The sequence below is a fragment of the Cheilinus undulatus genome, linkage group 24 (genome assembly GCF_018320785.1).
Source record: "Cheilinus undulatus linkage group 24, ASM1832078v1, whole genome shotgun sequence".
NCBI classification, from domain to species: Eukaryota; Metazoa; Chordata; class Actinopteri; order Labriformes; family Labridae; genus Cheilinus; species Cheilinus undulatus.
This window is the reverse complement of record NC_054888.1, coordinates 19,873,596-20,159,180: the sequence shown is the minus strand read 5'-3', so window position 1 is coordinate 20,159,180 and position 285,585 is coordinate 19,873,596. Positions and strand designations below refer to the sequence as shown.

The following is a 285,585-nucleotide window of genomic DNA, read 5'->3' as shown; positions in this document are numbered from 1 at the left end:
TTCAGGGCTACCCAAATATTAATCACTGACTTTAACCCTTCGCAATAGCAAACTGAGCAGTGTCTTCCTTTAATAGGTAATAGCAAGTTTGAGCTTTCTAGATATAAAATTCAGGAGAAAATCACCTTTGGTCGTGGTTGATCTCAGCACAAAAACATGGCATCCTTTTAAACACCCAGAGGGGGCAGTTGGCTTTCAGGACTCTGTGTTAAAAATGCTAACCTCCTACCCAACAAAAAGAGCCTTCTCAGGACGAATAGAATGTGGCGTCCCTCAGGGCTCACATTAAGGTCCTCTTTAACTGTCAGTTTCTTTCTTCTGTCTTTCTTGGCTGCATCTGAGAATTAAAATCTCTGATATTCCTTTATGCTGATGACACACTAGTTTACCTGTAAGTTTCAGCCATCTGTACCTGCCTAGTAGACGTCTTTTTTAGCTATCTTACCAAAATACAAAAGTGGATGGGAAGAAATTTACTAATACATGTCAACAAAATTTAAATCATTTTTATGACAGCAACAAAAATAGAATCAGAATCTTGATAAGTGTGTTGCTTTAGTTAATTTTGTCATAGTTACACACAGCTCTTTATAATGCTAGAAAGGTGTAAAACCTGCACATATTTTGGTAAACTATGAATTTATGGCGTTATGTTATGAAAAATTGTGTGTGGGAGGTTGCTCTAAAGCCAGTTACACACTGCCGCGCAGTAACTACCATGAAAACCGCCTCCCTGCCGGAGGACTCCCCCGAAATGCTGAGCATTTTTTAAAGCGGCTGCTGCCACCGCGGTACGAGGCAGCAATGATGTAGAGGTGCTTCAGTGAATGTCACAGCAGAGCCCGCCCACAAGTCCATCACAATCCCCCTCCCCAAAAACACCTAGAGAACCTCACAGTCTCTGTATATTAACATGTATAATGTACTATAAAACAAAGGGAAAAATACGGTTCTGTCATCAAAATAATTCCCCCTAGAAAATGGTTGGTTCCACAGTTTTTCTTCTGGTTGTCTTTGTACGATGGTAGAGCCGTGTTGTAGAGCTCAGGATATTCCGACACCAACATTATGAGCAACTCCATTGTTTGCTTTGACCTGCGAAGCTTGCTATTTCCAGGTTCTCTCCCTCCTTCAATGTGATTGGCTGCTGCCAGGCGGCTGCCGCCAGAAAGTTCAACATGCTGAACTCCGAGCGGCAGGGCAAAGTCTGTGTGCGTTCACGTGGGCAGCAACCGCTTCTGGGTCCTTCTGCCACAGTTAAAACCCCTTCCCGTCTGCCGCCCTTCCCTCATTAAAATGACTGGAGGCGGCGAGTTGCCGTGTGAAAAGGGCTTAAGGCAGTGGTTCTCAACTGGTGAGTCGGAACCCAAAAGTGGGTCATGGAACAGTTGTCATTGGGTCGCTACTAGGTGCCTGCAAAAAAAAAAAAAAGGTTGGAAAGTCCTTTATTTTATCCTGTTTTGCTGTTAAATTGGGTAAATTTAAATTTCGGATCAATATGTCAACTAATTTATCTCCTTTTCTTGCAATAGAGAGTGGCTACTTTTCCCATGATAATGAAGTAATTTCTCAAATTCTCTGGAACATGTTGACACATAATGATGGGGAAAGAGGCTATAAAATTAGTCAGTTTTGTCCTTTTTATTTTTTATATCAGGTGTTTTGATCCAATCATGCTCCAAACTGCAACATGTTCCATTAACTAAACGTATTCTTGAAAATGTTCTGGAAACTTGGGTCGCAATCTGTCATAAGACAGACTGGTGGGTCCTGAGGCTGGACCAGTTGGGAACCACTGCTCGAAGGGGTGTAGTCCAGAATGCTTTCAGATTTCAGGGCAGATACTGAGTGGTAGGGGTATGGAGGGATTTGTAGAATCTCGTACTTCTTGTTGAACTTAACTGGGAGCCAGGTGGATGAGGGTTTTGGTGGTGGTGAGCTAGGGTTTTGGCCACAGTGTCTTTAAGAGATGGTCTGAGTCTGGAGATATTTTCAGGGTTAGAAAAGGTGGATTTGGTCCAAGATGATGCCCAGATGTTTGAGTTTACTGGCTGACATCCAGGCTCTGATTTTCTGCAGACAGTTGACTAGAGAGTTTACGTTTCGCAGGTACAAGGTCAGAATCATGAACCACCTAAGCTCAACGTCTTAACCCACCACGTTCATTCACTGTCCAGTGATTATGTACCTTGAGGAAACAGACTGAGCAGTAGTTCTACTCTATATTTATATAAACTTCACTAGTGTTAGGGTAGAAAAAATCCACCAGTGAAAGTTTAATTTGCATCCATAATAGATGAGTTTAGTCTTGAAATTTTAAAATTTTGCAGGCTCTTTCTTGTTTCATCTCTGGACATGAAAACGAGCCTGTAGAAAAAAGTGGATTCACTGCACACAAAAGAGCTGCATAGCTTCTTCGCAAAGAAATGATTCAATCCTCTTCTGTTGTTGATATTTTCTGTCATATTCTGATAGTTTCCTGCCATCAGCAGCTATAGCGACTGACAGTGCTGTTTTGGGGCTGTTTTAGATGATTTTACTTTCTTTACTTTTCTTTAAGCTCATCTAAAAACATCCATCTTCTCATCTGATTGAGTGAAACAAAACACACGATTCTAAAAATGTTTCTGCAGAGACGCAGCTCAGCTTGGACGAATCATTTCCACCTCCATGAGTTTGCAGATCACGTCTGGACTGTGATTCTTTCTGCATAAGAGCGTTCGTTAAAGCCGATTCCTTTGTGTAAACACGCAGACACAGAAAACATCCAAAGATCACACATGAATGCACAAACGATCATATGTGCTAATGCATGCACAAACAGCACACATGACTGCACCGACTAAACCCTTCTTCTTCGTTTGCTCTCTCTCCCAGAAAGACACACACTCGCTGACACACACTTTAATGTGCTTTAATTAAAGCAGATAATTATTCAGCCTCAGAGGACAGGCCACCTTGACTGAGTTGTCCTCTCCTCCTCGATGAGTAACCCTCCACATTCCTGCTTGTCTCTGGGAAACAACACAAAACTCAAACTGCATTTTTACAGTGAACTCTTTAGTAATGAAATGCTTTTAAAGAGGAGAGTTTAAATCACCTCACGCTGAGAGAAGGAGTCACAGAGAGATTAAAAAAAGGGTAACAAAGTGGTCAACCCTGGAGTTTCTGCAGGGATGCTGAGTGAGATTGGAGTGTTTTATCGCCTTTAGACGACTCATGATGAGAAAACACCTCGTTCCAAACTTGAAGAGCACAGCCTTTAACATCTTAGTTAAAGGGAATCAACACTGTTATCAAAGCTTACAATATCACAACATTTTCAGTATATTTCTTGGTATTTTACTATAAGAATAACAAATGGCTGCTACAGCACCAGAATGATAGACTTTGATAAAATTCCAGTGAAAATCGATCCATATTGATACTACAATAGCAAGCCTTAGACGCCCAATGTTGGGCAATTTTTCATTTTAAATAATCAAAAACTGCTGCAAAATTGCATAGATCTGTTGGCAACACTTGGAAATGTGTGTGGAACTTGCAAAGAGTGACAGATTGTTCACTTTTGGCCAGTTCCACCCCTTTTCCCAAATGTTGCCAACAGATCTATGCAATTTAGACAGCAATTTCTCATTCTTTTGGGTTGAAAATCAGACTAAAGATGTTAAAGTTTCTGTACTTTTTGATTTAAAATAATGGATATTTGATTATTGTGAAAAAGGTGAAGTTTTACAGTGTTGAACAACTTCAGACAATTTCAAAATACAAAAATGTTGCCAATGTATTTATGTAATTTAGACAGCACTTTTTGCTTTTTTGCATAAAATATGCATTAAGATCATGAAGGGCCTCTACTTTTTGATGCCACTGATCATTAAAACAACAATACTTGATTACTTTTAAACACAGTATTTTAGATAGAAAATTCAGACAAGCTCAATATGCAGGAATGTTTCCAATGTTTTAGTAGAATTTGGGAGTTTGTTTGCAACTTTTGATCATTGTAAATGAAAAAAACGCCAGAGTAATCTGTGGAGTTCCACTAGGTTGAGTGTTGGGACCTAAGTTATTTTTACTTTATATTAACGTATTGTCATTAAGCTGTATTGTTTGGATGTTTTATCAAAAACTGACAGAAAACTTAAACACACTGTCTAAATTGCACAACTCTGTTGATAACACTTGTGTGGCCATGACTATTTTTCATTCGCCATGTAACAGGAAGTAGAATTATCCTCTTGGATCATTCACCCAAACTTCATGTTAAGTGTATAGTAAGAGTACATGTCATAGTTAAAAATTTCATTGGGACTTTTTCTCACTTAAAAGGCGTGGCCATGACAATTTTTAATTCGCCATGTAACAGGAAGTGACTTTTTGGCCCAGTAACATCCCCTACAATATTCCAAAATTTAGCCCCCGCTGCAGGTTTGACCTAAGATTATGAAAATTCTTGAGCTTATATATCTTGTGAAGATCTACAAAAGAGCCTCTTGGACCCATGCTGGAAAACAAACAGGAATTTATACATTTTGATTTCTGTGGTGAAAAAGCAGCATATTGCAGAGGTCATATTTTTACTATTTTCTCTTTGATCATTCATTCATCAGTTTCATTTTAAGTGAATAGTAATCAGACATGTCATATTGAAAATTTCATTGGGACTTTTTTGACTCGAAGGGTGTGGCCATGACAATTTTTCATACGCCATGTAACATGAAGTAGAATTATCCTCTTGAATCATTCATCCAAGCTTCATGTTAAGTGTATAGTAAGAGTACATGTCATAGTTAAGAAATTTCATTGGGACTTTTTTGTCACTTAAAAGGTGTGGTCATGACTGTTTTTAATCCACCATGTAACAGGAAGTTGAATTATCTGGTGCTTACGAAACATGTAAAGCCATGAAACTTGGCACAAAAATGTCCAGTAGCAAAACCAGTTGACTGATATTATAATAGCTGGTGGGCGTGGCTTTTTGGCCCAGTAGTGCCCCCTAAAATATTTTTTTAAAATTTAGCCCCTGCTGCAGGTTTGACCTAGGATTTTGAAAATTCTTCAGCTGATATATCATGAAAATCAAACAGGAAGTCCGCCATTTTGATTTCTGTGGTGAAAAAGCAGCATATTGCAGAGTTCTCCTGAAGCGCTTTTTCTGCCAAAAACACCAAATTCTCCCCATGCACCTTGTTCCAAAATGTAAGGGCACAGTCTGAGATCATTTCAAAATTCAGTTTGTGTCTTTATCAGATCGTCACAGGTAGTATTCTGCTGATCTCTTTGTCTGTAAAATGAGAAAAATGCGACAAAACTATCATTTTCACGCCGCTCTCTCCAGCCTGAATTCAGACCAAATTGTCCATCCTCATCACGCTTTTGAAAAGCTAGACAGGTGGTGAGATGAAAAGCTTCTGGGTGAGCCGTCGGTCCGTTTCATCTGCTGAGGATGAGCAGAAAGAGGCCAGGTGGGTCTGCTTTCACCTGGTGAATCTGCAGAATGTAAAGAGCTCTTCAAAGATGAAACGCTGAAAATAAAACTCCCATATCTGATGTTTACCGTGTCCCGCTGCTCCTTTTACTCTCTGGTTTTTGCTTCTGTTTCATCCCAGATCAGAGACAAACATCATACATTCAGCTCAGTATGTTTACAGGTGTTTTAATTATTAATAGTTAGCTTTCTTTAAACCACGTTTCCTAAATTTGATGATTCTGAATGTATGAATAACTTTAATCCTATATCTTTTCTAATGATCTCAAGTTAGTTGTGAAAAAGCTTTGCACAAGGAAAATGAATCATTCTAGCAAACTTTTCATGCAGAAATGAAGAAAACTCCATTTTAAAGCTGAAAATTGCCTCAATTAAAGAATGTTTGCATTTTCTTCATGCATTCACACAGTATTGCAGAGAAAAAATATCCTGCACTTGCATCCATTTAATCAAGGAATAAGAGTAGAATTTCAACCAAATAAGTGGTATCCTAATGTGTTGATTTTTAATATAAATGATTACACAATCCTAAAGTAAAGTGTTCCTCTAAAAATTCCTCAACTTTCTGATCTACATATTAAAAAAATATCCAATTTAAGTCTTTTGCATGAGGCAAATTAACCATCCTAACAAAAATTATATGCAGAATTGGAGGAAAGCACATTTTTGAGCTTGAAGGTTGCCTTAAATAATAAACACATGCTTTTATTTTGATATGTTTTACACATTTTTATAAAGAAAATCAATCAAACCAAAGTAAAAGTCATTATTTTACTCACTTATTGCTGACATTTCATTGTAGTTGCATGACTAATTTCTCCATACTTTTGCTGTTTTTATTGCAGAAATTTAAGTTTAATCCTTCTCTTACTAATGCATTGATCCTGCTTGCAGGCTACTGAATATCTGCTGACTTCATATCAGAAGTCTTTTTAAACATTATAATAAAAAAGTACAAAAAAAACGTTTTGATTTGCACTTCTTGTGCAAAATTTCAAAGGAAAAAAAAATTTTGAGCTGGAATAAAAGCCTGAAATCATGAACATTTGTTCTGAATCCGAGCATTTTGCACATTTTAATGAAAAAATTGTATTTAATTTAGGCACTTGTGCTGATTTTTCCTGCAGTTGTACTTACTTACTTACTTACTTGCAATGGTTCAATCACTAATTTCCTCTTTTTTGTGCCATTTTTTACAGAAAAGCCCTCCTCTCACTGCATGGACCGAATCTGCTGCCTGAATGTTTCTGCAGACTTGATGTCAGAACTGGACACCTGCAGGGACCATATTAAAGCATTATACTGAAAATTAAAATCTTTTCATTAGCTGGAAAACTTGAGCATCCTTTACAAAACCATTTACATTAGGTAGATTACATGCTTCATAAAAAATTTTGCAAAAATGAAGCAGAAAGCTTGCATTTCCTCTCTGCATTGCACACTTTTTTTGCACAGAAAATGCCTTAAACTGGAGCTAAAACATTGAAGTCACAAAAACTGCTGCAGTGAAGTCACCAACTTCTCTTCACTTTTGCCATTTTTTGCAGTAATGTTCATTTAATCCTCCTCTCACCTCCTCATGGACCCTGCCTGCTTCTTCTGCAGACTGGGCGTTAAAGATGGGACATCTCTGAGGGTCGAGCAGCTTGTTAAAGAACACGTTTTGTTGCCTTTAACCTTCGTCCACATCTGTCAGCGTCCTGTCCACTGTTACCGGAGGAACAGAGGAATAAATTAGGGGAGAATCAGCGAAGGAGCCTCGTGTTTTATGGATGAGGGGGTGACTCAGAGAGGGAGAGGTGTGTGTGCATGTTTACTGCCTGTTTAGAATTTGTTTTATTGATCTCTCACAGTCATTAGAGAGGCGATCGATGGAGGAGGAGGACGGAGAGAACAATTAGAGCGCACTGATGACTCAGGTTGTGTCGTCGCCTGTTTGTTTCTGTTTACAGGCCGCTCTTCCCCTTTGTCTCGTCTTGTTACCGCTAATGCTTCTTCATTTATTCTGCTGATTAGGTCTCATTACAGCTTTAATTTGTGTGCAGTTTGCTGAGGTCAACAAAGTGAGGCTACCAATAAAACCTGCTGAAGGTAGAGAGAGCTGCAGAGAGAGGGGAAGCTGCAGGAATCAAAGGAGAAAAAGGTCAAAATGAGACAGAGCTGAACCATCAATGGCTCTATATTTACTTAAATTCGTGCAGCAACTCTACAAGTGGTTGGTCAAGAAGAGGGGCTGGTTTTGCCCAGAAAATGGTTTTGAATTTATGACATAAACAACAAGCTGTAAGCCACTTTTAGGATCCTATCCAAGCAGCACAGTGCTTCTAATATACTTTGTAGTCCTTTTTCTATTTTGTTTACTCAGTGACCCAGCCATCGACCCAGTTAAAGCATTAAAGGCTATTTTTCTGTCAGACTGAAAGAAACAGAGGCATTAATTGGCTCCTTTTTGTTTCAAAAGCTGAGTCACAAATCGATCGTAAGAACAGAGCAAAATCAGGGTAAAAGTGCAAAAAGAAAACTTTAAGGGGGGAAATTCAAGGCACTTTGAGCAGCAGCATTACTAAAAGCAAAGAGGAGAGTCTAACAAAAACCAAAAAATCACTATTTTTAAGGACAAAGAAGTTTTTAAACAACATTTACAGTATATAAATGTCTATACACAAAAATGCACATTGTAAGTACATGATTTTAAATGTAGTTCTCAGATATTGATATTAACAGCATTTAAATATATAAACAAATCTGTATAAGAATTGAAAGCCGAGAACGATTGTAGTGCAACAAGACAAAGAATGGAAATAATTACAGTCATGGACTAAAGGAATTTTTCCAGAAAATACGCCATTTCTTCCAGAAATTGTTGCAATTGCAACAGCCAAACAAATGAGCCGGACAAAATTGTTGGCACCCTTTTTAAACTGTGGGTAAATCATTTTATTTCAAGCATGTGATGCTCATTTAAACTCACCTGTGGCAGTAACAGGTGCTGGCAATATAGAAATCACACCTGAAGCCAGTTAGAATGTATAAAAGTTGACTCAACCTTTGTGTTGTGTGCCTGTGTGTGTCACACCAAGCATGGAGAGGAGAAAGAAGAGCCCAGATTTGTCTGAGGACTTAGGAAGCAAAATTGTAGAAAAATATCAACAATCTGAAAGTTACAAGAGCATCTCCAGAGATCTTGAAATTCCTTTGTCCACTGTGGGTAATATAATCAAGAAGTTTATAACCATGGAACTGTGGCTAATCTCTCTGGATGTGGATGGAAGAGAAAAATTGACAAAAGAATGCAACGCAGGATAGTTAGAATGGTGGATAAACATCCTCAGTCAACTTCCACACAAATTCAGGCTGTCCTGCAGACTCAGGGTGCAAAAGTGTCAGCTGGGGCCGTACGTCGTCATCTGAATGAGATGAAGCGCTATGGCAGGAGACTGAGGAGAACCCTACTGCTGACAAAGAGACATAAAAAAGCCAGACTGGAGTTTGCAGAAATGTGCCTGAGTAAGCCTCAATCCTTCTGGGAGAACATTTTGTGGACAGATGAGACTAAGGTAGAGCTTTTTGGAAAAGCACATCATTCTACTGTTTACGGAAAACAGAATGAGGCCTACAAAGAAAAGAACACAGTACCTACAGTCAAACATGGTGGAGGTTCAAAGATGTTTTAGTGTTATTTTGCTGCCTCTGGCACTGGGTGGCTTGACTGTGTGCAAGGAATCATGAAATCTGGAGACTATCAAAAGATTTTGGGCCGCAATGTAGGGCCTAGTGTCAGAAAGCTGGGTCTGTGTCAGAGGTCATGGGTGTTCCAGCAGGACAATGACCCCAAACATACCTCAAAAAACACCAAGAAATGGTTGGAGACAAAGCTGGAGAGTTCTGAAGTGGCCAGCAATGAGTCCAGATCTAAATCCCACTGAACACCTATGGAGAGATCTCAAAACTGCTGTTGCAAGAAGCACCCTTCAAATCTGAGAGACCTGGAGCAGTTTGCAAAAGAAGAGTGGTCCAAAATTCCAGTTGAGAGGTGTAAGAAGCTTGTTGATGGTTATAGGAAAAGGTTGGTTTCAGTTATTTTTTTCCCAAAGGGTGCCAACAATTTTGTCCAGCCCATTTTGTAAGTTTTGTGTAAAGTTATGTCAATTTTGGCTTTTTTCTTATGTTTTTTTCTGTGTTGTTCCAATACACGTAAATGAAATAAACATGTGTATACAAAAAATATTCGTAATTGCAACAATTTCTGGGAGAAACGGTGTGTTTTCTGGAAAAATTCCAGGGGTGCCAATACTTTCATCCATCCATGACTGTATATAAACAGTGTAACTCTGTGTCATCTTCTGTTAAGAAACAGACAGTTGTACTTTTAGTTATGCACAAAAAATCTGTGGTGAAGATTTAAGTTTTTCTGCCCTGACAGGTTAATTGAAAGCAACAAGCAGCTGTCAGTCAAACCTTGTGTGATCCCGCCACATTGGCAGTTTCAAGCTGGAGTCTTATCAGCTACTTTAAGGTAAGCTATTTAGATATCACAATAACACATGAAAAGTTTAGCTCCTTGCAAAGAAAAAATCGGGTCTGTGGTGTAAAATTTCAATATATAAAAGGCGACTTTACAGGTTTACAGAATTGTGGGGAAAATCGGCCAAAAAGTGTGCAAACTTGCACACGTGGATATTTCTGTCATCCATATCTTTGCACAAACGAAATCCTTTTTGCATGCTTAAAAGCACGAGAGTTTAGAAATGAGGTGCAGCCACAGCCTAGAGAGACCGATACTCAATTAAAACACTGAAATAGTGGTTTGGGTCTGGCGGTCCAAACTATGCTGCTTTTTATTTTATTCAAGAAAAATCAGAAGTTTGAGTGTAACTTCTTTTGGAGAATTGGCACCCAAGACTAGATAATCTGGGAACCACAGCTAAAATAGATTAATTAGGACTAAGGAGGTAGAGAAAGATCTAGAATCCACTATGTTTTTAGGATTGTGCTCCTAAATCACTTAAATCTTTAATTGCAAATCTATTGAAACCACTGCGCTCTACTTTTGACTGATGTGAAGTATTCTGCTGCCATCTAGTGGTCAAACGCTGCAGGAGCACATTTACAATGTTAAAGGACAATGCAGCTATTTTAACATTAATAGGCTGGGACCATCACAATGATATCAAACTACTATAAAGACTTTATATTCAGAAAAATATTTAACATGTTTATTTTAATAAGACAGGTGCGTTGGAGCACACTGTGCCCATCTTTAGAAAATTCTGCACAAGTATTTCCACCTGTTATGGAATGATAGTGGTGCTCAGAGTAAATTAAGGTTAATTTGATGAAAATGGAGCCACATTTAATCCGTTTTATATCCATGATTTTATCAGTAATACATCAAGAATTTTTATTAGCCGTTTAAGGCAGTGGTTGGGGTCGGGACCCCCTTCGGGGGAGACACTGAGAGGGGGTTACCCGATGCCTTAAAAAAACTAAGAATATTTCTTAGATATTTCTTTGCCACTTTACACCAATTTGATCAAATGTTAACCCTTTTTCATCACTTTTTAATGCAAATTTTAGCACATTTTTACCACTTAAAACCCACTTTTGTCTATTTTGAACTCTCTCCATCACTTCTTTCTGCCTGTTTTTGCCACTTGTAAACCAATTCTTGCCCATTTTAACCACACTTAACCCGTTTTTGCCCATTCATGTCAAGTTTTCATCCCATTCCATGTAATTTCCACAACTTTTTGCACTTTAAAGCAATTTCAGCCACTTTGTAATCCTTTTGACTACTTTTTGTGCCTGTTTTGCCACTTTAATCCATTTTTGGTTATTTTTTTGCTGGTTTTATCTAATTTTTGCCACTTTTAACCCATTTATGTTCTTTAAAAATCCAATTTCACCACTATTTCACCATTTTTAGCCATTATTAACCAATTTTAGCAATTTTTACCTCATTTATATGATGTTTTTAACAAGTTTGTTCATCCAAGAAGGCGCAGTGAATAAATTAAGATATTTGTTTCTTTGATAGGCGTGGATATTATTCAGGTCAAATATTAAATATGATTTTCACAGCTTAACTTCGGCCTTGTCTGCACACGGCTGTTCAACAACCTCAGGTACAATGGGGCTCCCCAGTCTCTGGCACCTTTATTATGGGGGGTTGCAGGCTGATAAGGTTGAGAACCACTGGTTTAAGAAAAGGTTTTTTCGGGATTAAAGTGGCAAAAATTGATAAGACATTGAAGACATTTAAGGGTCAGTTCCATTTTTCACCACTAGGTGTCAGGGTTTCTGCAGCTCACACAGCTCAGTCCGCAGAGGAAACACCAGATCCTCCCTATCAACAACCCCATTTCAAAATAAGACTCGCTTTGGCCTTGTCCTGTGCATATCTGATTGGAGAGGCTTTTATTTTTTGGGTCAAAACAGGAAGTCTTATTTTATAATGTCCTGCAGAAGCTTGACGTATTTTCATGGATACGTTTGGAGGCAGATCCACGCGTCACACTCCATCACTCCGTGTGTTACTACATGAAGGAGACACACAATCAGAGGCATGATGTGACATGCGTAATTTGCGCGTAATTTGGATAACTTTGCGCGTTAAAGCACCCATGCACGTGCAATGATTTGAGTGTTTTCGGACGCTGGATCGACTCCAGGAGGAGGATGCTGCGGCGTGTCTGGCTCATCTGCGCCCTGCTCAGCTGCTGAGGCTGAGGATCAGAGGTGTGTGCGCGTGAATGGATCACTCCTGGGACGTTTAAGTGAATTCAGGGCTGTCCCTTCCTCCGTCACGAGCTGAAAGATGGGGAACAGTTTGACCACTTTGGGTGCCTTCCAGTCTTTGCACATAGTCATGCTGGGCTTGGACTCCGCAGGGAAAACCACCGTGCTGTACCGGCTCAAATTTAACGAGTTCGTCAACACGGTGCCAACCATCGGCTTCAACACGGAGAGGATCCGTCTGGGCGGCGCGGGAGCCTCCCGGGGCATCAGCTGTCATTTCTGGGACGTGGGGGGCCAGGAGAAGCTGCGGCCCCTCTGGAAACCGTACAGCCGCTGCACGGACGGGATCGTGTACGTGGTGGATTCCGTGGACGCAGAGAGGCTCGAGGAGGCCCGCACCGAGCTGCACAAGATCACGCGCTTCTCGGAGAACCAGGGGACTCCTCTGCTGGTCATCGCCAACAAACAGGACCTACCCAGAGCTCTGGACGTGGAGGAGATCGAGAGGCAGCTGGCCCTGACCGAACTGAGCCCCTCCACCCCCTATCACGTCCAGCCGGCCTGCGCCATCATCGGAGAGGGTCTGCACGAGGGCATGGACAAGCTGTATGAGATGATCGTGAAGAGGAGGAAGAGTCTGAAGCAGAAGAAGAAGAGGCAGTGATGACAGAGACTCCAAACTAATCACTACAGACACTCTGCAAGTCTACATATATATTTATAGTGCTGCTACATGAGATAAACACACAAATATCATCAATAGAGACTAGACATGAATGTTTCTGAGAGACTGTGATTGTTATGAGGCTATAGAGACTTTAAAGGTATAGATTAATGGTTATAGCGGGACAGAGGCTATATATGAATGTAATAGAGTCTAAAGATGACTGTTAATGAGGGACAGTCTATATATTAATGTTAAAGAATGACAGAGTCTATAGACGAATGTTAACGAGGGACAAAGTCTATAGATGAACATTAACAAGGATAATTGTAAACAAGGGACAAAGTGTATAGATACATTTTAATGAGGGACAGAGTCTATAAAGAATCTAATGATGGACAGTCTGTAGATGAATATTAATGAGTGACAAAGTCTATAGATAAATGTTAACAAGGGACAGAGTCTATCAAGAATCTTAATGATGGACAGAGTCTATGGATGACTGTTAACAAGGGACAGAGTCTATAGATCAATGTTAATAAGGGACAGAGTCTATAGGTGAATGTTAACGAGGGACAGAGTCTATAGATGGCCGTTAACGAGGGAAAGAGTCTTAGATGGCTGTTAACGAGGGACACAGGTTATATATATTTTTTAACAAGGGACAGAGTCTATAGATGAATGTTAACGAGGGACAGAGTCTATAGATGACTGTTAACGAGTGTCACAGGTTATATATATTTGTTAACAAGGGACAGAGTCTATAGATGAATGTTAACGAGGGACAGAGTCTATAGATGACTGTTAACGAGTGTCACAGGTTATATATATTTGTTAACAAGGGACAGAGTCTATAGATGAATGTTAATGAGGGACAGAGTCTAACGCTGACTGTTAACAAGGGACAGAGTCTGTAGATTAATGTTAACAAGGGGCAGAGTCTATGGATGATTGTTAACAAAGGGACGGAGTCTATAGTATTTGTTAATGAGGGACAGAGTCTATAAAGAATCTAATGATGGACAGTCTGTAGATGACTGTTAATGAGGGACAGAGTCTATAGATGACCATTAACAAGGGACCAAGTCTATAGATGAAAGTTAACGAGGGATAGAGTCTATAGATGACTGTTAACGAGGGACAGAGTATAAAGATGAATGTTAACGAGGGATAGAGTCTATGGATAACTATCAAAGAGGGACAGAGTCTATAGATGACTGTTAATGAAGGACAGAGTCAAGAAATAACTGTTAACGAGGGACAGAGTATAAAGATGAATGTTAACGAGGGATAGAGTCTATGGATAACTATCAAAGAGGGACAGAGTCTATAGATGACTGTTAATGAAGGACAGAGTCAAGACATAACTGTTAACGAGGGACAGAGTCTATAGATGAATGTTAACGAGGGACAGAGTCAATAGATGACTGTTAATGAGAGACAGAGTCTATAGATGAATGTTAACGATAGACAGAGTTTATAGATAAATGCTAATGAGCGACAGAGTCTATAGATGGCTGTTAACAAGGGACAGAGTCAATAGATGACTGTTAACTAGGGACCGAGTCTATAGATGACTGTTAATGAGAACAGACTCTATAGATGAATGTTAACGAGGGACAGAGTTAATAGATAAATGTTAACGAGGGACAGAGTCTATAGATGAATGTTAACGAGGGACAGAGTCTATAGATGAATGTTAACGAGGGACAGAGTCTATAGATGAATGTTAACGAGGGACAGAGTCTAAAGAATACTCTTAATGAGGGACAGGGTCTATAGATGACTCTTATCGAGGGATAGGGGTCTATTGATGAATGTTAACAATGAAAACTACATATAGATACGTTTTAACGAGGGACAGAGTATAAAGATGAATGTTAACGAGGGACAGAGTCTATAGATGAATGTTTTCAAGGGAAAGAGTCTATAGATGAATGTTTACTAGGGACCGAGTCTATATAAGAATGATCTTAATAAGGGACAGGGTCTATAGATGAATGTTAATGATGACAGGATGTATAGATACATTTTAACAAGGACAGAGTCTATAGATATTTGTTAACGAGGGACAGAGTCTCTAGACGACTGTTAATGAGGGACAGAGTCTATAGATTCATTTAAACTAGGGACAGAATCTATAGATGAATGTTAACGAGGGACAGAGTCTAACGCTGACTGTTAACAAGGGACATTGTCTGTAGATGAATGTTAACGAGGGGCAGAGTCTATGGATGAATGTTAATAAAGGGACGGAGTCTATATATATTTGTTAACGAGGGACAGAGTCTATAGATGACTGTTAACGAGGGACAGAGCCTATAGATGAATGTTAACGAGGGACAGAGTCTATAGATGACTGTTAACGAGGGACAGAGTCTATAGATAAATGTTAGCGAGGGAAAGAGTCTATAGATAAATCTTAGCGAGGGACAGAGTCTATAGATGAATGTTAACGAGGGACAGAGTCTATAGATGACTGTTAACGAGGGACAGAGTCTATAGATAAATGTTAGCGAGGGACAGAGTCTATAGATGAATGTTAACGAGGGACAGAGTCTATAGATGAATATTAACGAGGGACAGAGTCTATAGATTACTGTTAACAAGGGTCACAGGTTATATATATTTGTTAACGAGGGACAGAGTCTATAGATAAATGTTAGCGAGGGACAGAGTCTATAGATGAATGTTAACGAGGGACAGAGTCTATAGATGACTGTTAACGAGGGACAGAGTCTATAGATAAATGTTAGCGAGGGACAGAGTCTATAGATGAATGTTAACGAGGGACAGAGTCTATAGATGAATATTAACGAGGGACAGAGTCTATAGATGACTGTTAACAAGGGTCACAGGTTATATATATTTGTTAACGAGGGACAGAGTCTATAGATAAATGTTAGCGAGGGAAAGAGTCTATAGGTAAATGTTAGCGAGGGACAGAGTCTATAGATGACTGTTAACGAGGGACAGAGTCTATAGATAAACGTTAACGAGGGACAGAGTCTATAGATGAACGTTAACGAGGGACAGAGTCTATAGATGAATGTTAATGACAGTATAAAAGAATAAAGGCCTCAACTCCATTTTTAAACTTTTTTTGCAGTGACACTTTTGAATAGTACAAAAAAAAAAACTGTGAATGGGATAAAGTTACAAAACCATCATATTAGTGTTTAATGTATCAAATACAGCAGTGGTTCTCAACTGGTGGAGCAGAGAAAGTGTAAAATTGAGGCGAAACTCTACAATGTACAGATGCCCTAAGCAGTCATATATCCATACATTCCATTTTACCCCATTGGGCCGTCAAAGCCAGTAGATTTTGGTTGCTTTCTGGACACGTTGACTCATTTATTAGACATGGACACTTTTTTAATTAAATTTTTTAGAAATTTGGGTCGTGTTTTCTCCTGGAGGAGGTGGTGGTAGGTCCTGAGGCTAGACCATTTGAGAACCACTGCTATTGAAGGTCAAAATGAAAGACAACAGGCCTAAGCTTCATTTAAAACTTTTTTTTTTTTTTTTTTTTTAACAGTGGAATAGTTAAGTATTCCAAGAACAGAACTGAGTAACATAAAACAATCATATTAATGTTAGATTTATGGGTAACGTATTGATCCCTCCTCTCTTTAACGCCACTCCTTGCTGTCTGAGTCTTAATGCGACTGTTTTATAGACGAGATGTTTCTGAAGTGTGTGGATCTCCTGGCAGAGCTTCCCCCCGTTGTCGTGCTGCGCACACTCTGTGGACTGTAAATGTGATTAGAGATGCACTGGAGCGCAGGCTGCTGTTTGGAGCTGTGAGACGGTGTTACACCAAAGATGATTCCCCTGAGAAGACAAATCCATCTCCTCCATGCTTTTATGTTTTTACAGCCCTCCTCCTGGTTTGTGGATTTATTCTGGCACAGAGTATGGCATGATACTGTTTTTAGAGAGATGAGCTGTTGTGGTGAGAAACTTTCTGTGGTTTATGGTGAAACTCAGCCTTTAAATCATGTTCAGTTTGCACTTTGAGACTTTTTTGTTCAGATTCAGTGAATCCATCTTCGATTAAATCTCTCTGGAGGTTTTTAGCTCTGTGAACAGCTGATTTCTGTCTGATTTTGACTGTTAGACTCAAGCTTCTTCAAGTGCTCATGTAGCTCTTTATTTGCAGCCTTGGTTCATCCTCATCAAATTTCTTCGAGTTTAAGCTGGCAACATGGTAGACAATTTTAAGCCAAATTTTGGACCTGAATTCCCCTTTAATAACTAGAAATAGTGGCCAAATTCAAGGCTTGTCACAACCAATTATCATATATTGCAATTTCACTGCTACCGGATAAGTTTGAGCCTCCCTGATCTGGACTCATATTTACAATTTCAGATCAGGCTGTTGCTTCCTCTGCTTTGCACAACGGGGTGGTTACGCAACGTATGTGTTTTAGCCAGTATATTTCTATAGTTTTGATCAAAAAGCTGTGGTCTCTCATGTTTTTAAAGGGGGTTAAGATTTTGAAAATTGCCGAGTGTGTTGCCAGCCTACAATCGCAACTAAACTTTGAACAAAAAGTAAAGAAAGTTGCATTTGTTTCTTGGCAAACCGTTGGAAAGCCTGTTTGCAGAGCTATGTGGGTTGCAACCATAAAAAATGGCCTAATCTTCTCTGTTAATGCCAACCAACTTATTCTGCTCTTGCTGTTGACTCCTGTTTTGAGCTTCTGGTAGCACCTGGTCAGTAGGTGTCTACCCCATCTCCAAACTGAAAGCCAAGTTCCATATAACAGGGGATGTCAAAGACAGGCCGTCCCAAGAAGAGGACACCCCGAGAAGACTGTGTCCTCACCCTGTCAGCACTTAGGAACTGTAGGATGCCTTCTCAGGACCTGAACATGTGGAAGAACTTGAGGCTTATCATCATTGGAAGCAATCTCAATTCAGAGAGATGTCCAGATGAGATTGTGCAACCAGTGGCAATCCCATATCTCCACAGTCACAGACCGAATTCTAGCCTCCAAGATGCCAACGCTCGCCCTGACAGAGCAGGAATTTAAGAGACTTCCTCCAAAATTTGGGAGTGGTAGAGGATGGAATGTCCTGCAAGCAGTCCTGACCTCAACCCCACTGAACACTTGTGGCAACACAACCACATTGGCTGACTTTCAACAAATGCAGGTTGAAGAATGGAACTCCATCCCACAGCAGTGTGTGACCAGGCTGGTGACCAGCATGAAGTTATCCCTTTTTTTCAGACTTCTATCATCCAGTCCATCAAACACGAGTCAGTGGTAGAATAAGCTGTTTGGCATTGGAAGAGATTTTGCAAATTTTTCATGGGTGAAACCCACATTCTCAGCTCTGCTGCTCATCCCACAAATGCATGTTCCTTACAAATACGGCAACATTTAAGGGAAATAACAGGCTTTCCAATGATATAACATTTATTGCCAAGAAGCATTGTTAAAACAAAGAAAAAATCTACCAAACACAAATTTCCCTACTTTTTTGTTTAGTTTAGTTGCTAAAGAAATTGCAATTTTTAGTTTGTAGCTTAACAAATAGCACTGATTTTCAGAAGAGTACTTGTAAAGAGTACTAAGATATATAAAAGAATGATTTTAGTTTACTGATGAGAATTTAGAAACAAAGGTACTGTAAATGTAGCAATGACCGGTTAAATTATTCATGCACCACTTCCTTAAAAGCAAGATTTTGGTTTCTTTTTCATGCCTTAGCTCTTTTGAAATGCCTTTTTGTGTTAATACCAGTGCCATTTTGTAGTTTTATCTCATAATTAGATGGTGAAAGTAAGATACAAACAAATCAAAGTGTTCATAGCCTGAAAATGTGAGGTTTTTCTAGCTTACTTCCAAACAAATAATACATAGTCATCAGCATAGAGTGATATCAAGCAAAGCAAAGTCAGCTTTTTAACCATCTCCAGAGTAGTTGTAAGTCTTGGTAGCTGTTTGAATGGTATTATTAGTGTGTTCTTCATGGTTTCTTTTCTACCTGGACAAAAATGAGGAGCACAGTGTCTTCCTTTAATGAGGAAACAGGCTGGAACCTGTTTTCATGAAATTAGTGACTATATGTGTTGATTAAGTCCCCTGCATTGCAGTTTTGATTCATCAGAATGAAAAAAGAGAACACAAATGAGCATTTTGTCTTAAATGACCGGACTGTTGAATGTTTTTGTTGGACTGTTGTTGAATGCCGCGTTCACGTCACAAAAGAATAAGAAAAATGGGTTAAAATCTGTCTGCTGCAGATCGAATTTTCTGTATTTGAAAGGATAAACTGCAGCTTGGTCTTGTTCTTTAAAGTTCATCTTAATATTGAGAATAATTCAATATCCTGGAATGCAGTTAAAGTTACTACGTGCCATACTTATAATAACCACAAAGGTGAGATGTTATCTTTGTGGTCTCAGTATAATAACCTCCGACATGAACGTGGCATCTTCTACCTGCAGTCGAGCTGTGTTCAACGTTGCATGTCAGCCTCTCTACTTCACAAAATGTACAATAAAAGGTGTAGTGTTGCAGCCGAGATACAGCGAGACCAAACAATGTACAACATGCCAAATGGAAGACGAGAAAAGACGTATTTTTGGGATTAAAATCTTTGTAAATGAAACCGTTTGTTGGCTGGTTTTTAAGGCTTTAAGTAGGGAGGGAAATTTCCAAGAGGAGGAAGAACCGAGAAGAATGAAATAGATATGCAATGTCCTTTTAATTGTACTGATTTTGATGTTCAAACTGATTGGATTGTCCAGATTAATTTACCAACTGGCTCCACTGATAGTGAACAATGATAACAGCTGCCTGTCCAGCTCACAGTCTTGGGTTTAAATATTTGACCCTCTAACAGTTTAGGGGTTCAAGACCCTAGAGGTCAAAGAATTCAAAACCATAGTAGGAAAAAGGGGGTGCAAATTAAAGGGTTAAAAACCCAACAAACTGATCGATTTCAGGCTCAACAGTTGCCCACTTAAACTAATTGGGCTCAAGATCCAAAGGGTTAAAGACCCCCAAAAACTGAAGGTTTCAATTCCTTAGTGGTTCAAGCCCCCCAGAAATATAACGTTCAAGGACTTAGAGGTTAAAGGTAGCATCAATTATGATATTTAAGGCCCAGAGAGTACAAGGCCTCTCAGAGCTATCAGGGTTTAAGGCCATGGGTGTAATGGTCCCAAAAATAGAAGGATTCAAGGCCCTAGAGGTTAAGGGCAATACAAAAATATCAGGGTTCAAGACCCAATAAATTATGAGATTTAAGACCCCTTAAACTATTAAGGTTCAAGATTCTAAGGCGTAAAGACCCCCCAGAATATAAGGATTTAAGGCCCTTGACTAAAAGGCAACACAGCTGAAGGGTTTAAAGCCCTAGACCAGTGTTACTCAACCCTGCTCAACAAAAGAGCCAAATTATTGAAAAATACTTTTGCAAGAGCCACAATGTAAGCGATGAAAAGTGGCTAAAATGTGTTAGTTAAAGTGGAAAACATGGTCAAAAAGTGACAAGGGGCAAAAAAATGTCGGGAAATGGGCAAAATAGGCCTAAAATATGGAGATAAAGTTGCTAAAATTGATTAAAACATTAGGCACAGGTGGCAAAAAATGGTAAAAATGTGGCAAGAAAGGGTGAAAAGTGACTAAAATGGGACAACAGCAGGAAAGAGTGTCAGAGATGGTGGAAAAATTAGGGAAAAGTGGCATTCAATGGCAAAAGGCAGCTTAAATAGGGGAAGTGGCAAAAATGATAAAGGGGGGTGGGGTGCAAAAGATGCAAAACTGGTGAAAAGGGGCAAAAATGGGATAAAAGTGGCAAAAATGGGCAAATGTGACCAAAAGAGGTGGCAGAAATTGGCTTAAAAATAGCAAAACTGGATGAAAAATGTTAATAAAGGGGAAAACATTGAAACTAAGGGCAATAAATCTATACAGACAAATAAAGGCTTAGTAATTAAAGCCAAAATGCATTAGAGTGGGAAACAAATTGAGTAATTTAAGTTGCAATGGATAATTTCTGTGGACAAAGTTTACCTTGTTAAGGTGTTCTGGGGGAATAATACTGGAAATGAAGACATAAAAGAGCCACATGTTGAGTATCACTGCCCTAGAGGTTCAAGCCCCCCAAGAAATAATGGGATTGAAGCACTAGAGGCTAAAGGGGACATGAATTGTAAGATTTAAGGCCCAAAGAATTCAAGGCCTCTCTGAGCTGTGAGGGTTCGATGCCATAAAAGTTAAAGACAGTGTGAAATGTGAGAGTTTAAGTCCCTTGAGGTTCTAGGGTTCAAGACCCCTTAAACTGGTAGATTTAAGGCCCAAAAGTTGACCCCCAAAACTATTAGGGTTCAAGATCATAGGGGTTAAAATACAAGGATTTGAAAGATTGCCTTGGGTATAGGCAATACAAAATTGAAGAGTTCAAAGCCCTAGTGGCCCAAGACTCCCAAAAAATACTAGAATTCAAGGCTCTAGAGGTTAAAAGCAAGATAAATTGCCAGATTAAAGGCCTAAAGGCTTCAAGCCCTCTCAAATCTATGAGGGTTAAAGGTCAGTGCAAAACTTAAGGGTTGAAGGCCCTGGAGGTTCCATGCTCCCCAGAAATAGAGGGGTTCAAGACCCCTTAAAGTGATAAATTTAAGACCCAAGAATTGACCCCCCAAAACGTTAAGGGGTCAAGATCCTAGGTGTTAAGGATCCCAAGAAACATACGGTTCATGGCCTCGCTCACCCCTCGTGGCAGTGCATGTCTTCTATGTCCTGTTTCCAGTCTCTGATTGAATCAAACAGACAGAACGTTCCTCTGCCCTCCACCTGCATTTTATTTTGAAAGGTTCTGCTCTTCCTAAACACCATCTATTGGAGTGCCAGGTCAGCTCTCAATCAAAATAACAGCAAAAGATGATGTTGGGGATAGCAGGGAATCATGGGAGTGATTCAACACTCCACCCTCAGATGCAAACTGATTCCGAATAGACATTTCCATGCAAAAGTCTACATATTGCACCTTTAATAATGTGCCTAATCTAAATATGATTCTTGCAAATTTTCCACAGTTCCAAAACTCTTAACATATCTGGACTGTTTGATGGTCTGCAAAACCTGCAAATTCATTCAATGAATCGTGCACAGATATCTTGGCTGTTGTTTTTTAGATCATACAGTAAGTAAAGTCAGCTTAAATACCACTTTCAGGGACACAAATACATTTAGAATAGATGTTTTCCTCCTTGTTTACTGTCTGCAGCCATATTTACCTTCGTGCAGACGTTATGTTTACAGCTAACCCACCTCCTGTTTTATTATTGTGGTTTTCTGGATTTCAGAGTCGTTGTTTTGTAATCCCTGATGAGGAAACTGTTGTTGTCCTCTGGCTTTATGTTCTTTGTTTTCCTGAAATAAGTTTGATCTCCCTCTGGGACGCTATGTTGACTCATAAATCAAAATAGATCTGCATCCCTTGCTGCTGAAATTCTGTGCTTGCATACAAAAGGTCGCTGGTTCAAGATGGCAGCATGAGAATCAAGTTTGTGTAAACATAAAAATATTTAAAGCTTTGATTGGATCGCACAGGGCTCGAGAGACCTCATGCTAAGAATGTGCAGTGCATTTGTCAGCTTATAGTGTTCGTTAAGCAAAGCTGTACGTCTCATAAAAATCCTAAAGGTGGGAAAGTAAGGCAAGATTGAAGGGCGGGAGGGGAAATTTAGAACCAGTAATCAAATAAAAATAAAACCTGACAAACTCTCCCAAGGATGTTGAACCATAAGCACTGATCTTGTCTGGATTAAGTAAGACCCAGGTCTTCAGATTGTTCTGGGTTCTTTTGTGATCTCCAGGATGAGTGGTTGATGCACTCTTGGAGTAGGTTTGGTAGGTTGACCACTCTGGGGAAGGTTCACTGTTGTTCCTAAGTTTTACCCATTTGTGGATAATGGCTCTCACTGTAGTTGGCTGGAGTCCCAGAGCCTCAGAAATGGCTGGGAAGTCTCACCAGTGTTTGAAGTTTTCTCCATTTGTGGATAATGGCTCTCACTGTGGTTGGCTAGCCCCAAAGCCGTAGAAATGGCTGTTCACTCCAGGGTAGGTTTACCACTGTTCCAGGTTTCCCCATGTGTGGATTATGGCTCTTATCATGGATTGTTGGACTTCTTGGAGATTGGCTATTCCTGGGATGGTTCACCACTGTTCAAAGTTTTCTCAATTTTTTTTGGACAGTGGCTCTCACTGTGGTTGGCTGATGTCCCAAAGCCTCAGAAATGGCTGGCCACCCCTGGGTAGGATCACCAGTGTTCCAAAATTTTCTTTATTTATGGATGATGGCTCTCATCATGGCTGGCTACTGTCCCAAAGCCTTGGAAATGGCTGTGAATGTTCACCAGTGTTTAAAGTTTTCTCTATTTGTGGATGATGGCTCTCACTGTGGTTCACTGGAGTCCCAAATCCTCAGAAATTGATGACCACTCCTTGGGGAGGATCACCACGGTTGCAGGTTTTCCCTATTTGTGGATGATGGCTCTCATCATGGCTGGCTAGAGTCTTAAAGCCTTGAAAATGGCTTTCCTCTCCAGGGACGGTTCATCCACTGTTACAGGTTTTCCCCATTTGTGGATAATGGCTGCAAATGTTGTTGATTAGAGCCCCAAAGCCTTGGAAATGGCTGGCCACTCCTGGGAAGGATCACCATCTTTCCAAGTTTTCTACATTTGTGGATGATGGCTCTCATCATGGTTGGCTAGTGTACCAAAGCCTTGGAAATGACAGGCCACTCCTGGGAAGGTTCTCCACTATTCCAAAGTTTTCTCCATTTGTGGATAATGGCTCTCACCATGGGTTGCTTGATTCCCAAAGCCTTAGATAATTATTTTGGGGAGTTGAAGTTTGATAATGGTCAAAAAAGTGATGAAATCACAAACTCACATATTTACAAGACTTCTTACTGAGGATTAATACGCCACATAAAATAGTCCCCAAGAAATGCACCATCCATTCTTGTTAAGTATCAATTGTTGTTTTTTGTCTCAGACTTATATAAAAAAGTTTTAATGCTTGCACTTAGTCTTACATGGGTCTATTTCAGTGTCAAAATTTGCTTCCACATGCATTTTTAGGGAATTTCCTACAAATAAAACACCGTAGTTTCGACAGCCGTAAACCTCAGCAGCTGGAGGAGACATCATCGAGCTGTGGTTTCACTGATCTACAACCTAACATACCCTTAATGTAATTCTCTAATGTGATTATTTTGTGGAGAGAGAAAAGCTGACTTGTTTAGACCGCTTTTCCTCCACACCGCCAACTTTTTGTTCCCAAACGTGCTGCAAACCTCGGCCAATTTTCTATCTCCATCTCTCAGATGAAGACGCTTTCTCCTTTTCAAACCGCTGACGGAGCACCGAGGTTTTCTTTGTCTCTTTACCTCTGTCTCTGTGAGCGTCTGTGGGAGGCATGAATGGGATTTCATGTTTTATCTGCATGTTTCTCCTGCATGGTGATAATCCCTCACACTTCCACCATCCAGAAATCGTAGGGTTGTCACATTTCCGCTGATCCTGCAGGAGCTTTGAAAAGCAAAGAATCAGAGCGATGTGAACATGCTTTAAATCCATTTGGCTGTTTGGAATGAGCAGCAGGGGATGATTTAATTTTTTAAAGGAGATGTTCTTATTTTTGTTGACACCAGAATTGTTTTATTTGATAGAGCGAAAAAGTATCTGCTGCATAACCAAAGTGCCTTTGAGCCTAAAGTCAGGAACTGATGGCTTTTCTCTTTCAGGATTTTCTGGTAGAGAGCAGAATTCATGGTTCCATCACGTGGTCCAGGCCCTGAAGCAGAAAGGCAGCCCCAGACCATCCTGTTTGATGAAAAGCTAGTGTCATGATCCCTGTCTGTTAAGTCTATTTTTGTTCACTTTTGTTTTTGCACATTCATGTCTGTTTTATGTTTTGCATGTTCTAATTTTCCTTTTCTGTTTTAGATTGATTCTGCTCCGCTCACCTCGCCCCGCCTTTCCTCACTGACTCCCGATCCCTCATGTGTCACTCACCTCGTCTCCTCCCACTGCTGCTCTCCGTCCTGCATGCTGCTCGTCACACCTGTCCTGCATCACTGATTAGTCATAGTATAATACTCACCTGCACACTCACCTCCTTGTCAGTCCGTTGTTCTCCACAGTTCACGTTCTGGCTCTTTAGTTTGCTCTCGTCTTGTCTACTGATAACGACTCTGCCAGTTTTCTCGTCTCTGCTCTAGCCTGATCCCTGCCGGTACCTTTGCTTTGTGAGTTTTTGGATCTCTGGTTTTTGACTCGGACTGTATTAAAGATTCTGATTTTTGCTTCACGTCAACTGGTCTCCTGAGTCGTGCATTTGGGTCCTGCTTTTTCTGTGTTCTAGTCCATGGTTCATGACAGCTAGTTAGTTTTACTCCAGATGTAATGGGACAGACACCTTAACTTTTGTCTCGTCAGCCGACAGAATATTTTTCCTAAAGTCTTAGGGATCATCAGGATATTTTTAGTCAAACGTGAGATGATCACTTGTGTTCTTTTTGGTCAGCAGAGGTTTTCGCCTTGAAACTCTCCCATGGATGCCATTTTTGCCTGGTCTCTTTCTTATTGATGAATCATGAATGCTGACCATGACTGAGTCGGGTGAGACCTCCAGGACTTTAGATGTTTTGAGTTCTTTTGTGACCTTGTGGATGAGTCATGGAAGTTCTCTTGGAGTCTCTTGCTCTTAGGAAGGCTCACGGCTGTTGCACAGTTTTCCCGATTTGTGGATAATGGCTCTCACTGTGGCTGGCTTGTGTCCCAAAGCCTCAGAAATGGCCACAAGCTCATTGGAGGATTCACCACTGTTCCAAAGTTTTTCTCATTTGTGGATAATGGCTCCCAGTCTGGTTGGCTGGAGACCAAAAGCCTTAGAATTGGCTAGCCACTCATGGGAAGGTTCACCACTGTTCCAAAGTTTTCTCTTTTTGTGGACAATGGCTCTCATTGAGGTTTGATTGAGTTCCCAAAGCCTTGGAAATGGCAGGCTAGTCCTGGGAAGGTTCACTAGTGTTTAAAGTTTTCCCCATTTGTGGATTATGGCTCCCACTGTGGTTTGCTGAAGTCCCAAGGCCTAAAAATGGCAGGCCACTCAGTTTGCTACTGTTCAAAAGTTTTCCTCATTTGTGGATAAGGTTCTCACGGTTGTTGGTTGGCATCCAAAAGCCTCGGAAATGGTCGGCCACTCCTGAAGAAGTTCCCCACTTTTCTAAGTTTTCTTCATTTGGGGATAATGTTTCTCACTGTGGTTCACTGGAGTCCCAGAGCTTGAGAAATGGCTTTGTAACACTTTCCAGACAGAATCCGGATCAGGCTCTTCTGCAGTATTTCTTGAGACCTTATCAGATCTAGATCATTCTAACTGAAATGAACCTTTTAGAAAATATTTTAACCTCTTAATTCTCTCCTGCATTGTTTTCTGTTCAGCAAACGTGTTTATGACAGAAATATTCATCATACACATCCGCTGAAGCTGATTTTTCTGTGTTGACTCCATATCAGTCATAAAATGTGACGGATATTTTTCGTTCATTATTTCGCTCAAATCCACTCGATTGAGCTCTTCTTATTAAAATGTAAATTCCTCATTTGTGCCACTCTTCCAGTTGGCTCTGAATCGTCCCTGGACTCGTCGTTCACACACACACTGTCATCGTAGAGAGTGTTTGGGGGGTTGGGTTGTGGTGCTGCAAGCCGGTTCAGTCAGAGGCTAATCCTGCTATGTTTCCCAGAGCGCCGAGGTGAACCAAGAGTCATCGCTGACATCACGACTAGAGCTTCGGCTCATTATCATTTTAATTAGAGAGGGAGAAATGAAGAGAGAGAGAAACCGAGGCGTCAACATAATATTTAACCTCCTGAGACCTGGGCCGTTTGGAAGGCATTTCTAGTTTCTTCCACTTATTTGGGACGAGTAGGACCTGATAGGTTTAAATGCTCAGCCTTGTCTTTGAACAGAAATTAAATTTGGCCAAAGAAAAATGTCCAATAGCAACACAAATTCTCTAACATTTCAAAGAACTACCTAAATTTCTGTGACAAATAAAACATATTCTTGAAACTTCTCATTAAAATTTGCCCAAAAATTTTTAAAATAGTTCTCAAATTTTTCAGTGGAACTATTTCATAAAATTTAAACATTCTAATAACTCCTGAAAATTTAAAAATCCCTAAAATTTCAAATCCCTAAAATTTCCAAGGAAATTCCCAAATTGTGCTCTGAAAATGACCCAAATATTTCCCAAATTAGTAAATTTTAGTAGCAAATTCCTCGAGTATTTCAAGTAAATTACTTCAATTTTAATGGAAATTCCAGACACTTATTTTAAATATTCTAATAGTTTAAACATTCTAATAACTCCTGAAAATAAATAAATAAATAAAAAAAAACAAAATCTCAAAGCAATCCCCCCTCAAATTTCAAAGCAAATTCCCAAATTAGGCCCTGAAAATGACCCAAACCTCCTAATAAATTACCATAAATTTTCCCCAAAAATAAGGACATTTCAAGGGACATCATCTTCCCAACAAATATACTTCCCGAGTTTCCTTGAAAATGCCAAAAAAAATAAGGCAAAGCCCCCCCCCCAAATAACTCAGATTAAATTCTCCAAAATTGCAATAATAACAATAATAATTGTATTTTAGCATTAAAAATATCATTTGGGTTAAAGAGCTTCTACATATTGGTGTATTAACCATTGCAGAAGCATAAAAAATGATTTTGGTAATTACCAATGCTGTTAATTTAGGGCAGCTGTGGCATAAACCTTACTTTGGTTAGGGTTAGGGTGTTCTAATAAATTTGTTAAGCACTGTATATCTAAAAAAATCCTGGTGAAAATACTAAAGAATTCCACAGCAAATAACTTCCAAAGAAACTCTCCAAGGACACAAAAATTTCCCAAAATTTACATGAAAATACTTGAAAATTTCCAAGATATATTCCCCAAAATATCCATGAAAATTCCTGAAAATTTTAATAGCAAATTCCCCCAGTATTCCAAGTAAATTACTTCAACTTTAATGGAAATTCCAGACACTTATTTTAAATATTCAAATAGTTTAAACATTCTAATAATTCCTGAAAATTGAAAAAATCCCCAAAATCTCAAAGCAATCCCCCCCAGAATTTCAAAGCAAATTCCCAAATTGTGCTCTGAAAATGACCCAAACCTCCTAATAAATTCCCATAAATTTCCCCCCAAAATAAGGACATTTCAAAGGACATCATCTTCCCAACAAATATACTTCCAGAGTTTCCTTGAAAATGCCCCCCCAAAAAAGCAAAGTCCCCTCCAAATAACTCCCCCAAATTGTAAATAAATTTCCCAAAATTGTATGAAAATGTCAAAAATAAATAAATAAATAAATAAAAATCTCCCAAATATATACAAAAATTTTCCCATGAAAATACTCAAAAATTCCACAGCACAAGTCTTCCAATGAAACTCTATAAGGACACAAATATTTCCCAAAATTTACCTGAAAATACTCAAAAATTTCCAAGATATATTCCCCAAAATGAACATAAAAATTTGTGAAAATTTTAATCACAAATTCCACCATTATTTCAAGTGAATTACTTCAACTTTAATGGAAATTCCAGACACATATTCCAAATATTCTAATAGTTGAAGTTATTACTGCGTTGTAGGAAAGCCAGGATGTAATGTCCTCATATGTACATGCAGGGTCTTAGAAGGTTAAAGTGAAAGTAAGGCCTGGAAAGAAGAGATGTGCGGTTAATTTTCAGCTTTGAGGTCAAAATACCTTCAGGATTATAGAGACATTAACATTCAAATGCATTTCTATCATTCTGAATTTACAAATGTCCACTCTAAACAAGGTTGAACTGACCTGAAAGGTCAAAGATCAACCCTCACCCCAGCCCTCCTTCTAGAGCCTCCACTCTACTTCCACTGTCTGGTATCAGTGCTTTGAGTTCCTCATGTTTTGAGTTTATAATTGCGGAGTAGACTCAGTCTAAGTGGTACTTTCTTCTTGGCATGTTTGAGCTGTAATTATCAAGAAATTGTCTCCCACCAACACATCATCTGTGGCTGAAGAATTGGCCCTACAACCACTCTGCAGTTTGACAAAGTTTCCAAATGAAATCAAAGTGTCAAAGCCAAAATGCACGGCCTGACAGTTCTTCTACTGAGCCTTTAAATCAAGAGAGATATAAAAACCCAGACCCAAAGAGAGGTCAGAGAGGCTGTGTTTCCTCTACATACGATGAGGGAATGGAGGAGATTGATTTATCACATTCTGATGACAGAAGATAGACCAGTGGCTGTGGGAAAGGATGAATTTGCATGTCAGAAACAACAAGGAAAACAAACTCCCCCACGGCCAGCTGACGTTAGAGGTCTGAGTTGTGTTTTTGTTACATTTGAGCGACGTCAGAGAAAAACCAGCTTCACTTATCTGTGTGAGGAGTTTGTTTATGCTGTGATTGGTGCAGAGATGAAGTAAGAGTCACACAAATCATAAATCAGCTTGCAATCAGCAAACAATGTCAATATTACAGTCTATGAGAGGGCCTTAATGGCATTATGTTTGTAAGAAATGTCCTCTAACTCTGAAAATGATCACTAAAGAGACATAAAAACAGGGGGAATAACTAAAGTTAGACATGTTTACTTTGTCTTTGGAGGTTTCAAAGGATCGTACCTGGTGTGACGGGTTTAAGGAAGCTGATACCGTGGGAAAAAGTCAAACTGTTTCACCTGGAGGAAAAGCTGTGCCAATAAAAACAGATCATGCTGCTGTTTCTACAGGAGTTCTCTTACACTGTGCAGCTTTACCACATATATCACTTAACCCTTTATGGGAAAAGGAACCATATATGGTCACTTCAGTAGACATCCTTTGTGGCCAACCAATCAGCAGTGGCCCAAAGCATCTCAAACTTCCTGTTTCCTCCAGAACTCGAACAATGCAGTTTCAAACTCAAATTATTGTTCATAGCTCCAACACATGCATATGTGCAAGGAATTTGTTTGGGTAAGCATGTGCATGGAAAAAGTATCTGAATCTTCCAAGTAAAACTACAATCATTCAATCAAGCTGTCATATTTTTACAAGTTTAACAGCAATATCCGGCAAAATTCTCATTGGATTGCAATTAAAATATACATAGAATAATATGAAGATTATTACAACACTATGCACACATATTGCTTTTGGTTTGTCGGTATAAAAGACTAGAAATAGGATAACAAACGTGAATGTTTGTAGGCTGTGTATTATTTCTGCTTATTTATCTCGTCAGATAAATCAGAAGAAGGCTGTTTTCATCCCAGTAGGCCTGAACCTCTTCAAAATGTATGAATGTGCAGTTTAAACAAAAAAATAAACAGGCAGAGATGGATAGAAAAGCAGAGAATCAGCTGTAAAAACAAATTAAGGGCTTTCTGGTTATTTATTATGGCGCTGTTTCTTTGCCTTTGGCTCCCCCTTGTGGCCAAGCGTGTGTACGTCGCCCTCCATCTGCTTCAAATGCGGAAGGATTTATGATTAATGCGGGGATTTTACGCTGTTATTCTACGGAGGTTTCTGTTGTGATGTTTCATGAATGTATACAGTTAAAGAAGATGAATATGTTTGTTTTCCTTTGGGGATTTTTTTCATTGTTTGCTTTCCTGTCTGGAGGTCAAAGTGCATTAGCTTTTACATTCACCACTTTCACCCTGTGAAAGAATGTCTGCTTTACTAAATTCAAACTTTAAAGGTTGACTAAAAGAAAGAAAAGGAAACATAAATACGTATGCTTCTTTTTGTGTTTTGGGACAACACTAGACTATAATAGGATTTCTGGACCATAATCCGTTTATTGCTGGGCAGTTTTCAAAGAATTAAACTTGATAAACCTTAACTCAGATTGATCACAATGTAAGTTAATTATTGAAGAATAAGACCTGATAGTTGCACAGGCAGTTGCTCATCAGTAGCATAAAGGTTAACATCTACGGTAATGTTGACTTTGATGTTTACATAGACTTTTATAGGAAGTAAAAGACACAAAAGCTGCAAAATTTAGATCACTTTGTCACTAACTCTGCCTGAAAGCAGAATAACTTTATATAAAGTCACAGTTTTGATTTTAAACTTGGAGTTTAACTTTGTGAAAACATGTAGGTTATGTTTGTTTTAGGTTAAACAGGTCAAATCAGGTTAAAGGTGGGCGGTATCTGTCCGTCCAGTTAAACACAGGCAGCAGTGCACAACCGGATGTGGTGTCAAAAAATAAAAGCACAGTGTCTCACTTTGAACGCTTTAAAGAAAGACTATTTATTTAACCAATAAGCATAAAATTGAGTCATGACGTCAGTATATTTTGATGAGGACTTTCCCTATGAAACAGAAAAAACATTTTCTTTTGAATATTTTTTAATATTAAATATGTTATTGCTAGACTTAAAACGTTAAAAAAAACCATCATATCTTCTTGTATTTCTTTACTGTTCAGCAGTGTTTCAGATGTTGTATCAAGAACTCAAATAAATAAAGTTTGCTTTGACAGCATGAAGTTAAGTTTTTTTGTGTGTGTTATTATTATTATTATTATTATTAAACTCTACTGTGCTCAAAAAGTTTAACCTCAACTTTATATTTTCTCATTTTAGCCAATAATAAACACTGACAAATAAACTAATTTATAATAATAATAATAATAATAATATTTTCGTAAAATTTCTTCTCAACCCTGGGGTTTAGCCCAAAATGACTAAGAATTTGATTTTTAAAATGCTGTATGAGACTTTATTTTGAAAGTCTTCGACGGAAGTGCCGTATAGAAATTAAAACTTTATCTTTTCAAGTCAGAAAATCTTCACTGACATTTGAAACATGTCGACAAGCAAGAAAGGAGATGTTTTGTGCTTCTTTATCAACGGGAAAAAGGTATTTTTAGCACGTCGCTACACGTTCAAATGTTGCTTTTGCTAGCTTAAGCTGTGGGCTGTTAGTTTTTTAACCGTTTACTTCCGTTAAAAATGAGTGTTTTCAAGCGGCTTTCATCTCCGTTATTGGTGTCAAACGATGCTTTTTTGTGTGTCATTTAACAATTTAAGTGGTTGAGGGTTTAAAATATCCTCTTTTAATCAACCAAAAACTTTATAAAGTCGTTATGTCAGAGAGTGGTGTTATGCAGAATTTTGCTACCTGTCAGATTCTGCGACAGTAAGGGGCTGATGGGTAAAATAATAAACGGTCGTTTAATTTTACGAATTCTTTTATGGTAATGGCTTAAATGCAGGGAATAGCGTCCTTTTTCATTCTGAAGAAGTGTTAGCAGATTGGAAATATATATTTTTTGCAGGTAAATTATGAATATGCTCTGCTTATCTAAAATAAATGCCCTTTAAAAAAAAAAAAAAAAAACATCATTTAGTTTTTAGCAAGATGCTAATGTTAGCGTTTAATTTGGTTTACCTTTTAATGTTTGCATTAAAAAAGTAGAAAAACAGGATAAGTATGCAAATTAAATTCCCGTTTTACAATAAAAATAACAGAACAAGTAAAGACATTTTTCAAAATTTAAGTAAGGTTTTAAAAGTATTTGAAACATCAGTAGGTTTTTGTCAGAGAGCTTTCTTGGCTCTGGTTCAAAGCAAATATGTAAACTTTATCAACATATACCGTGAAATAACTGTTGCATTGATTTTATTCAAGCTTAAACTAAGTTTTTCTTTTAAGCTGTAGGTGTATGATTCAATTAATTCTATTTATTAATCAATCTATTCATATTTAAATCAATATAAGATATTTGTGTTATTGGGCTTGTCAAATTTTATGTCTTTTCTGGCCTAAAATGAGTGTAAATAATGAAAAATAGCAACAATTAACTGGTTTTACATTCTCAGAATAAGTAGATAAAGTATTTTGATTGATTTATGTTTGATTATTAGCAATAATCCAAATACATAGCTGGTTTAGCCTCTCAGTTGAGCAAACTATTTGCTTCGTCTTCTCAGGGGAAATTGGGATGATTAATTTTTTTAAAAATTAGGAGCCGATCTATCAATCTTTTGAAAGCAAAAACAATATTTACTTCACAGTTGGTCTCTTCATAGAGAAAGTTACCACTATTAACAGTCCTTCTCTGCTTATCTTTATATTTAGGGATTTTTTTTAACCCTTGTAATTTAGCACTTGAGTAGATGTAACTCTTTAACCTTTACCTTTTTTCTTCAGGTAACAGAGAACCATGCAGACCCTGAGACCATGCTGCTGTCCTTCCTCAGAGAAAGGAATATCCTTTAGATCAAATTCAACTCCACCTTCACATGTCATTTTACATTATTGAATTCAATATTTGTAAGCAAAACCTTCAAGTTTGAACTCCTTAACTTGTGCTTCAGTGAGGTTAACTGGGACAAAGTGGGCCTGTGGTGGTGGAGGATGCGGGGCATGCACGGTCATGGTATCTCGCTACCAACCTGCCACCAAAACCATCATGTATCCTTTATTTGTTTTACCAAAAGACCTAAAAAATCAACGTCTGATGCACATTTTGAATAAAGCTGCAGCCAGATTTGGTCACATCTGCTTTTGTGGCAGCAAGAAAAGCAGGATTAGACATCACAAAGAGTCTCAAAAGCACCGCTGATCTGCTTTAGTAATAATTAGGAGATCTTTAAAATTACATCTGTTTAGCAAATGTATCATTATAAAGTTCTTATTCCAAAAGCTGCCTCTGTTTTCACGACTGAACTTGATTTTTGGGTGACTTAGAGACTCTGAACATGAACTGTTTATCTTTTAAAACGCTTTAAACATCTTAATACAAGAAGTTAACAGCATTTCTGTGGGTGTTTGTGGTAATTTTCCCTCCTGGCATCAAACCAGCTCAACATCTGTCTCTTTTTGTCACTGGGCTGTAGAAGAAGAGGAGGAGACAAAAACTGCCAAATGAAAAACAGCTGCTGGACAAAGACTGTGTACTGTGTTCTACAGTTGCACAACAACTGCAAAAGAGATTCACAACGACTTCAAACAGAGACCCAAAAAGACCTCTGGAAAGGGTCACGTGACAAAGAAACTATACAGGAGAGCAGAACCATTAACTCAATGCAAGACGACAAGTTACAAGATGTGTCGTTCACTGAGAAGCAGGCTATAGAGCTGGCCTCTGTTAGGTTTTCTTTTACATTTTTGTTGTTTAAAGATGTGAAAGACCGGCTCTTACTACAGAGCTGAACCAGATATTCCGGATCTCTACAAAGGGACACAATTCTCATCAATCAGAGTCGGATATAAGTAATAAAATCATGCTTTTGTTTACTAGCTGAATACTGCAGATCATGTCAGTTGACGGAGTGCTTTTATGCATGCCAGTACACATCGCCAACCTTGGATAAACAGGGCAAGAGACATGAAAAGTCACAAGAGATGTGCAAACATCAGCAAAGTGGAACAAGGAGACTGCAAAGAGAGGAAAAAACCACAACAACACTACAAAGATCAACAAAAAGTGGACATAGAAATATGCAAAAATACTTTAAAACACAACTACGGAGACAAAAAAAAGCAACAAAATGGCTTGGAATGAGAAAGAGAGTTTGCAACAACACCTTAAAGCAGTGTTCCTTAACCCTGCTCAACCAAAGAGCCACGTTGCTGAAAAAATAGCTTTGCATGAGCCACAATCTAAGTGGTGAAAAGTGGTGGAAAAATGGGCTAACACGGCAATAAAAATGGGTAGAAAGGGGCAAAATAGACATAAAATGGCAAAATAGGTGAGTAGTGACAAAAAATGAGTTACAGGTGGCAAGAATGGTCCAAAAGTGGCAAAAGAGTGGCATAAAAAGGATGAAAAGTGACTCAAATGAGCAAAAAGCAGCAAAGAGTGGCAAAAATTGGGAAAAAAAATGCAACAAGCAGGATGAAAGAGGCAAAAACTGGTGAAAAGTGACTAAAATGGGGAGAAAAGGTGGCAAAAATGGTTGAGTAGTGACAAAAAAATTAGTTGCAGTTGGTAAAAAAAGTAGTAAAAAATGTCTGGAAAGTGACTAAAATGGGCAAAAAGCAGCAAAGAGTGGCAAAAATGGGGGAAAAAGTGGCATTTTATGGCAAGAGGCAGCTTAAATGGGTGAAAGGTGGCAAAAGAGTGGCATAAAAATGGATGAAAGGGGACTAAAATGGGCAAAGAGTGGCAAAAAGGTGGGCAAATTGACAAATAGCAGCAAAGACTGACAGAATAGGGAAGAATATGGCATTTAATGGCAAAAGGCGGCTTCAATGTGCAAAAAGTTGACAGAATGTGGCCAACAGAGGGAAAAAATCAAATTGCAAAAAGCTGGATAAAAGAGGCAAAAACTGGTGAAAAATAACAAAAATTGGGAGAAAAAGTGTCAAAAATGGGTGAGAAGTGACAAAAAATGAGTTCCAGGTGGCAACAAGAGTGGTAAAAAATGTCTGAAAAGTGACTAAAATGGGCAAAAAGCAGCAAAGTAGATGTAAAAAATAGGGGGAAGAAATAGCATTTCATGGCAAAGGCAGCTTAAATGTGCAAAAATAGCAAATAAGGGCAATGAAAATATACAGACAAAAAAAAATAAAGGTTGACAATTAATTTTGACAATCAAAGCCTAATGTATAAGTATGTGTCTGATTAATGTGACTTGCAATGGATAATTTCTGAGGTCAAAGTTTCCCTTTTTGAAGGTTTTCTGTGGGAATTATAATTGAAATTAAGACATAAAAGAGCCACTCGTTGAGTATCGCTGCCTTAAAGAGACATTTTTAAAAAATAAAGTGATAAAACAATATCTGAAAGGAAATGCAAACAGACTAAATGATTAAAATGTCCTTAAAGAGGAGCAAACAAACTAGAAATGAGTGCAAAAAGATACTAAAACAGACACAAAGAGTCTTTAACTCTTGTAAACCCAAGTAAGTTTTTGCTGTTTTTGGTCCTCCTGAATTTTTAATGCATAAATGCCGGCAGAATCTCAGCTGTTTTAGGCACAATCAAGTTATAGACATCTATTTCTCCAGGACAGCCTGGACTTTCAGAGTAAGTGTGCTACAAGGGCGTCGGATGCATGCCTCAGAAGTTATATGAGCTGAAAGACCTAGTAAAAACGGAAATTGGATGTCATATATCTTTATATAAATCATACCCAGATCAACAATGACCAAGCATTTTCACATCTGCTAGTTCCTTCAGGCCTTGTCTAACAAGAGAAGAAAGAATAACTTGCTAATAAATACACAATAGAAACTATTACTGCCTTTTATCTTGAAGTAATGTTTTCATTATTTAGTCCATAAAGGACGGTTTATTTCTACCTAGATAACCATCATGGGTCCTGTTGATCTTGGGCTGGCTCTGATTGGAAGCTACCACCAGCAAACATGATAAATAGTCATATTATCATAGATTTAGCCATGTGGAGTTGTAGTCCCAAAGCTCTGAATAAACAACACACTTTGCACCTGTTTTAAAAATGTTCTAGAAGATATATAAACACCAGGAGTTCCCCATAGATTGGTGAAAAGGTCAGCTTCTGATCAGAATTGACTCCATAGAGATTCATCTTATGGTTCCTGAGATACTGTGAACAATGCATGTGCTATTGCTCGGGATCATTGATGATCCATGGGGTTTGGAGGGTTAAACATCTGAGACACTAAAAGCTCCAAAAGACGAGAAAAATAACTGCAATGCTGAAAAATCATACATATGTAAATCCTGCATGTAAGAGACGGTCTATTAGACACTTAAAGAACTAGTATGGAGGGCTGTAGTTGCTTTTGTTGCACTAATAGTTTTCAATCATATTCCCAGCTGCAGTTGTAGATTTAGTTCTGGTTGTTTCAGTGCTGCTTGTGCAAAAATGAAAGTTTCCTTAACCTCACTGTCAGCCATTTTGCCGCCAACGCCTGCCTGCTGCCGCTCTGCCAGCTGCACGGGGCCGCCGTCACCACGGTGGAGGGAATTGGCAGCACCAAGACACGCATCCATCCTGTGCAGGTCACAAACCTGACTTTTAGTTAATGCATCCTTCTTAATTATTGTACATGGATATTTATCTATGCATAGTCACAGATAATTTTATTTTGCCTTTTGCATCTCTGGGATTAGTTTAAATAATAAAGCTGATAATAAAGCTGAAAGAAAATGATAGCCTGGCTAACTTAGCTGCTTCATTTTATGGTTAAAATAACCATTAAATACCAAATGTGATTTTTTTGATCATTTTTCTAATAAGGAAGAAATAAAAAATCCAAAAAATGTGCCATCTTATCTCTCAAAATCCCAGCTCAAAAGCCTCCAATAGTTCCCAATCCTTGCTATTTGTCATTGCATGCAAGAGTTATGCACATAAATTGACATTTTTAAATAAAAAGAATAAAGGATTTTCTTCACATGAAGTATAGATATCAGGTATTTTTATTCATCATATACTGAGCCATGCTTTGATTGCAAACAAGTGCAATAAATGTGATAAGGACAGTGCAATAAGTTCAAAAGCTGCAGGAGTTTTTTTTTTAAGGTAACTAGATTAACAAAAAAATCAGGTTTGATACAAAAACACATCTATTTAAGTAGGAAATGTTGCATCTTGTAGGAGCGGATTGCGAAGGCTCATGGCTCTCAGTGCGGCTTTTGCACACCTGGGATGGTGATGGCGATGTACGCTCTGCTGAGGAACAAACCTCAGCCCAGCATGGACGACATCACAGAGGCTCTGGCTGGTCTGTTCATCTTAAATATCTCCATCTGCACTTATTGGCCTTTTTCAGCCTTTATATGCCTTTATTTCCTCTTTATTCACACATGAAAAAACATGTTTTTATTTTGTGCAAACTGTCCTGACACAGATTTAATCTGCACTCAGATTTGTCCTCATCGTCTGTGTTTGCTTTCCAGGGAATCTGTGTCGCTGTACGGGATATCGACCGATCGTGGACGGCTACAGGACTTTCTGCCAGGTACAAAGATCGGCTCTACAGTATAGATAAGATAAACAATTAAAGAAACTTGATGCGTCTGCAGGTCTATTTTAAACCTTCATCCAAGTTTCAGAGAGAACAGACAACAGGAACAAGTTTCAATGTGCAGAAGACTCTTTATTTGTTAATCCTGTTATTTAAAATCTAAAGACTGCTGCTCAAGTTTTGGAAATATAAAAATGGGGTAGCCCACCAAATGTTTTTCATGCACACACTAAAAAAACCAACACGTACACAAGTTATTTTCAGTATTGCATTTAAGTGTTTATACGTTGATATTTATGCAAAAATAGGCTCTGAGTCATATTTATTTGGAGAAACCAGACACATTTCTGCAAAATTAGCTTTTTACTGTCTCTATATACCTGGAAAGGAATCTTAGTTTCATAAGCAGGTGTTTGGCTATGAAATTGTAGGTCTGATTTTGGGTGAATCTTTCAGTATTTGACTGTCTGAGCTCACTCCTAACTGCTGCATTCAGTGTGACATTCATATTCAAACAGGAGGCAACCTGCTGCAAAGTGAATGGAAGTGGAAACTGCTGCCAGAATGGAGGAAGTCCCACCGACGAACCAGAGAATGTAAGTTTAAGCAAATTTCCCTTTTGAGTTGTTTTTTCTTTTTAGCCACAATTTGCCCATTTCTGCAACATCTTTTTGCAACTTTTGCTTGCTTAATGCCACTTTTTTCTACTTTTATCCCTTTTGTGCCCCTTTTCATCCATATCTACCACTTTTTATCCACTTTTTGCCCACATTTCCAGTTTTTATGCCCTTTTTATTTTGCCACTTTTTGCCTTTTTCTCTAACATCTTTTTGCAGCTTTTAGACCATTGTAGCTGCCTTATGCCATTTTTATCCCATTTTCCCCCTTTTCACCACTTTCATTCACTCTCTTTTATTTTTTACATGTTTTTAGACATTACTGCAACATTGTTTTGTAACTTTTGCCTCCTTTAGCCACTTTTTGACAGTTTTTGTCCTATTTGACCCATTTCTGCCTCTTTTTTAACCACTTTTAGCTCATATTTGTTGCCCTTTTTTGCCACGTTTTGCCCATTTCTGCAACATTCTTTTGCCTGCTTTAACCACTTTTTGTCAATTCTTGCCAGTTTTTGCTGCATTTGACCCATTTTTGCACATTTTTACCACTTTTTTAACCTCTTAGAGCCCATATTTTTTGCCTCTTTGCCACGTTGTGCCCATTTCTGCAACATCTTGGCCCACTTTTGCCAACATAACTCTTATTTTGGGGGATTTTAACCCAGTATATATAGACAACTCCATTGTTTTTTAATCAGAAAAACTCAAATACGATACAAACCCCTAATCCAACACCAATAGCAGCACATATTTATCATTTCAGTTGCAGGGAACCCTTGCAGAAATCAGTAAAATGTGTGAAAGTGCGGCATGCTTTGAATAGGAAAAAGTAGCGTCATCTGGTGGACAAATATAAAAATAAAAAATTGAAAGCTAGCAGTCCAAAATGAAATGTAACCGTAAAGGAATGCATTAGTTTATGTTGAGATAAGTGCAGGACCAAAAATGACATTTTCAATGGTTTTCAATGGGACATTTTTGTCCTTAAGGAAAAATGTGTCGGTTTTTGTGTGCCTTAGTCGTATTAGGCTGATTTAAGGAACTGAGATGACAGTTTTAAAAATGAATATCCTCTGGCAAATTTGATCTATATTCATTCAACACAGCCAAAATAGCTTGAAAATAAAAATCTGAATGGCACAAAATGTCCCATAGATCTCAAAGGTTAATGGAATATCTTATAACCCACTCAGCTCTCCTTACCATATTGTCTCACTGTATTTTAAACTCATGGTGTTTGTTTTACTTCCTCAGGATCCACCACAGCTGTTTTCCAAAGAAGAGTTTCTCCCCCTGGACCCAACACAAGAGCTGATCTTCCCTCCTGAACTCATCGTAAGTCATCAGACGTTGTTTATCACATGTTTAACCACTCTGTACATTTACAGAAATCAATTTAAACTTGCATTAAGTTTCCCAAATATCAGCTGATTCTTTATAAAAGCTCCTTTAAGCTGCTGACATTTACCTTTAGTCACAGCTCAAAGGGAATTATCCTTTAAACACATGACAGAAACAAAGCTGATGAAGCTTTTTTGGTAAACATTTCTGCATGTAAACAGCAGAGATTAATCAGAATTATGACTTAATAAACTGTTATTCAGCTGAGAAAGACTTTAACTCTGATATCATCTAAGCTGTCCAATGTTCACATCAATGTTAAAATGTGTTAAAAGTTAGTTAACCTTCCCTGGGCTGTCAGTGTGCTCTCACCTTATTATCATGATTATTATCAACTCCTGTGCCATATGTGAGTATCATGTGCCCAGCTCTGAATAAAAGCCCTGTCTCCACAGCTGATGGCAGAAAAAGAAACCCCACAGACGCTCACCTTTCATGGGGAGAGGATCAGCTGGGTGTCCCCTGTCTCTCTGGAGGAGCTCGTTCAGCTGAAGGCGGAGAACCCTAAAGCTCCGCTGGTGATGGGAAACACCAACGTTGGTGAGCTGGAATCCAGTGTGTGATTCCCCACCCCCTCTGTCCCCCTGCTCCAGTCTATGATGGAGGCATAAAAGCACAGGAAACCACTCTTCCTAAGCTTGTTTTTTCTTAAAAATACAAAAATAAATCAAAACAAAGACATTTTTATGTGTTAAGACAATTTTTGAACTCATGCTGTATTGAAAGCATTTCTGTGTATTAACTGTTGCATATTTTGGTCTGATTTGTAGATTTTGAGCTGCGTCACTCACCTCTTTCCTCTCTGCTTTGTGTTAAAGGTCCTGATATAAAATTCAAAGGCGTCTCCCATCCTCTGATAATCTCTCCAGTCCGCGTGATGGAGCTGTTTGAGGTCACTGAAACACCAAAGGGTGAGTCAACGACCTTTGTTATTTACATTTGTTTGTTTTTTTTTGGCAGGGTTCTCCAAGGTGGGGGTCATGACCCCTAAGGGGTCACCAGGAGGGATGGGGAGGGCTAGAAACTTGGAGGTTAAATATAAAACACACATCACAGCGTACTTTGTGACATTATAGTCTGACATTTTAGTTGTAAAGAGGTCCTTTAATATCCTAACGCATTTACCCCTAGGGACAAAAAATGTCCACTTCCCCAAAACTGCAGTAAAAATATTACATATTTACACTTTAAAGGAGTGAATCTTTTAAACTACTTTAGCCTGAAATATATAGATCAAATATTATTTATATTTTTTGAGGATTTTAACCCTTTAAAGGCACTATGTTTGCACAACTCCACTGTTTTTTAATGGAACAAAAATCGCGAAAGCTCACATAAAATACAGACACACTATTACAGCGCATCATTAGAGACACACATATTTATCATTTCAGTTGCAAAGCACCCTTGCAGAAAACAGTAAAAAGGGTGAAATTTTGCTGCATACTTTGTATGGCAAAAAGTAGCGCCATCTGGTGGACAAATAAACAAATAAAAAATTGAACGCTAGTAGCCCAAAATGCAATCTAAACATAAAGGAATGCATTAGTTTATGAGCAGATAAATGTGGGACCAAAAATGGCATTTTAAGTGGGACATTTTTTGGTCCTTAGGAGCAAATGTGTCAGTTTTGTGTAGCTTAGCCATTTTGGCCAATTTACGGAACTGAGAGGACAAATCTAAACATTTTTACAAATGAATATCTGTGGAAAATTTGATCTACATTTATTCAACGCAGCCAAATTAGCTTGAAAATAAAAAGCTGAATGGCACAAAATGTCCCTAGGATCTTGTAAGGGTTAATCACAGCATGTCTGAAACCTTTGTGTTCTTTTTAAATGCAAATTTTTCATTAAATACAAAAAAAAGACACACAACTCTAGCCATCAGAATCAACCAGTCACTTCAAAGGCTTTTGCACACAGGAAGTGTTTTATTCTTGCTATTAATTGTCTTTTTTTCGAGCCTGAGGTGAGTCAATGCAGCTTTCATGCTATTGTTCAGCTATCGTTTTATTTATCATGGTTGGATTTTCAGAAGTTTCGCTTCAGATGAGCACACATCTCATCAGTCAAAATGCTCATTGTTGTGTTTGATTAAAGAGTTTTGGAGCAAATGTTACAGAGGAGAGAATCCTCCATCTCTCCATAACACTATATGATGCTGCATCCAGACATGCATAAGTTATCATCAAGCACCCTCACTCTTCAGCAGCTAATCTGCTAAGTTGTTTGTCTGCATATCTTTGCAGGTGTTTGGATCGGAGCTGGCTGCACTCTTGCCGAGGTCCGGTCCCTGTTGGAGAAGCTCGTTCTGAAGTTTCCGGAGGAGAAAACTGAGCTGTTCCGAGCTCTGATCCAGCAGCTGGGGAACCTGGGGAGCGTGCAGATACGAAATGTCGCTGTGAGTCAATTCACCTCAAGCTTTTCCAGTTTATATCTTATTCCTGCCTTCTTTACTCCTGTTTCTCCTTTAATTTGTTTTTTATTTTTTTCTCTCGTTTGCACATTCAGTCTCTTGGGGGTCAGATCATCAGTGCATACCCGAACTCTGACTTGAATCCTGTTCTGGCTGCAGGAAAATGCAAAGTGAGCGTCATTTCAGATGGTATGTTTTGGCTACTATTCTTGGAAGAATCCCCGCTGCTTTGACTCTCGTCTGGAGAAAATAAAAGTCTGGAGGATGCTCCTAAAAATGTGTTTCTGATCCATCAGAAGGAAGACGAGAAGTTCCCTTGAACCAAGATTTCTTTGTGAGCTTTTGCAAAACCATCCTGAAACCGGAGGAGATCGTCATCTCTGTTTTCATCCCTTTCACCAGGAAGGTAAAACAACCACTGTCTAGAAGTGTTTAATTTTACAGGATTGTTTGACTTTTTCATGCATGAACCTTTTAGTTTAACCATGCTAACAAGCATTCACTGAAAAGGCCAAGTCATGATCAGACATCCTGTAAATACCCATTAGTTGTCACTGTTTTTGATGAAGTTTGAGAGAATGTCAGATACACTGTGTTGAAAGCCTATAAAATAAATAAGTGATTATTTTTGAATTTTTGAGAATTTGGATTACATGATGGTCGGTCCTTTAGGGGGAGTTTGTCCGAGTTTTCCGCCAGGCTCCAAGAAAAGAGACGTCCTTTGCCACGGTGACGTCAGGGATGAGAGTGAGTTTCTCTGAGGGGTCGAGAGTCGTTGAGGACGTCAGTATTTACTATGGAGGGATGGGAGCAACCACCCTGAGTGCTGCTAAAACCTGTGCAGCCATCACTACAAGGTCAGAGTTAATATTCCTCACATTATTATAATGTTTTCTTTCCTTTAAGTACTCTTTTCTATCTCCGTATTTTTCCTACATTTATTTCTTTTTGTTCAAATTTCTTTTCGATTTTGCACAGTTTCTTGTCTAAAACCTAGAGACCCTAAAAAGAGCAGATTTTTTCTTCAGGCCGTGGGATGATGAGACCCTCAGCCGGGCCTATGACATCCTCCTGGATGAACTGCCCCTACCTCCGTCAGCTCCCGGAGGAAAAGTGGAGTTTCGTCGCTCTTTATCCCTCAGCTTCCTCTTCAAATTCAACCTGGAGGTCCTGCAGAAGCTCAGAGAGATGGTGAGAACAAAGTCTTTGATGAAAAAGGAGGCTTAACTCTTTGTAATTGCGGGACTAAGATCATGCAAATGATTAAAATCAAGAATTAAGAACACTTTCTGTCTACAGAAAGTAATTGAAGGGGAACTTCCAGAGAAGATTGAGCCTTTACCCCGAGACATCCAACCCAGCCTGCAGGAATTCCAGGTCAGAAATCTGCTGCAAAAACTCACACTGAAGCAAGTGTATTTGTTTAATATTTTGTTAAAAATGTTTATTTTTATCAGGCAATCCTCCTATTTCAAGACATACAAAGCAAAATAAGGCCTGCATGCTTGTACTCTGTAAAAAATGTCCCAATGGGAGGCAAAATTTACATGCAGAGTGTCTAGAAATGAGATGCTTGACCCTTATACAGTAAAATCAATCCAGCATCTTCTTCCTCTTCTGTAGCATGTGTCAAAGGACCAAAGCAAGCAGGACCCTGTGGGGCGTCCCATGATGCACCGCTCTGCCATCAGCCAGGCGACAGGCGAGGCCGTTTACTGCGACGACATCCCACCAACAGAAGGAGAGCTCTTCCTGTCTTTTGCCACCAGTACTCGAGCAAAAGCTAAAATCACGTAAGCAGAGAGTAAAGCAGAAGCAAAATCATCTCAGCCTTTTTGATTTTGGTGTTAAATGATCTGGTTTAACAGCGGGATCGATGTGAGCGGGGCTCTGCGGCTCCCCGGTGTGGTCGACGTCATCACCGCCAAAGATATTCCTGGACCAAAAGTCAGAGAGATGTTTGGATATGACGAGGATCTGCTTGCTCAGAGTGAGGTGAGAATGAAATCGTGTTTAAATCCTTTGTGATTCATGTTTTTTGGATGAAATTAACAAGTTTATGAAGGTTGAAGATACTAAAAAAACAAGTGATACAGAACGTTAATTTTCAGCATAACAAGCTGAAACTAAATTTCTACTTTTTTTGTCAACCTTAAAGGTGTCAGATTTAAAATAATAAAATAATGTGTGAAGTGTATAATTTTATTTGTTAAGTGATACAGGACAGGACAGGTGTTCATGCCAAAAAAAGCAAAATTGAAACTGAATAGGAACACTGAAGATAACAGAGATGACAAAAATAAAAATGGGCATGAATTACCAGCCTGTTCTATAATATTCTAGTTGAAGGTATTGAATATCTTTAGATTAAAACTTAAACAAGGATTTAGACTACTGTTTTTTGCATAAAGGTATAAAAGGCCTTAAAATAATATCCATAAAATATAAAAAATACAACATAAATTTTAGAATATCATAAAAGGACGGATGTAGTTGCAAATTTGTGAAAATTGCATGCATTAAAAGTGTAACTTTGTATTTATTTGAAATATACAAATTGATCAATATGCATTGTAGGTTGAACAGTGTAAATAAACTTTCTAGGTCAGTTGTTTCACAGTATTTAGAGACTTTCATTTTTGTAGTTCCTTAAAGAAGTACAAATTATTCTTTTTTTATCTTTAAATTTGTAATATCTTTATTGTTTTTTGTCTTTATTGTTAAAATTTTTGTTTGTGAGGGGTGAAAATACCGAAATAAATAGCCATAATTTTAAAGGCAAAAATCTGATTAAACTTCTCCCAAAATGCCTGTGAATTTGACATATTTTTTTATATTAATTTGTGAGTTTTTTAGTCTTTCTTAGACAACTAGCGCTTCAGAAAAAGACGAAAATTATCAAGATATAAAGGAGAAAATGTCAGACTTTTAACTGAAATAGTGAAACAGGACTCAAACCACCGTTTTTCTGCACAGATATACAAAACAATTGTCTTTGAACAACAAAAATATAACATTTATACAAAAATAAATATGAGAAATAAGAAGTTGAGATTTTGGAAATTGCGTTGCATGGAAAAAACCCAATATATTTAATATTTATTGTTCAATATATGCACTCCAGTGTGTGCAGTGAAATGCTCTTTCTTTTAACGTTTGGTTTAAGCCATAGAAACTGTATATATTTCTAGAAATCCTCTGAAATCCCTTTGTTTATAGTTTGATTTGGTTGATGTAAATTGATCAGTAATAAACTGTATGTAAATCCATCATCAGATTTAAGTTTAAGTTAGGCAAAATATAGGAAACTGTTTACACCAGACTTTCACAGAAAAATTAAAACAAGCTCTTAGACCATCTGTAGTGTAATTTCCTCTTGTGATGTTTGTTTGCAGGTGTCATGCATCGGTCAGATGGTTTGTGCCGTTATCGCAGACACGAGGGAACACGCCAAACGAGCAGCTTACGCTGTGAAGATCAGCTATGAAGACCTACCTGACCCCGTGTTCACCATAGAGGTCAGATCAGATTCTCACTATCAACAAAAAAATCCAACACAACAGTTTTCCCTCAAAATCATCTCACTACACGCTACTATAAAAGTTTTTATCTGTGACAGGACGCCATGGAGAAGTCGTCTTTCTACCTGCCGTCGAGGATGCTTGAGCAAGGAAACGTGACTGAAGCTTTTAAAACTGTTGATCAGATTTGTGAAGGTAAAAGACAGTGTCTTTTTAAAAAGGTCGACCATGTTCTGCATCTGCAAATGTCAAAATCTTTAAATGTTAAGAAATCAATTTTTCTCTCTGTTTATTTGTGATCGTCCACTCAGGTGAGATTAAAATGGGCGGTCAGGAACATTTCTACATGGAGACTCAGAGCATGCTGGTCGTTCCTGTTGGAGAGGAGATGGAGTTCAACGTTTACGTCTCCACTCAGTGGCCCACGTCGACACAGGTCTGCATAATAAATCTGCAGTTTTTGCCACCTTTGCAGTCCTAACTGTGGAGTTTACTGCTGACTGTGACAGCAGCTGAGATATTTGATTAAAAGTGGAACTAACATTTCTATGATGATGTTTAAATCTTTCTCTGTCCTCAGGAGGCAGTTGCAGAGACGTTGGGCATCCCATCCAACAGAGTCACCTGCCACATCAAAAGGCTGGGTGGAGCTTTTGGAGGGAAGATCACTAAAACGGCCATACTGGCCAGTATCACGGCTGTGGCTGCTTGGAAGTGAGTCACAGAAACACACAAAAAAACACATCCAAAATAACTTTTAAGACACAGGAAGAGATATCACTCTTAAGACAGAAGTCAGCTGCAATGGTTTGATGTTTATTCTAGGACCAATCGTCCAGTGCGCTGTGTCCTGGAGCGAGGCGACGACATGTTGATCACCGGAGGTCGCCATCCCATCCTGGGAAAATACAAAGTACAAAAACACACTTTTGATTTTTGTAACCCTTAAATCAAATGTCTCCACAGTAAATCTGACAAGTTACAGGTGATTTAAGGGAAGAAAAGTTAAAAATATCCTCACATTTATTGCTGTTTGTTTCAGGTTGGTTTCATGAAAGATGGTAGAATTATGGCTGCAGATCTTCAGTACTACACCAACGCTGGGAACACCGTCGATGAGTCTCTGCTGGTTAGTAGAAACCTGTCATTTTCGTGGCAAACTTTTCACATGTTTAAGAGAGACAGTGATGCATTTTTAAACTTCTTTCTTCAGGTGGTTGATAAAATTGTTCTCCACGTGGATGCAGCCTACAAGATCCCTAACCTGCGGGCCTGTGCCACCGCCTGCAGGACCAACCTGAAGTCCAACACTGCCTTCAGAGGCTTCGGTGTGCCGCAGACTCTCCTGGTCGTGGAGAACATGTTCAATGATGTAGCCATGGTTCTCGGACGCCCAGCAGATCAGGTTTGAGTCCAGTTTTTGTGCCAGATGTTGGTTATCGGGGAAAAGGTTGTCAAAATTGAGAACCAGAATCAGCTTTATTGGCCAAGCATGCTTACAGGTCTTCAGTTGTATTTTTGTCCAAAAGCTCCAAAGGAAATGCACAAGGCTTCCAATGTATTAATGCAGTTTTGGTAATTTAAAAGCAATAGATAGGCAAATACTGGGCACTTCTATTTTTGTTGTTGAATTCTCCCTCAGATTCGAGAGATCAACATGTACAGGGGGCCGTCGATCACACACTACAAGTTTGCGTTCAATCCTGAGAATTTGCTGCGCTGCTGGGAAGAGTGTAAGAAAAAGTCGGAATTCGACGCCCGCCGCAGAGCCACCGACCAGTTCAACCAGCAGAACCGCTGGAAGAAGAGAGGGATTTCCATCATCCCCATTAAATATGGAATCGCATTTGCTGAGAGCTTCTTAAATCAGGTCTGTGGGATTAGTTTCAAAAGATTTTAGGCATGCATTTATCTTGATTAAAGCAAAAATGTAGCAGGGAAAATAGTCCAATAAGTCAGTCAGGCTGTTCAAAACTATCAGTATATCCTGTGAAATAATTTTCTGAATGTGCTTGTGTGTTAAAGGCTGGAGCTTTGGTTCACATCTACAAAGACGGCTCTGTTCTCGTCACTCACGGTGGGACAGAGATGGGTCAGGGACTCCACACCAAAATGCAACAGGTGGAGTTTGAGAAACCTCCAAAGAGCGTCATAAAATCCAAACTTTTTTTCATAAAATTAAGCTTTGTTACCCTCTCTTCTGCCTCTGCCTCTGTCATGAACTGAAATTATGTATATTTGAGGTGCTTTTGTAGACTTCAAATATGAATAGTTTTTAACTGTCCCTGTTTCCTGCCAGGTGGCGAGTCGAGAGCTTCACATCCCAACCTCCAAGATTTACATCAGTGAAACCAGCACCAACACGGTCCCCAACACCTGCCCTTCTGCGGCCTCCTTCGGCACGGACGCCAACGGCATGGCGGTCCAGGTAAAGTCCAGTTCTCAGCCTCTTAAACACCTAATTAAAACACTTTCAGTTAATTTGAAATAAGTTTAATTTTGTTTTCTTTTATTCAGAATGCCTGCCAGATTTTGTACCAGCGACTCAAGCCAGTCAGGGAGAGGAACCCCAAAGGACCATGGGAGAGATGGGTATGGTTTACCAAGAAATGAATCATAAAATCTGATGAATCTTACTCTTAAAAGCAAAAATCTGTCTTTTTTCTGTAGGTGAGTGAAGCATATTTTGTGGACAAAATCAGTTTATCAGCTACTGGATACTACAGGTATGAATGAAAACAGATAGCCTGGTTTTTAATCTTTTATTTGCTTATTTATTTATTGAGCCGTGTTTACCTGTGTGTCCTCAGAGGTCATGATCTGTATATAAACTGGGAGAAGATGGAGGGTCAGCCGTACGCCTACTACACATTCGGAGCTTGCTGCAGCGAGGTGGAGCTCGACTGTCTGACGGGAGACTACAGGGTCAGAAAAACGTCATCTTCCAGCTTCTTTTTTCAGCAAAATTACCAGAAAAATCTGGATTTATTCCTTTTTTTCTTGTAGACGGTGAGGACAGACATGGTGATGGACATAGGGAGAAGTGTGAACCCTTCAGTAGACATCGGACAGGTGAGAAAAGTCTTTTTCAAGGTGCAGAAAAGCAGATGCAAAATTTTAGGGAGGTTTCTACTCAGGTCTGAATCATTTTATTAGTTTTTAAGTGTAAAATAAAGTGCAAAGGTGCAAATGTGCAAAATTTATTTTTTCTTAGCGCATAATAGGTTATCTGAAAAGGTCAAAGTGATCTTTTTATGTCTTTTTTAGTTATAAAAACTTATTAATGGGCAGACATGATCATTTGGCTTTGCCCTTAAATGCTAAAGTGTTATATACATAATTGCAGAATTATAAATCAAGATAACATCATTGCTTTGGTTGTCATTTACAAACTCAAAGCCTGGGGGCCAAATCTGGCCGTGGCACAGTAATACCTGGCCCACCAGGTCATATCATAGTTATATTATAACTGGCCCACTAGTATGAGATCTTCACATTTCCTCCAGTATAACGATGTAACCTTAACCTTGATGATTGAAAATATCCTTTTTAAGTCACAAAAAGTAGAAAGAGTAAAGAGTTAAAACAATTTGATAAAAGTCAATAATGTGGGAAAGAAATTTGTGTTTTCATATCATATTTTCTAATTTGCATCTCACAATTCTGACTTAAAGTTTTGATTTTTTTTTCATATTTTGACCTTTTAAAATCATAACTTTGACTTTTATCTCATAATTTGACCATTAACATTCACCATCTTAATTTTTAAGTCATATTTTGATGTTTTAAACTCATGAATTTGAATTTTATCTTACATTTTGACATTTTAAACTCCTAACTTTTAATCCCAAATATTAACCTTTTTGGTTTAAAATCTTAAATTTTTTATCTCATTTTTGGACCTTTATAACTCAGTATTTTTCATTTTATCTCACATTTTGACATTAAAAACCTCATGATTTAGAATTTTATCTTATTTTTTGACCTTTAAAACTCTTCATTTTTAATATGATCTCATATTTTTACCTTCTTAACTCTTGATTTAGAATTTTTTTCTCAGATGTTGACCTTTTCAACTCCTAAATATAATTTTTAATTCCAAATATTGACCTTTTCCATTTAAATTTTTATTTATTTTTTGTCTCATTTTTGACCTTTTAAACTCATGGTTTTACTTTAACTGTTAAAAATCATGATTGTAGTTTTTGACTTTTTTGATTGCAAAATCATTAATCATCAATATTAAGTTTTTTTTCCCTGTAATTCGTTACTGGTGAAGTTGCGCTGAAACTAAGAAGTACAATACAGTGAAGTCTAATTTGGACACCCCTGGTCTAGACCCTGTTGGAAGGTCCAGCTGAAGACATTTATCAAACCATGAAGTTACCAAAAAGAATGTGATTTTTATATATCTTTTATACTTGCTTTGCCTATGTTTTTGTTGTCCAAACATTTGCAAACTACTGTATGTCTAGTTTTATAGAGGGCAGTTATTACTTTTTCCCTTTTTAACATGACTTTCTGTACCTCCTTTCCCATTTTTCTGTGCTCTATCCTTCTTTCAGATTGAGGGAGCGTTCATGCAGGGTTTGGGCCTCTACACAATGGAGGAGCTGAAGTTCTCCCCCTCCGGGCTCCTGTACACTCGAGGTCCATCTCAGTATAAGATCCCAGCTGTATGCGATGTGCCACTTCGCTTCAACATTTCTCTGCTGTCGGACTCACACAATCCACACGCCATCTACTCCTCCAAGGTCAGAAACACGCCCTCAGTTTGATGTGTCTGATCTGTTCTTTACTGTATTTCTATTTTAAAGACTCCTGTTTGTTTTCTGCTTCTGCAGGGGATTGGGGAGCCCACCCTCTTCCTCGGCAGTTCGGTCTTCTTTGCCATCAAAGACGCCGTGGCCGCAGCACGCTCAGAGTCTGGTTTGGTCGGCCCGTTTACTCTGAACAGCCCTGCAACGCCGGAGAGAGCCTGCATGGCGTGTGCATCCCCCTTTACTCAGAAGGTAAGATGTGCTGAAATAAACAGTCAAAAAAAAAAAAAAAGAAAAAAATGCTGTAAGTGTTTCTTTTTACCTTGTAGTTTGGACTCAGTGGAAAATTTACATTTCAAAAATTGGAGAATATCTCTGAAGTCTTCCTTTTTGGAAGGAGGGGACCTTTGAGTTTTTTATCAACAAAGAAATCATTCCCCTTGCAGATCTAAGATGCTATTTTTTTAATACAAGGTGTCCAAATACACTTAAAGAAAACATAGGAGAAGCTATAAATTCTAAAGTCTTAAAATAAAGTTAACTAAAATTATTCTGTCATGATATAGTTCATTTGTTCTGAAAAACAGAAGGCAGATTTCTTGTTTTTAGCCGTTTTTGTGACTTAAGCTGAACTTGTTAAGAGTAGTATTTTCAAAAATAGAAAAAATATTTTTTAATTTATTTTGTTCGATTCTGGTATTGTCTTAAAAACAGCAATACTCCAAATCTTAATTTCCTGAAAATATTGTGAACTTAAACAATATAATGAGCCAATTAAGCTAACTGAGAAGGTTGACAAGTTATCAGACATTCAAGTTAAAAAAGAAAAAGAGAATTCTTGATTGAAATCGTAATTGCTTCAGTCTGTTCATGATGTTGCAGCCAATTTTTCACATTTCTTGTGACATTTTTTCTTACTGCTGTGTTTTATTGTTTTAGATTCCAGCCAGCGAACCAGGATCTTTCAAACCATGGGCCTTAGACATCTAAAATCACTGTTTTTATTACCTACATCATCCAAAGAAAGCTTGACTGACTGAATGCTAAATATAACATACAACAGGCACAAATAAGCAATATATTTTTACTAACGACTCATTTTAAAGTATAATGTAACCCTCAGACTGCTAAGAAAGAAGTCATGTATATTGGTATAAACTGATGTTGTTAAATAATTTAGGTCCAACTTGAATCTTTTAAAATCTTACACTTGTATGAAAAATGTGATTTCCCTCTACAGGTTAAACCAGGGTACTGCAGCTGAACCACTTTAGCACCGTCACCTAGTTGATGTCTATGTTTAACACGATGTTTTAGTAAATGTTCCATTTAAATGCATTCTTGGAGCCTTTGTCCATAGCCTGCTTTTTTTAGCGCCTATTTTTAAAATTTGAAACCAGTGTAGTCCAGCGTGCTCTTGGTGGAAAAAGCCCCCTCAGCGTCAGCTTATATTTCCGCTGTGCTCAAAGTGCTCTCAGATGGAAATTGTTCAACTTTTGGAGCCGCACTGAGCATGTCTCTGCTTTTCACTTCTCCCTCACTTGCCAAACAAAATCAAGAAGGGGCGGGACTTCTGACAGAAGAGAAAACGATCCAGCTTGGCTTTTTCCTCTTTTTTTGGAGGGTAGTTTTCAGGTCTGCAGCTGCTGCCTGTGTCAGGACAGGATTCCTTTACACGTGTCCTCTGTGTGATATTTGCTTGAAATATGGAAATATGACACACATAGAGCTATTTTCAAACAACATTACAGTAGCAGCCGAGGAAAGCGGGGTTTACTTTTTGTAATGTAGCAATAAGCTCTGGCGAGAAGCGCTCTGGAAATGAAGTCCTGAGAGCTGCCAGTGCAAAAAAAAAAGCTGGCTATGGACACGCAGCCTAAAGGTGGTACATACTCTAAAGGCATTTTTTTCAAAAGGATAGATGCACTTCAGTCAGAGGTCTAAAGGCTAAAACACACCAGCACTTTAGGACACTGCTCTATTCGAAAATTTGCATTTTTGCTAACTCTGGCGCATTTACAGTATGTACTTCGTACGTTTGTTCATTAATGTGCACTTTCCCTTTCAAATAAATAAATAAATAAATAAATAAATAAAATAAAATTCTGGACGCTGCTGGCCAGGCATGTATATTAAAACTATAAATTAAAACACGACTGCACACGCTTATTTTTTTCTGAGAGAAAAGCTATTTTGTCCATCTCAGCTGCCATAGTGGCAGCTCTATTTTAGAGAGAAGCAAAAGTAATTCTCTTGGTCAAGGTGTAGCGTCAAGAGGACTCTACACCTTGGCTCTGGGGTTTAGTTATCCTTTAAATGTACTATTATGACAAAAAAATAAAAATACCTGTTTGCTTTAGTTTACTCACATTTTTTGTTTGAAATTGAATGTATGATGTGATGTGAATCTCTTAAAAGCCCCTTGATTTTACAAAATGTTCAACATTTTTCATTCTTCAAATACAGAATAAATGATTGAGACATTATTATGTTATTATTATTAAATGTATACAATAAACTGTTGTTTTTTTGTTCACTGGTGGTTAACACCACTTACACACACACATCAACAGAAAAGAGCTATCACACCACAGCCAAATTAAATAGACAGTAAATGATTGTAAACTAACAGCTCTGTCTTTATGTGGACAGAGGATGATTGCATGTCCATGACGCTCGAAGTCTCATCTGTCACTGAGGAGGCCTGAAGATCGACAGAGAGTGAAGCTAGGGAGGAGAATGACACAAGGAGGGTAGGAAATGCAAGTAAGCAGAGAGGGCTGTTTCCTAAAATAATATAAAGATGTTCTTCAAACAGAACAGTATCACAGGTAAAGCAATACGAAAACAGGAGAGTGAACTCAATTCACAGATTGAATAAAGGATTAATATTCAGGGAATCGCAGTAAAATACAGGATTTTTAATCAGAATATATGGTTAAATGGGAGTCTGTGAGTATGCATGCTCCAGCAGGTGTCTTCATACATGCAGGTGTATCCTATAAGTGTGATAAAAGAGTGTGAAATGCTCTTGTGTGAAGTGACGTGAAGATGCTGCTGCAGTTAAGGTGATTAGAATAAATAATAATCTAAAATCGACTCAAAGGAAACTTCAATTTGGCAGCACTGGATAAAATATAAGGATTTAATAAGGTAAATTAATATTAATCATTATAACTATTACTAATGCTTTGTAAAATTACCCTATTTAATGTTTCTTTTTTAAGCAGTGGTTCTTAAAAGGTGGATAGAGACCCAAAAATGGATCATGTTGTTTTTATTGGGTCGTAGATGTGTGCCTTGAAGAACAGCTATGCTGCAAAACGAGCTACCAATTGAATATTCATTATATTTAGAACTATATAGATTAATCACATTAATTGTGATTGATAAACATCTCCATTTTCCCCAATATATGTTATTATTTTCACCATGTGTACACAATCTAGCATATAATAAATGCATACAAACATAAGAGCACACTAACAATCTTATAAATAAATTAATGAGAAAATTCATATGCTCCTTCCTGGTGTGTTGTATATAAAAACATTCAGCATAAGATTGATAAGAGTTAATAGAAAAAAGTGACATTAATAAGGAAATGTCTCAAAAACTGGTGTTTCAATAAAAGGATTTTCTAGATCAAACTGCGATTATCTAATAAAAATGTTTAACAGTGTTCATTGAGGAAGTGTCTTAATGCTAATACAATTTTCTATAACTTTCTTTGTCCTTACTTCCTCTTTAAAAGACGAATAATTAAATATTAATTTATTTTTTTCCTTTTTTGTTTAACGGAAATCCCCTTTAAATCGCGCATGCGCAGTGGGCGGAGCCTGCGGAAGTCCTGACGGGAAGGTCTTTTTGTTTGGGCCGCAGAGAGACTCATCACTTTGGTTTGATTCCCCTGGTTCACAACCGTTTTTTATCTGCATTAATTTCGGTGAGTACCTCTCTTTCCATCTTCCCTGTGTCGGGTCGCACCCCGGCTCCGCTGAAGAAACGTTGAAACGTCGTGTTAGCCCGTGTGAAAGAATGTTTTTTAACCGAGAACGTCGCCGTCATGGTCGCCGCTGGAGGGCGAGTTTCTCCCAGCCTAGCTAACGCAGCTTTAGCCGCTTTATCGCTCACATAATCCCAGCATGTGTCGCTGTTATCTCACCGTTTTTGATGACACCTCGACAGAGGGTCAGGTTTAACTCATGGTCGATATGTCCTGTTATTATTTAATGTGTCAACTGATGTTTGGGTTGTACTCTTACTAACATTAGTAGCCAGTTAGCAGGCCCGGCTAACGGACATAGCTCGGCGCATGGTGAGGCCCTTAGTTAGCAGATGCTAACCTACAATTAGCCAGGTGTATGTTAAAAAATGTTCTCTGCGATTCTAAATCTCTGTGTAGTTTTTTTTATTATCTATTTAACATGTCAACTTTAAAAAGACACCATTAACGAAGGAGGTACAAGACACGTGTAGATAAATCTAATTATAAACAAGCATGTAGCTGGATTGTGCCAGCTTTTATTGTCTTTTGTCTGGTTTTTCCTTCTTTTAAATTGTACTGGACATTAATTAGGCGACATTCTGTTGTTTTCTTGACCTGATAATAATTTGTAAGTGTAATATTTACCTTTTCGACACTGTCGCTATAGTGTAGCTGTAATGTAGGCGGCTGTAGCTTTATATTTGATCTATCTGTATTGTAAAGAGGATTTCTTATGGCCTTTCCCTCAAATTGTCACACCCTCCTTTGTTAAAAAGCAAATAGATAATCTTGTGTGTACAGGATAGTGCTGGTGTTTGTATATTTTGAAATTCTTATCAAATCTGAGGCAGAAATCAAAGCAAAGAAAACCCTTTTATCAGCACCACAATCTTTTTGTTTAACGTGGATTAAATCAGGCTGAAATGTGTAGTTTCTCTTTGAGATGAAAAAAGATGCAGTTCAAATAAATGTTGTAAGCTTTTCATGGCTATTTATTTACATTTTTATGGAAAAACCAAACTTTGTGAGAAGAAATCTGACGTCTTAAATATGTCATGCATTGTGATAATGATATAAAGTGTCTTATATACAATAATGCTGAAGGAAGCATCTCGAGAACCTGGAGTGTTTTAAAAAAGCGTTTTTTAACACGTATTTGTAAAAAAAATCATTCTGAAAATGGCTTGATCATTGGCTGAAGTTTCAACTTACATACTCACCTTTGTTAATTTGTCCATCATCGAACTTGAAGTTATTGTTTTAGGTCGGTATTGGCTGAAATTATTTTGTAAATGTCTGATGTCTGCAAAAATCCAATATTGTGCATCCCACCTTTTTTATAATACCATCAAAGAAAGATACATAGATGCCTTATTCACTTTGTATTTGGTTGGAAATTAACAGCAAATTCATGCACATGGTCAAAATGTATATGTGTCTGTACTCTGATATATATTTTGGAAATTTAGGCAGTATTTTTTATGTAGTTCTCATGTTTTTTTGAGGGCTTTAATTCCTCTCCTGTGCAAAGACAGCATCACTTTTGGTTCAAACTATTTTGCAACTCTCCTTTTCAGAACATGTGTCTTCAACATGGTGTACTCTTGTTTTAATCAACCTTTGTATGAACAAGTAGTGGAAGTTTTTTTAAAGAGCCACATCTGTTTCATAGACTGTTTTGCTGGGAGGAATTCTGAGAAGTGAATCCACTAAAATCTTGCAAGTTAATACTTGCACATAGTGTTTATTGTGCACATCTGCAAAATTTTGAACATATCTGTGCATTTGAGACAGTATGCAGGGGTTTGATAGAATTTTTCTTAAAATCAGAACCAAGATTGAGCGTGTAGGGCTTCTAATTTTGTTGTTGTGCTAACAAAAAAGGTTTAGAAATTGATGCAACAAAAGTCTGAAAATTCAGAGCTGTAAAAGTTTATGCAGATGGATATGATCAAAGAAACCAACTCTGTGGACCTGTTTATGGCTGTGAATGTAACCTTGAGCCTTTTAAATGTGTTTCTAATCATGATGAGACTAAAAGGAAACCATGGACAGATGAAACTACTCATTACAAGAGATTCTTTTACATTTTTTTGCATAAGAAAAGCAAGGTTGCGTGTTTAGATTTTGGCTTGAACTTGATTGTGAGACTGGAGTTATGCAAAGATAAATTATAGAGGGGAACACGTGACTGGAGCTCACCCAAGATACACCCAGACCCTGGCAATGCAAAACGTAATTAAAGTGCAGGCTGTGTGTTATTCAAGTGTCAACGTGCTGTCTTTCAACTGGAGTTAATATTAACTTTCTGTGTTAATCCTTTTCAGGGTGTCTTTTATGAATAATCAAAAGCAGCAAAAGCCAACGCTAACCGGCCAGCGTTTCAAAACGAGGAAAAGAGGTGTGTATTCATTTTTGGGTATAAATAGCATTCTTCCCCTTCTCTGTTTTCTCCTCTAAAATGTGTGTTTTCTCCTCTGCAGATGAAAAGGAGAGATTTGAACCTTCTCAGTTTCAAGAAAGTATCGTACAAGGCTTGAATCAAACTGGCACTGATTTGGAAGCGGTCGCGAAGTTCCTTGATGCCTCTGGCTCCAGGCTTGACTACCGCCGATATGCAGAGACACTCTTTGACATCCTGGTGGCCGGCGGGATGCTGGGTGAGTTTCTCTTCGGGGACAAAAGCGTTTGAGGGGGTTTATTGTCATTCTGGAGCATGCATGTGCAGGAAATGGAGCAAAGTTCTGTGCTCGAGTAAGAAAGCCATAACATAGGAAACCCAGTCTTCTCTTTTTCTACTCTTGCATTAAATTTTGTTGAATTAAAGTCTCTAGAGCAGTAAGAAGTGCAAGCAGAACATGCATCTATGAATCAGGGAATATTTAGGTATTTTTCTTATGTTTTGGTCCTGAATTCAGAAGTTTTTTTGTCTGATAATAAAGAAGTGGTTTGTAAATCTTACCACTTCTGTTAAAACTAAGACCAAAGTACTAACAGCATGCAACGTGAGTGTGCATCTACAGAAATTTAGTTAGATTTAATTAGATTTTTTGACAGCTCATGCACCACTTTACCTCTCTAGTTTCCTCTCAATTACTAGCATAGAAGAGCACAGGGAAGAAGGCACTGGGAGTGTCTTGCAGGAACATTGTGTGTTTTTCTTTTTTTTTACTTTTCCCACTCAACTGATCTCATCAGCTTGTAAAAAAATTGAGATAGTGGTGCATTAATAATACCCACATCCATGCTTGAAATGTTATACTTTGACCTTTCAGTATAAAAGCACTAGCTGTTTTTCTATTCAACTGTTGAAGGGGAAAGCATGCATGATGCTAGTTCTTCTCTGGCGCTTTTCTGCAGTTTGGACACTGTCGTTAATTGTCTTTTTATTTGACACTTTTAAGAGAAAGTTGTAAGACTTGAAGGCAGGCACATCTAGATGCAAATGCTTTTATTAATTGGTAATTCTGTCTGATTCTGGTAAATAGCTGCTGCTTAAATTCCTGTATGTTTTTCCCCCATATGGACTACATATCTTGTATTGTGTTGTATGATGTTTACTGCTGCTGTCTTGGCCAGGACACCCTTTAAAAAGATTTTAAATCTCAATGAGGTTTTCTCCTGGTTAAATGAAGGTTAAATAAAAAAAAAAGAAACTAAATCACTGTTGTTTTCTCCTTTGTAGCCCCAGGCGGGACTCTATCTGAGGACATGACCCGCACAGAGTACTGCCTCTTTACGGCACAAGAAGACCTGGAGACCATGCAAGCATATGCTCAGGTAAAAATCATTGTTTTTGTATTTTATATCCACATAACAGCCTAGAAATAATTGTTAAAGTACTGAGTAAACTTCTGCACGGCTCTGTATCTAATGCAGGTTTTTAACAAGCTGATCAGGCGTTACAAGTACCTGGAGAAGGGTTTCGAGGAGGAGATCAAGAAGGTGAGTGTTTCATGATATAGATTTGTCCTGTTTTTTTAAGTTGCATGACTTGTTTTAAATGCTGCGGTCCAATTATTTTTGAGGTGAGGGTGAAACTTGCCAAGCAGGTTTGGCATGTTGAGGAAATGCTGGCATTTTGTTTACTTCAGATGGGACGAAAGAGAAATTCAGCAGGTGAAAAGATGGAAATGGTGATTAAATAACTGAAATTGTACTTGTTTGGTGATTGTAGGGATTTGGATAAATTCTATTTATCATTTAGTCAGTATTTCTAGCAGAATTTGGTGCAAAGGACACTTTTTGAACTCTTTTTATCTAAATCATCTTCTTCCTTTTATTCTGGTGCGACCAATATTCAGGTATAAAATACTGAGCAGTGGCTGTCATGTCTGCAGGTGCAGCTGCTACCTTTTGCTTCCACACATTTCACATGGCCTGATTAAAGGTCCCAGATTCTCTGGTCTGATTTCTCATAATAATAATTTTATTTGTCTCACCCTTTTCAGAAATGTTTGATATTTCAAAGTCTTATAATGAAGAATCAATCTACATATGTTTAAAGGAGAAACCATGTTTAAATGGGGTCAAATGCATTTTAAAGCAGTTAATACCCCCTTTTTCTGATACATCTTTTGCCCACTATACTTCAGAATCATCACTCTTGCTGAGGATGTTTTCTTCTCAATAGTGCAGGTGTTAAACACAGTTTTATCATACTGAGCAAAAGTGGTGATAACGAGGTTTATAAAGCAGATTTTAGCCCAGCTGCCACACCTGCTTGGTTGTAATCATCATGTTTATTCCAATCCTCAAAGCAAATACGCTGTTTTCAGTCATCTCTATAACCCAAACACCAAATAAATCTGTGCCTGTTTCTCTCTCTGCAGTTGCTGCTGTTTCTAAAAGGGTTCACTGAGTCTGAGCGCAACAAGCTGGCCATGCTGACCGGCATCCTGCTAGCCAATGGCAACCTATCAGCCTCCATCCTGAACAGCCTCTTCAACGAGAACCTCGTCAAAGAAGGTGAGCAGAAACTCCTTCAGGAGGAAAGCTTGAAATGTTTGATTTACTCTCATAAATGTCTGTGTCAGGTTTGTCAATATTAATTGATCATTTTAGTGTCTTTTCAAGCAGTATTGTCAAACATTTTTGCAGCTCAAGCTTCTTAAATGACAGCATTTGCACTGTGAAGCTATCTGTTGGTGCTCTCACATGTGATGTAAGCCAACGTCTGTGTCACAATCAGCTTAATTCACTAGTTCCTGCCAGTGTCCTAACACCAAGTGATGCAACATGAAGCAGCGTGATGCGACATGCTGTTTTTACCCTGTTGCCCTGCTCCTTTCTGCTGCTTGTGCAGACATAGATGAGGAATGAGGAACAAGGGAGGTTGGCAAGGCTCTGGGAGTGTCCTACTGGGTTTTCTTTCAATTTACGAACTCACAGAGCTTGTTTGGTTTTATGAAGTGGAGATAGTGATACATTAGTAATATCTGAACCTATTCAGCCAGCTGCTGTCCAATACATAGCCTGACAGTTCCTGTTTATCCAAGTTAAAGTGCTAGAGGATAAGATATTCAATGGATGTTATGCTCCCTGATGCAAAGCGATATCTGATGCTTGCTTGTTGACAATACAGGGAGTTTTGCTCAGTTTTCTTAGATTTTGTAGAAAGAACAATCATTTAATTTGCTAGAATGAAAATAATTCTTGGCTGCAGCCCTGTTTATCTCTTATGCAACAACATTTTCTAAAAATGATCTCTTGTCTTGATTGTTTCTCAGGAGTATCTGCAGCCTTCGCCGTCAAGCTGTTCTCAACTTGGATCAATGAGAAGGACATCAACTCAGTTGCTGGTAGTCTCCGCAGAGTCGGCATGGACAACAGGCTGATGGTAGGATCTGTTACGTTACAGCTAGAATAATAATTTTTCTATCTTTTGGGTCATTTTCCACTGATATTTTCAGCTACTCTGTTTGACCTTTAAACATCTCTGCCCCACAGGAACTCTTTCCTGCCAACAAACGGAGCTGCGAGCATTTTTCTAAGTACTTCACCGACGCCGGGCTAAAGGAGCTGTCCGACTTCGCCCGAAACCAGCAATCCATCGGCGCCCGCAAGGAGCTGCAGAAGGAGCTCACGGAGCAGATGTCCCGTGGTGACCCTCAGAAGGAGGTGAGGCTGCTTCATTTATGGAAAATAAAAATCCAGCAGATCCTTTTTTTTTTTGTTGTTTTTTCAGGGAATCTTATGAGTTGGCACGGAAATGCACCTGCAGGAAGACGCCAAAACTACATTAGAATCAAGTCAAAATTTAGTGGCTTTAACTCGCATGTTAGTTTAGCATGTGCAAGTGTGAATGTCCTTATTGTTCCTCTTTGGTCGCAGATTTCAGCGCCCTCGTTATCCTAACCTCCCTCTTGCAACGTTTCATAATTTGAGTGTTTGTGGCTGACGCACATCACCTCATCCCTCAAGTACTTAACCGTTGACCAACAAAGGAGGAAACACAATGAGTCACGCAGCAGAATACAAATGAGCCATGCAAGTGCTATTAAAGACCTTGTGGTAGCCAGGCAGTAAGAGGTTTTAGAGGCTATGCTGCTGCTACCTGATGTGATTTAGTGGCTGATAAACTAGCATTGACATTATTACACCTCTGAATAGGGACCTCAAACCCACATGTGTGCACAGTGTGTTTTTTCATCAATACAGCCAAAATTTTATGTGGAAAATGTAATTAAACAAACAGGAGGGCTGCATCCGTGGGTGTTTATCTCTCTGAAGCCACAGTAGTGATGCTACAGTTGATTTCTTTATGCCAGCATTTTCACTATGGATGACTGGAAATGGTCATTTGTAAAGGGTGCAAAATGCAGCATATTTATCCCCTGGTACTTTTCTAAGGAAGCTGTACCTGCCATTATACTCTTACATAATATTTGCTTCCTTTTTGTCTGATTAGCTACACTCTGACGTGAGGCAGCAGGTCCTTTCAGTGTAAGAAGCCGGGCTAGACACATGATTGACACATGTGCAGACAAATCAGTTCTAAGCTTTGACTTTGATGCATTGATGGTGTTTTTCTATTGGTTAAAACATCAACAGACCAGGCAATGACCCTGATTGACATATATGTTATAAGGATAGGGATTTTACAGGAGTTTAAGTACTTCTGATCTTATTTTGATTGCAGTAAAAATGAAATATCATTGGCTAGGTGGGCAGCCCAGGTCAAAGTCCAGCCAGTGGCTTTTTCATCGCATGTCATTCCCTATTCTCTGGTCCCGGTTTCTGGCGCTATCCACAGTCCTATCACTCTCTAGTAAAGATGAAAAGCCCCAAAATTAATCTCAAAGAAGCAGATGTCACAGCAGAGCTACAGGTTTCCAACTATGTTCTCTGTTATGTTGGACATGAATATTTCACATCTCAGGTCTGAATAAGAAACAAGAGATGCTTGTGTTACTGAGGGTTACTAATGTATAAATATACAGAAAAGGCAACATGGAGCTCCATAATATGAATGAAACAGTCCAAACTTAATTGAGTCATTGCCATTGACTCCTCATCAGACCTCTTAGACAGAAAAACGGCATCGCCTGTCTCCATGGTGATTTATGTCCGTGACTGACGTGCTGCTCTTTCCTTTTACTTCTGCTTAAAAGAAGCTCAAAGAAGTCTTCCCTGACCACAAAATTAAATGTTTCCATTCATGAGTTTCAAAGAGGAGAAGGCTGAACTTCTCTTCTCTGGTACCATCATAGCATTGTAAGCTAACAGGCACCGACTGAGCCAGTGTTGGTTTGCCTTTTGAGTGGAGTATCCTTGAACTCTTCGGGGAGATTGTGTGCATTTTATGCTCTTGTCATTTAATAATTTTGGTAAGATTCTGTATTTTTATTTGATCTTACTGCCAGCTCAGCTCCTGCAGTAAGTCTAAAACACACCGTTTACAAGCAAGAGTTGCAGTCAAGCGCAAAAAATGCACCATTGAAACCCATTCAAACTGACATTTTTGACCTCATTCACCTAAAGCACAATACATGTATTTTATTATATCTGCATGCCAGTCTGGACTTTTGTCTTGAAATTGATCGTTTTTACTACTCTCCACCAGATGGCGTCATTTTGACCATATTTGGCATACGTAGGGCTGAACGAAGGATTGTGATTTTATATGCAACTATTCCTTAAGTTTGTAATCTTATATATTTTACAACAAACACAAGCAATAAATCATTCTATTTTATAACCGACACAATATTGAATAAAACTAGGCCTGAACAATTTTGAAAAAATATCTAACTGTGATGATTTTGACTCGTATTGCAAATTGGATATGAATTATTGTATTAAAGGGAATGATAATTTTTATGTCATCATATTTAATCAGAAAAATGTAAAAAAAAATGAAGGAAATATGTTTTTTTGTAGACTATTCTAAAAAATGTGTTTAATGATTGCATGGTGTGCAATGCATGACATCTCTGCCGCAGAAATAGATTAAACCAGTATTTTGACTCAAATTTAAGGTTAAAGAAATATTGCAACTTCTGCGATTTGACCTAATTTTTGATTAATTGTCCAGCCCTCGGCATTTGGATGAGAAACATGCTAAAAAAAAAAAAAAAAAAATTAATGTTGCTGCTAATCATTTTGAATCCCAGGCTGTAATAATTGAACACACAAATTAGTTTGCATGTAGTATTTTGAAAATATTTAATTTTTCTGCTTTTTTAATTGAAAATTATGGTGTCATCATGACAAAAAACTGGCTTTAAAATGGGTTAAAATTTTTAAAAAATGAATGAATATTTGATATCGATAATAAAGTCAGTTGTTGGGGAATAAATAGCTCAGTGAAATTAGAATAAAATATTCATGTATACTTGTTTTTGGTTGAGAAAAGAGAATTCCTTGTGCTTAGCAGCTTGAGTGCGACTGATAGGGTTCTTGTATTGAGGCTCGCTGTGCTAATAAAGCCAAACCTGTCCGTTTACCATTTAAAATGTCTTGCTTAAGGAATATATCCTGTTAGGCAGTATGTTCAATTACACTTGAAATGCCAAATCAGTCCAAATATTGCATCTTAAAACAAGTTAACGGCCACATGGATAACCAGAGCACTCGTACTCATCCCTAGTGGAAATGAAGCTTTAAAACAGGACAAATCATGATACAATGAGAACCCCTAACCCAGCATTGTTTTATCTCTCGGTTATGCAGATTATCGCCTTCACCAAAGAGGAGATGAAAAAGGCCAACCTCTCAGAGCAGACCATGATCAGCATCATCTGGACCAGCGTGATGAGCTGCGTGGAGTGGAACAAGAAAGAGGAGCTGGTGACCGAACAAGCCATCAAACACTTGAAGGTAAACGTGACCACTAAGCTCCTAGATCAAATTTAAAGATCTTTTTAATCCACTTTTAAATAAATACTCTTAATCCTCAGAAACTGTTAACGAATCAGTAATGAGAGAAAAGATTATGAATCTTGGCACAGCAACGGCAGGTTGTAGCAGGTCTAAAAATGTTGAAGCCTGATGCAATCAGAGCAGGGTTGGAGTGTTATTGAAAGTGCATTGCAAAACAAAGATTACTTCATGTTTGAAGGCAAAGACAAGAAGGTTTAGGGAAAATGCACCAGCGATTCTGACTTTGTTGCAGTGCAAATATGAGCTAAGAAAATGATCTAAAATGATCAAATCAGTGAGTACTTTGTGGAGTTTGAATTAAAAATGCAGCCTGTTTTCTGAGATGCATCCACACTGACATCAAGGAGCATAACTTGGCATCTGAATGTCAACAATGCATATTAAATCCATGTTAATGCATCGTCTGTTAGAATAGTGTTTGGACTGTTATTTCAAATGTGAGCCGGTACAGGCCTGTTTGCATGCACAGCTCGCTGCAGACGGTCTGTGAAGTTCCCTCCCTGCTCAGCTGATAATGCGGTGATTATAGAAGGTGTGAAAGTCAATGCAGATGGGAATAAGAACGGAAAATCCCTCTTAAGTCGAAGTAAAGCCTGTAAAATATCCTCTTGATCATCTCCTAATCATCACTCCTCATGCTCCTGCAGCAATACAGCCTCCTGCTGAAAGCCTTCACCTCCCAGGGTCTGTCCGAGCTCAGCCTGCTGCTGAAGATCCAGGAGTACTGCTACGACAACATCCACTTCATGAAGGCCTTTCAGAAGATCGTGGTGCTGTTCTACAAAGGTCTGTCACATCTGCTCACCTGAAAGAGTCATAAAAGTATTTGTACCTTCATTGCTTTAAAGTACAAGGTTGTTTCTTCTTATGTTGGGTGTGATTTTTAACATTAAGGCTCATAAATCTGGCTTTTTAATTCTTTTTTGACATTATCAGCCTCTGACTGGTGCACAAACCATTTAAGAAGCTAAAGCTTTTGTACTGAAATCAAAAAGATTAAAGAGGGCCAAAAGCAGTTCCTTTCCAAAGCATCAGTTAGTGTTTCTTCCTTTGTAACTGAGGCATATTTTCAGCTCTCTAATGTATTGAATACATTTGCACAGCTTTAACACTCCGTCTCTCTCTCTCTTATCAAACAGCGGATGTATTAAGCGAAGAGGCCATACTGAAGTGGTACAACGACGCCCACCTTGCCAAGGGGAAGAGCGTTTTCCTCGAGCAGATGAAAAAATTTGTGGAGTGGCTGAAAAACGCGGAGGAAGGTAAAAAAATAACCGCCCACATTTCTGTTCACCCCGAGGCGTTAAATGTCTCTCACTGCAGTTTTTCTGACATGTCAGAACAGGAGAAGATGCGATCGCTCTCACTGAGTGTCCATAAATGAGAATTATTAAACCTGCACCAGATAATTTAATTTTCAGTTTCTGTCTTTGGAGATTAAAGATCAAGGGTTAAGATTTAGGAAGTGCTTTTTTCTTTAGAGGTAATATTTTAAATTACAAAAAATATCTTAATATCTTGAAGAAGGAGCAAAAAAAAAAAAAAAAAACATGTCTTACATGACATGAAGAGAAGAAGGGCAAATAATCTAGTTTGCAGTGTTACAGCTGCTTCATTTATCATGTTTTTGAGTTAGTAATGCGTACTTGTAATTTGAAAAGCAGGTTGCAGTGTCTTTATCGATTCTAGGTTGCTATCAAATTGAAGTCTGTAAGAATTTGTAGTTCCTGAAGTTCCTTGAAGTGCCATATTTTTATAAAGCCATGCCAACATGCTGCATTTTAGCTTTGCAATTGTGAAAATGAGTGTTGTGATTTCCTGTCACTTTTCACTAAGATAACAGGCCTACAGACATGTGTTCTTGAAAAAAATAATCTATGTATAACTATGCATTATAATGGCAGTGTATAGGGTCCACTTTAGAAAGAAAATCATAACGAAGATCTGTTATTTTTAAGCAAAAACTTCATTCTCAAGTTTAAAAAGTCACTCATTTACAACGAAAAGTACAAAAAATATTTTACCTTAAAAGTTGTTAATGTAAGTCAACCAAAACCTGGAATTTTTTTAGATTAAACAGTGAAAAAGTCAAAACTTCAACCACTGTTCTCAGTTTGGTTTCTTGTAAATTCTTGACTTAACAGTGTTTTAAATAATCAATTTTAAAAACTTAATATTTTTGAGATTTAATGTCAAAATTGAAGACTTTTAAACTCTGATATTTTGAGTTTTTCCTGTGAATTTACAACTTTATGATCTCTGTAATTCTGAGATTGTTTTCTTGTAAACAGACTTTATAATCTGTAATTCTGAGATTGCAGTCTTATAACCATAGACTTTATAATCTGAAATTACTTTTTTTGGGACGTGAAAATTTTCCTATTTTTCGCCCCCAAATCAGTGGATCTTCTTAATTATTTCATTTTTCAGGGTGGCCTTAAAACACGGTCATTCATTAAATTTCTAAACATGATTTAAAATGTAAACAATTATCTAATTTTGTAAACCTCAGATCAGACCGGGCCACCACTAAAATCTTTGCTGCCCGCCCCTTTAAAAAATTCCTTCTACCTTGAACATCTTGGTTTGTATTTTCTGTGTATGCCTCTAATCATGACTGAATCAGTAATTTCTGATTGTCTGATTTTCTTGCAGAGTCTGAATCTGAAGAGGAGACGGACTGAAAACCTCCACCGCCAGATGAGCTTTTGTTTTTTCTTTTTTTTTTTTTTATAAGTAGCAGCAGGAGCAGTAAAGCGTCTTTTCCCTTCTTTCTATTCTACCTCCTGTTACTTATTCTTTATCCCCTCAAAACAAACACATTCTTCCACCTCTAAAAGATTTAAATGTTATTTTTAACTCCATGAAAAGGGCTCTGTCCTGATTCGTAACCTGTTTTGGTCACGTGGTAATCGCTAAATCCCTCATCTTTATTTTTCGGTCTTATTCTTGTCGTAATTTGGATTAAAAAAAGAAAAAAACATTCCATGTGATCTCGATGGCCGCCGCTTCGACGGATCTTTGATTCGTGTGAGTCGCGTATTTGCCACGCGACAAGGCAGACGATAAATATTTTTGCCAAAGTTTATTTTTCAGATTTTTATCCCCCCTCTGAGTTTTTATGATTTCGCCCAGCTCATGTTTTGGCTCCTGTCGGGTCTGAAACTTCTCGCCTTCTCTCTTTTCGGGTAAACCTGTACCGCGTGTCAAGGTCGCTACTTCTGAAGACACGCCCCCGTAAGATGCCTCGCCAGCTAACGGATTATTATTGGTTTCTACTTTCTTTAATCTGATATAAACCGATTGACTTTTTTATGAAATAAAGATTATTGAAATGTTTTCACAGAGTGCTCTGCCTTTTTATTGAACTTTTTTTTTAGGTTATGATCTATATAATGCAGCCTGAACCTTTGTGTTAATGCAAGTTTCTCATATTTTTATCCATATTAAACACTCCTTTAAAAGCTAAATAAAAGGTGCTGCCTTCAGTAAGGTTTCACCAGAATTTCAAAGACTCTTTGCCATAATACACATAAAAAATGGCATTAAACAGTAAACATGCTCATAACACTTTAAGAGGGAAATGATCAGTTGTGACTGGATTTTGGAGTAATAATTTAGACCCTTGTAATTTTTGTTTTTTTGTGAAACACTTGAGCTTCTGTGTGGAAAGTAAAATAATACAAGTGTCGAAAACAAAAGTAGGATGTTTGGAAAAAGCTTTCTTTGCTCTGTTAAACAGCACTTGGAATTTTTTAAAAATCATCTGTACTCCTCTCACTGTCAGAGGCATAGCGAGGGATTTTGGGCCCTTATAAAACAATAATTTCACAGGGCCAACATTAGCAAGTCAGCCAAGTGAAAAATGTTATGAATATGCATTTTGATAGCAAAAATTCCTCAACATTTCCCTCACATTCTTTACCTGCAACTACTGCCTCTTTTAGAACCCTCAGAAAAACCTTAATTTCCCTGCTTTCCCCTTCCAACATCCTCATCTTGCTCTCTTTCTTCTCCTAAATCATCTTCATCTTGCTCTTTCCCTGCGCTCTCCTCTTCCATCTTTATGTTGCCTCTTATCCCTGTTTTCTTCTCTTAAATCATCTTGCTCCCTATCCCTGTGCTCTCCTCCTAAATTATCTTCACCTTGCTCTCTAGCCCTGGTCTCACTTCCTAAATTCTCTATACATTGCTCTTTATCCCTGCTTTCTTCTCTTAAATTTTAATCTTGCTCTCTATCCGTGCTTACTTCTCCTAAGTCATCTTCCTCCTGCTCTTTATCACTGCTCTCCTCCTAAATCATCTTCATCTTGCTCTCTATCCCTGCTTTTTTTTCTTTCAAATCATCTTCAACTTGCTTTCTATCCCTGCTTTCTTCTCTTAAGTCGCCTTGCTCTCTATCCCCGCTCTCTCCTCTTAAATCATTGCCTTGCTCTCTATCCCTGCTCTCTCCTCTTAAACCATTCTCTTGCTTTCTATCCCTGCTCTCCTCCTAAATCATCTTCCCCTTGCTCTCTACCCCTGCTTTTTCTTTCAAATTATCTTCGTCTTGCTTTCTATCCCTGCTCTCTTCTTAAATCATCTACACCTTGTTCGCCATCCCTGCTCTCTCCTCTTAAATCATCATCTTGCTCTCTATCCCTGCTCTCTATTCCTAAATCATCTGCCTCCTGCTCTCTATCCCTGCTTTCTTCTTCTACATCATCTACATATTGCTCTTTATCCCTGCCTTCTCCTAAATCAGCATCTTGCTCTCTATCCCTTCTCTCTCCTCTTAAATCATCTACACCTTGCTCTTTATCCTTGCTCTCCTCCTAAATCATCTTCCTCTTGCTCTCTATCCCTGCTTTCTTCTGTTAAATCATCATCTTGCGCTCTATCCCTGGTCCTGGGTAATCAATACCCTCGTGCTATGCCCATGTTCACAATTTACCTTGAAAGTGAGCATTTTGTCAGCAGAATTTTTAAACATTTAATCTAAAATTTGCGACCTAGCATCATGTTAGGGGTCTCAGAAATCCTGCCTTGTGCTTTGTCTTGTACCTTTTCAACCAAATACAATCATTAATACACTAGAAATCTTCTTAATGAAGGTCTGCATATATATTCATCATGTTTCAAGTATTCAATAGTCTTGAATGCCTTTATTTGATATCTGAAATACAGCCAGACTCCATATGTATCATTAGAGCCTGTCCTTCTACTTAATACAATTTAACTGAAGAGAATTACCAAAACAGACTTTTTTCATGTTATAACTTTTATTGTACAAAAATACATTTTATACATTTCTCTTCTTCAAGCAGCTTCTCAGTTTTTGTGATGTGCAAAGGACACAGTCGTCAGATATTCAAGTTTAAACAGTCGAGTTAAACATTCGATTTAGAGGTAGGCCTTCAGAATCAGAACAGCTGTGAGGTAGTGTGCAACATTCCCAGTGAGAGTTTACATCCACGTGATGTGTGTCAATAAATACCAAAGGATCCAACTCTTAGATATTCTCCAAATACCGAAGAATCCCACAGTTATGTGCACACAGAAGTTTCATATTTTTAAAGTGATACAGAGATTGTGCAACAACGCAAACGTAAACATTTCACCACACTGATAATACGTTTATTCTAACATTTCACCAGGCAAAAATCAAAAAACTTTTGGTAATCTGCTAAACGACTGAAAAATATTTAAATTTAAAGAAGAGTCCCAGTCAGTTTGGAGCGATGATGGAGGAAGAAATCACTCATTTCCAAGGGAAGATACAGCTTTAAAACGGCACCAGTGTTCATTTTTTCCATTAATTTATTAACGCAGAGACAACTGGGACCACAACAAAGGTAGTTTGTCTCTTATCAGGCCCAGATATTTCCCTAAAATCATATTTTCTTCCCAAAACCATTTCTGCACATCATTCTTGCGCTCAAAGCAAGTATTCAGTCTCTTTTTAACCCAGTCCATTTTCAAGTTTTAACAGCTCTTGCACAATGAACATTGTAAAAGTAAAGTGTTGTCTGGCCTACAGAAGGAAAAACCTCCATAAATATTGTCCTTTGACATTGTCCTTTGCAAAATGGCAAGAAAATAAAGTCAGGTTTCATCTGCTGAGGACTCGACCACGCACCATCTGAAAGTGAAGCGACATAAAATCTTCCCCTGAGTTTAACTAAAAACAAATGAGCTCTCTGATTTTGTCCATGTAAGAAGAGCAGCCCCTGAATAATCCTCCAAAACACCCCCTGTGCAGCTGTGATATATTGAGATTTAAAAGTCACAGGCGTCCACAACTGTGAAAGAACCAAAAGTGCAAATTGTAGCATTGCTTAAACAAGAATTGTCAAGAGGAACAGCCATATCTGATAAGCACATTGCTTAGGTCTGTGCTCAGAACATCGATATGACGATATATCGTCACGTGCACACGTATCGATACAGACTTTCGGCCTGAAACACTGTGGGCAGCTCTTAGATAAATATCCCCCCCGTGGTGCAGTACACAAAGACGCCAGCAGGAGGCAGCAGCCAAAGAACAGGGCGATGCCGCGGCCTCTCCCCTCACTCCAAAACAAGCCGGTACTCAGCCCGGGAACATGAATGGTGTTCATCTACAGCCGGCAGGTTAAAAGCGAAGACACTGGATTATTTCGGGTTTCTGCAAACACCAGAAGGAGCTGGGCACGACTCGTGCAAGCTATACGAAGGTAAACACTATGAAAACACCAGTAGTCATCCACACACCTAGCTTATTAGCGGTTAGCATTAACAGCTAGGCTCACCGGGCTAATACGTGTCATACCAGCTAGTATTGAACGACACTGTAAAGTCAAAGCTTCCCCCAACTTCTCATCGGGAGATTATAAGCAGCACTTACTGCTTTATTTTTAAAGACTTGAGCTGAGAACACTTTCAGGTAGCTGCTTCAGCTAGTCCTCACTGGTTCGTCAGTTAAAGAAACAGCGGAGCCGTTTGACCGGAAGTATAAAATAAATATAAAAAATTATCCGGAAGTAGGGCAAACTCATTTAAGTGGACTACAAAAAAGTGAAACCATTACATTATTTGAAAAGTATGAAAAACCACAGCGAGAGAGGCAACAGAGAGGGACATTGTAATTTAAAAAAGATAAAATATATTACTGTATTTGAATAAACGATTAGCTTGGTGATTATAAATAGACTGTTTCAATTTCTTTGGATCTCTGAGCATCTTAATGTAAACTGAGAACCTTTACACCTCCTCTGTTATCCTCTAGAACAGGAGTGTCAAACTTAGGCACAGCAGGGGTCAGATAGTGAATTTAGGTCTGACCTGAGAGCCTAACAGGTCAACATTTAACCATAAACTGTCAAAGTCATTTTCACCAGTGAGAAGTTACGGGAAAAAATAACTAAGCAACGATGATAAATGATTTTGAGATTAAAACAAGTTTAAATGATAAGTTAAGGCTCAAAAGCTGAGATAAAAAGTCTGACTTATAAGTTAAAAAGGTCAGAACAAGAAATTAAAAGTCCAAAAAGGCAATGTAAGAGATTAAATACCAAAATCATTAGTTTTAACGGTAAATATAGGAGATATAATTAACAATCATGAGTTTTAAAGGTTTAAGTATGAGGTAGAATTCAAAATATTAAGTTTTAAAGGTATAATTATGATAAGACTGGAAATCACAAGTATTAAGGGTCAAAATATGACAAAAAAAATAAAAATCATGAGTTTTTGATATCTGAATTTGAGATAGAATTCTGAATGAGATGTTTTGAAGGTCAAATTATGGGATCAAATTGTAAATCATGACTTTTAACAGTCAAAATATGGGCTGAAAGACAAATAAATGAGTTTTAAGTGTCAAAATATGAGGAGGAAAAAAGACAATCATGAGTTTAAGGGTCAAAATATGAGATAAAATTCAAAATAGTGAGTATTCAATGTCAAATATGAGATAAAATTTAAAATAGTGAGTGTTAACTGTCAAAATATGAGATAAAATTCAGAATCAGTAGTTTAAAAGTTTAAAATATGACTTAAAATTTGAAATTGTGAATCATAAAGGTCAAATGTTAGATGATATTTATAGTATATAGTATTTTAATAATTGAGGTTAAGTTTACATTTTTATACTGGAGGAAATCTGCGGACCTCATTCTGGTGGGCCAGTTATAATAAAAATATTAATGATTTTGCAGGCTGGGTATAACTGTGCCAGAGGCCGGATTTGGCCCCCAGGCCTTGAGTTTCACACCCCTGCTGTAGAATAAAGAGCAGCTGCTGTAGTGAATTAAATGAAGGACATGGTCATTATTTCATGTTTATTACCCCCAAAAACATGATGTGTGTCGAATCGTGAGGCTGCGGGAAATACCCTGCCTGTCTACCTGTGCTCGTGCACCTGCATGAGCAATCCTACCAGGCTGTAGCCCTGCTCTAACATCCGTGCCAGGACCAAGGAAGTGTTCTCAAGATGTGCTGGGACAATGCTTCAAGTTTCTGATATGTCATCCTGGGGCTGGACACTTTGGCCTAGAAATAAAATCTCAGATTTACAGTTTTTAATGTTTTTTTTTCCCCTGCAACATTTATGCAGGGAGCAGAGAGAAAAATATTTTGATGACTTGTATATCAGGATGAGAAGGCGATCTTACACAAGCGCTTAAATGGGCGGCTGAATACCAAGTTGGCTCAGGGTTGCCAGGTCTGCGGCTTTTCTGCGGAACTGGGCTACTTTTTACGTACTGTTGCGAGTAGATAGGTATTTAATATCTGTAGCAGAACTAACTACTTTATCTACACTCAAATGCAACTAAAAACTTGTTACACAGACCTGGCAACCCTGTGAGGGCTGCCGAGGCATTTCCAGCCAGTTCGCCTGTATTCAGCTGAGGGGAGCAGTGGAGGAAGTTTTAGAAAAAACCTAGATTTTCTGTTTCAAATTCTTGATTTTCCACAGAGATTGGTACATCATCAGTGACATTTCCGGACATTTAAAAATGCTGATCAGAAATCAAGAGGACCCAGCATTAAACTGTGATATGAGTTGTTGTTGTACTTTTCAAATCTTGTTGATGGTTCTCAAGGCATTGTGGGAGATTTCCCAAAACACTTGGTTTGGGGTGAGTCTCGGTGCCTCTTGCACTGGACTGTCTAGAGTATCAGGGCACTCTATCCCTAGATGTGAACAAGCAAAACACTAATTAAGTCTAAGTCTAACAGTAGTTGCATATTTATCATCGCTAATGTTGCAAAAGTGCAATTTATTCTGACTAAGTCTAAGATGTTCAGTTGTATATGTGCTGTCATTCTCAGCGTTCCCCACTAGGGGTGACAGAGAGTTAAATCGAAGGGTCTCTACGTGGTTGCGATATTTCTGACAGCGTTAGCGCCACTAAACTGACAGCAACTACTGCAGGAGCTGCTCTTCAGTTTCCTTCATGTGACTGAAGGCGGCAAAGCTTTTTTTTAGGCGTTGGACATGAGGTCGTGGTTGGGGAAGGGGCGGGGGGGGTAGTTTATACTATTCGGGGACCAAAATAGCCCCCCCGTCAGGTGCAACTTTACACACGGGCTCAGGTTACAGCTCAACCAAAACACAGAGGTTCAGAGGCACACAGACGTGAGCAGAAAGTGCTTTTCAGTGTCAACTCTGTCGTCTTGTCTAATCCAAAAATAAATACTTTATGTTTATGTACAAAGTCCTACAGATGTAAACAACACGGAAGTGGAGTCCTCGTCTGTTCCGTTGCGGCGCCACCTTACAGGGCCGAGTGTTTCCCTCCATCTCTGAGCTGTGGAGACAGAGAAACGGTTCAGTGAAATCACCACAACAAACACTCATCTGACACCTTTTTGCTGTTGATCTATTCAGTTTTTAGAATATTTGATCCCCATGATAATGTGTAGTTTCTGTTATTTGTTTGCATGTAATAGAGACCCAAAAAGTTGCTAAAAATGACCAAGAATATTGCAGTCATTTGCATCATAAACGTGCAAAATCATCCCTCCTTTACATGCATGACTTACTCTTATTAAAGTCAGATTTCAGCGCTTCATATTAGACCAAAATATTTGCAAATTGCCATAAAATACTGGAGTTATGCTGCTTTAATATTGGAGTTATAGATTTAGTTATCAAAGGTGATTGTGACATAATATTCCTGATCTTGTGCCAGGTTCTCCTCCCTATTTTTAACTCCAAAGTGCTGGCCAAACACTATCAACAACTGTAAACACGTCTAATCCACTTATACACGTGTATTTAGCCTTTAACGACCCTTAACAGGACATTTAGAAATATTAATGACATTTTGCATGCTCAGTGACTGCAGCACATTCTCATCTCTTATGATTTTCACTTCCTCTTTAGCCTCCAGAGCTTTATGTCCGTTTAGAAGAGATACACTTGATCAGATTTTAATTTAAGTCTTATCTACTGTGACCTTTACTTGTTCTTTTAAAATAACTCTTAATGTGTCTTTAAACTGTTGGAGATGCCTGTCTGCAGTCTTATTTTAAACTTTCAAACCACCTCTGCTTGTTTTCTTTTGCTGTTGTCAATCACTAGCCAAACAGGTGCAACTTTGCTCAGACAAATCACCTAAAAACTGTGCAAACTCTGTACCTGAACTCATATTTATGCTTTTAAAAGGATGCATCCTGCACAACTGGGATACTATTTAAATCTAGCTCTCTGATTCTGCATTAAAAAACCTCCTTTTATGCACCAAACAAGACAATAAGAGGCGCTGTGGAGGATTTGCATGCTGCTGCCAGAGCAATTTTAATGATTTGGAGGCATCAGATAAAAGAAGACAAATATGAGAGCCTTCACTATTTTGCTAAAAGCAATCATAGCAAGTTAAGTAAGTATTCTGAAGCATCTCTTTTAGATAGCAACGCCAGAGAACTACAGCAGATACCTAAATCTGAAATATAAATCCCCAAATATGCTCACTTTTGGTGCCGCAGAACATCCTTTTTGCATTTATTGCATGCCATTTTACCACACAATAATCCACTCAGTCATTGTTGTAGTACGTCTAATGCTTTCTTAATTACTCTTGGCCCTTAATTGATCATTTTAGACATTAACCTCAGTTCTTGTTGCACACCTATTGTGACTATTTTCCTCATCGTAAAGATGTCTCTGTTTGCATGCCGCTGAAGAAGTAAAATGCCTCTCTTACCAGTTTCCTCTGGTTGCTGAGGCAGAAAGTGCAGATGGGTCTGAGGGAGGCTGCGCTGAGAGCGGCAGGGCCGTGCAGGATGCTCTGGTAGCGGAGGCAGGGCTGTCCGTCCCGACAGTCCTCCCCCAGCAGCAGGACGTTGGCCAGGTGAGAGATGTAGCTGGAGGCCAGGCGGAGCGTCTCGATCTTGGACAGCTTCCTGTCTGCCGGCTCGGTGGGGATGAGCGTGCGAAGCGCCGTGAAGGCCGTGTTCACGCTGTGCGTCCGGTCCCTCTCTCGTGCATTGGCCGCCTGCCTCTGCTGGCTCACTCCAGGGAGACGTGCGTCCCCGCCGCCTCTGCCGCCTCCACTCCTGCGCCTCCGCCTTCTCCTCCGTCTCTGTACTCCGGAGCGAGAACCTCCTCCTCCTCCTCCTGCTGCCGTCACCTCCTGCGGGCTGCAGCCTCCGGTGGAGCTGTCACTGCCGCTGTCCAGGTCGTCCAGGTCCGAGGCGAACCCATCGGGCTGCGCGGCTCTGTCTGACTTCATCCTGGCTCGGCTCGGCTCGGTCTGGAGCTGCTGGGACATCACTTTATCCTGAGGGTGAAAATAGCACCGGGGGGCCGAGCAGCTGCCGCTTATCCGGTGACTGAGGGGGTTTGTGCCGCCCGGCCCCCCGGCGGAGCTGCATACCATTTCTAATGAATGACGGGTGCTTTCTGGGTCGGCAGCCCACCGCGGAGAAGAGAGGACAGGTGGAGCCTGGAGGAGGGAGGAGGGGGGGCACCTGTTGTGGTCTGCAGGTTTAAATTAGGATCGACTGATATGGAGCTGCTTCAAGGTCGATACTGACAAGCACACAGCCAACAGGCAGATGTTTGGCTGCAGGGAAATCAAGAAATTAATGTGGATTATAAGATCAATGCATAGTTAAATTTCTAAAGATGAAGATAAAGATGAAGTTGAGACACTTTCTTGGTTCTTCATCCATGAAATTGACAACATTTAGCATGAAACACATTATAGTATTGACTGACAATGTCAGAAAATTCTTAAAAAGATAAACCATGTCAGCCTCGAAGGTAGCAGTGGAAAAAAAGCAAAAAGGAAGCTGTAGTCCAGTGCATATCTTGCTTTGATTGCAGCTGTTTTAGAGCTTTACAGAATGGATCTTAGACCTTTTTTATACACAGCACAGTCTGCAGAAAACCATGCACAGAAATGTACATTTCCTTGAAAATGTGCATCATTTTTGTTTTGCACAATTTGCAAAAAAAGCAAACATCAGCTGAGAGAAGTGTGCACATAAAAATAACATCTGCTTTTATTTTACCTTAAAAATAATTTGTTATTAAAAGTATTTAACTGAAGTTGTGTTTTAAGCTCACTGCATGTTAATCAACATCTTAAAGATGCAAAAGCACCAGAACCAGATGGAGGATAACCTCGCCACTTTGGTTGGCGACTCTGAGCTTCCATTGAGTGAACAGTCCAGGTGTACCCGCCCGTCACGCCCCGTCCTGTCCCACTCTGTGCCCACCAGGATGGACGCACGCTCTCACTCACTTCCCTCCTCCTCCACCTTGCCCAGTGCCATCTTTGGGGATGGATATAAATATCTGTGAACGATGAGGCCTGGAGAGATTCTCACTGTGTAAAAGTCAGACCAGAAAAAAAGTTTTGCAGAGATGCAGAATATTTTCAGATTTAGTCTGATTTTAATCCTGTACATTTAGGAGGAGATTTTGGCCTGAGGAGCTGTGGATTTCACCAACACAGCCCTTATAGAAGTTATTATTTTAGCCACAAGAGGGTGGTAAAGCCTTATTGATCGTTTCTGGATTTTTCTTGCAGGATGTTGTAGATTTACAGCCGCTAGTGGCTAAAATAATTCATGTCTGATGAAACTTTTCACTTCTTAGCATATAAAGCATGCACATAGTCAGAGATGAGATGTGTCAGACATTTCCTCATTCATTACTTTCTCTGTAAATTACCTGATTTTTCCTTAAATGCAAGAAAACTGACACTGACCTGTGAAAAAATTAAAATAAGTATAAAAAAGGGGTTTTGCTTCATCCTAGTTGGTTAAAGAGTCGACCTGCTCTGCAGTTTTCAGCCCATGCAGATGGAAGAGTCAGCGAAGGGCTGGAATCCTAATTGGTGCGGAGCTAATGCGCCCTCATTAATCTTTTAATCCCCGTTTCCTCGCCCTCAGGACCCCCGCGGCCCCGACCCGCTGGCCACAAACTTGTCTGGCCCCTGAAGCAAAGTCAAACGTTTCACTCCTGCAGAGGAAAAAACTAAACAACTCCAAGAAAAAGTCTGCAGGGCCATCAGCTACAAAAATCAGAATGTAAACATGCCATGAAATGTACATTTTCAACAGTATCTTTCACTAAATTTTGCTTTCAGATGAAGACACCTTCAGTGATCATGGAGGTCTTTTAGCAGACTGGAACAAAGGATTATGGGAGCAAGAGGATGGGTGCAGTACTTCAAACCACGTGAAAAAGTTAAAGGTAGGATGCTTAAGTCTGATATTGCCAGGAGCCAATCAGTGTGCCATCTTACCCATGTATTTATTTGAAACAGATCTTGCATTTGTGTGGTTAAGGGCTGAGTACACACTGTTTCTAATGTCTTTATCAGACCAAGAGTTCCTCCCTCACCTTTTTACCCATCACATCCAGGTGTGCTACATAGGCTTAAGAGGAAAACACTCAGTAGACCAGTGTTACTCAACCCTGCTCAACTAAAGAGCCAAATTGTTGAAAAAACAATCTAAGTGGTGAAAAGTGGGTGAAAGTGGCAATAAAAATAAGTTAAAGCTGACAAAATAGGTGAAAAAGCTAAAAAAAAAAATGGCCAAAAATGGGTGAATGGGGTAAAATAGGCAGAAAATTGCAAAAAGTGGGTAAAAAGTGACAAAATGTGGGAAAAAAATGGCAGAAATGGGTGAGACTTGACAAAAAAATGACTTACAGGTGGCAATAATGTAAAAAAGATGCACAACGTGGTAAAATGACTAAAATTGGCAAAAAGCAGCAAAAAGGTGGGGGAAAATGAGTGAAAAGCGACTGAAATTGGCAAAACACAGCAGAAAGGTGGGGGAAAATGAGTAAAAAGTGACTTAAATTGGCAAAAAGGTGGAGGAAAATGAGCGAAAAGTGACTTAAATTGGCTAAAAGCAGCAAAAAGGTTTGGGGAAAATGGGAAAAAGTGACATGTAATGACAAGAGGCACCTTAAATGGGCAAAAACTGGTGAAAAAGGGCAAAAATAGGATTAAAGTGGCAAAAAGGGTAACAAAGGGAAAAATCTGTAAATAGGGGCAATGGAAATATACAGATAAAAAAGTAAATGTTGAAAATTAAGTTTGACTATTAAAGCCTTCTGTATAAGTGTGGGAAACAAATTGCAATGGATAATTCAGAAGTCAAAGCTTCCCTTTTTTAAGGTTTTCCAGGGAATGATATTTCAAATTTAGACATAAAAGATCCACAATTCCTCACAAAAGAGCCACATGTTGAGTATCACTGCATTAGACATTGAAAAAAGGCAATAAATAGGTCTAAATATGGACTTAACAACCCAGCATGGAGCCTGTTAAGAACCTCTATCGATCCATCTGATCTGACCTGTGTGACTCATTCCCTGCTGGGTGTCTGGGTTCATCCAGGTGTGGCTCCACATGGCTGATCTTAGTGGCTTTGTAGCCTAAATGAGCTCTTTGTTTAGGTCATTAAACGAAGGTTTGGATATCAGAATCCTAAAGATTTCTACTCATATATATATAATTTAATGATAATGATATCTAAGTCTGTGCATTGATTGAACCCTTGCATGGATGCTGAATAAATATGTAATGATGAGGCAGATTTACCAAGATAGATGCGACCCATGAATGGAAGAGATGATTTTACAGGATTTTTGGAGGGAAGCACGCTGATGCAATGGGAAGCCCCGTCACCTTACAGCAACAAGATTCCTGTCCGAACTCCCCATTGGACAAAATGTTTGCATTTGCAGGTGCTACAAATTTCAACTTTATAGTAGAGTTGTTCTGATTCTGATACCAGTACTGGAAGTATGTCTGATACGGCTTACAATGCAGGCATTTGTATCGGTGAGTACATGAGTTTATGCACCGATCTGATGCCGTTCAGTTTAACTTTATATTTTGCTTCATTTCACCATGTTAAATGTTAGCGCTTTAAACCCGAAATCAATTCTTCTTCGCGGCCGGAAAACATTGCATGCACGAGCTACTGTTTTTAGAGCAGCGAAGACGAAGCAAAGGCCCCACTGCTGCAGCAACAAGTGGCAGTTTTTCTCTGAATGTGATCGTTAAAATGCAATGCATTAAAATGCAACCGGCGCTGTCGCACTCGACAGGAAGTGACACCATTTATCACAACTTAAATAACTTTTGAACCATATATCGCTGCCTCTTGATTGTTTTTCCTTTGAAGCTAGCCACTGTGCCTTCCCATAGACGCTCTTGATGCCTTTGAATCCCTTGTGGCAGCAGTTTCAGCGAGCCTTGAACTAAGATCATTTATCACCGCTAGCTTGAATGCTAACCGTCATATTGTTTACCCTTTGTGAGGGTCTGTGAGCCAATGGCATGCTATTCGAATAGAGCATAATGCATCTCTACTTTATAGCTTGCAAAAACCTTTTCTTGTAAACTTTCTTATTCTCTAAAATTACTTGGAAATTGTTGTGAAAGTTTGTACTTTAATGTACTTTATGCTCGACAAACATGGTCACTAAATGAGAGTATTTCTTCTGTTATCACTCTTAATATCATGACTGGATTGCATCTCTTGAAGAAAGTATAACCCTATTTAAATATCAGTAACAGCTTTTGTCTTATTTAGCCTACTTCTGCACCGAAGAAATCAGTGCTAACTCATTTTTCTGCACTCCTCTCTCCAGAAACAATGCTTCATAATTATTAAATGTAAATATAGAATATCTTCAGTGATGGTTTTAGAAATAAAATACTTTTCAGTTACCATGCATACCTGTAAATAAGTCTTCAGAAACCAGCTTCTTAAAGAGCATATTTATTATTTTTCTTACAAAACAACCAGTAAACAAAGATTTAATAAGAAATAACATCGATGATACAGTGATTAAGATATATACAGCAAGAAATACACGACAATATAAAACAACCAAATAAATAAATACTCGTACAGAGGTTTGGGTTTGTAGTGAAGAACGTAAACATGATGCCTGTACAGTCAAAATAAATCTGAGAAGTAGTATCTTTAAAACAGGAATAAAACAGCTGCTTAAGAAGTCCCAACATAAAATGTGTTTTTAATGCATTAATGAAGTCTTTGGGCAAAAATAAAGAAACTTATCAGGTCATTTGTGAAGTTATTGGTGGCACTTTTACTAGCCAGGGTTCCTGCAGATCCTTGATTGCACATTTAAAATTTAAGGCCATAAAAAGTCTGATTTTACCAGTGAGAGTTCTTAGATTTTAGAAGGCAACCTTGTACTATTTCAGTCATCTTCCTCCACAAATTCTTCCATAAATATTCAACATAATTCAGGGAATTCCGTATTGGATGTTCTAAAACTCCTGGGCAATGACCCCCACATCCCTCTCTGATTTTCCATGACTCACTGTGATTTAATAAATACTGTTGCAAAACACTGGTCCACTTCTCCAACCTCTTGGCTACCAAGTTGCCCACTTAAAAATCCTTCTAGCCCATCCTTACAAAACGCTTTACTCTGCTTTTTAACAGTCAAACTGTTTGAAATCAGCTCATCACTCCTTTACCATTGATAAATATCACTGTGATGTTGATAGAATAGAGGCCTCACCTGGTCTGGTGAACCAAGAATCTCATGCCTTTCATTTTTGATGGTTTATCAGGCAAAAAGTGGTGCTAATTTTTCTCAGGTCTTAGAAAGTCTTTATCAGATGTTTAAAAACATGTAGGAACCCTGACTAACAGTAATGTTGGATATTGATATGTTGGGTGGAATTTCCTGCAGACTTTGTTCAAGAGGAATCAGTGTCACATTAACTTAGCTTAGCACAAACACTCAAAGCAAAGGGAAACTGTTAGCCTAGACCTGTGGAAAACAAAGCAGCACAGCTGCCTTTTAATCTGTCAAAGCAGTTTGAAAATATCTGGCTAATCAGTGTCATTGTCATATTTAAATCAGAGACAGATGCCGTAGTTGGAGATTTAACTGGATAGAAAAGTTCTTATAGCTTCTGAGAGCACAAGAAGCAGTGTGTTAGGTTTTGTTTGTATGCTTTCAAATGTTCCCCTTGAATCCTGGTTTATTTTTACTAACACTGGCTCTGTTTTGGGCGCTTAGACATTGAAATCTTGAATCTTTGGAGGCCCACAGGGTCTTATTCATTTCACAGTGAGGAGAGTTCAGGCCTTTTCTTTGGACGGTGCTTGTGCTGGTAGTTGTGGATCTTGGAGGTTTTTTCTGTGCAAATTGGACTGGAACAGTTTGTTGTTTGTAGGAGAATCTCAACCTTGGGAAATGGGAAGCTGCAAGAAAAAAAAAAGCATGAGGTGTGAAATTGCAAAATTGCATTGCTTTGTAGTGATGTATCATTCACCAATGAGGCAGCGATTTCACATGGACGACTGGACTCAGCTCCTGTTTAAGACCCAGTTTCCCATCCTTCCATTTTTGTTGTTTAACCCTTAAAAGATCCCAGGGACATTTGTGCCATTCAGCTTTTTTATGTTCAAGCCATTTTGGCTGTGCTGAATGAATTTAGCTCAAATTTGCATATTAAGATATCTGAATTTAGATATTAATTAAAAAAAATATTTAGAATTGTCGTCTCAGTTCCTTAAATTAGCCTAAAATGGCTAAGCTGCACAAAAACCGACACATTTCCTCTTAAGGGCAAAAAATGTCCCATTGAAAATGACATTTTTGATCCCACATTTATTTTAAGATAAACAAATGCATTCCTTTTTTTGTTAAGATTTCATTTTGGACTACTAGCTTTCACTTTTGATTTTTATATTTGTCCACCAGATGGCGCTGCTTTTCCCATTGAAAGCATTCAGCAAAATTTCACACTTTTTACTGGTTTCTGCCACACTGCCTTGCTACTGAATTGATAAGTGTATGTAGCTGTTAATGTTGGATAATGTTGCCTGTGCAAAAAAAGAAAAGAAAAAAAAATTGTGTTTATTTTATTGGAGTTTTTGTGATTTTTTTCCATTAAAAATCTGGAGTTGCGTAAACATACTGGCCTTTAAAGGGTTAAAATCCCCCAAATATAATTAATATTTGATCTGTATATTTCAGGCTGAAATGGTTTTTAAAGATTGGCTTGTTTAAAGTGGAAAAATATTTATAAATTGTATTTTTATAGCTGATTTTAGTAAGCAGACATTTTCTGGTCCTAAAGGAGAAATGCATTAGGAATTCTGAAGAGTTAGTGTTTTGTACTGTGGCCCAGACAGAGAGTCGGTTTCATCCAGCCTCTAGTTGCTGCCCTTGTGGGACATTTTGTAAAATAAAAACATGAGATTGCTAAATTTGGCGGATTTAGAAGCGCCAACCAAATGAAGCATGAATGAGCTGTCTCTTTTTGCTGAGCTGATCCAAATGACTCTGATCACTAAAAATAGCCTGAATTCCCATCACAAACACTTCCAGCTTGGAAAACCTCCTGCTCTAATTGCTAGAGCTCCCACCCTGATACAGATGTAAAATTTTCTGCCCTTTTCTTCCTCCAGATACAAACACGGAGAGTCTGACTGTCAGATGTTTGCTCAGATTTGTTTTTCTTTGAAGCCTCGCAGACTCTCAGTTCAAATTTATTTAGCACAGCTTTGTTCACCGCGCCTCCATACATCCTCATCTGTAACTGGTCAGTTCATGAGATTGGATGCATTTTCACGTGTTTCCAGTTTTCTCTGTGTGCACGTCTTCTGACTCACACATGTGACCCGACCCAGACTGGCTGGGGAAAATGAAGCAGTAAAAATGACTGAAATGTTTGTGCATTTCTTTCCCCAGACCTTATTGGTGAACTCTGCAGCCAAACATTTGTGAAAACTCTAAGTTCTTACCCGTTTTGAACAAAGAGAGCCTGAGAATCCGCTCCGGCAGGCACAGACGTTTGGTCGGACACACCGGCTACCGTAGAGACACTTTTGTTCACAGATAGCTGGGAAAAACAAACAGATAAGGCAATAATGTGGTTGTTTAAATCAGCCATGATGGCCTGAATTTAACACAACAAATTTCTTCCAGGATCATTTGATTATCACAACCGCAGGACAATCAGAAACAAGGCAGCCTGCCGAGTAGGGTTGCCAGAATTTCATTACTTTAAGATACCTTTCAATGCCATCTGTTTCTAAGCTGTTATTTTGCTAATTCAATTGAACCTTAGTATGCATGAGTGCCAGAGTGCATGAAAAACACTTAAGAGAGGAACTGTTGAAAATCTGGGTATTGCGACAACACAACAACTGAATGATGTAAAGATGATGGTGGCTAGGGATGCAGCAGTTGTGAAAATCAGGATCAGTGCTGACGCTGATGTTTAAGACTCCCCATAAGGGGGGATAAAGGGAGCCCAGCCAAATGGGGGGCCCATGGAGGTCAGCAAAACCATGGTCCATTGTAAAGTCTAGCTGTGATTACCATATTTATATCTAATCTGAATAATTAACACGTTCAAAGCAACAAAAATGACTTTTTAAACAGAGACCCTCAAAACAGAAATACCAGAAATTGTGAACAATATGGAGGGGCACTCTGAACTAAACCATTTGGAAAGAAATGTCAGACTTCACAGCTAAGCCAGGATAACAGAGAATAAAGTAGAAGGAATTGAAACAATGTAAAGAGAAACAGAAATAGCTGCAGAATAAAGGCGAATAAACTGGCAAAAATAGATTAGAAGTGACAAAAAAATTGCAGAAATATGGGATGCAAAATTGGTGAAAGAAGGGTAAAAAATGGATAGATTTGGCAAAAATGGGCCTATGGCAGCAAGGAAATGACAAAATTGGTATAAATTGTGGTAAAATGGTGAAAAGAAGTTAAAAAAGTGGTAAATGGGTTATAAGTGGCAAAAATATGAGGTGCAAAATTAGTGACAGAGTGGTAAAAATGGGTTAAAAAGTGCAGAAATTGGCTAAGATTTGCATAAATAGGTGGTATAAATGGTGAAAAGCAGTTGAAAAGTGGCAAAAATGGGTTATAAGTGGCAAAAATAGGTTAAAAGAGGCAGAAAAAAGGATACAGCAACTTATATGTAATAAAGGAAGAGGGTGGAAAAAAATGCATGGTAAACGTGGTGAAAAGCAGTTAAAAGTGGCAAAAATGGCTTGAAAACATGATTTCAGTGGTTATAAAATGAAAAATGGGTGGAAATCAGTGGGGAAAAGTGGTTAAAATCAGGTAAATGTCGCAAAAAAAGGATAAAACAACTAAAATGTGTTAAGAAAGGAGAAAGTGTCAAAAACGCTCTGAAAAATGCTGAAAAGTGGTTAAAAGTAGCAAAAAAAGGGTTAAAAGTTTAAGAAATTGGCTGAGATTTGTCTATATAACTGGTAAAGGGTGAAAAGTGGACATAAGTGACAAAAATGTGTAAAAGTATCATACATTGGCTCATGGTGACAAGAAATTGGCTAAAGGTTACATAAATGGTCGGTAAAAACAGGCAAAAATAAGTTAAATGCGGTAAAAAAAAAGCTAAAAAGAGGCAAAAGGAAAAAGCAACTAATAAGGGTTAAGAAAGGAAAAAGGTGGCAAAAATGTGATGCAAAAATAAGTTAAAAGTGGCATAAATTGGTTTGAAGTGGCAAAAGGATGGAAAACATGGTGAAAACTGGCTATAAAATTAAAAAATGGATAGAAATAAGTGGTGAAAAGCAGTGAAAGAGTTAAAAGAGGAAAAAAGGATACATCAAGTAATTTGGGTTAAGAAAGAAAAAAGTGGTAAAATGCTCAGTAAAATGGTGAAAAGCGGTTTAAAGTGGCAATAGCTGTGTTCAAAGTAGCAAAACTAAGCTAGTACGACTATGTTTGTCAACGGGCCTTTTATTGGCCTGTGCAGATGTCAAAGCAGTGCATCTGTGAATTTTAAGGTAAGGCCTTAATGTTTGTGTGTATTTTGTTGTTATACTCACGGATCTGACACAGCATTCCCTGCCACCCTGGGGCGCAGTGGCAGGTGTTTGCTCCGACACATTCTCCTCCGTTAAGACATTTTTGTAGGCAGCTCGCTGAAAAGCAACAAAACTTCACCTCAGAGCCAAACCATCTTTCTGTCTTTCCATGTTTTAAAGAATTTGATGTCTAAGATTGGTGTTGGGGAGTTTTTGGATGGTCCTACTCTGCTTGTGAATCAGGTAAAGTGAGGCAGATTCAAGGCTGTTCTACAGGTGTTCACAGTGATGTATCATGGGATCTGACAGCTAGGCCAGGACAATGATGAGCCTGTAAATGTGAAGAATCTGATCTTATCTGATTCTTGTATCTTGGCACTCACGTTTATCGCATCTTTTCCCTCGCCAACCCGATGGACAATCGCAAACATCTGGACCGACACAACGGCCGCCGTGCATGCACATGGGCTCGCACACACCTGCAGAAACAAAGAAGTTGGAGTTTTGCCTCTTTGTTAAGAGAATAGATGGGTGGCAGCAGTATACTGTAAGGTAAAAGCATCAGGAAGGAGAAGACAGACTTTTCTCGCATCTCCTCCCGGTGTATCCCTGCAGACATGAGCAGACATTGTTCCTCATACACAGACCGCCGTTCTTACAAGGAGGACTGCAGACCGCTAGAGGAGGGTCAAAAATACACTAAGTGTTAGAGCAGCCATGGGAAACTTAAATTCCAACCTGTATTTTACCCCCAAACTGTTCAGTGGATGCATTAAATTGAGCATTTACCGTTCTGACACTGTGCTCCGTAGAAGCCGTTTGGACAGTCGCAGAGGTTCGGACGGACACATGAACCTCCGTTTAGACACATAGGAGAGCAGAGAGCTAGAGGCCGGGAAAAGCATCAGTGTTAAGAGATTAAATCACACAAAAGATGACATTGAAATAAAGTAACACACTCACCAGTCTCACATGAAGGTCCGGTCCATCCTGCAGGACACCTGCACTCATCTGGAGACACACACTGGCCTCCGTTGTGACAGTGGCGACTACAAACCACTAAAATTAACCGAAACAGTCACAGGAGTAAGATTAGAAACACTGGTAAAACAGCATAATTATAGAAAAATAGAAAATCTGATTAACAGTGAACTTACTGGTCTCACATCGAGGCCCGACGAACCCGTAAGGACAAGAACAAGTCTGGAGTCCAACACAGGTGCCTCCATTTTCACACGGTAGCCTGCACAGAGCTGCAAAGAAGCAAGATGTATACGCTGTCAGTCTTTGGGAAGATTCCCCTTTTTCTATCTTTTTTTTTTTTTTTTTGAACACGCAGATGTTTTTAATTTTTTAAAAATTCTGCTGCCAGGAAGATCTTAATCAAAACGGTAACAAAAGATCTCACCTACAGAAATTAGCTACTCTCTACTGGTATTGCTTGCAGCATGATACAAAAGCCCGATTTTAACAGTTTTTCTCCCGCAGCCCTACATGAAACCAAGACATTGGTTCATTTTGTAGTAAATGCACCTTATGGAGAGCAGTTTTTTCTTGAACTGAGTCCTCAAGTTCTAAAGAGAAGTACCCAGAGGAGGTAGGTTGAGCTGAGCAGCGCATAACTCTACTTGACTTGGAAATGTCTAGTGGGACCACACCTCTTTTGGGTTGGAGGACAGGGAATGCTTGACTGACAGAACACGCAGCCAAAGACAAAAATAATTGTAGACCATGATGACTTACAGGGTGTCCCTAGCTGCCCACAGTGCAAACCAGCATCAGCAACAAAGTCTAATTCATTACATTGATTTCAGTAATATCTTCCTTTCTGTCGCTTGTTTCAAAATGGGCAAGGAACAAGAATAAAGGGAGATGACAAGGTACCAGGAGTGTTGAACAAGTACCGACTTTATGCATGATTTTTTGGGTGTTTATCGCCTTTATTTGATAGGACAGATGGGTAAAGAGAGTGGGGGAGGACATGAACTAAACAGCACCAGGTGGGAGTTGAACCTGTGACAAGTGCATCATTGACTTTAGCCTCTGTAAAAGAGTTTCTGCAGTACCTTTAACACTGCGATACTCCCGTAACAAAAGTGCCTTGGTGTTGCCTTTCACTTTCCTCAATCACAGATCTTGTTGGCTTGTTTTAAAGAGTGGAAATAGTTGTGCATTAATAATGTCAGATAAAACGCTCCACAGATTTATTATTTTTACAAAGGGAACTGAAACTTACTGGGCAGAGACTGAAGGATTCAACAGATGCAATGAGGACAATGAGTAGGCAATGCAATGCAATATCTGCTGTTTGCATGCTGTTAACTGCTGTTAACTAAGCAGAACAAAACCTGAATATGATACAGCAACAGAATGGCAGCTTTCAGTGCAGAAGTTCAACCTAATGCATCTTCATGAGGCACCTATGACAGTATAACTAATTTGTTAAACCATCTGTGACTGGATAAACTGTGAGGAAGAGGCATACTCTACCTTCTTGACATGTCTCTCCATGAAAACCTCTCGGACACTGGCACACACCTGGAGCTATGCAAGCACCACCGTTCTTACAGTCTGGCTCACAGATTGCTACATAAAGGGGGGTAGAAACATTACAAGAGATGTCAATTTAAAGAGATTAAAGGTGGAACTTATAAACCAGTTATTTGTTTACCTGTCAGGCAGTTGGATCCAGTGTAGCCCGGTTTGCAACGGCATGTATTGGGCGCAGCACACTCCATGTTCCTCCCACACATGTGCCTACAAACAGCTGGAAAAACAGACAGGGTTCAGCAGTTTGGTTTCTATTTCTGGCCCACAAATGTGGCTTAAAGATCAGGGATATCATCAACCACAAAAAAACAGAAAAAAAAAAAAAAAATCAAAATGAGGACAAATCACAGGAGTTTTGCCTTGTGCTTGTGAACGGTACCTTAGGAAAATTTGGGCATTTGCAAAGTAATAAAGATTCTTCAGCTATTCAGAAAGGACACTGGATTGAGTCAGACACTGAGGAGAGAAAGTGGTGAATATGTCATAAAAGAGCCTTAAGTTGGAGTCACATTCAGGCTACCCGGCAACAGCCTCTGCACGTGGGGCATGAATCTCAGCCACTTGGCTACTGGCACTCCAGCAATCTTCTACTGAATTTGGAGATTTGGATGGAGCTTTTTATTTAGGCTCTCAAAGTGTTTCTTGAAATAAATCTTGTCCCTCAAACTTAAGGTTTCTTCCAAGTTTAGGTTGTTTTATTCATGAGTAAGAATGTCCTATACAGTGAATGAGAATTTAAGAGTTGCAGCTCTACCTCTACAGGCTCTTCCATCTCCGATATATCCGACAGGGCACCTCCCACACTGGAAACCTCCATCTGAAGCTGGTTCACACAAAACCCCAGGAAAACACGGCCGATCAGCGCAGGTTATCAGTTGTTTTTCCGCTGTTGTAGCACTCCTAACCGCTGGTGGGATGGCAGTGGCTCTTAGAAGCTGGGGTCCAGTATAAACGGTCTTTCCTGGCATTGTCAAGGTCAATGCTGGCAAAACGTGTGACGACTCCGGACCTTCAGATCCAGGCTCAGCTTCATCTCCGTCTGCAGAGAATTCGGACTCAGATAGCGAGTAGGACAAAGCAGTGAGGGCTGCTGTAAGAGGGAGGGCTGGTTTCTGAGGAGTCCAGGGTTTGGCTTGAGTGGATGAAAGGTGGTTGAGCTGGGGTGGGGTTGTTTGTTTGGGTTGAACTTTGCCAGAATGGGTCGACAGGCGAGGAATGGCTGGTGTAACCCTGGCAGATGTGCCAGCAAAAGCTTCTTGGGAATGCTAGAAGAAAATCATAAAATAAAGGAGAGAAGATGGCTTGAATTTCAACACTACTCTTGGTAAAAACAAACAGCTTACCTTGGTGATTGTCACATGGGGTACCGTAAAATCCCTGGAGCTGGTAATACTGGTTCTGGTGTACATCCTTGGCTCTGTAATTTGTCGGGTCGTGTGAGTGTTTGCAGTGATGTGGAGGGCGCTCACTGATGTCCTGGGAACATCTCTTGGAGCAGTAACAGCTTCTCTCCTTCCTGTACCGCCTCCTCTACCTGCAGCAGGGACCTGGCGTGGTGAATTATCTCTGCTCGCTCTGGTGACGGCCACGGACAGGTGTTTGATACCGTGTCTCGAAGGTAAGATGGGCAGGTGGAGCTGGGAGACTTTGCTGCTGCTTCCGTACGGGGATCGACTGGTCTTAGCTGCGGTCTGCTGCTGGGGAAGGTGGTTGGATGCTGAGGAAGACAAGGAGGGAGCAATGATGAAGGAAAATGGAAACACTCTCAAATCACAAAGTAGTTCCTTAGGCTTTGGGGATGCTGGGGAGCCAAACACCTATGGCTGATCAAAAGTTCTACCACTTAAGCAGCCATTGAATCATTTGGAAATACAACTTGCAACATTACCCAAAGGATAGAGGCTTGGCAAAGGGGCATTTAGAGATCCGTCAAGTTTTATGCAGAGAATGTCCTCAACAAAGTCAATTGTTATAATGACATTAGCTTAAAAAACAAACCCAAGGTCTGGGAGCAACAAATGAAGGCATGCTGCTGCGAAAGGAAAGGAAAATTTCTCTGACAAGTGGGATTTTGTAAATGCGCTGATCTCAGTAGAACTCCTTGTACCATTTTTGCAAACTTCTTTAAGTGATTCATATCTGGTTTTGGACCAACTGACTCATCTGCAAAACCACTTTACAATGCCTTGTGACTTTCCAGACCAACACAATCCACAGTACAGGGGATTTTGTTTGGGATAAAACTGTCTCCTGTAAGTTGTTAGCAACCCCCAACGACTCAGAGAGGAAGTAACCCTAAGTAAATTTCTGCTGAAATACTGCGGTCAGGAAACAATTTAAAAAGCAAAGCAAAAATAGTGCTTACTGCACCCCTGTATCCTTTAACCAAACTGATTTATCTCCTACAGTAAATGATGTTCCTCCAAAGCAAAAAAAACACATAAAACTGCAACAGGAAAGCCAAAGTCATAAGAAAAAATAAACAATGACCCTCAATGGTGTCACAAAGTGGAGTCTATGTCAGAAATCAGTCAAAACAGAGAGTGGAGAATATTGAATGGTTTTGAAAATGTTAATTTGATTGTCAGGCATGAGATCTTCAAATCAAAGCATAAAGGCAAATGGGTTTTAAGAACCGAAAGTCTATAAGTAACAAAATAAAAGGTCCCTTACCTGCCTTGGCATTCTTCATGCAGACACGTCCGTTGCCATAAAGCCCAGGAGGACATCTTCCGCAGACGTATCCGACATGTGGCGGCCTGCGGTTGATGCACTGGACACCAGGGAAGCATGGCCGACTGGCACATGTAGCAGATACATTTACAGGCAGAGACTGGGCAGGTCCTGCAAGAGACAAAGACGGTTAGCAATTTTTATGGCCCATCTAGTAGTCCTTGGCAACTATTATTTCCAAAGAAAGCACAAAAGGACAATAAACTTATCAAGGTGCACAACAACAACAACAAAAAAGACTTGCTTAACGGAAGAGTCCACACTTATAACCTGTTCTTTTAAGTAGTTTCATTTCTAGGCAAGTCGAATCGCATCCAATATATCATTGTATAAAAGCCTGATTTCACGGTTGGTGCTCTAAAACGGCATGAAATTTCAAGCATCACCTACCTGAGGGTGGTCTAACATTTCCATGGGGCAGGGCTACAGATGGCGTCTTGGAGATTGTGTTGCTAATCGTTGGTGGTTCTGGTTTGACTTGGTTTGGTGTAGTTCCTGAGATGTTCTTTAAAGTGTCTCTGTTGGTAGTGTACGGGTTGATTAGGATTCCTTTGGTTTGTCTTAAAGCACTGGTCTTCGTCTGTGGTAAGACTGGGGGAACTGCTGTGATGCTTCTGTTAGACCCTGCTTTATTCTGGTTCAGACTTGTTCCCAGAGTCTGTCTCCATGCTGTGGTCTTAGTTTGGGATTGTTTTGGGTCACTTTGTAGGGCCGACTTCCTCGAGTCATCCCTCGTCTGTTGGGAAATCCCACTTGAGGTTTTCCGGAAAGTTTCTGTCTTCATTTTGTGTGGTTGGAGCAGAACATCTGGTATCTTGTACACTGTAGTTCTAGGAGCAGATGTGGGAGAGACGGCGACAGGCCTGACAACAACTGAAAGAGGAAAGACACCGATTATATGAATGAAGATTGCCATATAATTCCTTAATCTTGATCACACGTTTCAGTGAACCAACAACAAAGTGATTGAAGAATATACTTTAGCTATGAAAGTTCAGGAGGTTGCTCAAGATAAGACAGACGCCTAGTTAGAGATAAGACTTTGGAACAACTTTTCAACAAGGCATGATTACAACTTAAGAGCTATCAACACATGCTAAAGCCAGGAGTGTAGCAGGAAACAGTCAGTGATTGACCACAGGCTGCAGACATGGCAGTGAGTCAAACCCAGCTCTGATTTATCAGAACACGAGCACTGCCAACATTTCTATTGCTTAAATCTGATACAACGGATACAGATTATATTGTCATGAAACCTTTAAGTCAAGTTTCTCTGAGTTATTGACTCCTGAGCCTCAGCTTTTTTCCATCTACTGAGATCTTTTAGAGTTTTCCCATGTATTGGTTGGATGGCAATGAGTTCTTTCTTGACATCCCTCCCCCCAGCTGGTCCTCGGAGATGCTTGGGTGTTCCCAGGACAGAAAGGATAAAGAACCCCTCCAGTGAGTTCTGAATCTGCTCAGAGATCTCCTTTGGGTTGGTTGTGCCTTGAATGGGTACTGGCTCTTGACCGAGCCTTGTAGGGGTCATTCCTAAACCTAACCATTTTAGAAACTAAACCACATACCTGGTAAGGATTAGTAACCAACTCTGCTTGATTACGTTTAAAGAAAATATTGCCATTTTGGGGCTCAAGATGGGATGCAACAATGGAGCCCTATGCCATTGCAACATCATTGTATAAAAAGCCTGATGTCACTGTTGGTTTACATTGGAGAAAAAGGGGCACCAACTGATAAATTACCATGCATCATTTGTTTGGCATTAAAACTGCATCTTTTTTTTTGGTTCAGCTTCTTTTTCACCACAATGGTCAAGAATAACAGCCACAGTTGGGTGAATGCTGCACCTATCCATATGTTAGTCTTACTCCATTTTCCCTTACTTTTAAGGAATTTACTTGAGCAGTATTTCAAGATTTAGACAGACATTTTTTGTGTATTTCATGCAGTTTGAATCACATTAAATTGCACATGGTTTGCCCATACCAGGTGACCTTGGTATACCTTGGTTTGTACTGTCTATTTCAAGGTACTTTGAAGTCTTAACTCCAATCTTGCTCTTTGTTGAGTTCAGTTTGGATCATAGCATTTGATAAAGCACTAAACTTGAATAAAGTCTTGATTCCCTTTGGCCTGACCTTAGCTCAGGATTTAGATTCAATAAAACTTGTCCCTTTTTCTTTTGATTGCTGCCTGGATGTCATCACATTTTGGCACATTACCCAGACAAAGAAAAACAGCCATTAAGGATATTTAGATTTACAGCAAGCTCCTGACAGCTCTTGTCTTACAACGTTGTTTATTTCTTGCACAAACCTGGAGAAGGAGGTTGAGTAAGTTAAGGAAAAGAACCTTTGCATGCGGAGATAAAAGAGTAGGCAGCTGATAAAGTTGTATGAGGAAGTCCAAGAATTTGTCCTCATGAGTCTACTTTTCTTGAAAGTCCAATAAACCTGACAAAAAATGAAAGACAATGACAATAATTCATCATGTGCTGTGAGCCAGTTTCATCTTAAGGGAAAGTAACGTCTCAAAGCATGTGACATTGTTTTCTTTTAGCCAGAGTTAAAGATTATTAATCACTCAAAGGAAATTGCAACTGATATCTTCTTTAGCTTTCTGTTCATTGCATTAAAAAAGTAACAAATTGCCTTTTATTCTGTGTTTTGTTCATTAAATCATAGTTTTCTACTAGCAAAAGCGTGTCTAATCATGTCAGATATCATGCAAATCACAAGTTTCATTTAAGAGTTATAGTGAAATGCAGAGATAACGAATTGCTTCTTCAGTAGGAGATGGCTTAACTGTGTCACTTCCTGTTGCCAGTAGAGGTGCAACATCAAAAGATGAAATTTACATTTGAATATATAGAGGGGCAGACCTTGATCGTACATGTGAAATTTGAAGGCAATCAGATGCTTGGTGTAAGAATTGCACATACTTCCTGTCAAACTGGCAGGATATTGAAATTGCTAGCCATCGCCAGTGAAACATCTTTCTATGAAATATATCTGTGTTTTGACCAACTATTGAGGCCTTTCTTTCAAAATCAGGGCTCAATAGGTTAGGCACGATAAGAGGAATAGAGATATAACCCTTTTTTGCCACTTCCTGTAGCCGTTAGGGGGCGCTATTGTGAGATGTTTGCATGTGGGTGTGTTCATTGTGATCCCGTTGTCTTGCAAGAAAGAGCAGAAGATCACAGAATATTGTAAACTAAAGTTTTAATAAGTCAAAGTAATTTGGCACCATCAAAAATGCCTTATTTTGAAATTCAGACAAAGCTTGTGGACTTCCTGTTGGGATTGGGGCAAGAGGCTTTTTTGTAGGTCTTATGAAGACCAATATGCAGACCAAGAATAATAAGGCTAGGCTGGATTGTGTCCGTGGGCTGAATAGTTAAAGTGAAAATTTAAAAAAATGCAAAGGCAAAAATATTCAATTGCCAGAAGGGGGAGCTGTGACAAAGTAATGATTTTGATGCATCAGTGCATTCAGGATTAATGTGTGATCATCACTTTGAAGTTTGATGATAATTGACATAAGCATTAACAAGATATAAGGCATTATTGGTGTATTTTCACTGTAAAAAAATATTTTTAAAAAGTAGTTTAATTTGGGTTCCTTTCAAGGCCCCACCCTACGGTGAAAACTCACAGTTCGCACAACTTTAGATCTCCAGGTTGTCTAATATGAACAAGAAAATTCTGGAGTCAATAGGATGAAATCCCTCTCACTAGTTCGTTATTTTTCGTCTAATCGTGATACATATGTGTACCGATTTTCATGTACGTAGCTCTTACCTGGTCCCCTATCTCAAATTTGGCACACCTGTGGGACCCCTGCTTGATGGACTTTCACAATTCCACCAAAATTTCCACTGAGGGACAATTTTTTTGGAAAGTTTGACGAGTTTTTAACCTTTTTAATGCCACCAATTTAGTAATTCTTACACCAGAAAAATTACACACACATATACAGAATCGTGGGAAATCATGTATAGACCTATTGTCTTAGGGTTTTCTCAGTGAAACAGAATCTAAGTTGATTTTTGACTGCGGTAAATCGCATATTTCCTGGCCGTTCTTTGGAGATCTCCTAAGAAAAAGGTTGGGGACGACTGCCGTAAAGGAAGGAAGATTCATGCCATTTTCCACGTGACAAGATGAGCACAACATGGCTTATAGAAAGGTCATCATTTGAGCAGGATTCTCTTGTTTTCATGATCACAGGGAGCAGTGAAACGTGTGAATGAGTCAGGCACCACTGCAGCCACTAAAAATCTTTATATCAGCGCCAATGGTCAAAAATTAGAGCGATTTTTCAGATTAGATTGCTTAGAAAATCAATCTCAGAAGTAAGCACAAAGCAACATCCTTGAAATGGTTGCATAAAGAACCAAAATCTTCAACATAAATCAGTTGTGCTGGCAACTTATTAGCTCTGATTTTGAGGGGCTAACAACTTATGCATCCCTGCACCATTTATCCATAATCCCCTGCAGATTCAAACCTGCTGGGAAGTGTTTACTATACGGCAGCTGTGGGCATTTAAACTACTGGCTTTATGAATGTCAGATCAGAACTGCAGCTATTACTGTTGTTTTCCACATCCTTAAATGCAAGTATACAAGCATAACTGAGAGATCAAGCTAGCTTTGAGCAGGAAAAATAATAACCTCTCATCTCTCCTCCCACAGTTGGAGTTTTTTTAAGGAATAACCTCAAATTGAGCACGTGAGGGGAGGCAGTGTTATCAGCGGCCATCAGCCATCTGGTTTCCATTCACTCACAAGTCCTGCATCCCCGCTCAGTGATCCTCAGAGACGAGCGTTCACCTTCACAGTCTGGGCAGTTAGCTCCAGTCTAATCCAAAGTATTTAACTTTGCACAACAGCAGAGCAATCTTTAAATTTTCAAGATGAATGCAAGTAATCACAAAGACTGCTGGAGCCAACGACTAGCTTCCAACGGATGAAACAAATGATGGAAAAGTGATTGGAAATGGGGGAACTAATAGAAAATGTTGCTTTTGGATGCTACAGAAGGGCTGCACTATCTCAAAGAGCAGCTGTATCTCATTAATGCTTCATGTTATGTGTGTTAATAAGATCCAGGTTTCAGGAGAGAAGCTATGTTGTTGAGTTCACAGGATAAACTCTACAATTAAATGATGGCAGTTTATTAAAAATAATGATCTACAGACCTTTGAAAATTAAGTCGTAGAAGAAAATGGGTAAGTTATTTTTATATTTTGATTGAGTGTGATTAGAAGACATTTGAGTTCTTGCTTATTGTTAGAAAGGCTAAATATGAGGTGAATTTTTTTGGCTTTTTTCATTGACATCTGTTTGTTATCTATCATCCAAAGAACCTGCAGAAGGTTTTATGTTTTCAATTTATTCCCATGATGTTACGATCAGGGTGTTTTATGTTCTTTGTCCATCAGACCTAAAGGCTGGAGACCAGATTCGCTGAACTTGTAACTGAATATCTCTTCAAACATGTTGAAAAAGATCACAGCTTTTCAGGTATTTAAAGGTACGGTATGGAGGATTTTATAAAGTCCAGTTCAGACCAAAGATTTGATATGAAGGGAGTCAAAACTTGCAACCACAACAGCTGTTCTGCAGCTTTCTGAAAGCCTGTCAGCTCACGCCACTGCAACTGGAGACAACTATGTATTGTTTTCATAGGGATAACCCCAGTAGCTTATTTAAAGCTATTTCTCATACAGTAAATCACTGAGTAATAAATCTGTACAAGGTAATGTACATTAACTGTATTTTTCTGTATTGTTATCATCATCGCTGTGAATGCTGACTCCGCAAAACCCAACTGATTCAGTGTAAAATATTCTGCCAAATAAGGGCATGATTGGAATAAGCTTTCAAAGACATGTCATTCAAACTCTCACAGATAATCAGTGATTTCCAAAAAAAGCTGAGACTATTAAAATTAAGCCCAGCCCAGTGCTGATGCTTGACCAGAGTTACAGCTGGTTTGGAGGGGGTTCAATGAAGGAATCGCTTGTTTTTCCACAGGCTGCATTTGGCAACGACAGCTAAGTCACCATAAACTGCACCGTGCATTTCCATTTTCCCTGAAAATGAGTGCAGAAGTCCGCGCAAGTGATAGTGGTGTTGTGTCGCTGTTAGCTTTTTTTTTAACTTTCCCTGCAAACTACATGGGTTCAAAAGATTTTTGTTGCATGTTGGGACTGTTTTAAACACCAATCACATTTGTAAGGGAAGGTAAATAACTTAATGTTACTATTCTTATGAACACTGACCCCTTTAAAAACAGGGCTCTTCCTTGTTATTGATTGTAATACCGCACACAGCCCCGACGTGGTCCAGCAAGGAGTTGGTGCCAAGCTAGAACCAGTTTTTCTTTGGCTTTTGAAAACCAAAGAACTGGTGCTACATCAGGTTCTAGCTCCGAACCAGCACTGGAACTAGCTTGTGACTTCATTCAAACTTAAAAATATTCCCAAGACAAGAGATTAGGCTGTTTCTGTATGATCCAGCTTCTTCATATCGTGCAGCAATTCTTCACAGCAACCTTGCAAAGTTGACTCCCTTTTTCAGCCTTTCAAGCCATTTTCCATTCACTTCAATGGCAAGGAAGGCTCAGACTTGCTCACACTAACATGAAATTAACAGGATGAGTTTGCTCATGCTCACTTGTACATGTTGTCCCATTTCCCAGCATCCCTTGAGGGCACGGGCCACAGCTGTAGGAGCCGAAGTTGTTGAAGCACTGGACGCCTGGGAAACATGGCTTTCTTTCACACTCGTTAATATCTTCTAGACATGTTTTACCTGCAAAAATCACACAATCAGGATGCAGTTTTTGCTTTTAAAACAACAACTCAGATTAAATTTCTTCGTCTGCAGCTTTCTAATAGAACAAAGGCTTTTAAAGGAGCAAGCCTACGTGTTTTAGTAAGCAGTCTTTTTACCTCTTAATCCTGCAGGACATTCACACCTGAACCCTCCAGCTGTGTTAATGCACGTTCCAATAGCACATGGAGCTGACAAACACTCATCTATGTCTTCATCGCAGAGGTCACCTTGCTTCCCTTCAGGGCAAACACAAAGGTACTTCCCACTACCAGCAGGGAAGTTAACATCAGTCACACACGAGCCTCTGTTCTGACAGCCACATGGCACCACATCGATCTATCAAAAGGCAGGAAAGAAAGACACATCTGAAGCAAAGCACAGTTTTTATTGTTTGTGTGTCTCTTTCTTTCATTCCTCTACCTCCACGTTGAAGGAGCTCTGGGCATTGCACTCGTCCGACAGTGTGAACCGAATAGAGCGACTCGATCCCTCCTCTATAAGCGTGGGGACCCTCCAGATGAGGAGACCGGCAGGGGAGAGGACAGCCCCACTTGGCCCTGCTTCCATCTGGAAGAGGAGCGCTGAGCCCTCGGGGTCAGACGCTGCAAACTGGAAGACAAAGTTTTCTCCTGCAAACGTCCTCAGGTTACTCTGAGGTTGGTGGAAGGTTGGTGGCTCGTTGACTGAAGACAGAAAACGCCGAGAAACAAAGTTAGAAAATGGGTCAACAGATAACCTTTTTTCCTCACTCGCCTCTAGTTAGGCTACTCTTAAATATATCCCATGCCTTTGCTGGAATTTTAACTAAATTCCACCCACACAAGTAGTGCTTTAGTCATTCAAACCTTCTTATTTACTCCTAGCCCTAAAGTTACTAGAGTTTGTGTTTTGATGTCCTGAAATAAACTCTTCCTTCCATGCACTTCTCTAAAGACTCGTAAGCACACATGTCAACTGCTGGAGGGTTTTTCAGCTCTTCTTTCCAAGCTGAGCTCCAGAGATCAGATCACATCCACTTCTGACATTACGCTCTTCTGACAGATGTTGAAAAGTAAGAACTCGATGATAATGTCAGGAAACACCTGCTCAGCATGACAGTAACATGTTAGGAAACTGAGCAGAGTACGCTCACTGATTAATGGGATTATTACTGTTACTGGATTCCTAACATAACCCGTGTAGAAAAGTGAAAAAAAAAAAAAAAAAAAAGTCTTGTTGTGGTCTGAAAATCCACTTTCATTTGGGCTGTGATTATCAGGTTTTTAAGATAAATAGATATGTTGCAATCAGTAAACTCTCTGCTTTGTCTAAATTGCTCAAATATGTTGACAACATTTGGAAATGTGGGTGGAACTGGCAATAGTAAAGGCTTCTCTTTAGTTCTGCCCACTGCACTGTTCCAAATGTTGCCCATGCATTTGACAAAACTGGCCCTCACACCTTACTATTTCAACCTACTTTCCAAACGTGACCAACGTATTTCTGCAATTTAGACCAAGTGGATAGAAATGGACCTACCTCCTTGCCAATAATGTTGCTAACATATTAGTACAATTAAGACCAAATGGATGGAACCACCTCTTACTCCATGCCAGTTAAACCCACTTTTCCAGATGTTGCCAACGTGTTTGTGCAATTTATATCAGGTGAATGAAACTTGCCCTTCATATAAGTTTGAACCACTTCACCAACTGTTACCAATGTATTTTTCGACTTGGACCAACTTGATGGAACCCTAACCCTTCCCCAACTTTATCCACTTTCCAAATGTTGCCTATGTATTTGTGCACATTTGTGCAATGCAGACAAAGTGTATGGACGTCACCCCTTCTGAGCTCTACCCACTTTTTCAGATGTTGCCAACATATTTGTGCAACTTGGGCCAAGTGGGTGGTGCTGCTCCTCTCTCTTCACCTTTCTGAATGTTGTCAACATATCTGAGCAATTTAGTCAATGCAGATGGAACTGGACGTCACCACTTGTCACTTCCACCCACTTTTCTGGATGTTGCCAACATATTTATGAAATTTAGACCTAGTAGATGGAACTGGCATATGATTCTGTACCTGTTCGTTTCACTCTTTCCAATGTTGTCAACACATTTGAGCAATTAGACGGTACTCACTCTCTTTTTTTGGAGGGGGTGACGAAAAAGGCTGATTTTCAGAAAATAAGCATGATAAATTAAAGCACAAAATCAATCCTCGCCCTTAGCCGTAGCCTCCTCTGATTACTTTGAATTGTCAAAAATGACAGAATCAAATGGACGGTGCTTGCTCTATCCTGCATCCAACCTGCCCAAACCTGTCTTATCTCATTGTAAATTAAATATGCATGGTGTACAATTGGATAAAACCAAGAAAAGCCTATTAAAGCTACATCATGTGTCATTTGTTGACATGCACAGCTATTCTAGCATTACTTTTAAATTGAAGTGTGTAAACAAGGATTATTTTTGTCCTGTGAAGCTGCTCTATTCACCCATTTGATTTTCCTCCTCTGTGCTTTCTCCTAGACTGGCTAAACGACAGGTCAGGGCTTGCTGGGAAACTCGAACCTGCACCTCTTTGATCTGCTCACGGTGACAAACAAGACCACAGTTGGACAGCTGAAACAGTGACAGACGACCGGGACCGCCACCGCTCTAATGGAGTAAGATAAACACTGTTTTCCATGTGAAGTCATCATTAGTGGGCAGCAAGCTGAGACGAGAACACCTCTAATACCTCGCTCTGTATGAGAATTTATGAACAAACCCAGGTGATAGCTGCAGATTTAGACCCTGATGTCAGAAAAATAAGCATGTCAAACCCTTCTCACTTCCCACTGCTCTGGCTTGGGATTTCTAACAGGTTGGGTAACTTATCAGCAGGGATTTACTCCTATTAAACATGAGTATGAGTATGAAGTCAACCAGCTGGCTCATCGAAAAATGTTAGTTTAGTGTGTCTAGATCTTCCAGACCAAATCTAGAACACTAGCTACCTAGATTTATCCACAGAAACCAATGGAAAGTCTCTGGGCAAATTGAGTATTGTCTAATATATCCCTGAATAATCCACCATATGTAGCTGGCTTTGTCTTTGACCATAGAGTATAAGAAAATGTGTATTTTATGTTTTAAAAAGTCTGTTTTCTGTATTAAAAGGATATCTCTGTAATTTGTCCCTACCTTGATTCACAGACCAGGTGAATCTGGAAGTGTCCGGGTCACAGAGGAGGCAAGGGCTGCTGGGATTGGGGTCTCCTTCCTTGAAACACATCCCGTCGATGTTGCACGTCTTCTCCTGCCAAGAAACATCAACAAGGTTGGAAGTAAGTCTACACATTTGTGTGCTGATATTGACAGTGTTGTTTTAAGATTTAAAGCAGCTCTCAAACTTTATTTTCAAGCTGTTCGTTTATATTACATTGTTTTCTGTGGAGAAGCCAGGTAAGTAAGAGGAAATCTGCTCCTAATACACATCATCTGCTTAAGAAAATTCAATTTAGTTCAGTTTGGCAAGCACATCCAAATCTCTGGTGTCCCTCAGCATGTGAGGTTTGTTTTAAAAGCTACAAGTTGTCCTGTCTCTGCTCCCATAAAACTAGTTCCAGTAACAACAGGACACTGTGTGTACTTTGTTTTTAATGGTTTGATTTTTAAATAACCAGCTGCTTCTTGCTGGGAGGACAGGAAGTCACACATGTCTCTGGTTTAGTCATTCAACCAGCTCCAAGTTATTAAGAGAGTAGATCCTGTAGCCATAGCAGAGTATAAAACACTCTACCAGACTTTTCCACTAAAGGCTTTACAGCTGTTAGCTAAATTTGTTTTGTTTCCCAATAAACAAATCAAGAGAGTCCATGGAAAGCAGTTCATAAATTGGTGTAATAAATCCCTAAATAAAAATGTTGGGATGGTTAAAGATTGTACAAATTATCAGCCTGACCATTTCTTTGACTTTTCTTGCTCAAACCAAACTGTGCTGGCTGTCTAAATTCAGACAAAAGATTTGTGACACAAGGAGACATTTTTAGACTGTTGCTGGCGATAGTTGCAGCAGTCAGAGCCGAGTTGTTGCAGCTTGAATCAAGCCATCTGATGCAGTCGCCTACGATTCAGCTTGTCAAGTCACAGACAGCTGGTTTGAGAATGTTGAAAAAGAGGTGCCACCATTGTTGCATCGTGCACGGCACATATAAACACAGAAATGCTTCACTAGTTCAGTCTTGTTTGGATGAAGATATCCGCTGAGAATCACTAATTTTCCGCAGACCAATCTAGTTCCTACAGCCTTTAATTCCCCATATTTGATCCCATAAAGTGCAGCATGTCTTGCTCATGAGCACAGCTGAAAAAAGGAGAGTGTTTTCAAAACTATACTTCTGTTTCCCCTTTTACAAATTGATTTGCATCTTGGAAATGATTAGGCCTACGTCTATCTTTTTATTTATTTACTTTCAAATTGAAACGTCCGTCTGTAAACTCTCCTGTCTCCTCTATTGCCTGCACATCCTCCTTAAATGCATGGCTGATAGAGGAGACAGGAGAGTTAAAAAAGATATAATCATATCCCTGTTGTACAGAAAGTTAGTGACTATGAGAGTCAATTCCTGCAAGTTCGCAGTGGTGTGACATGCACGGTTAAGCTGAGCTAGCTGGATTAGGGAATTTAACTGGACTACTGTCAAGTTAGCATTCAGTAAACTGGCTATATGTTAAATAGTGAAACAGTGGTCAACTCTATAGCTCTGCACCCTGTTGAAGTTGTCTTAAAAGTAGGTACTGTGACCATAAAGTCTTAAAAATGAAGTGGCATCAAAAACTGTGTTCACTTTTGTATGTGAGTTACCTTTAACTTACAGAGTCCTGAGCGTGATGCCTCACAGACTTGGCAAACGCCATCGTATATCGTCAGCACCTTAGCCTGGCTGTACTGGGAGCCATCATTGGTAACCTGATGCAGCAAAGAGACAGGATGACGCCAAACAGTGCTTATGACAAGACAGTCAACAACAGGAAAGACTTCTTATCAATCATTACTTTAATCTCCCAGCGTGCATATGGTTTGTCGTCCATCATGAAGTCTTCCGTATTGACCGCCGTGTTGCTCAGGGATGGGACAGTGCAGTCTAAAGCCTTGGAGCTGAGGAAGGTGGCTTTTGTTCTTTGCTTTTCTCCTGGAACCCAAACTCCGTTCATGTACTGGGGAGGCAGATCAACACAAGTCAGAAGAAATATTTGCGACTGCTACCCCCCTATCTGACTATAGTTCATGCTTTCCTCACCTTGAGTCTGGTGGCGTGGCAGCTGAGGTCTGGAGAGTCAATGAAGCCCAGGCCGAAAACTCGAATGTTTCGACAGTTGAAGGCTCGGATGTCACAAAGTCCACTGTTTTCCAAATCTGTTATCTCTACTGGCTGGGCTATCAAAGGAAAGATTGTTTGAGAGATGGCATGTTTGCAGCACTATAGTATGTCCTTGCATTACGGGTTTGTCAATTTTTAACCCATTTTAAAATGAGAAAACTTTCCCTAGATACTCACTGATGACAAGGCTGCAGTCGTAGAAGCTGTAGCTGGGATAACACTGGCATCCCCACTCTGTACACTCTCCATTTCCGTTGCAAAAGTTGGGGCAGCGCAGCGCTGTCACCACATCTTTTGCTGCTCCAGGTGGACCATTTATCTCCAAGGCTCTCTGGGTCCGATTCTCCAGCAGCCTTCTCTCACACTCATTCTCCAGATAGGGCAGCAGAGCCTCCTCCCAGCCCAGGTCATCTTTGAGCTGCAGATCCAGAATGCAAAGATCCACCGCTTCGTCCAGGCGGCGTCCAAGCAGCCCACGGCAAACTGTACCGACAGTTGAGTTGGCCAAAGCCATCTGGCATACCTCGAGAGCTTTGGCCGAGGTCAGGCCGCTTGGCGTTGGCCACTGAGGTTGCACCTCTGGTCGTGCTTCTGCCAAGTGATCCTCCGGAAAGAAGTAGGCAAAGTTTTCCAGATCGGCCTGGCTGAGACTCTGAGCTGCAAAGACTGGCTGGAATTCAAATGAAGCCTGCCTCTTTGGTCTTTCAACCGAAAGAAGATAATCCTTTCTGAACTCACCATCAAGCTCAAGATCACCATTTTTGTTGTCCTCGCTGTGAAACCAAAGGTGTCTCCTCTCCAAAGGATGGCTGTTTAACTCAGACATATCCACGATGCTCTCATCCTTTTCTGGACTCTTGATGTATTCCACTGTTGTGTCCATAGACGGAAACACAGATGTATAATCCACATTGTCGTATGCTATGCAGTCAGAGTGTGCAGAGGGGGTGTACAGGTTCCTCATCCCTCTGCCGGTCTGATGGATAGTGCTGTATTCCTTTTGGCAGGCACAGAAAGGCCTCCTGAACTCCTTCGTTGTCCTGGCTGGTTTCTTGTCAAATAAACTCTCACCAGAAGCTATCCTAGCAAACACACAATGGGGAAAACCACAGAAACAAAACAGCGCTTTGAAGAATCTACAATTTCAGGAAGATGAGGTCCAAACAAAGCATTCTACATCTGCAGACTGACCTCCAGTCCTCTATGAAGCGCTGCAGGTCATCTGGACCATAAGAGCTTCCGTTGGACCCTTGGAAATCATTGTTGCCATTGCGGTCGAAGGTGCCACAGAGGCCTTGTGTGTTGCTGTAGTCAACACTGGGCGCCCGGACGGATAAACTCATCCCCCAGTCATCAACATCAGCCCTGACAAAGGCTCCAGAGGGAAAGATCAACTACAGAAGGAGGAAGCAAGACCTAAAGGTTAACATAATCCAAGGAAAAAAACAAACCTTAAATAGCTGCACAAATCTGCACCATTGTCAAAATGTTAAGATACCTACGGTGACCTTCTTCCCCTGGTGGGACTCCATCACCCTGACTCGACTGCCCTCCCCATCACTGAGGTTCTTCAGGGTAAGCTGGGGCCTGGATTCCTGTGGTTGACCGTTGCACATATCGAAGACTGCAACCTTGTTCCCTTCTCGAACCGCAACGCCACAGTTGCATGCGACAGCGTAATGCCGACTCCCGCAGTCCCACTGGCGAGAGTGGACCTCAAACTCCCTGACAAGGCTCTGGTAGAGCAGGAAGGTGCCAGTCTGGTGGTTTTCATACCGCCTACATATGGAAGTTCATCAGTGTGGCGATTTAGTGCTACAAACCAATGCATTATCATTTCTCAGTCTTTATCACAGCCTTTTTGGATTGAAAATGGGCATGTAGGGTCAGGGTTTGTTTTCTTTAACACATGTTAATTATTTTATTTATGTAGATTTGGTATTTTGGGGCTTTATACTTTTACTGAAAGAGGAGGACAGTGGATAAAGTTGGAAGCAAGGATGAGGAAGTGGGGGAAGACATGTTGGAAATAAACCATTGCCCTTCCTGCTAGGCTATCGGCGTCCGATTTTTTTGGATGGTTTTGCGTATATTCTTATCCAGATGGTGGCGGTGGTGTCTAACAGTGGCAGTCAGCAACAAGATTGCTTGCCTTTTTCTGTGGTTAAGTTGATGCAATAACCTTAGATCTACCAAAAAACATTTTAGTTTTCTTTGAAATAAAAGAAACAGGAAGTCAGTACACTGCGTTTTAAGCCAGAAATCCCTAATGTTTTGAAGTTGGTCTTCCTGCACTATTCCCTGTTATGTCCTTTCCAAAATAAAGGCAAAAAGCCTCCAAAAATAAATCTTACAATGCAAAATACTTGAATTTTAAAATGGCATACTCTCAAAAAGGGGGTGGCAATTAATGTTTGAAAAAAATAAACATTTTGCAGCACTTCTAAATGAAATTCATATTTATGTTAAGAATATTATGCTTCAGTTTTTGTTGATGCCCAGGCAAAACTTTTGGCTCAAAACCATACAAGGATTGTCTCTTCACATTTCCATTTCTCTGCATTGGGAATAGAAGTTCTAGATGTTATTTATTTATTGTGTAAGAATAAATGACCACAGAACAGTTATCCATTTTGCCTCAGGAATTTTAAATACTATTTTTGGATCATTGTTCCCCAATTTTTAGACACCGTTTTTCATGGATTGGTGAATCTCTGCTAATCTTTACCTCTGAGAGACTCTGCCTCTCTAAAATGCTTCTTTTATACCCAGTCATGTAACTAACCTGTTGTCAATTAACCTAATTAGCTGAAAAATGCTCCTTGAACTGTTGCATTGGTACAACTTTCTTCTCCAGTCTTTTGTTGCCCTCTCCCTTATTTTTTCAGAGGGCTTACAAATTCAAAGTAAGCCAGTATTTTTAAAGAAATGGTAAAATGTCTGTTTTTCAACATCTGATATGCTCTTTAAGGTCTATTGTGAATAAAATATGGGTTTATGAGATTTGCAAATCATTGCATTCTGTTTTTATCCACTTTTTACACAGTGTCCCAACTTTTTTGGAACTGGGGCTGTAATAAAACTTTTTCAAATAGTCAAAAACAAGACTCTTCTCCTGTTGTTTGACTCAAACCTCCAACCTAAGCAGACTTTCTCTGACATCCTTTCGGACCACTAATAATAGTATCTTTGACTATCCATATCTGAGGTGTTTGACTGTACATAGTATTACGTAGATAGTTAAAGGCAAGGGGTCCAGGGGGGTCTCTTGTGTCTGTGTGATACCCTGAGGGCTGCGACAACATTGACGCCTTGGGAATTGGAACAGGCTGTCCAAAAGGAAGCCAAAATAACCACTTCTAGTCCGGTGATGAGCGATTAGAAGGTAATTTACCTGCCGTCCAGGGTAATGACATGTGGGTCAGTGAGGGAGTAGCAGATGGAAGTTGGGACGTCCTGGACTGTGACCTGGAGGCAAAGGTCAGGAGAACAAAGATTATCGGGGGTCCACCCAGTGACCCGCTGACCTTCGGCTTTGATGTTTTCACTAAACACAGATGGGAAACTCCTCTCCAACAAGCCCCCCAGAGACACAATGTCTGGAGTGCTGACATCATGCCTTACATAATGTAATAGGTAGGGTGGAAACAGCTAATGGCAGCGTGGTGCTGAGCTCTTTAAATATCATGTCAAGCCATCAAACAGGCACACTGTAGCCCCGAACCCCCACCCTGCCCTCCAGTTTCATAAGGCACTGTAGAACTGTGTGTATACATAAACAATACAACACAGAACCCTGAAATTACAGCTGATGAGGTGATGGTCTTTAATTAAAGCAATACTTAGAAAATTATACCACACTGCTGTCAGTTAATTTTGAACCCCTCCAGGACTCCTGGAGTCCCAAAGAGCCGCTAGAGTCTCCTCAGAAATTGCATTTCTGAGCAGCATCCCCTGCTTGGATGATATCTGATGAAGTCTGCCCACCAAGTGACCCTAATGTCAAGAATCCATATCACCAAATTACTTCTAAAGCATCCCCCAGTGCTGAAAAGGCCACTTTTTATTGAGTTAATGACCCCGAAGGAGCTGCAGAAGCTACTCAAGGATCCTTTTGTAATCTTCAGTTCATCCAAAATATGAACATATGGCTTCTTAGAGGCTCAGCAAGGGACACTGAGGAGATTGAGTGGGGCAAAACCCCAAAACAACGATCAACATTATGTTTTTTGCATAAAATTGTCCAACCAGTGATGCCAAATATCCTCACAAAGTAGATCTGGATTTTTTTATGATTGTCTTGCATGCCAATCGCAACACCAATTGCAAAGTCATTGCTTGGTATCGTATGATATCATACAGCAGGGGTATTCAATTATTTTTGAGTGGGGGCCACTTCCTGAAAAAGCATCTATATGAAGGGCCAGTGCTGTGAAAAGTATTTGCCCCCTTCCTGATTTCTTTCCTTACCCTAACCCAAGCCCTTTTGAATATTTGTCACACTTAAATGTTTCAGAACATAATTCATATATTAGACAAAGACAATCTGAGTAAATATGGACCCTATGTAAAAAAAAGCCATTGTTGCCTAAGCCTAACCACTGCTTGTGCCACCCAGATAAATGTTTTTATTCTTGAACATCCAAGGAATGTTACTTTAACTCACTTTCAGGGATGTTGGCATGTAGTTTCTCCACAGTCGAGGTGCGCTTGGTCCTGGCAGAACACCAACCAGACTCAGCCGGTTCCCGTCTCGTGTGAAATCAGTGACGGCGGTGACGAAGAAGGTGGCCCGGCCGCAGCTGCCCTCACTGCACGCGTTGGGCTGCAGCTCCACCTGGCAGACTGACAGCGCCACGTTCGAGGCCTCATGTCCGAGACTGTCTGTGGACGTCAACACAGCTGTGAGTTAGCGTTAAAGGATGACACGCAGCTGCTTACGGGACTGTAACGATGTCTTCATGGGGCAAGTCAGAGCAAAGGACACCATCTTCAACACCAACTAGACAGTCCTCTTTCAACACAGTCAAGGTGCATAAACAAGAAGTTAGAGCTTCAATAGCTAGTTACATTGATTCAAACTGGTGTTTTGGTCTCCATTGTCCAATTGAGGGGATGCTGAAAGATGCTAGCAACCATTTTGAGGGGAGAAACCTGGATTGGAAAACTCTTTCTGTTGTTTTATTTTTACAACAAGACCAATTTTCCAATTTTGTGTCCTCTTGCTGTGCTTTCTTCCTAATTCGAGCATTTATAAAGTTAGTTTTTGGTTTAAGGGATGTTAGGTTGGCTCTAATGGCGGTTTCTGAAAACTACTTTTCTGATTTATTTGCACTACATCGCTGAGGGATGCTTGGCTGCTTTGCTGTCTTTTGTGATAAAAATGTCTGACCTGGATCTTGGACACTAAGAGCCAGTGGGACGCCACACTGATGACCATGTTCGAGGCCATAGCAGGGGATCGGCACTGTGCTGTAGACCGTCACCTCGTGCTCTTTACTGTTTTCTGCGATTTGCAGGGAGTCTGGAGAAAACTGAGGAGACAGATGACATTAAAAGGCAATCTGGTGAACACTCTGCAAGGTTTTCTTTATTTCAAACAGCTCAGTTGCTTTTAGGTATTATTTATCTTAGTGTAGAAGAACATTTCTTACCCTCAATCCAGCGTAGAAACTTTCACTTTCTTTTGGAGCTGATCTGCCGTGGCTGGAGTTGGCTCTAAAAATCGACACACTGCAGGAGAACTGCAAAGGAAACATCACTTTAAGCTTCTCTTAAAGCATAATTAAGAGAAATGAAATGATAAAAGTATAGGTTGTTTGAAGATGACGTTACTTTTGAGTCCCTAAAGTAGTGACACATTCAGGCAAGAAAAAAAAAAAAGAAGCTTCAAAAGTTCACAAAGAAAATACAATCCTCCATACAAAGCCTGGAGGATCAGAGTCAGACAATGCTCCTATGCAATCTGTTTCAACCAAACAGTCCAGTTTGGCTCAGTGCAGTAAACCCTGATCTTGAATGTGTCTCCAAAGCTGATATCTGTCCATCTCCTTTTAGAGTTCTTGGTCATTTGGCCCAGCTCAACAACAAGAGTCTACCCTTTGCTCCCTTTATTTGGTACCGGTTTGGCTTTTTAAATGTGTATTAAATAAAGGAATCTGGCTCAACTGCAGGGGCCAGCTCCAGCCATCTTAAAGCGCTGATTAGTAGAACCAGCTCGTTTGTGAACAGCACATCATCACTTGGTTGCTCCATCCACTGGTTCTCAATGTGGGGTGTTTGCCCTCTTAGTGTCTTTCTAATGTTAAAATTATTTATTTGTGCCACTTTTAAACCCCTTTTTGTGCCAATTTTTCCACTATTATTTGCCACTTTTCATCAATTTGCACAACTTTTGATAATTTTTTCCACTTTCCATCTAATTTGCCACATTTTAACCCAATATCATCACTTTTACCAGTCAATTTTGGACACTTTAACACACTTTTTTGCCACTTGAATCCCATTCCACCACCTTTTCTGCACATTTCTTCCACTTGAAATACATTTTGGTCACTATGCCCTTTTAACACCCACTTTTTCCAATTTAAACCATATTTCACTATGTGTTAAACATATTTTACACATTTAACCCATTTCTTCAACTTTTCAGACATTTCTTGTCACTTTAAAACCCCTTCCACCACTTTTTTGCCTGTTTTGCTACTTTTAACCCATTTCTGCTACTTTTAAAATCCCATATCACCAACTTTTTCTGCCAATTTCTGCCAGTTTTCACCAGTTTTAATTCCGTTTTTAAGAAAATGTATTTACATACTTAAGATGGCTATATCCTATGGCATAAATGAATTCAAATGCTTTTTGTCTCTTTGATAAAAACGTATTATTCAGGTAAAAAAATAAAATATGGATGTCACAGCTTAATTTTTCTTCATTAGCTGTTACTAATTTTGCACTTATTGCTGTTATTTATGTTTGACAAAGTGGCTGTTGTTGGATGCACCTTCCCTAAGGTGGAAAGCATCGGGCAGGAAAAGCACACGTTCCTGCCTTTCCTATGCCTTTCCTATGTGATGCAGCAACAAACCCCAGAGCAGAGCAGGCATCAATAACAACAGGATGGCATTTATTATGAGGAGCTGGGGTGGAGGAAGGTTGCAAAAAGCAGCTAACAGAGAGAGCAGCAAAGAGGGATTGACTCTGTAGCCTGCCTATACTAACTAAAGGCATATGCTCGAATCAACAGATACGTCTCCTTTTATTGGGAAAACCAGCTTTATTATACTTTGAATGAGTCCAGATCTCAAGAAAAAAACCTTAAACTTCTTTATATCATGGACATTTGTCACATGTTTTCCCAGTAGTCATTTGATACCCACTGAAAATAAATGTAGTCTTTAATATCTTATTATTTTTAGGTAACATAACTACAAAAACTGATTCTTTCCTTTGATTTCAGTCCAGTCACTTTTCAGCAGAAACTTAAACAGCATGTTTGATTCTATTTACAAGACAAAGAGGGCTTTATATCTTATGCAACATGTGTTTGTTAGGCTTCGATGTGTGGCTGACACAGTATTTGTGATCCATCAAAACATTTCCCTGTGTAGCTCTCCTCTGATGCACGGCTCTAACAGCTTGGACATTTATCTCACTCTCATGGTTTAAATAAATGAAGACAACCTTCGACCTCGCTCAGCTGCTACATCAACACGTGTTAAAGATGGACTCTGCAACACAATCCAGACACAACTAACACAACCCAGCGGTCTGCAGGAAAGTTCTATGATGTCACTTTTAGGTTCAGTTTTTAGGTTTTAATAACTTTCCTGGAAATGAGAGCAGAATCTGGGTTTAACTGTGGGAAAATGAAGCTCTGCCGCAGAATGTCAAAGGAAATAATCCCAACAATTACTACTCACAAAGCTGAAAAGCAATCGAATATTCAAGTCTGCTCAGCTGTAAGACCGAAAATCTTTTAATGAGAAACCAAAGAGTGAGGAAACGTTGCCAAACTGTCGGCTCTCCACAAGCTTTTCACTACTTTCAGCTGCCACTCTACATCAACAGACAGATTATGGTGATTTCTTTGGATTTTTCCTGTTTTTCTTGCCAAGTGGAATTACCTTTTCATGCAGTAAAAGCAGCATGACAAGAAGAAATGTCTTAAAGTCTTAAAATCAGCTGCAAAACGCTCACACGTTTCGTTATTTGAAGATGGAAACCAAAGAGTGAGTACCCCAGATGAAGTAAAGGTGCACTCTATCTCCTCGCTCCTTTATCTTGAATTAAATCAACCACAGATAGCTGACAGACAAACCCAGACTCAAAGAGCATTCAAAGACTCTCTGTCTCTGATCTCTTTATCACCTAAAGGCTGCTGGTGAAGAGACGCAGATGATGGACATCTGACCGCCAACATGCATGAGGAATTACGGCTTCAAAGTCAGCACTCGTCATCAAAAAAAAAAAACACTGCCATAAGTTTTATTAAAGGTCAACCACAGCCGCGCAAGATGGGTCAATGAAGGACTCATTGGCAAGACTTAAGCTCAGCCTGAAACCACCCTCACTGAAACTTTCCGGCATCTGATCTGAATGCCCCCCTTTGAGGTCACCCATCCAACCGGGAGGAAAGATCTCGAAATCGCCAGAGGGATTATATAGAGCCTGTCTGGTCTGGATCCCCCAGAAGGAATTGGAAAATGTCGCTAGAGAGAGTGATGTGTTGGGTGACATGCTAAGCTTGCTGCCGCCTAAACCCGGCCCATGATAAATGGAAGATAGCGGATGGATGGACAGATTTAGACTTAAAGGGACATGAAAACACCATGGAAGGACGTAGAGCACTGATCATAAACTGGCGGCCCAGGGGCCAAATCAGGCCCCCAAAGCTTCCTGCCTGGCCCCCAGATGATTATTAAATTCAGATAAGCAGGAAAAGAAAATGTCTGCAGCTGTTAAATCCACCCCAAAAGCAATTAATAGTCAAATAGTTTTAGAATGACTTCATTTTGTATCTGTTTTTACAGAAATTCACTTGTCAGCCATTAATAGTAAATATTTTAAAAAATGTGTTAAAATGGGCAAAAAAGGTGGGATAAAGTAGTGAAAATGGGTTAAATTGGCAAAAATGAGCGATTGGCATCCAAATGGGTTGTAGAGTGGCACAAAGGGACAAAAACTTGCATGAAAAGTGCTGAAAAGAGGTTAAAATGTGGCAAACTATTAGTTTCAAAGGAATAAATGGGCAAAAAGTATATCAAAAAGGGGTTAAAAGTGGCAGAAATTGTGAAAAAAGAAATGAAAAGTGGTGAAATATGGATAAAGGAGTGTCACAAAAGGGATAAGACAGGCAGAAAAAGCGGTTTAAAGGAGTTAAAGAATGTCAAAAAATTGAGAGGCAAAAAGGGCATAAAGTATCAAAAATGGGTTAAAAGTGGTGGTGCAAAAGTAGCCAATGGCAAAGTAGTAAAAAGGGAGGAAAATGGGTGATAAAATAGCAAAAAGTGGCAAAATGGGTCAAAGGTGGCACAAAATGTTGCAGAAATGGCAGAATGAAGCAGCGAAGTAGTGAAAAGTGTGAAACATGAATTCATATTGGTGCTAAATCAAAATTGCTAAGGGCCCATTCTCCGGGATTTTCAGGAGCCTGGCCAATTCTGTAGGTCTACGGCATTGTAGATCGGGATTGATACTTACTGGTAATGCCTAAAAATGTCCTGTGTTTTGAAGGAAAATACTAATAAAATAATATGTTAATCAGAACAAAATACTGATTTAATTTTTCTTTATTTGGAAGTCCAGCCCCCAGAGACTCTCTCAAGACTAAACCTGGCCCTTGTGCAAATGTACTTGATGACCCCTGACATAGAGGGTTGGTATTTGAAAAGGCTTGCATGAGAGAGTCTATGATTCATGATCACTGAACATAATGCCACATTTGCAAGAATTCAAGCATAGGATGTATTGACAACCACAAACTTCAGAGAGAATCTTGACTGGTGTGACTTCAAGACCCACCACCAACTTGTGGTGCAGTTTGGACCTCAACTGTCCCAAAACTTGACATAACAAAGTAGAAAAGCCCTTCATAGGCTCTTAGACCTACTTTAGGGTCCAGACACACAACTTAAGAACCACTGCTATGAAGAATGATAGCAGGACAGATCACTATAAAAGGCCAGAATTTTCCTAATGCAAATGGGAATGCTATTGCCATTCGGAGTCAAAGTATGCTGGCCTTTTGCTTACTTTAATGATAGACATAGGCCCCTTAAATAAGACCAAAATAGCCAGGCGATGTCATGAGGCTGACTTCAAACTGGAACTGTATTGTATGCAAAATTTGTGCGATTAACTTCAACATGTAAAATTTGTGCAGCTTTCTCTGATAGTTAAGGCTGACTTCCACAGATTTCACTATGAGGATATAATGGAGAAGATTAAATAAGAAGCATGTGGACCGCGGCTTTCCCAACCTGCAACTGATTTTCCTTCCCCACCCTCCTCTTGCCTTCTCTTTACGGCACACGCTGCCTCTCCGCCTGCACGTTTTAATGGCTGAACTCAGGCAAAGAGAGGTCAGGGTGATCCATGGCTTACGCCGCATCTCGAGAGGTCAAACCCTCCACATGTGCACCCCAAAAAAACAAAAAAACCTTGTCTGGCAGGAATTACCGTTTCTCCGAGCCTGAAGTGAACGCCATCCATCTCCACCAGAGAGAAGGGCTTCAGCGTGGATTCCTGCCTGATCTCGGCCTTCATGCTGTGGCCGATGTGTCTCGCCCAAACCACCTGGAAGCCCAGGAGCTGGCTCCAAGGCGGGGGGACGAAGGAGCACCTCAGGTGGATACTGTGGCCAACAAGCTCTGTGGTGATCACCGGCCGGGACGGAAGGGACGGGACAGCAGCTGGAAACACAGAAGAAAGCAAAAATCTGAAACAAGCTTGTTTGGGGTTTTAGTCTTAAATTTGGACTGATTTTCTCCATGCAACATTTAATATTTGGGCCTTTGATCAATCAAATCAAAAGAAAGAATTGTCGTTGAAGTACATGATTTTCCCATAGCTTTGAAAACATTTAACAGATCTCTTAGGTGGTCTTAGGCCCCGTTTACACAACAATGTTTTCGAGTGAAAATGCAACAGTTTTGTAGTGTTATGGCTGTCCGTTTACACGGTAATGGCATTTTGCTGCCTGAAAATGGAACTTTTTGGAAACGAGCTTTAGAGTGGAAGTTTTTCAAAACACCCTCATCTCTGTCTCCGTGTAAACAGGGAAACCGGCACTTTCTAAAAACGGACATGCGCACTGTGGCTGCAATATATATGCAATATATATCCATGCGTGAGTAGGCTTATAATGCATGTGTGGATGGGAAGCCCAAAACAAAACAAAGATGGCTGACACCAGTGTACTGTTCATGCTCCTCACTCTTTTGAATTTAACTGTACTTCTCCAACAAAGTGTTGATTTACTTCACCATCACTTGGATCAGCGGAGACGTATTTCGTGCCTGCACCAGATTCTGACTCAACCCATACGCCGTCGTAGGGCAGGTCGAAGGTGATATTGGATATTGCAAAATCACACCGCCATTTACTGGCCTGGCATGTATACTCCATCATTTTTGGTGTTTCCTGCAGTCTTGTGTGAACAGAGATCATTTTGAAAACATTGCCGTCTGAATGTGGACTTTTTTGGAAACGAAAACAGAAAACAAAGCAAAACGTTGTGTAAATTGGGCCTTAGGGAGCTTCAGAATGGGGAAGAACAGAGATTAAAGTGACTTTGAATGTGGAATGGTTGTTGGTGCCAAACAGGATGGTCTGAGTATTTCAGAAACTGCTGATCTACTTGGATTTTTACACACAACCATCTCTAGGGTTTACGGAGAATGATCTGAGCTGTTAGTGGCAGTTGTGTGAACGAAAAATGTCTTATTAATTCAGAGGTCAAAGGAGAATGGATTCAAGATGACAGAAAGGCAACAGAAACTCAACCACTCATAACAACCAAGGCATGTAGAATACCCTCTCTGAATGCACAACAAGAGAAACCTTGAAGCAGATGGCTACAGCAGTAGAAGACCACACGAGGTGCCACTTCTATGAACAGGAAACTGAGGCTAAAATTCACACAGGCTCACCAAAACTGGACAATAGAAGATTTGAAAAACATTGCCTGGTCTGATGAGTCTCATTCATTGTATCAACGGTTCAGACTGGTGGTGGTATAATGGCGTGGAGGATATTTTCTTGGGCCCCTTAGTACCTGTCCTTGATCATGTCCATCTCTTTATGACCACAGTGTACCCATCTTTTGATGGCTACCTCCTGCAGGATAATGCACCATGTCCCAAAGCTCAAAAGAAAGCAGACGTCCTCACCTTTGCATCGTCCGTTGACTTCGACTTCACCTGGTGGGCACAGCCGTGGTCCCAAATCTGGAGCCACTGAAACACGAAACTGAGCTGATATCATCCAAATAAAGCATTGCATACTTGCAGAGAGTTGTTTAATTTCATAAATCAATCAGGAAACTTTGAACTTCTGTGCTCACCTTTGGCGCAGTATCCCATGCACCCCTGCGTGGGCTGCAGGAAGTAGATCATGAACTCGCCGCAGTTCCGCACCGTGACGGGGATCCTGAAGAGGCAACAGTCTTTGGCGCTGCCATGGAAAAACTGCCAGGTGGCGCAGGCGGAGAGCTGTCGGACCTCGCCAGGTCGAGGCAGGCGGGCATCCTTCAGGGAGAGCCACACCGGAGCCTGAGTGCCACAGCGGTTCATCTGCAGGGACAGAAACAGTCATTACCTGCAGCGAGGGGGTTATTTTACTTCACACCTGGGCTGAAGGTGCTGATTAAACCCTCAGCTGTCTGTTTGGAGATGTCAGAAAAAGACTGATTTTATTTTTCTGCAGTTCTCCAATGAGTCTGACACTCAAAAGGCAAGTCTGACCTCGACGCAGGTGGTCGGCATCTCCGCAGGCTTGTTGTTGATCCTGAATCGGTACCATCCCGGAGACAGCGAGTGGTCACAGATCAGATCCTGGATGGCCGTGTTCTGGATCTCCGTGGAGTCAAAGTCAACGCTGCGATAGGGATTACGCAGGATCCGATGGCCTCCTGGGTAACACTCTGGAGCTGGAACAAAAACAGAAAGAAGATGTCAGACTTTATCCAGACATAGGAAACTTTTGATGCTTTTCAGATCAGGAAAACCTGGATTTAGACCAGCATTAAGTAATTTTTGAACGCTTAGCTCTTCCTGAGAGATTATTGTTTTCTAAGCCTAAATCTCCACCTCTTACTTTGTCATCTAAAAATCCAGATGTGTCAATTTAATAAAGAGGAAATGAAAAATGAAGACCCTCAGGCGGTGATCGGATGAGGAGTTTTACTCCAGTCTTTGTGTTTGACGTGGTCCTGCTGTCGGCAGAGCAGACGAGTCAGGGTTAGACTAAACAAAAGCTACTCCAGCTGTCCTGGGAAATAGGAAGTTTTCTTTCTGTGTAGTCATCTTTTATTGCTAAAAGTGGATGTTTATGTTTCTAAACGGCCAATTCTAGAGTTATAAACTATCTAAAAGTCCTTATCAGTGGGTGTTAACTGAATTTGATCTGATGTTTTTGGCTTTGTCTTTGTTTTTGGTTGTTTGGATTGCATTATTATTATAGCTTTATCTGTCAGCAAGACTGAAAAGTTCCAAATGGAAGCTAAAGCATGGGTCATATTGACAAATTTAGCATTAGCTGGATGCTTGGTTCTCAACTGGTGGGTCAGGACCTAAGAGTGGATTGCAGCGGGGCCTTGTCTACTCTGAGGTTGTCAAAATTAGATCTTTTAAAATCCTGAGTAGGAACATAATGTAAGACGACCAACTAGGGCCACCCTTAAAGATAAAAAAATAAAGAGGGTCTACTAATTTTTGAGAAAAGTCAACAGTTCTTAGAGAAAAAGAGAATTTTTTTGAAGTTACCGAAAAAAAAAGAAATTTCCAAGTTTAAAAAGTTTTAAATTTTGACCCTATAAACCCGACATTTCAACTTTTTAAATTAATATATTTCCAACATTGTAAAAATCAAAAATTTACAAGACACCAAACTAAAATATTGGTTGAATAACCCCAGTTTACTTATGTGTCTCTTCTAATTCCAGATTATAACGATAATGTGATAATTCTGGACTAAAATCACAAGTGCTAAGAAATATAATTTCATTAGGCTCCCAACTGAATGCAAACTCTTTCACATGGTCTGATTTTATTCCATGCAATCAGCTATTTTCCACTTTAAAAATTCCAATTTTTGGCTCATATAAATAAACGTCTTTTAAAGTTTTTCTATGTAAATTTCAGACTTTTTAAACGTAAAAATTTTGAGTATTGTCTCATAATTTAACAGATCCTCTTTTTTTTTTTTTTTTTAAGAGAGGCCCCTGATAATGGATAGTTATACGAAGATGCTTTGGGGAGAACCTATTGAATAAGTAGGCCCATTATGTTGGGATTTTGTCGCTAAAAACAATTAGACGTTGGTCCAAGGCTGGACAGGATTTTCATGGTTCCATCACACCCCATAAGATGTTATTTAAGGAAACACTGGATACGGTCTCAGGGTGCTGAGCATCACCTCTAGCACAAACCTGGAAGTGCCTTTTTCAGATCATTTCTCCCTCATTATGAGAAATTGATCTATGAAAAGCAAATGTTGATTTTTCGTTTAGTAAGTACGCCTTATGAGGTTGAACAAAGTCCTCAAGAGCCAAGCATTGGAAATGGGCAGTGCCAAGCTGTGCTGGTCTTAACTTCCTGTAAATCAGGGGTGTCCAAACTTTTTTCACTGAGGGCCACATACGGAAATATATATAACGATGTTGGGGCCACTTTAATATCCACGAGGTAAGATGTATGACATTGATCATGTCAGAAGCAGAATAAAGGAGGAGCTGGGGTGGAGGAGGGTTGCAACAGCAGCTTGCCGAGAGAGTCATGGCCAGGCAAGAGCAGTTTAAATGAGAGCATGAGAGCAAATCAGCTGTCCCTTCAACTAAACCCCGCCCATTGCTGTCACCTCGTTCTCCTGCAATGACACTGAAAAGGAACAAGCGTATCAGATTGAAACTCTGCAAGGAGGAACCACAGACATGGAATCTAGATGATCTGTTTTGCAATATGCAGCAATAAAATGGAGTCGAAATGACAGAAACTTGTCTGATGATCTGAAATCTACAGCAGCCAATGAACTTACAAATTACTACCTGCCTCCATTAGCTGAGCTAATGGCAAGAAGTAGCTCGTAAAAGGTGTGAAGATTACGACCTAAATTGTCTCTTCATTCTGTCAGCCGGTGTTTAAGATGTGAGCGGGAAGGATTGTTTCGCCCTCAGAGGTTATCTAAATTACTAAGAATAACAGACATTCCTGTGAGCCTCACGCCTCTCTAAACTCGCCGCGGGAAAAAGCCAATGGCGCATGACGGGCCTCTGCAGCTGGAGGCTAAAACAACCGGGGGAACTATTTAAGCAGAACATAGGGTTTTCCACACAAACACCCCTTCAAAAGCACCAAATCTGGGAAGTGAAATAGGTCAGCAGAGGCTGAAAGAAAAAAGACTGAGCCCGTCTTTCAGTTCAAGCGCACAAACTGGTTTCCTCTTTGTTGTTTGGGTTGGACTGAGTGACGTCAGGGAGAACAAACAGAAAGGGTTTTTAGGGTCTTAAAGATCTGAATGGAGCAGGAGAAGTTACTGCCAAAACAAGGTGGAACAGGCAGGTCTGCATGTTGAAAAGAGGACTGTTGTTTACATCACTGCCTGTCTGCGTGTGCTTCTTGTCTGGAAGCTCCTCTGAAGAGATCCGAGGTCACAGGTTGTCCAAACAAGCAGGTTTTAAGGCAGGAGGACAATCGGCGAGACGTTAACCGCCGGCTAAACTCGTCCAATTGTCATCTTAATGAGTTTACAGAGCCGGAGGGGAGGCTGAGCTAATGAAGTGGCCCCCAGGGGGGATGAGATCCCACAGAGAGGGAGGTCTGAAGCTGCCCAGATGTGCAGAGACGGAGGTGAATTTAGGAGAGTGTGGTGTTAACAAAATGGAGGTTAGGGGAGGTTTTCCCAGAGGGCTTATCACTCAGCATGAAAACACAAAGAGGTATGGGTCTGGACGAGATCTGCACAGGCTAAAAGCTCATTATCAACAATTATTACTTATTACTGCATCAATAGATCTTCATTTAAGAGCTGCAGCTGGAGAGTAGGTTTAGTATATTCTACATATCTTAAAGCCTCAATAACTCATCTCTTTATGCAAGAATATCATAAATGCCATGTTTTTACGATGTTTATTCCTTAGTGAGATGGATAAGCGGCATTAAATCTTTAAACAGGAAAAAAATTTAAAAGTAGGGTTATTTTCATTATAGATGGGCACACTGAACTAAACAAAAAGGAAAGTAATGTTAGAATTCTTAGCTAGGCAATAATGTGCATAAATGTCAGGATTAAAGTAGAAGAAACTGAGACAAAAAAAGAAGAATTATTGTGAAAAGAGAAAAATTGAAGAAAAGTGGCTTAAATGGATTAAAAGTAGCAAAAATGGACAAAAAGTGGTAAAAAGAAGTTGCAGAAACGGGCAGAAAGTGGCAATAATGGGGGAAAAGCTGCAAAAATCAATGCAAAAAATGGGCTAAAGGTGGCAACTATGGCTGAAGAGCAACTGAAATGGGTTAAATCAGCAAAAATGGTCACGAAATGGAAAAAAGTAAAGGCAAAAGCTAAGTGACCATGTGGGCATAAAGTGTCAAAAAAGTGGCATCAATGGGCAAAAATGGGTGAAAACTGGGGACAAATGGGCAAAAAGTGGCAAAAATTACTGAAGAGCAGTTAAAATGGGTTTAAATAAGCAAAAATTGACACGAAATGGCAAAAGGTGGCTAAAGAAGGCAAAAGTTGCAAAACAATGTTGCAGAAATTGGGGATCAAGTTCCAAAAAAAGTGCAAAAATAGGGGAAAAGTGACAAAAATTGGTAAAGTGGCCAAATGGGCATAATGTGGCAAAAAAGTGGCATTAATAGATTAAAATTGGTACAAAGTGACAAAATATGGAAAAAAAAATGCAAAAAAAAAAAAAAAAAGGGCAAAAGGTGGCAAAAATGACTGAAGAGCAGATAAAATGGGTTTAATTCAGCAAAAATGGGCAAGAAATGGAAAAAGGTGGCTAAAGTAGGCAAAAGTTGTAAAATAGTGTGGCAGTAATGGAAAAAAATGTTGCAACAAGCAGCAAAGTATGGGTTTAAAGTTGCAAAAACATGTTGCAGTAATGGATGGAAAATTTGGTTTAAAAGTACCCAAAATAAATAATTCTAACATCAGAACCCAATAATAGTCGACACACTTTTCAGCTCTAACATGAAGTAACTGTTAGCCAGCTTGATAGCACCAATGCTACTGATCCAACATACATCAATAAATCACAGCTGAGGAGGGCCCACTATGTCAGTTTTTTAAGTGCACAGCCGACTCTGTGGGCGGGTCTGGCTAAAGGCATGCCAGGTAAAAAGAAAACCATGATGAAAATGCCAATTTCTCATTTATTGGTTTGATTTTCATTTTTGTTTTTGTGAATTTTTTGAGAAAAAGAAAGTGTCATTACAGGCAGCATCTCTGATGCCTCCCCAGTAGCTGCCTGATCCAGGCTAAAGTATTTTAACAAGCGTTCGATGAATTACCATGAAATTTGGTCCAGACGCTTCGACTCCCAAGAGGATGACCACTTGACCTTTCCTCTGACTGAACCATCAGTGATGCATACAAAACTTCAAAAAAATCTGGATGTTTGGAGGATAAACTGTCCCAGTTTGGCCAACTTAATCCCCTTGCGTCTGTGCACATCTTCCTCCAAGTACATCCTAAAACTAAAACTTGTAGGTGTAAAATTTAAGCACATTCCTCCTGACTTAACTGATTCACTGACTTTCTTCTGTTGTAGAACATTTATACTGACGTTTTTATTTTTATTTAAGTAAGTCTAGTTTTATTTAAGCATCCTCAGGCATATTAAAGATGCATCATCACATAAAGTCAAACTTGTTGTGATTTGTCTTCTCACCACTTTGAGCCTTTGCAGTCTAAACAGTGATTTAACATGTTATTCAGTGGGAGAGGACTGAGTTTTACAGCACAACATAACATTTTACTGATGAAGAACTGGGCGGTCAGTGGTTTTAAAGGTTTTTTAAGTACCAGGGGTCAGAATAAGACGAAGCAGTAATGTTTAAAGCGCTCTCTTTCTGCAGGTTCACCCTCTCCGGTCTGTTGTTTTTGGGTCAACTGGACTGAATGTGTGTGTGGAGTTACAGGATTCGCAGTAGACTTTGTTTTGGCTCAGAAATGTCTGGTATTCTTGTTGCAAAGCTTCGTGAGCAACCTCAGCATGGCGTTTTACGACAGCCCGCCTTAAAGTTTACGACTGCAAGCTTTGATGTGCTGCTGGACGTCCCGGAGACGAAGATATGAGCGAGAGGGAGGACTGACCAACGGAGCATCTTTATATCTGACTCAGATTAGATACTTTTGGGCCTTTAATTCTGCAGGATTTCAGGAGGGTTTGGCTCACATTTGATATTTTTTAACCTTGACTCTTAGCCCTAATAATCAGGACTTATATTCTTCTTTTTGTTTGTTCAGTTGTTTAAGGCTCCAGCATTTTCAGCCTGTGTGTAAACAGCCAAGCAGCAGCTGTAACAATAAAATAAACCCAACTTTTTAAAAAGTTTGGCCACTAGAATATCCTGATGGAAGCGGTCTGAGTAAACAACCAGAAAAAGGAGTTTTTGGATCGATTACAGCGGCATTTTCACGAACATAACTCTCAGCTTGCGTTTATGAGTCTGTCCATGTTAACAGCTGTTTTTTAACTCATTGCTAACAGCATTTTAGTTTGAAACACCCACTGCTTTATCTCCTTCAAATGAGCTCCATTTAGAGGTGATAATTAGTTTATAACCTGCCTAAAACACCTCTGATAATGGACAAGAAACCCAGCGATCTGTGTCAGTGATGGGGCTTTTACTATAATACATCTTTTCAGAGAACCTGAAATGATGCCCTGAGGAACTCCTTCAATATAAAGTCAGGACTACAATTAATAGCAGCTGAAGAGCTTGGGTCTTTTGAAGGTTGTGATGCCGTTCGGGCTGTGATGGTCCAGTTAAGAGGAGTTAGAGGATCTGTTTGTGTTGGTATGGTGGGTGGTGAGAGCTAGCACGGAGTGAGGTAGCTCTAGGATGCCAGAGCTCACCAGCTAGCCTTCTTGAGGGAGTAGAAGTTCCCGCTTGACAAGAAGTTCCCAAACTTTTCAGCCCACAACCCCCAAAATAAAAGTGCCAGAGACCAGGGACCCCCGCTGTACCTGAAGGACGTTGGACACAACCATTTACATCCAAGAATAGGCATGTGCAGACTAGGCTGTCCATAAGGGGGCATAAAAAGGAGAACTTTCTGGGGCCCTGCAAAACTGGGAGATCATGGTGGTCAGGAAAATTATGGTCCATTGTAAAGTTAAGTTGCGATATGTTTTACCTGAATAATAGCCTCTCTTATCAAAGCAACAAGTAGTTTTGTTTTAAATTGATTTGGTGGTAACAGGTGTGAAAAGTGGCAGACATTGGCCTTAAAGTGATAGAATTGGATGGAAAATGAGGTGAAATGGGATTTAAAAGTGGCAGAAATTGATTCATATTGGCAAATATTGGATACAAGTGGCAAAACAAAGACAACAAGTAGCTGAAATGGTTTAAAGTGGCAATAACTGGTATAAAACGTGGTAGAAGGGGCTAACAGTGACAATACTGGCTTAAAAGCAGCAGAATTTGGTGGAAAGGATGGCAAAATGAGAATAAAAAGTATCAAAAACTGTTGGGAAAAGTGATAGAAACTGGTTGAAATCTGGCAAACTTGGTGTAAAGTGGCAAAAATTAGTAGGAAGTGGTAAAAGTGGATGCAAATTGTGCCAGATTGATGGAAAGTGGCGAATAATAGTGGCAAAATTAGGAGTGACTTTTTTTTCTTGTTCTTGAAATATTCAGTTATTTCATGAAGTACAAATTCGACAAGCTTTGGAATGTATGGAATATTGTTTATAGATTTCTTGACAGTAAGGGTTTATCATGTGAGGCTTGGACTGGTGTAGAGATTTGAGTTTAGGGCTTTTGTTTTATGTTTGGTTTCATTGTTTGTATTACTTTTCTTTTTCCTTAAGAAATGTGCCATTTGACATCGTGTATAGTTTTTTTCTTTCTAAAAAGGACAATAAAGATATGTTAAAAAAAAGATACTGGTAAAATTGTGTGGGAAAAGCGGTTAAAAAGTTGCACAAATAAATACTTTCAATAACTGTTTGACACTTTTCAGCTCCAGAATGAGGGAACTGTTAGCCAGGATGCTAGCATCACCAGCTTTATCATCAATAAATCAGAACTGGGGAGGACCCATTATCTGGATTTGTTAGGGGTCCAGGTCTGTGTGCAGACTTACTTTTTATGGATTTTCAAACATTATTTTGATTTTAGCACAAATCTCACCAAATGACAATGTTTTTGTTCTACATTTAAGAAATTTTATGCACATATTTTCATAAAAATGGGTCATGTATACAATTTCAAATCATTACAATGTTTTTTAAGGCATCTTTTGACCCCCTCTAAGTGTCTTGTGACTGCCTAGGGGGTCCTGACCAGTGTTAATTTTGACAGCACTTTTTAATTTAGTTTTAGTTATAGTCTTTTGCCAAAAATATCTTTTAGTTTTAGTCATAATTTAGTCATCTAGTTTTAGTCTGGTTTTAGTTGACGAAACTTCCCAACATTTTAGTCGACGAAATTTACAGTAAATTTAGTCGACTAATTGGATCTCTCCCCAACACGCAGCAAAAGCAGTTGTGATTGGATCTCCCCCGTATCTCGTCCCACCTTTCCACACAGCCAAAGTAGCTGTGATTGGATATATGCCTAACTTGCCCCTACTTTCTACATGACGAAATTAGGTCTCTTTGGATAAAGTCTGTCAAACATTTTCGTCTCGTTTTTATTTGTTGACTAAAATGTCAGTTAATTGTTTAGTTTTTGTCCATGTGCACTTGTTCTTATTAGTTACTGTCTTGTTTTCGTCAGGGGAAAAAAGGCTATTAACAAAAACTATAACGAAAATAATTAGTCAACAAAATTAACACTGGTCCTGACCCCCACGTTAAAAATCAAACTTTCAAGGACCAGAGATAGTGCCATGAGGAACTCCTTCATTAGTGAAATAGCTGCACTTAACCTGACTACAACATCATGTTCTAATATACATGAGCTACAAATAATATATTTGTTGAGTTCAATCTGACGATATTTCTGCATCTGTAGCTACTTATAATGTTCTAACCGGGTTTAGAAATGCTAATGAGCCCTGAGTGTTTCAGCAGGGAAGAAAAATCTTGTGTTCATGAGTTTTTGAGGACGTTATGGGGCAATTATTGAATTTTACTACACTTTCAACTCTTGATTTGCATTTCTTTTCTTGTGTTTAAGGTTCTGATCCTGCAACTGAGACAGAACCAGCCTCTGCAAGCTTCAGAGGTCCCATCAACATTCATGGTTGGAGTTGAGATTCTCCCAATTCTGTGAGCATGACGAAAGATCAGTTTCCAAAGTAGCTCCTTCAGTAACTTTAAATCAGTTTTTATTGTTGCCTGACAGATTTATAGACCACTAAATACTTCTACCCAAGTACATTTCAATTCAAGTAACTAGACTTCTCAAGTGCCCTATTCTTGAGCTCTTCCAGAGCCTTTGTGGAGCCCTAACCTTTGTTTCCCTATTATTCTGTTGCTGTTTATCTGTGAGCTTTTGCTTTTGTCTGTCCATCTAACCTGTGGACATGCAGAGCCTCAAGAGCCAAGTCTGCAGAGCTCTTCACTTAGAGCAGGCAGGATGCTTCTTTGCCTGCTTTTTATTGAACTTGTAATGGCTAAAACGGTGGCATGTGCGTAAAACTTTGGATTGCATTAGAGAGCGTTTGTTTTACGCTTCTGTTCATGTCGATAAAAAAGCGTCCCATCTGCTGAGGATCACTTCAGAGCAGGTTTAAAATGCATTAAATCGTCCAGGATTTATGTTTTCTGTGCACTTACCATGCTGCGCCAACGCTCCAGGTTGCACGATCCAAAGCAGCGCGATGCGTAAAAGTCCAAGCAACAGCAGGCGCAACGAGCGAAATGCGCGACAGTCCATGTCTGCAGCTCCGAGTTTACAGATCAGGAGGATGAATCAGTCGTCTGGTTCCATTGAAAGTTTTAGAAAATGATGCGAAAGTGGCTAAACCTGGACTTTTCCTCGCAGGAGGAGAGGCTGTAATTTGCGCAGCGCTCGCTGCAGACTGCGGCTTTTCTGAGAGAGGAGCGCAAGATGACAGAAAGAGAGAGAGAGAGAGAGAGGGGAAGGAGGAGGGGAGAGAGGGCAATAAACCACCGAGGAGTCTGCTCGTGTCAGTGGGAGTTCTTTCACCCTCCACAGAGGAGTGGACGTCATCATCAGTCAAGATGGCAGTGATCAAAAAATCTCTAAAATGATCCAGAAGAAACTGAGACCCTCACAGCAGCGGCTGGAGTGAGTTATCACGGTTTATTCTACTGTAAACACCGAAATACTGACGCAAATCTAAACTTTAAGAGCTGTTCAGTACGGAGGCCCATTAGGTCAACTGCAAAAACATTTCCCTAAACTAAATATTTAACTAAAAATATTTTAATATGAAATTAAGTTAAAATATATCATAAAGACAAAAAACATATGGTAAATTGTAAATAATTGAATAAATTAATTATTTTTTTAAGTAAATAAATTTTTAACAAAATAAATAAATCTGAAGCCGCCAAAGATTTTTTTGTTTCAACAAAACAAAAAACAAGTATGATATACAAAATTTTTGCTTTTCAAAAGAAGTAGTAAGGAAAAAACCCTGATAAACACAAACATTTGTGTCCTGGACTACAAACCTTTTTGTAAAACATGACAAAAATTTGAAACGTAAAAAAAAACCCGACAACAATACAAAAACAAAAAACACTGATAATTTTTTTCATTGAACATAAAAAAATTCCTGAACACAAAAAGTCATGAAACACAAAAAGTATTTCCTCTAATACCAAAAAAATACTTCATAAAACATAGTAAATATTTCTTCTTTCATAAAAACATTTCATAAAATACAAAAAAACCCCATGCCATTAAAACATAAACATTTTTCCCCAAAAAAAAGGAATTAAAAAATCTACCTTTATTTGTGGAATTCAAAAACGGTTTATAAAGTTAAAAAAAAGATTTGTTAGAACATTAAAACATTTTATGAAGCAAAATAATATTTAGAAACAAGATCATGCAATATGCAATGTTTCTGAGTTTGATAAAAATTTTTAGTTCATTTCTTTGAATATTTATAAGATAATTTTATTATTATTATTATTTTTTTTTACAGTTGGCCCTTTTGGCCACCATATATTCAGACTCACTACTAAGAAAGCTACGAAGACTGGAATCAAACGTCTGTGGATTAAAACTGTCCAAAAAGAAAAATATGCAGACAATCACGGAGCACGTGCTGCTGCCACATGTTGAACATTTCATGTTTCCACAACAAACAGAAGAGTTCATTTTCTACAGACACGACTCTGAAATATCAGGCAGTTTATGAAGAATCACTGTAATCACCAGCTGGAGGAATAAACAAGAATTTAAGCAGAAATTCAGGCTGGAATCACGCTGCTTTTGAGACATTCCTGCAGCATATGAATGCACACATACACCTAGATATGCAGGCACATATACATCTAAATATACATCACTAACAGTGTATACACAGCCGTCCTCTGCAGCTGTGTGCTCTCAGTCTCTCTGTAAACTGTCAGTGAAGCGGCTGCAGAGAAAGACAGCGCTGCAGTCAGGCTTCACTTAGAACAGAATGAACGCTTATGCTGTTTTTAAGAAAATATGCTCATTTCAAAATGTGAACAAATTGTCTGCTCCTGATGAGGCTGGCATTTGGAGCAGTTTTTCACACCCTTAGCTAGATTTTTATAAGTAGATTTAGATTTTTATTTATAAGATTTTGTACACCTAAAGTAGGATTTGTTGCCCTTTGTGTGATTTTAAGGCTCTTAGTGAATTTTTTTGGCAATCAGTAAATTTCTTTCATACTCCCAGGGTGGTTTTGGCAGTTTAGTTAGTTGAGTTTTTGAACTCTTAAAGAGATTTTTTGTCATTCAGTAAGACTGTTCATGCCCTTAGGGAGAGTTTTTGGCATAAAGTGAAGCTTTTATGCCCCTAGTGAGATTTTTCATGCATAGTGTCAGTTTTTCTGTGACCTAGTGAGATTTTTGTGCTTTTTAATGCTGTAAATGAGATTTTTATACGTTACGCAAGTTTTTTTTATGCTCTTTGTGAGATTTCTGTGCATCAAACCAATTTTCTATGCTCTTAGAAGATTTTTATTGCCTTTTTTAAGATTTCACTGCAATACATACATTTTTCTGTCTTCTTATTGATATTTTTGGGGCTCCTAGAGAGACTTTTTAATGTTTATAATGAGATTTTTTATGGATTAGATACATTTTTGTATGCCCTTAATGATATTTTGATACTCATAATAAGATTTGTATGCATTTATAAATTTTTTCTACGTTCTTAGTGAGATTTTTAATGCTTTTATTGATATTTTTAGTGCTAAAAATTGAGATTTTTATGCATCAAGCCAGTTTTTTCAGTGTTCTTAGTGAGTTTTTTGGTACTCAAAGTAAAAAAATTTTATGCGTTTATCAAGTTTTTCTATAAACTTAGTGAGATTTTTATGCACTTCATACATTTTTCTGTGCTCTCAGAAAGATTTTCTGTGTTTATCATGAGCCTTTTTTGCATGAAGTTAGATGATTTTTATTTGATGTGGGGGGTTCATTCAGTTTTTCTTTTTTTTTTTTTTAGCTTTTTTTTTGTATTCACTGTTTTTGCATTTAGTTTTTTAATCATGTTTTGTGAAATGTTTTGTGCATTCAGTGATAAATGTTTGCACCGAAGAGACTATAAACCTGACTGATGTGGATAAAACCTGGATGTTCTGCAGATTCTTTAGAGTTGAAGCACAGCGCTGTAATTTTCTCCCTGTTGAGCTCAGATCTCTGAAGACCAAACTGCAGTAACCACACAGGCAGAGGAGTCCTCCTCCTGGTTCATGATCTCTTCATGTGACTGAAAACACGGAGAGACATGGAGTTTGTGACTGAGAGGATTTCTCAGCAGGTGGAGGTGAGAGCCCGCTGAGCTGAAACAGAGAAGGTCGTCCTCCTGCGTTTGGCGTAAACATCAGGTGCACGAGGCTGCGGAGACCAAGACGACATACCTTTCCACTAAATCAAAGAGTGGAGCGGAGCAGCAGGTGTTCTCCGCTCGCCTTTTCATTCATGGACTGCTGGAACACTGTGAGAAAGTCTCAGATTTTAGACTGGGACCTGAAAATGACACGTCTTTGAGGAACGTATTCAGGTGTTCTAGTCTTAGACTGGGATGTTTGACATTTGGTCAAAATCTGTAAAGGCAGTTAAGGGTGATCAAATCTGTTTCTTTGATGTCTTTTAGGGTCCAGAATCAAGACTTAAAGTTTTTACATTATAAGATGGCATTTAAAACAGCCACTTTAGCACCAAATTTCAAGTCAGATCAATCTGTAAAGAGTTGTTCTGTCCTGCAAAATGTTGAAAATCCATCACCTGGATGGACACTAAATGCAAAAACAGTATTAGACTTTCTCGTTTTAATCCCCTCTCATCCTCCTGTCTCTTTCTGCACTAAATCCCAAATTTGTCGTCCCCACAGCTGCCCTGCATGTGCTCAGAGCCTCAGAGCTGCTGTCTCATGCACATTAGACTCCCAAGAACCTCCTGGAAGCCTCCCCGGTATGAGAGCCCGGTGGAGGTGGCTCCCGGCCGGAGCAGAGAAAACATTATCTGCCACCTCCTTTGAAGTGTGTGCCCTGAGAAACGACGTGGAGGGGGGGTTTAGTCCCGCCTCCTGAGCGCTTCCAGATGTCACACATCCTCCTTTACTGTGAGAACAACAAGCAGAGAACATGCAAGAGGCATGTAGGCAGCCACCATGCCTCCAAACATCTTGCAACCATATTGTTCCTGCTCTCTTTAAACATGTGAGTCACTTTTAACACGTCTGCATCCTTAAAGTGCCATCCAAACATGCAGTATAACCAAGAGTTTCTACATTTTAAGTGTAAAAAGTGACTTAAATGTAAATGATGCTTCAGCCACTATGATAAAACATCATTTATAGGTGTACAGTAGAAGTTAAAACACATTTCTTGGCTGCTTATTTCAGCAAGATGTTTTGCAGTTTTGGTTCCCAGCTATTATGCACACCAAAACCTCCTAATGTTGGCCTTAAAATGGCGAGTAAGTAAACTAAAGGGGAGGGCGAGTGAGGCCAAAAGTCAATCAGTTTGACCCGAAGGGTGCTCCTTAGCTAGTTTTCCTGAAGGTCATGTTTGAGGTGAGCCGCTGTGAAGATTTAGGAGATAATTCATCAGAACAATGTAGGGCTTAAAGGCAAAAACATGCACGATTTATGAGTCACTGCGTTTGGGTTTCATTTAAGGTTTGGGAATAACACTTGGGCCCTGAGCACTGACCCTATTATACCTGTATGGGTCATTTTTCTGGCAGAAGAATATGGGGCAACAAAATGCTCAAAAACTCACCAAACTTAACTGAAAATTGTCCCCCAATGGAAATTATTGTATTTTGGTGGAATTGTGAGTAAGAGCTATGTGCATGAAAATTTGTACACTTGGGTATCATGATTAGACAAAGAAAAAAGTCTCCTGGGGCCATTCTCTAAAATGTACAGGAAGTGCACTATAAACAGTTAAGTGTCAAATTTGGGGTTTTTCCGAGTGATTCGCAAGTTTCATATTTTAACAAACTACTCAGAGAGATTTGATCCGATTGACTCCAGAATTTTTTTGCTCATACTAAACAACCTGGAGATCTAAAGCTGTGCAAACGTTGAGTTTTCACCGTAGGGCGGGGCTGTGACAGGAGTCCAAACTTAAACTTCTTTTTTGTACATTTTTGCAGTGATAATATAACAATAATGCCTTATAACTTCTTATTGCTCATATCAATCATCACCAAACTTCACAGGGATGAACACCGGTATTCCTGAATGCATTCATGCATCAATATCATTACTTTGTCACAGCGCCTCCTTCTGGCAAGTGAACATTTCTGCCTCTGATTTTTTTAATTTTCACTTTAAATATTCAGCCCCTGCCCGCCATTCAGCCTAGGCTTTTGATTTTTGGACCCATGCCCAAATCCCAACAGGAAGTCCACGAGCTTCATCTCAATTTCAAAATAAGGCATTTTTGATGGTGCCAAATGACTTAACATTATAACTTTAGTAGACAATATTCTGGGATCCTCTGCTCTCTCTTGCAAGACAGCAGTTTAACACTTACCATGCTTACATGCAAACATCTCATCATTGCACCCCCTACTGTCAACAAGAAGTGACACAAATGGGTCATATCTTAATTCCTCTTATTGTGCTCAACCTATTGAGCTCCAATTTTGAAAGAAAGGCCTCAATAACGGCAACAACACAGATATGTTTTATTGAAGGATGTCTCACTGGCGATGGGGGGCATTTCAATATCTCGCCAGTTTGACAGGAAGTATGTGCAACTGTCATACAAACATCTGATTGTCTTCAAATTTCATGTAGAATGGAGGTCTGCTCCTCTACATATTCAAAGGTGAATTTCATTGTTTTGATGTAGCAACCCTACTGGCAACAGGAAGTGACACAATTGGGCCATTTCTTTAATGGCGAAATTCGTTATCACACGGTTTTACAGGAAGTCACTGTAGCTTTTGTATAAAACTTCTTATTTGCATCAGATCTCACATGTATGATTCGGGACTGCCCCTCTACATATTTAAATGTGTATCACGTTTTTGCTAATGCACCAGTAAGAAAGCAGAAGCATCTCTGAAATAGGACAAATAACACCCTGCCTCCATGTTGCTCATTCAGCTAAAAATATATGCAGCATAGGTTTGATCATTTTCTTAGATTATTGGTCATGACATTGCATTGAAGGAGTTCCTCAGGGCGCCATCCTGGGTCCTCTAAAAGACTACAAAAATAGTAGTAAAGATGTTTACAGTCACGGTGTGATTATAGAAGCTTTTCCAGGGATGTTGTGCAGCAGAAGGCCTCACTTTGAGTCAAAACATAGCCTGCAGGGCCTCCCTGACTGACAGCCACACCTCCATGTTGTAGGTGGGAGTACAGTGTGACCTCTAAACCTTCAGCGTGGGCTTTTCTCACTCTGTCAGGTTGGATTATGAGACGTTTCCTAAACAGAGAGGTGTCACTGATGCAGTGTCCGGTAGCTCTGAGATAATGGAAGCAAAGTTAAAGCATCGCTCACCCAGTATGAACTTGGCTCTGAGTTTCTCTCAGTGTAGTTTTTTTGTAGTTGTAGCTTATAAAACCAGCAAAGGCAACGGTTTACACCAAGAAGATGAAAATATAATGACAAAAAACATCAAAATCTATGCAGGGCAACACAAAATAACATTACAACACATCTCTGAAACACAAAAAGTGTCACATACAGAGTTCATGTTAACAGGTTCAGTGAAGTTCAAACAGGTAATTTTACTGTATTCACAGTGGGATGAATAACTGCAGGTTTCTTAAGTTGTGCTGTATTTGTGTTTTTTTTTCAGGTTCAGTGTGGCGGGGATTGAAGATTTCGTCTTCAGCAGGAGTGGGATAACTTGTTGAGATAAAAGCAGACGGCTTATTGAGGTTTGATGAGGAGAGGAATGAAGGAGCAGAGAAGGTGCGAAAAAAAGGTGTTTATTAAAGATTTATATAGACATTTAAGAGCAAATGTTCTCTATATTATCGTTTTAAAACTCTTTTTTTTCAGTGTACCGAAGTCTATGAATCAGGTGGAGCACTTTTTCAGGTCAGTAGATCTTAATTTATTTGTGCCTTAGTATATAGTAACCTTAGCAATGTAAATCCCTGTTTTTTTTATCCCTGTTTTTTTAAACTGAATTAAAATGGGTTAAAAATGCAAAACTGGAAGAAAAAGGTGGTGAAATGGGATTTTATACATAGCAGAAATGGATTTAAAGTAGTAAAAAATGGGCTTAAAAAGTAATAAAGCATAATATAGTGAAATTTGGTTAAAATGGGTGGAAACATGGTGAAAAGGAGTGGCAATATAGGTCAACAGAGGTAACATAAAATGGCAAGTGCGAGAACTGGTTGAGAAGCTGCTTTAAAGTTGGAGAAATGGACAGATAAGGTGGTAAACTGGGATTAAAAGGTGGAAGAAATGGGTTTAAGTGGCAAAAATTGGTGGGAAAAGTAATGAAAACTGGTTAAAATGAGTAGAAATTTGTAAGTAGCAAACGTGTAAAATATGCCTGAAAATTACTCACAAATGATGAAAAGTGGCAGATAATAGCTGTAAAACTGTGTGGGGAAAAGCAGTTAAAAAGTGGCACAAATACTTCCACGTCAGAACCCAGCAATAGTTTGACATACTTTTGTGCTCTACAGTGAGGGACTGTTAGCCAGGATGCTAGCACCAATACTACTGATAAAACACATGCAATACATCACAACATGTAAAGGGCCCATTCTCTGGGGTTGTGTAGATTCACTTTTTACAGTTTTTAAACATTACTTTGATTTGGTGGTAGTTTTTTAAAAGTCATCTGGCGACCCTCTCTCAGAGTCCCAAGACGGTCCCAACCCACATGTTGAGAACCACTGTACTAGAGGTACTAGAACTTTCAGGGCATTTCAGTAAACTTAACTTATGGCATTGAAAATTAGTTAGGTTGAACATCTGATCTTTGTTTTATGAAGCAGTATTTGATTTAGGGGTAATTAGTTTCAAAACAACCACCGTGGTCACCACAGGGAGAAACATAATTTTTGTACTTCCAACCATAATCACATTTAGAGCAGAGTAGAGCCTCCAGGAGTATGGAGGATATGTTTGATTTAAATGAGCTCCATGTGATTCGGGCCTTCTCTCCATTGCTGACACTCTGCTGCCATCTAGTGGTGAAGGGTGAGTAATGCAGCACATTACGGTGTAAAAGCAACAGATGGTCCCTACATTGCTTGAATTAAAGTCAAAAGGGTCTAAGCCAAGATCCTACCGCTTCTGGCAGATTTTGTCTTCGTTTTTCCAAGGGCAATAAACCCATCTAAATAAATAAGTTGTTAATAAAACCCAAGCAGCATTTATGATATGAGTCTTAGCATAAGAATTAAAAGAAAATTAAGTGCTTTATGTCACTAAATATACATCACTTTTTAATTGTTTTATAATTTTCTAATTGATCATGATTTATAAGTAGACATGGTTTGGCTCTGGTCGCTACTGCTGGTGATACTCTGCTGCCATCTAGTGGAAATGTGATGAAAATATGCAGTACAGATGGGAAAATAAAAGAAATTTACCCAATAGTTGTCATACATGGAAAGTGCTAAACAAAAAATAAGTAGAATTTTTTTTTGTCTCTTAATTGACTTTTTTTCTTCCAGCAAAAACAGCCAATTAATGTCAAAACTAACAATTTTTGTCTTAAAACGGTAACAGCAAAAGACATGTCTTGTTTTTACCAACTCCAGCAGCAGCAGCAGTAGTAAAAGAGGTACAGGGTCTTTTCAGTTTGGTGTACAAGAACAAAATTATCCTCAAAGTCCCGTTAATTTAAAATATTGCAGCAACACGTGAAGATGAAGCTGCAGGAGTAAGAGTACGTGTGGAACTTCACACTCCGTTTCTATTTTAACAAATGAAAGTGAAACAACACACACAGGAGAAAAAGGAACTCACATTCATTGTTTTCATGCACAGAGGAAGTCTTAATTTCAGGAATTGGACTCATCGATGTCGAGTCATCGTCTGGTTGATTCATTAGAACAATGATTAACTTAAACCGGCTCACAGAGAGGTTAAAGAGCAAATCCACGGCACAGATTTCACTCGGTGTGACAGCCGTGTGTGGAGAGGACGATCATCTGACGGTAAATAAAAGGTTTCACTTTATAAATGAATGAGAAGCTATGCATGCTGTGATTTTTACAGTCAAATATGGGATTCTGAGTGCAAACTGAGAGCATTTGCATTGTAGAAAAGCTTGTACAGAATGCAGTGTATGCTTAGAGGTAAAGCAGATGATTTCTGTGTGTTTAGAGTGAACTTTACAGAGTTAAAATTGTCGTTTTAAAAGTAGAAGCTTTTGAAATCAAATACACTGTTATTGTGTGATTAAAGTTGACTCTAAAGGGTTTTAATTTTTTTTTTTAAGTGCAGACTGAAGTTATCTACAGGTAAAACAACTCTTTAAAAACAGTGTTAAAGATTGTGTGGCTTTTAGCCTTTTTTTTTTTTTTTTTTTTTTTTTTTTTTAGAGATTAAGCAACCAAAGCAAAGCCCAGTCTAGTTTGTCCTTCCAAGGCTTCTGTAGAAACATAGAGAAGCAACATGGCAGACTTGGTGGAAGAGGAGCTGCTCATTCAGCTGATAAAAAGAGCTTTTTCTGAGGTATTCTACATTCAAAAGACCTTGTTATAGGACATAAAAACTATATAATGATGGAGATTAACTTTGTAGGTAAAGTTAAAAGATCTGTGAAGAATTTTTTTTGAAAGAAAACATGCAAACTACTGTGCCTGATATATAAATGGCTTTATGAAGCTAGGGGATTTGTTTTTGTGCAAATTGACAAAAGTTTAAGAGAGAGACATGTACATTTATGGATATTTTTATATTATATTATTTTTATAAGTGCCTTATAACGTTGCAGAAAGGCTCACCAAAGAAATTAAAAAATATTTTTTTAAGGTGAGATCCTTTATTAAAGCTAAAAACAGTTATCCTGGCACACCAGATAGATCTACTGCATGGATAGAAAAGCCGATAGAAAGTGTTTAAGAAGGGCAGGACTTAAAAAAAAATCTAGGAAGGTGATTGGACGAACGTTGTGTCCGTCACATTCATCACGGGCCAATCAGCGCGACAAAACATGTGACGTAGTAGCACGCATGCGCAGCTCTGCAACACCTACCGGTAAACGCTACCTTAGTTTGGGAACTAGCATTTGATTATGATGTGGATTAAACGCCGCGCCCGGTCGGGAGAAGAGCGAAAACGTCTTCCCCGCCGAGAGGAGCGTACAGTATGGCTCTATGCTCTAATTTTGATAAAAGAAGAAAGAAATGCGGCTAAGTTCTGATTAAACTGCCACTATACCAATGCTACTGCCTAGCTAACTGCTCCACCAGTAAACTCAGGGCACAAGAAGGGCGGAAACATCGAGCTGACCGCCAGTAACACCGGAAGTTGCGGCTTCTCGCAGTACAACTAAACCCCGCCCATAGCAACCAACTCGTTGACGCTGATTGGTCCGAACAGCGTTTGGTTCGCCAAAAAAGTTGCAGAGGAGAGCTTTCTTTGCTATATGGATTTACCTGATGATAGACTTGGAGCCTTGCTGACTTTGCAAGGTTATAAAACCGCTGCCACCGGAGGGAAAAAGGAGGTTTAAGAGGTAGATAAAGGTGCTTTCTTGTCTATATTTTTGAGTTTTTAGGGCTTAGATTTTTAAGTTAGGTGTCTTTCAACATCGCAGAAAGGCTACCCATGTTTTAAGGTGACATCCTTTTTTAAAGCAAAAAGCAGCTGCTGTTTGAGGTACAAATTGATGCTTTGCGTCTCAATTTTTATCACTGACTGGCCCAGATTTTTACATGCCAGCATTACAGAAATGATCCTCACTGAAATTAGACCCAAGTTTTAAGGTGGCATCCTTTTTTTACAAGTTGGAGACAGCTGCTACATTGCTCTCCTCAAAGCTACCAGACTCCACCAATAAAAATTAACATTTTCCTCACTGAACATAGCAGTCTCTGGTCTACTTCTGCCTCAAATTTGAGTGTGACTTAAGGGTTTGAATCAGCTAGTATAGGTCCAGTGTGTTTTTCAATATTTTATAACACATAAAACACTGAATGAGGTAGTGGCAGATGTGCAACTCTTACGTTTTTATCAGTTGAGTCTGGTAGCTTTAAAGAGAGCAATGCAACAGCTGTTACTCTTTAACAAATCGTCCTGTTTCTGCAGGGATCCATTGATCCATAAAGCTGTCAGAATCTTATAATAACAGCCTGAGCCTGTCAGTGACAAAAACAACGTAGTGAACAAATCTGGGTTGGGTGTATCTGTCCCTAAGGTGAATTTAAACTCCAAAGAGTGACCCTGTTTGAAGATATGTCCTCTGATAATTTTTGCAGGCCAGCAGCCGCCTAATCTCACAGTGATGGAGCAGTTTGAAGGCCTGAACCCGGCAGAGACCTTTAAGGGGCTTGCTGCCTCTTTGGGCTGCAGCTCGACGTCTGCAGAGGTGGCTTCGTACCTCGACAAACACGACAAACTGAGACATCTGCGGGAGAATTTCCATGTACCTAAAATAGCAGATTTACCCCCCAGTGAGTAAAAACACTGCCTTTAAATGTTGAGTTTAATTTCAAAGACGAACCTCTCTGATAGCTTTTTTTCTCTGCAGCTGATTTGTCGCTGGTTGATGGCACTCAAGATTGCATGTACTTTGTTGGAAACTCGCTGGGTCTTCAGCCTAAAATGGCCAGAAAATACCTGGAGGAGGAGCTGGACAAGTGGGCCAAATCGTACGTTCACTCTTATGTTCACCAAAAGGATAAAAAGAAGAGATTGACTCTTGTTTAAAGTGTGAAATCTTTTTACAGAGGCGTCCACGGTCACTTAGAGGGTTCCCGACCTTGGGCGTGGGCTGAAAACAACATTGAGGAAATGATGGCAGACGTTGTCGGTAAGAGATGCCATATCAGCTTCTGACAGCTCATACAAGGAAATAAACACGCCCTAATGACGCTGATATCACCAACAGCTGCATTCAAGGCAGTGTGATTTCTCTGTATGAGATAATAACAGTCTGTTGTGCAACTTTCCCACATTGTTTCCATGAAGCTGCTCCATAAGTTCACTGCACTTTTTGTAGAGTTTAAAGTCCACATGACGAGTCTTTAAACAAGTCTGCAGGGACAAACACATAGCTTGTATATGTAATGATGGAGCTGTGGTGCATGTATGAGCTTAAGGATAGAGGTAACTCATTAATTATCTTAACAGCGTTGTTAAAAAAGCAATTTTGATCTTTAACAGCACTCTGTTATAGGTGCTGTAAATATCAGCATTTTTATTGTATTAATTCAGGATTTTAACTGTTTAACAACATCCTCCAATCTTATTTTTAAGGCTTTAGTCAAAATATTCAGAACCCAAAGTGATATCGCATTGATCTAAAACAAAGAAGAGCAGCAAATCCTCACATTTACGTGAGCTGGGACAATAAACTGCATGCATTTGTTATTAATGCTTAAAAGTTAGAAATAGATCATCTGTTTTTTAGCCCTTGTATTTGCCATATATCATCTCAAATAAATGATTTCTGTACCAACCTAAACACAATACAAGAAGTCACATCTTTGATCAAATATTTTTTCTAAATTATTGCAATTCATCTTTTAAAAAACTAAACTTTTCTCAAAAGGTGGTTTTAAACCAAAAGAACAATGAACTTTAGTCCCAGGAACTTGTTTTCAAAGGTTCTAGAGTCCAGAAACGTGTCTTCAAGGTGTCTAGAGTCCATGAACTTGTCTTTAAGGGGTAAAGAGTCCAGGAACTTCTCTTCAAGGGGTCTAGAGCCCGGGAACTTGTCTCCTTAAGGGGCCTAGAGCCCAGGAACTTGTCTCTTTAAGGGGCCTAGAGCCCAGGAACTTGTCTTCAAGGGACCTAGAGACCAGGAACTTGTCTTCAAGGTGTCTAGAGTCCAGGAACTTGTCTCCTTAAGGGGCCTAGAGCCCAGGAACTTGTCTTTTTAAGGGGCCCAGAGCCCAGGAACTTGTCTCTTTAAGGGGCCTAGAGCCCAGGAACTTCTCTTCAAGGGGTCTAGAGTCCAGAAACGTGTCTTCAAGGTGTCTAGAGTCAAGGAACTTGTCTTTAAGGGGTAAAGAGTCCAGGAACTTCTCTTCAAGGGGTCTAGAGCCCAGGAACTTGTCTCCTTAAGGGGCCTAGAGCCCTGGAACTTGCTTCTTTAAGGGGCCTAGAGTCCAGGAACTTCTCTTCAAGGGGTCTAGAGACCAGGAACTTGTCTTAAAGGGATCTATGGTCCAGGACCTTCTCTTTAAGGTGTTTTAAGTCTAGGAACTTTCTTCAAGGGGTCTAGCATCCGGGAGCCTGTCTGCAAGGGGTCTAAAGTCCAGGAGCTTCTCTTCAAGGGTTGAAAGTCCAAGAACTTGTCTTTAAAGGGTCCAAAGTCCAGGAGTTTAATACCCTTAAGCAGGGACTTTTCAATGTTTTGAGTGTTTTAACCCCAGATCTAAAATTAGACCCTGGTTCCTGCAGTTGAAAAGTTCCTGCGGTGTAAAAGCTCCTAAAAATTTCAAATCTCGGTTGTTGTTTCCACCTGTGAGGTTTTTGTTTGTCTGACAGTGAAGATACTTGATCTTGACTCTTAAGTCAGAGTAGATGTTTGTTGAAAGTTCAAAGAAAATCTCTTTAAGCGTTGTTGAGATATCGTGCTTAGGAGTTAGGGATGAACATACCTAAAGGCTCTGGCCTTTGGTCTTCAAATCTAACCAGTTCATCCCAGAGTCAGAGTGGATATCTGTGCAAAGATTGAAGAAAATAAGTCATCATGTTGTTGAGCTATCATGTATGTATGCACACCCATTAAATAACTGCCATTATAGCCCTTAATATACCCTGCCCTTTTTTTATCCTGTTATTTTTGCTTCTAATTAAGACTTTTGAAAATGCTGAAAGGTTGCTCTGTTTGTTTAAGGAGCCAAACCTGAGGAAGTCGCGCTGATGAACGGCCTGACGGTTAATTTACACCTTCTTCTGGTAAGAGATGCTCACTGTTTAGCTTGAATATATTTTAAACATGCAAACCTGTATAAAGAAGAAAACTGACAGCCTAAATGTGGTCAGAATATACTTTTTTAAAACATGCAGGTGATATAGATGATATAGATTTTACGTTGTTTTTCTGCAGCTTTCGTTCTACAAACCGACAGCAGCTCGACATAAAATCCTCCTGGAGGACAAAGCCTTCCCTTCAGACCATGTGAGTAAAACTGATCCTGTAAAGGTCAAGGTTCTGACACTCAAACACCTTTTTTTTCTATAAAATCCACACCAACAAAGGCCTTTTTTTTACTACCTCCTGAACTTTGACTCCATTTTAACACAAACTGTGTTAAAGCAGAGGTCGCAGAGAGCAAAAATGGAGTAAAAGTTTAAGCACGCAAGAGAAGTTTTCTGCAGAAAGTAGTAAAATTAACACTAAGTAGAAGACTTCCTCGTGCATGTATGGAGCAGGTTATGTATGCATGAATGGCAATCAAAGCTGTAACGAGTCTGCAACTTTTGCACACCAGATACAAAGAATCAGAATCTTAAATACTTTATTAATCTCCAGGGGGAAATTCAGTCATTGCAGACATGCAGAAAGGGACTCAAACAACATTTCAGCTTGATTGCAGAACTCTTCTTGCTTTCCTTCTTTCTTAAAGGAAGAGAAATATTTGTTTTTCAGATTTAGCTCAATGTTTAACATTTTTTAAAGCAGGATTTTTTTAAGGGTAAACAAGCTGCATCCAAAGAAATTGACTAAAACAACAGAATTATCTAAAATCTCCTGTTCTCAGTATGCTGTCGAGTCTCAGATCAGACTGCGAGGATTCGACCCTGAGACGAGCATGCTGCTGCTGTCGCCAAGACCGGTAACAAAGCTTTTGCACAACTTTCCTTCTGTGGGATTATTTTAGAATTTAATGCACTAGGGAGTTTGGGAAAAAAAAACTGGATTTAACTCTTGTCTTCAGGGAGAAGAAACTCTGAGGACCGAGGACATCCTGGACAAGATCGAGAAGGAGGGAGACTCCATCGCTGTGGTGATGTTTAGCGGCGTTCAGTATTACACCGGACAGCTGTTTAACATGGCCGCCATCACTGAGGCCGGACACAAGAAGGTAACGTAAGACAATATCCACCTTTTCCAGCTGCAACATTTAAGTATCTTAATCGTTAACCACTTTTAGGTCTTCAACTTTGTTTTGATGCTCAAATTTTGGAAGTAGCCCAGCCCGTGAAAACCTCGTTGGGTTGATATGCCTAACCCTGGCTAATATTTGCCTCCTTGGTCTGATCTTTATCTTCTCTTTTCTTCACTGGCATCCCAACTTGGCAGCTGTTCAAATTGGAAAAAGAAGAAAAGCACCTGTTAAGTCCTGAACGTACTGACACATTCAGGCAAAATAAAAGCTCAGCAGCAAGCCTCTGTCTGAAGTTAGCTCATCTGTTTCCACCAAGTGGTCCGGTTTGCTTGTGTTTCCACCGCTGATGTCTGTCCTCCCTCACTTGTCTGATGGGAAACCCGTCTGTTTTTCTGGATCATGTGGCTCAGCTCAGTAGTAAGAGATGGTCTTTTGGTTCTGAAACGGCTTTCATTTGGTGCTACTTTGGATTTTTGAATATGGATTTAACAATAAGAAGAAAGGAAACTGGCACTCAAACAATAGTCAGCTCCTGTTTGTGAATACCATATTACTGGGTCTCTTACCCCACAAGGTTTATTTGCTTGATACTTTATCGGTGTTTATGACAAGATAAGGGTGAAAAGCTGTTAAAAGCTGCAAAGCTAGACCCCTCTAGACCAGTGATTCCCATGTATTTTACCACTTTTTTTTACCAAGTATAAGCCATTGCAACCCCACGTCTGTGTGTTCCGTTCGTTGTTGCTGATCAAGTCCGGCCTCTGTGCCGTCCGCGGCTGCTTTGTTGGTAGATGGCTGATGCTAGCTTGAATAACATTAATTCCAGACTCAATCTGGTCCTGACCTGGGGTTTCTTTTGAACAAGCCTGAAAGAAACCACTTCACCACCTTCACACAGGCTTTCTTCACATGCTTGACCCATTGGGCTCTCAGTGAGTTTCTTTTTTTTTACTAGCCAAGCCTCAATAAGTGACGTTAGCTCTTTTCCCATCCAGTAGAGCCTTGGTTTGTGTTTTATTATGGTGAAAAGGGTGAGTGTTACAGGGTGCACCTACAAGGAAATAAATGTCACATTCAATACTGTAGGGAAGAAATTCTGAAGACTCATTTAGCGACCCAACTGTGGGTCCAAACCCAGACCTTGAGCGTCTCCCTTCATTTAGACGTGTAGTAGAAGGTCTGAAGGACTAAGTGTTGGGATCATAGATGTAGAAATTTTCTGTCTATTGATTACTAACTGCTCTTATTCCCCTCCAGACCTCCACTTGACTTTTGTAACTCAAAGGGGTCACGTGTCTGCAATCACCCTATTATTTTATAAAAGGCTCATATATATTATTGTGATATATATATATATATTATTTTATTGATTTAAGAAGTGGTTTTGAGTATTTAGTTTAAAAAATAAGGTGCTTGAATTTTGGATATACCAATTTTTCTTAGCTCCAATGAGTCTCCATTAGTCTGGGACCCTTGGCTGTTACTTCTTTTACATCAATAGCAATGTTAAAAATTTCATCTTAAAGTGCTGCAAATGATAATTTACATGTAAATGCATGTTTGATTTGCTTTCCAAGCTGCATGCTAATGATGAATAAAACACCACAAAGAAAAGCCTTCATCTTTAAGAACAATGCTTTTTAATTTGTGAAAGTTACTCAGATGAATCAGAAAATACAAGCATTTGAGATGTGTCCTCATTTTTGTCTCTTTCAGGGCTGTTTCGTCGGCTTTGATTGCGCTCACGCTGCTGGAAACGCCGAGCTGAAGCTGCACGACTGGGGGGTCGACTTCGCCTGCTGGTGCTCGTACAAGGTCGGGACAGGAACTGATTTATTTAATATAAGTACATAAATGAATATAAATGCACATAATAAATAAAGGACAATCAACTGTTTGTTTCAGTACATAAATTCTGGTGCTGGAGGTTTAGCTGGAGCGTTTATCCATGAGAAGCACACAGACTCCATCAAACCTGCGTGAGTGATTAAAACTTCTGTCAGACAGTTTATAATAGGGTTTTGGTAACAATAGAATGATGTAAGTTGATTCAAAGTTTTCTGCATCCTCAGGCTGACGGGGTGGTGGGGACATGACTTGAAAACTCGCTTCCAGATGAGCAACGGTAAAAACACTCAAATGTTCTTAATTGGTTATAAATAAGATCCCTGAAGTGGTGAGTTGTTTTTAAGGCTGATGTTTGCTGCCATCTTGTGGTTTCTCTTTGGTATTACATCCTCTCTTCATGCACTTCATGCACTTTAAAGACATCCTCTGCATACTTAGCTGATATATCCTCACATTTTCCCATTATCAGGCAAACTGTGTGAAAATTTTTCATACATTATGCTGTAAAATATTCAGAACAATTTGTATGATTTAAAGGATTAAAACACCGTGAAAATGTTTTTCAGTGATGGATTTGCAGCCTGGAATAAGCGGCTTCAGGCTCTCCAACATGCCCATCCTGCTGGTCTGCCCCCTGCAAGCAAGTTTAGAGGTACTGCAGTTTTTCTATTTTACTTGTCACAAAATCAAAACAATTTATCTTGTTTTGTTTGTAGAATCTTGCACAAATCTAGCCCTGTTTAACTCTGTTACAAAGGCGATAAAGTCTGAATTTCACTGGCATGATCTTGCAGGTGTTTAGCATGACCAGTATGAAGGATCTGAGAAAAAAGTCCCTCCTGTTGACGGGCTACTTGGAGTTTCTGATTCGTCATTACTACACCGAGGACCCTGCCCAGCCTCAGAAGCCTCACGTCCGCATCATCACGCCCTCTGACCCTGAGCAGAGAGGCTGTCAGCTCTCGCTCTGCTTCTCCATCCACATCAGGAAGGTGTTTGAGGAGCTGGAGAGGAGGGGCGTTGCTGTGAGTATCCAACACTGACTCTATAATGTTATTTTCAGGGTGTTTTCACACCCTTATTTCAGTTAATCTGGTTCCTAATGTTGTCAGGTTATAAATGAACTGACTCAGTGTTTTGTCCTCTTGTTCAGTGTGACATGAGGGAGCCCAGCGTGCTGCGAGTCTCTCCGGCGCCACTCTACAACTCTTTTACTGACGTCCATCGATTTGTCAAAACACTCGGAGATGCTCTGGCAGCCAGCAGCAGCAAATGAAGCTTTAATCAGGGTGCTGAATTAATCTGCTGCAAACTCATAAAGGTATATTTTACATTCTGTGATCTGGACTAAATATTTCACCCTCTGCCTTACTGAAACCTCATCATCTGTATAAGCACAGTGGCAGTATTATCCATGTATGTATTATACTGTTATGTTTAAATTTGACATGATATGGACGTCAAGGTTTACATCAACAATTTACAGTGAACTTCAAAATAAACTTGTTTCTCGCATCTTTTGGGGCTTTTATTTTGAAACTTTTGCTCAAACTAAAAGCTCCTTGTTCAATTCTCTCCTTTATTTTTTATACTAAAAAGGCAATGCTAATCATGTAATTCAGTATTTATATGCTAAAAGAAGATGTCAAGCAGTGGTTCCGAACCTGGGGTCCGGGGATCCCTTGGGGGGCGCACAAGATCTCAGGGGGACCCATCTGCTCTGACACTGTCAAACTTAAAAGTGCATATCTTCTTTTTAAATCATTATAAAAAACATGATGTATGGCAGCATTAAAGGGCCACTAAAAAGAATTTTAAAAATAAAGAGGACCTGTTAATTTTTGAAAAAGTTTTCTTTTTTTTTTAATTTAAAAAGTCTTAAGTTTTTAACATTTAAAAGCTCATACAATAAAAAAGTAAAGTTTTCAAAATGATGGGTTTACAACAGTTCAAAGTAAAAAAAAAATATGACAAACCAAATTGAAACTTTTAAAATCATAAGGGAAAAAAATCTCAATTTTTCAGATTATAAAGTTGTATATTTGCAAGAAAACAAAGTCAGAATTTCAGGGTTTTAAAAGTTGTTATGTATATAAAAAATTTAAAATGTCATTGTTTTCAAAATCTTCAGTTTTGACATTAGAGACTTAAAATTTGGACATTTTTAAAACGATAAATCTAAAACAGTGTAAGGTCAAAATTTACAACAAACTAATCTAAAAGAATTGAGAGTTTAAAAAGTTGTTAATGTATATGGAAATGTCTTCATTTTAAAAATCTTCAATTTTGACATTAGAGACTCAAAAAAACGGAAGTTTTCAAAAAGATAAATCTACAAGAAACCAAACTGAAAATAGTGGTTAGATTTTTACTTTATAATTTACTTTATTTATTCAATGTTATATTATTATTTTTGATATATATATAATATTTTAGAATCTAAAAAATTGAGGTTTTGGTACAAATACATTTAAGACTTCCTAAGTAAAAAAATTGTTTGTTTTTGTCTTGTAAATGTATAACTTTTTTAACTTGCAAATTTCTGACCATTTCTTCTTGAAAACTGACAGATTTCCTTTGTATGTTTTTTTCTAGAGTGGCCCTAATACGCCATCATAATATAGGGCAATTCTTTCAAAGATCTATTGTCAAAAGCAAGTGTCTGTAGGCCATTTATAATGGGATTTTATCAATGAAAACAATTAAAATTGGTTTGTAATTTGTCCTAGATATGTGGGGGGTGACTGATGTAAGGAGTGTACTTAAGAGTTTCTAGTCATTTTTACTCAAAGATACCCAAATTACGGTGGGTGAAGGTCATAATATCACATCTTTATGGGTTTAAAACTTGCCTATTTCGAACTGAATTAAACTGAAATAGTAAATGATACTCTGATAAAAAACAGTCTTCAAATAGTTGTGTGGAATCATGCTGCTGAATTATGCCCTAAAATATTTTGTGTTTCGGATCCTCCTCTTAGGTGGAGCCCAGCCACAAAACTTGCAGCATGTGGTTTGCAAATTGCATGATTTCTGGGGTAAAATTTCTATTATATTATCCTGTAAGTCCTGCATATTTTACTAAATGTAAGATGCTACATTTATCATATTACTCGGTATGCATTTGTCATAAAAATGTAGATATTTAAGCTTAGAGTTGACATTTTCTGAACTCTACATTTTAAATATCTTGATAGGTGACAAATTTGGCTTCTTATGTTTAAAAAGGAGAAGTTTTGCATGTTTTAATATATTTAATCATTAACTAAAAATTAAAACAGAGCATGACACAAATTTGTTTGTTTAGATACAAGCTTTAAAAAAGGCAGAAATCAGCTTTTTAACTGCCTTCTTTTTCATACACCAAATATGAAGTGAAATACTGTTAAGTAAAGTGTAGAAACAATGCTATTAAATATCTAAAACCGTGCCATGTAATATTTCATATCGCTTGCCCTTTTGACCCCTGTGTTAAGTCAAGCATTTGGGCGCGACACCCTCGGCACTCTCAGCATGTGGTTTCCAAATGACATGATTCTGGGGGTAAAAATCAGATCAAACTCCCCTTTTTCCTCCCCCGTCTGTACATTACACAGCCGAGTTAGCCGCCAGTCCTCCCCTTACCAATTAACACCTACTTTATTATAACGCCGACTTCTCCCTAATGTTCCTGCGTGTGTTTATGCACTATTACCTTGACGGATGCCTACTCCACGATTAGACATAATTGGCATATCAATATGCAAAACCTAAATGGATTAACCTTCTTTAAAACTAATGAGCACTGTGGTGCCCAGCTGGGGAGAGGATAGGAATTAGCATTTGTCATCTTTTTGGGGCTGATGTGAGAATAAATAATTGAAGAGAGGCTGGTATTGTCTTTCCTTGGGCGACTTTAAAGTGACTGTACTGTTAAAAATAAAAAATAAATATGCAGATTTACTGTCTTAATGATGACCGTGGGCTCGCTGGTTTGACTCTCACAGTGTCAAAAAGGAAAAACAAAGAAGATGTGTGTCTGCTGAGGAAGTTTTGATCAAAAAACATAAAAGAAGAGACCAAATCTGCATGGATGTAGTAGGAAAATAAACACTGGTACTTTTAAAAGGATCTTAACTTTTGAAGTGTCATGAAGACTTTGTGTTTGCAATCTTGATTTACAAATGGAGGGAAATTTTCTTAGGAAGGGGGGGGGGGTTTGCTGTTTCCCACCAAATTTGTCAGCCAGCTCTCTTAAATTTTAGCATCAAACAGCAAAACCCTGCAATAGATGTACAAAACTTTTAATTCCTGTGGCTTGGTGACAACTTAAGTTGAAGTGAGAAGGGAAAACCTCTGGAAGTCTTAGGGAGGAGGTTGTGAATTTTAAAGTCCTCCACCCCAAAATGAAGATGATAAAAGCGCCAGAAGAAAGACACCGGTGGCGCAGTGGGTTTAGCACACTCTCAAGCACCCAAGCGGGCACGAGCACCTGTGGTGGGAGAGGCTGGGTTTTGGAACCCAGTGCGGCCGGTACCTGGATCAAGCAGTGCCCTGCCGGATGGGGCCAGGGGGGGCCGTGTCCCCCCTAGCGTCTCGGGACATGCATCAGCAGGGGTTATGTGACAAAAAAAGGTGACTAGAAAAGGAAGTAGTGGTGTACAACTTTAATAGCCCAAGATTGCTGTCGCCAACTATAGTCTACAACTATAGTTGTATAGTCGACAACTATACTAACTGACTAAAGTTGACAATGACTATAGCAGACGACAGCAATCTTGGGCTACTGAAGTTGTAGACCGTTACATAAGGCAACTACTATCTTTCTAGTCACCTGTTTTTGTAACATAACCCCTGCTACTACATGTCCCGAGACGCCGGGGGGGAAGTCTTTTGCAAATTGTTGCATCTCATCACCCCATGTGAAATTTTGCATAAAATGTCATGTTATAGCATGTCGTTGCCAAATTAGTCATGAAAAACATCTTATCACCCCATGCTAAATTTTGCATGAAACATCATGTCTAATTTTCACATGGTATAACATGACGTTTTTCATGACCAATCTGGCGACGACATGCACAATTGCACATGCTATAACATGACGTGTTTCATGATCAATTTGGCGACGACATGCTATAACATGATGTTTTATGCAAAATTTCACATGGGGTGATAAGATGTTTTTATGACCAATCTGGCGAAGACATGCTATAAAATGACGTTTTTTGCAAATTTTCACATGGTATAACATGATGTGTTTCTTGACCAATTTGGTGACGACATGCTATAACATGACGCCTTTTGCAAAGTTTCACATGGTATAATACGATGTGTCTCATGACCAATTTGGTGACGACTTGCTATAACATATTTTTTGCAAATTTTCACATGGTATAACATAATGTTTTTTTATGACCATTTTGGCGACGACATGCTATAACATAACATTTTATGCAAATTTTCACGTGGGGTGATAAGATGTTTTTCATGACGAATTTGGCGACGACATGCTATAACATGATGTTTTTTACAAATTTTCACATGGTATAACATGATGTTTATCATGACCAATTTGGTGAGGACATGCTATAACACTGCATTTTTTGCATATTTTCACATGGTATAACGTGATATGTTTCATGACCAATTTGGCGACGACATGCTATAACATGACATTTTATGCAAATTTTCACATGGTATAACATAATGTTTTTTTATGACCATTTTGGCGACGACATGCTATAACATAACATTTTATGCAAATTTTCACGTGGGGTGATAAGATGTTTTTCAGGACCTATTTGGCGACGACATGCTATAACATGACGTTTTATGCATATTTTCACATAGTATAACATCATGTTTTTCACGACCAATTTGGTGAGGACATGCTATAACACTGCATTTTTTGCATATTTTCACATGGTATAACGTGATATGTTTCATGACCAATTTGGCGACGACATGCTATAACATGACATTTTATGCAAATTTTCACATGGTATAACATGATGTTTATCATAACCAATTTGGTGAGGACATGCTATAACATGACGTTTTGTGCATATTTTCACATAGTATAACATCATGTTTTTCACGACCAATTTGGTGAGGACATGCTATAACATGATGTTTTATGCAAATTTTCACACGGGGTGATAAGATCTTTTTCAGGACCTATTTGGCGAAAACATGCTATAACATGACGTTTTATGCAAAATTTCACATGGAGTGATGAGATGTTTTTCATGACCAATTTGGTGACGACATGCTATAACATGACGTTTTATGCAAATTTTCACATAGTATAACATGATGTTTTTCACAACCAATTTGGTGAGGACATGCTATAACATGATGTTTTATGCAAATTTTCACATGGGGTTATAAGATGTTTTTCAGGACGTATTTGGCGACGACATGCTATAACATGACGTTTTATGCAAATTTTCACATAGTATAACATGATGTTTTTCACAACCAATTTGGTGAGGACATGCTATAACATGATGTTTTATGCAAATTTTCACATGGGGTTATAAGATGTTTTTCAGGACGTATTTGGCGACGACATGCTATAACATGACGTTTTATGCAAATTTTCACATAGTATAACATGATGTTTTTCACAACCAATTTGGTGAGGACATGCTATAACATGATGTTTTATGCAAATTTTCACATGGGGTGATAAGATGTTTTTCAGGACGTATTTGGTGACGACATGCTATAACATGATGTTTTATGCAAATTTTCACATGGGGTGATAAGATGTTTTTCATGACCAATTTGGCGACGACATGCTATAACATGCAATTTATGCAAATTTTCACATGGGGTAGTATGATGTTTTTCAGGACCTATTTGGCGACGACATGCTTTAACATGACGTTCTATGCAAAATTTCACATGGAGTGATCAGATGTTTTTCATGACCAATTTGGCAACAACATGCTATAACATGACGTTTTCCGCAAATTTTCAAATGGTATAACATGATGTTTTCCATGACCAATTTGGCGACGACATGCTATAACATGACTTCTTTGCAAATTTTAACATGGTTTAACATGGTGTGTTTCATGACCAATTTGGGGACGACGTGCTATAACATGACGTTTTATGCAAATTTTCACATGGGGTAATAAGATGTTTTTCAGGACCTATTTGGCGACGACATGCTATGACATGACGTTTTTTGTAATTTTTCACATGGAGTGATAAGATGTTTTTCATGACCAATTTGGCGACGACATGCTATAACATGACGTTTTATGCAAATTTTCACATGGGGTGATAAGATGTTTTTCAGGACCTATTTGGAGACGACATGCTATAACATGATGTTTTATGCAAATTTTCACATTGGTGATAAGATGTTTTTCATGACCAATTTGGCGACGACATGCTATAACATGATGTTTTATGCAAATTTTCACATAGTATAACATGATGTTTTTCACAACCAATTTGGTGAGGACATGCTATAACATGATGTTTTATGCAAATTTTCACATGGGGTGATAAATTTTTTTTTTTATGACCAATCTGGCAAAGACATGCTATAAAATGACGTTTTTTGCAAATTTTCACATGGGATGATAAGATGTTTTTCATGACCATTTTGGCGACGACATGCTATAACATGATGTTTTATGCAAATTTTCACATGGTATAACATGACGTGTTTCATGACCAATTTGGAGACGACATGCTATAACATGACGTTTTATGCAAATTTTCACATTGGGTGATAAGATGTTTTTCAGGACCAATTTGGCAACGACATGCTATAACATGACGTTTTTTGTAATTTTTCACATGGTATAACATGATGTGTTTCCATGACCAATTTGGCGACGACATGCTATAACATGACATTTTATGCAAATTTTCACATGGGGTGATAAGATGTTTTTCAGGACGTATTTGGCGACGACATGCTATAACATGACGTGTTATGCAAATTTTCACACGGGGTGATAAGATATTTTTCGGGACCAATTTGGCGACGACATGCTATAACATGACTTTATTGCAAATTTTCACATGGTTCAACATGGTGTGTTTCATGACCAATTTGGGGACGACATGCTATAACATGACATTTTATGCAAATTTTCACATGGTATAACATGATGTTTATCATAACCAATTTGGTGAGGACATGCTATAACATGACGTTTTGTGCATATTTTCACATGGGGTAATAAGATGTTTTTCAGGACCTATTTGGCGACGACATGCTATGACATGACGTTTTTTGTAATTTTTCACATGGAGTGATAAGATGTTTTTCATGACCAATTTGGCGACGACATGCTATAACATGACGTTTTATGCAAATTTTCACATGGGGTGATAAGATGTTTTTCAGGACCTATTTGGAGACAACATGCTATAACATGATGTTTTATGCAAATTTTCACATTGGTGATAAGATGTTTTTCAGGACCTATTTGGAGACAACATGCTATAACATGATGTTTTATGCAAATTTTCACATTGGTGATAAGATGTTTTTCATGACCTATTTGGCGACAACATGCTATAGCATGACGTTTTATGCAAATTTTCACATGGGGTGATAAGATGTTTTTCATGACCAATTTGGCGACGACATGCTATAGCATGATGTTTTAAGCAAATTTTCACATGGGGTGATAAGATGTTTTTAATGACCAATTTGGCGACGACATGCTATAACATGACGTTTTATGCAAATTTTCACATGGTATTACATGATGTGTTTCATGACCAATTTGGCGACGACATGCTATAACATGACGTTTTATGCAAATTTTCACATGGTATAACATGATGTGTTTCCATGACCAATTTGGGGACGACATGCTATAACATGACATTTTATGCAAATTTTCACATGGTATAACATGATGTTTATCATAACCAATTTGGTGAGGACATGCTATAACATGACGTTTTGTGCAAATTTTCACATGGGGTGATAAGATGTTTTTCAGGACCTATTTGGAGACAACATGCTATAACATGATGTTTTATGCAAATTTTCACATTGGTGATAAGATGTGTTTCATGACCAATTTGGCGACGACATGCTATAACATGACGTTTTATGCCAATTTTCACATGGGGTGATAAGATGTTTTTCAGGACCTATTTGGAGACAACATGCTATAACATGATGTTTTATGCAAATTTTCACATTGGTGATAAGATGTTTTTCAGGACCTATTTGGAGACAACATGCTATAACATGATGTTTTATGCAAATTTTCACATTGGTGATAAGATGTTTTTCATGACCTATTTGGCGACAACATGCTATAGCATGACGTTTTATGCAAATTTTCACATGGGGTGATAAGATGTTTTTCATGACCAATTTGGCGACGACATGCTATAGCATGATGTTTTAAGCAAATTTTCACATGGGGTGATAAGATGTTTTTAATGACCAATTTGGCGACGACATGCTATAACATGACGTTTTATGCAAATTTTCACATGGTATTACATGATGTGTTTCATGACCAATTTGGCGACGACATGCTATAACATGACGTTTTATGCAAATTTTCACATGGTATAACATGATGTGTTTCCATGACCAATTTGGCGACGACATGCTATAACATGACTTTATTGCAAATTTTCACATGGTTCAACATGGTGTGTTTCATGACCAATTTGGGGACGACATGCTATAACATGACATTTTATGCAAATTTTCACATGGGGTAATAAGATGTTTTTCAGGACCTATTTGGCGACGACATGCTATGAACATGACGTTTTTGTAATTTTCACATGGAGTGATAAGATGTTTTTCATGACCAATTTGGCGACGACATGCTATAACATGACGTTTTATGCAAATTTTCACATGGGGTGATAAGATGTTTTTCAGGACCTATTTGGAGACAACATGCTATAACATGATGTTTTATGCAAATTTTCACATTGGTGATAAGATGTTTTTCAGGACCTATTTGGAGACAACATGCTATAACATGATGTTTTATGCAAATTTTCACATTGGTGATAAGATGTTTTTCATGACCTATTTGGCGACAACATGCTATAGCATGACGTTTTATGCAAATTTTCACATGGGGTGATAAGATGTTTTTCATGACCAATTTGGCGACGACATGCTATAGCATGATGTTTTAAGCAAATTTTCACATGGGGTGATAAGATGTTTTTCATGACCAATTTGGCGACGACATGCTATAACATGACGTTTTATGCAAATTTTCACATAGTATAACATGATGTTTTTCACAACCAATTTGGTGAGGACATGCTATAACATGATGTTTTATGCAAATTTTCACATGGGGTGATAAGATGTTTTTCATGACCAATTTGGCGACGACATGCTATAACATGACTTTTTTGCAAATTTTCACATGGTATAACATGATGTTTTTCATGACCAATTTGGCGACGACATGCTATAACATGCAATTTATGCAAATTTTCACATGGGGGAGAAAGATGTTTTTAATGACCAATTTGGGGAACACATTCTTTAACATGACGTTCTATGCAAAATTTCACATGGAGTGATCAGATGTTTTTCATGACCAATTTGTGACGACATGCTATAACATGACTTTTTTGCAAATTTTCACATGGTATAACATGATGTTTTTCATGACCAATTTGGCGACGACATGCTATAACATGACTTCTTTGCAAATTTTAACATGGTTTAACATGGTGTGTTTCATGACCAATTTGGGGACGACGTGCTATAACATGACGTTTTATGCAAATTTTCACATGGGGTAATAAGATGTTTTTCATGACCAATTTGGCGACGACATGCTATAACATGACGTTTTATGCAAATTTTCACATGGGGTGATAAGATGTTTTTCAGGACCTATTTGGAGACGACATGCTATAACATGATGTTTTATGCAAATTTTCACATAGTATAACATGATGTTTTTCACAACCAATTTGGTGAGGACATGCTATAACATGATGTTTTATGCAAATTTTCACATGGGGTGATAAGATGTTTTTCATGACCAATTTGGTGACGACATGCTATAACATGACTTTTTTGCAAATTTTCAGATGGTATAACATGATGTTTTTCATGACCAATTTGGCGACGACATGCTATAACATGCAATTTATGCAAATTTTCACATGGGGTAGTATGATGTTTTTCAGGACCTATTTGGCAACGACATGCTTTAACATGACGTTCTATGCAAAATTTCACATGGAGTGATCAGATGTTTTTCATGACCAATTTGGCAACAACATGCTATAACATGACGTTTTATGCAAATTTTCACGTGGTATAACATGATGTGTTTCATGACCAATTTGGCGATGACATGCTATAACATGACGTTTTATGCAAATTTTCACATGGGGTGATAAGATGTTTTTCATGACCAATTTGGTGACGACATGCTATAGCATGACGTTTTATGCAAATTTTCACATGGGATGATAAGATGTTTTTCATGACCATTTTGGCGACGAGATGCTATAGCATGATGTTTTATGCAAATTTTCACATGGTATAACATGATGTTTATCATAACCAATTTGGTGAGGACATGCTATAACATGACGTTTTGTGCATATTTTCACATAGTATAACATCATGTTTTTCACGACCAATTTGGTGACGACATGCTATAACATGATGTTTTATGCAAATTTTCACACGGGGTGATAAGATCTTTTTCAGGACCAATTTGGCGAAAACATGCTATAACATGACGTTTTATGCAAAATTTCACATGGAGTGATGAGATGTTTTTCATGACCAATTTGGTGACGACATGCTATAACATGACGTTTTATGCAAATTTTCACATGGGGTGATAAGATGTTTTTTGGGACCAATTTGGCGACGACATGCTATAACATGACGTTTTTTGTAATTTTTCAAATGGTATAACATGATGTTTTCCATGACCAATTTGGCGACGACATGCTATAACATGACTTTTTTGCAAATTTTAACATGGTTTAACATGGTGTGTTTCATGACCAATTTGGGGACGACATGCTATAACATGACGTTTTATGCAAATTTTCACATGGGGTAATAAGATGTTTTTCAGGACCTATTTGGCGACGACATGCTATGACATGACGTTTTTTTGTAATTTTTCACATGGAGTGATAAGATGTTTTTCATGACCAATTTGGCGACGACATGCTATAACATGACGTTTTATGCAAATTTTCACATGGGGTGATAAGATGTTTTTCAGGACGTATTTGGAGACGACATGCTATAACATGACATTTTATGCAAATTTTCACATTGGTGAAAAGATGTTTTTCATGACCAATTTGGCGACGACATGCTATAACATGATGTTTTATGCAAATTTTCACATAGTATAACATGATGTTTTTCACAACCAATTTGGTGAGGACATGCTATAACATGATGTTTTATGCAAATTTTCACATGGGGTGATAAGATGTTTTTCATGACCAATTTGGCGACGACATGCTATAACATGCAATTTATGCAAATTTTCACATGGGGTAGTATGATGTTTTTCAGGACCTATTTGGCGACGACATGCTTTAACATGACGTTCTATGCAAAATTTCACATGGAGTGATCAGATGTTTTTCAAGACAAATTTGTCAACAACATGCTATAACATTACGTTTTATGCAAATTTTCACGTGGTATAACATGATGTTTTTCATGACCAATTTGGCGACGACATGCTATAAAATGACGTTTTTTGCAAATTTTCACATGGGATGATAAGATGTTTTTCATGACCATTTTGGCGACGACATGCTATAACATGATGTTTTATGCAAATTTTCACATGGTATAACATGATGTGTTTCATGACCAATTTGGAGACGACATGCTATAACATGACGTTTTATGCAAATTTTCACATGGTTTAAGATGATGTGTTTCATGACCTATTTGGCGACGACATGCTATATCATGACGTTTTATGCAAATTTTCACATGGGGTGATAAGATGTTTTTCATGACCAATTACGACATGCTATAGCATGATGTTTTAAGCAAATTTTCACATGGGGTGATAAGATGTTTTTAATGACCAATTTGGCGACGACATGCTATAACATGACGTTTTATGCAAATTTTCACATGGTATTACATGATGTGTTTCATGACCAATTTGGCGACGACATGCTATAACATGACGTTTTATGCAAATTTTCACATGGTATAACATGATGTGTTTCCATGACCAATTTGGCGACGACATGCTATAACATGACTTTATTGCAAATTTTCACATGGTTCAACATGGTGTGTTTCATGACCAATTTGGGGACGACATGCTATAACATGACATTTTATGCAAATTTTCACATGGGGTAATAAGATGTTTTTCAGGACCTATTTGGCGACGACATGCTATGACATGACGTTTTTTGTAATTTTTCACATGGAGTGATAAGATGTTTTTCATGACCAATTTGGCGACGACATGCTATAACATGACGTTTTATGCCAATTTTCACATGGGGTGATAAGATGTTTTTCAGGACCTATTTGGAGACAACATGCTATAACATGATGTTTTATGCAAATTTTCACATTGGTGATAAGATGTTTTTCAGGACCTATTTGGAGACAACATGCTATAACATGATGTTTTATGCAAATTTTCACATTGGTGATAAGATGTTTTTCATGACCTATTTGGCGACAACATGCTATAGCATGACGTTTTATGCAAATTTTCACATGGGGTGATAAGATGTTTTTCATGACCAATTTGGCGACGACATGCTATAGCATGATGTTTTAAGCAAATTTTCACATGGGGTGATAAGATGTTTTTCATGACCTATTTGGAGACGACATGCTATAACATGATGTTTTATGCAAATTTTCACATAGTATAACATGATGTTTTTCACAACCAATTTGGTGAGGACATGCTATAACATGATGTTTTATGCAAATTTTCACATGGGGTGATAAGATGTTTTTCATGACCAATTTGGCGACGACATGCTATAACATGACTTTTTTGCAAATTTTCACATGGTATAACATGATGTTTTTCATGACCAATTTGGCGACGACATGCTATAACATGCAATTTATGCAAATTTTCACATGGGGTAGTATGATGTTTTTCAGGACCTATTTGGCGACGACATGCTTTAACATGACGTTCTATGCAAAATTTCACATGGAGTGATCAGATGTTTTTCATGACCAATTTGGCAACAACATGCTATAACATGACGTTTTATGCAAATTTTCACGTGGTATAACATGATGTGTTTCATGACCAATTTGGCGATGACATGCTATAACATGACGTTTTATGCAAATTTTCACATGGGGTGATAAGATGTTTTTCATGACCAATTTGGCGACGACATGCTATAAAATGACGTTTTTTGCAAATTTTCACATGGGATGATAAGATGTTTTTCATGACCATTTTGGCGACGAGATGCTATAGCATGATGTTTTATGCAAATTTTCACATGGTATAACATGATGTTTATCATAACCAATTTGGTGAGGACATGCTATAACATGACGTTTTGTGCATATTTTCACATAGTATAACATCATGTTTTTCACGACCAATTTGGTGACGACATGCTATAACATGATGTTTTATGCAAATTTTCACACGGGGTGATAAGATCTTTTTCAGGACCAATTTGGCGAAAACATGCTATAACATGACGTTTTATGCAAATTTCACATGTATAACATGATGTTTTTCATGACCAATTTGGTGACGACATGCTATAACATGACGTTTTATGCAAATTTTCACATGGGGTGATAAGATGTTTTTTGGGACCAATTTGGCGACGACATGCTATAACATGACGTTTTTTGTAATTTTTCAAATGGTATAACATGATGTTTTCCATGACCAATTTGGCGACGACATGCTATAACATGACTTTTTTGCAAATTTTAACATGGTTTAACATGGTGTGTTTCATGACCAATTTGGGGACGACATGCTATAACATGACGTTTTATGCAAATTTTCACATGGGGTAATAAGATGTTTTTCAGGACCTATTTGGCGACGACATGCTATGACATGACGTTTTTTTGTAATTTTTCACATGGAGTGATAAGATGTTTTTCATGACCAATTTGGCGACGACATGCTATAACATGACGTTTTATGCAAATTTTCACATGGGGTGATAAGATGTTTTTCAGGACCAATTTGGCGACGACATGCTATAACATGACATTTTATGCAAATTTTCACATTGGTGATAAGATGTTTTTCATGACCAATTTGGCGACGACATGCTATAACATGATGTTTTATGCAAATTTTCACATAGTATAACATGATGTTTTTCACAACCAATTTGGTGAGGACATGCTATAACATGATGTTTTATGCAAATTTTCACATGGGGTGATAAGATGTTTTTCATGACCAATTTGGCGACGACATGCTATAACATGCAATTTATGCAAATTTTCACATGGGGTAGTATGATGTTTTTCAGGACCTATTTGGCGACGACATGCTTTAACAAGACGTTCTATGCAAAATTTCACATGGAGTGATCAGATGTTTTTCATGACCAATTTGGCAACAACATGCTATAACATAACGTTTTATGCAAATTTTCACGTGGTATAACATGATGTGTTTCATGACCAATTTGGCGACGACATGCTATAAAATGACGTTTTTTGCAAATTTTCACATGGGATGATAAGATGTTTTTCATGACCATTTTGGCGACGACATGCTATAACATGATGTTTTATGCAAATTTTCACATGGTATAACATGATGTGTTTCATGACCAATTTGGAGACGACATGCTATAACATGACGTTTTATGCAAATTTTCACATTTGGTGATAAGATGTTTTTCATGACCTATTTGGCGACAACATGCTATAGCATGACGTTTTATGCAAATTTTCACATGGGGTGATAAGATGTTTTTCATGACCAATTTGGCGACGACATGCTATAGCATGATGTTTTAAGCAAATTTTCACATGGGGTGATAAGATGTTTTTAATGACCAATTTGGCGACGACATGCTATAACATGACGTTTTATGCAAATTTTCACATGGTATTACATGATGTGTTTCATGACCAATTTGGCGACGACATGCTATAACATGACGTTTTATGCAAATTTTCACATGGTATAACATGATGTGTTTCCATGACCAATTTGGCGACGACATGCTATAACATGACTTTATTGCAAATTTTCACATGGTTCAACATGGTGTGTTTCATGACCAATTTGGGGACGACATGCTATAACATGACATTTTATGCAAATTTTCACATGGGGTAATAAGATGTTTTTCAGGACCTATTTGGCGACGACATGCTATGACATGACGTTTTTTGTAATTTTTCACATGGAGTGATAAGATGTTTTTCATGACCAATTTGGCGACGACATGCTATAACATGACGTTTTATGCCAATTTTCACATGGGGTGATAAGATGTTTTTCAGGACCTATTTGGAGACAACATGCTATAACATGATGTTTTATGCAAATTTTCACATTGGTGATAAGATGTTTTTCAGGACCTATTTGGAGACAACATGCTATAACATGATGTTTTATGCAAATTTTCACATTGGTGATAAGATGTTTTTCATGACCTATTTGGCGACAACATGCTATAGCATGACGTTTTATGCAAATTTTCACATGGGGTGATAAGATGTTTTTCATGACCAATTTGGCGACGACATGCTATAGCATGATGTTTTAAGCAAATTTTCACATGGGGTGATAAGATGTTTTTCATGACCAATTTGGCGACGACATGCTATAACATGACGTTTTATGCAAATTTTCACATAGTATAACATGATGTTTTTCACAACCAATTTGGTGAGGACATGCTATAACATGATGTTTTATGCAAATTTTCACATGGGGTGATAAGATGTTTTTCATGACCAATTTGGCGACGACATGCTATAACATGATGTTTTATGCAAATTTTCACATGGTATAACATGATGTGTTTCATGACCAATTTGGAGACGACATGCTATAACATGCTATTTATGCAAATTTTCACATGGGGTAGTATGATGTTTTTCAGGACCTATTTGGCGACGACATGCTATAACATGATGTTTTATGCAAATTTTCACATGGTGTGATAAGATGTTTTTCATGACCAATTTGGCAACAACATGCTATAACATGACGTTTTCCGCAAATTTTCAAATGGTATAACATGATGTTTTCCATGACCAATTTGGCGACGACATGCTATAACATGACTTCTTTGCAAATTTTCAACATGGTATAACATGATGTTTTTCATGACCAATTTGGCGACGACATGCTATAACATGACGTTTTATGCAAATTTTCACATGGGGTGATAAGATGTTTTTCATGACCTATTTGGCGACACATGCTTTGACATGACGTTTTTTGTAATTTTTCACATGGAGTGATAAGATGTTTTTCATGACCAATTTGGCGACGACATGCTATAACATGACGTTTTATGCAAATTTTCACATGGGGTGATAAGATGTTTTTCAGGACGTATTTGGAGACGACATGCTATAACATGACGTTTTATGCAAATTTAAACTTAGTGAAACATGATGATATTCATTAACAATTAGGCGTCGACATTCTATAACATGACTTTTTATGCAAATTTTCACATGGTGATAAGATGTTTTTCATGACCAATTTGGTGACGACATGCTATAACATGACTTTTTTGCAATTTTTCACATGGTATAACATGATGTTTTTCATGACCAATTTGGCGACGACATGCTATAACATGCAATTTATGCAAATTTTCACATGGGGTAGTATGATGTTTTTCAGGACCTATTTGGCGACGACATGCTTTAACATGACGTTTTATGCAAAATTTCACATGGAGTGATCAGATGTTTTTCATGACCAATTTGGCAACAACATGCTATAACATGACGTTTTATGCAAATTTTCACGTGGTATAACATGATGTGTTTCATGACCAATTTGGCGATGACATGCTATAACATGACGTTTTATGCAAATTTTCACATGGGGTGATAAGATGTTTTTCATGACCAATTTGGTGACGACATGCTATAGCATGACGTTTTATGCAAATTTTCACATGGGATGATAAGATGTTTTTCATGACCAATTTGTGACGACATGCTATAACATGATTTTTATGCAAATTTTCACATGGTATAACATGATGTTTATCATAACCAATTTGGTGAGGACATGCTATAACATGACGTTTTGTGCATATTTTCACATAGTATAACATCATGTTTTTCACGACCAATTTGGTGACGACATGCTATAACATGATGTTTTATGCAAATTTTCACACGGGGTGATAAGATCTTTTTCAGGACCAATTTGGCGAAAACATGCTATAACATGACGTTTTATGCAAAATTTCACATGGAGTGATGAGATGTTTTTCATGACCAATTTGGTGACGACATGCTATAACATGACGTTTTATGCAAATTTTCACATGGGGTGATAAGATGTTTTTTGGGACCAATTTGGCGACGACATGCTATAACATGACGTTTTTTGTAATTTTTCAAATGGTATAACATGATGTTTTCCATGACCAATTTGGCGACGACATGCTATAACATGACTTTTTTGCAAATTTTCACATGGTATAACATGATGTGTTTCATGACCAATTTGGGGACGACATGCTATAACATGACGTTTTATGCAAATTTTCACATGGGGTAATAAGATGTTTTTCAGGACCTATTTGGCGACGACATGCTATGACATGACGTTTTTTTGTAATTTTTCACATGGAGTGATAAGATGTTTTTCATGACCAATTTGGCGACGACATGCTATAACATGACGTTTTATGCAAATTTTCACATGGGGTGATAAGATGTTTTTCAGGACGTATTTGGAGACGACATGCTATAACATGACATTTTATGCAAATTTTCACATTGGTGAAAAGATGTTTTTCATGACCAATTTGGCGACGACATGCTATAACATGATGTTTTATGCAAATTTTCACATAGTATAACATGATGTTTTTCACAACCAATTTGGTGAGGACATGCTATAACATGATGTTTTATGCAAATTTTCACATGGGGTGATAAGATGTTTTTCATGACCAATTTGGCGACGACATGCTATAACATGCAATTTATGCAAATTTTCACATGGGGTAGTATGATGTTTTTCAGGACCTATTTGGCGACGACATGCTTTAACAAGACGTTCTATGCAAAATTTCACATGGAGTGATCAGATGTTTTTCATGACCAATTTGGCAACAACATGCTATAACATAACGTTTTATGCAAATTTTCACGTGGTATAACATGTTTTTCATGACCAATTTGGACGACATGCTATAACATGACATTTTATGCAAATTTTCACATTGGTGATAACAGGATGTTTTTCTTGACCAATTTGGTGACGACATGCTATAACCTGATTTTTTATGCAAATTTTCACATGGTATAACATGATGTGTTTCATGACCAATTTGGAGACGACATGCTATAACATGACGTTTTATGCAAATTTTCACATTTGGTGATAAGATGTTTTTATGACCAATCTGGCAAAGACATGCTATAAAATGACGTTTTTTGCAAATTTTCACATGGGTTGATAAGATGTTTTTCATGACCATTTTGGCGACGACATGCTATAACATGATGTTTTATGCAAATTTTCACATTGGGTGATAAGATGTTTTTCACAACCAATTTGGCAACGACATGCTATAACATGACGTTTTTTGTAATTTTTCACATGGTATAACATGATGTTTTTCTTGACCAATTTGGTGACGACATGCTATAACATGACTTTATTGCAAATTTTCACATGGTTTAAATTGGTGTGTTTCATGACCTATTTGGCGACGACATGCTATAACATGACATTTTATGCAAATTTTCACATGGGGTGATAAGATGTTTTTCAGGACGTATTTGGCGATGACATGCTATAACATCACGTTTTATGCAAATTTTCACATGGTTTAACATGTTGTTTTTCACAACCAATTTGGTGAGGACATGCTATAACATGATGTTTTATGCAAATTTTCACATGGGCTGATAAGATGTTTTTCAGGACGTATTTGGCGACGACATGCTATAACATGACGTGTTATGCAAATTTTCACACGGGGTGATAAGATATTTTTCGGGACCAATTTGGCGACGACATGCTATAGCATGACATTTTTTGTAATTTTTCACATGGTATAACATGATGTGTTTCCATGACCAATTTGGCGACGACATGCTATAACATGATGTTTTATGCAAATTTTCACATTGGTGAAAAGATGTTTTTCATGACCAATTTGGCGACGACATGCTATAGCATGACGTTTTAAGCAAATTTTCACATGGGGTGATAAGATGTTTTTAATGACCAATTTGGCGACGACATGCTATAACATGACGTTTTATGCAAATTTTCACATGGTATTACATGTTGTGTTTCATGACCAATTTGGCGACGACATGCTATAACATGACGTTTTATGCAAATTTTCACACGGGGTAATAAGATGTTTTTCAGGACCAATTTGGCGACGACATGCTATAACATGACGTTTTTTATAATTTTTCACATGGTATAACATGATATGTTTCATGAACAATTTGGTGATGACATGCTATAACATGACTTTATTGCAAATTTTCACATGGTATAACATGATGTTTTTCATGACCAATTTGGCGACAACATGCTATAACATGACGTTTTTTGTAATTTTTCACATGGTACAAAGTGATGTTTTTCATGACCAATTTGGCGACGACATGTTATAACATGACGTTTTATGCAAATTTGAACATGGTTTAACATGATGTGTTTCAGGACCTATTTGGCGAAAACATGCTATAACATGACGTTTTATGCAAAATTTCACATGGAGTGATAAGATGTGTTTCATGACATGATGTGATGACATGCTATAACATGACTTTATTGCAAATTCTCACATGGTATAACGATGTGTTTCATGACCAATTCAGGGACGACATGCTATAACATGACGTTTTATGCAAATTTTCACATGGGGTAGTAAGATATTTTTTAGGACTTATTCGGCGAAAACATGCTTTAACATGACGTTTTATGCAAAATTTCACATGGAGTGATAAGATGTTTTTCATGACCAATTTGGCGACGGCATGCTATAACATGACGTTTTATGCAAATTTTCACATGGGATGATAAGATGTTTTTCAGGACCTATTTGGCGAAAACATGCTATGACATGACCTTTTATGCAAATTTTCACATGGTATAACATGATGTGTTTCATGACCAATTTGGAGACGACATGACGTTTTATGCAAATTTTCACATTGGGTGATAAGATGTTTTTCAGGACCAATTTGGCAACGACATGCTATAACATGACGTTTTTTGTAATTTTTCACATGGTATAACATGATGTTTTTCTTGACCAATTTGGTGACGACATGCTATAACATGACTTTATTGCAAATTTTCACATGGTTTAACATGGTGTTTTTCATGACCAATTTGGCGACGACATGCTATAACATGATATTTTATGCAAATTTTCACATGGTATAACACCACGTTTTTCATGACCAATCTTGTGATTACATGCTCTAATATGACGTTTTCCGCAAATTTTCAAATGGTTTAACATGATATTTTTCATGACCAATTTGGCGACGACATGTTATAACATGACGTTTTGTGCAAATTTTCACATGGGGTAGTAAGATGTTTTTCAGGACCTATTTGGTGACGACATGCTATAACATGACGTTTTATCCAAATATTCACATGGTATAACATGATGTGTTTCATGACCAATTTGGCGACGACATGCTATAACATGACGTTTTTTGTAATTTTTCACATGGGGTGATAAGATGTTTTTCAGGACCTATTTGGTGACGACATGCTATAACATGACGTTTTATGCAAATTTTCACATGGTATAACATGATGTGTTTCATGACCAATTTGGCGACGACATGCTATAACATGACGTTTTATGCAAATTTTCACATGGTATAACACCACGTTTTTCATGACCAATCTGGTGATTACATGCTCTAATATGACGTTTTCCGCAAATTTTCAAATGGTTTAACATGATATTTTTCATGACCAATTTGGCGACGACATGTTATAACATGACGTTTTGTGCAAATTTTCACATGGGGTAGTAAGATGTTTTTCAGGACCTATTTGGTGACGACATGCTATAACATGACGTTTTATGCAAATTTTCACATGGTATAACATGATGTGTTTCATGACCAATTTGGCGACGACATGCTATAACATGACGTTTTATGCAAATTTTCACATGGGGTAATAAGATGTTTTTCAGGACCTATTTGGCGACGACATGCTATAACATGACGTTTTATGCAAATTTTCACACGGGGTGATAAGATGTTTTTCAGGACCAATTTGGCGACGACATGCTATAACATGATGTTTTATGCAAATTTTCACATTGGTGATAAGATGTTTTTCATGACCAATTTGGCGACGACATGCTATAACATGATGTTTTATGCAAATTTTCACATAGTATAACATGATGTTTTTCACAACCAATTTGGTGAGGACATGCTATAACATGATGTTTTATGCAAATTTTCACATGGGGTGATAAGATGTTTTTCATGACCAATTTGGCGACGACATGCTATAACATGACTTTTTTGCAAATTTTCACATGGTATAACATGATGTTTTTCATGACCAATTTGGCGACGACATGCTATAACATGCAATTTTTGTAATTTTCACATGGGGTAGTGATAAGATGTTTTTCATGACCAATTTGGCGACGACATGCTATAGCATGACGTTTTATGCAAATTTTCACATGGTATGATAAGATGTTTTTCATGTCCATTTTGGCGACGACATGATATAACATGACGTTTTATGCAAATTTTCACGTGGTATAACATGATGTGTTTCATGACCAATTTGGCGATGACATGCTATAACATGACGTTTTATGCAAATTTTCACATGGGGTGATAAGATGTTTTTCATGACCAATTTGGCGACGACATGCTATAGCATGACGTTTTATGCAAATTTTCACATGGGATGATAAGATGTTTTTCATGACCATTTTGGCGACGACATGCTATAACATGTTTTATGCAAATTTTCACATGGTATAACATGATGTGTTTCATGACCAATTTGGAGACGACATGCTATAACATGACGTTTTATGCAAATTTTCACATTGGGTGATAAGATGTTTTTCAGGACCAATTTGGCAACGACATGTTATAGCATGACGTTTTTTGTAATTTTTCACATGGTATAACATGATGTTTTTCTTGACCAATTTGGTGACGACATGCTATAACATGACTTTATTGCAAATTTTCACATGGTTTAACATGGTGTGTTTCATGACCTATTTGGCGACGACATGCTATAACATGACATTTTATGCAAATTTTCACATAGTATAACATGATGTTTTTCACGACCAATTTGGTGAGGACATGCTATAACATGACATTTTATGCAAATTTTCACATGGTATAACATGATGTTTATCATAACCAATTTGGTGAGGACATGCTATAACATGACGTTTTGTGCATATTTTCACATAGTATAACATCATGTTTTTCACGACCAATTTGGTGACGACATGCTTTAACATGATGTTTTATGCAAATTTTCACACGGGGTGATAAGATCTTTTTCAGGACCAATTTGGCGAAAACATGCTATAACATGACGTTTTATGCAAAATTTCACATGGAGTGATGAGATGTTTTTCATGACCAATTTGGTGACGACATGCTATAACATGACGTTTTATGCAAATTTTCACATAGTATAACATGATGTTTTTCACAACCAATTTGGTGAGGACATGCTATAACATGATGTTTTATGCAAATTTTCACATGGGGTGATAAGATGTTTTTCAGGACGTATTTGGCGACAACATGCTATAACATGATGTGTTATGCAAATTTTCACATGGGGTGATAAGATGTTTTATCATAGGGACCAATTTGGTGAGGACATGCTATAACATGACGCTTTTTTGCAAATTTTCACATAGTATAACATGATGTTTTTCATGACCAATTTGGACGACATGCTATAACATGATTTTTATGCAAATTTTAACATGGGTGATAAGATGTTTTTCATGGACCAATTTGGGGACGAAACATGCTATAACATGACGTTTTATGCAAAATTTCACATGGAGTGATGAGATGTTTTTCATGACCAATTTGGTGACGACATGCTATAACATGACGTTTTATGCAAATTTTCACATAGTATAACATGATGTTTTTCACAACCAATTTGGTGAGGACATGCTATAACATGATGTTTTATGCAAATTTTCACATGGGGTGATAAGATGTTTTTCAGGACGTATTTGGCGACAACATGCTATAACATGATGTGTTATGCAAATTTTCACATGGGGTGATAAGATGTTTTTTGGGACCAATTTGGCGACGACATGCTATAACATGACGTTTTTTGCAAATTTTCACATGGTATAACATGATGTTTTCCATGACCAATTTGGCGACGACATGCTATAACATGACTTTTTTGCAAATTTTAACATGGGGTGATAAGATGTGTTTCATGACCAATTCAGGGACGACATGCTATAACATGACGTTTTATGCAAATTTTCACATGGGGTAGTAAGATATTTTTTAGGACTTATTCGGCGAAAACATGCTATAACATGAAGTTTTTTGGAAATTTTCACATGGTGTGATAAGATGTTTTTCATGACCAATTTGGCGACGACATGCTATAACATGAAGTTTTATGCAAATTTTCACATGGGGTGATAAGATGTTTTTCAGGACGAATTTGGAGACGACCTGCGATAACATGACATTTTTGGCAAATTTTCACATGGGTGAAAAGATGTTTTTCATGACCAATTTGGCGACGACATGCTATAACATGATGTTTTATGCAAATTTTCACATATGATAAGATGTTTTTCACATGACCAATTTGGTGAGGACATGCTATAACATGATGTTTTATGCAAATTTTCACATGGTATAACATGATGTTTTTCATGACCAATTTGGAGACAACATGCTATAACATGCAATTTATGCAAATTTTCACATGGGGTGCATAAGATGTTTTTCAGGACCTATTTGGCGACGACATGCTTTAACATGACGTTCTATGCAAAATTTTTCACATGGTATAACATGATGTTTTTCTTGACCAATTTGGTGACGACATGCTATAACATGACTTTATTGCAAATTTTCACATGTTTTAACATGGTGTGTTTCATGACCTATTTGGCGACGACATGCTATAACATGACATTTTATGCAAATTTTCACATAGTATAACATGATGTTTTTCAGGACGAATTTGGTGAGGACATGCTATAACATGACATTTTATGCAAATTTTCACATGGGATGATAAGATGTTTTTCATGACCATTTTGGCGACGACATGCTATAACATGATGTTTTATGCAAATTTTCACATGGTATAACATGATGTGTTTCATGACCAATTTGGAGACGACATGCTATAACATGACGTTTTATGCAAATTTTCACATTGGGTGAGAAGATCTTTTCAGGACCAATTTGGCAAAACATGCTATAACATGACGCTTTATGCAAAATTTTTCACATGGAGTGACATGAGATGTTTATCAGGACCAATTTGGCTACGACATGCTATAACATGAAGTTTTATGCAAATTTTCACATAGTATAACATGATGTTTTTCACAACCAATTTGGCGACGACATGCTATAACATGACATTTTATGCAAATTTTCACATAGTATAACATGATGTTTTTCAGGACGAATTTGGTGAGGACATGCTATAACATGACATTTTATGCAAATTTTCACATGGTATAACATGATGTTTATCATAACCAATTTGGTGAGGACATGCTATAACATGACGTTTTGTGCATATTTTCACATAGTATAACATCATGTTTTTCACGACCAATTTGGTGACGACATGCTTTAACATGACTTTTTTGGAAATTTTCAACATGGTGATAAGATGTTTTTCATGGACCAATTTGGGGAAAACATGCTATAACATGACGCTTTATGCAAAATTTTCACATGGGGTAATAAGATGATGTTTTCATGACCTAATTTGGTGACGACATGCTATAACATGACGTTTTATGCAAATTTTCACATGGTATAACATGATGTTTATCAGGACCAATTTGGCGAAAACATGCTATAACATGACGTTTTATGCAAATTTTCACATGGGGTGATAAGATGTTTTTCAGGACGTATTTGGAGACGACATGCTATAACATGACATTTTATGCAAATTTTCACATTGGTGATAAGATGTTTTTCATGACCAATTTGGCGACGACATGCTATAACATGATGTTTTATGCAAATTTTCACATAGTATAACATGATGTTTTTCACAACCAATTTGGTGAGGACATGCTATAACATGATGTTTTATGCAAATTTTCACATGGGGTGATAAGATGTTTTTCATGACCAATTTGGCGACGACATGCTATAACATGCAATTTATGCAAATTTTCACATGGGGTAGCATGATGTTTTTCAGGACCTATTTGGCGACGACATGCTATAGCATGAGGTTTTTCTATGCAAAATTTCACATGGAGTGATCAAGATGTTTTTCATGACCAATTTGGCAACAACATGCTATAACATAACGCTTTTATGCAAATTTTCACATGGGGTGATAAGATGTTTTTCATGACCAATTTGGCGACATGCTATAACATGACATTTTATGCAAATTTTCACATTGGTGATAAGATGTTTTTCATGACCAATTTGGCGAAGACATGCTATAACATGAAGTTTTATGCAAATTTTCACATGGGGTGAGAAGATGTTTTTCACCACCTATTTGGTGAGGACATGCTATAACATGATGTTTTATGCAAATTTTCACATGGGGTGATAAGATGTTTTTCATGACCAATTTGGCGACGACATGCTATAACATGCAATTTATGCAAATTTTCACATGGGGTAGCATGATGTTTTTCAGGACCTATTTGGCGACGACATGCTTTAACATGACGTTCTATGCAAAATTTCACATGGAGTGATCAGATGTTTTTCATGACCAATTTGGCAACAACATGCTATAACATAACGTTTTATGCAAATTTTCACGTGGTATAACATGATGTTTTTCATGACCAATTTGGCGACGACATGCTATAACATGACGTTTTATGCAAATTTTCACATGGGGTGATAAGATGTTTTTATGACCAATCTGGCGAAGACATGCTATAAAATGACGTTTTTTGCAAATTTTCACATGGGATGATAAGATGTTTTTCATGACCATTTTGGCGACGACATGCTAAAACATGATGTTTTATGCAAATTTTCACATGGTATAACATGATGTGTTTCATGACCAATTTGGAGACGACATGCTATAACATGACGTTTTATGCAAATTTTCACATGGGGTAGTAAGATGTTTTTTAGGACCTATTTGGCGAAAACATGCTATAACATGACGTTTTATGCAAAATTTCACATGGGGTAATAAGATGTTTTTCAGGACCTATTTGGCGACGGCATGCTATAACATGACGTTTTTTGTAATTTTTCACATGGTATAACATGATGTGTTTCATCACCAATTTGGAGACGACATGCTATAACATGACGTTTTATGCAAATTTTCACATTGGGTGATAAGATGTTTTTCAGGACATATTTGGCGACGACATGCTATAACATGATGTTTTTTGTAATTTTTCACATGGTATAACAGGATGTTTTTCTTGACCAATTTGGTGACGACATGCTATAACATGACGTTTATTGCAAATTTTCACATGGTATAACATGATGTTTTTCATGACCAATTTGGCGTCGACATGGTATAACATGACGTTTTATGCAAATTTTCACATGGGGTAATAAGATGTTTTTCAGGACCAATTTGGCGACGACATGCTATAACATGACTTTATTACAAATTTTCACATGGTTTAACATGGTGTTTTTAATGACCAATTTGGCGACGACATGCTATAACATGATATTTTATGCAAATTTTCACATGGTATAACACGATGTGTTTCATGACATGCTATAACATGTAATTCATGCAAATTTTCACATGGGGTAGTAAGATGTTTTTCAGGACCAATTTGGCAACGACATGCTATAACATGATGTTTTTTGTAATTTTTCACATGGTATATCATGATGTTTTTCATGACCAATTTGGCGACGACATGCTATAACATGACGTTTTTTGTAATTTTTCACATGGGGTGATAAGATGTTTTTCAGGACGTATTTGGCGACGACATGCTATAACATGATGTTTTATGCATATTTTCACATGGGGTGATAAGATGTTTTTCAGGACGTATTTGGCGATGACATGCTATAACATCACGTTCTATGCAAAATTTCACATGGAGTGATCAGATGTTTTTCATGACCAATTTAGTGACGACATGTTATAACATGACGTTTTGTGCAAATTTTCACATGGGGTAGTAAGATGTTTTTCAGGACCTATTTGGTGACGACATGCTATAACATGACGTTTTATCCAAATATTCACATGGTATAACATGATGTGTTTCATGACCAATTTGGCGACGACATGCTATAACATGACGTTTTTTTGTAATTTTTCACATGGGGTGATAAGATGTTTTTCAGGACCTATTTGGTGACGACATGCTATGACATGACGTTTTTTGTAATTTTTCACATGGTATAACATGATGTTTTTCATGACCAATTTGGCGACGACATGCTATAACATGACATTTTATGCAAATTTTCACATGGGGTGATAAGATGTTTTTCAGGACATATTTGGCGACGACATGCTATAACATGACATTTTATGCAAATTTTCACATGGGGTGATAAGATGTTTTTCAGGACATATTTGGCGACGGCATGCTATAACATGACGTTTTTTGTAATTTTTCACATGGTATAACATGATGTGTTTCATCACCAATTTGGAGACGACATGCTATAACATGACGTTTTATGCAAATTTTCACATTGGGTGATAAGATGTTTTTCAGGACCAATTTGGCAACGACATGCTATAACATGATGTTTTTTGTAAATTTTCACATGGTATAACATGATGTTTTCCATGACCAATTTGGCGACGACATGCTATAACATGACTTTTTTGCAAATTTTAACATGGTTTAACATGGTGTGTTTCATGACCAATTTGGGGACGACATGCTATAACATGACGTTTTATGCAAATTTTCACATGGGGTAATAAGATGTTTTTCAGGACCTATTTGGCGACGACATGCTATGACATGACGTTTTTTGTAATTTTTCACATGGAGTGATAAGATGTTTTTCATGACCAATTTAGTGACGACATGTTATAACATGACGTTTTGTGCAAATTTTCACATGGGGTAGTAAGATGTTTTTCAGGACCTATTTGGTGACGACATGCTATAACATGACGTTTTATCCAAATATTCACATGGTATAACATGATGTGTTTCATGACCAATTTGGCGACGACATGCTATAACATGACGTTTTATGCAAATTTTCACATTGGGTGATAAGATGTTTTTCAGGACCAATTTGGCAACGACATGCTATAACATGATGTTTTTTGTAAATTTTCACATGGTATAACATGATGTTTTCCATGACCAATTTGGCGACGACATGCTATAACATGACTTTTTTGCAAATTTTAACATGGTTTAACATGGTGTGTTTCATGACCAATTTGGGGACGACATGCTATAACATGACGTTTTATGCAAATTTTCACATGGGGTAATAAGATGTTTTCCATGACCAATTTGGCGACGACATGCTATAACATGACTTTTTTGCAAATTTTAACATGGTTTAACATGATGTTTTTCACAACCAATTTGGTGAGGACATGCTATAACATGATGTTTTATGCAAATTTTCACATGGGGTGATAAGATGTTTTTCATGACCAATTTGGCGACGACATGCTATAACATGACTTTTTTGCAATTTTTCACATGGTATAACAGGATGTTTTTCTTGACCAATTTGGTGACGACATGCTATAACATGACGTTTATTGCAAATTTTCACATGGTATAACATGATGTTTTTCATGACCAATTTGGCGACGACATGGTATAACATGACGTTTTATGCAAATTTTCACATGGGGTAATAAGATGTTTTTCAGGACCAATTTGGCGACGACATGCTATAACATGACGTTTTTTGTAATTTTTCACATGGTATAACATGATGTTTTTCATGACCAATTGGCGACGACATGCTATAACATGACGTTTTATGCAAATTTTGGCATGGTATAACACGATGTGTTTCATGACATGCTATAACATGTAATTCATGCAAATTTTCACATGGGGTAGTAAGATGTTTTTCAGGACCAATTTGGCAACGACATGCTATAACATGATGTTTTTTGTAATTTTTCACATGGTATATCATGATGTTTTTCATGACCAATTTGGCGACGACATGCTATAACATGACGTTTTTTGTAATTTTTCACATGGGGTGATAAGATGTTTTTCAGGACGTATTTGGCGACGACATGCTATAACATGATGTTTTATGCATATTTTCACATGGGGTGATAAGATGTTTTTCAGGACGTATTTGGCGATGACATGCTATAACATCACGTTCTATGCAAAATTTCACATGGAGTGATCAGATGTTTTTCATGACCAATTTAGTGACGACATGTTATAACATGACGTTTTGTGCAAATTTTCACATGGGGTAGTAAGATGTTTTTCAGGACCTATTTGGTGACGACATGCTATAACATGACGTTTTATCCAAATATTCACATGGTATAACATGATGTGTTTCATGACCAATTTGGCGACGACATGATTTAACATGACGTTTTATGCAAATTTTCACATGGGGTGAAAAGATGTTTTTCAGGACCTATTTGGTGACGACATGCTATAACATGACGTTTTATGCAAATTTTCACATGGTATAACATGATGTGTTTCATGACCAATTTGGCGATGACATGCTATAACATGACGTTTTATGCCAATTTTGGCATGTTATAACATGATGTGTTTCATGACATGCTATAACATGATGTGTTTCATGACATGCTATAACATGTAATTTATGCAAATTTTCACATGGGGTAGATGTTTTTCATGACCAATTTGGGCGACAACATGATATAACGACGTTTTTTTTCAAAAAATGTTACATGGGTAATTTGATGTTTTTTCAGGACCAATTTGGTGACGACATAATATAAGATGGCATTTTTGGCAAATTTTGACATGGCACAATATCATGTTTTTCATGAACAATTTGGCAACGACATACTATAAGATGACGTTTCTTGCAAATTTTGAGATGACATAATGTGATGTTATTTATGACCAATTTGACAACTACATACTATGACATTTTTGACCTTACGTCCTATTTCATGACAGTTGACACGTGAAAAATACAGTAGAATATGTAATGTCAAAAATATCACAGTATAGTATGACATTATGATAACAGAAACATCATAGTATTGCATTAGGTGTAAAAATGAAACTGAAGGCAGGTCGTTGGGAGTTCTAACAGATTTCTCAGGAGTTTGGGATTTCCCCCGTTTTTCATTTGTAACAAAATTAAGAGACTGACTGTTTTTGTCAGCAAATTGACCTCCAAACCATGCAACGCTCTGATTCCAGCCTCTAGGCCTGCATCGCTTTGATTTGTGGATTGAAGGAATTTTTTAGAAAACAGGGTAAAACTGCGAGTAAATGTTGAAAATTGGACACATCAGGGTTGCTGTTAACGAACGAGAAAACCACTTAAATCTTGTTTTGATCTCAAATAACATTATATCATCTGCATATGGACATACCCTCTGACATTCTAGCAGTATGCTTGGTGTCCCTCCACATTGTTCGGTCTCTGTAAAACAGTTCAATACTACATATTAGACTCATATCCGTTAGTATTTTGACATGTGCCATGACTGTTTCCTATTATCCCCACATGGATTATGATTTTGGACATTCTTCGAGTAAACAACAACTTGGTAGATGTAAAACATCACCAATCTTGAGTGGGGACATGTTAAGCTGACTCCCAAGCTGAACAGCGCCCCGGGCCGTCTGTGGTGGAAGCCGTCGACAGGTAATAGGGGTTGAGAGCCGCATGCATCAAAACTAATTACCTTAAATAGCCCCAGCCTCGGGCCTTTTTTTTTTCTCCACTCCACGTCTCTCCAATTTGACAGCTGGCAAAGGTAGTGGCGGCGGTGAGGTGCTGCGTGGGACTTTTCATCCCTTTAATTAATTGTAGGGGAAGTAAAGCGTGAAAAGCTGCAGACAGGAGGACTTCAGTGGACGCTCTCCTGGCAGGTCTGCTGTGACAGCCACCGAGGGGAAGTAGACGTTAGAGCCAGGTGCTGAAAGAAGACTGGAAAAGAAAAACTGTATTAGATTAGTTCTGGGTACTTTAATGTCATTTAAGCCAGAGCTAGGGCTGGGCAATATGGACCAAACATCATATATCAATAATTGTTAGCATGTTTGAAACCACAGCAACAAAATCAGTAGTCTTACATACCCAACACTTGGCAATTCTTTATTTTCATACCTGCTGTGTCTTAATTGTACAGCTCACCATTTCCTCCCAATAGGCAAATACAGACAAGGCATTTGTGCAATTTTGGTAATTTCTACTCCAAACTGTAGGCGTTCAATGCCACTCTTAAATACCATGTCTCTCAAAGCAATTAAATCTCCATTATTTTAATGATAGCTGGAATAAAAAAGTATCGAAAATTCTCTTCTTCCTCGAGTTCCAACCTGAGCAATAAATGGTCATGGTGAACAGCATTCGCCACATGCTCTTTGATCCACCAACCAGAACGGTAGCCAGGAGAAAAGTTTGAGATTGGGTAAGAGAAAAGTTTTGGTCCATTATCTCTTCTCTGTTGCATTTCCCTGGCAGCGTTACAGTGCCACCTACATGCCTGGCATATAAACTACAGCTTCGTTTTGTGCTTACACCAAGCGGCAACCTCCGGCCCTGAAAAATGAAGCCAATGAAGAAGTGTGAAAAATTGCAATTCCACGAGTGTCCACATGAGGCTGGCTGCAGGAACACTGGAATTCCCGTCTGGACACATGTTAAACACCTGGTTTTGACACTATAAATAAACTGGTTTACATCCTGGTTGAAAAGACCAAACGTGTCTCATTAGCTAGTGTCTTATTGTGCTCCCACTGTACGGGGGGTGAATTTTTTTGTACCACGATCGTTTGGATTATATTTAGGATGAAAGCTGATTGGCGTGTCTCATTTGATCAACAGATAGCTCGGCAGGCAGAGGTTCCGTTTCTGTCAACCGGAATGCTAGCTAGCAGGCTGACAGGAAGTCACGCTTAGTGGGCAGGCAGTTAGGTTGATCCAAAGTTTGGTTGAGACTGCGATTTCAATATGGAAGCCTCCACGGATTGGCTTTAAGAGCTGTTTAAGTCTGCCTATTGTAAGCAGACGACTGACGTCACATGGGGTTTGTCCAATTCTTTCTACAGTCTATGGCTTACGCGGACATTTCTTGGTACGATGCTCTATTTACATCAAACTTTTTCAAAACGAACAGAAATACAGCATTTTTGCCTCTGTGCAGACAAGACCTAACTCGGTCAACAACTTCACCCAGGTGCAAATGTGTCTCACATCAAAAAGCAACAACAACCAACCATGAAAAAGGCAAAAAAAAACCAAACAAACAAACAAACAAAAACAAACAAACAAACAAAAACAGCAGGGATCAAAACAGAATGATAGCATTTTCATTTCCGTGTGGACAAGACCTAACTCGGTGGACAGCTTCACCCATGGTGCAAATGTGTCTCACATCAAAAAACAACAACAATCTACAAAGAACATGAGCAAAAGAACCCCAGCAGGGATCGAAACAGAATGATAGCATTTTCTTCTCCATGTGGACAAGACCTAACTCGGTTAACAACTTCACCCATGGTGCAATTGTGTCTCACATCAAAAAGCAACAACAATCTACCAGAAACATGAGCAAAAGAACCCCCAGCAGGGATCACTGTACAACAAGGACTATCCAAACACAACCAAAAACTCTGCCCAAGGCCATGATGGGAAACTTAACTGACACCCCCCCCCCCCGGTTTTTAAATGAATTAGTGTTAGTTTAACTCTTGTATTCAAGTAAAAGTACTGTTACTTTCCTCAAAAAGTATATTAAGCAACATTTCCACTCCTAGCTGTTGAGTTTAAAAAATCGAAAGGGCACTCTGGATCCAACAGGCCTTTGACAGGTTTTTATTTGATTCTAAACTACCTGAAGCAATCCTGCCAGCAGGGATCAGCATCATTTGATTTTATTATCGATATAAATGTTCCTAAATCCAATCAGTAATCCCCATTGATCCAAAACAGTTCAAACTGACCATTTGCTGAGAAAACTCTTTCCTGAGCATCAACAAACTATTTAAATGTAAATATTGTCTTAGCCTTACCTCATTTAAGCATACATCACTACATCTGTAGAACTGAATGGATTGCCCGGCCCTACTCTGAGCTGAACTTGAATCTATCAAAGACTTCCATCAAAAAGTTTTCTTTGTAAAGTGGATGAAAAGCAGCTTGTTTTTAAGTCAGAAAAATGGTTTTGTTTGAAGAGCAGCCTTCATGAATACCAGAAGAAACAACAAAAGACTGAGAGAAAAGACAAAAAAAGGGGAAAATATTAGCCTTAAAAGAAAAACGGATGATTTGGAATCAGATACTACAACCTTGTTAGCATCGCAGGCTTATTTCCATATTAACGACCCCTTCAGAACCTTCAAAGTAATGAATAATTGACAACAAATGAAATGTTTTGATTGTCGTCAGCGCCTGGCGTGTTTAATGTTTCATATGTTGCTTCTGAGCTAATTATGGAGATGGCACATTTGTCAGAAATATGTCCCCCTCGCAACCCCTGCCCCTGCCTGTGTTTCCAGACAGGAGAGAGAGAGAGGGGAGGACGGGGGAGGCAGGGGTGCAGACGACTAACAGGCCCCGTTGTAATTAGCTAGCAGGGAATGCTCAATGACCTGGGAGGGAGTCTAATGGCTGCCAGTGCTTACAGGCATTGTCTGGCCACAGAAACAGCAGATATTACAACCTCAGAGGGAGGAGAGTGATATGGTTATTGATGAAGACGCCCGGCTGGAGTGACAGTCTGGATTTACAGAATGGAGGTTTGAATGTGGAATGAATTCAAAGAAAGGGGACATTAATGCTAACACTTACAAAACTCATTCATTAGAGATGGCTTTCAACACAAAACTCATACAGTTTTTCTAGCAAAAGAATGGAAAACCTGTTTTTCACTTTGACCCTGTCTACACCTTGCATTAACATCTGTGCAAGGCATTGCAATACTAAGTGGTAACCCTGGATGCATTGTGCGGAGTGGTTTGATAGTGAAAATGTCCATGCATACTGGTATGTATTAAAAAAATGCCCTGTCAGCAAAAGGCTTATTTACATCGATCAAGTCTCCCTGGTCACTTGTCTTAAATTGAGATGCCAGCCACGACCACTTAAGTATACTTCATGACCACAGTACCACTGTTTCCTATAAAAGCATTTTAGGACAAAATTAGGGAGAAAAGCCGTTAAAAGGCACTGCTAGCCTCTTAGCTAGAAACCCATCCATCCATCCATTCATCTTCTTCCACTTATCCAAAGTTGGGTCGCGGGGACAGCAGCCTAAGCAGGGAAGCCCAGACTTCCCTCTCCCCAGCCACTTTGTCTAGCTCTTTCCGGGGGATCCCAAGGCTTTCCCTGGCCAGCCGAGCGACATAGTCTCTCCAGCATGTCCTGGGTCTTCCCCGGGGCCTCTCCCTAGTGGGACTTGCCCGGAACACCTTACCAGGGAGGTCCTCTTAGCTAGAAACCCAGGTATGCCAAATATAGTAAAGCCACTGGCAATATAAATGAATGGGAGCAACTCTGCAACAAACAGACCTTTAATTTGCACATACTCCATCTGCACAGCACTGCAGAGCAAATCACTCTGTCTTTGCAGTTCTACTGAAAGCACTTTGACCTATATAAAATGAATCATTTCATTTCGATTCGAGTGCTCCAGGTGGAGAATAACTCAGAATACTGTAATTTAATATCTTTTTGTGTACTGATGAAACTAGCAATTTTACTTTTGAATTTTTATGTTTAAGTAAAGCATTATACTTCATTACATTTACAAAAGCAGCAAGTACTGAGTAAAAAATAAACCCTAAAAGTCTCAATAAGGAGGTCCAAGCTCTCTAGCACATAGTGAGAGAATGATTACACATCAAATCCCAAAAAGTTGCATTTAATTTTATCATAACGGCATCCTTTTTCTGTTAGAAGAATAATTAATTTGGGGGCTTTACCATGCTCAAAAAATCCCCAAAAATGCCCCCCAGTGGAAATTCTTGTATATTTGTGGAACTGGGCAAGTCCATCAAGCAGGAGTCCAACAGGGCCCCCAAATGTGAGATACGGGACTGGGTAATGCATGAAAATCACTACACATATGTATCATTATTAAATGAAAAAAAAAAAAAATCTCTTGGGATGTACAGGAAGCGCACTACAAACAGCTAAAGGTCAAATTTTGGTATTTTAGGGCAATTCACAAGTTTCATATTTTAATGAACTAGTCTGAGGGATTTCATCTGATTGACAGCAGAAATTGTTTGCTCATATTAGACAACCTGGAGATCTAAAGTTGTGTGAACTGTGAGTTTTCACCATAGGGCAGGGCCATGATCGAAGCGCAAACTTAAACTACTTTTTGGTACATTTTTGCAGTGAAAATACACCAATAATGCTGTGCAACTTTTTAATGCTAATGTAAATCATCACCAAACTTCACAGGGATGATCACACATTAATCCTGAATATAGGCTATTGAATATTCATACATCAATATCATTACTTTGTCACAGCGCCCCCTTCTGGGAACTGATCATTTCTGCTTCTGATTTTTTAAATATTCACTTTAAATATTCAGCCCTTGCACACCATTTAGGCTAGCCTTAGGATTTTTGGTCTGCACATGGGTCATCATGAGACCTACAAAAAAGCCTCTTGGACCCATGCCCAAATCCCAACAGGAAGTCCATGAGCTTCATCTCAATTTCAAAATAAGGCTTTCTGAAGATGCCAAATGACTTTAACCTATTATATCTTTAGTATACAATATTCTGTGATCTTCTGCTCTTTCTTGCAAGACAACTGTATCACACTGAACATGCCCACATGCAAACATCTCATCATAGCACCCCCTAGTGGCAAGATGAAGTGACACAAATGGGTCATATCTTTATTCCTCTTATTGTGCTTAACCAATTGAGCTCTGATTGTGAAAGAAAGGCCTCAAAAATTGGCTACAACACAGAAATGTTTCATTGAAGGGTGTCTCACTGGTGATTGCGAGCATTTCAATATCTCGCCAGTTTGACAGGAAGTATGTGCAACTCTCATTTTAAACATTTGATTGCCTTCAAATTTCACTATTTTGCATCTAAAAATGTTTTTTCATTCACTTTTGGTTTTTGTAGTCTTAAACTAAGGGTAATCGACTTCCTGACTGGGTAAAGACGAGCTTTAATTTTGAAAGAAAATCGAGGAAACCACAAAAAAATGAACTTGTCATGGATGAAAGGAAATAAGCAAACAGTAAAAAGGTAAGTTTTTGGTTACACAAGGTTCAGATGACTTTTAGCACTAAGACTAAAATTTTACTTAACATTACTTCCCTGATCTAAACTTCATGCAGCGTTTAGCCACTGATGAACTTTTTTTGGCCGACACCTCGTCTCTGTGATGCACCTTGACAAGACGGCAGACAAACGAGAGCTGACAGAGGATGAGTGTGTCAGACACAGAGACAGCTGGACCGTGAGTGTGCTATATTTGGCTGCAGCCTCCGTTTGTGTGTCTAAAGTGTTTGTTTGTGTATGTGTGAGGGCTGCAATGTTGGCTGGAGTGTTTATCTATGCATGTGTATACTCTCCCTCTGTCTGTGCGGTTGTCATGGTCCAGTCAGGTCAGAGTATCCTGAAGACACTGTCAGCCACGATTGATTTTCTCTCTCCGATCCGTGGACGCGTTCCTGTAACACAGCTGGCCCCCCGAGTTGCGTTACCTTGTCATTTTGCGACACGGATCAGAGCGAAGACGAGCTGGAAATAGCCGCACGGCGACCTTGAACTCAGAGAGGAGGAGGACGAGACGGGAGTGATGGAGCTCTGAAACACAAATGCAGACATTAGACACAGGTTCATGCCAAAAGTCAGAGTTCATGATTCCAAACTGTGAACTTTATGTTTAATTATTGTGACATTTTGTGAAATTTCTAAACTGCTTTTTCTGGGTTTAAAAGTGCTTGGATTTTGACATGAAGAGAGAGTTTGAGCAGTCATTGTGTTGTCATTGCTTCAATAATCTTACACTTCAACAGGATGGGTCCATGCTGCAAAAATTTCTACTCATCATGATTAAAAGGCCACTCTGTGAATTTGTTCAACTTACAAACATTTAAAGGTACACCTGTTCAGTTGCTTGTTCACTCTAATAGCTGATCAGTCAATCACATGGCTGCAACTCAATGTATTCAGGCATGTAGACGTGGTCCAGACGACTCGCTAAAGTTTAAACTGAGCATCAGAATTGAGAAGACAACCAAGCACTGGCTACAGACTGACAGGTCCACCCACAGAATCGACTGGGCCCCTGAAAACTCAGGGAAAGGGGGCAAGTTGTTGCGTCCCGGCTACCTCCTTTTGGACCTAAAAAGTGAGTCAAACTATTACTGGTTGTTTCTGATGTTTAAACTTATGGATTTTTGCAACTATTTAACACTTATTTAACACAATTTCTGCCAATTTGTGCTACTTTTTTTGCCACTTTTAACCCAATTTTGACACTGTTTTGCAACGTTTTACCACTTTAAAAACATTTTTGCTGTTTTTGTCCCTTTTGCAACTAACGTATGAGACACTTTTGTTTTATTATGCCACTGTTTTGCTGCTTTTAGTCACTTTTCCCCTTATTTTAGCCACTCATTTCCCATTTCTGCCACCTTTGTACCCATTTAGCCACGTTTTGCTATTTTCAACCATTTTTTTTCCTCATTTTGCCACTATTTTGCCCATTTTTAACACTTTTACCCATTTCAGCCACTTTTTGCACATTTGGCCACTGTTTTCCCATTTTAACCACTTTTCCCCCCACCCAATTTTTGGCACTTATTACAGCCACCATTTTGCCACCTTCTGCTAATTTTTTTCCACTTCTATCTGCCACTTTTTTTTTTTTTTTTCAAAATTATATAACTATGCCTGCTCCAAGCTTATTACAGCTAACTAAAACTAACTAAATAACTACAACTAAAATCTGGAAATCATTTTAGTTAACTGAAACAAACAAACAAACAAACACAAAACCTAAGCTCTACCAAAAAAACAAAAACTAACTTAAACTGTGTAGTACGCTTACAATACTAACTAAAATAAAATAGAAATAGAAACAAAATATCCTTAGTTTTAGTCTTTGACACAACCATACTATCTGGCACCTATATCCAAGCGTAGAAAGTGAAAATGGCCTGATTTGATTGGTTAAGACCTCACACAGTGGTAGTTTTATGTCTGGAGTTGAATTCAAACATCATCTTTAAATAAATGAATAAAAAGTGAAGAGTAGCCTTTCTGAATATGTTTAAAAAAAATGTATGATGTTCACTCAGCCCCAACATGTATCTGAGAAAAACTGAAACTAACACTAAAACAAATAAAAACTAAACTGAAACCAAGCATTTTTCCAAAATAGAAACTAAACTAAACTAACAAAGCAGCAGTCAAAACTAATAAAAAATAAACTTTAATATGACAGAAAGTGAAAACAAAATGAAAATAAAAACTAATGAAAAATCCAAAACTATTATAACCATGGCCTGCTCATGCAACTGTTTTGCCTTTTTAAACAAATTTTGCTGCTTTTTGTCCATTTTTAACACTTTTAATCCACTGTTGCTATCTAATCCCATTTTTGCATCTTCTCTCCCATGTTTGCCACTTCTTTTTACCACTTTTACCCATTTTGCCACATTTTCCCTTCTTTTTAGCCTGTTTTTATATAACTAATCCTTGTTTAAGTTTCTGCTTTATCTCTGGGCATCCTGAAATTTTTTCACGTCATAGCTTAGCTATTAAGTCTGACATTACCTTCCAAATGATTTAGTTCTATCCCCATCCACACTGTTATCATCACCAGTAAAAGGTAATCTCGCTCAAGAAAAAGGGTTTTACATTTTGAAAAAAGTGATATTTGCACTACAGCATCATTTTAAGAAAATGTTGCTTTAATAAAGTGGTTATTATTCAGGTTAAATATAAAATATGGTGATCACAACTGAACTCTACAGTGGACCATGATTTTCCTGACCTCCATGATCCATGGTCTGGGGCCCGCCCCAGAAAACTCTTTCCTTTATGTTGCCTCATGAACCGGCTTGCAACCATTAATTTTGACTAGCAATTCTCTATCATTGTTTCTGGTTCAATATGGTTTTAATTTTTCTATATTATTATTTTTTAGCTGGAATAAGGAGTAATAGGACTGGAATTTTCCTAACTTTTTCTCTTCAGCAAATTTTCATCATGTATAAAACCTCAAAGAAAAGAAAAAAATACAAATCAAAACACTGAACTCTCTCAAGTTAAATCAAATATGAGGGGCATAGCACACTGTCTGATTATTTTTGAAGTTTTTAAAGGCTGATATTCTTGCACGAACACTGCAAATGTAACTGTTTATATCATATTACATGAAGATTTCTCAACAGAGGGATAAAAACTGGAAAAAATATAGTAAAAAAGAGTGAAAATGATCGATTTAAAGGGTTGTTTTTACCTGATTTAGGAGGGCTGGAACACTCTAACATCAATGTTGGTGTGATGGATCACAACTCAGGGAGTTTTACTCAGGAATAATCTCATCTTCACCTCCTCCAGGGGTGTTTCTGTTTTGTTAATGAAAAAGAGTAATATGAGCCGTGATTTTAGGGGTTTGTCTGTTATAGTAGAATAATTATGCTCAATTTAAAGTGAGATGATTGACCTTAAATGCAGGAAAACACATTTATTAAATACTTCAGCACCTAAAAATGGTGATTGATTAAAAAATGCATCAAAAAGATGCTAACACCCTTAAACCTTTTGTAGATAATTTTGATCATAGGCTGCAGAACAAACCAAGCAGGCTCTCCTCATGTTTGACAAAGAGCAGAGGTTGACCTCCCCTGTCTGTTTACTGCAGCTGATCCGGATGTGCTGCTCCTTCCTCAGCTCAGAGAATTCAACATAACCACATATAAAAAGCTCAAATATTCACCTGTAAAATTCACTCCAGGCACTTCAAATTTCTGCAGCATCCACGTCTGCAACAAAGAAAATGAAAACATGATTTCTGTCTTGTTTCCATGCAGATTTAAACCCTTGTCGCTGCAGGTCACATGAGCGACCAGCAGAGAGCACAACAGCACCAGGAAACACACGACTCTGTCTGCAGAGCTTCAGCATCCTCACTCTGTCTAACATCACCACTGAGACCTGAACCTCGACCAGGTGGAGTCGACACCACGCCGTGTCAGCTTACACAAAATCTGAACTGTCTGAACTACTCTGGACAGGGAAACTCCACCCATGTGGGACATCATGGTGAAGAAATCAAACACTTTCTGCTCAGGTAGCTGCAAATTCCTCTGCTGCAAAATCAAATAAGCTGTAGCAATTTTGACTATAAAGAAATCATTTATTCTCAAACGCAAATTAAAGATTATTTGTGTGGAATGAGCCTTTATTTGAGGTCTCTGCATCCTGATCTGATCAAAAACCGTTAAACATCTCAGCTCCTTTTCAACATTTAGTCAACACTGTTTGGGTTTAAAGAGGAAAGGGTGGATTAAGATTGCATTAAATGTGGCCAAAAGTTTGCAGACACTCTCAAAGGGAGATTTTTAACCAAATTTAAGTCATTTTTTAATCTGCTTTCATTGTAAAGAAAAACAAATAACCTCTCAGTGAGCTGTGCAGACGGAGAGAGAAGGGCCTACATTTACCATGATGCTTTGCAGCTCCTACATCCCTTTAAAGTCCCTAGATATGTTGGAATGAGGTTTCTTTAAACGTGTCAAACCACTGAGATCTACGTGTGACTGAATTTTTTATCTTTGGGCAAGGAAAATATATGAGCCCATGACCAAGGTGGCCCATAAGGGGGGATAAAGGGGAGAGCTTTATGGGGCCCAGACAAACAGAGGGACGATGGAGGTCAGTGAAATCATTCTAAAGTTAAGCTTTGATAACTTTATTTCATTTCTAACTTGAACAATAACTACGCTCATCAAAGCAACAAACATGAATTTAATTTGTTTATGCTAGAGAGCAATAAAACTGTTTTTTTTTGTTTGTTTTTTCAAAATTTGAATGCTGTTTACTACAACAGAATTACCTTTTTATTAGTGATGTTAACAGTGTAGATGGGCTCACAGAACTAAGTAATTAGGAAAATAATGTCAGACTTCAGGGTGATGCCATAATGTGCACAAATGTCCAAAGAGACCAAAAACTGGGGGAAAAGTGGAAACAAATGTTAAAATAGTCAGAACTAGTATAAATGGGTAAAAGTGGTAAAAACAAGTTACAAAAGTGGAAACCACGGGGAAAAAGTGACAAAAAAGTGGCAAAAACAGGCAAAAGATGTGAAAAACTGGGGAAAAAGCAGCAAGAAAGCAGCTAAACAGATAAAAATGGCAGTAAGAAGTTGCAACAGTGACTTAAATGGGTGAAAAGTGGCAAAAAAAAAGGGTTAAAAATGGCAAAAATGGGCAAGAAGCAGACAAAAAGGCATAAACAGGCATACATAGGTGAAATTGGGGGGAAAGGTTGCAGGACTGGGCAAAAAGAGCTACAGAAAAGTGGCAAAAATGGGCAACAAAGAAGTGGTGAAAATGAGTGAAAAGTGGCCAAAAGGGGAACAAAAAAGGGGCAAAAAAGGTGAACAGGGGAAAATGAGATCAAAGTGACATTACAAAGTTGCAAAAGTGGATAAAATGGGTTGAAAGTAGCAAAAATAGCAAAAAGCATACAAAAATGGCTTAAACGGGCATACAGGACTTAATATTGGGGAAAGGTGGCAAAAGACTGAGAGAAATGTGGCAAATATGGGCAAAAAACTTGTAAACACGAGGAACAAAGCAGCAAAAAAAGTGGCAAAAATGGGTGAAGGGAGGAAAAAAATGGTCCAAGGGGGAAAGGAAAAGCTGCATAAAAGGGTAAAAAGGGCAAACTGGATATGAGTGGCAAAAACTTTCCAAAAAAGTGGCAAAAATTTGTGAAAATTTGGAAACTAGGTTGAAAGTGTTAAAGAGAATTGGTGACAATGAATGGTAAAAAAGTGGGGAAACAGGTTAAAAAGTACCATGAGAGTTTGATGTTCATGCCTTCATTGAAAGCTAACAGCCAGTTTCATGCTGTGGGGTTTTGTTCACTGTGTGTTAAATTTCCAAAATCTATCAGCCACGGTGACCTACGGGTCATTAAAAGCGTCATAGCAGAGAGAAATGTGCCAGAAAACAGTAAATTTAAACCCCAACTTCTGTCTCTGCTCTGGGACAGAGCCAGACTCTGATCAGAAGCAGTTTTTAAAATATGAGTGGGCGTGGCTTCAGCTCATTCAACAGACACGCCCACACCATCCTAGAGAAGATTTTAGATTTTGAAGCATTTTTATAAACTTAGAGATGATTTTCATGACTGAAATTTGGCCTGCAGGTTCAGAACACAGTGGACCTAAAATATGTGTTTTTTTAAATCCCTTTACGGGGACTTTAACAGTTTACCCTGCCTTGAATGAACACTGCAGACCATGTGAATCAGCACACCTGACCTGGCTGGCTGTCCTGGTGTGTATTACAGTTGCAGCAAAAATATAAAAAAAACAGGGAAAACATGCTACCTGGTCTGCTTGCTCTCATTGGCCTCTCATTGACTGTCAGATGGGGCGAATCCGGCCTAAAGTGAAGTGTGTGAGTGGTGGTGGGTTTCCCAAGCCCCTCCCACCAAACAGCTCTCAATTTAATTTAAGTGAGGAGCAGAGGGAGAAACATCCCATCATATCTGAAGTAGCTACAAAATTAACACTGATTTGAAAAGCCAGAGAGCTAAGTATCACTACAGGCGGCACGGCAAATGTAGAATCAAAAGTATGGCATCAGGTTGAAAAATGTGGCTCTTTGCATCCACACATGAATCGTGTATGAAAGCGGCTACTGTAGTCAAACTTTGTAGAAGACCTTGACTGTGTTTGTTTGTTGTGTAAGAACTCGCTGACCTCCGCCTCGATCCAACACCTCTAGGATGAACCGCATCGAGCCAGACCTTATCAGCCTCCATCAGGGTCAGAGCTGGAGTCTCCGCCTAAAGACGGATCTAAATCTGCTCCACCGCCCTCAGACGACTACATAAGAGTCAAAGCTGAAGGTGTCCAAAAACATTTGGCCACTCTTATTTTTCAAATGTCTCAGGTGAGCCTCGCTTCACCCAAAGGATGCTGGGAGTCTCCTGTGTCATCTGCCCCAACATCACAGAGAGAGCGAGCCCAGCTGGGCGATCGAGCTGCTCTCTCTCTCTCTCTCTCTGTGTCTCAGAGCTATTTGGTTGGTTATGGATCCCTGAGGGACGCCGCTGCCTCCTGTGAGTGCAGGATCCACGCCAGGCCCTCGCTGCTACCACGTGTGAGAAAAAAGGAGGGGGAAACTCTGGCTGGCACTCTCTCAAACACGCTCCAAAGACTAGAACAACAATGATGTGGCTTTAATTTGGCCTGTCTGGACATTTTCTCCTGTAAACACACAATACAGACTTTAGATTATTCACATCTGATCAGAACGCTGCAGTTTAACGCCAAAAAATCAGAAATGTTTGGTGTTTGCAGTTTTTTCCCATCAGGGTGGGAGACCCCGTCATGGAGTCATAAAAACATCAGGGCTGGAATCAGCTGTTTGACAACATTTTCACACACATTTTATGAAGCTGTGACTGCTTTAGAAACAAACAGCAGACAAACTGGAGCTCTGAGCTGCTCTGAAGACAGGCTTTTTAAGAAAGTGGGAAAATAAACCTGCAGATTTAAAACTAAAGAAAAATCACCACGAAGATGGCTGATCTATCAGGGTTTACATTATGAGGATTAAGATAAATTTGTATTTTCTGGGACTGAACAATTGAAATTAGTTTTTTAGAGCTTAACCCTTTAAATGCCAGTGTAGTGCAAAGAACCCTGATGCTGATGATGACATTATTTTATACTCTACCTGCAAATTGGATTTCCTTGAATGGGATTATCACTGACTTGAACATGTTTTAATAAATAAATTTGAATTTCACGCATTTTTAAAAATTTCATTTTAATATTTTAATGAATTGTTACACTCAGAGTGTATGGACCCGAAATGGATGCCGAACATATATAACCCCCCCCCCCCCCCCCCCAAAACAAACAAACAAACAAACAAACAAAAACAAAAAAATATTTTTCCCCTTTTTTTGCATTTTTATCAACCAAGATAAGACCTGATTATTCAAATTAAAAATTGATAACTTCAGAAATTCCCTTTGAATGCCACTTTAGAGCAGAAAAACTTCGTAAAAAAAAGTGAAATATTTTTTATTTAGTGCATGCAAAAATTAGATTTCCTGGAATTTGTTAATAATGAACAACAACTTTGATTTTTATGCTATTATTTTTTCTAGTCTTAACCCCTTTGATACAGACTTTTAAGATACCTCTATCTAATCAATATGATCAAAAAATTACTTTAAAACCTTTGAATACAATCTGAAAAATGATTTTAAAAAATGCCCTCAAGTACATCATCAGTTGCTAAAAACATTTAATCTATCAAATGTGATACAAAAAATATATATGTTAGTTTTTTGGCAATTTTTCTTTTTTCTGGGGGATTTCGGTAAAGTGTTAAATAAACATTATCAGGCTTAAAAGGCCATATAAAGCAATAAAATACTATGAATGAAAACATTTTTATTTTATTTTCACAGTTATTTTTTTCCCTATTCATTTGTTTTATTTATTCATAAATGTTATATCTGATCATAAATATCAAATATTGATCTTTTTTTTTTTTTTTTTTTAGAAATTTAACCCTTTCAATGCCAGTGTAGTGCAAAAATTGTGATGTTCATTATTTAAGAAAACAAACAAAAAATACATATTTTCTATATTCTACATGCAAACTATATTTTCTTGAATTGTTTCCATTGATAGCAATAAAATACTAAACATTAAAGTATTTCTATAATTCAGTGTTATACAAATTTTTTTAATTAAATATTTTTTGCATTGATTTCTCAAATCAAAATCAGACCTGATCATAGGTATCAAGTATTGATACATTTTTAGAAATTTAAGCGAGTGAAGTGTTCATTCCAATAATGATGCAACTTATCTATCATGTGTTGTAAAAAAACAAAAAACAAAAAACAAAACAATGTGTTCACCCTTTAATGCACAGACTTTGAATCTGGCCTTAAAGGTTTACACTCAGGCTTTATATCAGGTCTACATGAGTCTAGAATATCAGCAGATACCAGCAAAAATCCAACATTGTGCATCTCTACCTTTTTTCTTTCTACAAAAAAAAAAAAAAAAAATCTGTCAAGCAGGAAATACTTGACTCACTTTAAGTCAAACTTTAAAAAAAAAAAACTTATTTAGACAAAATATTTCTCGCCAGAATGTCAGTTTGCCTTAAAATGAAGCCAAATATTTATTTAATTCTTTTAAAATTTCCTTTCTGTCAAGGTTGGGAACATTTTACTATAAAAAGCAGCTTTAGGATAAGTTAAACTTTCTCTATGAGCAATAGGACAGTGCAGGATGAGAGTCAGAGCAATAATCTGTCTTATACTAAAGAACCAAATACAATGGCAGCAGCACTTTTACATGCAATGTGGTATTTCTGCAGCTTAGTACAATAATGTGGAAACAGTGCAATCCTGCATGACATATGACTGTATCTCTGCATGCACCTTTCATTTCTACTTGTTACCATTCATCACTCCCCTTCACTTTACTAAGTTTTTCTCCTTTTAAGCCCCTAATTGTACAATTCAAATGACTTTTTGTGATCGTTTTTGTCACTGCTAAACATTTAGTTTTTCTATTTTCTTGATTTTGGTGTTTTTTTGTCACAAAAGTTAACAGAAAGTCAGATGTTTTGTTACATATGGGCTTAACAAGGGGCAGCATCATATGTGTGGATTTGAAAGCATCAGGTGGTGCTGTTTCAGTGATTTTTATGTTTTTTTAAACTCCTGCAGTTCTGTCCTGAATCACCTCGTGGATATTTTGGACCTCCGCACTTCTCCTCTCTCCCTCGGCTCAGACCTGACAGAGACGGATGCAGATTTGGTCGCTGCTCCTTGTTTTAATTGTGCGTCGTCTCTGCAGCTTTGGCGTTTTTGTATTTGTAATAAAAACCGCTTCTCCTCTTCTTCTTCTCTTCCAGCCTCTGAGCTCTTAGTTTCACTTTCTGCCTCCGACAACTTTGTTCCATTTCTCATTCGGTGGCATAATTACAGCTTTATGGCGTTGTGCAGCGCCGTGGATATTTCTCCCCCTCCCTCTTTTTCTCTTTTTTTGTGTCGTTTTTGGTCGAGCTCTCATTAATAATTCACAGAGAGAGAATGGGAAATTTTAGTGCAATTTGCAGCTGCTGAATCCCCGTTATTGTTTTTGCAGGGAGAGAGAGAGGAGCTTGGACTGAGGCTTTGTAGTCCTCACTGTAATTTAGCTTTGAGTCTGTGACAGGCCGCAGATTTCTGGGGGGGGGTAACGGGGGGGTTAAAGCTCGGTCCAGTCACAGTCGCTGTCCTCACGTGTCGCTCCGTGTTTCCTTAATGCTCTTAGATGCTGTTTGTTCATATTTATGCCTCATAACTCCGCATGTTTTATTCCGTTTGTTTGCGTCGAGCGGCGGACGCTGAATTATTCAGAGCGGGCCGAGCCGACACGACAAAGACGACGGGAAACTTTTGGACGCTTTTCTTCCAGCAGCAGCTCTGACGACGGCTGTTTTTAGGGCAACATGGCGGCCTAAAGGAGAGCGTATAAACATGTAGTGGTTTGATTCCTGCTCTCATCCCGGACGTCTCCTAAACATCAACTATTCAATAAAAGACAGAAATGTAAAACGGTTTGGTATCAGAGATGTGATGCAACACTGACGTAAAGAAAAACAGAAACTTTATCTGATCCTTCATTCAGACGGAGCTGCTGGTGAAATCTGCGGACGAAAACCAACACTTTTCCACTGAGAAACATCTCATCTACAGGAGAAGAGCCCAGATATGTGAGGCATAAAACAAACTGTGGTCTTAACAAAGCTTCAGGTGATTTTTAAAGCTTTTCAGATCTGCAGGAACATCTGTTTGCATCCTATTTTACCATATTGAATCATACTACCAGACTGTCGTCTGTGGTGCTGTCTCATATCATATCACCCCCTGTTGACTGTCGTATTGTATCCTGTTCGTATTGCACATCAGGCCTGGAGTGGCTAATCTGGAGAACCGGGAGAAGTCCCGTTGGGTTGGGTTGTTTTCAGGGCTTTCAGACAGCTAGGATGGACACACACAGGAGCAATTGTTGTTTGAATTGTGTCTCTCTCTCTCTCTATCTACCTGAGGTCGGTCGAGCTGAGTGGACTGTCCATGTCCGTCTCAGGCGGCAACCTCCGGTCCTGAAAGCCAATACAGAAGCACAATAGGGTGAGTGTCCACTTAAGGCTGTTTGCAGGAACACATGTTAAAAAAGACTTTTTTTACACTAAAAATAAACCGGTTTATAGCCTGGTTCAAAAAACCAAACATGCCTCATTAGCTAATGTCTTCATATGCTCTCACTGTACAGGGGTGAATTTTTTGTAGCACAATCGTTTCGATTATATTGAGGAAAAACCTCACTGCACACTGATTAGCGCTTCTCATTTGATTCTAGATAGCTCAACAGGCAGACGCCACCTTTCTGTCAACCAGAATGCTAGCTAGCTAGCTGACAGGAAGTTGAGTATGGGCGGGCTGTTAAAGCCAGCTCAGACTACACATTTTTTTGGTCGTTCACGATGGCACCATGCAGACTATGCGACCAAAATCTTGTCCCGTCTTGGCCGACAACCTGGCCACACTACAAGAGTGATCCTGACTGCTCACTGTATGCTGATGATACCACTGTCTCTGCGATGGGTTGATTGTAGTGGTCTTTTGCTCGTAAAAAAGTAAAATAAGAAACAATTATGGATTGGATTATGGATAACAGTTATGGATGTGTCAAGAGGAGGACAATATGGACTGGCTCTCCATCAGATAGGACTTAGGGTAATAACAAAAATAAAATTAAAACAAAATTTACACATTAGTTTTAGGGAATAAAAATTGGTAAATCTTGTAACTGATGATGCAAAGATAAGGAGCAAATGTTCTGTTGGTAGACATCAGGATTCATCTGGTTAACATCAGGTCAGGTTAGTGTTTTACGTTATATGTATATGTATATACTATGTCGCGTGCCCAAGATACGAATAAAACGCACGCATGAAATACTAAAATGCGTCGGTAAATATGTCACACTATAAGACCGTTTGTCGTTCCTGATGCTTTAAATCGGGCCTGAGTTTTGACGATGAGCTGGGACGGTGCAGTGGGCCCTAAATCTGGCTAAATTTGTGTAGTCTGAGACGACCTTAAGGTTGATCCAAAGTTCTTTTGAGACACTTTTCAATATGGAAGCTGCTGCGGATTGGCTTCGAAAGCAGTTAGAGTCCGCCCATTGTAATCAGAAGGCTGATGTCACACAGGTTTTCTTTCTACAGCCTATGGTTGTGTCTAGTTAACGGAGAACTGGTGAATTATATGTCCAGATGATTCGTTGTTACTGGAGGATGGTACTTGGCTGTTGTAAGCTGCTAAGTTATGGTGGCGGCTAATGCTAAGAGGCTAACAGTGCTAATGTGACGCCAAGTGCTGTGTATGTTTTTAACGTTGGCGTATATTGTGTAACTGACTGCATGTGTGTAAGGAAAAGCCTTAATTTTGTTTGTTTAAACCACAAAAGTCTTTCCGCTGTCATTTCTGAGGTCAGGTCATGTGGATGTGTCTACCAGGCTGTACTAACAGGCTAACAATTAGCAATTAGCAGTTTTATAAATGGCCGGAATTCTTGAGGACTGCCGTTCATTTTGACCGGAGACAAAAAAAAAAAAAGTCTAGTGGAAACTCTGGTTAACCCATGGATCTTTTTGCAAATACAACTGTGTGGGGGCATTTTCTGTTGGGTTTTATCAACAAAATAATTAGAACTAATGTCTGGGGTCCTAAGGAAAAAAAGTTGGGAACCAACAGCCTATACTAAGCAACAAGTCCCAGAAAACTTTAAGAACAAAAATAAATACCACAAAGTGCAAAATTCCTTAAATTATAAGATGTTTTTGCTTTGTTTCTGTCTGCACAGTCAGATCTTTAAAGTCCTGCATGCATTTAAACCTTTTTTATGAATTAAACTTGCTTTTTTACTCCATGTCTCCTTTTTTTAGATCCTGGTTTGCATCTACACACTCAGCTTGTGCTTGTGTATTAGTGTTTCAGCAGTCAGAGATCACACACAAGTCCAGGAGGCGTTAGAGCTGGAGGTAACAGAAGAGATAAGAAATCAAACCCTCTCCTTTTCCTTTTTTTCTGCCTGTTTTTTGCCCGGCCTGACCTATTTTGCACAGAGTATCTCATAACGGCGGAGTTTAGGGCTGTTTAATGCTCGGTGACACACTCGTGTCCTGCAGTCTTTTCTTTCTTAATCCCTGGCATCTTCGCTAAAAGATCTCTGAGAAGAAATCGCGCTCCTTTCTGGCATCCGCCCGCCGCGGGGAAGGGGAGATTGTCAGGCCGCATTTCTTCTCTGCTCGCCAGCCATTCCTCAGGAGGACGCTGTGTGAGAGTGTTTTAGGAGAGTTAGGTAAACTGAGGGGAGGGCGGCAGCTCCCCACCTTCAGCTCTTTTTTGGGGGGGAATTACAGGGATGTTTCTGGTGTCACCTTCCCTCCAACATGGCCGCAAACGAGCTGATAGAGATGCACCGATCCACAGATGAGGAGGAAGGGGAGAGGAGAGGGGAGGGAGGATGCCTGGTGGCTCAGTGTTTCGTGTCGTCCTCTGATAACGGCTTGTGTATGGCTGCAGGAGAGATGTTGATGTGAGTCAGTGATCTCTCCGACCTCTGACTGGCCGAGGAAGATGAGGAGGAAACTCTTCTTCTTCTTCTCTGCTGCTTGTTCAGAGGCACCGGGATGAACTGTGATCTGCTGATTACCCTCCAAAATGTCCCACCGTGGGACTGAAATCATCTGCAGATGGGACAGGACTGCAAAAAGATCATCATTGCTGAAGCTGATTCAGCAGAAAAGTTGGAAAATTGTCTTCAAATTCAGAAAAAAAAACAGCCAAGCATTCTGAAACCATAGTGAAACAAGCAGGAATAAAAAAGTGTTTGAAGACAACATAATTCTGCACTTTAAACACTTTAATGCTTTATGCTATAAAGGAGGAGGCTGGGGTGGAGGAGGTTAAGTTTCGTGGTGAATCAACATTAATGGAAGCAGGGATATTTACAGGAACCTTATTCCAACCTATCTAGTGTGTTTAAGTTTGGATTTTATTTGGAGGAAAGGAAACTGGCACTCAAACAGGATGCCAGCTACAGTGGCTCACATTTAAGAGTTGTTTTGTAGCTAGGCTCGTTATGAATCGCACATTGTCACTCGGTCTCTGACCCCACAAGGTTTATTCGGTTGATAGTAAATCACAGTTTCAGTTCTCTAGACCAGCGGTCGTGAACTGGTTCAGTCACAGGACCCATCACCACCTCCATGAGTTGAAATCATGACCCAAATGTCTACAGCTAATTCAGTGACAACATGGCAGTTTGGACTTTAGAAGTAAAAAAACATGATTGAACAAACTGATTTTATTTTACTCTGTTTGCAGGTACAACACACATTTTGGTTGTTTTTTTGTAGGTTTCAATAAATTAAGAGATTTTCATTGGAAAATCAACTTTCTTCTAAATATTTCTATCAAAGTTAACAGGATGAATCGGTCAAATCTTAAGAAAAAAAAACAAACAATTTTTCCTTTTTTTTTGTCCTGCAAAAAAAAACAAAAAAAAAAACAAAAAAAAAAGGAAAAATAAAAATCTATGGACCTTAGGCAGGGGTGTCACACTCAGTCACAGCAGGGCCTGGATTCTGAATTCAAGTCTAACCTGAGAGCCTAACAGGGTCAACATTCAACCATAAACTGTCAATCTCATTTTCACCAGTGATGAACTATGGGGGAAAAACACTGATGATTAACGATTTTGAGATACAGAAAGTCAAAATGACATATAAAGTCTTAAAACCTGAAATACAAAGTCAAGCAATTTTGTTCAAATGGTAAAAAAGGCAAGAATATGAGATAGAAAGTAGAAATCAAGCAAATTAAAGGTCAAATTACGGGATGAAAATCAAAATCCTGAGATTCAAAGGTCAAAATATGTGACAAAAGTCAAATACATGAGATTTTACGGTCAAAATCTAGGATCAGAGTAAAAATCATGAGACTCAAAAGTCAAAATATGGGATAAAAGTCAAAAAATGAAAGTCAAAAGTCAAAATATGGGATAAAGGTCAAATAAATAAGATTCAAAATTCAGAATATGTGATAAAAGTCAAATACAAGATTTAAAGGTTATAATATGGGTTAAAATTTAAATATATGAGATTTAAAGTAAAATAATAGGAGAAAAATCAAAATAATTACATTTAAAGATTAAATATGGGATAAAAGTCAAAATCATGAGATTCAAAAGTTAACATTTGGGATAACAATCAAAATCACGAGATTTAAAAGTTAAAATTTGGGATAAATGTCAAAATCATGAGATTCAAAAGTCAAATAAATGAGATAAAAGTCAAATTAATGAGATTTAAAAATCAAAATATGGGATAAAAGTCAAAATCACGGCATTCAAAAGTCAAAATATGGGATAAAAGTCAAAAAATGAAAGTCAAAAGTCAAAATATGGGATAAAAGTCAAATAAATAAGATTCAAAGGTCAAAATAAGGAATATAAGTCAAATAAATGAGATTCAAAAGTCAAAATATTGGATCAAATTCAAATAAATGAGATTCAAAAGTCAAAATATGGGATAAAAGTCATTTAAATGAGATTTAAAAGTCAAAATATTGGATAAAAGTCAAATAAATGAGATTCAAAAGTCAAAATATTGGATAAAAGTCAAATAAATGAGATTCAAAAGTCAAAATACAGGATAAAAGTCAAATAAATGAGATTCAAAAGTCAAAATATGGGATAAAAGTCAACATCATGTGATTAAAAGGTCAAAATATGTGATAAAAGTCAAATACACAAGATTTAAAGGTCATTGTATGGGTTAAAATTCAAAAACATGCGATTCATAAGTCAAAAAATAGGATAAAAGTCAAAATAATTACAAAATATGGGATAAAAGCCAAAATCATAAGATTTAAAAGTTAAAATATGGGATAAATTCAAATACATGAGATAAAAAGTCAAATAATAGGATAAAAGTCATAATCATGAGATTCAAAGGTCAAAATATACGTTGTGTAGGATCCATACTGGTACAACTGTACCACAGGTATGGGTGCTTTTTTTTCCAGGCATCTGTTCAGAGCCCACTGAAAATAAGACCCAAGACCCATCTCTGGGTCCTGACCCACCAGTTGAGAACCACTGCTCTAGACTCGTTTCTCCCTTAATCATGATTTAGGAAGCAGCAGAGTTTTTTCGGTCTCCCCCTTAAGTTAAGCTAAACAGCTACCTCCTGACCACTGAGTCAACTATGCATCGTAGTTCTGGTTACATTTCTCCCTACTGGAGTTTTTACAGTGTACTTCTGGTTTACTTTCACCAAACTGCAGCTTAAAGGCATTAAAAGATTCAAAGAGCAGCGTTTGGTACACTGAGGTGGAGTGAACACACACGAGAGCGTCCGGGGAGCTCGTCTTTCTGCAGTCGCTGATAAGGCCGAGGTCGACCCCCCAACATGAGCCCCGGCGTCCAGGAAACCCCAGTTTTCCCCCAATCAAAAGTTCCATTAACCTGCAGCGCCGGGAGCTAATTGAGAGCGGGAGAGGCTGAGATGTATCGGCGTGTCACCGCGGCGGCGTCAGCACACGTCACACCACGACACGCCTGACATATTTGTAATTATCCCGGGTAATAAGAAACGAAATACGGCAACAAAACGGGCGAGCGGAGGAGGAGAGATTCAGCTGAGGAAAGACAAAAAGCAGGAAGATTTCTACGACCTTTGATGAAGCCGATCAAGCTCTCAGAGAATAAACCCACAAATCTGCACGGCTGTTTGGAGATTTATGAATCTTCACACGTGCTCTGTGGCGGTGTGAGATCACCAGTTCATTATGTTTTTTTCTGATGCCACTGTCTCTCTTATCTCCTGCAGAGGGTGGAGATATTCTAATCTGTCGCCCCAGTAGCCTTAAGCCGTGGTACGGCGAGTGGGCCAACTTTTGTTCCACATAATCCCTCCACCCCGGCGAGGGGAGGTCATGTTTGTCAAAATGTGGCGAAGTGAACGTGGAATTTCCTCCCTCCTCCTTCCTCTTCTTCTTCTCTGGTTTAATTTGGAATTAAAAATACATGTGATTCCGAACTTCAGATCTCTGGAGAGAGACGTAAACAAGGATGAAATTAAGTGTCTTTTGAAATGCAGCGGCCGGGACGTGAATTGAATGGAGAGGCTCACTTATTGAGGGAGAAGGGTGACCACAGTGGCCTCGACACTCACATCACTCACAGATGGTTCATGGCGGTTGAAATAACTGCAGGAGCTCCTCCATGGAAAGAATGGAGTATTTGGTAGAATAGCAGCTACGCAAAATTACCAGATTTGATGTTTTCTAGTGTTGTAGTAAAGACCAAGGCATGCTCAAGACCATACTCGCAGATAATCTGCAATTTTATGGTGTTTTATTAATAAATCTTTGTGTTAGCATGCTTTTGGGACTAACTGAAAATTACTTTGGTTTTGCTTGTTTGATCCTTACCTTCATCTGATACCAGGATTACCAGGATTTGTTCTGATATTTGAACTATTTCACAGAAGACGGCAGCACGCAACATGAGTTTAATAATTCCTGTTTTCCTCACACTAAAGGGCTAGTTCTGTGTATGTGTATCTGTGATCCATTACTGCTGGAATTTGTTAGAATCTTGAGATTCTCCTCTTTCTAACAGTGCATAACATGACAAAGTTTACCCAATATTTTATGCTTTTAAGTGATTTTTTGAAAATCTGTACATTTTTAGGATATTTTTTATAGAACTAGTTTCAAGACTGAACACCGAAGAAGTCTTCTGAAAGAAATCCAGGACAAATGAAGCAACTGTGTGGCGTGCAAATCAACACAGACACACAGACATGGTGCAAATCACATGACAAAAACTACTGCTGCACAGTAACAGTTTAATAACAGATATTTTGTTTTTAAAATGCAAAGCCAAAATCATGATTGTAATTGCCCAGCCCTACCTGGATCATCAATGCCAGTATCATAAAACATGACAAAGTGTACTCAACATTTCATGCTTTTAATAAGTGCGTTAATTCCAAACAGCCAGAATATGGGAGGTGCAGGAGAGAGGGTTAGCTTAACAATATCTTGACGAGTTCCCTAGTGGTCCGGGTCCCCAGTCAATCGCCTACCTTTGCCTAATGGTTAAGCCCGCCTCTGTTTGAGAGTGAAGGCTGTCTCCTCTTAGGCACAGTGGCAGGGGGCAAACTGAAGTGAAAGTTGATGTAATTATGGATTTTTATGGAAAATCTGTACATATTTAAGATTTGTATATGGAATCAGTTTCAAGCCAGTACACCCAAGAATTCCTCTGAGAGGAATTCAGGACAATTAAAGCAACTGTGTGGTGTGCAAATCAACACAGACAGACAGACAAACATGCCACCAATTCTAATAGTAAGCTGTGTTAAACTATGCTGTACAATAACATTGAAGGAAAAAAAAAGCATTAAAATATTTACCACATGACAAATACTTTGGCCAAAAGAAGTAATCATTTAATCTTTTAATCATAAGTGTCTTGTTTTCTAAATCATGCAGAGCCAAAATCATGATTGCAATTGAAGCAGTAGTCCAGGGCCCCAGGAAATCGCTTATCTTTACCTAATAGTAAAGTCCGCCTCTGTTTAAGAGTGAAGGCTGTCTCCTTTTCAGCACTGTGGTGGAGTGAATGTATGAGTCATACAGGGGAAGTGACGTAATTGGGCAAGCAGAATCAAAAGTTGCAGCAATTTTGGGTTTTATGGAAAATCTGTACATATTTAGGAATTTTTTATGGTACCAGTTTTGAACCAGTTCACCCAAGAAGTCTTCTGAGAGAAATCCAGGACAATTGGAGCAATGTTATGGTGTTCAAATCAACACAGACACACGGACATGGTGCAAATTATAGTAGTGAGCTGTGTTGAAACTCACTACTAAACTTACACTGACAGAAACTATGGCCATGATGCACAGTTAGTTTAATCACAAGTATTTTGTTTTCAAAATCATGAAAAGCCAAAAATCATGGTTGTTATTGCCCTGTTCAACTTGAGATAGGTGCATCAATACCAGTATCATAAACATATGACTTAAAATGTTTGTCGACAGCCTTTTTTCCATGAGAAAGACGAGCCAAAAATAGATATTTGATGACCAAAACTGATAAAAAGTATGTTTAGTTTTCATCAAGATGACCAAAACAAGACTAAAATATTAGTTTTTGCCGGACATTCAGGATTTGCGATACTTCTCAACTGTCAAAATGCAACACATTTGTAGCTATTCAGTCTCTCTCAGTAGAAATCAGGGACCCCGACATAGAACACACTACCATTATTTGGTGCCAGATTCAGGCAAGAGAATAAATGTGTGGACTAAAAGTAAAGACAAAAATGTAAATTTTCTATAGTCTAAAACTAGACAAATATTTTTAATGTTTTTGACAAAAACTAAAAGGCATTTAACCAAAAACTAAAATAAAAAATTTCTGTCACTGATTTGAGAGTTAGGCGTGAAAAAGCATTGCTAACCTTCATAAAATCCTCTTATTTACTACAATTAAATCAAACCTTTGCAGTGCATTTATTGTGAAAACTCATATTGTAATTAAGATGAAATCGGGATTAATGCCCAGCCCTAAATTAAACTGCAAATCCTTCTTTTAAACCTGACTCTTACTGTGATTCACAGAGTGTTAAAAGCTTTAAAAAAGCAGATAAATACTCCTCCTCCTCTCTGCAGATCCAAACAAACAACTAAACTTTGTGAGGTCGGCGTTGGAGGCCATGCGGTGTATTGAGCTCTGCAGTCATCTATCGGAGCAGCAGACAGTTTGACCAGCGGTCCGACCCCCCCCCTCGCCCCTCTTCTTCCTCCTCCCCGGATGACGGATGGCGCTCGGCCGGAAACGAGCGCCTTTATCAGGCCGCATTATCCTCCAGACAGGCCAGATTTTTATCCCTCTGTATTGGATTTAGTAATTTCCTTTTTCCAAGACGAATGGATTGAGATACTGAGGAAAGAGGGGGGGTTGTATTGTGTGCGACCCCGGGGTGATTATTACTTATGATCCGCTCAGTATTTGGGGTTTGTCCCAACATGTACGGGTTATTACTCTCAGTCCAGCCTGGCTTTTTCACCTTTGAGAGAAGAAGATGCTGCAGAGTGGAGTTAAGACCGTGCAGCAGAGACTAAAATGTTTCAAATATATATCAATAAATATGCTTTAACCTTATTCTGATTATTGTAATGATTTACCCAGAAGTTACTCCTTTACAGTGAGTAGGTTAAACAGTCTCCTCTTCATAAGGAAACATAACAATGTAGGAATGATAATGTTCAGGTTTATCATTGATTAGAGCTTTTTCACAGATGGACGTCCTGGATAATGTAGTCAAAATACCAGAATCTTAAAATTTATGGTGGTAATGGTGCAAAATATATCATACTGGATCCTCTCCTAATATCTCTGCAACAGAAAAGGGCAATTTCTTGTTTTTATTTTGAAAAAAAATGCACATTGTCTAAATTTCACTGATACATTTGGACCATTTAAGGCCATTTAAAAAAAATAAATAGTGTTTAATTTGACTTTTATTTAGATTAGTAATATCTTATATTTGAGCACAATTCAGTACCTAAATTTCATTACATGAAGTCTAGACTGATAGAGGGGAGATCTTTCTGGGGCCCAGACAAACTGGTGGGGGCACAGAGGTCAACAAAATCATTGTCCTCTGTAAAGTTAAACTGTAAAACGAATATTTTAGTTTTAACCTGAATAACCCATCTTATCGAAGTAATAAAAAAAGATAATTTATTATGTAGTTCAATATAGCCTTTTAATCGTTAACCATGTGGATGGGCACACTGAACAAAACGATAGAGAAGGTATTGTCCGATTTTAGAGCTAAGCAATGATGTGCACAAAGGTTAGGATGCCAGGAAATAAAGCAGAAAAACTTTGACCACCAAAATGGCAAAAAGTAGCATGAAATATGAATAGCCGCAAAACTGGGTTGATAGTGGCAGATGTGGAAATAAAGTGCGAAAAGGAAGTGGCAAAAATTGGTTAATAGTGACCAGGTAGGCAAAAACAGTAAAAAATGGTTAAAGGGGCAATGAAGTTGTACAACTATATGGACAATGCAAAAAAAAACATTGGTTAAAAGTGGCAACAACATTAGCAATTACGGGCAAAAAGTGACAAAATGGGTATAATGGGAAAAGCTGGAATTAAAGAGATAAACAGAAATGGCAGAAAGTGGTCAAAAGTGGGCGGCAAAGAAATTGGAAAATTGGATGGATATGAATAGAAAAGGTTAAAAGTTGTAATAACAGTAGCAAATAAGTTTTAAACGGCAAAAGTGGAAATAAAGTGCAAAAAGCGGTGGCAAAAAGTGAATAAAAGTGGCAAACTGGGTAAAAACAGTAAAAATTGATATCAAGTTGTAAAGATGTTGGACAACTTCTTGGATAATGTCAAAGGAGTGGTTTAACGTGGCAAAAACAGTAGAAAATTGGGGCAAAAAGTGACAAAATGGTTGTTAACTGGCAACAATGGAATTAAAGTAATTAAAAGAGGCAGAACAGCGGCAAAAAATAAGTCAAAGTGACATGTAAAGGGGAAAAAAATGCCAAAAAATTTGTAAAAAGTGACAAAAAGATGTGGCAAAACTTGGGCAAAAAGTGTCAGTGCAAGTGTCAAAAAAGATGAATAGCAGTTTGGCAAAAATGGAGATAAAACTGGTTAAAAATGACAAGAAAACGGTGACAAACAGCAAAAAAATAATGGCCCAAATGGACAAAAGAAGTTGCAAAATGGGCAGCGAATGTGTGGAAAGGGGTTTAAACGTATCACAAATATATAATAATAATATCTTCACCTATTTTTCAGTTCCACATTGAGGGAACTGTTAGCCAGGATGCTAGCATCAATGTTACTGATTCACAAGGGCCCGGGTTTTTGGGGGGCCCGGCCAACTCTGTGGGCACACGAGAATGCTGGTTTTCATGCCAGGCCAGTAGTTGGCAGTTTGATTTTGCAATGCACTGAAGTTTCATCAACAGTGCATGAGTACTACAGTGTAAACATTAAAGATGGCAATGTGATGTGCAAAAGCCCTACTCTCGCATGGTAATTTACTGCAAGTGTTGTGCTTATGCTGTCCTAACAAGGCCTTAGTAGCTGATGGATGCATAGTCCTGTTGATGGGACAGAAAGGGTGATGGAAAGGCAGCCCCCTTTTTACCCAGGTAAAAGTTAGACACAGGTTTGTTCTTTATGCAAAATATCATTTGGATTTAGATTGGATTTGGATTAGAGTTTCATGGCACTTTGTGGTACCACTGATCAATTCTACAACATCAATTACAAACATAGTTTAGAAGAAGTATCAGTATGTGAATTCTGATGTGATCCTAGTCTTTTATAGGGTGTTTAAATCTTAAATCATGACTTTGAAGAAGCCTTTTTCTCACCGTCAGTGACGTCTCCTACTCTTATGTCACCGGTAAGTGGTTTGGATTTAAGCTTCCCTGTTTCCTTTGTCTCTCTTTCGTTGTGTGAACATGAGAGTAGAATTCCCACGGCTGCTAACACACCTTGTGCGATGAAAGCTGTGTCAGGTAATTTCACACTCTCACACTTGCTCTCTCTCCCCCCTGAGCGAGTGAGCGAGCGAGTGGATGAGCTCATTACCTGTGTGAGCCGGCGGGAATCACTTTGTAGAGACACCGGTGTTAAACACGCTGCACAGGTGGGGGTTTATAGGGGATTTTTGCTGCTAAAAGCGGCGGTGAAAAGCGACAGTGAGGCTGAGCGCGGGCTGGAATGCTTCATGCGTGTCTTGAGGGGGAGTTTGGGTAAAAAAAACGCACAGTGACAGACCTGTGCTTGCTCAAACGGAGGCTAAGCGGCGCAGGCAGCTGTGCTCACCTTGTAGCGACGATGACACGAGCTGGTTTGGTTTCAGGGGTCAGAAAGGGGAGAAAAATGAAGGCAAGGGCCCCCGCCAGCTGTTTATCTCCCTCTGTTTTGCTCTCTGACAAACCCCCCCCTCTCCTCACTGGACCTCCCTGCCACGCGGGAGCTGTCAAAGAAGGGGGGGGGGCTGACCTGCCAGCATGCATCTGGCTGACAGGCGACTGGGAAGGTACACTGCGAGCGCACGTCACAATCAATAACCCCCGCTGAGAGCGACGCCCCCCTCCCACCTCGCTGTGTTTTTATTTTTGTACAGTGAGAGGGGGGAGGCTGACATGTCACCTAACAGCACATGCTCGCTCCGGGTGTTTGTGGAGTTTGTTTGGAGAAAATACATATGCGGCGTGTGCAGGGGAGCGTGCAGCGTGCAGAGAGAGAGTTTGGTTTATAAGGTGTGATATGTGATGGTCAGGGGGAGGAGCTAGAATAAGTGACGTTAACACCTGGTGTTTTTAGAGCGGAAACTTTACGGAATATTCCTTTTAGTGACCAAGGCAAGGAAGTGCATTTCTCTGCTGACTCATAGAAACTACCTGTAACCGAGAGGAGAAGCTATTTCACCAAATACTGCAACACAAAGTGGTTTCACTTTAGGACCCAGGCCCAGATCTGACCCCAAAGTCTGGTTCTATTTGATCTGTGTGACCTGATAATACGGGGTACTGTGTCCGAGTCCACTTGAAAAATCTGCCTCAAGCATGATTCATGTATACTCTTCACAGTTTGCAAAAGTTGTGGACACAACCGTGCTTAAGGACAGGGTATTCGTGCATAGAGTTGCATTCATGATGAGCCAATCAGAGCCACAAGACAAGATGAGGTGGTGTGCATGAGCTTCTCTTGAGGTGAAAGGTTACTGCTGCCTTGGATTGTTAATGGCAGAACTTCTTGGTTAGGGTTAGGTTTAGGGCCTAAGCCTAACCAAAGACAAGGTCTCCGTGTGGCTCTAGGCTTTTGTTTTAGAAAGAAATGTGGTCCTGTTTCGATTAAGCTGCTGCTTTCCTACAGCTACATCTGAGCTAATGGCTACAGCGGCAGCAGCTGTTGGATACACCGACAAACTGTGACAATCGCAAACCCATGCTAAAGCAGACCAGAAGAATCTTTTCTGTCATGAAAAGCTTTCAATATTGCACTCAGTCTTTGTTCTAATAAAGATAAGTTGTCCAGTTCTGACAAAATTGCCGCTGTGGCTATGTCCAGTAGCAGCCATTGTACACAACTACTCACATAACAGCTAACCCCTTCCCCCGTAACTATCGCAAAATCATGCCGAAGCAGGTTGGCAGAAGAGTCTAAACACCTTTTATGTTGTTTTTATTCTTTGTTTCATACAAAAACGTGGTCCAGTTCAAGTAAAACTGGTGCTATACTAAAGCTACATCCGAGGTTATCACCACACTGAGGCAGCCATTGCAAACAGCTTTGAATAAACCTCCGTTGCTACCGACATGTTCTTCTCAAATGATTGGTCCGAACAGCGTTCTGTTCAGCAACAATGTTGTGGATTGGAGCTTTTCAAGATGACAGACATGGACTCTCATAAATCCACCTGATTTGCAAGGCTAAGACGTGGCATGATGTCAGAGGAGGTCCACTATGCTCAGTGAACCCCCGATAGATGTCACCAACCCTCCACTGACGTGACTCTGTACAGCTCTGAAAGTATAGTCACTCAGTAACTCGGTTTTAGTGTCAGCACTAGGCAGTACTACCACGCTAATTCTGTAAACGAACATTTTGATGCAACACTTCACTGATGTGCTTTTTTCATGACTTAAACTGAAACTACTGTAAAAAATCTCTGGTACATGTAGTGCCATTCTCATTCTACCAGGATGGAGCCAGTGGTAGCAACGGCCAACCTGGGCTCCCCTGAAATCGGACCTTGTCTGGCCTCCTTAGAATTCCTTGAAATGATTGGCTATTTGCCTTGTCAGCCATTTAACCAGCCATTAAAGCATATCAAATCGCTCAGCATAGCTTTACTTAATTGGACTGGATTATATGTGATATCATTCAGGTTAGATATATAAAAGTGGCTCCACCATCTTTAAAATTTTCTGTGTTGCCCTTAGCGTAAAAAGTTGGGCCACCCCTGAACAAGAGGCCTAATGCCCCAATGGTAGATCAATGTTAATTTAAACCTTGCAGGAATGTGGGCTTAAGTCTTTAAATTTAAGTTCAAGCCATAAAAACCAGAACAAGAAGTCAAGTCAGTGAGATTTCAGGGTTATCAGCTAGTTTTTCCTTGCGGAAAAGCTGTTTCTCTTTGACTAATCATGTTTCTCGGTGTGTTTGAGGTAAGAATGATCAATTATTGTTTAAATTTACAGTCAACAGTGGAGGTTAAGACACTCGGTGAGATCTGTTACGATTCCTTCCCAGAATAAGAGAAGAAGAAGAGCCGAGGGGTTCCCGGCACATGTGTGCTCCCGTAAGATGAGAGAATGTCAATGACGGCTGACAGCGAGACACACGACCGCCGATCAATCGATCGCTGACATCACACCTCCACACGCCACTATCAAAAGGTTTACATTACCGACCCGCTCCTGCTGCTCCTTCTCCCCCTGATAATTCATGTTTACAGCGCTCTTATTTTGAAGGGTGATTATCCAGTCCCATCAGGCTCTAAATGAGGGTTTTTATTTAATATTCAGCGTTGAAATCTCATTTTTAAAGCGGTTGATTAAAGCGATTCCGCAGCCACACAGAGATGAGTTTTTCCACTGTGAGATGGAGACGGCCGGTCGTGGCTTTTGGACGCGTCACGTCCAAACTTAAGCCGACAGCGTCCTCCTCCTTTAGGTTTTTCTAATCGCTGACAGATTCTCCAAACGGGGGAAAATTAACTGGCTTTGATACCTCGCTCATCTGCTGCTAAAGCCAATCAGAGTGTGTTTACCATCACGGCCACACAAGACAACTTTTAAATGTGGTTCTCTTTTTAATCTGGCCTGGGATGTGATGTTTCTACGTCCACGTTTAAAGGAAGGGGGCATCCGCGCTCTAAAGGGTTTTAATGAAGCAGTCATTATCTCCTATTGATCCTCGCTCTCGTGAGGGGTCGAACACAGGACACCGGCTCTGTAAGTCCTGGTTTCTTCTGCCAAATCTCAGCAGAAGAGACGATAGGAGGGCGTGTCTTTACAATTTTAATGCTAAACTGGGCATAAAGGTGAGGGAAATAGGGAGATTTAGGATGTCTGTGAGGGGCTTTTTAATGGATTAGGTGTTAGGGTAGCAAATGCTGCCATTTAAGACAAAAGAAGTAGAAATGTTAAGTTTGATATGAGGCAGTTAGGCAAAGCGTGACGTAAATATGGCTAAATACATGAAATATGGGTTCTCTTTTAGGACAAATGGGACAAAGGTAAGTTGTACAGTCATCAAGAAGTCATACCTTGTTGTGTTCTGTGGCTGAGCTGCACGAATAGAGCCCAAATTAGCCAGAGGATATTCACTTTTAAAAATGTTGACAATTGTCGTCTCATTTCCTCATATTAGCCTAAAATGGCTAAGCTTCACAAAAACCGACACATTTACTCCTAAGGACCAAAAATGTCCCATTGAAAACCATTGAAAATGACATTTTTGACACCACATTTATCTTAACATGAGCTAATGTTTTCCCTTAGTTTAAGATTTCATTTCAGACTGCTAGCTTTTAATTTTTAATTTTTATATTTGTCCACCAGATGGCACATCTGCTTCTCATTCAAAGCACCCTTCAAAATTTAGAATTTCATTTGTGATTTTTTTTTCCTGTTAAAAACAGTGGGGTTGTGTACGTACACCTAGCCTTTAAAGGATTAAAATCCCCAAAATATAATTAATATTTGATAGGCATATTTCAGGCTGAAGTAGATTTAAAGATTGACTCATTTAAAGTGGAAAAAAAAATAATAGTATATAATTTATTTACTGCGAAATTTAGCCAGCTGATAATTTTTGTCCTTAGGAATACGAGAGTGAGTTTTTCTTTTTAATTTCTGACGCTGGGAAAAAATAACAATGCATCAAAATCAATGATGCTGCCAATCATAGACTGATCTCAGGCCCTGATTAAGAAATAATAAGCAAATACTCTTTTAAATGGATTTTATGAATTTTTTTTAGTTTTTCTTTCTGATAAAAAACAGTGGAACCCTGAAACATACTTGCCTTAAACGTTTAAAATCCCCAAATTATAATTCATAATTGATATGTATATATTTTAGGCTGAAGTAGTTTTAAAAGCCTGATTCATTTAAAGGGGAAAAATATCAACATATTTTTACAGCAGTTTTTGGGGAAGTGGACATTTTTTGTCTTTAGGGACAAACGCATGAATATTAAAGGACCTCTTAAGGGTAAAGAGCGAAGACTGTCTTTTCTTCTGCACTGTGGCGGAGTGAGCAGGCGAAGTGACGTAATGGGGGATAGGGATGGCGAGGGAGGGGTGCAACAGTTTTTTTTAATGGAACCAGTTTCGAACCAGAACACCCAAGAAGTCTTCAGGGAGGAATCCAGGACAATCGGAGCAACGGCGTGGCGTGCAAACCAACACAGACGGACAGACGGACAGACAGACATGTCGCCAATTGTAGTAGTAAGATTCAAGTGGTTTGAATTTTTTTGTGAATTAGGGTTGCAGTTTGTCACCACAGAGGTGGAGGTGGGTCCAGATTTGTAGTAGTGACAAGCGGTGTGCACAAAGAACAGGGACCTACGATACGCTAGCAGGGAACTTCTAGTTCACAGGAAATAACTACAACCCCAATCCTGATCGTGAGCAGGATTCAGCTGGCTGATCAATTTCTGCCCTATTCACATGGGACCTCTGATTATCTGTAATAAAAGCACAAGACATCTGTATTTTTAATTCCGTACGAAGTGCACTACAACACTAAGTAGACTGACTGACAACTAAATCAGATATACTCAATATGATCGGTTCCAGCTGCAAAGAAAAACGTCGATCAGGACATTCCTTGTTGTTTTTATCTGCAGAGCACATTGACCTTTGTAGGCACTCATATTTGGACAGTTTGGGACCAAAATCGGCTGCATTTTTAAACATTTAGAGCTTTTTAGTAGGAAAAGGCTTCACTTAAAGATAAAGTCTTGAATCCAGAACTGATGAAGCAATTGCAATTAAATTCTGCACTGAAAGCAAACTTGTTCTTGTGTCCATTTTTGCCTTCTTTATGTGCAAACTGGTAGCTGTGTTTTGTTACTATTCTGGCACATCAGCAGCAGTGCCTCCTTATTGAATTTTAGAGGACTCTTGTTGAATTGCATCGTCTAAACTCGCAGAAACTTTTCACCATCAGTTGCAACTAAAGTTTTGCAGAATCTTGATTATTGCACACATAAATGTGTTTTATGTGTGGTTAAGGTAAAGTTCTGCAGGGTCTGGACTTCACTTTGGGTTCAAACATGAGTAACATGATGAATGGATGCAGTTTGTTATGACCTCCATGAATCTTAATATGGAAATATATCTGAGTGTTTGGGACAGAGAGGGAGGAAAGTGTGTATCACACACGTTTAATGCTTTTGGAAATGTTTAAATCTGAGCACACGGAGGGAAAAAACAAAGTGAAACAGTGAAATCCATCCAGAGAGCAGAGAGCGAGGCTATAAAACTCTGACTCTGTCGTGTGAAATATGCTGCTGCTGCTGTGGCGTCTCCAAACACATCAGCTCGTATTGTTACACGGCCGTGTTTACCTCCAGACCCCGGCGCTCTTCATTTCTGCATCGCCACCTGTCACCGAGCGCTCGTTTATAACCGGCGCGGGCTCCAAACAAAAGGCCGACTGTGAAACTTTCTGTTATATTTATACCAAAAAGAAATATAAATATTTGAAGCAGCTTTTAATGGCGTGCATTCCTTCATATCGTACACAACCTCGATTGTTACCTTGGATGGATGGCCGGCGTGTATTTACGCGAGGCTCGGTGTGAGTGATATGTGCACGGACGCTGTTTGCCATGTTAGTGAGGAGCTCCAGCTGAACCCTCGTACACAGTTTAGATGAAAATACTGTTTAGATTGCTGAAGAGGTGCCTTTTGTAAGCCTTTTCTCCTTGTCCTTTTGTGTATTTTATTGTGAAAGATTTCCTGCTGCCATGTCGCAACCGGGCCGGTATGTGATGGCCTAATATTTCCCAGAATTCACCTTCTTATTAGGCATGCTTTACAGAAACAAACAACAGTTTTTCACCCATTTTAAGGTTTATAATCAGCACTTTTAGCAGTCTGCTTGGGACGTCTCTGAATTAATGGTTAAACAGGATGTTTGGTGCAACTTTAATAAAAAGTTATTTATGTTTTATTGTTTGTGTCCTCCAGATAGATGTCTAACCATCTCCTACAATCTGAAATATGCAATTAAAACAGCTGATTCTTGATTTTTTTTTGCAGCCATGCAGTCCAGTAGTTTCCAACATTTTTTTTCAAGAATTGTGGGTTGCATAATGCTCCAATTTGCACAAATTTTGCTGGGAAAACTGATCATTATAATCCAAAATTTAAAGTAACTCCAAAGGTGTGTCTGAAATGATGGGATTTATTGGATGTTGTGTGCAGTTTCGATTAAAATAAGATGCATTTTAATGTTCTTCATGCATTTTGCTGTTTTCTTAAGATCTATGTCTCTTACTTTACAGCTGAAATGTGCAACCAAATCAGCTGATTTATGACCTTCTCTGGATTATTTTTCCCCCATTTTTTAACCTTTTTTGCATCTCCCTACTTCCCTAACTTGCCACCAAATATTGGCCTTGCATAACTCTCCAATGACAATAATCAGAAAATTAAAGGTCCCATCAGGATATATGGTAACCTGACATGCCAGATGGATTTGTCTCACACATCCATCTGGGAAAGCTTCGATAGGAAACGTTTGAGAAAAGGCAGAGACTTTGAAAAAACTCAGAGTGTGATTGGGTAACAATTCTGTCTGTCACATCTCTACGGGCCAATCAGAGCAACAAAACGTGACGTAGCCACTATCGAGCTGCGCGTGCGCAGCCACTGAAGAATAACACAAACCATGGCGACTATAGACATGTAAGTACTCGACTTTTGTCGTTTTTGAAAAGAAAACAACTCACTGCTGTTCTTTGTTCTTCCTTTAAGGAAGAAATGTCATCAAGTTCTAATAAAACTGGCGCTTTAGCAGCATCCATGCTAAGCTCTTCCTCCATAACTGCACCAGCTCTTGCTGCTGCTTGTTTATGTCACGACTCTGCTGTGCCTGAAAGTGCTGCCCCTTGTTGCTGATAGTCCTGTCACTTTCTAACCGGGCCCAAACGGTTCAGATGAGAGCTTTGCAAGATGGATTCGCCAGTGAAAAACAAGGAAATGGGAGAATCCATCTGCTTTGCAAGATTGGATATATGGGATTTTCAATGCAATTTTGATTAAATCCTTTTTTTACATCTTTCTTCTCTCCAGGTCAAATTATCTTATAAAATCCTGGAACATGAATCCAATTCAGCTGATCTAGAAGCAATTCTGGATTTTTTATGCCATTTCCACGTCCTCCTATTAACCTAAATTTCAGCTTTTACTGTCTTAGTAGTTTGTATTACATTTTTTTGTAGTTATTGCATTCTGCTTAAATTGGAGTTTTTGAGGCCACTGTGTTATGAACCATCAGGCCAAATTTGACTCATGAAAATCATCTCTAAGTTTATAAAATTAAGCTTCAAAATCATGCTACAGGATGATGTGGACATGTCAGTTGAATGAGCTGAAGCCACGCCCACTCACAAGAAAAATGATCCTCTCAAAATAAAAAAAATGCTTCTGAGTGGAGCACAGCTGCCTGGCTCTCTTCCAGGTAATTTAATTCTTCATTTTGTATTTAAATATGACGTACTACTTACTGCTGCTGCTTAATCTCATCCACCCCAGCCTCCTCCTTTATAGCACAAATCTATAAAACCCTCAGACTCAGATTCATGCTACTGTGGATTAATTGCTTTTGAACTAAGTGATCTGTATTCAGTTCACATTGTCAGTATCCATGCATGCAGCCATATGTGGATTTCTCGCTATACACTCACCTGAAAGTCAAAGCATGCTGCTTGACTGATGACTTTTTTGCTTTCGTTTAACCATTTCTTCCACTTTGGAACAATTTTTGTCACTTTAAAACCCTGTCCCCCCTTTTTTCCCACTCCTAAACCAATTCTTGCCACTGTCTGGCTGTTGTTGCTTCTGTTGACCCAATATTGCAATTATTAACCCTTCCCCACACTTTCTACACTTATTTTAACCATATTTCACTTTCTGTTTAACCCAGTTTTGTCACTTTTTTGCCTCACTTAACCCTTGTTGCCAGTTTGAAATATTTTTTCCCACTTTTTAATCCAATTTCACCACTTTTTCTGCCAATTTCTCCTGTTTATATGCCAGTATTGCCACTGTTAACCCCTTCACAGCCCATTTTTCCTATATTTTGCCACCTTAATCTATTTCGTCCACTTTTAACCCATTTCTGCTACTTTTTAATCACTTTTCACCACCTTTTTCTGCCATTTTCATCCAATATTTCACTGTTAAACCATTTTATGACTTTTTATTCTCGTTGCTGCCACTTTAACCCATTGTAGCCACTTTTGCCTATCTATTTCTTTTGTCACTTCATAAAGTTTTAATCACTTTTCATCATTTTGTGCCCAGTTTTGCACAATTTCTGCCACATTTTAACCAGTTTTCCCATCAATTTTGCCACTATTAACATATGTTTGCCACTTTTGCATCACAATTTACCACCTTTTTGCAATTTCTGCCACTTTTAAGCCAATATTGCCACTGTTAACCCCTTCTTACCACTTTGTATGCCTGTTTTTGCCTCTTTTTTTGGTTTTGGCTAGTCTTATCCTTATTGTTTTGCCATTTTTCATCATTTTGTGCCCACTTTTGCACAATTTTACCAATTTTTTGCCAAATTTTAACCAGTTTCATCACTTTTTCCCACCAATTTTGCTACTTTTCCATCCCAATTCACCACCTTTTCTGCCAATCCTGCCACTTTTAAGCCAATATTGCCACCGGTAACCCCTTTTACCACTTTGTATGCCCCGTTTTTACCACTTTATTCCATTTTGGCTACTTTTTTCCTTCTTTTTTGCCACTTTTGTCTTATTTTGCCACTTGTTATTAATTTCTGGTAATTTTATAATCCAATTTTAAATCTTTTCTGCATATTTTTGCCTTTTTTCACCCATTACAGCTTATTTTTAATCCATTTTAAGTGTGTTCTTAAGAAAATAGATTTCCCTTTTTGGTTGGCTTTATAGTACGGCACAAATGAATAAGAAAATATACTTTTTGCTTCGATAAGAGTGGTTTTTTATTTAGGTAAAAAAAAAAAAAGTTTCTGCATTTTATATGGACTGTTGGTTCAACATGGCACATGTTTTTTAACATAAACTGCCATTTTTTTGGCGCAAAAACATCATAAAGTCTGGATTTAGAAACCTGGAGTTATGAGTGCTATTTCGGAAAACTGCTTACATTTTTCAAACCATCATTTCAGCATCAGAAAATTAACTTTTTGATGTGAACTTTGACTTAAAACACCTTGTTCATGCATCAAAAAAGTGATGTAAAATCAATAAATAATAGGTAAATCATGTTTTAGCATCGATTCCAGCTCATAAACTCCCCATAAGATGACTTCTAAAGTGACATTTAGTCAAAGGGATGTTGGAGATTTATTCTGAAGGCCTGCTCTTTGTTAAACAGGAGCTTCTTTTGATTCTGATTGGCGGGATAATTTCTGGAAGCTTCCGTTTAACACCGACCACACGAGTCTGCTGCAGTTGAACAGCCTGGACTTATGGCGGTCTATGAAAAGAGTTAATTTGAGATTATCACGACCCTGATCTCTGTGAATACGACCACACATGTTTTCAGGACGGCGCAGATGCCTCTGGTTGTCGCTAATCTCCCCGAGTGGCTCGCGTCTCGATGGCATCCATATGCAACTTTAATTTGAGCACTTCAAACTGCAAGGGGGGGATAAAGATAGCGCTTGAAGACGTCGGCTGTGTTTGTGTGAAGAGGAGCGAGCAGACAGATCTGGACTCGTTCTTTTCTTTAAACGGAGGAGAGAGAAAGGAGAAGTCGAGACGAGTTGACGCGTCTGAAAACGGCAGATTTAGAGGCAATTTCCTGCTTTTGTTTCACGCTAATGAGATAAACACTTTGAAGCTGCTTGAAAATGTGCAGGAATAAACACAGAAATGATGATTTTCTGCATGTTTGGGGCATTTTCATGAAGCATCTTCTCCTTTCTCCTCACAACCTGATGCAACATGAGCGTTGTTTCTCCTCAGCGTCCGTCCACGGCTCTCAGAGGTCGGCGTTCGGATGGCACCAAAGTGCTGTATCCAGCCTTTTTTAATGCATTAACAGTTTATTTCTTTTTCTGGAGCTCTACCAAACCTCCTCAGTGAAACACGCCGCTCTCTGAGTTATGAGCGTGGCCTTCCTCCAAGTGCCTTTGGCCTTCCTGTTTATTTGTACGGCGGCGCAGGTCGGCGGCGAGGTGGGGTCCGCACATCCAGCTGAGCATGTGTAAACACTCATCCTGGGAGCCTCGGCGAAAGTGGCTATTTTTCCTGCAGCGGGGGGATTTTTTTTACGGCCCATTGTTTTTAACACAGAATCGACCTCTTAAAAACATTGGACGCTCTCTCACGGCTGTCCCGCGGGCCGCAGAGAGCTTTGTATATGCCTATTGACAAAATATTTCTGTGTTATGGCATGTGTGTACAGGGAGTCGTATAAACGGGGAAGAAACACGAGCGTGCTGGCGGGAACATCGCGGCCGTTTCATCAAAGTGCTCCCCTGAAAGCTCGCCGGAAAGCGGCTTAAAAACCAGCGACCACCTGTGTTTCCTTCACTGCAGAGCTCCTCCAGACTCCAGCTACAGCTCTAACGATGCACTTTTCTATCCCTTCTTTGAGCAAAAATGTATAAAAATGATCAAGTGTGGATGTTTTTAAGGCCTTCAAACCATCAGAAACAAGCTGCATGACCTGGTTTAGAAACATATTTTGTCATTGACTGAAAAATCAAGGTTTTTATTCATCAAATCCTCATGAAGATGAGTGGTAAAGTGCAAGGACTCTTCTGCAATAAAGACAGTTGATATAAAAGTTTAGAGTCTGGATTTTTCCTGCAGAAAATTAACAAAAGCCTGCCTCATTACAACACAACGGAAACTGGAGTGTTGATTCTAACTCCTAAAGCACCGATCATCAACTGGCGGCCTGAGGGCCATATCAGGTCTCCTCAAGCTTCCTGTCCGGCCCCCAGAGGATCACTTAATTCAGAAAAGGAGGAAAAGAAGATGTTGTGGTTTTAAGAGCCTTAAATGTCTGCAGCTGTTAAATCCACCCAACAAACAATTTTAAACTTAACATTTGATCTGTCTTTACAGAAATTCACTTGTTAGTAATAAAAAAAAAAAAAAAAAAGGTTAAGACTGGCAGAAATTTTGCAAAAATGTCCAGATAGAGTGAAAAGGTGCTAGAGAGTGGCAAAAATGGGAAAAAAGTGCCAAAATGGGTTGTAGAGTGGCACAAAGGTGCAAAAAATTGGCAGGAAAAGTGGTGAAAATGGGGGGGAAAGGAGCAAAAAGTTTTAGAATTGGGTTAAAGATGGCAAAAATTAATGAAAAGTGTCAAAAATGGATAAAAGAGTGGCACAAATGGGATAACACAAGCAGGAAAGAAGTTGAAAAGGGCTTAAAGAATGGCAAAAGTTGGGTTGAAGAGGCAAAAGGTATCAAAAATTGGTTAAAAGTGGCAAAAATATAGAGTGAAAAGCCTGGCAAATTGGTGAAAAGCAGTGAGAGAGTGGAACACAGGGACAATGATTGGCAGGAAAGTTGCAAAAAGGGGTTAAAGAGTGGTAAAATGGGCAAAAAGTGGCAAAAATGATGTAGAAATGGGTTGTGAAGTGGCACAAAAGGGCAAAAATTGGCAGGAAAAGTGGTGAAAAGAGGTTAAAATGTGGTAAAAATTGGTAAAAAGGGCAAAATGAGTAAAAAGTTTTAAAAATGGGTCAAAAGTGGCAAAAATGAATGAAAAGTGTCAAAAATGGATAAAGGAGTGGCACAAAAGGAATAAAACACGCAGGAAAAGTAGTTAAAAAGGGCTTAAAGAATGGTAAAAGTTGGGTTGAAGAGGCAAAAGGTATCAAAAATTGGTTAAAAGTGGCAAAAATATAGAGTGAAAAGCCTGGCAAATTGGTGAAAAGCAGTGAGAGAGTGGAACACAGGGACAATGATTGTCAGGAAAGTTGCAACAAGGGGTTAAAGAGTGGTAAAATAGGCACAAAGTGGCAAAAATGATGTAGAAATGGGTCATGAGTGGCACAAAAGGGCAAAAATTGGCAGGAAAAGTGGTAAAAAGACGTTAAAATGTGGCAAAAAAAAATGGTAAAAGAGAAGAAAAGGGGTGAAAAGTTTGAAGAATGGTTAAAAGTGACAAAAAATGTTGCAAAAGAACTAATGAAAAGGGTTAAAAAGTGGCAAAAATGCAGGAAAAGTGTTTTTAAAGAGTTAAAGAATGGCAAAAAAATTAGGTTAAAGAGGCAGAACATATCCAACATTGGTGAAAAGTGGCAAACATATAGCAAAAATAGCCTGGCAAATCAGTGCAAAGCAGTTTAAGAGTGGCATACTTGAATGATTGGCAGGAAAGTTGCAAAAAGGGGTTAGAAAGTGGCTACATGGCCAAAAAGTGGCAAAAATGGGATTAAAAGTCGCAAAAATGATCAAAAATGGATTAAGAGTGGCAATAAGTGTTAAAAATGGCCAAATGAAGTAGTGAAAAGGGGTTAAAGAGTGTAAAAATGAGTTAATACTGGTGCTAATTCGCAACTTTAGAGGGCCCCTTCTCTGGGATTTTCAGTAGCCCTGCCAATTCTGTGGGCAGACCTGTCTCCTTCTGTCCTGCTGCATTATTGATAATATGGATATTTCTTTTCTTACACCGCATTCAAAATTATCATGCAAATGATATTTTCTCTGGTTTTCCTAAACAGTCGATGAAAATGATAGTCAGTGTAATTTTCAGGTCATCAGCAGTTAGAGCAAAATTCAGATTTTATTGAACAAACCTCCCAATGATAATGTTTTTATTTCAAAACTAAAACTCAAAATGCACTGTTCCACATTATTATGCACAACAGAGTTTCCAAACATTTTACGGGCTGTAAAGAGCTGAAAATCGTTGAATTTGCAGCATTAGGACGTCATATTTACTGAAATCAAAGCTATTTCAATCAAAAACATCTTAACAGACCAAGTTCCATGTTAACATAGGAGCCCTTCTTTGACATCACTATTCTTGCATCCGCTGAACTTGTGAGTTTTTAGAGAGTTTCAGCATGAATTTCTCTGAAAGATGTAAGAATATCCTCCCAGAGCTGCTGTTTTGATGTGAACTGCCTCCCACCCTCATAGATCTTTAGCTTGAGGATGCTCCAAAGGTTCTCAGTAGGGTTGAGGTCAGGGGGAGGATGGGGGCCACACCATGAGTTTCTCTCCTTTTATGCCCATAGCAGCCAATGACACAGAGGTATTTCCTGTCATGCATGAAGATAATTTGCTACTGAAGGCATGGTTCTTCTTTTTGTACCATGGAAGAAAGTGGTCAGTCAGAAACTCTATATACTTTGCTTTGGACTAAAGGTTGATTCCAGCCCAAAACATGACTCTGTCACCTCCTTGCTGATGTCACAACCTTGTTGGGACATGGTGACCCAAATGGTAACAGCCACGACTTTACAAACAAGGCCGTCCATAAGGGGGGATAGAGGAGAGAGCTTTCTGGGGCCCATCGAGTCAGCAAAATCATAGTCCAACAACCACGTTTATCAAAGCAACAAATGTCTTTTTTATTTATTGATGCTGTAGTATACAGCCTTCTTAAAAATGTAAATTAGGGCCCCCATACTCACATTAAAGGAAAGTGTTGCCCCCACATGATGGAAAAGAAATTAAATTGTGTTTTCATTTCATATTTTCTATTTTGCATCTCACAATGATGACTTTTTTTGACTTTTTATCCCACATTTTGACCTTTTAAACTCACGACTTTGAGTTTTATCTCATAAAACACCCAGACAGACGGATAAAAACGAGCTCACTGCCTGGATTGCAATAATACAGGTGAATTCTGGGAGAAAAAAAGTCTTAAAATAATAATAAAAGCCAAAATAAAAGGAGATTAAGCTGTTAGATTTAAGACCTGATTAAAGTTTTGTTTTGGAGGAATTAGACCAAATTTAGGAGAAATTTTTCAGTACGTTTTGCATGAAGACGACTCGTTTTTAACACTAATAAATCTGCAACTGTTGTTGTTTCGGCAGAATGATAGAAATATTTGAATTATTGAGGGTTTAACCATAAAATATCCAGTACTTCCACTACCTTCTCTAGCCAAACTCCTCCTCTGGCAAGATTTAAATCCATAAAGAGAGGATTTCTCCTCCAGAAACAGAGTTTTCTAAAACTTTCCTAAGTTTTGTAGCTAATACTTTCTGGATCTGCTGAATCGTCCCTGAAATCCTTATGAATTATTTAGGAGGCGTGTAGAAATAATTTAAAAAAAAATGTGTTACCAGATGTTTTGTCGCCTATTTAAAGAGTTAAAATGGTCTCCAAACTCTCCAGAAGCATCATGATGAGGAAGATGAAGGTCTCATAGATGATAAAGAGCAGGATCTGAGATGGCGCTGGCGCAAAGAGGAAGCTGCAGATGTATACAGTTGGACACACGGGGGACAAACGCACGCCGTAATCGTCTTCATGTCACTTTAACCCCTCAGCGTAAACGCGGGGACGTTTCCACACTGACTTTTGTGTCTCAGAGCTTGAACCGCCGCTCTTGTTTTTGTCAACACGACGCGGGGTCGTCCGAAGGCTCTGCCACCGCTCTGACTCAACCGACAGGCGGGGAGAAGAGACGACATCGGTGACGATGATGGCCGGGACGGGAGGGGACGGGGTTTGGGGCCGAGCCGGGGAACGACACGTCTGCGGGGTGATGTTTGGAGAAAGAGGAGGAACGAAGGGACGGGCGCCGTTTGAGCGTTGCCACTTTGTGAAAGCTTCTCCGGGCTTTTCCGTGCACTTTGACACCGGTAGCCAAGTCCTGCAGGCCTCGACCGTCAGCGAGGAGCGTCTGTGTCTATGTGTATGCGCTAAAGGGGTCTGAGAGCAGGATCCAAGCCAGGGTCAGGAGGGGTTAGCTACATGTCCTAAAAGCAAACTGTAACCTACTTTCACCCCCCTCCACTCTCACAGGCAGACATCACATCGCACAGTCCACTCTCCACGTTCGGATGTTTTGCAAAGTCAAAAGGCCACGAGAGAGACGAGGTGCTTCGACAAACTTTGGGGCATCGACTCGAGAGGCGCCGAGTTCCCAGAGGGCCGCTGCATTCAGTGTGGGAGGCTTTGGCTCCCTGAAGCCCTGCAGTGTTTGTTCGGTGCACATTAATGCAGCTAAAATGTACATTTCACATAAACACATGCTGAGAATCTGCAGCACGGAGAGTCAATTTTAAAAGGAGGCTGAAAAAAGGATTTGGATGTTTACTTTCCAAAAACAGACGAAAAATCATTCAGACACCGCCACAAAAACTAGCTCTAAGAATCAAAAATAGACAGTGTAAAACACAGTATTTTCAGGGGGTCTGCGCCTTAAAAAGGCTCCTACATTTCCCATAATTCAGCTCATCTGCATCCTTGATTAAACCCTCTTTCTACCTCCTCATCTGGCTTTTTAAGCAGCCTAAATGATGTTTCAAATCTGACTCATGCAAGCCAAGAAAACCCCAAGAAACCTCCTCCTGAGTGTCTACCCCTCCTTCAAATTGCACTTACAAACATGTAAATATGCACATTTATTCATACTTTGCAAAATTCTGCAAAAATTATCATCCAAAACATGTTCTTTAGTTTGTCTAAGGACTGTTTTTATGGCCTAAAATGCAATAATGCATTGAAAATAATTCAAACACTGCCACAAAAGCTAGCACTGAGAACAGGGAGAGAATAGGAAAAAGAGTTAGTCAGATTCACTTATGTTGGGGGGTCAAGCTCCCAAAAAGGCTTCTACATTTCCCACAATGCAACTCCTTTGCACCCTACTCAAAGCCTTTCTTTATCTTTCGAATGACACAAATTTGGCTTTTTAAACAGGGCAAATATTGCAGATTATGCAGGCAAATTTGCAGTGAAACATCCTCCTGAGTGTCTGTGCCTTCTTTAGCTTAAATGTTAATTTGCACATGCACATGTATTTTGTAAAATTCCACTTAAATAATCATGTTTCTGTCAATTTCAAGCACAAAACTGTGTTCTTTGGTTTGCCTCAGAATGGGATTATCAGTCAGAATTTTTGCTTGTTGCAAGATGCTTTCATGATAAATTTTAGATTTTAAATTTTATTCACTTAACTTGTTATGTCAAGTTCCGGGAAAAAGGCTCCTACATTTCCCATAATGCAACACATCTGCAACTCACGCATTCTTTATCCTTCTAACTGCCCATTTGGCTTTTTGAACGGGCAAAATTATATAAAAAATGCATTTTTTTAAGCCAAAAAATACCCAAAAGGAAGGAGATAAACATCCTCCTAAGAGTCTGCCCCTCCTTGAAATTACACTTACGAACATGCAAATTTGCACATTTAGCCATACTTTGCGAAATTCTGCAGAAATAATCATGCAAGACAATGTGCTTTAGGTTGTCTATGAACTGTATCTTGTCTCCTAAAATAATTGCAATAATGCATTAAAAATCATCCAAACACTGCCACAAATACAGGCACTATAGGTACAGACAAAGGATAATATACCATGTCATATACTCTTATTTTGGGGGATCAGGTTCCAAAAAAAAAGGCTCCTACATTTCCCACAATGCAACTCCTTTGCACTGTACTCAAACTCTGTCATCATCTTTGGAACAGCACGAATTTAGCTTTTTTAAAACACAAATTTTGCAGTTTATGCAGTAAATCATCCTCCTGAGTGTCTGTGCCTTCTTCAGCTTACATGTTAATTTGCACATGTATTTATATTTTGCTGAAATGATCATGCAAGACACTGTTCTTTAGGTGGTCTATGAACTGTCTCTTAAAAAAACTGCATGACACAATAATGCATGATGCAAAATAAACTAAAAACAGGTACAGAATAAAAAAAATAGTCCAAGTCAAATTCACTGGCAAAGCACCAAGAAAAAAACCTTCTGTGTTTCCCACAATGCAACTCCTTTGCACCCAGTTCAACCACTCTGTTCATATTTTGAACACCACAAATGTGGCTTCTTAAAACAGGGCAAATTTTGCAGATTATGCAGTCAAACTTGCAGAAAATGTCATGTTAATTTGCACATATATTTTGCAAAATTCTGCAGAAATGGTCATGTTTCTGTCAACTTCTAGTTCATCTATGAAGTGGATTTTGTGCCCTTAATTACTTGCTTATCGCAGTAAAGCATGTTTGATACTTTTGTGGTAAATTTTAGGGGATGTGAACAACAATTCTTGCAAGCAATTAGCCTCATATTGTAAATGATACCAGGCAAACTGTGCTTTCACAATTTGGATGTTCACTTTAAAGAAACAACACCAAAAAGCATTCAAATGCTGCCACAAAAACCGGCACAAAGAACCCAAAAAAGCCCCAAAACAATGCTTCTACAATTCCCACAGTGCAATGCCTCTGCACCCTTCTCAAACCCTCTCTGTAACCTTCGAATGCCACAAATTTGTTTTCTTAAAACAGGGCAGATTTTGCAGACTATGCAGTCAAACTTGCAGAAAATATACTCCTGAGTTTCTGTGCCTTCTTCAGGTCACATGTTCATTTGCACATGTATTCATATTTTATAAATTCTGCAGAAATTATCATGTTTCAATCAACTTTTGCCAGAATTGTTTCAGGAGTTCCTTTATGGCTGCTTGTGCTTGTTAAAGTCCCTTTAAAGTGATAAAAAAAACAAATCTGTATTTTAGGTTTGTTGTATGGCAGGCCACTGTGTTATGAACCAGTATTCCAAATTTCAGTCATGTAAAACAACTCTAAGTTTATAAAATTAAGCTTCAAAATCTTTTATGAGTCTGCTCTAGGATGGTGTGGGCGTGTCAGTTAAATGAGCTGAAGCCACGCCCACTCAGGATGAATACAATCCTCTCAAATTTTTTAAAAAAGCTTCTGAGCAGAGTGAAACTGCCTGGCTCTGTTCCAGTACAGAGACAGAAGTTGGGGATTGAATTTACTGTTTTCTGGCACAATTTTCTCTTATGACCTGGGGGCAATTCCTCATCTAGGCCGGTGCTGCCCAAATTAAATTTCTCTAATATTAACAAATACTTGAAATAACAAATTAGGCATTTTATGCCTAAAAAAACCCCTTTTTTTTGGAGATGAATTGAGCAAATTCACGGAAGAAGCTGCAGCCATTGTCGTATATTTCAAGGCAAAATCCCCTGTCTCCTAAATAAATACTAGGTGAGTTAAAAAATACATTAGTCCCTCTTTGATGAAGATTTTAGGGGCATAAATGTCACAGATTGTAGGATATTAACCCCAATCTTTTTTGAAAAGTGTGCTATTAGAGAATTGAAGCTTTTCTGGTAGGTTCCAAATCAAACATGGCTGAAGAAATTATCAATATATAAAAGCGATTTCATAGGATAAGATTCTGTTTCTGTTCTGCGTGCGGCCTGATTGGCGCCCCGCAGGCCCCCGACCCTCCCGCTAACCCCGGCGCAGCGTCTCATCGATGCACCGACACGAACACACGCAGAGACACGGCTGGCCTGTAGCAGAGAATCAGATCCTCTCCACTCAGGATCACCCCGCTCGTCTTTCTCCCACTAACGCTCGCTGCTGGTTTGAAGTCTGACTCTGAGGCGCGGTGGAGATCTTATCGGGTTTGAAGTGGAGAGCCGCGGCACCGACAAGTACCCGCTTCTCCTTTCACCTCGGAGCGTTTCTACGCCCCGAAACAAAGAAGCACGAATCGTCAAGTATCTTCCAGATCAAGCAGGAGGAAGAAGCATAGAAACATCTCCAGGAGGCAGAATGGGTTCTTTTGGTGGTTGTTAAGGATCAGTGGAGCGTCAGTGATCACATTAAAGATGATGCTGTTATAAACCTCCCTCAGACCTGATCAGACTCTCTGTCTCAGGCCTTAGAGCTGCTTCAGACCGGTGAAAACATGTCAGCATGCATCAAAAAAGAAGGAATCAGAGGAAATAGAGGAGCAGCCACTGGTCAGCCGGGGAGGCAGAAGACACTCGACCCTTACATCAAGCACAACCTCATTGACGTACTTAAAGTTTTTGTTCAATCTTTTCTAGTTTCTGATATTTAAAGCTGAAGGTCTTGCCATTTAACTATCTTTATTTAATTCTGTCTTTCTGAAGCATGAATGCGTCATGCACAAGATGTTTCCTTGCACCATTTTACAATGAACAGTTTGAATGTGTTTGTACTTGAGTATCAAATTTGTTTAGTCTTTCCTCTCCTACAAAACTCACTGCATTTGCAAAATTAATAAAACTAAAGCTTACTCACATACAAATATCTTCCCAATAACATTACCAAATTCTCTGTCAGAGTCGAGACACATTCTCAAACTGCTGACTTGTACTCTCCTTTGTTCTTACATCGATAAATGCCACATCCTCTTAGGTGGAAGCTTGTTCACAATTTTACCCAATTAGCATAGAGGCATGCCCATTTATGCCCATATAAGGGCATGAGACTGCAGGGCAGTGTGCATACACAGAAGGTACATAGAAGTGAGAGAAGAAAATGTAGGTAATGTCCAAATAAAAATACAAATAATCACGCACTAGACTCTAAGGGGTTAACAATGTGAGCCTGGAGTTGTCATAAAGCTGTTAATGGACTAGCCCCCCAGTACCTGACCGAGCTTCTCCATTACCATGTCCCTGTCAGAACACTGAAATCGTCTAGTCAGGTGTTGTAGGTCATCCCCAAAACAAGGTATAAAACGAAAGGTGACCGAGCCTTTGTGGCAGCTGCCCCTGTACAGCACTTCGGTCAACCCCGGTTGTTTTAAACGTGCTTTATAAATAAAGTTTGAGTTGAGTTGAGTTGAGTCATAAACGACAAGAAGATACTCGTGTTATTCAAAGTTAGACAACTTTTGAGCCGGAAATTGTAGCCATTCTTGCTTTATATCCTCTGAAAGCCTTCAGTTGTGCCGTTCTAATGACGCTATCCATGCCTTTATAGCTCTAGTGAGCCTGGAACTTGGCTGACTTTCCTAAGTCTGATACTGAGAGACAAAAATGGCTGAAAAGTGGCTAGAATGGGTTAAAATTGTTTTTAGAACATGGCAGAATGGGTACAAAGTTGCAAATAAGGGCTACAAGTGGAGAAAAAGGGGCAAAAATTGGTAAAAAGTGGGAAAAAGGGGCCAAAATAGGGTGGGCTGGCAAAAAAGTGTCAAAATTGGGCCAAGAAAAAAAAAAAAGGCAAAAATTGATGAAAGTTCCCAAAAAGGCTAAAAAAGTGGCATAAATGGGCAGAATAGGCTCAAGAATGGGCTCAAAGTGACAAAAAATTGGAATAAAGTGTCAAGAAATGGGCAGATAGTGGTAAAACTAGGTGAATTGCAGCTATAACTGGTTAAAATGTACAGAAGTGGCAAAAAAAAAAAAAAAAGCTAAAGTAGAAAAAAAAGCTCTAGAAATGGGCATAAAGTGACAGAAATGGGTGAAAGGGGTGAAAGGGAAAAAGAGTGGCAAAAAGGGCCAAAAGTAGCACAAAGTTGCAAAAATAGACAAAGAAAAAGCAAAAAAAAGTTTGCAAATATGGGCAAAAAATGGTTAAAAACATGGCAAGAACTGGATAAAAATTGGTGAAAAGTGGGAAAAAGGGGCAAAAATGGTGTGAGATAAAAGAAGTGTGAAAAACAATGCAAAAATGGGCAAAAAAGTGGCAAAATAGGTCAAAAGCTTAAAAAAAGGGCAAAATGCGGGAAGAAGGTGGCCTCATGGTTAAAGGTGCTCCCTATGTATGCGGGCGGTCCGGGTTCGAATCCGGCCTGAGGCCCTTTACCACATGCCTCTCCCCCACTCTTGACCCTGTTTCCGACTCTATCCACTGTCCTCCTCTATCTAATAAAGGCACAAAAATGCCCAAAAATAAATCTTTAAAAAAAAGGGCAAAACGTGGCATAAACGGGCAGAAAAGACTCAAAGTGACAAAAAAGACCGAAAAAGAGCAAAAGACTGCTAAAGTGGCCCAAAAGATGTTGCAGTACAGTGGGAAAAAAGGGGCAAAAATGGTCAATAAGAGGCAAAAAAGGGCGAAATGCAGCAAAAACTGGCCGAAAAAAGTGGAAAAAGACCAGCAAAGTAGCCACAAAGATGTTGCAGAATTGGGCAAAAATTTAAAAAAGTTTAAAAAATGGATGGATAAAGTGCTGAAAGTGGTTTAGAAGTACCAGGATGAAATCATTTCAACATTATAACCCAATGATAGCTTGACACACATGAGGTAACTGTTAGCCAGGATGCTAGCACCAATGCTAATGATCCTAAATCTAATATAATTGCTTTAAGGTGAACTTCTGGGCCTTGACACAAGCTAGTTCTACAGTTATGACATCAAAAAGTCTGTCCCTCTTGTCCTTAGCCCAAACATTCCCTAGTTTTTGTGTCTTTATATAATAGCAGCAATATGGAGATCACAAAAACAAAGAGAGGAACAGACGAGGGCTCATCATTGAGCTATAATCATCTGCACTTTTGAAGAAAAATAAACGTTTCCTAAAAGTCAGACCTAAAAAGAGGAGTCAATCTGATCTACTGGGGTTTATTTTCTCACACTGAGAGGTTAAAACGAACCTTGTTGATCAAGTCTCAGTTTGATAGAACATCAGAATCCACATGATTTTGTTGTGATCTGCAGATAAAATTCAGAAGCAGCTCTATCTGCATGGATTTGCATCCTGTCCGGACTCCCGCCGCTCCTCAATATGGATTTATTTTCCACGGCCACATAAAGACAAACGTCAGAAACAGGCCGTAGTCTGAGGCGCCATGAATAAAACAAACCGAAACTTCGAGACGGAGCCGAGCCGTGTGTTGTGGCGTGAAGTGAAGCGAGCAGAGATAAGGGCTGTACAGAGCAGCAGGAGAACATCAGAGCTGAAACAGTAACCACAGGACGCTCCGCCGGAGACAAACATTTCATCAGAAAAAGTTCCCAGACTCAGGCTTGGAGGAGACACGGATGCTCAGTGTGCTTGTGAACGCACCCCGCCCTCGGTTTGTCTTTGACTCTGCGAGCTGGTAAATATGTGTTTTCCTCCGCCGTGATGGGTTTCAGCGCCTGGAATAAATCATTGTCGTGTGTGAAAAGCAAATATCTGTTGCTTGGTTATTGACAATGTGGAGAGCGCAGAATAAATAAAGAGAAAAAGAAGGAAATGAAGGCAGCTGCCCAATCATGACGCCCGCTTAAGACCTCATTGCTTCTGAGTGCTACTTTACTGTTGCCGTATTTTGACTGAAATCTTAATGCAATGAGGATTAAAGGGATTACAACATAATCTTGAATAATCCAAAGTGCCACGGACGGAGGAGCGCTTGTAATAACGGCGTAAAACCCGTCCGGAGGTCTGACAACATTGTCAGTCACGGCGAGGATTAAATATTTGCGGGAAAAACTTTCGACTAATGCCCGCAAACCGTGCTGGGGGGAAGAAGAAAAACACGACCCCAGCAGGCAATTTAGTAATTTAAGAGACATATAGCACCTCTGTAAGTGGCGTCCAGCCCGCCGCCAGGACAAAGCCCGGGCAGACGAGGGGGAGCCGTGGCTTTTTAAGCAGATTTACTCCTCCAATTTTTGTTTTTGATCAATGCTCGGGCAGGTTCATTACACATGTAAAGCACGGGGGAATCAAAGTGTTCTCACAAGCAAGAATCAATTCTTATTAGGTTTACCCAAATGCCATCAACATGTCCATTAGCCTTCCCATTAATTTATATTTTCCCCCTGAAGAGCACGCCTGTATTTTAAGGATTATGTAAAGCATCAGCAGAAATTATCTTTTCAGCTAAATAACCCACATTCATCGATGTGAACCTGCCTTTAATTACAAGCCTTCACTCAATAACGGCGATGCTAAAGGCACATTAGCGGGATTTGATGCAGACCTTGCCTGAAACTCATGATTGAAGCCGTATTGATGCTGAACTCCTCGTACGACAAACCAAACCCTTAATTTAGCTGAATGAATATAAATTAAGAGAAAGAGGAGCTTTTAGAAACAGAATCTACGTGTTTGGGGATCCGTCTCCGTGACAGCGAGAGAGACGAGAGTACAAGACTCGTATATATAACATATATATGTTTGATAAATCTGCTTATGTTGAATATTCAATCTCTGTGAGCATTCAGGCAGACTGAAGAAGAGGAGGGGAGATCAAGCTTTTGTGCTTTACCTCCAATCTGTCATTCTGTGTTGCAGCTAGGGATGCTCCATGACGGCCGATTTAAATATTACAAGTAAAGCCTGATATAAAGGCCTTATAATTGCTTATTTTAAAACTTTTTCATTGGTTCAATCCTGGTTAAAAGCTCTGTCTAAACTGTATAACTCTACCTGTTCTTTCATCTGATGTAAACAAACATGAGCAGATAGCCTCGCCAGCACCTTGTAGAATCTGCGTTGTTTATCCATTTTGGTCTATAAAACAGGGATAAACTTTGATGTAGGCTTGTTCAGATTATAATCCCATATAACCAAAATATTTAGTTGTGACATTCAGCAAAGGAAAGTGGACTTTAACCCAAGAAGTATTGATACCCCCATTGCTAATGTTAGCCATATTCTGTAAACCAATTTCATGCCATTTACCAACTGCTGCTGTTATATTTAAAATAATAAATGCTCAACATTCACATTTTTATGGGTGCTTGCTTTAAACTGGTTGAATAAACTCAATTACATTTGGCATTTATGAATGTGAAATTATTTGCCTCGGAACATAACTATCCCAAGCTCATGCATGTTCTCTTTTTTGGGAATTTTTTAAGTTTTCTAAAATTTAAATTTGGATTTTTTTGGGCAATTTATTTGTATTTTGGGGAAATTTAATTAGAAATTTTGGTGGGGAATTGAGTTTACATTTTCTTGAATATCTGGGGAAATGCCTGCATATTTTGGTGAGTTTAAATGAAAGGAAATGTTGGGATATTTGATTGGAACTGAATTTCCATGGATTTTTAAGGGTATGTGTTTGGAGGTTTGGGGGAATTTGTTGGGAAATTTTCCATAATTCTAATTTGAAGTTTTTGGGAATTTGCTCAGAAAGTTTAGTGGGAATTTGCATTTAAATTTTCAGGAACTTTGTTAAATATTTTGGGAAATGTTTGCATATTTTTGACTGTTTGAATGAAATTAAATTTTGTGAAATTTGATTGGAAACTGGGGTAGGGAATATCCTTCGAATTTTTCCTGAATTGTCCTTGATTTTTAAGGGCATGTGTTTGGAGGTTTGGGGGAATCTGTTGGGAAATTTTTCTTAATATCAATTTAATTTTAGGGGAATATATTTGATTTTTTGGGGAATTTGCTTTGACATTTTCAAGAACTTTCTTAAATATTTGGGAAAGTGTGTGCATATTTTGGAGAGATTGAATGAAATTGAATTTTGTGAAGTTTAATTGGGAACTGGGGTGGGGAATGTCCTTCGAAATTTATTGAATTTTCATGGATTTTTAGGATTTTTAAGGGTATATGTTTGAAGGTTTGAGGGGAATTATGAAATTGTCAATTACTTTTAATTTGATTTTTTCAGATTTTTTAAAACATTTTTTGGGGAATTTGATTAGAAATGTTGGCAGGAGAAATTATATTGGAATTTTTAGGAATTTTCTTAAATAACTGGGGAAATTTCTGCATATTCTAAAGAGTTTAAATGAAAGTAAATTTTGGGAAATTTCATTGGAAACTGGGGTTGGGAATGTCCTTCAAAATTTTCCTGATTTTTAAAAAAATTTTAAAGGGGTGTGTTTGGAGGTTTGGGTGGATTTGTATGAAAATTTTCCGTAATTTTAAAATGACTTTTGTAGGAATTTTAATTGTATTTTTTGAGAATTTTAATAGAAATTTTAAGAGGAATTGCTTGGACTTCTTTGTAGGAATTTTCATGGAATTTTTGATGAATATGATATTCACATCTTTAGGCTTTTCCAGAAAGGTTTACTGAAAGGTTTGGGGAATTTATGAGGAGATTTTGGCTACTTTTTTAAAAGGGCTTTCCCAAAAATTTTGTAATGTTGTGGAAATTTGCTAATTTTGGGTGGAGTTTTTGTTTTAGAAATCTGATCATTTTAAAGTATATTTTTGATGTCTTCAGGAGTGTCTAGTGGAATTTTAGTTCATACTTGGCTGTTAAAAGTTCCTGTGGTCTGTCATCAGGAGGTGAAAAACCTTCTCAGTGATGTGTTATTTTTGCACAATCAGGAGTGATTTCTGACATCCTTTAACTTTACGCTTCAGGTTTACTCTCGTTAACGTGGCGGGGTTTGTTGTGCTTCCTCTTTCAGTCGGCTTACTTCCTGATTGGCTATCATTATACTCCTACTTCACACACAACAGGATTTCAGATTTATGACCATTTGATTTTCACAGGTTTCTCATTAGCCCAATGCAATGGAAACAAAAGTGACAACAAACAGAGGAGAAATCAGCGGAACGGGATGTTACAAACCCAAAACTCTAGAGATCGTCACCCTGGAAGGAGTTTTACAAAAGGTGTGTTTAGCACCTCTGTTTTTACAATATCCTCCCATGTGTGGACTCGGCCTTTGTTCATATAAAGAGGCTAAAGCAGATGAGAGATTTCATTGCTTTTTTTTTGGTTTATTCCAGTCAATTCACTTTTTACAAGTTCTTAACAATTATGAATCTTTTAATTGATTATTTTGCAGTTTTTATTATTTAAATCTTCTGATTGGTCGTTGCAGCCTGAGGCTCAAGCACAGAAAACATTTCTTTATGAATTTATCCCCTGATTAATTTCATGACATTATTAGAACAAAGCTTTCCTATCATTGTACTGATGTGCAGTACAATCACGATGGCACTCTCTGAGTTAAACCTATAAATATTCTCCACTAATCTAAAACCGGCTCTTTTCTTCTTAATAAAAACGGCTTGGCTTTGTGAAGAAGCAGGAGGTCACGGCTGAGGTCAGCACATGTCGGCTGAATCTCTAATAACTCAGAGAGGTGACGTTTTGAAAGGGAAATTTGAATCTGGGCTCAGATTTTGGTCTTTTTTTTTGGTCTTTAATTTTCTGCTCTGTGTCAATGAGGACGTAACCTGCTGCTGCCCGGCTGCCCTCGAGCCGAACACTCGACCCCGGGACGCTGTGTGTCCAGCAGCAGACGACTGGCCGGCTTCCAGGTTGAATAAAACTCAACCAGATTAAAATAGTGGTCTGGTTTTATTTAACCTTAAGATAATTTGATGCTTTAAAATGTTTGTTCGACTCCACTCAAGTTTGGATTAGATGACCTTTTCTTTAAAAACTGAGATCATTTACTGCATGCATTAGTCATGCAGTAACAAAGTAAATGTGCTTGTATTGTGTAGAATATCCTGTTGAGAAAAAGAGTGCAGAATTAAAAAAATGTTTATGGTTACAAACAAGCATCTCTCTCTCTAAAATCACTGAAGATATTTTACCTTTTTATTGCTGCTTTACCCTCAACTTTGGGGTTAAAATTGTACCATTAACACCCTAAAATCTGGGATAAAAACTTACTCAATTTATCTTTTTTTTTTTACTCTTTCCTTTTAAGATATTATTGATTATTATGAACCATAAACCAGGAAGGCCTGTTTTCAACTGATGCAGTTCTGGCACTTCTGCAGGTGTACACTCCCGATTATGGGTTTAAATGATAAAATTTGACCCCCAAATCAAGGATCATTGTTAAAAAATGGAGAATCACTCCTTTAATCCACTTGTATCTGTTCTTATAGATGTATAGCAGATCCATGTTCGATAAAGAGCACTGGTGCTCAGTTTTGAGGTCTAAATGTCATCGTTTCAACCCCAAATTTAGGGTTAATCGTCAAATTCAGAAATTCTCTTTTAAATGCACTTGTATTAGCTTTGACCTAATATAAACTAGGTTGCTGTTAGTTCGAAATTGGTGGTACAGTTCTACCTATATGTGGGCGTTTTAACCCAATTTTATGGGGCTGAATTACATCATTTAGACCCCAAAAAGGGGGATGCTATCCAAAAGTTCCCCTTTAGTATGTTTATACTGGCTTGCATAGTTGATAGAACTGGATATACAGTATAAAGATTTAAAGCTCTATCTATACTTATCATTAAGAACATGCACTCCTTATTTTGGGGTAAGAATCTAAAAAAATTAGACCCCCAAAATCAGAAATAATGGTTGGAAAATGCAGAAATGTTCTTATTACATACATCTTACCATTTTATTGTAAAATGGAAGTGCAGTTCTACTTAGGAGAGAAGCAGCATGCTTTGACTTTCCAAGCACATGGTTAGAAACCCCCATGTAGATAGATATGTTCATGACAATGCATACTGAATAGAATGAAATTAGTCCAAAAGCAATAAATCCATGGTTGCATGGGTCGCAACAAGCTTTGTGCTATAAAGGAGGAGGCTGGGGTGGAGGAGGTTAAGCTTTTCTGCTTTTCATTTCTGCTCATAAGAATAGAAAGGTTTTTTTGTTGGTTCTTAAAGTGTAAAAAACCCAACCCCTCTAGTTATAATGCTTGTATTAAAAAAAGTATCTACCTGGATTTGGAGTTAAATGATATCATTAAAAAGGGAAATTTGCAGTCATTTAAATGCATTTTGTTTACTGCTAAATTTTGGTAATTTAAAAACTGTCATAAGTAGGAGCTACTGCCCCCTCTTGGGAAACAAATTGTGGATATGAGTCAGAAAATGCAGAAAAAAATAATTTAAGGAGACTTTTATGAGCTTTTCAGTGAATACAATGTGGCAGTGTGTTATAAAATGGTGTAAAGCTTATCTATGTTGGTTTTCAAGTAAGTATTCTTGCGCTGATTTGGGGGTTAAACTGATCTAAATTAGACCCTGTAGTCCGGGATTACTATTGGAACATGCAGAAAAAGCTGAATATACCCATGTTTGCCTATGTTTTTTTTAAAGATCTAAATATAAAGGGTTATTAAGATTTATTTGTAATGCTTTTGTAAAGTTATTTAGCCGATTTAGGGGTCAAAATCATATTTTTTATACCCCAACATTAGCACTGACAGTTGGATACTGTAGAACTAGTTATTCTAGCTGTAGAGGTATATTTTTTTACTTCAACTTTGGGGTCTTAACAACTTAATTAAGACCCCTAAAATCAGAGGATGCTTCCTGGAAAATGCTGGAAATAATCTTTTCATAGCTTATACCGTTTTTTTTCTCAATAGTAGTAATAGTTGGTTAAACGTCTTTTTAATAATGCTCTGAAGTTGATGTTATACTCATTATTGTGGTCAAAATTACAACATTTAGACCCTAAATAAAGAGATTCTAAAAGGAAAGTGTAGGAATTTTTTTTTTTTCAATTTAATACAGCTAACAGCTGCTTATAATAACATTACGTTTGGTTTATGATTAATAATGCTTAAAAGTTGGCATTATACCCCTGATTATGGGGGTAAAATTCTATAATTTAGATCCTGAAATGGGGAACCAATGCTGGAACAAGCTGGCATTATGTTTTAAACATGTTTTTATATCTGTTTATTACTGGAGGAAGGATTTGGCTGTGAAAGGGTTAGAAAATCTAAAATACATATACAGTTAAGATTACACCCCTGACTTTGACATCATTTGAACCCCAAAAATTAAAATTGACAATAGAAAAAATTGGAAATTTTTAGTATATCACCTGATAACAGACTGCAATCTGCAGATACATTTTTATTCAATTTATAAATCTTTTTAAGGGGAGAGTTAACCCCATTATGGGGTCTAAATTAAATCATTAAGACCTTTAAAGTAGGAATATCCTCCAATAACATGCAGAAATAGATTCTAAAAGTTTTTTTTCTTAAATTCTACATATAACGTTATACATTTATGTGAAATATACTCATATTAAGATTGGGGGTCAAAATAATAAAATTTAGCCCCCCAAATCTGGGATTAAATACAGCTTATGGCTGCTTATGATTACATTAAGTGAGGTTTATGCAGCCTGATAAATAATGCTTTAAAATTGGTATTATACCCCTGATTTTAGGGTCAAAATTACATAATTGAAATCACAAAATTTTTAAAAAATACTGCAGAAAATGTTGTAAATTTTTAATGTTATCTGATAACTGATTAATAATCTGCAGCAGATCATATTTTATTTTCGTTCTGATAGTTTTTAAAGAGGAAGTACACCACTGTTTTTGGGAATATTCTCCTGTAATATGCAGAAATTGGTTGTACTAGTAACTTTATTCACCCAAACACACATACACAAATATAGAAAATATAGAAATTCTCATGCTTACTGTATATCTGCTTCTTGCAACATTAACTGAAATTCCTATTAAGAACTGTGGGGTCTAAATTATATCATTGAGCCCCCAAAATCAATGGTGGTTGTTGAATTTTTGGATATTATCTTTTAACTGTGATTATATCTACTCACAGTTGGTTATGAAAGAGTAAAATGTATATTTTATTTATAAGGCTTATGAAGATAGAATCACAAACAAGTTATGTTGGGGGTCTAAATTAGATCATTTAGACCTCAAAGTTAAGCTTCAGTTGTAGGGAACATAAGGGGGTATCTTTACAGATTGGTTGAAATTTGTCATTTTTATTGATTATTAGTGCTACTAAAGAGAAGAAAGTCAGAAGTAAGTCTCTCCTCACTTAGATTTACCTGTTTTACATTCTTAACCCCAGTTTTCCTGTGTTAAACCCCTCCTGATCATCTGGGGTGATCTCCCCCACAGTGCTGCCCCCCAGTGCAGACCGCCGTCAACAGCAGCCTTCACCTCCCCTCGTGTCAGGCGCACAGATAACAGCGCGGACATGTGTTTTAGTTCGCCTGTTTTAGAAGCAGCCACTTTGCACCAGCTCCTCATTTCTGTGTGAAAAGGAGGAAAAAAGCTGCCAGGCTCTGGCTGCAGACAGTTTATTTTTGCTGCCTATAAGCCATAATGAGGTTGTGCCCCGGGGAATCAGTCGAGCGGGATGTTATTAATGCCTCAAAAAAAGGGAGGAAAAAAAAATCCCCGGCACCTTCTGCGGCCGTGGCATAAAGGCAGGAAAAGACTGTCAAACAATTAAAGTGAAGTGAATTCCCTGAGATGGAGGGAAGAGAGAAAAGAGAGAGGGAAAAGAAGCGGAGGAAGAGGAGAGAAAGCAGCTTCCTCCAGGAAACGATGAGCTCAGCTTTGGTTTAATCAGCGGTGTGAAAACTATCTAAAGACAGGCAGGTTTTTTTAACTGTGAGGGACTGAGAGTGGAGTTTAGATCAAACGAGGTCAGGGGTCTTTACCGCCTCTAATCACCTGCTTTAACTCACAGAACAACATTTTTTAGACTCTGCCGGAGCAGGAAATACACTGAAAATACACCAGTCACAGGTCCTTTTAACTCAAGTTGAAGTGTGAATGACAAGTGGAGGCAAAAACATCTTTTTACATCTGCTAGTAAGTGATAAAGTTAATGATTGAATCATAAATGTTCCCACAAAATGTTCTTATATACACCTTAAAGTTAAGCTGTGATATCCATATTTTATATTTAACCTTAAAAATAAACCCTATTATTAAAGAAATAATTTTTTTTTATTAATTTGTCTAGTAAATAGCCATCTTAAAGATGTTAATACCTTTTGTTAAAAAAATAGCAGAATTTAAAATGGGTTAAAATACGTAAAATTGGTTAATAAAGGGAAAAGATGTTGAAATTGGATTTTTAAAGTAGCGGAAATGGGTTAAAATGGCAAAAATTAGATAAAAGTTGCAAAAAATAACCAAAAAAAAAAAAAGGCAAAAAAATGGTTAAAGTGGCAAAAATGGGCATAAATAGTGGCAAAATGGGATTAAAAACTGGCTAAAATGGTTTAAAATTGGCAAAAATGGGTGGAAAATTTGGTGAAATGAGATACAAGTCTATATTAACTGAGACAGAAAACAGATAAAAATTGACAGATATAGGTTAAGCTGACAAAAAAGGCATATGAAATTGTGAAATGTGGTTAAAATGGGCATAAAAATGGTAAAAAGTGGTTAATAGAGGCAACAATGTGACTACGGGGGCAACAATAGGCAGAAAGTGTCAGTAATGGGTTTAGAAGTGGCAAAAAAAAAAGTGGTGGAAAGGGTTTAAAAATTGATCAAAATGAGTTTTAAGCAGCACAAATGTGTTAAAATTGGTGGGGAAAAGTAATTAAAAGGGGTTAAAATTTGGCAAAATTGTTGTAAAGTGGCAACAGTGTCATTTGAAAAATATTCTAGAGACCCCCTCTCAGTATCTCGTGACCTCAGAGGGGTACCGACCCCATCGCTGAGAACCACTGCTCTAGAGACTAGACAGAAGTCTGGTTGCAAACTGGTAAAACAAACGTCCTGTAGAATGTGTTCAAATAGGGCAAAATGAGTGCTGGTAGCCTTGTGGTTATGTCTGTGCACCCCATGTACCCCATGTATGAGGCTAATTCCCTAGGGCTGAAGTTAAAATCTTCATCAAGAGGGCAACAAGTCCAGTTGCCCCCCTTGATGAAGGGGGTAGGTTAAAATCCGACCCATTGTCTATTTGTCTTTCCCAGCTCTATCTATGGTCCCATCGTCTAATAAAGGCATGCAATCCCCTAAATTATAATGTATTAAACATGCAAAAATGGAGAGAGCTAGGCCTAAGCTCCACAAAGCATGTCCTAAACGCCGCTGTTAGGACTGCATGATTTTAGCCAATATGAGATTCGAATTATGAATGACCCTTATTTTTCCACATATGTATATCATGCTCAGAGGGCATGACAGGGACCTATAAAGTCTGTCTTGGCATTTTAGGCCTACACTGGACCCTGACAGATATCCAAACTTGTGTAGTAGTCTAAGAATTACCCAAGGAGCCTTTGATCAGTAGACACGTAACACTAGTCAGTGGACTACTTGTCAGGGGTATCTTGTGTTTCAGCGTCTTCACAGGTGAGCGTTTAAAAGAGATGATGCTTTTTGCAGCTGATGCGGGTCTATTGGAGCCTCTAGCATGCGCTGGGGTGGTTTGTAGCTGAGTGCAAAACAGTTAAGATGAGGGTCAAGTCCGGGGGCATGGTTCTCTGCCGAAAAAAAGTGGATTGCTCCCTCCGGGTGAGTCTTTGCCCCAAGTGAAGGACTTCAAGTACTTCTTGGGTCTTGAGGGCAGAATGGACCGAGAGATTGACAGGCAGATCTGTACAGAACTGGCAATGTTGCATTATTTTACTGGATCAGTTTGGTGAAGAGGGAGCGAAGCTGGAAGGCAAAGCTTGCAGTTTACTTGTCGAGATTCCTCAGGAGGGTGTCCAGGCTCAGCCTTAAAGATACGGTGAGGAACTCGGACATCCAGAGGGAGCTTAAAGTTGAGCCCCTGCTCTTTCATTTCAAAAGTCTGTGTGTCTGATTAGGATGCGTCCTAGTTGCCTACCTGTGGGGGTCTTCCAGGTGAGTCCAATTGGGAGGAGACCCCGAGGTAGACCAATGACACCTGGCTGGGAAACACCTCCAAGTCCCTCAGGAAAGGCTGGAAAATGTCCTGGGGAGAGAGATGTCTGGGTTGACTTGCCGCAACCCAGCCCCAGTGGAGTTTCTGAAGTTTACAAAGGAAAGAGGAAGTTAGGTTGCCTGAAACTTGCGGAGAAACAGAAGTAGCATGCATGGCCTCAACTGAACAAAGCATGAACCATGAATGAAAGCTCCCCTTTTTGCCATTTCTTGGATTCAACACTGCCTCCAGTTTTCTTTGTGACACATTCTCATCTTCATTGCAAAAACACGCCGATGACTCTGCTTTAATTTGCTCAGTTACATCCTCCGAGCTCGGCCTCCATTGTTCCCCCGTTGTGTCTAAGAGGAAGCCGCTGTCACCGTCAGAGCTCGGTCAGGACCTCACCTCTTTGTGCGTCCTCACCTTTGTGTCTTTGTGTCTTTATGGACTGTCACTCTCAGACGTGACCCGCTCGGCTCGTCAGAGGAAACATCGCTCGACGAACGCAGGTCCCACAGGAGGAAAGAAAAAAGGCAGGGGAAGCAAATCAAACGAGGAGAGGTGGGCGCCGTGACACGTTCACAGCAGCTGAGAGTGCAGCTGGTGGGTTTAAAAAAGAAATGTGTGTGTGGAACAGGCTGGTTTCATGTAGAATCTGGTCTGATAAGTTGGCCATCCTGATGATCCTCAGGGTTCAGAGAGATGTTAAACATCTGGAAACTGTCTGGTAAAGTCAACTGCTCTCATCTCCTGACCCTTTATAGAGAAGAAATTCCTTCTTATGAATCCAGTCAACTTTCTGAGTCAGCACTTTACAAGATTTCTGTCTCGCTTGGTGCACAGTTTGGCCATAGCCAAACCTAAAGAACCGGTTAAAACAAAATATGTGGTTATCTTGCTGTGTCTCTAGCCAACTTTCAACTGAATTTTTCCTGCAAATCTCTTTTGACGTACAAGCTGTTTTAGTCCCAACACTGAGCTCTTGAAATGTGGTTTCTAGTGGAGCATCTGTGCTGCGAACTTGTATGCATAGACCTTTAAAGTAGGGCTGTGGTCAACCAAAGAAAACTTGGTAGACTTGGTTGCACATTGTACCTGAATCAAGTGGCAGGAGGTCAAAAAATCCCATTTTAATTCAAATACTGAGTGTTCTTTTACATTCAGTGTTTATTAGTTGGGGCTGACAGCAATACAGTTTGAAGATTGAAGTGCTTACACTGTTTTTGATACTACTAAGGGAATTTATTTGGATATTTTCCTACTTTAGCTGCCTGTTGCCATTTCTTTGACCATTTCTGCCACTTTTTTAAAGACTGTCCTGATTTGTTTTCTATGTCTGATGAAGAAAGACTCCAATTTTTGTTCCAACTTGTGCAATTTGTGCTGAATGCCTGTCAACAGCGCAAGAGGATACTTTATAATTTATTTGACTAAAGTTGCTGTCTAATAAGGTGTGTACGGTGGATTAGACAGTGAGCAACATTATGTTAAAATTTGATTTGTTTCTGTCTGATAGGTACTGTCATGAGTTGCTCTCGTCATTGCTTGATTGCTCTTATTTGTTTTGTATTTCAGTGTCTTCTAAGTCCGTGAGGGCTGGGCACCTCTTTTGATGAAATAATAATAGTGGTATCTTGTTGTATCATATCACCTATTATTTGCCATGAAATAATAAAAAACAAAACAAAAACAACAATAACAAAAAACTTTAAAAACTTTTTTCATTTTTTGCCCCTTTTTTTAACCCACTTTTAGCACTTTTATTTTTTAACTGCTTTTTGCAATTTTTACACTTTCTTGCCATTTTCTGCCAGTTTTTTCCCAATTTCAGCAACATCTTTGCAACTTATGCCTACTCTAATCATCTTTAGCCCATTTTAGCTACTTTTTACCCATTTTGCCACCTTTTGCTCAATTTCTTGTCTATTTATGCCACTTTATGCCACTTTTCACCCACTGTTTGTCACTTTGTACCCATCTTTGCCCAGTGATGCAATTTTTTTTGCCAGTTTTTGCCCATTTTTGCCACTTAACCCATTTTCAGTGACAGTGTCCTCATTCTTTACTCCCCCAGCAGTCTTAGGTACCGTCCATATGGAGACGAAATCAGGAGTAAACACAAAAGTTTTTTGTCATATTGGCGTTTCATCCACAAGGAAACAGCGTTTTAGGAGGCCGTAAATGCTACCTTTTGAAACCGGGTACCAGAGTGAACACATCTGTAAACGCTTACCGTTTCATCTCCGTGTGGATAGCCAACCGTATCTCTCTTGAAACGATTACGTCACACACAGCGTAGCTCGCTTACGTCGTATGCACAATCGAACCAAAACAACAATGGTGGATCACAGGACTATGTTTGTGTTGCAGAAGCTACTGAGCTTATTATGGGTTTTACAGCAAAATCTGATGCCCCTTTACCACCACTGCGAACAGCAGACACCAGTTGTTCTTAAATCCACCACGGAGAACAACCAGAAGGGCAGTTTTCTGTAATCTTCTTCTCTCTTTTGGTGCGTTTCCGTGGCAGCGTTACAGCACCACTAACAGGCTTGGCATATGCACTAGGGCGTTTTCAGTCATTTTCAGGGATTCCAGTCTTCTGCGGACATTTCCTGAAACGAACATGTATTTACAGAAACTTTTTTAAAATGGAACGGAAATATATCATTTTCATCTCTGTGTGGACAAGGCCTTAACCTCTTCAGACCCTGTATGCTCATTCCTACAACATAGTAATGATTTCTGCTGTTTGAAATTGAGATAATTGCCTGAATGCACATTAAAATTTGGGGGATATATCTGTGTATTTTGGAATGTTGCATTGGCAATTTTGCTTTTAAATTTTTAGATATTTTCATTGAAATTTGGGATTTTTTTGTTTACTTTTTAAGGGAAAACTTTCAGGATTTTGAGGGGATGTCTCTTGAAATTTTCATGAATTTTAATGGAAATGTTATGGAATTTGTTAGGGGTGGGATTTCCATCCCTTTTATGGAATTAAGGGGAATGCATTTGTAAATTTTGGGGGGGTTTGATCTGTTGCAGACATCTATAATGTGGAGACTTCACCATTCCTGTTACTGTTTTCTGTTGTAATCCATTGTCTTTATTCCTCAGGGCATCATTATTATTTACAAAGATAACCTGGGAAAATAAAAATGAAAATGATTATTTCATTTAGTGAGGGGAAAAAGCCATCCAAACTGACACAACTGCCCTCTGAGTTCACCACTGTTTCAAGTTTTCCCCATTTGTGGGTAATTGCTCTCACTGTAGTTTGCTGGAGTCCCAGAGCCTTAGAAATAGATGGCCAATCCTTGGAAGGTTCAACAGTATTCTAAAGTTTTCCCCATTTGTTGATCATGACTCTCACTGTGTTTGGCTGGACTCCCAGAGCCTTACAAACGACCAGCTATACCTCGGAAGATTCACCACTATTCCAAAGTTTTCCCCATTTGTGGATAATGGCTCTCACTGTGGTTTGCTGGAGTCCCAAACCCTTAGAAATGTCTTTCCAGTCCAGTAGATGACTTTGTTTCTCATCTGTTCTTGAATTTCTGTAGATGGCGTCATGATGTGTTGCTTTTGAGATCTTTTAGCCCACTTCACTTTGTCAGACAGGTTCTATTTCAGGGATTTCTGGATTCAACAGGTCTGGCAGTAATCAGGTCTGGGTGTGGCCACATTTGGCCCCCAGGCCATAGTCGGGACCCCCTGCTTTAAAGCTTTTCCAGTGTGTCATTCAAAGAGAGTCAGGAGGTAAGACATGACAGCTAACTACAGTCCTCTACATCCAGAGCTGGAAACTTCTGAGCGTTTGAAACTAGGCCAAATCAAACGATCCCTCCGGCATCTCGCTGAAGTAAATTTTGTCCTGAGCGTTTTGTTTTCAGGATCCGTTCTGGGGCTTTCTCTCTCGTCACACACATCAGCTCCGATACGCAGACAATCCCCTCATTAATGTGAACGCTGCAGAAACACGAGAACCCTTCAGCCATTTCCCTAACGGTCGGCTCGCCAGCCGACCCGGGCGCGGCCGAGCGCTCGCCGAGCAGCCATGATGGCTAACCACCACACCAGAGGCCCCCTTTGTTTCCCTCTTTTCTCGCCTGTCACAGGCCGACAGCAGGGTTCACTGGTCTGTCAACATTTAGCAGCAGATAGAGACGGAGCGGGGGAAAATCTGAGCCCCGGAGAGCCCATCGCTCCGTCTGCAGAGTGTGTGTGAGGGCGGGAGTGTGTGAGAAAAGACGCAGAGCGAGTGTGTTTCAGTGACAGCAGCCAAACAGAGAACAGTCAAGCAGGGAGAAAGACCCACTGAGTACATTAGAGCCTCCCCGACTGTAAAAAGTGACGATAGAAAGCTCCGACAAACAGCGTCAGATCGGCCTCCCCCCGGGCTCGGACTGGGCTGGATCTGTTCTCAGGCCTGGGGGTCTTTAGAGGAGAGAGAGGGGCGTTCAAGGGCCAGAAGACAGAGCAAAGATTTAGGAATCCATTGAGGATGGCCCGGCTAATCAACGACGAGGGCTTTGACAGAAATAAACAGGCTGAAGCTCTTTAAAAACGGAGGACAAACTAACGACCCAACGTCATTCTTGCTGTTGACTCTGCTGGTAGATTCGTTCGCTAATTGGGCCACAGATGACAAAAAGTACCACAAAGTTCCTCCAAAGTGGAGAAGTTACAGGTCAAGATTTATGGTATAATTCAAAGTTTTTATAATCATGATGCACCGCATGAAAAACAAGCAAAAAAGGTCAAATCTAAATGTAGAAATTCACTGATCAGCAGGTTTGGAAGACTTAGTTTGGATGTTGACAATTCAGATAGAGATTTTTTTAATGGTTATTTATTGGTTCTTCTGCACCATTTTGGAAAAACTCTTAACTCAGTATTCATAAAACTAATCAGTACACAGTCCTGTCTTTAAAGGCTATATTAGATGTGCAGTAGTGTCAAGGAATTCTGATATTTTCTCTACTTTATGTGGTGTTTTATACAATCTTGCAGAATTTGTATTTGGAAAAGGTACAACATAGACAACATTTTTTGTAGTTTTCTTTTGCATGTGGATTATTTTTGACTTACTGAAGTTACTGAGGCAGCTCAATGTACAAAGCTTGTGAGTCTAAGGGCAATTTTCTTCAACCCACCAGTTTCCCTGCCTGGATATCAAAAACAGAAGACTTGTTTACTGCATGTGTTTTTCACCAATCAGGATTAGACATATTTAAATCAAAGCCAGTGATGAACAACTTGATAGCCCTCGAAATCTGTGGTTAAAATATCTCAATCGCCAGTACTCGAGTTGAGGGGGGGTGGGGGTGGGGGGTGGCATCCCCCCTGAAATAAAAATGGTCAAAATCATCCCCCTTCTAAAACGGTCATCCCCCCTTTCCGTCCTTTGAGCCATTTTTATCAATGATTGTGGAAATATTACTACTATTTTAACACTGGAAATATACCACCATTTCAACATTTAGGTGGCTTTGACAGGGCTTGACATTTACACCTGCCAACTAGCCAAATGCAGGTGGATTTTGGCCGTGGTGGGTAGCAGCTGTATGATAAACATAATCGAGGTAATATATATACAATGTTGACCAAACAAAAACTTCACCTGGTCGTTACGTTAGTAAATCAACCTTCACGATATCTATTTTTGGAAATCAGCGCCATCCGTGATCAATGAGGTGTGTGCCGAGTGCGCTCGTGCTCCCTTTCTCTCTCTCCCTCTCTCTCCTGAGCAGCACAGAAACTCTAATCACGTGTGGCCTGTATATCCACCTGTTATTCTGCAACCTCTCTTGTCAAAAGTCAGCTTCTGCTATAGTAGAAGCTATAGTAGATCCTTTAGTTTGTGAATTTATGGTAGGACTTCCTTGCGCTGATCAGCTGTTTTAAAATCCGATCGCGGGTGAAAACAAATAAAGAAAACGTATATTTTAAGGTGATATAATAAAATAAAGCCTACTGATAATGACACAGAAACATAGTGAGAAAGATACAGAAGCAAAACGGATGAGCTGCTGTGTTAGGGAAGGGGAGGGGTGCAGGGGTGTATTTGAGGGGGGATGAGGGGGGCAAGATCACTGGTTTATGCTACTTTAATTCTGAGGGAAAAACCCCAATAAAACAGAGCTAAAAAATGTGGGATTAATGTTATGATGAAAATAACTCTTGAAAAGTCAGATAGACATTAAAAATATTATCGTTATTATTGCAACAACGAATATTATCATTGAAAGCTCTCAAAAATTTGACAAAAATCGTCAAAAGCAGGAAAAACATGGTAAAAAATAAGTGTAAAAGTGACTAAAATGGGCATATGTGAGAAAAATTGTCAAAAAGCAGGAAAAATATGGCAAGATACATAAATAAATATATAGATATATGTGGGGGGGGATTCTGGACCTTATTAATTTTGAAAGTCTGGCTACAGCCCTGACCATCCCCCCGATGTTTTTTTACAACTCCACTACTGTCAATCGCCCCCTTGTGGCTGGCTGCAGTATAGGCAACAGGGACTGAATTTACTGCTAACCCCTTAAAATAATAACCTTGCAAAGCAGATGGATACGCCCGTTTACCTGTTTCTCACTGGCGAATCCATCTTGCAAAGTTCCTGTCTGAACAGTCTGGGCCCGGTTAGAAAGTGACAGGACCAATCAGCGACGAGGGGCAGTACTTTTGCAGAGTCGTGACGTAAACAAGCAGCAATAAGAGGCCGGTGCAATTATGGTGGAAGACATAAGCGTGGATGCTGCTAAAGTGCCAGTTTTATCAAAACTTGACGACATTTCTTCATTAAAAGAAGAACTGAGAATAGCAGTGAGTTGTTTTCTTTTCAAAGAGGAAAAGGTCATGCACTGACATGTCTACAGTCGCCATTGTTCGACTTCACGTTATGCAGTTCTGTATGGAGTTTATTCCACGGTGGCGGCGCACCTCTGAATTGGTGACGACGTCACGTGTTTTGTTGCTCTGATCGGCCCGTAAAAATGTGACGGACAGAACCTTCATCCAATCACCCTCGAAGTTTTTCTTTCAAATGCTCTGCTCTTTCCTAAACACTGGCTATGGAAGGTTTTCCAGGTGGATGTGTGAAACAAATCCATCTGATGTGTCAGGTTAAAAATAAGGTACATTTCAACAGAAATCAAAACATCTCCCTAAAACTGCAGCCATGTCTTTTACAGGGATAGAATATTTACATGCAAATCAGCTGGTTACAGTAATATTAAAGTTAGAAAAATTTTAAAAATCTTTATTTTAAATCATTACTATTTGTTTTATTGCACTTGTGTTATAAGATGAGTACTTTGTTTGGGCCCTGGATATTTGATTTGCTTTCTATGTATGCAGTAGCACAGTTTATAATGTATAATAGAATAAAAAAGGCTCTATCTAATTTATGGAGACATACTTCAACTTTACTTTTAGCTTTATTTTCCATTTTCTATGATCCATTATTAGTCGAATTTAAAACAACACGATTTTATCACTGAATTAAACATAATCAAGATGAATAATTCAGAATCTGACCGTCTCTGAAGTCCAAAAACTGTCATGAGGCGATCATGACTGAGTCTGCTCCATGTGATCTAAAGTCAATAAGCCTGGTTGAGGGTTTAAATAATAAAGGGACAGTTCTACATTTTACAACAGTGACTTTCTGCAGCCTGAGTGATCCTTTGGTTCAATATTGAAGAAAAAAAAAATCAAGAAATATTTGCACTCAGTACCCTCAGCAGTTTGTTTTAGAGAAATTCGAACTTTTTCTAAGAACATCTCGAGGCAAAGTTTGTACCACAATTTGCACTTTTATCCGGCTGTTAACTTTACATATTTAAGCGTTTTTTCAGGGTTGTTTTTTTCTTTTTTTAAGGCATCATTTGCAAGCTGTTGGAAATCTTTTGGAAACAATATAATGGAGACCAAATCCTGCACTTTTCTTTTTGTTTTGCCGTTATTGCATAGACGTCTAGTCTTATTCTGCCATTATTAAGTTATCTAAAAGAGAATTATTGAAAATTTATTGGGTTTTTTGCATTTTTATTATTATTTCTATTTTCATCCACTAGTTTAGACTTACCATTTTAGTTTAATGTGTGGTTTTATGGTGGGAACCATTAAAAAACTGCTGGTTTTTAAGAATAAATTCAGTTTTAAGTTGAAAAATGTACTTACATTGGCAGGAATGATGGGTAATTTGGTCTTAAATCAGACACACTATGCATTTTCTTTGAATATTGTAAAAATGTGTGTTAAATTCACTGACAAGTGCAGAGAAAATCTAAAATCTGAACTTTCTAAGCCTAATTTGTTTGATTTTTTCAATCTGATGACTGGGTTTTGTTTCCTAAATGTCACCTAACGTCACAGCGAAGCTCTTCACGCACTCACAGTTCAGGAGGAGGCGTGTGAGGTGCAGGTCACACGATCCGAGTCGTCTCCCCCGTCATCTTCTGGTTTCCTCTGATGTGTCACCTGTCCGAGCGATTACACTCGTCCCCCGGCCGGTCGCTGCGTCCTGACTGCACGGGACAAAAAGGCAGCCGTCACGTTGGGTTTGCCGCGGCGTCACGGTCGCTCCGATGGCACGGAGCTGACGTGAGGGAGGCCTGGTGCTTCTGCCTGCAGCGACACAAAGACAAGAGAAGAAGAAGACATCAAGAGGAGGGTAATTATTTACAAGTAGGGCTGTCATGACACCAGAATTTAAACTCTGATACCGTACTAGTAAAAATCAGACCATGTCAACACCTTTTTCATTGCCAGGGCAGCAAAAACTGAAGTCCGAGCCACCAAATATTAGCTCAGTTCTTCATACCTCCTCCTCATTGTTTAAAAATGTGGTATTGAAAGGTATTAAAGTTGACAATCTTCTTTATAAGGATTGTTCAGGTTTATTGCAGCACGTTCTGTTTACCCGTTGTGTTTTTATTTGCCTTCACTGTGAAAATCTGTAGAATGTGGCGAATTGTTTCGTACCACGAGCCTGTGCTTTGTCATTTCTTTAATATCCCACTGGATCCATCCATCCTGAGAGCTTCACACAGCACCAGCTCATGCCTCACAGCGCTGAGCCAAGATGGAGATAGAGAACATTTTCTAATTCAGTCTGTTTTGACCTGTGACTAGGCTACAAACTTCTGCCCTCATCTGTTATATTATTGGTGGTTGATATCCACACAATGCACTGACAAACTACGGTGAGATTTCGGTGAGAGAGAGGGGAAGAGAGAGAGAGAGAGGGGAGGGGTCAGGCGGGGTGAGTGAGCAAAAGAGAAGGAAGCAGCAGACTAGGGACAGGTGATACAAATTTTTTAAATATCCGATACAATACTGATACCGATACTTATTGATGTCATTTTACTGATACTGATACTTCATGATGTGATTTTACCGATACTAATACTGATACTGATCACAATACTTTTTACTGTCATTTAACTGATACTGTGACTTTTTGATGTGGTTTTACTGCTAACAATTCTTTTTGATGTAATTTTACCAATACTGATACTTTCTGAAGTAATGTTACCAATACTGATACTGATTCTTTGATATCAGTTAACTGATACTGATACCAATACTTTTTAGTGTCATTTAACCAATACTGCCACTTTTTGATGTTGTCCTACTGATAACAATTCTTTTCGATGTAATATTAGGAAAACTGATACTGAGACTTCATGATGTCATTTTACCGATACTGATACCAGTACTTTTTAATGTAATGTTACCGATACTAAAACTTTTTGATGTAATTTAACCATCAATGATTCTGATAGTTCATGATGTAATTGTACCAATACTGATACTGATACCAGTACTTTTTAATGTAATTTTACTGATACTTCATGATGGAATTTTACCAATACTTTTTACTGTCATTTAACTGATATTGTTACTTTCTGATGTATTTTTACTGATACCAAATCTTTTTGATGTAATTTCAGGGATACTTGTAAGATACCTCATGATGTAATTTTACCAATACTGATACTTTTTAATGTAATTTTCCCTATACTGGTACTGATACTTTTCAATGTAATCTTACCAATACTGATACTGATACTTTGATGTCAATCTACTGATACTGATACCAGTACTTTTTGATGTATTTTTCCGGATACGGATACTTTTTGATGTCATTTTAACAATACTGATACTTTTTTTTTGTAGTTTCAACAATACCGATACTTTTTTATCCTTTATCAATACTAAAACTTTTTGATGTTATTTTACCAATACTGACACTTTCTGATGTCAGTTGACCAATACTCATACTTTTCGAAGTAATTTAACTAATACCGATACATTTTAATGTATTTTTACCGACAATGATAAGGACACTTATTGATTTAATTTCACCGATACTGTTACCAATAATTTTGATGTCATTACATCGGCACTGATAATAATACTGATACATTTGAAGAAAGAATAATATCAATAATTTTAAAAGGTACACATTTCATCCAAATTAAAAGATGTATATCCACATCACTTAGAAATTTATTTAGAGAAACTTAAAATAAATTAAAATGTTTTTGCAAGCAGCAACACACAAAATGCCCTATTTCTTTTCTGTTTTAAAAATTCATATAGTAGAAATCAGTGGACCAAAGCCACTAATTTCAAGAAAGAATTTATGAAATACCAGTCATCAAAGATTTGAATAGAGATATTTCTTTTTATGTCTTGATTTGGTCTTCATACATGTTTTGATCTTGGCATGTGGCTTCAGGGTACTTTTTGTTCTGTTTTCTTACAGTTTTGAAATGGTTTTGAACGATGGCTGGGTTTCGTATGCATGCAAGAAGAGGTGCTGATATCTGTTACTCGTGTGTGATTGGTCCCCAAAGTCACATGGTATGGCAGGATAGACATGTCTGATTGGTCTCAAAAGTCATGAAACAAACTTTGTAAATATCTGTATTACTATCTAGCATTGATAATCCTGGTTAAATAGGTCTAAATCCAAAAAAATCAACCCAAATTAAATAGGAGTAATGGGAATAAGGGATAAAATAAAATGTATGGATGCAAGTCCTCTCTTATCTTCCTTATACTACAATGTCATGCCTTATATAAATAAAAAATCCTAAAAACAACATGAATCCTTCCTGAACCAGCATTGTGACATCAAATCCTCACAATAAAACCTTTCTCCGTCCTCCATTCACATCTCTATTTTCTCCCACCCTCCCCGTCAGCGTTCTGATTTGTTACAGGAGGCGGAGAGCGCCGTCTCCGTCAGCTGCTGTGATGTGATGGAGGAACCAGGTTGGGTTTCAGGAGCAGGTGTCTGTTGTTTTTCTCCCTCGTGTTTCTCACACTGTTTCACCACCTGTTCTCATCTCTGCTGCTTCCTCTCCTCCGCTCACAGACAGAGCTCAGAAATAAAGAGTGAGGGTACATTTAGCTCTCACTATTTCTGCACCAGGTGATTCTAAATTAGTTAAAAAATTAGTTAAAAAGATCAGGTTCACTGTGGTTTTGTGTGCATATTAACAATGCAGCAGCACATGAACAATAGGGGCAGAAGAAATGGATATTTTATCTTTTTCTTTTAAGTATGAGTTTCCTGTTAATCTTTTGCCCTTAAGTGATTAATGCAATGTTATGGTTGCAACTAATTTTGACCAGCAATAGAGAGTCCTTGTCAAATTTCCCCAAAGCAAGTATAAATATCTGGTGAATGATTACATCATATCACATCATGGTATGAAACATCAATGCTGGAGGACTACGGGAAGAAGCTGTGGTCAGACTTGGTCATATGACTAAATTGTGGTATTTTTCCAACATATTAGGGTTTCCAGATTAATCACGAGCGTTGACACGTTAATGTGAACAGCCCGAATAGAAACATATATCTTACTGGATCACATGGTGTTGCATGATATGTTGTATTATACTGGACTGAATCATTCCTTACTGTATTGAATTGTATCACATCATATCCTACAGTACTAAATCACACTGTACTGTATCATATTGTGTAGTACAGCACCATATCCTATTGTATAGTACCATGCCATATCAAATTGTACCGTATTATTTGGTACCATATCTTTGCATGCTATTGCAATGTATTATTTTGTATCGCAATTGATTTGTATTACCATAGAAACCACACTATACTGTATCCTATCATATCGTATCATATTGTATCATACTGTACGATTTTTTATCATATTGTACTGTTGTTTCGTACTGTATCGTAGCGTGTTGAACCATATCTTATCATTCCATGTTGTATCGTACCGTACCATGTTGTATCATATCATATCTAAACATATCGTATTGTACTTTTTTTGGTTTTGTTTTCAAGATTTATTTTGGGCTTTTAGTGCATTTAATGATAGAGGAAGGCAGTGAATAGGATTAGAAACTAGACATGCGGGAAAGGGCCACAGGGCGGGATTAAACCTGGGCCACCGGCACAAATAGGGCGTGCCTTAAAATACCAGGCCATCTGCGCCCCAATCATATTGCACTTTATCGTATCATACCGTATTGTGTTGTACATTATACCATATTGTTTCAAACCATATCGTATCATACCGTAACGTATCATATTGTTTCCTACCATACTGAATTGTATTTTAAAGAACTGTGTTGTATATTATACTATATCATATTGTATCGAAACATACTGTATTGTATTACCATGTTATGTCAAATGTACCATATCTTACTGTATTGTATCATATCGCACCTTATTGTATTGTTCTGTATTATTTTGTATTGTATCATGTTGAACTGTAGTGTATTGGATTGTAATGTACCATGTCATATCATACGTACCATATTTTATTGTATCACATTGTATTTTTTCACAATTTTTTATTGTACCATATTGTATTGTTTCATATCCTACTGTATCGTATCTTATCGTATCATATTGTACCCACAGACTGTAGAAAGATTTGGACCAAGCCTGTGTTACGTCAGCTGTTTGAGTACAACAGGCCAACTAAAACAGCTTTCGAAGCCAATCCATGGTGGCTTCCATGTTGAAATCATCGTCTCAACTGAACTTTGGATCAACCTAACGGCATACAAGAGCCCACCCACTGAGCTTGACTTTCTATTAGCTAAGCTAGCACTAAAGCTAGCCTTCTGAAGGGAAACTTCTACCTGTCAATCTATCTGTCCACAAATGAAATGGGCCAATCAGTGTGCAGTGAGGTTTTTCGTAAATATAATCGAAACGATTGTGGTAAAAAAAAATTCACCCCCAGTGAGAGGACATGAAGACGTTAGCTAATGTGACATGTTTCGTTTTTGAACCAGGCTGTAAACCAGTTTATTTCTATGGCTTTTTAATTTGTGTTGTGTACGTGACTTCCGGTGTTTCTTCAGGCAGCCTCAAGTGGACACTTGCGGTATTGCAACTTTCTGCACTTCGGCATTGGCTGTCAGGACCGGAGGCTGCTGCTTGACTGAACCGTATCGTGTTGTAGCATATGTACCATATCTTGTTGTATTGTATCGTATTGTTCTGTATCATATTGTCATATTTTATGGTATCGTATTGTATCATTTAGTTTCGTATGGTTTTGTATCATTCCATACTGTATTGTGTCATATCAGAACATATCATCGTATCGTATGTAACATCATGAATGTACCATAACACGGTTTAAATTTGTCTGCTGACATCGTAAAATTTGCAAACCAAGTACAATCAAAAGTTTACAAGAATCCAGACTATTGGCAGATAGAGGTTGAAAGAGTGGGATTCAGGGACAAGTTAATAAATATTCAAGGCTGCTGTTGTCCAAATGTGTGTCAAAGAGAAAAGGGGACACATATTTGCTCCAAAGCTCTCATTTTTTCCATACATAAATATTTAGAATTTAAAAACGTTTTTCCTTACTACATATTTTGACGAAAAACACTGGATTTCTTAACTATTACAGTTTAAACAGTGAATCCTACAATTAAATCGGGGAATGTCTTTATTTTGTTGTCAAAGCGCTCAATCTCTCTTTATTAACAGTATTTTCTCAGAATTAAGTCTCTTAAATCAATACTTGTGTTATGAGGTAAATATCTTGTAATTTATTGCAAATTAAAATAAAAGAGTGTTGGATTTTTGTCGCTAAAGGAGAGGATTTGCCTCTTGTATTTCTTGCAGAGGTTTTAGACAGAAGCCGGAGCGAGCTGGAAGAAGACGAAGAAGAAGAAAAAAAAAATCATTTGTGATTGTCGGCGTGTCTGCCAGTGTTCCCCCTCTCCGCTCCGACACACTTTTCCATGTTTTGTGCGCGTTGTTACACATGTCAGTGTATTTGTCGGAGCCGTCGTTGGCCCCTGCGAGGGCCTCGCTCTGCTGCCTCCTCTCTCTCCTCCCTTCGTCTTCTCCGTTTTAAAAAGCTGCAGCTCCTGCTTGAACGCTCTCTGTGTCCACGGCCGCTGCTCTAATCCCGGGCCTGCTCGTCCTCTGAGCGCACAGTTTACTTAATCCCTCTCATTTAGGCAGCTGCACTGCCGGGAACTATGGGAAAAAAAAAAGTTAGGACTGTGTGACGGACGTTTTCAGCTGTTGTGACGCCTTAACATGCAACTCTCTCACTTTCTCTGTCTCTGTGCGGTATTTTAATTTGGCGGTGAATAATGCATGTTGGAGGGCGTTCAGGGAGGTGTGCATGTCGGGGTGACGGCTGCAGACAGAAGTCGCAGTAAAGCTGAAACACGCCGGCTGACTGCTGTGAATGTAAACGTTCATTTTCAGACCAGACAGACAGCGCTGTGACAGAGAGTTTAACTAGATGTGACGGACCGCCAAAATAAAAGGACGTGATTGTTTTTAATACAAAAGGTCAGCGGGAAAGCCACACATGCCTGTCTGAAGGAAAACAACATCAACAAGCTTCAAAATGCAAGATTCTCTCCTTTTTCTCTATTGTCGTGCATCTCTTCCTCATGTTTTATGTTTTTGTCTAAGTGTAAAAGTCTTCAGACTGTGCATCTGTGACAAAGGAGGGTAGAAGGTAGTGTTGCAATATAAAGCCAGTGCAGATGTGCTGCAGTTCCTCTAATGTCCACTAGAGGCTGTTTGCCGAAGCAGCAGAGGTCACATAAGCACTCCATGTTAAAATGTCCATCTTTATAGCAGAAATAAATATGTTTACAGCTGATTTTGGTCTGATTTTTTTATGTGAATTGCTCATGTCTTTATTGGCTCAGACAGTTCTGTGGCTGAATTCTAGAAGGATATGAGTTATACATAATTGGGGCGTGGCTAATATGACGTCAAGCTACCATGTTAGCTGTTTGTCAGGAGGCTTAAAGCTTTGTTTTTGTTGTTTGTATCCTTTTGTTTTCTCTAAAAACTATGAAATTGGTAGTGATGATGGTGCCCTCCCCCCCCATAATTCATTGATGATGTCAGAGCATGTGTGCTGGATCAGTAGCACTGCTGCTAGCGTCCTAGCTAACAGTTTCTTCAAAAGCTGAAAAGTGTGTCAACTAATTAAAATAAGATTATTTATTTGTGGTACTTTTACATCAAAATTTCCACCCATTATTGCCACATCTTTTAGGCACCTTTCACCCATTTTGTGCCACGTTCAGAAAAATTAAATCAGTTTTATCCTGTTTTGCCTTTTTTGCCCATATCTGCAACATCTTTTAGCAACTTTTGCCTACTTTTGCGACCTTTTCAACTCTTTCTTTTTTTTTTTGGTCAACTTCTGGCACCTTTTGACCATTTTTTTCACTTAGTATTCATCCTTGCTCGTTGATGCCAATTTTTTTTTTTTTTTTTTTTTTTTGCTGCTTTTGCCCATTTTGACCACCTTACACATTTTTGCCACTTTTCCCTATTGTGATGACAATTATGAGTAATCCGCACCCCTAGCATTCACTGTGTTGTGTCAAAAACATGAGTGTTAATATACAGGCCTGCCCACAGAGTTGCCTGGGCCTCTGAAGAACTGAAAGACCGGCCCCTCCCTAGTTGTAATTAATTGATGATGTCAGTGCATGTCTATTGGATTAATAGCATTGGTGCTAGCATGCTGGCTAACAGTTTCCTTAGAACTGAGAAATGTGTCAAATAATTAAAATTAATGTATTTACCTGTAGCACTTTTTAATCAAATGTTCAATCCATTATTAACACATTTGTAGATACATTTAACCCATTCCAGCTTTCTTCTGCAATTTTGTGTCCATTTTTTGCTCTTTCCACCAATTTTCCCACCTTTCGCCCGTTTTGTGCCACGTTTTAGAAAAAAAAAATCAGTTTCATCCTGTTATGCCACTTTTTGCCCATATCTGCAACAAATTTTTGCAACTTCTGCCTACTTTAGCCATCTTTTGTCATTTCTCCAACTTTTCAACTCTTTTTTTGTCAACTTCCGCCACATTTTTACCATTTTTGTCACTTTGTACTCATCTTTGCTCAGTTATGCCACTTTTTTTGGCTGCTTTTGCCCATTTTGACCACTTAAAATATTTCTGCCACTTTCCCCACTTTTTTGCGTTGTTTTTTTTTACAACTTTTTGCCAATTATTTTTGTCGATTTACCCCATTTTTGCCACTTTTTGCCCATTTCAGCAACTTATATTTCACACTTTTTGCCCATTTTTGCCATTTTAACCTATTTATGCCACATTTTAGCCATTTTTCCCCACTTTTCCTGCCTTTGTTGCTCCTTTTAACCCACTTAAACCATTTATCCTTTTCCAAAGAAATTGTCTCAGTTTCTCCTACTTTATGCATCCTGACATTCTTGTACAGTTGCCAAGATGTGAGGTCTGACATTACTTTCTTAATCATTTACTTCTATGGGCCCATCCACATTATTAACATCAGTGATTAAAAGGTGTTTTACGGAAAGGGGTTTACATTTTGAACAAAGCTATATTGTGTTAAAGCACAAATAAAACCTCATTTTTGTTGTTTTGACAAGAGTGGTTATTATTCAGGTAAAAAAAAATATAACCACAGTTTAACTTTATAATGGACCATGATTTTGCTGATCTCTATGGGCCCCTCCCTGGCTGGGCCCCAGAAAGCTCTCCCCTTTATCTTCCCTTATGGGTGGCCTTGTTTATACAAAGTGTACTGCAAAGCTGGTAGTTCGGATTGAACTAATTCTATTGTACTCAATACAGATGGTCATAAATGTATCTATCCATATGGGGGGTTTGAGCCATGCATTCCCTGGAGCCAGTCTTTTAGTCCTCTTCATTCTCATCACTGGTCATGTGGCATATTTACCAAACTCGTTCAGCAACTTTATTTGACTACACAGACAATAAATCTGCAGCAATTCTCTTGGTAATATTCCTGGAACATTCTTGAATCAGTGCAACAAAGAATTCATGCTGGAGACAAAAGGGGGTCCCATTGGGTACTGGAGAAAGGTGTACCTAATAAAGCGGCCGGTGAGTTGTACATAGGTGCAGCTGAAGGCAGAATAACCATCTCTGTATTTCTAACCAGGTGAATAAAAGCCATACTTTTAGCAGTGACTTTTGCAGAAGGTGTAAAACCTATTTTGCTTCTGTGCAACCTTAGAAATCTGCACAAAGCATTCTCATTAAAAAGCTCATCAGGGGTCAGAAAAACATGGCATAAAATTTTTGCAAACATCCAAACGAGATATGCATGAAATTTTGAACCTAACACAACACCGACGAGGTTGTCAACGGCGGTCAGGGCGACTATCTGCCTACTCCTGTACTTCCAACAGGCTGAACATCAGTAATGGGCCTCGATTAGTGCACAGGACAGATCGGTAATAAGCCCAGGAACCTTGTCAGGAGAGAGGTCAGATCAGAGGAGGAATAAATAGGAAATTGCTCCCTGTGAGCCTCCTCACTGTCACCCTTTGCTTGTTACCTTGAGCGCTTAAAAAGGTATTTATCCGAGTCCACCTCGCTGGTTAAAGAGGCGTCAGCGCGGCTCTAATTGTGCTTCGGTCTCGGGAGTTCAGGTGCAGCGTCTAAGAAAAATAATTGAGCAAACAATTACAGAGTGAGTTCCCACAGCAGCTGCAGGCTTTTTGTGCTGTTTAGCTTCTCTTTAGTCCAAACTGTCTCATCGCAGGAGTGCTGAAATGCTAAAAAGATAGATGTTGTGTATTCTGGCAGCGATGATCCATCCCTCCGCCCTGGGAAAGAATCCACAGCCTCTCCTGGTGTCTTTCCGTCCACACTAACAAAAGCACAGTTCCTTTAGCTCACCGGCACTGACGGGAAACAAGCGCCACCTCAGGACTTTGACACGCCGGTGGAAAAAATATGATCCTGAAGACAAACATGCAGCCAGGACCTCCGAGGTGCTCGTCACTCCTCGGATCTCTTTGTTTTCATCTGGTCCTATTGTTCATCGGATGAGGAAATGTTTTTGTTAGATGACAAACGGATCGTCTGCTCTGTCACCGGATTATTTGGACAGGGTTTCAGATGGAAAATGTTGGGCTGAGTGAAAATATCACTGACTCACAGCAGGAGCTGATCACGCCAGTGAAAAACACATTAAAATAAACCTTGATAGGAGTTTACACGCCTGTACTTTAGGGACTACAGAAGAAGATTTAAGCTTTTAGATGATGTTCTAATTTATTGAGACACACCTGTATATGCTGTCAGAGACATGAGGTAATGTGATTATTTCCTTGGTAGGAAAATGTAAGACATTTCAGAAACAGCAGAGCAATCAAAGACAAAAGAGTAAATCACACAAATTCCGTAACTTACGTCTCGCCTTTCATATGGGGTGGAAGGGGATTGAAATGAGGGATCTGTGTTGTAATTTGGTCATGGTATCGGTACCATGACAATACCAGACTTCAATACTCATCCCTACTCTGATACCATTGACCAACAGCAGCAGATGACATGGCACCCCAAACCATCTTTACACCTTGAAATCTGGGCCTTTCAGATCTGTCTCCAGACTCTGAGACCTTGATTTCCAAATGAAAAACAAAGTTTACTTTCAACTGCAAACAGGACTTTGGACGACTGAACAACAGTCCATTTCTCTTTCTCCTTAGCCCAGGTGGGACACTCATAACGTGAGGATTGGCTCCACACTAGGAACATGACACTTAAAGGCCATTTCCTGGACCCATCTGTATGTGATGGCTCTTGATCTACTAACTACGTCCTCAGTCCACTCTTTGTGAAGCTCCATCAAGTCCATGAATCTGCTTTGTTTGACAGTCCTCTGAAGGTTCTGCTTGTCCTGGGCTTACCCTAACAGCCAGGTACGGTCAGGCACAGGAGCATTTGACGGTTCGGCACTTTGCCACATTGGTCAACCTTGGTCCTGCACTGCTCTTGTCTCCTGATGGCCATCGTCCAGGCCTGTGTCGGGCCTGTTCCCCATCTCTCCAGGTACCCTGCGGGGAGCTGGTTCAGGCCCAGCTGCTGTTCCTGTATTGGGCAGCTGAGCCCTCCCATCTCAACTCCCCAAGACAGACTGTCTTGCCACGATACCCAAGATGCATTGAAGAAAAATCGTCACAAAGGAGTCCGGTTGGCGCCACTGGTAGGGGTGGGAATCTCCTTCTCAAGACGATTCGATGTGAATCTCGATTCACAGGCTATGATTTGATTCACTGACGATTCATTAAAAGACAGAACGATTCGGTCCGATTTGATCCGGTACAAACTAGTGAAACCGGTGAAACACATCCAGCTACCTAGCAAGCACCTACAGCGAACGTAACGCTCGTTTAAAGGTAAAAGGTCACCGTGGGTCGTGCAAGATTACAGACACTGAGTCAGAGCAAGGCAGAAAGGGCTATGAAAACAAGCAGAAGAGCCTCAATGAACCAGTCTCTAACATTAAAACCAGTCCAAAGACCGTTTAAAGCCACTGGCCATCCATCATCGTCCAGGCCTCACAAGAGTATAGTAAGACCGGGAGGATCAAGGAATGAAAGACTTCACTACGGCAGCCCTTACAGATTGGCTTCAAGAGCCCTGTTTCAGTAACAACATGGTTGACAAACAAAAATGTCTCAAACATGAGTGTTTGCGTTCAGGGATGATGAGGTGGGTTACCCAAAGTGACCCTCAGAACTCAGGAGTCCTCCATTGTTGTTGTAGAGCATGGCTGCTGACTGGAAACGTAATGAGCATGTGCAAGAGTCTCAGTCTGCAAGGGAACTGCATATTGCCAAACCCCACAAGGACAGACGCACGCCTTGTCAACACAAATAAATGAACAAGCAAAAAGCAACAAATGGTGCATTTTTATGGCTTGACTTCTTCTCATGCAAATTTAGCGTTAATACATCCATGCGTCATTTCCTTCTGCTCTTTTTGTCCTCCAGGCTACTGTGATTTCACGTCTGGTTTATCCTCTTTGCCTTAATGTACATATAGTTTTTATTTTTCCTCAAACTTGCCTCTTTGTTTCTCCCTTTTCCAAACTTCTCTGCAGAAGTAAAAACTCACTTTTTAAGCTTTCTGCTCTCTGGAGGTTTTTACTTTTTAAACAGCGAACATTTCAGACGTGAGGTTTTTGCCACATTTTGAGGCAGGAACACCAGGTTAAGCGCTCAAACTGAGTTGGAAGCCAAACCTTCGGATACAAGTTTGGATTAGCTCGATCGATCTGATTCCTCCTTCCTCGGTCCCCTGAGGTTTTCTTCTTCCGTGCAGGAGGACTTTTCAGTCAGTTTTGACTGTTTCCTCCCTTCACCGTTCTCGCAGAGACGCGTCGTTGTTGGCAGTGCTTATGTAATAACAGATGGAAGCTCGAAATTAACACGTCTTGCCTCTCTCGTTATTCTCCTCTCTTCATTTATTTTTAAAGCTCTCTCTCTCTCCCTCTCTCTCTCCATGTTCGTGTGTTTTTGTGTCTGACCCCGGCAGGCCAGCAGCACCTGTCAGGAGTGGATCCACGGCGGTTGCGTGCCTAATTAGCACACAAGGAATTTGGTGGCACGAAGCGCGCGGCATCATTGGGAAGGAGAGAGAGTGAGCGGTGCAATTAGGATTTGTTGGCATGTTCAGAACGAACAGCGACGAATCAGACGAGGAAGAGGAGGAGGAAGAGGAGGAGAGGTTGGGGTGTGTTGGTGTGGGAGTGGAGACTTGGAATTGTGGCCTCGGACTACCCCAATAATTATTTATTCACTCTGAAAAGATGGAAAAGAAACATGGAAAAATTTTAATTAACTTTTATCGTCCAACATTTTGTTGATTTCTTGTCAAGCCGTCTGATTTTTATTTGGTTTGTTTGAAAGGAGCAGACGAAGAAAGATTAATTGTGACAAATGTGACTGTCAAACAAGATTCACATTTTAAAAAAACTGTTGACTTGTTCAGGATCAGACAAAAGTGAAAAGCACTGAAAAACACTTCAGACACCAAATCAAACTGTAAGCTGTTAACTAAATCAAGCATAATTTTCTTAATAAGACTGTCAAATTTGGACAAAACCACCATCGTATTATCAAGGTGTTTTACTGATTTAATGAAAAATAGTTAAATATTATCAGTATTTATCCTAACCAAACAAATATAAGATTGATAATAATCGTCTTGTATAGTAGAACCACCCAGAAAATGGCAAAATAGCACATAAACTGAACATATTTGAGAAACTTTGCAGATTCTGCTTTTCATTAAACAACATTTGAGAATATATTTTACATGTTTAATGGTTGTTGAGTTGCTCAGGACTGCACTGCGCATTACTTTCAGTGATGCATCCAGTCAAGGCCGCCCATAAGGGGGAACGAAGAGGAGAGTTTCTTTAAAAGGCTGAAAAGCAGTTAAAAAGTGGCAAAAATGAATGGTAAAAAATGGTGAAAAGACGTTAAAATTTACAAAAATGAACAGTTAGAAACAGAGAAAAGTGGTTGAAGACCGGAAAAATGAATGGTTAAAAAATGACGAAAAGCAATTAAAAAGTGGCACAAATGAATGGTAAAAAATGATGAAAAGCCATTAAAACTTACAAAAATGGACAATTAGAAATGGTGAAAAGCAGTTAAGACTGGAAAAAATGAATAGTTAAAAAATGTCAAAAAGCAGTTAAAAAGTGGCAAAAATGGATGGTTAAAAATGACTAAGACAATTAAAAAGTGATGAAAATGGACAGTTTAAATCGTGAAAAGTGGTTAAAAACTGGCAAAAATTACTGGTAAAAAATTGTGAAGTGGTTAAAAAGTGGTGAAAACGGACAGTTAAAATAGTGTGAGAGTGGTTAAAAACTGGCAAATATGAACGGTAAAGAAATTGTGAAAAGTGGTTCAAAAGTGGTTAAAATGGACAGTTAAAATTGTGAAAAGTGATAAAAAATCACAAAAAATGGACAGTTAAAATAGTGTTACAGTGGTTAAAAACTGGCAAATATGAATGGTAAAAAATGGCAAAAAAAAAAAAAAACAGTAAAAATTTGTTAAAGGGGTGAAAATGGACAGTAAAAAATTGTGAAAAGTGGTTAAAAAAATCACAAAAATGGACAGTTAAAATAGTGTTAGAGTGGTTAAAAACTGGCAAATCTGAACGGTAAAAAAATTGTGGAAAGTGGTTATAAAGTGGTGATAATGGAGGGTTAAATATGGTGAAAAGAGGTTAAAAACCAGCAAAAATGAATGGTAAAAAATGGCGAAGTCAGTTAAAAAGTGACAAAAAAAGGACAGTTAAAATTGTGAAAAGTGTTTAAAAACTTGCAAAAATGAACAGGAAAAGATTGTGAAAAGTGGTTAAAAATGGTGAAAATGGACAGTTAAAATTGTGAAAAGTGGCTAAAAAATGACAAAAAAATGGACAGTTAAAATATTGTTAGGGTGGTTAAAAACTGGCAAAAATGGACAGTTAAAAATTGTGAAAAGTAGTTAAAAAGTGGTGAATATTGATGGTTAAATATGGTGAAAAGAGGTTAAAAAGAAACAATAACGGGAGGGTAATAAATGGTGAAAAACAGTTAAAAACGGCAAAAATGACTGGTAAAAAGTGGTGACAAAGCAGTTTAAAAGTGACAAAATATGGACAGTTAAAATGGTGAAAAGTGGTCAGAAAGTGACAAAATATGGACGGTTAAAAATGCTGAAAAGTGGTCCTAAAGATAAAAAATGGACAGTTAAAAAATGGTGAAATGCGGTTAAAACAGGCAAAAATTAATGGTAAAAAATGGCGAAAAAGCTGTTAAAATTGACAAAAAATGAACAGTTAAAAATGGTGAAAAGTGGTCAAAAAGTGACGAAAAATGGCCAATTAAAAATGATGAAATGTAGTTAAAACTGGCAAAAATTACTGGTAAAAAATGATGAAAAAGCTGTTAAAACGTGACAAAAAATGGACAGTTAAAAATGGCGAAAAGCAGTTAAAAAGTAGCAAAAAATGAATGGCTACCACAGAGAGCCTTATTGCAGCCTCTGAGTGAGGCAAATAGTGTACATGAGTAACAAGTTTGATAAGTAGATTAATACGTGCAAATATGCACTGAAGGTAAGTAATTTTACCACAGAGAGCTTTCTTACAGCATCTTACAGTGGATGGATGCATTACTTGCAGCATTTGAGTATAGGAAATAGTTAAATAAGCAACATGTATGGTAAGTAGATTAATTAGTGTATGTGTGCATAAGAAGTGAGGCATTTTCCCAGGCATTTATTTCCTTGAATAAAAGCAGATATCAAGCACACAGAGACATTTAGCTACCAAAGGAAATGGAAGTTAATGTTCACGAACAATCCAAAGCTTTCATGTGGCGTCAAACATTTATGGACTTCCGCCCCCGTTGGGCAAGAAGGCTTCACACTGCTGTACACAAAAGACATTGCCCTTTTTCTATTATTTCTATTAATGGAAGACAGATGTTGGCCTGCTGGATGCTCTGAATGATGAGGAGACCAGCCTGGGTTATTCCTCGGATAAATGATGTTAGATGCGCTGCTGTTCCTTTAGGGAGCAATACAGTAGCAGTGAACAGACTTCTGCTAATCCTGACAACAAATATTGGGTTATCCTGATCAGAATATGGCTGCCTGTAATTCCAACAACATGCAGATTTCTACATGTTGCACCAACATGTGAAACATTGCACCAAGTTAGAAAACTTTTCTCTCTCTCTTGTCTGTTTTTGTTGATTTATGATGCTCTGTGTTCACTGTCAGTCAATCAGCTCTTACACTCAAACCAACATTATTTCTCATACGACTATCATGTCATCATGAAACACGGCGAGGCAGCTGCGGCGTTTTCTCGTCTACATTTCAGCATCATGCTCTGCACACAGAATCTGTCAGAAAACACACGCGCTGACTTAAACCGCTCTGCTTAACAAACACGCGTCTCCTCGCCTGGATCTGACCCTGCATTTCATTTTCTGCTGCCGCCCGCTCACACTCCAGCACAAAAAGTTAAGTTTGGAGTGAGGAAAGAGGCAGAAATAACAGATAAAGAATTCATAGGTTACGTCTTTTAGTGCGGGTTTGATGCAGCAACAAAAGGGCGCCGCGACGCCATCGATTGGTCATTACAGCGTCATCAAAGCGTGGACATCTGAGGCTGCTGGAAGCGCTGGTGTCGAGGTTTAACTCTGCATCCAAGGCATGATTTATTTATCAACACAAAGGCCGTTTTCATGGTTAGATTGGGGCCGACAGGGGGGGCGGGAGTTTAAAAAGAGGAGAAGACGACTCCATGTGACCTCGAGTTTGACGAGCGGGAATCAAAAAGATCACGATAGCTCTTGTGCCCACAACGCTGAAAGGGAACAAATGGCTCTTTAATATTTCCATGCATTTAAAAAAGACAGAAAAAATCAGAAGAACGGTGATGAATAAAACAAAAAGAAGAAGAAAGGAGCTGCAGCGGCGGTGGCGGAGAGGAAATATGCAGCATGTCAGGAGCCGTCGTCTTTTTATCTAATGGCTGCGGCGGCTGTAATGCATCCATGTGGCCCTCACTTTAATAATTGAACAGACATCATGGCGGCACCTGCTGGGAGCCCAAATCGTTGTTGCAGCTTTGAACAAACCGCTGTGACATTACGGCAACGCTGCGGCGCATAAAACAGGCAGAGGAGGGGAGAAAAGGATGCATTCGAGGCGTCGAAAACGGCCCGAGGCTACGGTGTAATGAGCACGTCTCCACGGAGGTTTTTCACGGGTTTGAAAGTTGTTTCTTGTCTTAATAAATCCTAAATGTGTAATTTAGTGGTGAAAGAGCAACAACAAAGCAGCGTCTGTCCCTCTTTTCCTCTTTAGAGCGACAAAATCAAACGTCTCTTCAGGTATGAACACACCCCCCCTCCTCCTGTAACCCCAAACTGCAGAGTCATTGAAATTCTCGTCTTCTTCTTTGGCAGGAATTAAAAAAGCGTCTGAATCAATTAGAACATCAATGGGGCTGAAATCTGCCGGTGATGAATATGTATAAAAGTACACACGCACACGCGGCTAATTAAACAAGGCCGTCAGGAATCACTTCAGACAGGTCGTGCGAATGCACAGCGAGCATACATTAAGCAGCAGGAAGTTCAGAATAACAGACAGCCGATGAAGGCGCTGAATGCTGAATGAACACTGATGGTAATGCCGTCAACTCAAAACTACTTTTTACTCTTTTTTTCACTTGCAGAGCGGAGAAATTAAGTGAAAGGCTGCCTGACATCCCATCCAGGATGTATATTTAATAAATCAAGCCTCACTTTGCAGCAGTTTGCCCTGTTTTGTTCTGTTTATCCTCCCAGAATGCAATTTTTTATGATTTAAGAAAAATAAAACAACATTGATGCCTGTTTGACAATGAAAATAGAAGTCCTAGACACCCATTTTTAGGTCATTTCTTGTTTTCTGTATTCTGTGTGCAAATAACTCCAAACATTGGCAACATTTTCATATTAAGACCTTGACAACATTGCCAGTGGAGTTTTTTTTTTTTTTTTAATTTCTTAGGGGTTCATTCCTCTCCTAGGCACCTGCCTATGGTGGCTGAAAATGCAATAAGGAAAAAGTAAGTTGCTTTTACAAATCTTGAAACAAATGTAAATTAACCAGAATTATTTTTACATTTCATAAAATAAATAACAATGTGAAAACATCTTTGCAAATGACGTCTGTAGAAGTATCTAAGACTTTGTAATCTTACATCGGACCTTCAAACATTGTTTTGTAAGTTTTGTACAAGTTTTGTAAAAGTATTTTAGACTTTCTATATTGTATTAGACTTTGTAAATTTGTTTCAAGTTTTGTAATGGTGTTAATTACTTTCTTACCTTGTATCAGATTTTGTAAATTTGTTTCAAGTTTTGTAAAAGCTTTTAAGACTTTCTCATTTGTATCAGACTTTGTAAAATTGTTTCAAGTTTAATGAAAGTGTTTCAGACTTTCTATCTTGTATCAGACTTTGTAAATTTGTTTCAAGTTTCGTAATGGTGTTTAGGACTTTCTAATCTTGTATTGGACTTTGTAAATTTGTTTTAAGTTTTGTAAAACCTTTAAGACTATCTGATCTTGTATCGGATTTTGTAAATTTGTTTCAAGTTTTGTAAAAGCTTTTAAGACATTCTCATTTGTATCAGACTTTGTAAATTTGTTTCAAGTTTAATGAAAGTGTTTCAGACTTTCTAAATTTGTATCCGACATTGTAATTTGTTTCAAGTTTAATGAAAATGTTTCAGACTTTCTAAATTTGTATCAGACTTTGTAAATTTGTTTCAAGTTTTGTAAAAGCTTTTAAGACTTTCTAATCTTGTATCGGCCTTTGTAAATTTGTGTCAAGTTTCGTAAAGTTGTCAGACTTTCTAATTTGTATCAGACTTTGAGATTTTTCTTTCGAGTTTTGTAATTTTGTATAGGACTAAGGAAGTTCGTTTCAAGTTTTGTCAGTGTTTTAGACTTTCTAACCTTGTATCAAACTTTGTTAATATGTTGTACATATTGTAAAGTCTTTTAGACTTTCAAAATTGTTACTAAATATGAAATTCTGTTCCAAGTTTTGTAGAAGTGTTTTAGACTTTCTAATCTTGTGTCATACTTAGTAAATTTGTTTAAAGTTTCGTAAAAGTGTGTCAGACTTTCTAATTTTGTATCCGACATTGTAATTTGTTTCAAGGTTCGATAAAGTGTTTTGGACTTTGTAATCTCATATTGAACATTCAGGTTTGTTACAAGTTTGTTACAAGTTTGAAAGTGTTTCAGACTGAAATTTTGTATCTGACTTTTTTCAAATTTGTTCTGTAAAATTTAAATGTGTTTCATAAAACTTAAAAGATATTTAGGTTTAAGTAAATTTGATTCAAGCTTTGTAAAAGTGTTTCAGACACTGCAATGTCGTATTGCACTACCAGGCCATTGTACCTGTCTCATGAAAAAAATACACTAATTTACATTTTTATTGTTTTCACAAAAAGCAGTAAATGTGGCAGCAGGACCTGGAACCTGCACAAAAGTTGCACTACAGAGTCATATTTGCAGTGATGCTGACACATCAATGCACAAATATGTTAGGTTCATTAGTGTGGGAAATCAAAGATTCCTTCAATGACATGAAGAAGCCTGAGTCATGGTAGATTTGTAGGAATTTGTCAGATAAAGAGCCATAAAAAAACGACTGACTCATCGTCCCAGGAGCCCTGTCAGCACTTCACTTCAGGTGTAAAAAAGACACATTCTCCTCTTTGATAGGAGACCTGAGGACTAACCTAGAAAAGCTCTTCTGGCTCCCTCCCCATTGCTATATCATGACCTTACACTTCCCAGCAGCAGCCCAGCTGCCCCCCACTGTCTTGCTTTGTTTTCCCACCTTCAGCTTAAGTTTAGAAGCTACCTGGTCTAGCACTGAGAGTTTTTCCCCTCGTTCCTTTCTTCAACATTAAGGAACATGACCTACAGACAACCCCCAGAATCTAAAGGACATTGAAAGAACTCTGCTGCCCCCAGAAAGACAGAGGGCCTTGCTCTCATCAGAAAGTTGACCCCTGCTCCCAAAGACTTCCCACTTGCTGGAAGAAACTGTAGAGAACATTAATGAACTAACTTCTGCTCAATTCTGGATCTAGCTGGACATCTGACTCTAAATACACAGTGCTATCACAAGTAGAGGCTTTGTTTGGGTAGAGCAAGCTGTAGGAATTGTTCCACTTTGCTGTGTCCATTTATATCCAGTATAGTACCTACACAACACCAGTGAAGCTGCCGCAAATCAAAGTCCAGCCACTTGTGTTCCTGTGGAAGTGTAAAACAGGCATTGGGCTGACGACACACAATACTAGGCATAAAAATAAAAGAAGGCATGATGCATTCATCCATTCTGGGTCCAATGGATTTCAAAAAGTGGATCAAGATCTCATATATGTTGAATAATTTCAATTAGAATGATGAAAAGTCATCTGCATGTGCTGCAGAGACTGTGACATGCCTAATCAAGCACCTTCTTACTCTGAAAACTGACAGTTTAGATGATAAAAATCATGTTTGTTGGTTGAAAATGCATTCATTGATCTTGTTAAAAACGTATACTGACACTATGATGATTAGCATACTGTGTGCATGAAAAGCGAGGTGCAGCAGGGTTAGAATTTGAATAAAAATAATCAATGTTTCGCATAAATTCCACCCCCAATAATGCCTCTGATTCTTTATGATATTATAAAATAAGGTTGGTCCACACTTTAGCTATTAAAGCTTCACTTTCACCACATTATTGTACTTAAAACGGCATAAATCAGCAGCGGCTCCTCTCTGCTCTCGATGTCTTACTTTTCTCTTTTTTCCGTCGTGTATTCGGAGAACAGCGTTAGGTCGATCATTAGCTGAACGTAGGCTCGGCTGTCTCCCGCCTCAGGCTGCTGAAGCACACACATCTCTTTAGTTTGCCCATTAGGAGATTTGTGGAGTGAAAATTAAACTCCGTCATGCCATCGGGCCAAGATGTTCCCTGTGTAACTTCACATACGGAGTAGAAGAGACTGAAGGCTGGAGTCGGTGTGGCTTGATCAGGTGGAACTGTTTTAATTCAGCTACATCTGTACTGGCGACTTTTTCCATATCATGATCAGTCTAGAACAAGTTAAAGGGCTATTTAGGCATTTTAATGCCTGAACTTGATTCATAAAGAATATTCAGGGAAGTAGATGTGCATTATATGTAACACATATGCAATAAGAGGTAACAATAGATGCTCACTGTTGATCGGTGATCATTTCTGGAGGCAAGGGTTTAATAATATCCTCTAAATGCTGACAGCAGGGCCTTCAGTATGCTGCTGAGTATGCTTAAATGGGCCCCAAAACAATGTTGGCTCCATTGCATGCTATACCAAATTTTTGAAGCATTTTTTTCTCACTTTGTGTTTGGGATTATTTTGCAACACAAGCCTTGGCTACAGGCTATGTGCTCTTCAGCCTCAGCTTATCTGAGCAGCTGGAGTTGTTATCTGTGACGCAGGACCGCCCACAGAGTTGGCCGGGCCCCTGACAAACCCAGAGACTGGGCCCTCCCCAGCTGTGATCTACTGATGACATTCATGCATGTGTGTTGGATCAGTAGCATTGGTGCTAGCTTCCTGACTAAGCTAACAGCTACATCGTTTTAGAGCTGAAAAGTGTGAAAAACTATTATTGGGTTCTGATGTTCAAATTGCTTATGTGTGCAGCTTTTTAACCCCATTTTGCTTCTGTGACCCATTGTTGTCACTTGAAATCCTATTTTTTACTTCTTGCCCATTTTTGCCAGTTTTTAACCGCTTTTCACAGTTTTCCCACAAGTTTGCCACTTTTTCCTTTTTTAAATTCAATTTTTGCCTTTTCTGCTGCTTTTATACAATTTTTGCCACTGTAACCCATTGTTGCCACTTTTATTCTGCTTTTCCCACTTTTTCCCACAAGTTTGCCACTTTTTCCTTTTTTAAATTCAATTTTTGCCTTTTCTGCTGCTTTTATACAATTTTTGCCACTGTAACCCATTGTTGCCACTTTTATTCTAATATTTTATGTTTTTCCCATTTTTGCCACTTTTTAACTGGTTTTCTTATTTTTTCCTATCAATTTGTGCCCCCTTTTTGCTTCTTACCCATTTTTTGCCACTTTATCCCCTTTTTGTATCTTTTTGCCCATTGTTGCCCTTGTAACCCATTGTTGCCTCATTTATTCCATTTTTTTAAACTTCTTGTACAATTTTCCCACTTTTTCCCACCAATGTTTGCCAACTTTTGGTGTTCTTTGCCCATTTTTTTGCTGTTTTTTTTAATACAATTTTTGCCTCTGTAACCCATTGTTGCCACTTTGATTCCAATTATTTTATGTTTTGCCCATTTTTGCCACTTTTTACTGGTTTTTACAATTCTTCCCATCAATCATTTTTTTGCTTCTTGCCGTTTTTTGCTGCTTTATCCCCTTTTTGCCCAAATTTTACCATTTTATTATGGTGTCCATTTTTGTCGCTTTTTTAACCGCTTTTCCTATTTTTTTTTTTTTTTTACCATCAATGTTTGCCATTTTTATACCTTTCTTTACCTTTTTTTTTTTGCTTTATCACCTTTTTGCCTTTATTTGCCCACTTTTGCCTCTGTAACCCATTGTTACCACTATTTTTTCAAATTATTTAACTTCTTGCACATTTTTGCCACTTTATAACCGCTTTTCACATTTTTACCCATCAATGTTTGCCTCATTTTGCCTTTCTTAACCAGTTTTTTTGCTGCTTTGAGCCCATTTTTTGCCTTTTTTTGCCCCTGTATGCATCTGTAACCCATTGTTGCCAGTTTTATTAAAACCTTCTTTTTACTTCTTGCCCATTTTTGCCAATTTTTAACCGCTTTAACATTTTTTTCCCATCAATTTTTGCCCCTTTTTGCCTTTCTTAACCAATTTTTTTGCTGCTTTGATCCCATCGTTTTTCTTTTTTGCCCCTTTATACAACTGTAGCCCATTTCGCCACTCTGTAACCACTTTTCACCAGTTTGCCACACTTTTTTTGCCCTTTCACACAATTATTTCACTATTTTTTTCATTAAAGTTATTTCAGATCCTTCTTTATTTTCTGGCATTCTTATGTGAACATCAGGAGTCACCGAGGGAGAATACAACAACTTTTGGTTGCGGAGTTTTGTTGAAGGTCACAGCTGTTAAAGCTGCTTCACTGCTGCAGGCTTAAGAAAACTGCAGGTGCAATAAGAAAAGTTTAGGCACTTTTACGTCTATAAAGATGTAAAAATAAAAGGTCTGGAATCCCCTCTGAGTAGTTTAAGGGATTCTCTACATGCCGGTTTTATCCACACATGCCTTATTTGTTCCTCCTCCTGCCGGAGAAGAGCCTGAAAATGTTCACCACTCTTCTCAGAACAAAATCACCTCCGATAAAAATCATCTCACTTTTAATTCTCCCCCGTCTCCGTTTCACTTGACACAAAGTTACCCGAGCATCTCGACAGCCGAGCCGACTTTTAAGGATTATTTTATTTTCCCCTTCGCCTCCTCGGCCAGTTGTCCCGGGGCCGTTGCTGTCTCCACCCGTGTCTCCCGTCCTGAGACGTGCCGCTCGCAGAGCGGAGCGAGGGAGGAGGAAACGAGGGGGAAGAAGAGCCAAGCCAAGAGGCCCCGGGGCCGCCGCCCTCTCTGGACCCTCAACCTCCAGGTCACCGAGCACCTCAGGTCAGCCAGGCCCGCTCAGGCTGCTTGTGGGGGAAATCGCCCGGCTACCGGTTAGAGGAGGAGGAGGATGAGGAGGAGGCTCCCCCTGTGTCTTGTGTAATCAACATTTAGAGAACAGCTGGAAGGAGGAGGAGGAGTTTTCTCACGTATGCATGGATCTGATCTCTCCATTCTGTGTTCTAACAAGCGTAAAGATGAGAAAAGATAAAACAAGGAAGAAATAAAAGTGGTGGGAGGGAGTCAAAGCTCTACCATCAAATACCAATATTCTGTTTTAACTGGTGTAGATAGTGAACTACACGGTTTCTGTGTGTGGTCCCGCTGCTTCCTGCTGGCCCTCGCCGCTCAGAGCGGGTTCAGAGTCGGGGTCTTTGCCTGCAAATCAAAAACTCGTCCTCTGGGTGCAAACATGTCTGACTCTGGGCAGAAGTGTCAGGGTGAGAAACTCAAGATTCACAGAAGAAAAAAACGCACAAGAAGCAATGTGATATCAGTTTAGAGTAAAAAGTGACCAATGATTAGATGCTAATTTTGATCTTAAATCACGGCTTAAACAGCCAGGATCAGCTGATTTCTGTATGGGATCTTAATCAGGAGATTTAACCCTTAATAACAGAAGTAAAAAGCATTTATTATTGAAAATTTTGCAAAAACGGATGCAGAGTAGAAGTAAAAATGCTCTCTGTAAAAAAGGAAGAAACAGCAACTGTCTTTAGTTAATATAAAGATAATAAACATCAGCCTAAGCTCTTTTGCTTTCTTCATTAATTGTCCAGTGCTGAAGCTCTGCAGAGAGGTCAACGATGGCTGCCACTGCCTTAAGCTTGGTTTGGCCATAGCTCCAACTACTGCCTCTATTTCTCTGTGGTTTTAAGTAGGTTAAAACGTGTCATTTTGAAGAAATAAAGCATTAATGTCCAGAGCTGAAGCTCTGCATAGTGGTCATAGATACACTATATTGCCAAAAGTATTCACTCTGCCATCCAAATAATTGAAATCAGGTGTTCCAATCACTTCCATGCCCACAGGTGTATAAAATCAAGCACCTAGGCATGCAGGCTGTTTTTACAAACATTAGTGAAAGAATGGCTCGCTCTCAGGAGCTTAGTGAATTCCAGCATGGTACTGTGGTAGGATGACACCTGTGCAACAAGTCCAGTTGTGAAATTTCCTCGCTCCTAAATATTCCACAGTCAACTGTCAGTGGTATTATAACAAAGTGGAAGCGATTGGGAATGACAGCAACTCAGTCATGAAGTGGTAGGCCACGTAAAATGGCAGAGCGGGGTCAGTGGATGCTGAGGTTCATAGTGCACAGAGGTCGCCAACTTTCTGCAGAGTCAGTCGCTACAGACCTCCAAACTTCATGTGGCCTTCAGATTAGCTCAAGAACAGTGGTAGAGAGCTTCATGGAATGGGTTTCCATGGCAGAGCAGCTGCATCCAAGCCATACATCACCAAGTGTAATGCAAAGCGTCAGATACAGTGGTGTAAAGCACGCCCCCACTGGACTCTAGAGCAGTGGAGACGTGGTCTCTGGAGTGATTAATCGCGCTCCTCCATCTAGCAATCTGATGGACAAGTCTGGGTTTGGGGGTTGCCAGGAGAACGGTACTTGTCTGACTGCATTGTGCCAAGTGTAAAGTTTGGTGGAGGGGGATTATGGTGTGGGCTTGTTTTTCAGGAGCTGGGCTTGGCCCCTTAGTTCCAGTGAATGGAACTCTGAATACTTCAGCATACCAAGAGATTTTGGACAATTCCATGTTCCCAACTTTGTGGGAACAGTTTGGGGATGGCCCCTTCCTGTTCCAACATGACTGTGCACCAGTGCACAAAGCAAGGTCCATAGAGACATGGATGAGAGAGTTTGGTGTGGATGAACTTGACTGGCCTGCACAGAATCCTGACCTCAACCCCATAGAACACCTTTGAATTAGAGCAGAGACTGAGAGCCAGGCCTTCTCGTCCAACATCAGTGTGTGACCTCACAAATGTGCTTCTGGAAGAATGGTCAAAAATTCCCATAAACACACTCCTAAACCTTGTGGAAAGCCTTCCGAGAAGGGTTGAAGCTGTTATAGCTGTAAAGGGTGGACCAAAGTCATATTAAACCCTATGGATTAAGAGTGGGATGTCACTTAAGTTGATATGCGAGTCAAGACAGGTGAGCCAATACTTTTGTCCTAACCTCTTTATGCCCACGGTTTAAATGATTAAACCTGAAATGTCCAGATTGATAGATCAGTAACACTATTTTTTATGGTTTTTAGGTGATGTAAATGTGTCATTTTGAAGAAATGAAGCCTGAAATGTCAAATCCTGAAGCTCCACATAGTGGTCAATGATATCCGCCACTGTCTTAAGGTCATTTGCCCATAGTTTGTATTATTTACTCTATCTCTTTTAGGTTTTCAGATGATTCGGTGTGATGCTTTTAAGAAATGAAACCTAGAATGTCCACTGCTGAAGCTCACCTAGTGGTCAACAATAGCTGCCACTGTCCTAAGCTAATTTGTCCATTGTTCAAATTAGTAACCGTTTCCCTGTTGTTTAAGTGATGTAACTGTGTTGTTTTATGGTTTTCAGGTGTTCTGATATGTTGTTTTTAAGAAATGATGCCTAAAATGTCCAGTGCTGAAGCTCCACATAGTGGTCAATGATAGCTTTAGCTGTAGTTTAAGTCGATAGCTTCATATCCCTGTGCTTTACAGGTGATGTAAACAGGAGATGGAAAATTAAAGGGGACATATTTGACCTTTTTTAAGATGAGTTTAAATTGGTCTCAGAGGTCCCGCAAACATGCCTGTGAAGTTTCATGCTGATGAAACACTCTAATATAGGATTTTTGCATGTCTAGAAACCGCTCTGTTTCAGCCCTTCTCAGAACGAGCTGTTTCTGTGTCTGTGGCTTTAAATGCTACTGATCCGTCTGACTCCGCCCCTGACCACACCCCTCTAAGGAAATGGATGTGGCACTCCTTTAGGTTACAATGTTACAGATGCTTTTATCCAAAGGACCTGACTGGGATTTGAACCATCAATCTCCCAGACAAATGGGGGCGGGGCTAACTCCCCACATGACATCATGAGGGGAAATCTGTGAACGGCTTGTTTTGGGACACATTTTCTGAAAGGTGGAGGCACAGTGTCGTCGAAACCAAATTAAAATATCGGGTTACATTTCAGAATAAAATCCTCCGTGTTGACGCCAGACTAATGCCAGACCGTATTTCCTTTCTCTACATGGACAAAAAGTCATAATGGGAGCCAATGGGATGTAGCAGAGCCCGTAGTCAACAGGTCAGAGGAGCAAGAGGAAGCACATTTATTTATAAAGAGTTAGTGACCCATGGTAGAAGCACAAAAATCCACATGAAAGGACAAAACAGAGACAAAGATGGCTCCTGCAAATATGGCCAATTCATACAAAGGGGATGACTTATCTCTTATCTTAACTCAGTGGTTCTCAACTTTTTCCGCCTGTGACCTACTAAAATGTCAAGTTTGAGGAAGAAAATAGTCATCCACAATTAGCATGTGATGCTACATCCACTTTTTGTATAAATTACTTCAGAAATAACATCAAAAAATCAGCTGCTTAAGTTATTAAAATGTATGTAATTTGCACCAAAGTGCTCAATCTAAATCTAAATGTAAACCCAGAGCTGTGTCTGGTCTGTTTGTGTTGTTTGTCTGGATCAGTAAATACTGTTATTGCTGTGAGTCCAGAGCCAACGCTGCAGATCGTTCTGAGTTTCCCCAACATTGAAATCAAACATCTGACTAATTACAGATGTGAACCATCAAAACCAGAACCTGTGACGACCCCGAACGTGGCCTTCCGGTCACGACGAGGACGCTGCCTCATTGTGGCTGTCAGAAATAATAATTTTCTGTAATTTCAAACATCCAAACAGAGCGAACCAAGTCAGGAAACAAAGCTCTGAAAACAAACCCTCGGAGGCCGCGGAGAGCCTCCCCACAGAAAGCTGCTGCCATCTAAAAACAGCCCGTGCAGCTGGCGGCCGCGGAGAGAGGCGTGCTTCCAATGCTTGCAGTTTACCCGTGCTAAATGTATGGAATCAGGCGCTGGCTAAAAACTACAATTACAGGTGATATACAGATTGAAATCATAGGGAAGGCTTTTTTTGTTGAGGAAAATTGTCCTAATGAGTGGTTTGGGCGATTCGCAGGGTGGAGGAGACTGTGAATCTTTTCTCTTCAAGTGTGTGTGTGAGCGGTGGAGGGGGGGAAACAGCTGCACCTGCTGCTGCGGCACACACTGCCACAGTTAATGATATCGGATGATATCATTAGGCAAAGTGCTCATAAACAGATGTTGGAGGCGCTGCCTGAGCAGTGTCAGCTGAGCTGCACGGCGTTTGTGTGAACGTATTATTTATATAGGGCGTTTAAGTTTGTTATGTTAATGAGGCCGCTGTTAGCATGCAGCAGGAGAACGGCCAGGATTAAAGTGCACCTTGGAGCCAGAGCTCAGAGGAGACAGAGGTGTGAGGACCGGTTTAGATCAGACAGACAACATGAGATCTAAAGCAGATCGAGAATCTACTCCAGATCTGATAGAAACAAGGAAAGCCAACAACCCTCCAAATACACACAGATCCACAGTGGAGAATCAACACGTGCACAAGATCTCACAGAAAGAGATCAAACATGACTCCAGAAGAAAAACAAACATGCGGCAACTTCGACTCATCTTCAGTGAGACATTATAAAGGCACCTGTGTTGTTGCAATAATTCCACAAGCTGCTCTTCTTCTTCATCAAAACATGATTAAGTGCCCCAGGGTGCTCTTCCACCTGACAAAACACGATAAAGTGCTCTCTAGGGTGCCAATCTAGGAGGAAAAACACTTGAAATGCATTCTAGGGTACTGTTCTACCTGACAAAACATGCTACTTAAGGGTACCCCTCCAGTGGCCATGATATGATAAAGTGCCCTCTAGTGTTCCCTTGCCGTTCACAAAAGATAGAGTGCCTTTCCATTGGACAAAACATGATTATGCCATCTTAAATGCCTATCAACAGACAAAACATGATAAAGTGGCATCTAGAGTGCCCTTCCAGTAGACAACACATGATAAAGTTCTCTCTATGGCATTCTTCCACTTGACAAAACATGCTAGAGTGCCATCCAGTGTTCCCTCCAAGTTCACAAAAGATAGTGTGCCTTTCCATTGGACAAAACATGATTATGTCATCTAAAGTGCCTATCAACAGACAAAGCATGATAAAGTGGCATCTAGAGTGCCCTTCCACTTGACAAAACAAGGTAAAGTGCCCTCTAGCATGCCGATAAACAGATAAAACAAGGTAAAGGGCCATTTTGGGTGCCCTTTCAGTGGATAAACATGATAAAGTGCCCTCTAGTGTGCCTATCACCAGACGAAACATGATAAAGTGCCCTTTAGCGTGCCTATCATAAGACAAAATGAGATAAAATGCCCTTTAGTGTGCCTGTCTTCAGACAAAACATGAAAAAGTTCCCTCAAATGTGCCTGTCACCAGACCAAACATGATAAAGTGCACTTTAGTGTGCTTATCATAAGAAAAAAACATGATAAAGTGCCCTTTAGTGTTCCTGTCTTCAGACAAAACATGAAAAAGTGCCCTCTAGCGTGCCTGTCTTCAGACAAAACATGAAAAAGTGCCCTTAAGCGTGCCTGTCATCAGACCAAACATAATAAAGTGCCCTCTAATGTGCCTGTCTTCAGATAAAACATGATAAAGTGACCTCTAGGGTGTTCACCCTGAAACCCCATCAAGGTAGGCTTCTAGTAGACAAAACAGGGTAAAGTGTCCTCTTGGGTGACCTTCTAGAAGACAAAAGATAATAAAGCTCTCTCAAGGGTTCCTTTCAATAGACATAACATGGTAAAGTGCTCTCTAGGGTGCTCTTCAACTTGAAAAACGTGGTAAAGTGCCCACTTGACAGTATCCCTCCAGTTGACAGAACATGGTAAAATGCCTTAAGGTGCCCTTCCAGTAGAGAAAACATTATGAAGTGCCCTATATTGTGCGTATCAACAGATAATACACGGTGAAGGATCCTCTAGGATGCCCGTCCTGTCTCCGGATAAAACATGATAAAGTGCGATCTATGGAATTCTTTTCAGTGGACAAAACATCACTAAGTGTACTCTAGAATGCCTTCCAGTAGACAGCACATGACAAAGTGCTCTCTGTGGGGCTCTCCCACTTAACAAAACACAGTAAAGTGCTCTCTAGAGTGCCTATCAACAGATAAAACATGGTAAAGTGCCCTCTTGGGTGCCCTTCCAGTGGATAAAAAATGATAAAATGCCCTTTGAGGTTTCTATCATCAGACAAAACATGATAAAGTGCCCGCTAGTGTGCTTATCAACATATAGTACAAGGTTAAGTGCCTTAGGCTGCCCTACAAGTCAACAGAACGTGATAAAGTGCTCTCTAGGGTGTCCTTTCAGTGGACAAAACATAGTACAGGTCCTAAGTGTGCCCTTCCAGCCAACAAAAAATGTCTAAGTAACCTCTAGGGTGTCTTTCAACAGATACATGGTAGCACTTTACCAGTACATGGTAAAGTGCCCACTTGGGTGCCCCTCCAGTAGAGAAAACATATTGAGGTGCCCAAGGGTGCCCTTCCAGCCAACAAAAAAATATCTAAGTCCCCTCTAGGGTGTGTATCACTGGATAAAAATGATTAAGTGCCCTCCAGGCTGCGTATTAACAGATAAAACATGATAAAGTGCCATCCTCCAGTGCTTCTTGCAGCCCTGGTTCCTCTTCTGTTTGATTACAGATGTCTAGTAAAAGTTTGGTGTTGACCTGTGTTTCTATTCCACCACTTTAATATTCATCCGTTGTAATAAGTCTTTTTGTTTAGGAAATTACAGCATAATTGAAAGGAGGTACAAGTATAATCCTTAAATATGTGACCATCTTTTTTCTTTGAACGTAAAGGTCAAAGATATTTTGAAAGGGGCTGAACATTGTGGGTACTTTTTAAGTTGAAAACATTCTGACAACACTGTACACAAATTCAATAAAATAAGAAAGGCCTAATGAAAAAGTTGTACATCACAGTTAACTGAGTTTAACTTACCTGAAGAGCCACTGATTGGTGGAGGCTGACAAGAGGGCGGGACATCTTGTGAACACTGATATGATGCTGAGGCTCCAGGCAGAAGTGACGGCTCCTGTGAAAAAAGTAACAAGAGAACAGACAGTTGAATGAGTTTGTGACTTTCTCTGGAGGATTTAACTTCCAACATCAACTCTTTTCTTTAGGACTTCAACCCCAGCGTTGGCTGCTTCAGTGCCTTGCTTCATCTTTCGATCCTTTTCAAGGAATCAGATGCCTGATATTTATTCATGTTGGGTTTAAAATAAAAACTGTAATCATTTACATCATTCACAGCTAATAAAGTATAACTGCAGTTATGATAACCCAGAACACATCAATAATCAAAGTGTATGGCTCCTACTTAGAACAAATCAATGACAAAACTGCAATAAGCTTGTCTTTAAAACACATTTATTCCACGTGACACCCGTCAAACTGATCTAAAAGTTTTCTAACTCGATCATAATGAGAAACACGAAACTTTAAAACAATAAGACAGTTACTATAAGAAGCAAACTGTATGAAAACACATAAACTACAAGGGCAGTGTGCCTTTAAAATGTTATCAAGTGGTGAGATGCAAGGAAACAGAAAATATGTAAGCAACTTCTATTGATTGCTTTAACTAGAGACAAACAAATCAATGTTAAGTCAAGTTGTACTCAGAACATATCCTCGAAAATTATCCTAACAGAGGTCTTTAAATGCCATGTTTGAGTATCTTATAACTTAAAGAGTAAAAGGAGGGGTTTGAGTGACTAAAATGTTGTTTTTCAGTCTCCATTTCTGATAGTTGCCTCTCTCAGTCTTCACTGAGCTGTGAACAGGTGATCTTAACGGAACTCTCAGTGGTGTTTAGTGCCCTCAAGTTTGCCTGGAAGGCAGCGGCCGCCTGTACTGTACTGATCCAAACTTTTATTTTATTGAAGCATAAATACTATGAAACTATAGATTTCTCCTAAGCTGAAACACAAGTATTCTGTTGTTAAAAAAACAGTATGGGTATGTTGGTATGAGTATGGTATGTTTCCATTGTGTTTTATAAAATGCTTGATCTGTTTGATTTTAAATCAGTTCACTGCTAATCAAATACCTTTATAACAACAGTCGACAGTGTTTTGAATGGTATGGAGAAAAAAAAACTGCTGCAGTCCACCTCTAAGGAAGCCCTGAGTGTGCATGTACATACCTTTTTTTTGTTTGTTTTTACATTGGCTGTCCTGTAAAAATGGGTTGATTCCTTGGAATTGAACATGTCAAGATTTTGAGAAATCAGTGAAAAGGTACTGGTGATGAAAAGTAAAAAGAGTGAAACCAAACACACATTTTAGTCTTTAAGGACTTCCCTATTTGATCATGCATGCATGCATGGATGAATGGATGCATGAAAGGAAGGATGGATGGATATATTAATGGATGGATGGATGGATGTATGGATGGATGAACAGATGGATGACGGGTTGGATGAATGAATGGATAGATGGATGAATATATTAATGGATGGATGGAAGGATGGATGTATGGATGGATGAACAAATGGATGGATGGATGGATGATGGATAAATGAATGGATGGGTGGATGGATGGATGGATGGATGCATGAATAGATGGATGGATGGATGCATGGATGGATAGGTGGATGGATGGATGCATGGATGCATGAATAGATGGATGGATGGATACATGCATGGATGGATAGGTGGGTGGATGGATAGATGGATGGATGGATGGATGGATGCATGCATGGATGGATGGGTGGGTGGATGGATGGATAAATGAATGGATGCATGGATGGATGCATGGATGGATGCATGGATGGATGGATGGATGAACAATCAGATGAATGGATGCATGGATAATTGAAAAATGGATGCATGAATAGTTGATGGATGGAAGGACCGATGTGTGGAAGGATAGATGCATGGATGGATGGAAGGTGGAAGGATGCATGAATGAATGCATTGATGGTTCACAGATTGTTGGGTTGATGCATGGATACATGATGCAAGTGTGGATGGATGGACTGATGAATGGATGGATTGATGGATAGTTTATTGATCTTGAAGGAAAATACAGAAGAAAAAAACATGAAAACCCTCTGTGCAACTCTCCACACCTCGGAGGCGGAGAGCTTCCCACGTCAGTTTTAAACAGCACTCGTACACGTGTTAACAGATTTATGTAAAAGGTTAACGTCTCTGTGTTATTCTGCTCAGGCGCTGCCATTTTATCACCCTCCCTCCCCTCCTTTCTCTCCTCCCCTGTTGAAAAAAAGCAGGGGGAACAGGCGCCCATTTCCCTGCCACCATTATGCTCATTTGTCGTGTCAGGAGAATGACAGGCCGGTTGACTCTTCCCCAGATACGACCATTAGGTAACGCTCTGTCATCTGACAGCCAGGCATTCTGCCGCTCCCTAAAAACCCCCTAATTATTTCCTTCGCCAGAGACAGGCGGCGGCGGGAAGGTAATTTTTAACCTTTCACGTGCACCTGGGGAACCCTCCTCCGGGGAGCCAAGGTGCCTGTGTGGCATTCAGTCATCAAAACATGACCTTTTATGGCCGTTCGGAGAGCAGTTGGCACCGGGTGCCACGCGCCGGCTAATGCTAATGTTGATGACTAATTTATGCATCAGCCGACCGCATCTGCAGCAACTTTAGGGGAGCAACAATGTGTGATAGAGCGGTGAGAGGAGGGGGGAGAACAAGCAGAGGTGAAAGGCATTTTGGGGGACGGGGTGGGGCTTTGGAGACACCCGGTAGCCTGGCACGACGGGGAATAGAGGGGCTAATTATGTTGCAGGGAGTACGTTCAGCGTGACCAGCGAGCCTTTTTAGAATTTGTCGAGAGCAATCTGACTAACGTGGCTGACCTTTACTTTTTTAGCCCAAATTGCAGGAGACCAGAGAGCATGCAAGATGTCTGCATATTCTCGCACATAATTGTCTTTTTGTGGTGCTGCCGGACGTCCAAAATCACCTTATAAGGAGGGCATCATTGTGTTATTCCATGTTTACACTCAGAAACATAAGGAGGCATTTGTAATTTTGGCAACTGAATAAAAAAGAAGAGCACTATCCTCATGAAAAGGCAACTCTTGATTCCTTACATCTAAAACTTGACAATTAACTATCAACTTACCATTTACTAAGACTTTTGGGGTATAAAAACTCGATGAAGCCCACCTTTTAAAATTAAATTCCAACTGCAACAGCTGCAAAAAGGCACCTCAGTAAGTTTTTGTATTCAAGTTTTAAAGGCCACAAACTGCAAGTGCACCAAGTTTCATGTCTAACAAATAAAGGCACATATAACATGGATAAAATCCATAAATAAAAGCAACTTAAGGGTTGCCAAGTTATGGAAAATCCCCCATTTCACTTGTGTTTATCATCCATTATGTCGTCTTCAGAGGCACATCACTTAAACTCAAATTAATGCAAACATAAAGCAGTAAGAAAAATGGATTACCAACATTTATAACCAAATTATCCCCAAAGAGTGACTCAAATGCATCATGCATGCCGCTTATCTCCTTAAAAAGCCCCAGGGATTCTCAAACTTTTAAGCCTGCAATCCGGGACCCCCACTGTACCTGAAAGTGGTTGACAGCCATGCACGTCTAGGAATAGTTGTGCAGACACTGCCACCAAAAAGGGGAGGAGCTTTCTTGGGCCCTGCCAAGCCGGGGGCCCATGGAGGTCAGCAAAATCATGGTCCATTGTAAAGTTAATCTATTATAACCATATGTCATTTTTTAAATGAATAATAACCACTATTATCAAAGCAACAAGTAGGCTATCTTTTTTTACTCATTTGCCATTTTAAAAGTGTAAAACCGTATGCTTGAAAACAGAATTAAAATAGGTTAAAATGGTAAAAATGGGTTAGAAATGGCAAAATTGGCGGAAAAGGTTTTGGGACAGAGGAAACTGATTAAAAGTGGCAAAATCAGAAGTGGCAAAAATAGATAAAAAGTCACAGAAATAGGTTAAAGTGGCACAAACAGGCATAAAAAAGTGACATAATGTGTTGAAAGTGGCAATATTGGCCTAAAAATGGCAGAAATTGGCGGAAAAGGTGGTGAAATTAAATTTCAAAGTGATGGAAATGGGTTTGAAGTGGCAAACATAGGTGGAAAAGGTGGTGAAATGGGATTAAATACTGTGGCAAATGCGTTTAAACTGGTGAAAAAGAGTTAACTGAGGCCAAAAGAGGTAGAAATTGGTTAAACTGACAAAAATGGGCATAACAAATTGTGAATGTGGTGAAAATGGCTTTAAAAGCGGTGAAAAGGGGTTAATAGTGGGCTAACAGAGGCAACAACAGGCCGAAAACGGCGGAGACTGGTTTAGAAGTGACAAAGTAGGTCAGAAAAAAGTTGTGAAAACTGGTTTAAAGTGACAAAAATGGCTTAAAAGTAGAAGAAATTAGCAGAAAAGGTGGAGAATTGCATTTATGGTTGCAAAATTGGTAGGAAAAGTGATGAAAACTCATCAAAACATGGCAAAAAATAGTAAAGAGAGGCAAAATGGGTACAACGGTGCAAAATTAATGAAAAGTGGCAAATAATAGTGGCAAATGTGTGGGAAAATGGCCAAAAAGTGTCAAAAATAAATACTTTCAACATTAGAGCACAATAACAGTTTAACAGACTTTTGAGCTCCAAAATGAGGGAAAATGCTGCAACTAATTCCTGAGTTATCATGTTTTTTTTTTTTTTACAAGATGTGATGAAAAAACACAAAATACAGGCTATTACTGTCAGACAGTAAAATAGGACCAGACATTTCTATCTACATGTTTAGGGGCCACAAACTGCAAAACTGCAACAAACTTTATACATTTATGAAAAAAAAAAACACATATGAGCTTAAAAATCCCATTTATAGCAGTAATTTAGTAGATGTTACGTCATGAAAAAACTTTTGCTTGTGTTTTTCCTCTAGCAAAGCACAAAGAACAGTGGTTAACAGCTAGCCTAGCTTAGCACAAAGACTGTAACAGTGGTAAACAGCTAGCCTAGCTTAGCACAAAGACTGTAACAGTGGTAAACAGCTAGCCTAGCTTAGCACAAAGACTGTAACAGGGGGAAACAGCTAGCCTAGCTTAGCACAAAGACTGTAACAGTGGTAAACAGCTAGCCTAGCTTAGCACAAAGACTGTAATAGGGTTAAACAGCTAGCCTAGCTTAGCACAAAGACTGTAACAGGGGGAAACAGCTAGCCTAGCTTAGCACAAAGACTGTAACAGTGGTAAACAGCTAGCCTAGCTTAGCACAAAGACTGTAACAGGGGGAAACAGCTAGCCTAGCTTAGCACAAAGACTGTAACAGTGGTAAACAGCTAGCCTAGCTTAGCACAAAGACTGTAACAGGGGTAAACAGCTAGCCTAGCTTAGCACAAAGACTGTAACAGGGGTAAACAGCTAGCCTAGCTTAGCACAAAGACTGTAACAGTGGTAAACAGCTAGCCTAGCTTAGCACAGACTATAAACAGGGGTAGCTAGCCTAACATCTACCAAAAGCAGACAAACCTAGCCTAAAAGCATCAATAAACATCTCTGCATGCTGTCCAAACATGAAAAGAGCTGTTTAGCAGCTAAAGTGTTAGCTAGGCTGCTGTGACTGAGTTTTATAAGTCAGCTTCTTCTGGGATTAACATGCTGACTGCTAACATGTCTGCTTTATTTACATGTTCAATGCCTCTTAAATGACTTATTTCACCTCAAACTAAATTATTTGTGTCATTAACTTTAAAGAAGTGAAATGTTTGTAGCTCTCCATCATGTTACCTGCTGCTGAGGTGTTCAAACTTCAAACAGCCAAACAGGAAGTGAGACCTTCCACTGGGCTTCATAGTGGAGGGAGAGTGGACTGTACCATTCAGGGGGGTAAGAGAAGGGAACAGTTTGATGGAACAGTCCTTGAATGTAAAAGCAATAAACAAAGAAAACTACTGGTTTGTGTGGTGAATGATTTTCCTCCTCAAGGTCCTTTGGAATTTTCACGGAAATTTCATGGAATATTTGGATATTTGTAGAAATAAGTTATGATTTCTTTGGGTGTGTTCATGTGAATTCTGGAAATCTGGATTTTTTGGTAAATTTTCAGGTATTTAGGTAAATTTGGGAAATTTATTTGTATGTTATTCGTTTTTTTATTTTCATTTTTTTTGGTTGGGCTGTGTTTTTGGGTGGTATTTGAAATCTTTAAGAATTTTCATAAAAATTTTAGGGAATTACTTTGGTTGTTTGGTGGAATCTGCTAATTTTCTGCCATTTTCATGGAATTTTGTGGATTTTTAGGAATTTGTTTGGGATATGGTTGATAAAGTTGGTCGTTCTCTCAAGAATTTTAATGGAATTTGTTTGGATACTTGGGGGATTTGTTTGTAAATTTTCAGGCATGGTTATGGAAGTTTGGAAATTTATTTGTACATTTTTTAGGAATTTGTTTTATTTTTCTTGGAGGGAAGTCTTTTCAAAAAGGAATTTCAGGGATTTTTTTTTTTTTAATTTGAGGAAATTTTTCTTTGAAAGATTTCAAGCATTTTCACAGAAATCCAATTTGGGAAATTTATTTGTTATTTTGGGAATTCGACTGGATATTTTGGAGAATTTTCTTAAAAAAAAACAACTATTGTGTTGTCATGGAAATTTGGTGTCTATTTGAGAGTTTCAATGGTTTAAGTTCAAAATTTGAGGAAAATTTGCTTTGTTTTATTTATTTATTTATTGTTACTATTATTATTTTGCATTTTTATGGGTATTTCTTTGTATATTTTAAGGAATTTGGGGGTTTTATTGAAGGGGAGCATGTGGGAAAATCTGTAAATTTTCAAGCATTTTCACAGAAATGTATTTTTATATGATATGATATGTATGAATATGATTTAGATTTTTTTAATGTATTTTGGAAATTTGATTTTAATTTTTCTGGGGAACTTGCAGTGAAATTTTCGTTTCTTTTCATGGGCATTAAGGAAATTAATTTGTAAATCTTGACTGGGATACTTTTAAACCATGTTTAGTAATTTTCATTGAAATTTGGGGGAATTTGTGAGGACTTTGGAAGGGAAACTTTCCAATAATTTCAGACCTCCAATTTCTCTATTGGAAATTTTGTCCTTGTTTTGGTCTTACACTCTATGTTTGTAGGGTTTTTTTGGTGAGGAAAGAAGGCCAGTTCAAGGGGTTTTCACATCAAGCATGGCTTTTTTATACCATGCCTAAGCATGATTGCTCCCCCCTTCCCTCCCTTACTGGTCTACTTTGACATTAGTGACACTGTAAAGTGCCTGAGCATCCTTTGGTGCGCACTCAACTTAACAACTCAACTCACTGAGGACCATTCCTGGTTGCATTCATGTCTTCAGCTGACCATGCTCGAGTACATGTGAAGCATTCTCTTGCTTTAAAATAAGATAACATTTTGATATCATCTAGCGTGCCAGCCTAAAAATCCAACATGTCCGCCCCTCATGGTCCTGTTTTCCCCCTTTAACTCAGAGTAAAGATGGGTGAGCAGCGGCGTTCGCCTCCTGCGCTGTCAGCCCGTCTAAGAGCGATGGACAGGAAGCTGACAGCATGGAATAAAAAGAGGCCGCCTCAGGCTCTACAGTTAACACCAAAACCACTGCAGGTCCATGAATTGTTATTATGGAGAGCGGGGCAGACAAATGGAGGAGTTGGTGTGAAGTGGAGATGAATTTCACACAGAGGGAGGAGAAAACGAGCAGAATGCAGCTAATCGGATCAAAAAGTAAGTGATGGTGCTATCCTGCTTGAAAAACATAATTTGTATGAATCAGGCCGCGCGTGCATTTGCAAAACATGTCAGAGCGGCTGTGCTCAGGAGGAGCTGATGAACTCTTTGTTTAGACAAATCAGGAAATTACGCTGTCTTCTTTTGCCTGGAAAGCGTGATTTTTTATCTCCTCCTCCCTCCTCTCCTTCCGTCTTGTGTCTCAACTTGTGCAGAAAGGTCACGGCGGAGAGTTTCCCTCGAAGCAACAATAAAACACAAGTAAACACAAAGCAAGACGGATTCAAGCCGCCGCAGCCATTAGTGATTTATTCTCACTTTCTAATCCCTCGCTAAGGCCGCCCTGCCGCCATTAAGCTTGGAAATTACATGTTTTATCAAGAGCAGCGGCTCTCACCTGAGTATTGGATTACTGAAATAAAATATGAATAATTAATAGTGAGAAATAGGTTCCTGGCATCAGGAGGGGCTGCTATTTAATAATGAGCATTATGTTTCTCCTGTTTGTTTCCTCTGCTGGTGTCGTTTCATCTTCTCTGGTTTCTACTGGAGGGTACAGAGGCCCATCAATGCCACTACAAAAAAAAAAAAAAAAAAAAAAAAAGATAGCTATGTATTTGAAGAAAGAAAAAAATCGTATAGTCAAGCTAATGCTTTAGCATTTTCTTTCTCATAATTTTGATATTTATTCTTCCTTAACAATTCTGTTTTAAAAATGTAAAATTTCATAAATCTGAAAAAATCTCAAAATGTGATGTTGTATCTCTTGAAGTTGACTTTTAATCTCATGTTTTCCATTTTCTTCATGATTTTTGCTTTTTTTTAAATCTCAGAATATTTAAATCTTATCATATAATTTAACTTAATTTCTCATAATTCTATTATCCAATAATTTATGTTTTTTTATCATACATTTTCAACTATTTATCTCATTAACTTGAATTTATATTACAGTTTTTTCTACTTTTATCACATAACTAATCACTTTTTGTCAAATAATTTTGACTTTTATCTTTAAATATTTTAGTTTTATCTCATAGTTTTGACTTTTTATCCCAAAGTTTTGATATTTAAAATTTGGACCTTTCCTCACATAATACCAACTTTAATTTTAATAATTTTGAGTTTCTATAACATTTTTTCATATTAATCTCAGATGTTTTAAATTACAATCTCATGATTTTGACTTTTAATTTCATAATTTGGATTTTTTTCATTGTTTTAACATTTATACCATGTATTTGACATTTGTAATTTAAGTCTGACTTTTTATTTTAAAATCTTGTAATCACTGTATCTCCAATTCTTGGATTTCTTTCACATAATTGATTTTTGTCTCATAATTTTGACTTTCTCATAAATTTTTATGTGTAATTTCACTTTCTTTCTAAAATTTTGGCTTTGAATGTTATTTTCAAATGTATCTCATATATATTTAAAAAAAAAATTCAGTCATTTTAAATCTAATTTTAGTTTTATCTTGTGATTTTGGCTTTCTCATCTAATTTAAGATTTTAAACTCTTTATATTGATTTTTTTAAATTCCAAACATTTTTATTGTTTTGTCATTATTTCACATTTTTGTCTTTGACATTTGAACTTCATTTGTATATTTTACTACTCACCGTTCATCACATTTTATCGCTCTTTTTAAAGCTCAAATCAATTTCACCTTTATTTCATGTTGATATTACAGTTTGACTTTCAAACCTAAAAGTTTTGACTTTATATCTCCTCATATTGAATCTTTTTGCATGATTTTGATTAGGCTCCTATTTTTGACTTTCTCAATTTATTATGAATCTCTGTAGTTTGTTATTTCCACTCTTTCATAATCATCTCAATCTCATCTAACTTTCTATTTGATGCTTTTTTTATTTTAACCTGTTAATTTTGAATTATTGTTTTAAAAATTTTAAATTTGTGTCATTAAAATTTCACTTTATTTCTTCAATTTGACATTTGTGTTTTTGACCACCCATCATAACTGAGATTTTTTAAAGATCTAATTATTTTCACCTTTTTTTAAAACATTGATCTTATAGTTTAGACTTTTTAAAATAAAATGTTTGACTTTATATCTCTTGATATTGATTTTATTGTATAATTTTGATAAGTCTCATATTTTTGGGCTTCCCATTTTCTTAAAGTTTTTGTAATTGTAATTGTAATTTTTAGTCTCTTTCTCATAATTCTGACTTTCTTTTTTATTTTCATCCTTCATTTTGACTTATTATTTTCAAATTTAATTTTTTCCCCTTATTTTCCAAATTTATCTTATAAAGTTTATATTTGCCATGTACTTTTGATCTCTTTAATTTTTTTTTTTTTTAATCTCATTATTTTAATATTTTTCTAAAATTTTGGACACTTAAATATTAACATTTTAAATTAAATCTAACATTGAATTTATTTTGCTTAAGTTGGATTATTGTGTCACAATTTTGACTTCTGAAAATCTCAAAATTTAATCTAATAATGTTTACTGAATTATAGTTCATTTTGTATTTGAACTGTCATTGATTGCTTCTTATCTTACCAGACATTTATCGCCTGTTTTTTTTTTTTAAACATATGCATTTATATTTAACTTTAGTCATAATTATGAGATAGAAACCAAAATTATGAGTTTAAATTAGGAGATAAAAACTTTAAAGAGTCCAAACTTATAACTCACAATCTGATAAATCTGAATTGTTCATTTTATATCTAAAAATGTCAGCTTTTAATCCTTTATTTTAGACTTTTATCCTATGATTTTGACTTTTAATTCCTCTATGTAGAAGATAATCAGGGACAGTCACTGTTTTTTTCCTGTTTTCTGTGTGTCGATACACCTGTACCTTAAGGAGGCGATATCTCAGAAGTGCTTCCTGTTCATTCTTCTTCTGGGTTTTTGTAGTTGTCATTTGTTTATCTCATAATTTTGGCTTTGAATTTCTAATTTAAGACCTAAGATTGACATTTTTCCATCAGTGTTCAGCTTTTGTTCACTGGTGTAAATGAGCCTCCACAGAGGAGAGTCCATGCATCCTCTTCTTCTTCGTTGGTGCTCCCTTGGCAGGGTCGACTCCCCTGGCCACCGGGGCGAGAGACCTGCATCCTTCCTCTTTTTTCTTCCCCTTCATCTTGTTTTTTCTTTAATAAGCTGCCGTTAAATAAATTAGAAAATACCCACCCAGGGGTGATCAGACGGCCACAAACCCTTGTCATCTGTCTCCCGGCGCTGCCAGGCAAACGAGAGCGAGGGAGGGGAAGAAGAAGAAGAAGAAGGAGAGGAAGAGGAGGACAGCCAGGATTTCTTCTTCTTCTTCTGTTTTTTTTCTGGCGTGGTGATTCTGTCAGAGGTGAGAAGGAGAAAAAGGCGAGGAGAGGAGGCTGGTTTTCACCCTGCCAGACAACCGGAGGGGGAAAGAAGCCTCCATACATCCATATTTATTTAATGCGGCGAGAGAATACATAAGGAGGAGAGGAAGGAAGGGAAGGAGACGGGGAGGGAGAAAACTTTGCTACATATGGAGTGCTTCTTACAACTAATCAGCAGACTGTTGGTGATTGGGGCCGCGGGCGCCAGGTTGGCTCCAGTCAGAGTTAGC

General features: G+C 38.9%; 6 protein-coding genes and 1 long non-coding RNA gene across 10 annotated transcripts; 4 read left to right on the top strand and 3 right to left on the bottom strand.

Moving 5' to 3' along the window:
- Positions 1-12,075: 12,075 nt before the first annotated feature.
- On the top strand, positions 12,076-13,865 carry LOC121506309 (ADP-ribosylation factor-like protein 4C). The gene has a single exon (XM_041782058.1). The coding sequence runs from the start codon at positions 12,309-12,311 to the stop codon at positions 12,891-12,893; it is 585 nt and encodes a 194-aa protein (XP_041637992.1). The 5' UTR covers positions 12,076-12,308; the 3' UTR covers positions 12,894-13,865.
- A 17,896-nt stretch (positions 13,866-31,761) lies between these two features.
- Positions 31,762-53,080, top strand: aox6 (aldehyde oxidase 6). The gene is made up of 35 exons (XM_041782281.1): positions 31,762-31,854; positions 33,148-33,205; positions 33,315-33,411; positions 36,823-36,931; positions 37,530-37,656; positions 37,832-37,893; positions 38,418-38,495; positions 39,771-39,851; positions 40,313-40,457; positions 40,736-40,828; positions 42,169-42,320; positions 42,431-42,524; positions 42,632-42,741; positions 43,008-43,192; positions 43,364-43,526; positions 43,635-43,712; positions 43,959-44,128; positions 44,204-44,330; positions 45,731-45,853; positions 45,955-46,051; positions 46,168-46,292; positions 46,437-46,570; positions 46,682-46,769; positions 46,899-46,985; positions 47,070-47,261; positions 47,499-47,726; positions 47,882-47,977; positions 48,156-48,284; positions 48,374-48,448; positions 48,527-48,582; positions 48,667-48,781; positions 48,863-48,928; positions 50,422-50,610; positions 50,701-50,868; positions 51,556-53,080. The coding sequence occupies exons 1-35, from the start codon at positions 31,801-31,803 to the stop codon at positions 51,604-51,606; spliced, it is 4,002 nt and encodes a 1,333-aa protein (XP_041638215.1). The 5' UTR covers positions 31,762-31,800; the 3' UTR covers positions 51,607-53,080.
- A 1,362-nt stretch (positions 53,081-54,442) lies between these two features.
- LOC121506451 (basic leucine zipper and W2 domain-containing protein 1-A-like) lies at positions 54,443-67,327 on the top strand. Its single transcript, XM_041782269.1, has 12 exons — positions 54,443-54,562; positions 56,932-57,005; positions 57,088-57,264; positions 58,290-58,384; positions 58,484-58,549; positions 59,437-59,572; positions 60,334-60,443; positions 60,554-60,724; positions 63,779-63,925; positions 64,636-64,774; positions 65,128-65,250; positions 66,644-67,327. Exons 2-12 carry the CDS (start codon positions 56,942-56,944, stop codon positions 66,670-66,672), a joined length of 1,257 nt encoding a protein of 418 aa, XP_041638203.1. The 5' UTR covers positions 54,443-54,562; positions 56,932-56,941; the 3' UTR covers positions 66,673-67,327.
- A 4,609-nt stretch (positions 67,328-71,936) lies between these two features.
- Positions 71,937-75,817, bottom strand: LOC121506214 (basic helix-loop-helix transcription factor scleraxis-like). Its single transcript, XM_041781905.1, has 2 exons — positions 75,160-75,817; positions 71,937-73,761 (listed from the first exon to the last, which is right to left on the bottom strand). The coding sequence occupies exons 1-2, from the start codon at positions 75,724-75,726 to the stop codon at positions 73,729-73,731; spliced, it is 600 nt and encodes a 199-aa protein (XP_041637839.1). The 5' UTR covers positions 75,727-75,817; the 3' UTR covers positions 71,937-73,728.
- Positions 75,818-80,313: 4,496 nt separating this feature from the next.
- si:ch211-246m6.5 (von Willebrand factor D and EGF domain-containing protein) lies at positions 80,314-125,143 on the bottom strand. The gene is made up of 33 exons (XM_041781900.1): positions 124,942-125,143; positions 115,730-115,914; positions 115,330-115,558; positions 115,157-115,222; positions 113,445-113,677; positions 108,419-108,508; positions 108,157-108,298; positions 107,431-107,648; positions 106,159-106,232; positions 104,267-104,543; positions 103,956-104,158; positions 102,942-103,846; positions 102,684-102,820; positions 102,439-102,600; positions 102,248-102,352; positions 100,585-100,699; positions 97,833-98,095; positions 97,529-97,748; positions 97,251-97,388; positions 90,953-91,435; positions 90,503-90,673; positions 89,173-89,546; positions 88,584-89,094; positions 87,951-88,046; positions 87,770-87,865; positions 86,437-86,532; positions 86,243-86,338; positions 86,069-86,164; positions 85,861-85,956; positions 85,663-85,758; positions 85,301-85,396; positions 83,228-83,325; positions 80,314-81,679 (listed from the first exon to the last, which is right to left on the bottom strand). Exons 1-33 carry the CDS (start codon positions 125,039-125,041, stop codon positions 81,659-81,661), a joined length of 6,288 nt encoding a protein of 2,095 aa, XP_041637834.1. The 5' UTR covers positions 125,042-125,143; the 3' UTR covers positions 80,314-81,658.
- Positions 125,144-131,810: 6,667 nt separating this feature from the next.
- Positions 131,811-143,639, top strand: kynu (kynureninase). 4 transcript variants are annotated; one of them, XM_041781904.1, is made up of 14 exons: positions 131,811-131,849; positions 136,205-136,399; positions 136,477-136,597; positions 136,676-136,758; positions 138,793-138,854; positions 139,006-139,077; positions 139,661-139,735; positions 139,838-139,984; positions 141,725-141,823; positions 141,914-141,987; positions 142,081-142,133; positions 142,423-142,508; positions 142,651-142,881; positions 143,010-143,639. In XM_041781904.1, exons 2-14 carry the CDS (start codon positions 136,231-136,233, stop codon positions 143,130-143,132), a joined length of 1,395 nt encoding a protein of 464 aa, XP_041637838.1. In that variant the 5' UTR covers positions 131,811-131,849; positions 136,205-136,230; the 3' UTR covers positions 143,133-143,639. The 4 variants fall into 4 exon arrangements, with proteins under 4 accessions (XP_041637838.1, XP_041637836.1, XP_041637837.1 ...); XM_041781902.1 differs by lacking the exon at positions 131,811-131,849 and adding an exon at positions 133,805-133,936; XM_041781903.1 differs by lacking the exon at positions 131,811-131,849 and adding an exon at positions 134,380-134,456.
- Positions 143,640-173,785: 30,146 nt separating this feature from the next.
- LOC121506215 lies at positions 173,786-274,299 on the bottom strand. Its single transcript, XR_005991626.1, has 7 exons — positions 274,203-274,299; positions 243,904-244,134; positions 183,354-183,399; positions 182,874-182,982; positions 180,106-180,208; positions 174,103-174,347; positions 173,786-173,837 (listed from the first exon to the last, which is right to left on the bottom strand). It is a non-coding gene; the product is annotated as an uncharacterized LOC121506215 (long non-coding RNA).
- Between the last annotated feature and the right edge of the window lie 11,286 nt (positions 274,300-285,585).

Bases quoted from the DNA above. Each gene is read 5' to 3' on its own strand.
- LOC121506309 (XM_041782058.1), top strand. From the start codon at position 12,309: ATGGGGAACAGTTTGACCACTTTGGGTGCCTTCCAGTCTTTGCACATA.
- aox6 (XM_041782281.1), top strand. From the start codon at position 31,801: ATGTCGACAAGCAAGAAAGGAGATGTTTTGTGCTTCTTTATCAACGGG. The intron at 43,713-43,958 runs GTCAGAAATCTG...CCTCTTCTGTAG, and splicing joins CCAGCCTGCAGGAATTCCAG to CATGTGTCAAAGGACCAAAG. The intron at 46,571-46,681 runs GTGAGTCACAGA...TGTTTATTCTAG, and splicing joins ACGGCTGTGGCTGCTTGGAA to GACCAATCGTCCAGTGCGCT.
- kynu (XM_041781904.1), top strand. From the start codon at position 136,231: ATGGAGCAGTTTGAAGGCCTGAACCCGGCAGAGACCTTTAAGGGGCTT. The intron at 136,400-136,476 runs GTGAGTAAAAAC...TTTTCTCTGCAG, and splicing joins AATAGCAGATTTACCCCCCA to CTGATTTGTCGCTGGTTGAT. The intron at 141,988-142,080 runs GTGAGTGATTAA...CTGCATCCTCAG, and splicing joins ACAGACTCCATCAAACCTGC to GCTGACGGGGTGGTGGGGAC.
- LOC121506451 (XM_041782269.1), top strand. From the start codon at position 56,942: ATGAATAATCAAAAGCAGCAAAAGCCAACGCTAACCGGCCAGCGTTTC. The intron at 57,006-57,087 runs GTGTGTATTCAT...TCTCCTCTGCAG, and splicing joins TTTCAAAACGAGGAAAAGAG to ATGAAAAGGAGAGATTTGAA. The intron at 65,251-66,643 runs GTAAAAAAATAA...ATTTTCTTGCAG, and splicing joins GCTGAAAAACGCGGAGGAAG to AGTCTGAATCTGAAGAGGAG.
- LOC121506214 (XM_041781905.1), bottom strand. From the start codon at position 75,726: ATGTCCCAGCAGCTCCAGACCGAGCCGAGCCGAGCCAGGATGAAGTCA. The intron at 73,762-75,159 runs GTAAGAGAGGCA...CTGTCTCCACAG, and splicing joins TCAGCAACCAGAGGAAACTG to CTCAGAGATGGAGGGAAACA.
- si:ch211-246m6.5 (XM_041781900.1), bottom strand. From the start codon at position 125,041: ATGGACTGTCGCGCATTTCGCTCGTTGCGCCTGCTGTTGCTTGGACTT. The intron at 98,096-100,584 runs GTAGGGACAAAT...TTCTGTCTTCAG, and splicing joins CACCTGGTCTGTGAATCAAG to TCAACGAGCCACCAACCTTC. The intron at 85,759-85,860 runs GTCTGTCTTCTC...TTGTTTCTGCAG, and splicing joins CGGGAGGAGATGCGAGAAAA to GTGTGTGCGAGCCCATGTGC.